This window comes from Drosophila mauritiana, chromosome 3R (assembly GCF_004382145.1).
Source record: "Drosophila mauritiana strain mau12 chromosome 3R, ASM438214v1, whole genome shotgun sequence".
In the NCBI taxonomy this organism is placed as follows: Eukaryota; Metazoa; Arthropoda; class Insecta; order Diptera; family Drosophilidae; genus Drosophila; species Drosophila mauritiana.
This window is the reverse complement of record NC_046670.1, coordinates 3,551,507-3,801,244: the sequence shown is the minus strand read 5'-3', so window position 1 is coordinate 3,801,244 and position 249,738 is coordinate 3,551,507. Positions and strand designations below refer to the sequence as shown.

The window sequence follows — 249,738 nt, the reverse complement described above, 5'->3', positions numbered from 1 at the left end:
GCCAAATATGCGATTTTCATCAGTTAACGCAGTTGTCATCTGAGTGTTGGAAAAAGTAATATTGAAATGTTACAATATTTGTGTCGAAATGTGAATGGAACCAGTTTTGGGTGTATTCAACACGGATTAAAGCGGGCGCAGAAGTATCAAATTAAGCGGTCCGAGCCAACGGGGTGGACAATGCAGCCAACAGTCGGGTCAAGGTCGTCTCGTTGTCTAATTCCAGGCTAGGCAACAAGGACAAACGTGGCTGAAAGGATTGAGGGTTTGATACGGTCATTTTCCATTAGGACAGCCGACGTCCTGCAATTGTTGTCGATCGCATTGTGTCTGGCTAATAAATTAAAGCGGGGAACATCAAGAGATTTACAATAATAGTAGCCCAGAACATTATTAAAACGGATAAAGTTCTTAATCGATTGGCATGTGTGTATATTAGGAAAAGTAATGGAACCAAAATATATTTGTAGTTTGTTCTTCTGTAACTGTAGCCTTCATTTTCATTTATTGATTATTTTCCAGTCAAATAAAAATTTGTGTGAGTTACTTGAGTTTCTTGAACGTTACTTGAGAGGTTATGATATCCTTGAACGTATTGTAATTACATATGCGGGACTCGAACTTGTCATAAAACCCAATGTAATAATGTGGCATTTCTTCGCGGCGTACTCGTACTTGGAGTGGTTAAGTTATACGAGTATAATATAATTTGGTCAAGTCGCCATTTAAAATGTCAAAAGAAGAACTCAATACTTTGTAGACCGCCGATTCTTGTGCGAGGTGGAGAGTAGTATTTGTGTAGAGTTTACAGAAAAAAGAACAAGAGAAGGCGGATATGATTAAAAATAACTTTGTAAAACCCAAGCATCGCATCAAATTTGTATTAAAGAAACTATTTGCTTTAAGATTATTTCACTCATTTACCACATCTCGGCTTATATTAGTTTACCATTTTGGGGGAGTCCTTCGCGTTAAATCTGATAATTTGAATAAGCTTCTCAAAACTGGCTTTGACCTGCGGCCCAAAAAGAATTCTCATAACGAATGCCTGGCAAGGATTTGTCTCAACTTTTGAACGCAGCTTTCGAATGCAAATTTAATGCAGCAGCCAACGCTGCGAAGCCGCATAATTCTCGAAAGGGGGACTAATGAGGGCTTATTCAACGGGGGCGTGGCAGGCGAAGGAAGTGCCTGCGGGCTGACCAGGCTCAGATTTGGTTTCATCTGGAGCTTTTGCTTTTGCTTGGCTCGTAACAGGGTCAAACTGTAAGTAGGAAATGCAAAGGGCATTCACATTTTGATTTCATTATTGCCATTTTCTGGGCTGCATATTCAGACTGACTTCCGAGTGCAACGTCACCGCCTCAAGGATGGGTTTCACCTGCTTTTCCTCTAATAAGTGAGCGCCTGAATGCGACGGAGTGGGTTGGTGTGTGCGTGTGTGGGTGTAGCCATTGTAGGTGCTCTTCTCACAAGGTGAGCCATTGAAAGGAGCCAGGATCAAGGAGCAAAGGTTGGTGGCTAATGCCAAAGAGCCTCTGCTTCGAGCAGCCATACACACACACACACTCGTGCACAACAAAGACTCCTTTCAATTTGAGGGCGCAAAAGTTTTCGGGGCTTTCGGAATCAAAGCCAAGCCGAGCGGTTTGAATGGGATTTGTGCTTGCAAAGGACCACGTCTAAACGCGATTTTATTACCGAAAAGGATGCATTCGCATCTGGATGTATTCCTGCGGCACCGCAGCGCTGTTGGTCATTTGCCAAAGTTTTGCAAGGTACTTTTGGTGCCCTTCAGGTGTTCTTGGTCATAAGATAGATTTTAATCAACGGATATTTAATAGGAATATAATTTTAGGCGTTTATCATATCATATATTTTCAAATTGAATCAATTACAATAGGAAAAACTCATTAGAATTGCAGTATACTCCATATTTTAATAGAAACACGTTTATTTAGAGGAATATTATTTACATTTCATTTCTAACAGGCAATTGGTGAAGCTGTTTGCACGATAAATATGAGCTTCAGAATATTAATAAATGTATATAAGTATTAGGAGTAAAGATAATTTGCTTTTGTATTGGCTTTGATTTATATCACACAAATAAAAGCAATAAAACTAGCCAGTTTGTGTTAAAACGCTTTAAAAACGCCTTTACCGTTTTAAGATGAATTCCCACCATAAATCATTGGCCCAAACTTTACCCGAAACATTACCAACTGCTGCAAACATATTTCCCGAAATTATGCAGAAAGAAAAGGTCGTTTCCGGTGGCCCAAAAGGCAGAGGAAAGTGGAAAAGTGGAAAAACGGAAGCATGCAGGACATGAGTAAACAAGGGCCGGCCAAGGCCGCTGGCCCAAAATTTATAAATTTCCGTTGAAAATGAAGTTTCAGAAGTTCTGCATCAATGGATTAATTTTACAGCAAAAGGACCCCAGAACCAGACCAAGTCGAGCCCAAAACGGAAGCCGAAAATGGTGACACCGGACATGAAATAATTTCAATTTTTGGTCATTTCCCCAGCCGAAAAAGAAAGGAGCAGTTCCACCGAGAAATGAGTGAATTTAAATGTTTAATAAACTTTCGCCAACTACGCACACAAATGGGTGGGAATCTTCGCCACAGTTTTCCACCATCACCACCCCCCTTACGCTTTTCTCTCCCCGTTTCCCACCAAGCCGCAAACTGCGAAAATGGCCAAAAGGGAGTGTGGGAAGGGGGGCATCCCAGGCGTCGCCGTCATTGCTTTACACTTTTCTTCTAGCACTTTTCATTCATTTAATTTTCCCGGTCACCTTTTTTTTGTATGTAGCCGCTTTTCCCCTTAGCAGATGGCACTTGGGTATTTAACGTTCGCTAATGCCTCCAGCCGCTGCCGCTGATGCCACTGCCGCCGCCTCCGTTGCGGTGCAAATGGGGCGTGGCATCGTCCTGGCCAGGCCAAAACCAAGGCGACAGTTGGCGGCCGTTTCCTAATTACAAATCACTGGCGGTTCCCACAGCGACGCCGAGGGAAAATGCTGGGGAAAATAAGAAAAAGAAATTACATTCTTTGCAGCAGCAGCAGCAGTTCCCCTGTTTTGTTGCTGCTTTCTTTTCGGACTTTCTGGGTCAACAATTATGCAAAATACTGTTATTTTAGGAGCAGACCGTCGCATTTATCTGTCCCTTTTCTGGTTGGGACTTGCGGCCTTAAACAAAGCGCTACCAAAAAAAAGAGGGGGTTTCGGGGTGGAAAATGTGGCGCATCCGTTTTATAATTAGTTAGGGACCCCCCGCAGAAAACGGGGGAAATGGCTAGAGGGAATCCGGGGGTGAAACAGCTTTTAAGCGCGAATTAAAGATTTAATTGCTTGAAATTTGGCTAAGTGCGTTGCGCGATTATTGGTGTTTCTTCTCGGCCCTTTTACCCATTGCCCATTTCAGTTTGAGTGATGTAATTGTTTTCGTATTTAAACTCCTACAATTAGCCAAATGTTCATCTAAGATTACAAGTGCACCCGAAGGGTCAAAAAGTTACCAAGAATATGTGCACATATATACAAGAAATTAAGGGAACTCAAATGTTTTTGTTTTACAAGCCACCAACGATTTTGTCAATTTTTTTTACTATCGTTCATCGTTGCAAGCTGCACAAGTCAGTCGTTTTTTCATCTTTTCTATAATAGTAAAGTACATCTGAAAGAAAAAGCCTGTATATTGATTTATACACCTATGATATATATATTATTGATTTTATGTTTAAGTTATATGTCAAAAAAGGAACAAGCTAAGTAAGGAGAAACACTAGTTAACTGTACTCCTTTCGCTTTATATTATTTGACTTAGTTATAAAATGTAGAACTCATTACTTAAAATTTTAAGATAAATTAGTCGTAGTATGTTTTCCACGATTATCTCCCTGTATCCAATCGTGGCGCCCTTATCCTTGTGGCTCCTTGTGGCTTATGTGGCTGAGTCTCTGTGCCCAGCGATAGTTTAATAGTTTCGTATTTTTCACACGTTCCACTTCGGTCTGCCTCAGCTCGCATCGAAGGCGGTTGGGCTGATGTCTTCGGCCTCTGGGCAATGGGCAAAAGTGGAAGTGACATCATTAACTTTTCCATCCGATGCCGACCACCGACACAGACCATGGGCATGTCTCTCCACGCCTCCTGCTTTACGTCTAAAAAGTTAGCAACTGACCCAAACAGCAGTGGGCCTCATCTAGGCATCCCACAGATTGTCGGCCCGCCTCTCGGCGCTCAAGTTGTTTTGTTTTTGTTCGAATTTTTCAGGCTGTGTGCAGTCTGCAGGTCCTGGACTCAAGGAGGTGGTCCTGGCTCTGCCTGCTGGGTCCTTATTGATTTGTATATTGAAACTTCATTACAAGTTGAGTGCAGTTCGCTCGTAGTTTATTTCCAACTTTTTTCGTTGGCCAGCTAAAGTTGTTTGGTTTATTTACTCTAGTTTTGTTCTGATTTTTTAATGGGGTCATGGGATTAGTTTACTTATAGCCATTTGTTGCATGGCCTGAGCTGCAACTTGGACCAAAAATGAACGAAAATTCGCTTAGAATCCAGTTCGATTAAAGCTCCGTGGCTGGGAAAATGTGCTCGGTCCTGTTGTGGCCCGGATAACCAGCCAAGAATAGTTGATTTTGAACTTGTACGCCGCGAAACAACCGCCGACTGTCATGTGGACCTGACACACTTGTCGAGGGCGAAGTAATGGATGGGCGTAGGGCGTTGGGCGGTTGTGGCACTACTTAAGCACAGGGCCACAATAATGATGAATGCGCACAAAAAGGCCAGCGAGCGGGTCGAGTCGACCTCATCTCAAAGCCAGCCTCGAACCTCCTCCTACCCATCACCAGGCTCAACCTAGCTTGCAGTAACAAGAGACAGTGGGTTGAAAGGTAATACATATATATAAAGTATTGCATTAGACATTCATTCTATATTTAAGTATCTGATAGTTGCAGAAACTTTATCATTATAACAGATAGCAATTAGTTCTTCTAGATAGAAGACAAAATTTAATAATAACTAAAATTACATTATAATTGCTTATATTATAATAAAATGGAATTAGAATGTCTTACATCTTCCGCTTGTGAAATAGTGTATAAGATCTCTTGTTTAAAACGCTAACCATCCTAAACAAAAATTCTAAGACATGCTGTCATCTTGTTTAAAGTTATTCTTTCGAGACCCATTTCTGCGTTGCCAAGGATATTTTCATATTCTTCTTAAAGTTCCCCTTTAACACCACTTTATTTGAGACATTTTTATGCCATCTGATCCCACATAAGCCCACATTAGCAGCAGCCCATTCGCAGTCGAGTCGCAGCCCCGGCAATTCCAATTGTTGTAATGCACTCAAGGGATCGTCGTTGTCGCTGCATGATTACACGAGCCGCTCCTGGCAGCCACGCCCCTCCTCGGCCACCGCCTTCGACCCTGGGTCACCACCCACCAGCTGGAACACCCTAATGCCACACATGACCATGCTCGACTCCAGTGCGTTGGCATGACAGTGAGCCGCTGCTGCTGCTGCTCAGTTCGCCTGGCATTCTGCTACTTATTTTTGTTTTGTCCCAAGGCGCTGCATTCCATGGGGGCGTGGGATGGGGGATGGGGGCGTGGCTTAGACGACGCCTAATCTTACATCGCTGCATATCGAGGTTAAAACTTAACAATAGTTCAACTCGACTCGGCTGCCGCTCACCCGTGTCTTTGTTGTCCTTAGACGTTTTTAGCCTGGCCCTGTTCAGGGGTTACGTATACGCAGCGTTAACTTGTCAGCTGCTGTGCAGTGTGCTCTCCTTACTAGGGTGATTCGGGTGGACCACCAGGATGCTTTTGAAGCCATTGAAACCTTGCCACAAAGCTTGACAGTCAAAAATGTAGGTTCATATATGAGGATAGATTCAGAATAGAATAGGGATTTAGCCAATGTTTTCGTAAATTTATATCTACAGTTCAGTTCTAAGCGTTTCTTCTAATTTATTCTGTGGAAGTGATTGTGAATATCTGAAGAGATGTTCAATTCTCTCAAAAAATAATCGTATTCGTTTTGTCAAGTGCTGAAGTTGGTAACAGCTGCACGGATTTTTGGTATGTCCTTAAAATAGAATCACCCTCCTGCACACCCCTCGGTTATCCTAATCCGTATCCCTGTTGCTTGCTCAGCTCGTGACCCAAATTATTTGCACAAGCACATAGCAACGGAGATGGAGACTCCCTCGATTTTCGGGGTGTCTTTGCAATTGCAAGTGTCTTCAAGTTGCACACAGATTTTCGAGGTTAATGCGTGCGAAACTTTGAAATTAGTAAATTTCCGTTCTGGCATTCGTTTGCCAAGTTTTTCGCAGCAGAACCCAGAACCGATGCCAAGCCAGACCAGGCCAGGCCAGGCCAAGACAACCCAAGCAATCTCTATGTCTTTGCCAATCCCATCCGCCTTGAGTGCAACTAATTTATTTGTACTTTGTGTTACACTGCGTATACGTGATATTGTTGGCTCCTCTGCCCGAAACAACAAAGAAACTACAAGTATCAACACACAGCAGACCGAAGACGACAACAACACTTGTTTAAATTAAACTTTTTGACCCAAATTTATGTTTCGAGTTGATATGCATTTTCTTGTCCCCTGGCTTCTGCTGTGGTAATATTCTAAAAAGCAAAACATACGTGACAGTATTTCGTAATTTTGCAACACAAACCAAATGAGTTACTTTTGAGTTTTGAGAAACTTGAAAACAAAAAGGGTGGAAGTCGTTACCAATGCTTGTTTCAATTTAATGAGATTTTTGTTAAGCTAAAAGATGCTCCTCCACGGCAACCAAACTAAAACTATATTCTTAAACCGAGATCAATATATATTTAGTTCGGCTCCTAATTTACGACCAATTAATTGATGAAGGCCAATGGTTATCAAAGTCGAAATTGCCTCATTTGAGCGTCTTCATTGGGTTGACTTTTCCGCCCTGATTTCATTATGATTTCCATTAAGCAGACTCCACTCCAGCACACTTAAGAGATTTTCTATCTGTTCGCTTAATTAGCGGACAGGGGCGGTGGGAAAATGCGAAAGTGGAGGGGCTCCGTCGCAAATTGTTGAAAATAAGTTAGTCAAAGGGCCCAAGGCCATAGAAAACAAGAACAAAGAACATGTAAAAACGAAAGCATAAAAAATTGGATAAAAAGGGAGAGGCAAAAAATCCAAATGAAAATGACGCGAAAACAGGACACGACGCGAACAGTATATACATATATACAGGACTTAGTATGTATGTATGTACGACTATGTACATATGTACGGTTAGTGGACACTATGCATTGGACGGCGTGCCACGCCCCTCCACTCCAGCCGCCTCCTCTTCGCGCTCTGGCGCGTGCCTGCGCCGCGTGCTAATTATGATGAAAGATTTCTGCATCTTTTAGCGTTAATCCATTTGGAAAATTAGAAATGAAAATTTAATGAAATTTTCACCAACTTCCACTGCGTTTCCATACGATTTTTTTTCGCTCCTATAATTGAGAAGAGGTCAAACACGATGTGAAGGTTGAAGAGTAGAACCAGTGGTAGGAATAAAATGGGGATAACAAGGTGAACGATTCTATATAGATGATATAAGGATAATAGAGATTGCTCTCATGAATTGGGATAAGTGTCACAAGTCTTAGTTCACATGATACAGTAAAACGTCACATCAAAGAGTTAAATTATATAAGTTTGTTTCCAATTAGGTTCGTGTTCACTTCTTCACTTCTAAGGAAAACTTCATAATTATTAACTGAAATCATAAAATGGATGGTAGTATTATTTAAACTCTAAGAGCATAAGTTCATAATTATTAACTGAAATCATAAAATGGATGGTAGTATTATTTGAACTCTAAGAGCATAAGTTTATAGTATAGCAAAAAATCGATTTGTCGTTATCAAGAAATACTTCGAAAATGGCCAGGTCTTACATTTATAGTTTCATTTGATTGTTTATTGACGCCAGCAATAATTCATCAGCTCATCAGTCATTCGGTTTATGCAGTAAATTCTCGAAAAATGAACATTTATTTCTGCCAACAATGGCAATTAACGCTTCCCCTCTCTATTTACGCAACCAGCCAAGTTTTTCCAACTTCGAGCGTTCCTTCCCACTTCATAACACGTTTTTAATTACCCATTCTCGGGGAAAGGACATTCTCTGGGTGGTGGGTGGTAATAGAACGGCGATGGTGCTGTGGGATGACAACTATACTCGCCGTGCTGTGCAACGCGACTTGAAAACAATTAAAAACATCGTAATTGTCGCATTAATGTTTTTCTGATCACATTTTCGCTCTGGCTGTGGACACTTGGAAACCGGCCAAGGGCAGGACAATACAATACAGGACAATACAGGACACAGCAAGGACTCGGCACGCACAGCAATTCGAGCGCAATAAAATTACACAAAATTCGAATTAAAGTCAACCAGCTGAAGTGCCTCCACCGAAATGTATTTAACTGTCAAAAATCATGCACATTGTCCCGTCAGCCCGAATCGGCCTCATTTAAAAATGGAAAAAAGTTTTCGGTCCAGAGAGGCGGCTGGTATTCAATTTGAACGTGTTCCCGTGGCCATAAAACATGGCCGGGGTCTGTAGTTAATGGCCTATCCGATGGTCTAGCTGGACTAGCTTTGAATCATTAAACGCACTTGCGGCATCGACGAGGAGGCGTTTGGCGAGCTATTCCTCCAATATTCAGTGACCAACAGTCGCTGGTCTAATGGATTCGAGGATTCTGCATTGGAGCACGAAAAAATTGAAGTTTTTTTAGTTTACACGGATTAATGGTACATTTTTAAAACTAATGGGCTTTATTTATATATATTTTTTAGGGCAACTGATGGTTATAAAGCAGATGTCTAAAATGTATATTTCTAAAGAGTTTGCTCTTTTATAAATATTTAAATCCATTTTAACATTATTCAGCTTTTCAATAATGTTTCGTCTACTTTTGTTTTAAAACATATTTTCTATAGATAATAGATCAAATTATGAATAAATATTCTACTCACTCCATTCATTTTACTGCAATAATTTGAAATAAAGAGCCACTGAAAATATTAAAGCGAATACTGTGGTACAGTACTTAAAGTAAGTCCTTGTTCACTTTCCGTACACCTAGAGAAAATTATAGCCCAAAAAGCATCAACATATTTGCTCCAATACAGTCCAGGCAGTCTTTGAGGTAAAGTAACCAAATTTTTGGGCAATAAAGAAGAAATTCCTCATATCTTATGAACCATATATTTTTCTTGGTGTTGGAAAAGGTATTTTTTCTGGTTGTGGGTCTTCCCTCACACAGTTAATATATTTCATTCTTAATGAGAATTGTTTCACTTTTCCCATTCCCTCTGTGGGTGCCTATGTGTGCTGCATTAAATGTAATTACCGCAACATTTTTCATAGCTCGTTCGGGAAGGAAAGGACAGTAACCAGGCAATGAGGAATACTTGTTGGAAGAAGGACCCATGCCGATGGCGAAATCTCTTTAAGGGACTCAACATCGTTCGATTGGCAAGACGGACCATTATGGCACAACCGAAAGGTCCCCTGTGACCTTTCCCTCACACATGTCAAAGGGAATTCCCCTTCTTGTGTATTTCTCATTAAAATTAAGCAACCATTATGGAAGAAACGTGCCCATCCGTTTGCCTGACCTGGCAAATAATTTATATCATGTAAACTCCGTTCGGTTCCCCATTTTATTGTATTTCTTTCTGCCGGCCGCGCTTTATTTATTTAGTATTTTAACAGCTTCATTAACTACAATTACATTGTCTTGGCCAGCTCTTGGTTGTATTTTTTACTTTCTCCCTTCTTATTCGGTCTCATTAACTGGGTTTTTGCTGGCTTACCCCTTGTTCTGGGATGTAAAAATATTTTAACGGCGCTAAATGAAATTGCCGTCTGATAATGCAAATTAAAATTATGAGCCATTATTGCAGTCAGTTGCGATGCTTTTGTGAGTAAATGCGAAAATGTTTTGACTTCTGATAATCCCCGGAGATTACTTATGAGATTGAGTTGAACAAGATCGTAAAACATTTGTCAGATACGGCCGTCAGCCGATTTAAATTCCACAAATATTTTCACATTGCGCGGCTGGGAAAAACAAACCATTTCGCTTTTGTTTGATTTGGATATCCAAGGGCAGAGCTTCAATTGGGCGCCTACATCAAAAGTGACGTGTCTGCACTGAATGCCATTTCGGTCGAATTTTTATAAATCATTTGGCGTTTCCATGGCCTCTTTTTATGGGCAGAGCTCGTCGGCAAGCACAACCACAAAATACATTCATCAAATCCGCAGAGTCATTCATCATGGGCAATATATTTGACATTGTCAGTGATGGATAAATACTACGCACAGCAACTGCCAAAACGCCAAGGGATGGTTATGTGGATGAGATGGCATGGGATGGGATGGGATAGTACTGGCAACAGGATAAACAAAGGCAGGAGGTCCTGAGAACAGACAGGATAAGAAACACCGGAAGCACATGCTCGTCTGCATGCTGAGCTCCGAAATTTGCACGTTTCGATGCATGAAAATTGCCTTTAAATGAATTCGTTTTGGCCAGCTAAACAGCAGGTGTTTCGACTGCAATCCAATCCCGCTTGTAGGACTGCTGCTCTCTGGACTGCCATCACAAATATTTTATTTCATACATGGCAAGGTGATTTATTAGTTCTACACCCTGTGGTATAGATAAAGGCAATGCACAGAATTACAGAGCATGAAGTAAAAGATGGAATTTGTGATGTATACAATTTATTCGATGTCTCTGAATTATTGTCCTTTATTAAGAGCTTACACTCGGCATACTCTACTAAGCTTGCTCTAAATGTGATAAAGGTGATTACATTTTTCATATTGGTAATGTGCAAACTATTGTTTTACTTGTATGCTACCGAGCATTCAGATCAGATTTTATATGAATACAAGCTTTCTTAAAGTCCGAGGTTGTGAAAACGCTAAGCTCTCGAAATATCTGTAAGCCGGAAAAACCGAGAGTTGGAGGATAATCAAAGTTAGTTGAATTGCATATTTTTTCCTTAGATGTCATCCGGCCGCAAAAAGTTTCCCATCTTGTGTGTACTGCGAGTATTTGCGCAGCGAGGATGTAGGATGAGGAAATGTATTCGAATCGCAGGCCTGGAACTCATCGTCCTCTAAAAATGTCCCCGATTTCGTCCCAACTCCCCTTCCCAGCTGCTCTCGCCCAAAAACCCTGAGAAATCATCGCTGCTCGCCGCTCAACTTTTCTTTCACTGGTTTTTTGTCCGCTTTGCGTCTTCCGACGCGTTGCCACATTAATTTTACTTCTTATAAATCTCGCTAGATGGTCCAAAGGCCCTTCTAGATGGTGTGACATTAAAGTTGTCGGGGCCTTAAAGTCGCGAACTGCTGGGCAATAATTTATTTCCTTATCGCTTGAACTTGGCGCAACAGAATTGTGTTTGCCCGACTTTCAATTAGTGTCAATACTCTAATCGCTTTCGATTAATTTCAGTTTGATGTATGCCTTTTTTCCGCACATTTTCAAAAATATGTACATATATTTTGCCATTAGCTGACAAATATTTACTGAACTGTAATTCATGCCCAACGCTTCGTTGTATCTGTATCTCCTACGTCCGCCAATGGCCCAAAGATTGTAGGGTATCTATGTATTTGGTGTTTGCATCTGGCCACGTTTTATACCGGGCTAACCGTTAACTGAAAAGAGAAAATATTTTTGGTTGCATGTTTACACTGGCATGTGTACATAAATTCATATTGTCTAGTTAGCAAAAAACGTAGCATGCTTTTAAGGGTCGTTTAATTCTTGTTTGCTTCTGGGTGAAGTATTTTGTGTGGTTATTTCGCATGAAATCTTTTTAGTCGATCTAACGTGTGCTAACAAAATCGAAAATTTCACAGTTTTTGGTGCCTACTTCAGAATTTGAATAACCGAAAAAATATCCAGATTCAATTTGTTGTAATATTTCTAAATAAAATAATATAAGCTCTGCACTTAGCAGTGTAACCACAAGCCGGCTTTAAACCAAAATACAAACATTTTAAATTGTCCCCTTAAAATAAACAATGAAATCTAATTTAAACGCATTTACATGCAGTTGTTTCTGAGTTTTTCGCTCATTGATCGAACCAATTTAACAATATCAAAAAACCTGGTCAGAGCTGAAAATAAAAAATGTTTCAAGGTTTGACATATAAATGTATATCTTGTGTACACAACTGACAATTGTCACGTGGCGGAGTGGAGCTATTAAAAGTGGCCAATAAAAACTACATAATGCCGTTAGACAGTGGAAAAATATTGAGCAATAAAAATCGCAGAGCGCCTAATGAAAACAAACAAAACTATAAATAAATTCGCGAACATAAAACTCCCGATTGGCAAAGCATTTAATAGAACAAATAAACATTTAAGTTTTATTTATACGGGCAAATACCACTTCCTTCCATCGTAATCATGTAAAAGCCAGACTCTGTAAGCTTTGGCCATGAAGTTGAAGTATGTATCTGGGGACTCTGGGGACGGAGCCATGTGACATATATTTGAGACCAAGACTACTGACAAGTTAAAGTCACTCAGCTCAGCCGGAAAAACTCACAAAGCATTTTCGAACACAGCTTTTCATTCCACTACAGTATTGCATTTCTTTCTTGTTATTCTTTTCGATTGACTTGTGGTTGGTGAATTGTATGGTTACAGATACAAATAGTGCTCGATATATATATAGCTGCATATACTCGTACAAATATACATATATGGGTCAGTCGGCCAAGGAATGGCGATTGTTTGCCATGTGGAGCTGACAAAATGATTTTGCAGTGTGTGTGTGTGCTCACTTGATTTTATGTGGTGAAACGAAAAAACATGAAATTTATTCTGGTGTCAATTTAATACCTGCAATCATAAAACTAAAACACACACGAGCGCATAGAAAATGGTTTTCCTTTGGTCTAGTAATTATTGGATGCCCGTAACTCAATTTGGTGAGTTTTGTTTAAATACTTTTAATAAAATCTAACTTGGTAAATTTGACTTTTACAGGTGCAACGTGACAATACTGGAATATACTGGAAAATGAGACTCACTTCATAAAAATGTCTAAAATTAAAGTTTATTCAATACTTTTATAAATCGATTTTCATTTGCATTGAGTAATTAATTATGTTTCTTTAAGTAAGCAAACGAAGAAAAAGAGCATTAGGTATTGCTATCCGATTCGTCAAGAGGATTCCCAATGCGAGCAGACCCAAATCAAATGACTACTACTTTCCCTGCCCTAAACATATCAAGTCAGGATACCTCAACTATTAGGCTTAAACGGTTGTTTGTGGTCTCGGCGACCGTAATTATAAGTTAAGCCGCTATTAATTATGGCGCCCAATCGGGAGAGCAGGGGCATCCCTTTCATACACACGCATAAGCCAAGGATACAAGATTACTGGAATACACACACACAGGCATGAACACCAGGCTGCTGGCATCGGCTAATCGCTTCGACAGGCAAAAGTCGCATTCGGGGCGCAACCCAAACGAACCCGCAATTAATTTGCGAGTTCGGCATCAAATTTGCATGGTTGTGTGGGCTTTAGAACGTGTGTGTGACCCAGTGCATGCTGGTGTGAGTGTGGAGAGCTTTCGCGGTAATTAGCAATAAATTTGGTTTTTGAAAAGGAATTGATTGAGCCGCCAAACTCCATTCTCGGCGTATTGCGATAAATGCTGATGCATCACTGACTATCACTGTCACTCAATCTGGAAAATGCGTTAAGGTCCATCAGTTATTTTCTTTACTTTCCATTCTAACGATATTCTTAGGGTTATATTTAGTGACCTGATAATAAAATGTTAAGGATATGAATCTGATACAATAAGTGATTTATAATCATATTAACTGTTAATCAAAACTATGAGAATATATTATCTATTAACAACTCCCAAAATAGAGCCGACCATATAAAGAAAGATTTATAATGTTGGTTTCTTGTGCCATCTATTTAGTAAATTTTGGCATAAAAGGAACACTGACTGTTCTAAAATAAATTAATATATTACAGGTCTGTGTTCTTTAATGACTTTTTAAAATATAGAAAAAGTAAAGCCGGGAAAAGGAAAAAATTACCTTGTGACCTTGGTATTTCCTAAAATTATTCCTCTGCTGTGGTACATTTTATTGATTAGCTGTTTCTTGTAGTTTACTAATATATCTACTTCTTGGAAACATTATTGACTATTTGGTGCTGCTGGGCACCTGTCCCTACCAGATTCCTCCCCGGATTCCGCCATCTCCCACCGTCCTGATCACCTCCTCCGCCAGCTGCTGGGCGAACCAATTCCGGACGTAATCAAGCATACGGAGCCAAAACTCTTCGCACTGGGGAACCGGATGGGAGAGGGGAAAGTCGCGCATAAATCAATTTGAAATGAAACGTACACTTCGTGTACTTTGTCGCTACTTGTAGGCAGTCCCTTCCCTCGAAAAACCCACCCCCACCAGATAGCCCGGATTCCGCGGATCGGCAACAATGTATCCGCGTAGCTCTACATAAATTTGCCGTGGAAATCTGCATAAAATCAGCGCTAACAAGCAGCCGCCTCCGCGGCAAAAGCAGCCGACATCTTTTCCAGCTACACAGGGCTTTCCGTCTGACTGAGCCGGATGGGAATCGGCTTGGTGGGGGCGGGGGGGATGTGCCGTACAACGTCTCAATATTGCAATCTTGTCAAGGCCGTGAAATTGACTGAATGAAACTTACAAAACTGTCGACCGAGCCCAGCATTTGACAGAGTACCAAGTTTGCCAGAGGAATTAACCATGTGTAGAGCATTGCTGAGTGCACTGAGCGAAATGTTCATGTAAAGCATTCATGCTTACATGTATTTGCATATTAAATTATATTATCTAAATATTTAAAAATTGCATTAGGAATATTGAACTAAAGGTTCCACCAGTATTTTTTATTACAAGGACTATCCTTTTGGGTAAGGAATAATTGCAATGACCAAAGTTGGTGCAATTTTCAAGCGTAAAACCATTGCAACCGTAAGCAAATGGAAAGCGATATAAATTACGGTTTCATGGGCGGATCCTATCTGAACTGGGCCTTGGAATTGGGTGAAAACGGTGTTGTTTGCACTGAGTCTGATGCCTCTGACAGCAATCACTAATTGCCAATGCGGTGAGCGGAGGCGGAGGAGGAGGAGGAGGAGGCCCGGGGAAATGTGTTCCGGGGGCAAAATGGGTGACAACTTGTTTACAGACCATTGGATTCGGGGAGGATACTGCCATTCGAAACTGGCCATCCGAGGCTCTTAACACTGCGGCTTGTTGACATGGAAACTGACTTAAGGTTAGCTGCTGCTGCCGTAATCCGAATGTAACACAAACTCCGCTGGCAAGTTTACGACAATTTGCAAAGTCATAAACTTGGCCCAGAGAACAGAACAGAGCGGAGCAGAACACTCGACCAGAAGTCCATGGATACGGACTAGAACCGGGGCTGGCCCGGTGTCCATGCGGCTGCAGGGCAAACAAGCATATGGCGACTGGCAGCTGGTCCTCCTGGAGGATGTGGACTTTATGCTTATGCAAATTACCGCTTCTTCCGGGAAGTGCGAAATATGATCCCCACATAAACCTTAAAACGCAGCACTTCCAAGTAATTCCGATGGAAATAAATAGTTGAGCGGGCTAATAAAACAAAGGCGGCAATACATCAGAATTCCATTTGCCCAGCGAGACATGCAAAGCGAGTAGTGCCGAGGAACTGGCAAAATATGCATAATCCCAGCGTGCATGCCAAGATTTCCGTCCTCCGGATCGAGAATCTCGAAGTGCGAGTGCTCGAAAACAAGTTTGTCATTACCAGGACGGCCCGAGACAGAGATGAAGTTCTCCGTGTTTGCCCTGCCAGTTCTTTACTTTATTCAGCTTGCTTTTTATTTCGTTAAGCCAAGGCTACATTTGCATTCGACAATTGCGCCCGTGTTGTAAAATTTGCTATGTAAAAGCGTACAATGGGCCAAAAAGTTAAAGATTGCACCTACTATAAGGTTTTCAATGCCCTCAAATCGTACAAGGAATACACGGCAATAATGGAGGTACCAATTTTAACTAACATCGATTAAACAATTAAAATGGTTGCTAATCCGTAAGCTAAATTTTAAATCAATTTAAATCATTTCTAGTGATTCTAGCAGGCGCATCCACGGTACAATGGCGAGTCCTGACACACTTACACAGAAAGAGAGAGGAAGTGGGCGGATTGGATTGTGGGCGTGGACAGGGATGAATAGGGGACTAAGCGGAAACTGGAATCGAGACACCGACTGGCAGATGCTAATCCAGTTGCGCTTTTGTGTCATTCGCATTGTCACATTTGCTGGGCCCTCGTTGATAATGGCCCCGGGCTTTATTGTTCCTCCGCAGCCAGACGAAGGCCGCTCCGCCGGGAAACCCCCCAGTGTCCTCAGAACCTTCAGTACCATCAGTACCATCAGTACCGCCCCGGCGCACCCCACGCCCCTGTCACATTACACACGCCACTTGGCAGAACTCATCTCATTAAGCTCTGCATGTGCACATGCTGAAGTTGTTCTTCAATTTGCGTTTGCTTTTAATCTACAAGCCAACTGACAAGTCCTCTCACAAAGCATTTTTAAAATTCCGATTCTACAGCCTTCAGCTGTGTTTTTAGTTTTGGAATTTTATGTTTTTACAAGCCGAATTCTCTTGTTCACATCCGCTAATGCGGATTACAGAGCGTTAGAGTTAGCAGACCTTCGGAAAAAATTTTGATTCGCGGAAAGTTCTTTATTAAAAAGCTGGCGACTTTAAGTAAATCGTGCTTGAACACTTAAAATTGCAGTTAATTTATTTTGTGCGAACTGTGTTTGAATTGGGTATATAAGGATTCGAGTCCTTAGCTTTTTTGGCTAATGATTTAGGACTTAAGTTTAGGAACATAATAAGCATCAAATAACTTAATAAACGAATTAAGGTAATGTATGTACATTGTCATTTTTTTCGAATCACGTTTTCTCCCTGTGTTCAAGCCCAATTTTTGCCTTGAAATTGATGGAACCAAGAGGTAATTTATTTATTTTGCTTCATATCAATCGCAACGAATGCGAAAATCTCCAGTGTGCAATTTCCATTATAACAGAAGGAGAGCAGCAAATGAAACAATCTTCGGGACATAAAAAACTATCTGACCATATATCTGGGGTTATATGCGAACACACATGGCATCAGCAATTACACGGCATCCAGGCCTTTTTACGATATCTTACTTATTTGCTGAAGCGGGTCAACGCTGCGGCTACTCAATCAATATTGGCTTTTCCCCCGCACACAGCATCGTATTACGTATACGTATGCGAGCGTCTATACATTATGGTCCTTCTGTTTGCTGGCCAAACATCAGACCCATCGGAGCCCACCCAGGCAAGAACAACATCGAATAGAAGTGGAAGTGAAATGAACAAATATTCCGACTCGGACAAATAAATTAAATTAAAATGTATACAAACATAAATTATTTAGAGATAATGTACTGAGGTCAGTCGACCGGCTAACAATAACCAGCAGTCAGCAAGGAGCAGACGCAGACGTAGCCACCGCAATAAATGCAATAAAACCAAATTCAATTGGCGGACATAACGAAATAGAAGAAGACAAAGTGGGAGCAAAAGTGGAAGCAGTGGGTGGTGGCTGAAGTGGGCGGTGGTTAGAGGACAAGGCCAGCAAACAAAGACCAATAAGCGAGCGGCGGACTGAGTCCCAAAAGTGAATTCCAAATAAATCACCGGGAATGAGAGCCAAAGTTGCCTAGTAGCCTGTTGGAAGTTGGAAGTTGGCCTGTTTCGCCATTTGTTTTTCAGCTGTTGTACATTTCACTTTGTGTGTTTTCTGGTTTAGTGACTTTGACCTGGTAGCAGAAATCATTTATTGAATTGTCTCTTCGAGAAAAATGGTTATTAACTGGAAGTACTTGCATGCAACTTGCTGACTCTGGACTTCCTAACTTCTAGTTTAAGCCTTCGAGATTAGCTGGAATAAAGATCATGTTCTTACGTCATTTATTTGAATTTATTTATCGTTTTACTCTTGTACATTTGACTGTCTGTACTTGGCGATTATGTGAAATATTTAAGTGCATTTTTCACCCATTCGAGCTTTCCTTTCCAGCTCTTCAATATAAAGCTTTTATGCGAATAAATTCATTTTTGTTAAATATTTCTGCGATGCATCTGCTTGAAAATTTTACATTTATTTTCCCCATTTTCCAGCAAAAGTGAGGTAAGTAGCTGGCATAAGCTCCTTTTTTGCGATTGTTGCAGCAGAAACTTATTTAAATGCAAAACACCGAGAAACAGAGCACTGGCATCGAGTGGGAGTCCTTTTCGTATCCTTCTTTTGCAACTAAATCTCGAAATTTTTGCATTACATTTGCCTGTATTCAATTTGAATGTCAAAGTGTGCGCTCAGACACATTTTGCTGGGAATTGTTCCTGTAAGTCCAGGCTTATAATGCGAACGTAAAAGTTTCATCCTTAAAAACAAAATACGGAGCACGCATTGATTGCATCCGGTATTCTTCTATTATTTTAAGTAATGGAAGGTACACCTGAATAACTCTATCTATATTTTCATATCCTGAGTTCATTCAAACTTAGTCAAACTTAGACCAAAAGGCATTAAAACTGCATGTAGGGAACTTTACAAACCAACTCGCGGTTAACTTTTCATGGAGTTGCTGATTTTTATTTCTTAGCTATGTATTTCGATCAGCCAACCTAATAGTATTATTAATCGATCCATTTTTGCATCAGTGAAGACTTATTTATTTATTGCTCCCAACAACTGGCTCTAGCAGGTTTTTCTTGATGTAACTCCGACTTCCTTGACGTCCCAGCAGTCGTCCTTGAAGGACTCGCAGTGGGCAGTTGAAGTAAAGACGAAGTGCTCACCGAGTTCATAAAATATTCAGCTGCACTTTAGCCAACAAACTGCCGCTAAGAAGTTGCCTGCAATAATGTTATTTTCCCGGCCGGAGTCCGGAGTCTGGGGTCGGGTTCCGGGTTCCGGGTTCCGGGGTCCAGATGCTTGCTCCGGACGGAAGTGGAGGTGGGTGGTTCGCGGAAGTGGTGCCAAATGGCAGATTAAAACGGTGTTAAGTTGCGGCTGACGGAGATTTCACTTGCGGCAGTCAGGTACTTAAGATTACGCAAAGCGAATAAATAAGCGGAGCCCGCAGGGGATAAACGACTGCCTACCGCTCGGTCCTTATCCAGCACCCGCAGGACCTGGTACGCATTCCAACTCCTTTTGCTCGAGCTGAGTTATGTGTCCTTGTGCAATGAGGTAAATGCCTGGCAAGGTCCCTGGCATTTGGCCCTCACCACTTGGCACTAATTGCGCTGAAAATGCGAAACGATTCTGGACGACTCAGTTCTGGGCTCTGCAGTTGCGCCTTTGTTCGAACATTTAAATGAAAACTCCAAACATGTGACACCCCATTCATGTATGCTGCTCTGAATCCCGAACGGGAAGGGAACATCATGACTGCGCCTACGCTAGATCCATGGCACTGAAAGAAACCAGCACATCATTGCATAATGGTAAGGAATTTCAAACCATGTAGATAAATAAATAAATTAAGAAGAAAAGTAACATTACCTTGCATTACAATTTAATATTGGCTTAATTTTATTCATTCTACTTATTGTCTGAGTGTTACTAATTACTTTAGAAGAGAAATTAAAAATGTATGTTTTCCTTAATGCCTTTTTCCCCCTGCAAGTGGGACAATTTTGTCTACTTACTTAGGTACCTATTTCTAGTGTAAACATTGACATTTATATTTCTGTGTAGAAAGAACAAGGGCGAAGGTGTCGCCTGAGCCACGTCACTTGCAGGATAATGTTTGATGCTGAAGGACACGAGGGCCTGAATGGTAAAACGTCGTTGGCATTCGGTTGTGTAAACATTTTAATTTCTGTTACTGCTAACAAATGTGCAGCCAGGTCCTGAGTACTGCAACCAAAGAACCGCAGGACGAAAGGCAAAGCAGCAGCAACGTCACCTTGCATTCCCCACCCTGTGGTCCGCACTCCAAGTTCCGTATCCGCCATGTGGACCATGGTCGACCGAAATGCCTTTGTCCCCCTACTCCCCGTACTCCCCTTACTCGCCGCTCTGCAGGACATGGCCAAGACAAGTGCTGATGTTGGCCATACAATGCTGTGAATTTGCAGCTTCAATTTCAATGGGAAAACGGATGTCGGAGATGTGATAAATTGCGGATCGGGATGGCAACCAAAAACCAGAACTCGCCGGGGGAATAATCAGGTGCGATCTGATTTGATTTGGTTATTTCTGTTTCGGTCCTCACACTCACGACTCACGTTGCCATCGCCAGGATGCCGGGAAAGGACTGCGGGGGTCCTTGGGCAGTGTATGAAATCTGAGGCTTTTGTACATTTTTGCTGCAGTCTCAAAATGCCGTTTATGCTGCATGCCTGGACCCACTCGCTCACACTCGCTTGCAGGCGGGCGAATATGTTTTTGTTCATTTTATGGCCTTTCTGCTGCCATAAACACCACCAACCAACACCTCATCCCAGTCCCCTGTCCCTGCCCACCGCCTCGCCACCCTTTTCGAGCACGGCTAAAGTGCAAAAAAGAGAAGACATTTGAAAACCGCATTTGGATTCAACAAACGCACAAACACAGCCACGGAATCTAATGTTTAGATGTGTTTGCATATAATATTTATAAAACAGAGAGGAGGGCGATGGCTCTAAGCTTTTTGCAAAAATATCAGATATGCATTTCAAGGATACAATTACAAAAGCGAGCCCCACAAAGCCCCACAGCTACCAGAACCGAAAACAGAAGCACAACCAGAACCAGTACGAGTACCAGTCCCAGAATCAGCAAACTTTTGCAGTTGCTCATCCTCATTGTACAATTAATGTTGAAATTTGAAATTTAGCTACCGAAGGAGGAACAGAAGAGGCGCCAGTGGTTGCCATTCGCCTTCATTTGGCTGACAGTTTATTATTTTTAATGAGGCGTATTATAATCAAAATGCCACAGCCGCGCACTCATACATTTCACAGCTGAAAGAGAAACCGTTTGTTAGTTGCCGCTGATTTTGACAGCGAAATTAAAAGCAATGACAACGGCCATTAAAATATTTATGTTAAACTGAATTGCGCGAAATATAAAAACAAAAATCTGCTTCTCGAAAAAAAGCCTGAAGGTCGCTTCAGCGCAAATTGCGCCATCTTTGCAAAGGGTGAAAAATGCTCTAGATGGGTAACAGCTAAAATTTATGTGAAAGAAATACTTTACTCCACCAACAAAAATATTTACCCAGAAAGTTTCGCACCATAAATTAATTCTCAATGTGGCCTTAGGTAAGTGCAATGACATTTATTATAATTTACCAGGCAACAAAGAACAAACAAAATTGGGATAAGCGAACAATTCAAATCGAAGTCTGAGTACTCTTCTTAAAAAATTTCTAGAAATGTTGAAAATTACGCATCCTAAAAGGAAAGTAAGTGTTGAAATGTGTTGAAAATATATTTCATGGAACAGTGATGGTTTATGAAATAAAACCACCTATAACCAAATACTTTCGAAACCCATAGTGTTGTTTTAACCTTTTACATGAACTTGGTGAAATTTTATTAAACCTCTGCGAGCTTAAAAAGAAATCTTATTAAAAAAAATTCATTTTGCCCATATATTTATGGAAGCAAACTGTACGAGGACAAACACTGCCAAATATATTCATGAATCATGGTAAATTTGAAAGTGTTTTTGTATGGAGCCTTGAACTTTTTTGCTCCGCAGCTCGGGCGCAGACCCCCATGTTGGGGAACTGGAGAATCCAGTAAGCATGGGCCCGCATACAAGCCATTTGATCTTGAGCAAACAATTCGAGCGGGTCAACACGGAGTACACGACGATTCCAGGCGGCCTGTGACCCCAAGGCAATCCAGCCGAGAACAGTGTGCGACTATTATCCTTTGACCAGTGGCCCTAACCATAAATTGGCCACATACCCAAGTTCTGGCCAAGGGTCGACAGCGGCCTTACTACGCCTGACCGCCGATATGAATGTTGGCCAGAAGGACTCCTCCAGCCAGTGTGTGTGTAGTCCCATCAATTTATCACTCGAACAGCGTCAAGGAAGCAGCTTCGACAAGCACAAACGCCAAAAAGGAAAAATAATAATTTGCCCTCCATTAGAACATTTATAAACAAAGGATATTGGGATGGACATTGTGGGGTGGCAGGAGGCGGAGAAGAGGGCGACAAGGTATTAGAGCACACGTTATGGGGCTCATTGAATGTGTCGCCAAAGATTTAATGGAGCACGAGAATGATGGCAGCCAAGGTGAAATTGCTCGGACCACGTCCACTGGCCAAACACAATAAATCATAAAAAGGAGTCTGCCATTGGGTTTATTGATATTGCATGCCCTTGCTATTGTATTATGATTATACAGTCGCGGCGGCAACAATAGAATATGAATTAAGTTAAATAAAATAGCAAGCAATTAAATAACACATCATTGAGCAGAATAAATTTAAAGCATGTTTTTATAAATACTGGAATGAAGTTTTAATTTAGTTTAGCAATCGGAAGAAAATGAAAATGTATTGAGGGGTTTTAATTATTTTCTAAGGTATATTTTTAAAAAAACCTGTGATTATTATTTCGACTATAGCTATATTTATTCACGTCTGCAGCGATGGCATTAATATTAATCAAGTTTACGCTCTATCCCAACTGTCCAATCACATGTGTGTGTATGGCGAAGGAGTGTATAGACGAGAAATGATGATCATCGATTGGATGGGAAAAGTTTTCCGCCCGCCTTATTGACTTTCAGCTGTGGCCTTATCAATACATTTTCTTCTGCGCAAAAGTTTTACAACTTATTTGCTCTGGGCAGATCGGACAGCCTGTCCTGCTGCCAACTAAATTATGTTAATTTTATTATTTCATATAGACCGACTGCATTGGCCATAACTCACAACTCATAACTAGCGTGCGAGGCGAAGGCTATTCCAGCTTAGCCAGATTAAGTATACGCAGCGTGGACACTGGACAGGAAACGTGCGCAATCCACATAGCGAGTCGCATCATTTGCAGCATTTAGTCAAATGAAAAACGAGTGCAACAAATCACCAGAAGGAAACAGGCGCACTTTCTGGCGACCAGTTAGCAGCTGACAAATTGCCCCTCGGCCCGAAGGGGGAGGGGTTAAAAGCATTGTTTATTTGGTTTTCATGTCGCGCATGTTAAATGCAAATTATTCAGAGGCACATTTAGCCTGCTTCGCCACCTCCAAAGCCGCACGATTTCACTTCAAATTATTTCTCGCATTAATGTAGGTATAATAATAATACATAATACAGTATAGTTATTAATAAGCAAATGCATAAATGAGATGAATTTGTTTTAAGCCCATATCAATGTCAGTAATTTTAGTACGACATCTAACAAAGATAGATTTTTGTTAACAAATATATTTAATAATTTTTACAGTGTCTGCCTAGGGCTTAGCACACGAATTCTGCGCATTGACCCACGACTTCCACGAAGTCCCCACCTTACATGTAATTCCTGACATTTTCTGCATGGTATGTACGTTGCTTGGTTTTTATTTTACAAATACGCTCCACGCGATTATGCAAATTCAGTGAACAACAAAGGATCAAGCGGAACGAGGAGCCCGGCTTGTTAGGCATTCGAAAGGTCACTTAACTTAACTTAACGCTTGACGTGAACCGCGACTCGTATGAATAAATTTGCAATTTGAATTGAGCACTGAATTTCGAGTTTCGGCTGGCAAAGAGGTGACTGCGCGCCGCTCAATCATCGCTTATGGGGCTTAATTTAATAGAATCCCGCATAACAATGAAAATAATAATAAAGTGTCATTTGGCTGGCGCCCAAGTCCCTGGCGGGTTATATATGGCAGCTGGGAATGTGTGCATTATGTGCATTTGATATATTTCTTAATAAAAATATCACGCAAGTCCGACGCTGTCACCCGTGCACCCGCACACATCCAGGACGACTCCTGGAATCCGGCTGCAGACATCCTGCTGGATGGCCTGGGTTGCGAGAGCTCATGTGTCGCTTTGGAAAATGAAAAATGATCAAAGTGAGTGTTTGGCTCAAAGCGGAAAAAGTGCTGCACCAGCAGATGCTGCCCGCTGTTCATATGGGAAAGGGAGTCCCATCGCATCGCCTGGGACATCATCAGTTGCTAGTTGCAGTTTTTAGCAGCTCCCCAGTGCCAGGACATCTGTGGATGTCCACTGGGTGGGATGTCCACTCAGTTAATGCGGGCAAACAAAGCAGCGCCAGCTGGATCGGGCGACATCAGTTGGGGGCGTGTCGCATCTGCTAAACCAAAGTAATCAGCAGATGCACTTTAACAAAATGAGTCGTAAAAGCAAACTTTAAATTTCCGGAAAGTTTAACAGGAAGGAAAAAAAACTAAGTAGACGATTAATTTTTGTTTTAGTAGTAAAGTGTTAACTCTTTAAAAACATTTGCAATTTTATAACCCGCCTAATTGGGTTCTTTTTAATTTTCTTCAGTGCGCAGTTAATGCAGCCGAGCAAGAAAGACATGCTTACCCAGCAAGTAATTAGTTACCATGCATTGATTTTTATCCTGCAGCTGCTAAATTTCGCCCGACAAATTGTTAATACGTCAAAGCTCGGCGGCTAAAACAATGAAACGTTATCGTAAAAAGCGGATGGGCGGGCTTGGTGGCTCTGGTTAAAAGAAAAGGCGACAGAATTTATGGTAATAAAAGCAGTAGACATTCCCTACACAAAAACAGCAACAAACAAGCGTCATAAAAACTCTTATTTGTACATGTCTGCATACGGAACAGAACTGTATTGTCTGAAAACTCGGAATGATTGAGAAATATGTGCAGACATGGCTCACTGAAGGCGCCAAGACACCACATCAAAGCAGAAACTAAACAAGAGCCGTAAAATAAGTATACTTTCGAAAGTTGGGCGTATAAATCATGTGCAATGTTGAAATACCTGGCAGTATCAGTCGGTTGGTACCTGGAAACTACGATTCCCTTACAACCTACTGATACAGAATTTCCCTTCCTACCCCCAAAGCTATTACCATTTTAATAAACTAAGCAATGCTTGCTTTGTACCTTAATTCAAAGTTTTTTCTTCTATGTATCTATTCCTCTTTTTGTTCTTCAATAGCCTTTTTGGCTATTATCAACCCCGAAGAAAAATTAATAACCGATTTTATCTACCATATCTTTGAGCTTTAACCAAGCTAAACGAACCGCAAATTAATGCCTGGATAACTAGCCGATCAAGGTAGCCATGTCTATCTGTGGTTTCATCCGCATACCCGAGTATTTTTCCTTATCTATTCAAAGCGATCTAATTATACATAATATAAGAAAGTACCATATTAGTGATTATTTCCAGCATGAACCAACAAGAGCATTCCATTTGTCAACAAAATCGATCTGCGTTTGTGAATACATGCTTGAATCATATTATATCAAATGTGCATAATTTAATTTAACTAGAAAAACGATTTCCTTTACAAAGCTATAATTTTGTCATAAGTAAATTAAAAATTAAATTGAAATGTGGGCGCGATAGGTCGAGACAGTTTGAGGAAGTGGCAATCTTCTGAAACAAACTTGCACAGCGTCTACGTTTGCAATTATCATGCTAACGGACAAACATGGACAAATTGACTCGACTATTAATATTTTAAACAAATAAACGCTGCTGCCTAATGCTTATAAAAAGCATCAGTTCACGCAAATCTTATTTTTCGAATATAGATATATAAATATGTCTATCCTATGTCACCACATCATACTCCCTTGTCGCCGGAGTCTCCAAGGCCTCGGTGGCGCAGTTGGCAGCGCGTAAGTCTCATAATCTTAAGGTCGTGAGTTCGAGCCTCACCCGGGGCATGTACATTTTTTATTTTTTTTATTAATTATTTATTTTAAGCTAATGTTTTTTTATGCGGGCTTGGTTCGATCCATAACCGTGTATAGAACACATGGACTATCGGGCATATGGTTTTCCACTGACAAATAAATAAACTTATAATGATTTCAAATTGATTTCTCATGTATTTCGGAGATGACGAAAGGGATTGGGCTGCATCTGGCAGCAGTTAATGGCCAAGACAAACACAATGCAATAAAATAAAACGCGCGGCAATCTGGCAGAACTTGGCACTCAATCAATTAGGCGAAGAAGCCATAAGCTCTGTTATTTCTAAAATGAATTCAAGTGCCGCACAATTGATTGGCAGCTGGCCAGTGATGAAGTCCAGTGTCCTTCGGACATGGGACGTATGAGGAATGCAATATACTGTCTCTCGCCCCCGGCTGGGTTATATTTTCTGGCGCACTGCGGTGCCCTCTGACCTGGCTCTTTTATTTCAATTCATTTTTATTTTTTTGCCACACTCCCATCACCTTCACGCCTTGCACTGCAACCGCAATTTGCAGCGGTACACGGAGAAAATTTAATTTGTTTCCTGCATATATCCTAGAGGCGTTTTGTGTGTCATGCATTTTTACACCTTAATTTGCGGCTAATTTGCATATTGTATATTTCGCTTGTTGCGCAATTTCAGTTGCAGTTGCAGCCAACGTTTCCTGCACGCCGCCACCTGTATCCTTGTACTCTCATCCTCGCTCCTCTCCGGCGTTAAAGTCACCGGATCCGTGCGGCGAGTGCAACTTTAGAGCGGCTAACAAGCGTGAAATGAAATTTTGCCGGAAAAGTTGTGACGCGGGAATTCAAATGCAGGAGCAGAGCCGATAAAAAGTCAGTTATACTACCATAATTTAAGCTTGAGAGAGCATAATTAAATGATAAGTGCCACAAACATTACCTAATAATGTGCCGCAAATTTGTTTGCAACTCCTAGCTATTCGCTCAGACATATTTATTCATTTAGACCACAAGAATACCATAAATAATTTTCTATTTTGTATTTCTGATTTGCATTCTCTCCGAATTCAGCAACAATTATAACATAACTTTGTTTGTAGAATTTACATGACTTCTATTCGAGACCAACATTTAAATGCTACAACTTAATTGCTTCTAACGTAATATGTACAACAAAGATCGGGTTTGATTTTGACTTGCGTTGGTTAAATTAATAACTTTTCAAAATGGGTTTTGTACTTAGTTCCTAGAAACAAAATGCTGCTCCGCTTTTGTTTGGCAATCTAACCTTACTTAGCCATATACAAACACGTTAAGTGGATATATGAGAATTTAGAAATGTACACTCCTTTGTGGAATTCAGTATAATTCACTTAGCCGTAATTAAATCGAATAAGTCCCAAATAACAAAATACAAACTATAATATTTACGTTTAAGTTCACTGAGTTATAATTCTAAAAATTCAATACTTGTCAGCAAATAATTTTTAATAATTAAAAAAACATTTTCAAACCAATACTCAAATTCTTTGGCATTTTAATTATTTATCGAATGTGGCATTTTGTTTGTTTTGATTTTGGGTAATTATTTGTACACAAAAGTGTGTGCTAACTCTTATTTACCTACACCCATTCAATTGATTGATTCTGATAGCTAAGTGAACTATACTGAGTTTGTTCCTGGACGGTAGCTGATGATACCTCGCCCCAATCTAGAGGCATCCATTGCCCCAGCAGCCGCACCACGGGATCTTGCCGCCCGTGTGCGAACTGACCGAGATCTTCCGACGATTGGAGCGCATGCTGAAGCTAGTGGAGGACTCGCGGGAGGAGGCGAAGCTGTTGGAGTTGCGATCGGACAGCGAGGTAACCGTCTCGTGGTTGCTGTCCTGGTGGGAATGGTGGCTGTGGTGCGGGTTGCTGCTGATCACCATTCCGCTGTGCGGGTGGTGGTGGCTGTGGCTGTGATGGTGGTGGCCACCGCCTGCTCCTCCGCTGGCAGCACTGTTCCGGTGGACGGTGTGAACGGTGCCCTCGGAGTGCCGCCTGGAGCACTTGGTCCGACTAACAGTGGCCGTCATGGGAACCGGATCACTGCCCTCCTTGCGATGGTGGTGATGATGTGTGGTGCTGGGCGGTGCCGATGCAGTGGCCCCTATTTCGGGGTGTCCACCGCCCACCGGTGTTCCCGGTGGAGCTGCCATCGAGTTACTGTTGGTGCGACGACGCGAGGAATGCGGCGAGTTGGGGGTGCTGTGACTCATCTTAAAAGCCTTGATTGCCGGATGAGTGAGCACTGTGCTCAGGTCCACACAACTGGCGGTAGCCATGGGCACGGTAGTAACGGGCGCGGCCACCTCGTCCTGCTGGCCTCCCTGTCCGGATCCACAAACGATGGATACGCGTCGTGCCTTCCGCCTCGCCAACTCGTCCATCTGAAAGGGATTCGAGAGTTCAGCATTAATATTCTCTTGATACAAATAATTAAAGTTTGATGAATCTGTGAATGTGGTAAACGCATGAGGTTTCTTATAATTCTGATAATTCCGCAGGGAACCAACATTTACTGGATTATTATTTCGAAAATATTGCGTTCGTATTACTCACATTTCCAGCAGCTGACTGGTCACCTGCCACGCCCGTCTCCCCATCCGATGCAGTGGGATCCACGTCCAGGGATCTGGTTAACTGCGACGGCGATGAGCGGAAGATGGCTCTTTTGGCAGCCGCCGAGGCGAGTGTCTTGTACAGGTGACTCTTGTTGGGCGGCAGACCGATTACGCCGGAAGCGGAAGTGGTTGGAGGCGGGGGCGGTGGTTCAGTGGGCATGGTTGGCCTGCGGGCTGGTGGCAGCGGGGGCGGTGGTTTCAGCGGTACATTCGGCTTGGCTGCGATGGGAGGCCTCTGCCCATTCGGCGATTGGGGGGGCACTACGGCCCCAGCTGCCGCCTGGTTCAGCTGCTCGAATCCCAGGTAGGTGCACTTGTCGGGAAACGGTGTCATGGGGTCCGGAATGTGCGGTGCAGGGCTGTCGGTGTGCTCCCTCTCCAAGGATCGGGTGCGTCGCACTAATTTACTGCTCCCACTGTTTCCCGATTCGCTGGACGTGGTCACCGCCGGTGTAGTTGTTCCGATTTCCGTTGTTTGGGTGTCCGTGGTGGCGGGTGAAATGGTCGGATTTGTGCCGTCATACTGCAGATACAGGTTCATTTCGGAGCGATAGGGTTTCTTCACCCTTTCATCGTCCTTGTTATTATTGTGGCTTAGGTTGTCCCTTGACTTGCTCTTCTCGAGCTGAATGGCCAGTATATCCTCCGAAATCGTCTCGATGTCGTTCAGAATGGACTCCAAGTTGACCGAATCCGTCTGCGGATAATTAAGTTTCTAAATTAATTTTATGTGCTAATGTGTATTTCAATTAAAGCAAAATCATTGAAACATTTTTTTAGGAGGGAGAGGGTTATGACTTCTCAATTTCGAAACTAAACGAGTATTATTTTTATAAAATTAATATTGTCATATGCACCACATATAGGGAAACTATAAAAATCGGTTCTTATCCTAAATTTTAAAGTTCATCTTTACTGGGAGTATGATTAAACACAAATGGTAATTAAAAAATTTGAACTAATTCTAAATTCTAATTCTATTCATTTAAAAAATACCCCGTTTTTTAACGTCAATGTAAAATATTTAGTGGGTAACTATATGTTTTTGATCAAATATATAAAATCATATATACATATAACACTTAATAATAACATTCTATTAACCAAAAAATGTTATATTCATCAAAGATGGATGATGTTCGAATAAAATTTAAAAATATATAAAGATGAGCGAAAAACAAGGCATGAATATTGATAATAAAACATGAAAGGGGAATTTTTCTAACAATCGGGATTGGGCTCGAAATTCACTCGAAACTAAAAAACTAAACACAGATTCTACGCCAGAGAGTGATGAGGGGGTCCGGAGATGGCTATGACACGAGGATGATCGTCTGATGGCCAGAGGATCCCTCACCTGACTGACGTTCTCCGCGGACTTGTCCGCCCTCTTGGCCTCGCCAACGGCCTTCGCTCGACTTGCCGCCAATCTTTGGGGCGAAGGCCACCTAGTGGTGGTGGTCTTGTTGGATTGGGTGGTGATGGTCATCACCGGCTGTGTAACAGACGTAGCCGAGATGCACGTATTTTGAGCCGGCTTTTGTGCTGTAGCGTAGATGGGTTCGACGGATCTGGCCGCCGGAAGCGGTGAGCACCTGGCGGCAGCTGCTGCCGCCAGAGCAGCGGTGTATATATCGAGGACACTGGACCCCGGATGCGGACCCACCTCCCCCAAGCCCACGGCAGCGGCCACGTCCACCACCGCCCGATGCAGGGAGCAGTGGCTTGGCTTTGGGCGTTGGCGGCTGCGCTGGTGGCTGTGGGCGTGGCAATGCGAGTGAGTGGACCGTCGGTGACGAGGACTTACTTGTGGGGACACTTGGCGCTGATAGGGTGAGGCCAGGGCGTTATTCACGAAGATATCCGGTGGATCTCGCAAGGGCGGCGGCGGTGAGCCCGGCGGTAGATCGTCCTGCTCGAGATCCTGTCCCTGATTGGCCAGCTTGGTGTTGAGCTTCAAACGCGGCTTGATCGGCGCAAAGAAGTGCTTCGGACTGTTGAGCGCATGCTGCGCGGCATTTGTGGTGATGGCCACCGTTTCGATGTCGCCACCATCCGCCAGGTGTGGGTGTGGCGGGGCATTCAGCGCGATCTTGGGCATCGTCTGCAGGGTGGACGTGGGCACAAATGTGGTCATCGTGCTCACAGGTGGCGGTGGCGAGCGGGACGGCGACGACGGCTCGTTGTACTTGCGCTGAGTGAAGGGCGACTGCAGATTGTAGTCCCAGCCGTTCGTGTGCCGCATCGTCTTGCCGGTGGTGGTGCTCGAACTGGTCCCCAACTCCGGAGAGGGCGTTTGGGCTGCAAGTATTTCAGTTGGGAGGAGATGTTCAAAAACAAATTTAATTAAGCCGCCGGATTACCCACCGGCGTTTCGTGCGCCCATATGCTGCGACAGGATGTTCTCAAAGTAGGACAATGGTGGCACCATAGCCTGCAGGTCGTTCAGCTGATTGGCCACCAGTTCGATGGGCGTCAGCGGGGTGAGCGGTCCCATCATGCTGGGCAGCGTGCTCTGCGATCCGTGGGCGTCTGGTGGGGGGAATATCGTAAGATGCTCCTGCTGCTGGACGTGCATCAGCTCAGGGTTACTCAGCGTCTCCTCGGAGACCACCGACAGGTGATCGAAGTGCATGGGCTGCGGCTCCTTGGTCTGGTTGGTGCTGTTACCATCCTCGTTTTTAGATTGGGATGGGGGGCTGGGCACCTCCGGCGGTAGTGGAGGCTTTGGTGGCGCACAGGATCCTCCCTCCTGGCAGCACTCGTCGCTGCAGTGCCCGTCGTCTGCCCCGCGACACGTATCACATGAGTCAGAGTCCTTAAGGGAAAAGGAAACATTTTAGAATAAGTATATGATTGGAATTTGGAACCAATTCTTCCAGATTGAATTTGAAGAACTGATACCACTTACATCACTATTAGCATCACAACCTCCGCTCCCACGCCCACCGCCGCTGCACCGGTAGGCGTGGCATGTGCCGCCACTGCCGCCGCTGCCCCTGCATCCACCAAACTCGTGCTCGTTGAGCTTCGCCTTGAAGCGTTTGTTTAGCCTATCGCACTCGTCCCGCAAGGTCCAGATCTCCCGACGCAATTGCTCATTCTCCCGCCGCAGTCGCTTGATGTCCGATTGCCCTGGAAAGTGGGGGACGCATAAGTTTGACTCAATAGGGAACCCAGAATGGGCAGAAAAGACTCAATTGGATTTGGCCGAGTCTAAAGAACAGCACGTGGGCATCACGCAGAGCTGTCAGACCATTAGACACCTCAAATCGCATTGTTTACATTCGCTTATCTTCTGTTTTGGCAATGAAAACATTTTTAATGAATATTCCGACAGATATACACGAAGAGGTGGGCAGATATTTATGTACGAGTAGGTGCGTGTAGAGATATTTCTCTAGCTATATTATGTAGGATTATTTTGGTTTCCTAGCCACCATCTAATGTCTTTTTAATTGGCTGTTATCGGGTTGTTTTTGGGCCATTTGTTTAACGATTATTTGATTTCCTGTGTGCTGCGGTATATGTACACTTCTGACCAGCTTTTGATCAGCTATTATCGTATTTGGCGTACCTCGTTCCACTTCTGCATTAATATTAATGGTGCGCAGCCTGAGCTCCTCATTTTCGTATATCATGCCCCGCGAAGACTTTCTGTCCAATCTGAAAGGATACAAATTAATTTAGTAAATATGACTTAAATGCCTTCTATTCGTTTAACTAAAGCTAATCATTGCCTTCGAGTGCTAAGCGGTTGCCATGGCGACCGGCAGCCGATCAACATTCCAAACTCTTTCCCAACTTGGTTTAAGCGAAAAATATCTGAATCCCCAAAAATGTGGGTCGTTCTTCAACGAATGCTGTAAGTCAACTGAACCAGATAGGTCCAGCATTGGTACCAATTGTTAGACGTTCTCCTCGACTATATGGCCGCGGCCTTTCAACACTCGCCGCGTATAAATAAATAATAATAAAAAAGAGGCGTTGAACAAAAAAATAAATATAAATATATCACCGATTTGGTTGGCTTCGAGGTGCTGCTAGAGAAAAAACATCAAGGAAGAGGAAAATAAGCACAGCAGAGCTATAAATTACAACAACGAAGCATAAATAAATTATTATATCCAATCAACGGCTGTTGGCATACGTAAAATCGTTAGGGAATTTTTTACCAGAATTCTTTAGGCAAATAAATATGCACGGAGATCTTCAAAAAGAGTATTCCAAAGTTTCCGTTGACTATTTAACACACTTCCTCTTTCCTCTGCAAATCAAATTAGGCATTTAAAAGATCTATTCAAATCCCAAATGATCCATAAAAATGGGATTCTGTGCAGATTTTCCATAACTTACGTTTTTTATACCAAGCGATATGACACTGCTGTCTGCGTTGAGAATTTTTGACAAACTGCCGATCGCTTCGGAGACCTCAGCTCTTCGAGCCATCTTGCATAAAAAATATTTATGAACAAAAAGGCACACATATATTTCAACGTACATATCTTGTCTGGGAGACTGTCTCCCAAACGAATTGTGGAATGCGTAGATCTGAAAACATCGCCCCGTATTTATAAGGCGTCCGAATTTTTGTCTTCAAATATTTAGCCGCCATTCTGAACTCAGACAAGTGTCATTTATTTTGCCTAATTGAAAATGAGTTTTAATTTTAAATACTTTTTCGAGCACCGAGTAGTATTCAGCGCTCTTTCGAACATCTTTTCAAACGGTCCACCAATGTGTTGCAGGCTTTTAGGCGCAAATCATATATCCTTAATCAGCCCAAATGTATGTGCATCGCACATTGACATTTTTTTAAATCACAACATTTTAATACAATCTGTTTAGAAGTATATTTACACGTACAATCTATAGGTTGATTTTAATTGCTTTTAAGCAAAAGAAAAAAAAATGAGAAGAAACACACTGATCTTGGTAACTACAAGGCCTAAAAAGCACTAATCTCACGACCCTTGAATCGCTCACAAACTGCCTAAATCAGTAAATAGAAAATATTTTGTTTAATAACTCCAAAAATGCATAACTCCGTGAAGAGACTTGGCTCAATCTTTTCCTTGGCAATAAATAGTTATTAATGCAACATTTTGAAAAGCACCGACAAATTGTACGATACTCTCTATTAGAAGTATTTTATAAATTTCGATTTTAGGGCACACTGTCGAATATAAATACGATATTTAAAATAATATAATATAAAATAATTAATTAATGGCTGACTAACAGGTATCACATAGTCTTAAGTGCTTATAAGCGGTTTAATTGCAATTTGTTATTCACTGAATATATTTTGTAACTTTGTAACTTCTTTTGTAATTAGATATAAAATTTATTGATTGAAGCTTTAAACTTTCTGAAATTGGTATGATTTGCCTATCATTGTTTAACTACGGTATGAAACGAACTTATCAAAAATTATTATATATAATAAAGTCATACTGAATAAGAATTAATTTAGAATTCATTTTATTATTGAGTATATAAAATAAACCTTATTGTGTGGTTGTGGTTTAGCGATATTTGTTTTGCTTATTCCCCAGCCCTCGTTTCTGTGTTCTATTTTTTAGACTTTCGAAAACGCTTTTAAACGTCACGTTTGCCTCTAAATATTCCAAACTATAAGATCGATAAACTGATGATCGATAGCACAGCAAACTATGGCAGTTTTATTGAAGTCTTCCATACACGGGCACTAAGGAAAATACACAGATTGCAGATAGATTTGCATGAGTAAACATTTTTAGGGAGCTTTGTATACAACTTTGTAGTGTAAAATCATGTTGGACAATGTACACGAACCGATGATAAACAAACTGGAATTATTTTTAGCTCGGCTGGCCATAAGTGAATATTGTTTATTTTACGACCACTAAAGAGTAAGAATATTACAAAAATGTTAATGACTTTTAATAATATTAGAGGGCCAGATGTCCGTGCCCGAATTCAAAGTGCATTTGGCATTTGGCGTCGAGAAAGGGAAATCAAAATGGAAGGGAAATTCGAACTGAAAAGCGAGGGCAACGTTTTGCTTACTTGGCCGACTTTTCCGAGCGTTTGTTGCTCTTGCTCTTGCTCCTTTCATATTGGGTTCGCGTTGTCTTAGCGCCTTTCATTTATCAAATATGTAGATATTAGATCTAACCACACTCGTCACTAGGTAAGCACACTATTCTGGGGTTTTCCCAAGTTTACGCAATCGTCGACGGAAATCTCACTGGCGCACCATTTTCGGCGACTTCAAATTAGTTTCAGTAATTAATTATAGGTTCTGTTAACAACCAGCCGCTTGACAATATGAGAAATGGCCGAAAAGAAGACAATTTCACCGCAGCAAAACCGCACGAGTCGACTGTAAACCGAAAACTGACAGTTAGGAGAAATCAGTTTTGGCCAAAAAACCAGGCGACTAGAACAACAAACGCCGACGACTGGCATTGAACGCTGCCGCCAAGAGCAACAAGCTTTGTCTGCATCGGTTTTTATACAAATTAAAAGAAAAATTAAAAATGAAAACGAAAACGAAAAGCGAGCACAGCAAAAAGTTTCATAAAGCAAATTCGGCGAGTGAATCGAAGGAACAACAAATCATCGTTCTCAATGAAATGTACGCATTCTGTGTCGAGAATCGTTTATATGATTAACAAAAGCCCGTGAATAAAGAGCGCAGAAAGCTGGGGGCCAACAAATGCCAAGGACAACGAACTTTAGATGCTCTTAGGCAATAATTTATAAAGTACTGTGATCAAAATAACAACTTTTACCCCCCCTGACTTTCAGCATCTTAATCTTTTCCATGATGCGTTCGCTGCATATCATTAAATTTCATTAAAAGTTTAATTAAGTAAAGTGAACAAATTAATTAATTTAGCCTTATGGAATTATGGATTTAGTTTTAAAATAATTCTAAGAAATGTAAAACATTTTTCTCGGCACAATAAGAGGTACACTTTTTAAGATTATTTCTTAATTAATTTTATAGTTACAATAATTTAAAGCACTTCGATTGAAAGCTTATTTAAATAAAAAAAAGGTATTGTTTAATGATAATGACGTTCCTTGTTGTAGTTACTTAGTTAAAATAACTAAAAGGATTTTAGTTATTTTTCTAAAAAAGTAACCACAATTATTGACGAATTCGCCAGTGTACTTGACAGCTTTTCTTTTGTTAAGTTTTTCTTAAAAAAAATTTAATTGTAATTGATTGACAAAAATCAGCCATAAAAATAAAACAAATATTTAGTCTAGACTAAAAAATAAAAATAATACGTATTGCTTGCATAATCAATTATCCATCTAATTATGCCAATATTGTTAATATACATATTTTTTTTTTGCAAGCACATTGATTATATTTACTCGCAAATTTATTTGTTGAATGAAATTTCCGTTCGAGCCAATTTTTTTTCTGGGGACTTGCATCGGTATTAATAACATAGGATGTAAATGGAAATTAATCAAGCCCTTAATCGCATTCCATGCTGCATTTGGTTTGGGTTTTGTGGATTGGCAATGTTGTAACCGAGTGTAGAAGAAATTAATTTATTTCTTTGGTAAGCAGCAGATGATAGAGTAAATTAACAATAACCGCATTTTCAATTAAATAAACATCTATTTTATTGAGATACGTATGGGATGAATTAACGGCCAGGATGCCCTCCCCCCATTTAAATATATGTCGCGACATTGGCGGCCCAAATAAAACTATCTCTGGCACCCACACATCGGAGGATTCCATTAAATCTTGGACATATATACATATATTTGTTGCTCTACGCACAAGATTTTAAAAATAAGTCCCACTCGACCGGCTAGCCCCTCTCTGCATTTTATTCATTATGTAAAGTTCACATGCTGGCCAACACTGCCAATAAATAATATTTCAGTGTGCGATATGAAAGCGACGTGTGAATCCGCTTATTTATCAGCCAATTAGAAAATTAGCAAAGGTTAACTTAGCGCGGCAGAGGCATAAATATCATTTAAGGAGCCCGCAGCTCTGTCAAGCTCGTGCCAATTTGTTTTAAGGCTAATCGCCGCTGTCATTTACCGCCGCGGTACCTATTGTTTATTTTGACATAAATTTGACGGCGACAGTTTAATCTTGGACTTTTCAATTCGGCGAGTTGTTTGCTTAGGCAATAGTTTGCGTAAGCTAAGAAAGTACCTCAACAGCCGGGAATGCCACTAGAATTTATGACCTTTCCAAGATACCACGAACTTTAGTGGTGGCCATGCATTAGATCGAAGCGAACGTGTTAATTATGGTTGTGCTCAGTTCAGATAAGTTAATATAGGCTACCAATCATATTCATTCAGGTGTTCACCACAGAAGACGTTTACATTAAAATGCAGATAAATAACACAGCTTTCTCTTTTCGAAAAATACATTTTCGAATAATTTCCTATAAAATACCGTACTAAAAGCCATGTCCTATTAAATGAGCTTTCACTGATCACTAAAGCTCCAATGAACACTTCCCCTACGAAAAGCCTTTTCACGCAGCTTTTTCTCTTATATTTCGATCGCTTTTAAAAGCGACACGCCTCCTTTTTCGCATTTTTTTTTTTGACATAAACTTAATTCTAGAGCTTACGGCTAGTAAGGAAAAGAAAATGTAGTAAAGTTTACCTGCTGTTTAGCTTATAGTGTGCATGACGTCTTCGTTCTCGGAGCATAGTCGTGCATTAGTTTTCCCGCATGTGAAAGAAAAACCAACAAACAAAAAACAAAATACACATAAGGTAAAACAAAAACATGTACACAAAACCGAAACAACACAGAAAATAAGAGGGGGGCGTAGGTAAAAGAATGAAAAAAGTGGTAAAGACAAAATCATAATAATGAAAATGGAAAATTATTTTCTTGCTTATTTGATTTTGTTGTTGGATGGGGTGTGTGTGTGTGTGTGTGTATTCACTTTTTTGGTTTTGCGTTTTTATTTAGGATCTATTTGATTTTGCTGGGTTGGCTTTGTTTACAAATAGCTGAGAGCGTGTTTATTTAGGCAAGAGCCGTGTGTAAGCGCATTGAATTTTGACCAGTCGGGTACAAACACATTAGAAAAGTGATGCATCTGAGAAGTAATTCGTAATTGTAATTAATTCCCCTATCAATATGGCACATGCATCAATCCGACAGATACATTTCTGCATACGTAAGTGTTTTGTTAGAACTCCATTTCATTGGCAAAATCTTTTATTGGGAATAATAAGATTGTACGCCCTTAAAAACTAGGATTTAAAAAACTTGTTCGAAAGTTGTAACCAAAAAAAAAAGAAGACGACAATAGTTGGATCAATCTCCTTGTAAATAAAGTGCAAGCACTTAATTACTTGTTTTAAACAACTTTATGGCTCTACATTTTGTGGAACAAACAGAATTAGAGGGTTTCTTCCATCGTGAAAATACACTCTTGTAACTTTTTGGCATTTTGAATACGTTTTGTGGCACCTTGAAAGTCTTGGGTTCGCCGGGATGTCGCGTGGAATACTGATTCCCCTTTTAATATCTAGATGTTCAATGACATTCCGTTCTTTATGTATTTGCGGCGACGATGTCTGGACGGTTACACAATGTACCAGCGCCAGGATGTATGCTACACACGCACCGAGCCCAGCCAGGCCCAACCTCCTCGTGGAGGGAGCTGCCACAAAGGGCCAGACAAGAACCGTAGCGGAGCACACATTTTTATTGAAAAGGGGTGAAGCACTATCTGGCATAGCAATTGATTTATCGATTAAGTTGTCAAGTACACATTGTCATCCTTCATTAATATTTACATGTGTTACAATTCAGCCTCGCTCCTTGACGGCCTCCCCCGTATTCATCCCCCCATCCCCCAAGTGCCCACCCTCCTGGGAGGCGTTTTCCTTTCTCTCCATCAGCATTGAAAGGATTTTCTTTGTCCATTGCATAACTGGCACACAGGGCCCTGTATAATGGAATATATACATCTCTTCAGCTAATTTATGGCTGGGGTCGTAAATTTATCAAGGTGAAAGGTATACGAAAGATTCCCGAAAGATATTGCTGGCACGTTTTAATACCATTTTAATTCAAAAGATGCCAATTGAAAGAAAACAAACTCCCCAGGTTATGATTGAATCTGAGAATTCCGCAAATGTTATATCTTTTGCCAAAATACACAATTCGAATAAACAAAAGAAGGGAGTGAGTTGATCTCGTTTATAAACGTACTCAGTATCGTAGTAAGAACTCATAAATATTTGTGCAAGCTCTTATAAACGCTATAATTTATGATCGCCAACAATTCACCAATAACCAGCAGCACGTTAAAATATTTATCAACTCGATATGTATAAACTCATTTCGGCCACTTGAGCACATTAAACATGATAGCCAGGTGATTTTATAGGTGCACTTTTGAACACATTCGTATATTCGTACGTGAATTGCCGGAAAGATGCATATACATATATACGCGTTCGTGGGGGTGACGAAAAGATGCAGATACGCACGGCTATGGATGAAAGATACTTTCTTCCTTCGGACGGATTCAGATTCAGATACGATGTGGCCGGCGAGGCACGCGACTGGGAACTGCAACCACTTGGCTCCACCATTGAATTTTGTGTATTCTGCCTTTTCGTGTTAAATATTTTGCGTAGCCTCAGTTTATTTGTTGTTCTTTCTATGTGTGCGTGCGGTTTGGGGCACAGGGCGGCTAACGGGAACTGGGGGCGGTGCATTCGAGCGGGCCAGCATACGGCATGCCAATAAACTGCCAGAATGTGCGTGAGCTGCTTAACCGTCTGCCGACAGTGGGTCTCGTAAATATCTTCACTGGCAATAAGAATGGATTGCTTTTACCGAATTTGATATACAAATATTGGATTGATTGTGTTTACTAAAATTCCTCAACAAAATTTTTGCAGATGAATTCCATTCAAATTTAATGTCGGACGAACGGTTGGTGTTTTAAAATATGTTTATCCTAACAGAGAATTTTAAGGATATACATTTCTTACTTCTGTCCAAAACCACTTTTTAGAAAATTGAACTGAAATTTTGCAATACACTTCAATTTTATACAATCATATTTAGATAATAAAAATCAAGCCATGATATTGTCACCATTTAAACAATTATAATCACATTTTTAGCATCAACATAGCGCGTGCTTATCTACATTTAATGGAATTTATTTTAATGCGAACCATTTTATTAGTCGCAAAACGAGTTTTAACTATTGCTCGCATCGAATTAATTTCAAAACTCTCCCTGGCAGCATACTATTGATCGGCACTGTGCCGGGGCTAGACAACTCCAAAAAGAATGGAAAAATGTAAGAAAATAGGGGAACACGCCGCGATACAGAGAGAGAAAAGAAATGGTGCGTGAGCCGGGGGCGAGTAAACAAAATGCACAAGCAAACGCTCTGACAAATAAGCAAAATGAACAAGTTTCTGTCTATTTCTGCCGCCGCCTGTTGCAGTTTATGGATCTATTATGGGGCAGTGTGCCTCCCGTGGATACAAAAGTACGGATGTGTGTGGGTCACTCTCTACGGCAGACGAACGGGCGGAGGATCTGCCGACGACTGACCCACTAGGAATGATTTCATAAACACACATAATGCCTGCACTCATTGGGTTGCAAGTTGTGATGTGTGACCCACCGCAGCAGTTAAAGTTTATAATAGCCAGCGTATGAATTTTCCAGCTCACAAGTGCGAATGAAAATGGGGAGACAGAGATTTATTTTTATGGGCCATTGTGTTTTAATTTTATTGGTCTTTCCGCGCACCTCATTCAGTCCCATGGACTTACGTGAAATCAATAAATAAACATATTTTAATGATCTGTTGGAGTCTTCAAATACTAGGCGAAATAAACAACAAAAATCCTAAGAATATTATATATTTTGGGGTAGAAACTCAAGCGTTTTTTGTAACATAAAAATGTCAAATGTAGACTCCCATAAGCCAACGGGATTGAAACCTAGTCGGTATTAAACCATTTTTAAACGTTTTTTAAAATTCGATTTTACTAACTTTTTGTTTCCAAGCTTATTATCCATAAAGCTAAAAGTATTAAAATTCATAAATCGATAAAAATGAACTAACTTGATATGTCATAAAATGGAATGTGGCAGGTTTATTAAAATGTTATTCTGTTTGTTCATTATCGCATAAGAATTTGTTTCTATAAATCTGTTCGAATCGTTGCTCCAAAATGTTAAATGTTTTAGACTCTTGTGGTGACAAAGATGCTGCTTCGTGGATTTACTGGGTCATCCGCAGTCGTTCCAAAAAGGTGAGCGAGTCAGGTCTATTTTTACCAACATGCCACAAGTTGCAATGCTCGGACGTCGCAAAGAACCGCTGCGATACAAGACGAAACTAAATGAAAGCAAGAGGAATTTGTAAACAATAAATTACAAATTAAATTACCATATGTGAGCAATTTGCCGTCTTTGCTGAGATTTACAGCGCCCAACACTTTTCGATTTGTTGTTGCTGCGAATTAATTCCAAAATAAAATCAATGCGTCAAGCAATTCGAATTGGTTCCACACGATCCGGCTGGGCTAATTGAAGGCTTTCGGAAAACTGGGTAAACACTGGGCGGAAAACGCGATTCGTGGCGGATGATCGATGAACGATCAAGGTAACGGAAGCGAGACCATTTTAATTGCCGACACAAGTTTGCTTGGGAATCGTTAACATAGCATCCGAATTGATTCATTGGATATAATTTTAAAGAAAAAAAACACCCACAAACAAGTTCAATGAGCCACATACGCGTAAAGTCGAATCGGAATGATGTACAAACGATTCTGCTATTTGCCTTTCATTCATTGCTAATTGCTCGAACTAAATGATGAATATGTTTTTAATAATTGAATCTCAATTATGAGCAATCCGCGGATAAACACACGGTCGGGGGCTACAGCTGGAATAATTTGCTGGCCAATTAAAATTGAATACAATCCATTTTCCCCCCTGCCTCCTGCTTGCTTGAACCTCATTTTCGCGAAAGACGAATTTGGCTGGAATCCCGCTGATGATTGGGGGTTGAGTAAATCGGGTAATTGGGTAAAATCGTTTTCAAGTATATTTTACGGCCTAATTGGAATTCATTTTCCGATAGTGCGCTTCTCGATTGACCTATAAATACTTTCGCATTTTTCTTGCTCCTGCGGGTTTTTTAGCCCAATAAATTGTTTGGTACAGCACAAAGAAAAATCAATTGAAAAAATAAAACAATGAATAATTCGATTCCAATTATTGCTGAATTTTATATATTTTCCCAATCGAGTTATGTTCATTACATTATTCGTACAATAAAATAACGAAAATTTAAGCTTATGGATGCAAAGTCTACGAATTTGTCAGTCTTATTTAAGAGCATAATAAATTTCAAAAATTGTTCCAGGAATCTTATATTTCGTTCTTAAAAATACCTAATAATCAGTGGTCAAGCATAAAATGATTTTTAATAACCATTAAAAACTGCTACGACTGAATGATCCTGTTGGCCGATTAAGACCATTGCATTAGACATTATCATTTAAACATTAATTTTCCTGCTTTTATTTAGCTGCATAATGCCTCATAAATTTTGTTTCCCCTCTGGCTAAACAAACATATATATTAACTAATGATTGTTTTGGTTTTTTATGAGTTCCACCAGAGGGACGTTTCGAATGTTCCACATGGTGCATTCCACCATATTTTGATTTGGGGACTGCCTACCAACTAGCGATCGAAAACTTTGGGGTAACCAATTTGCAACTGGCACTCCTTGGGGATGCGGATTACATGGATAGTTTGCGCTTGCCTCTCTCGCTCTAAGCCAAATAAACACGCTCGGGTGGCTCACGGCAGCAAATTAAAGCTCGTGGGCGGTGGGGTGTACATACTGTGGTGCTGGGTTGCTGCTGTGGTGTGTGCCACTGTGGTCGGAATATAGTACATAGGTGCAACCTACTTGCTTTGGTGGGCGATGAGCTCGACTGCGTTGATTTCCGCTGATTGCCGTCGCTGTTGTCGCCGTTGCTGCCGCTGGCGCGTCCGCTAATTAAATTGTCATCCAAAGAAATGCCGTCGAGCCAATGCATGACATTATTTCCCTTTGTTGTCTACACGCACACACCCGTGTGGCACACACGGCTATCACTCGGAGAACACCTCACCCGCGGCAGGTGGATAAATCACATTTCCACAGCAGCTTGCCCAATTGATAATTTCATCCCAGCAGCGCTGACACTTCATTTTCGTTTGTCCCCGGATGCCGATTCCCCTGCGACTGGGCTTGTATCTTTCACATATTTCGTTTTACACTCTCAGGGCATTGGCAGTTGACATTTGTTGTTTGCTTCCACAATCGCACTCACACACACTCGGCTAATAATTCAACAAGTATTGAATGGTCGTTTAGGCCTTTTTCTTCGCCACCATCTTCGCCTATTCGATTTTCCGTTACCCGTTTGCGCCTTTTACTTTGGCTCTCACTTGCTATTGGCTTTCAACAGCACGCATACGCCCCGTGTGACATAATTAGCACATTGCACTTTAACACTTGTCACCTGCTCGGCTGCGAACCGAAGGCACTTTCGAAGAATTAACACATTGGCCGCAGTACTGCTGGAACACAAAGTAAAAGAAATATTTATAGTGGTTTCGATATTTTGGGATTTTGATTAACACACTTTGAATCCTAAAGGATTAGCACGGAATAGAAAGGATATTGGTTGTAACACTGATGTATGTTGATATTATTGTGTTTATTGACGAGGAATCTCTTTCATTGTTGATAAATCATAAATAATTCTGATAAAATGTGGCATTCTGTTAAAATGCGTTTCATAGCACACACTTTTAACTCGCACTATCTTACACAACAATTAAATAATATTTCGTTGAGTAAGACTTTGAACTTTAACCATTTACTGCCAAAATTTCACGATGATTGCTTTTCGATCACTTCTCAGACTTTAGTTTTCAAAGTAACTGTTTAACTACTTCCAACAACTAAAAAAATGATCCCCTTTGAAGATCTCAAAATTTGTAGCGATTATTTCGATAGCTCGATAATTCCAATCGATTGCTTTTCGCGCCTGCGACTTGTTGTTGGCCCTCCGGCTAGCCGGCTGCTTCTGACTGAGAATCGGACGCTGACCGGACTGGGCCAGAGATATAGAGATATAGACGGAGAGACAGCGAGACAGAGAGGGCCAAGTCGGCGGAGACAGCGTCAGCGAGTGTGGCGCATTTCGAATCGTTTCGCACATTATTGTTTCCATTGTGTTCGATATTTGTATTTTCTTGTACTTTTGTTGCCCGGGCACACACACTAATAAGTTTGCCTCAATTTATTGTACCTTCGCCTGTTTATTTTATACAAGTCCGGCCGTTCTAGTGTTACGATAGGAACAGAGGGAAACTCAAATAGTTGGCCGCTTCTGGCCAATTTCCTATTAGACATGTCGGCAGATACGATTCGTGTGCGTGTTTACCTCCGACCACGTATTAAATGTGAGCTCATTGGGGGCGGACTGGAGATAAATATTACCTGGCTGCCCTTCGGGGGCATTCTGCGATTTCTACATTAGCATTGGGCAAATGAAAATCGAGTGAAATTCGGAGAAAATCCAAACAGAACACCTACACGTTGCACTGGCCCTGGCCCCAAGAGCCATACTGTTTGTAAAGTCCGCAGTCGGCCAGACGGCTAGTCCTATTATGCCAAATAAATATTTCCGAATTTCGGAACGCAGCCCACTCGATAAATCATTCATTAGGCACTGAAACTGTCTCGCTTTTGAAATATAATGTCAAAATGTTTCAAACAAGAATTTAAGCATTTTGAAAACATTCTGCTGCATTTTAATGGAATGAAAATGAAAATGTTTTATCGCTCAGTTAATTTGAGAAATTCAAAACGATTTCCGATGGTCTTTAATGTCTAATTGCTTGAGTTGTTCCAATGCCGAATGTTTGTTTACCGTAGCATGTGTAATTTATTTAAAACATCTGACTAAACAATGGAACCGGTCAATACACAAAGAGTTTTGGTTTTAAAGAAGAGGTCGGCGATCAGTTTTCTGAAGGTTATCCATTGCTACAGCTTGTGATCTTTCTGCAGATTAATTATAGTTTCAAAACATTTTTTCTAAGCTAGAGGCTGGCATACATATATATTTTTCAATACATGTTCCATGCGATCTGAACCAGTGTGCAAATAATGGCAGCTTGTCAACAGTTCAATATGTCTTGCTTCCTTCCATCTATTTACTTTTGAAATACTGTGTTTTTCTGTAACCCAAAACCGAATGTTTACGAACACGGAACGTTCAGCGAAAGCCCATTAAATGTTTCGTTCGAGAGTTTAGTTTCAAATTGAAATTTCAGTGAAATTGGGAAAATCGCCTTTTCAACGAATAATAAATGCTCCAAACTGATTTATTAAAAGAGACGTCACGGGTGCACTGCATTCGCCGATGCCTGCGTCAATCAGCGGTCTGCACTTTCACATATTTTCAATGATAAACACGATATTTGTTTTGGCAGGCCCTGCTTATTTACATTTCAATCACAAAACAATTTCACTTCCGCATCGCCACTGATCGCGCCACGCGGCGTATGAGTAATATATGGCCTGGGGGATGCAAACAAAGCACAAACAACGTCCGCTGGCGTTGAAAGACCGACTTATTCTGCAGTCCGCATCGAACCCATAGCTCCGAACAGCTGTCTTCCAGGCGGCCAGACACCCCGCCTCCCACGTCCCGCCCCCATTTCACCCATTCCCACCACACCTCCTCGATGCGCTTGTGTGCGTGCGTAGGCCGTAAGTACTGCCAGACAACGCATACATCTGTATTGGTGGCCCCATCCAACGTGCCTTATGCTATGGAAAATTAAAAGAATCAAAGGCAACGGCAAAGAGGAAAATTAAGTATTTAGTTGTGGTATCGTATCCAGCCTAGACATGCATACTGGCTTGCTTTCTGAGCCCAAGGTGCCGGGAAATGCCGGGGCGGCAGGCGGACTGCCTATAAGACATGTTTAGGGTTGCACTAAAGGGGTAATATTAGCCTAGGATTCGCTATCCATTAGATTTTACAACTGGCCACAATAATTTTGAATTCGATTAATATTTTAGTTGGCAGATAAGGCTATCAATTTAGGTCTTACACCTAACAAAAAATCACTTAACTTCTATTTAAATTTACCTTTTTATTTTCGATTTATATTAAAATATCTTGCTATTTGAAGCTAGATCTTGCTTCTTTTTTATCATAACTAGCCATTTTACCAGTTAAACAGTGCAACCCGCTTTAGACAGTTGGTTCACCCCATTAGTAAGCGTCTCAGCCTCTGGTTCCATGTGCGTTTCCACGTTCAATTGTGTGTGTGTGTGTTCTTATGTCAAAGCTGAATGGAAAAGAGTAAAAATAAAATGTGTAAGGGTCGAGATAAAATGCATTGTTTCAGGAAGGCGAGAGAGGCAAGAAAAAATGGAAAAGGGAAAACACTTTTACACAAAATGTGTAAGAATTATTGGGGGTGATGGTGCATGTAAGGCAAAGGAAATTGCCTATATGGTTGCCAGACCCTTTCATTCCAAACTTAAGTAGATATAAGAGAAGCCAACACTTTTGTCATACGTAAATTTATCTATTAAAATGCATATTTTAGCAACTAACACAAAAATTTCGTTTCACATAGTAAATATGTGCTTCCTGTGAAGAGTAGGCAACCCTAGTCTATGTGATTGCCTGTTTCCTTGGCCTCCTTGGAATTGCGGCAATTAACACATCAATGTACGGCGATATCGATGGTGGCCCACCACCGCCATGTTGCCAGCCATGCCCACTTCCATTCCCACGCCCACATCTACCAACCGCCCACGTTACGGAATAGTCTCCAGAGAAGGAAATAAATTATTCTATTTGAAAGCTTTTAAAGCGTCCACACTCGGCTAAGGCTGCTGGCATTAAAATGCATTTATTTGAATTTCTTGTTGATATCGAAGAGCAAACAGAAACGACGCCCACTTGCAGTATTTATTGTGTTTCCAGTTGGGCAGAGGCACAACCTAACCTTTGACGTTGCCTTCTGGAGGGTGGAGGAGCACCTAGCCCACTGGACCAACGGCTCCTCCCACAATTCGAGCCCTTCCACGTGCGGTCTTTTTTGGTACATAACTTGATAATTTATTGTGTTATGTATACGCAGCGTGGGCGGGCAATCGAATTGAATTGAATTCGGAACAGCAGAGGCAGTGGGGTTAAAATGTTTCATAAGCGTTGCCAAAGGACTTCAAACCTCCCTAGAAAAAGTGCAATTGTTTCGCTTTGTTTCGAACTTCGATTGCTGGGTAATTTAATCCTTGTTTGGCGGGGATTTGTTGTTTGTACCAACTCAAACTGCCCGAAACTGTAATAAAAATTATTTATTGAAAGGCAACAAGTGCACTTATCGAGTGACCTGCTTGCCGAAAGCGAAGGCCGCGAATTTTGACTAAGACAGCGAGGAGGAAAAGCGCAATGGGTGCAATTAGTGTAAGCATAATGGTGTTCATAACTATGCAAATATTTCAAACTCAAAATATCCTCATAGACAATAAGACAATAATAACTTCAATAGCAATTATCGTTAATTGTTATGGCCATTTAAATTTAACGCATCATTAACAGCGCCGAAGAAAATAAACAACAGAAACAGAACCCGAAACGGACTCGCGCGCAGAGCTTTTATGTGTGCAAAGCGAGCTTTGGGACAAAAGCTCCAGCTCGGAGCACCAAAGGCGAAGAGAAAGTAAGCGAGTGAGAGCGCTACCGCGTTGGTGAAATTCGCTTTCTTTCGCTCTTCGACTTTCGTTGCCTACTTTTGGGCGTCAGTTTTTATGACCGTTGACCCACGACCAATTGCCAGCTGAGCGTGATGACAAATTTAATTACCAACACCCGAAATAATAAAAGGATCCCCTGAAAAACACCCACAGGAAAAAACGCGAAGCTGCTGCTGCTCCTGCTGACCGAATGCGATAATCCGAGTTCAATGGGACGTACCAAATTTATGGGGATTATAAAGCGTGCGACATGCGTTTCCAATTCGACAAGGTCACGGCTTAAATTTTGAAGAGACTCAATTTGCAACTTAACCCGATATCCGTCCGATATCTGCTCGGGATTACGTTTGAAGGCCCCTTCAGCGGCATATGTTGCTGATACTGTTCTGCTTGTTCGGATACTTGCCAGTTGGAGCTGACAAGTGTCCTGAATAATTTATGACTTGCCCCGTTTGGAGTGCAACATCTGCTTCTGCTACCTCGATGTCCACCGACTCTGAATTAATTTTAATTTGCTGGGGACTCGAAATTCTTCAAGACCAATTCCCCGCCGCTTAGAAGACGGAGGTGCCAAGGGCACTCTTTAACGCCCATCCCCCCGTCGGTCATTACGTTCAATTGGAAATTTGTGAGCAGCTTTTACTTAATATTCCATTATTATTGCTTGGGGTGGAATCCGATCCAGACTTCGTTTGGGGTGCGCATTTGCGCGTGCATCATCCGCACCCTTTTCACTTTAGCAATTGCTTCTGCTGCTGCGGGTGATACTTGCACCAACAAGTGGCAATTGAATCTGGCAATCAAATCCGCATGATACTGTTATTGGGTGTTAAGCAGGGGCTAAATGGTGCAAAGTCCTTCCGCATAAACTCCTCCGATGACCATTCTCAGCTGCCCCAGTATATTTATCCCATTCTCACTAACCGACTTTAGGTTAAAAGCTGGCGCCATTCGTTGTCAGTCTGCAATTATTATTCCTTCCTTCCCTATAAAATAATAATATAATAACAATAAAAGTATTTGAGTATTTGATGAATAATATTATCTATCAACAATTTGCTGATTTTATGTTTTCTCAGTTCATGCGGCTTTAATTGTTCCCGTTGAAAGATGTACGAAAACACATTTCCAATTTCATTTGATTGTCTTATATTTCGAATATTATGAATTAGTATTAAGGTCAAAAGTGAACCATTATATACTACATATACTATACAGTTAGTAATATAGACGACAAGAACATTATCCACTGTTCTGAATAGTGCGAATAAGTAAGTAAAATTTTAATATTTTATAAAACTGGCTGATGATCCCCGACAGCGGCTGTATAAACATATTTAGCCCATCCCACAGAGCGAAACAAAGCTTACAACTTAAGAGGTTTGCTTTGTGGACAGGGATCCTTGTCAACGAGTCCTCTCAAAGCGTTGCCATGAAGTGCGGACTTGGCATGAATTTCTGCCCGCTTCGTCGTTTCATTACCTTTTTTCCAACTTTGTTTTCATTTCGTTAAGGTGGCAACAAAGTCGTAGAATGCTACTAATTGCAATCAAGGTGCCTACAACTTGTTGCTGCAACAACCTCTTGAATCCAGTGCCACATGAGCTCTTCTCCCCAGACGTTTCACTTACTCCGGGGCTGATTGAGGAGTTCACTGGCAAAATTAATGGATCATTGAGTGCCGTGCCGCAATGCCACCCAAAAACCAGGACTTTAAGCCATAGATATGCGCTTGACATTTGTAATTTCTTTCACGCAGTTGTCGGCCACAAAAAACCTTTTAATTTTAATTAGAAGCAAACACATTTAAGCCCGCAGAACACAAACAGAAACGGAAAATGCCAGCGCATGTTTGCTAGCCCAAAAAATGAGGTAAACAAACAGCAACAAAAATAAAATAAAAATAAAACACATTCTCCCGTACACATATACATATATATTTGTATATATTTTATAGCTTTGAGCCGAACAAACAGAGCAACAAAATCAACAAGCAGGCGACGATGCTTCAAAAGCCAAAGGCCCCTTTTATTACCTTTGTCAAATGCACAAATAGCCGAAAATCCAAAGCAACTGCCGGGTGGTCACCCACCTCAACCCACCCCAGTCCCACCCACACTCCTCCGATGCTCCTTCGAATTGGCACAGCTAAGCAATTCCGGTGACAAAACACAACAAACGGCTCGGCTCAGGCAAATTTACACATTCTGTGGACTGCCGACCAAAAAGCAAAAAGTGAGGTGGCCATGGCCGAAAAGGGTTGAAACTCAAATGTAGCGAAGAGCCAAATATCCGAGCATCTGAAGGTACACAATAAAATATTATATCGTAATAAAACCCATCGCCCATCGCCCAGCCCTCTGATATGGAAGAGAAATGGCTGGCAGGTGTTGAGCGGGCGCAGGACTCCCATAGTGGATAGCAGATAGCACGATTGAGCGATACTTTCGCATAATATGTATGGTATGGTATTCCTTGGGCCAGAAGCAGGAGCGGAGCAACCCGACAGGCGGCGCAATATGTATTTAAGATTTATTGGAGATTTATGCCCGGCTTTTGCTTCGGTTCGCAGCTGCTGCCTCACCATCTTCTGCGGCTCCAGCTCTATTTTCATTCATGGCTAACAAGCAATTTAGCCTCGCAGCGGGAAAATCCGCTCAGATGCGGCTGTAGTCGTCGCAAATCCAAAAGCCAGCCGATAAGCCCTTTAACGACAGGCATTTCAAGAGAACATACTAACAAGCAGCATTAATTATTTAAATAAAAATTAAATGGTGACCCCTTATTGATGATATTGTATAAATGATAAAAATAAAAAAGAAGAGAAAACTTAATTACAAAGTAGTTTAATGAAGTATGTGCAAAGTGATATCACATTTCCGCATTTCCTTATTACTGCAGGCTTAAATCAACTAAATTGGAAAAATTATATTGCAAATAATATTATTAATAATATTATTTCACGTTGATGAAAGCCTTTAAAACGTCAAAAGCAGTAGTTTCGGGAAAATAAACAAATATTCCACAGTGTTTTGATGGTTTTCAATATCTAAGTTAATTAACTGTGCTAAGCTAATAAAGCCCGGTCTAATAAACTAAAATGCTTTCATTTTAATTACTTTACTGAAAAAAACGTGCATCAGAAGTTTATTACCGAAATCGATGTTTTCCTTCAATGTTTAATTTTGCAAAATTATGTTGGTTTATCTGCACAACTCATCCCACGGCGAATGAGTTGTCCTCCGAAATGTTACATGCATTTCCCGCTCCAAAATCGTTGGCCAAAAAAGTTGTCACTTCACGTCAGCACATTATTAATTCGCCGCTTCCGTTCCATTCCATTCCATTCCGATGCGAACAAAAAGTTTAGCTGCATGTTTTTAATTAAATTTCACTTATTATTAGTATTATTTTCGGTCAGCCTGTGCACTCGTCATCGTTGTTTAACGCTAGTGTTTTATTTTTCCTCTAGTATATACGAATGTGACGTGTTTTGGCCGTACATATTGCTTTTGTTCGAAAATAAAACGAACAACAAGAACGAAAACAAGCAAAAGTTTCAACTAATTCCGCTGAGTTGGCCCGAACAAACGAAAATGAGAACGAATGAATGGTAAAACATTTTGATGAGAGAAGCCAAAACTGAAAAAAGAAATTTATATCCGGATGTGTTTTTAAAATTGGTTTATTTATTTTTTTTATAAATTTAGGTATTTAGTCATTAAAATAGAGCATATAAAATAGAATAAAATCCATACAAAATATTTTCCATTTTTCGCTGGCGCACAAATCACACACAAAAAATGCCTCTAGAGAAACAGAGAGTGCCTTGCTTGGCTTAGTCGCCGAAGAGCTTCTTGCCCAGATCCATCATCCTGTGATTGCGGCAGACCCGCAGGGCATCGGCCTTCTTGAGCACGGCCTGGACATCGCCGTTCACGTCCACCAGTTGGGACAGGAAGTCCTCGTACGCGGACTTCACGTTAGCCGGCAGGGTGCCGATCTTGACCTTCTTCAGGGTCTTCACAATGCCCTCTGCCCAGCCGGACTCCAGGGCGAACTCGGAGAGCCATGGCACCAGAGGTAGCACGCCGCACATGGTCTGCATTCCCAGGAACCAGAGCTCCGACAGATCCGACCAGTAGCCCTTGTAGGCAATGGACACCACCAGGGCGGTGGGATCGTTGCTCTCATCGATGTTGTAGGCATCCCAGAGGAAGCGGATGGTGGCCTGGATGTAGCGACAGATGGAGAAGTCATTCTGCTTCACCTTCTTCGACTGCTGCTTAAGCAGTAGAAGGCCCAGCACAGCCAGGTTTCCGTGGATGACCAGGTTATCGGGCGTATCCTTCAGTTCGGGTAGATTCTCCACCACGAACTTCAGCAGATTGGCGAAAGTCGGTCCATCCTCAGCCTTCTTTGGCTCCAAGACGGTGAAGTTCATCAAAATGTTGCAGAGCGCCACTATGGCACTTCTGGCCACCTTCATCTCCGCCTGCTGCTCCGGAGTCGGAACCGGATCGGGCTCATTCATTCGCTTCAAACGCTCAGCACGCGGGATTGGCGGCCTCTTCCAGTGGGCAATGCTGAAGTAGAACTCCAAGGATTCCAGCAGCACCTCGTCCTGCTTGTGGGTGAAGAGCACTCTCCTGGCATCCTCCTCCACTGCAAAGTGGCACAGAGCCGGAAGCATGATCCGCAGAACATCGATGGGTGGTTCGCCCTCCCTAGTTCCTGCCCTCCATGTCTTTAGCTCCTGGAAACTCTCGTTGGCCACCTTGAGCATGAAGGGCAGAAGCTTGTAGATAGCCGGTCTCATGGCTGTTGTCTCCTGGGCTAACCAGGCGGACAGAACTTTCACGATGGCAAACACAAACTTCTTGTCCTTGGGATTAGTGCTTTCCCTGATCTTGTCCTGGCTAACACGGGTCAAAACCGCCAGAACCTGGTTGAAGGCGCCCTTGAGAGCCGTGTAAGTGGTCTGCTTCTCCTTGGGCTCTAGGTCCAGCTGATCCGTAGCCATATACTCAATGCAATGCTCCAGAATGGAGAAGCAGCATGTGAGCAGCTCCGCCTGCTTGAAGGTGGTTTCCAGTTTTTTCTCATCCATCTGCATGCGTACCTCGATGGCTCCCAGTTGGAGGAGCTGCAGGAAGAAAGTCTTCTGCTCGTCCATGAAGGCCCATTGAATGCCCAGCACCTGCAAGGTGGTGGCTATCAGATGCAGTGCAGGATCCCTTTGCTTGGGACCAATCTTGGCCTTCAGAATATCGCCACAGCCCTTGAACAAGCTCTCCGGCCAGATCTGGCCCTCCAGAGAATTGATCACAATCTCACGACGGCAGGTGATAAGGATATCAGCCAGGATACGGCAGAGCTCGTACTTTCTCTCCGTGTCGTCGGTTTCCATGTCCAAAGCGATCCTCTGGATCAGGGCATGGAAGGCAGTGGGATCCTCGGGCCAGGATACCACTCCAAACTGCTTAACGAGCAGCACAATCAGATGCAAGGCCTCATCGGTCTGGAAACTCTGGGCGGAGTAGATCTGGGACATCTTCGGGATGGCTCCGGTGGCCAGAAGGGCCTGCTGACCAGGCTCATGGCTGGCGATGCTCTTGAGGCAACTGTACGCCTCGCTGACCACAATTAGGTTATCCTCGTAGTCCTCGTCATCGGCCTGCTCAACGATTTCCAGGAGCGTGGGTATGGCGTCGATGATGTCCTTATGGGTGGCCAGCTCCTCCTCCTGGCAAAAGCACGTGAGGATCGAGAGAGCGACACTCTTGTAAACTAACGGCGGGCAATCGTTGGGCAGATCCTTGGACACCAGCAGCTTCTTGAGGAAGGGAAACCCTATGGCCTCGAAGAGCAGCTTCTTGCCCGCCGCATTGCAGTCCTTGCCCTTGACCAGCTTGGTGACCATAAAGAGGGCGGCGAATTTTTCAGTGTCGCTCTTCGTGCCCTTCAACAGGCTGGCGCACTTGCGCACGGGCTCCGGCACGTCCGTCATCCTGGTTTCCGTCTCTCCTCCGGGTGTGTATCTCACGGACCGCCTATGAACGGTCTGTATATTTATCCGCTGTTCGGAAATATGTGTGCGACGTGGCCTTCTATTAATATCTCCTCACACTTTCACTTGGCTACAGCTTTCCCGTTGGTTCTTCTTCTCCCGCCGGATACGTTTTCCTCTGATTTTCTTGGCTTCTGGTTCTGTGTCCTCGCTCGTCGACGCACTCTCGCACACTGATCTCGGCCAGCGGAAAACTCGCGAGTGGCTTTCCCAATTTTCCAAAAGCTATGCAGCTGTTGCTGTTGCCGTTCGTGAAAACCTACACACAATTTATTTATACACGGATTCTACACCCTACTACTCAGGCAGGGATCATGGATTATGTCTTCATGGGAATATCTACAAATCTTCTGATAAAATTAAAGATTGTTTAAATTAACTGGTTTGACTGTCTATTAAATAACGATGTTTGTATCTGGGTTAAATTGATTTCAATGTTCAAGTATATTTTGGTTGATTAAGTAAGTAAAATTATATTGAGATTTTAATCGATAGTGTTGATCAATTAAAATTAATTCATGTTGTAAAAAGGGTATTCAATTGTTCGCAAAAGCTTTTTTATGACTTCAGCCTATAGAATTTGAAAATCACTTGAAATCAAACGAATGACCAATGCATTGCTCTTTGTTCTCGGCTTTTCCCAACGCTTTTCCACTCTCGCTCATTTTCCTCCCGCATTGCGCTCTTCGGAGCACCGTTGTATATATTTAGAAAATGATTTTCCTTTTTTCCGACTTCTTCGTGTTTACATTTTAGTCAACTGTGAAATGTTCGCTGCCGGCTGCATTTCTTCCAGAATATTTTGAATACGTGTTTGCATTCTCCGCAGCACATAAGCTCGTATGTGGTGGCCACAAATATCCATTGAAATATATGTATTTATTTCATATATATGTGTGTGTATCTGAAATAAATATAGGTGTGTCGGCATCAATGTCCAGACATTTAAATAAACCACTCCGTGGAGCGTGCTACAGCAAACAAAATACACATATTTTTATACGCATAATTTATACATTAACTTAGTTATATAGGCACATTGTTTTACGCGTATGTGGATCGAACATTTGCATATTTAATTTAAGTGCAATGCTTTCTGCTTTTCACTCTGGGGTCAATGAATTTAATTGCACATTGCACTTTGTTTAAAATTAAATTTATTTGTATGACATTAATTTCAAAATATAGTTATTTTTAAATGTACACATGCTGATTTATTGTATATATTTATGCCCACCAAATGACACACATTTATGCATCGTCGTTGGTCGAATACCAATTATAGTTATAATTAGTCATATACAATCGAAAAATGTATTCATTATTATGAATTATTATATATCTATCTACATGTTTTTGTGCAAAAAAGAAAAACAGCTGTTTTATATACTTTACACTGACAACGTCGCGCGAAAAAGACATCATGCGTCTATTTATTCTCACGGCATTTAATTCCCTTAGCAAAATTTTAGATATTTATTTGCTAATGAGCCATGGCATCTGACAAAATTACGGAATTCTGCTCAATGGCGAGAGAAAACTCTTGGCATTTTCCGCTCGCCCCGTGTGCACATATAGCCATTAAATCTTTAGCGCGGAAAAGTCGGTTATTCGGGCGCCATTGGTCATAATGCAAATGAAAAACTTTATCCATTCTGGACTATTTACTATCACACAAAATGCAAATTTGTCTGGGCCAGGGAAGCCCTGCTCGATTCTAGTTGCCAGAACATATATGTACATATATATAGTCCTCATATGGATGCGGATGCACCAGCACTCGACCCGCATTGGATCCAAATCGGATCCCATATCGCTGCTGTTTGCCTTTGCTATTATTATATTGGCGGTCCTGCCAGCGACATGGACCAAGTGGTCGTTGAATGTGGTCGTTTGACCGTTTTTGGGCAAACGCGGCTTAATTGCATTGCTAGCAATTTCAATAATTGGGTTATAACGAAATTGATTAATTTTTACATTTCACTAATTATGCGCCGGCCAAATTCCCGGCCATTGTTATAATAATAATTATAAACGGAAATATGCTGGCCCATCTGTACTCTTGTGTGCGAGTTTCGATTGCCACACTCCAGTTGCCTACTTTAAGGCGGCGCTGAAAAGTCAGTTTAAATGTGGAAAACAGGGCAGTGAACTACTGGGAAAAGTGTCCCACAAACTGGCAATTTGCTCGGCCACACCACTGCTGCCTTATCTAGCTCGGTACATAACCAGGAGGAGGCAAAATCAACATCAATAATTGAAATAAATCGCTTGACAAACGATGCTGGGAACCGGACTGACTGGCAGGGAAACTGAAAAGCAGAGCTCACACAAGGTGGACCAAAATCGGAAAGGAGGCAACCAGGACAACAACGAATAAACTCTTATCACTAATCACGAAACCAAGTCAAACCCAACCAGAAAAGGAAAAAGGGAGACGCCAGTGGAAGAGGTTGCCAACTGTATACCCAGGAAAATCAGACCATATCACCTCCATTTTAATATGTTTCTGGACCTCTACTTTCTAAAAAATATTTAGAATACTTATAAAAATAATAAAAGAACTCAGTTCATTCTTAGTAATTCTTTTAAAATAATATTTGATTAAACTTTCGAATTACTAAAAGGCAAAGGTAGAGCATTATCATAACCAATTGAATCTATTAGAAAGTATAAAACCTATTTCCTAAATCCCTTCCTTATAATTAAACAGTATGGAATTTAGTACTTAGAATCTACTTTTAAACAACAGCTTCTATTATAATCCTGGCTTGATTTCCTCTGTTTACGAACACCAGTGATTGACACCAATAATTCTCCAGCTACTCAAAATCACACTCACAGTAGTCCTTCCGCTTCCAAATCCGCTTCCTTCTTCACAAATCCTCCTTCTTCTGTGCAAATCGAAGGCTCCGAGCATCGATTTTCGGACCACAATCTAGCGTTTGCAGAGCTGTTTCGAAATGTTTTGACAAATGATTTTGTTTATATTTTCCATTTCATCGAAGCCTCCGCTGGCGACACTTCGGTGGCGCCACCTCCCCATCGCCGCATTCATCACCGCACCCCAACCCAAAATCCCATAGATAACAATGCAGAAGTTTCGACTTTTAGCTGGCCTAGAGATCATCAACATTGATTTCAACTTTTCGATGGGAATGATTGTCATCATCAGTGTTGCTCCACCCAGGGAAAGTTTATTTGTGGGCGTGGCACTGGTCCAATTTGCAGCCACGAGGCCGCAAAAATAAATTGTCTGTCATTACGAGCTTTAAGTTGGTCAACGAATCATTTTCCTTTCAATGAGCTTGGGTTCAGACGGAGTCCCATTTAAGTTTACCGAAGTGTTGGCAGTCGGAAATTAATCTTTATAACGTCGTTACCATTTTATAAAAGCAAACAGCGCTCATTATACTCTTAACAATTGAACAACTTAAGGCAACGATTGGGTAAATACAAAATAATAATATTGTGCCGATTTATTGATACAAATATTTATCAAATTTATTAACGGATTTGAATTTACAATGTGGAGTTAACTATTCTGTCAAGCTAAATGAAATATTTAAGAAAGAATGCCTTTTTTGATGGTAAATTGTAACTTTAAGTTATATTAAGTGAGTGTGGTTTAGGAGGTCATTTTGTTTATATGACACATTCTATTATTAAACAAATAAGGAAACAACTGATTTTAACAAAAGTGCACACTATTCCAAACGCCAGCGGCTGTTAGGTTATATCTTAAGGATTTTCAATTATTGGTCCGATTATATATAGCAATACAAAATAGTATTCACCCTTGGAATTTTGAAGAAGGGTAAAGTTTTAAATTTACCAGTTGAATTAGCTCCCTCCTTTTCAAATGACCCTGTAAAGCCTTATGATTTTTACCACAAAGAGAAGACAGGCTAACACTTCTTCAATATAATTAAATGGATTTTTTAAGGTACTTTAAATATCGAAATGAAACAACATGTTCAAGAGGAAACCTTACAAGAAAATACGCTTGACTTTCCTCGGTGGTATACGTTGCTGGAAAATTGCCTTGGTAGCTAAGAAAACTTAACACACTTTCGCTTTTGAATTGGCTGCAACCCCATGAGCAGAAATCCACAGCTGTGCCCAAGGACACGGAAGTGAGAACCACTTCGCCAGCAAGAAGTCGGCCACCACCCAAAAGATGAGTTCAAAATAATCAGTCATACACGTGCACATCGTTGTTCCTCCTGTTTGCAGATTCGATTTCCCCACTTTCGGACCTTTTTTGGCTGAGAGCGTGTCCTGATTGTTTGCGAAGGCTGGCACGTGTCAATTTATATTTAAATTTGAATGCAAAAACCGAATCAGAATTCCAGCGTACTGAATAGAATTAAGTTTCAAACGCCGGCTGAAAACAATCATATTTTGTGAAAAGCATCTGACGGCTGCTAACGGTTTTGGTTTACACAATATTAATGGCTGATTAATGGGAGCGAAAGGCAGCTGCGGAAGGAGCGTATTTTCCTGAAGGATTCAGCACGTAAACCGATTCACTAGGAACATCTTCGAACAGGTTGACGTTCTGGCAGAAGGAATCCGAGTCCGTGCACCTGAAGAAACACACTGCTTAAAGATCAAAACATGAAATTAATAATAAAATTAGGAATTAACGTTTACTGCGTAGATTGCAGGAAATGAAAATAATATTTTTTATATCCTTCAAGCTTTGCTCTTACCAAATAAGTTGATTTAGAAGAATATTCAGCAAATAAGTTGTAATTTATAGTGCTTTTCTAGGGAATTACACTTTTGAGCAAACAAATTTTGAGTGTGATTTGGTGGGTCGTCATCCTGGTGAACTTTTGTAATTGCGGCTCCATTGTTCAATGGAGTTGTATTGTGAGCAACAAGAGAAGTGGCAAAAGCGATCGGGGCTCCATGGGAAATTGGGGGTCCTTCCTGGCTGGAGTCGGCAACAAATTATGCAAATCCCCTTTTGAATGGCTTATCCTTCATGAATTTATATCGAAACAGAGGGCCAATGACGACGCGGCTTTAAGGCCCCGGTCACTGGAACAATAAAAGCTCATTTGTTGCCATTATCATTTCACTAACAAATAACAAATCATCGAGCCAACCGGCCGTTATCCTTGGGGGCAAGGTGGCATCCTTCGGCGGGAAACCCGAAACGTGCTCACCTCAACGGCAGCAGCAGCAGTACGAGGAGTAACAACGGACGGCACGCTGAGGCTGCAGAAACGGCTGCCAATAAATTCTGTTAATAAACCAAAAGTTGTTAATTTAAATGATTTATATCTGAAGAGGAGGAAGCGAGAGGGATAAAGGAGCCGAAGCGGAAGTGATGAAGCCGGTGGGACCGAAATCCCCTCCAGACGACGGGGCAACGCGCCCGTTATTGCTGAGCCTCAAAAATTCTCGTAATTTGGCATAACCTTTTAGGCAGCGCCACAGGACCAAAGAACCCTATTCGCCACTGCTTGTTTGCTCAGATACACTGAAGAAAACTAATAGGTTTTAGAACAATAATTAGAACATTACTTTCACCATAAGATATATAATGTATGAATTAATATATCTTTGATTACATATTAAGTAAAATCCCAAACACCAGCTATCCATGTTCATCCAAGAAGCCACACATAAATTAAAGAAATGTGCATTAAATGTCTGAAAATTAAGAAGTATAATAATAGGGGAATATTAAGATATCAACTTTTTACCCTGTACCCTTCCACACCTTCCCCTTAGCATCCTCCTCCTCGGCCGTCCGTTCCTGTGCAAGTTTTGCGTGGTCGGGCAATAGGTCAAAGTCGGTGTGCCACTGGATGGCTGGTATGCTTGGGGCTTGGAGATTGGGTGGGCTGTCGGTTGCCGTCAGCTTAAACCAATTTACGTGGCCGATGTCTTCATCGGGACCGGGACCGGGTCCGCATCCGAATCCGTATCCGTGAGTCGTGCGCCGAGTGTCGTGTGTCATGAATTATTGCGCCTCCCGCAAGCGGCACAACTGTGCGTATGCGTAATTTGGCTAAGCGGACTGGACAAGGCCTACTGGGCCACCGTGCCACGCCCCATGGCCATGTGCCCCGCCCTTTTCGCTAATACATTACACATAGATACGCGAACGTATAGATATTTGGGCAGCTAGAGTTCTTGGGCCGAAAGCGAGTATAATGTATACAGCCATAAACGTAAATATGTATATATAAATTTATGCCCTTTTGTTTGCAGTCGAAATTATTTCATTTGTTTGCGTTTATTACGGCCAAATCTCATCCAATGTCGGCCATGTTTGAAGGAAACATCGTTCGTTTTCCACAGCGTTTACTTTTAATGGTTCGACGGCTTTTTTCGTGGGGATTTTCCACATCTTAACTTTGGCCGAGACCTACAAATATTTGATGCTCCAGAGCGCCAGTTGTTTCGGGCTTTATTGATTGGCGGTGGCGTGCCTGGTTTATGGAGCATCCTTCCTGCCATCCCGACCCCTTTCTTCCAGCTCCTCCCCCCCGCCTCCGTTGATTGCTGCCCTTGTTTTGGCGTGGCTGTCAAGCGTGTATGTTGCGCTACATTAAAGGGGATTTCTCGGCATTTAAATGGGTTTCTCCTTTCAAAGGCTAGTATTTTTCACGGATGCGATTAGTACTTGAAACAATTTAAATTGCATTTCGATTATTTGATCAGCGAATTGCGAAAAGTTCAATTAAAAATTTATTCATTTTATCAAAAATCCACCGCACAGAAAATGAGCATCTGCGTCCATTTAATACTATTATTTATATTATATATTTATTATTGTGATTTTGAGTCTTTCTTGAGCGGAAGGAAATACCCTTGCAGAGGGTATTTCGTTTTCAGTCACAAGTTTGCAGCTCAGTAATGTGAGGCATTTGGGCGATAAAAAGTATATACTTTCTATTCTTTTTATATTCATTATTCATACTTCTATTCTACTGTTTGCTACCATATAAAATATATGCATATTCTTGATCAACAGCAGAGGCGATATTGCATTGTACGTTTCAGAGTAAGCTTGTTGAAACTTTTCCAAAAGTAGTATAGATAGGATAGGACCACTATATATTTCTGCCATAGGATTAATCGAAAAGTAAATAAAAAGGACCTTCGTTGTTGTTAGTCTTAAAGTGTTATAATTTTAAAAACACCCTTCTTATGATAAAATATAGGAAATTACATACTTTTCAACGAATCTAGTATAGCATTTTACTCTACGATTAACGGGTTTAAAAATATATACCTCTTACTGATCACTCGATCGACGCAATATGGACATATGAAAACTATTTGCCTTAAATTACCCTGCAGTTTCCTCCATCAAATTTTTACCGATGAATCACCGCTCAACAAAGACTTCGCTTAATCACCGCTCAATTTTTATAAAAACAAGTGATGATTTTGACATTGGCATGATCTAGGCAATCATCAATATGAAAAAAAAACACATAAACACTGCTAAAAGATCGCAAATTTATCGATTTTATTCTGCGCTTTTTAAGTGAATTTTAACGGGTAAATCATCTTCTTATTCTTCGCTTTTTCACCGTTTTTAATCAGCTAATCCCAACTCATTATTGAAGAGATAAATTTTCATAGATTTTTCGTTGCCTACACATCAAAGTATCATCTATGTAACGTTAAGGAATCATTAAGGTATCATGAAGCCGTGGCCGATGATTTTGTGATGTTTTTTCGTAGCGATGAATTGTGGAACTGCGGGGTAATTACAGCTAATCTGCATATCGAACATATTTCATTGTTTAATTCGCCAATGGAATAAAACAATGTCGCTTTCTCACTCACATCCTCGTTCTTTGGCGGATGCTTCGACTATGAGCAACTAATTTCCTCGGATGAGGCAACCGCAAATGGAAGAGCATCCTGTTGCACATGCATTAACCATGGCATCACGACATTATGCTAACTTACACACACACTCAGTGCTGCACCGCATACGAGAATGTACATTCATTCATACATACATACATAGCATGCACATATCCAGGCACAAGGAGCTCATCAAGTCTTCCGGTTTGTCGAGGATGTTCACATTGTTTATGCTCCGGAATAAATGAATATAAAGCATTTAGTTTACAGCTGCCATTTGACAAGCACTGCCCCAGTTTTGAACGAGTGGGCTGAGTGGGGCCTGGAGATGGGTGTGTTCTTGGTTTGCATCTTCTTTAAATAAAGTACATGAATTATGCAGAATATTCGATGGGAGCGAGCGAAAGTGACTCTGGAAAATGGACGAGTGGCTCCGAGGCGGACTCCCAACTTTCGCCTTAGCCAGTTGGCAATGACACAAAAACTGGAAAATCAAATATACAATTCGAAAACATACTGTCATTTCGTACTTCTTAAGAATTGCTCTGTCTTATCTCTTTGAATTATTTTGAATCAAGCATAACTCTTTGCCAAAGCTTTTGAATTGTTTACAATAGTTTGTCAACCGTTCAGGCACTTTCTTAAATATTTTGTTAATACTTTTGCTAAAACAAAGTTCTTCGACTTTTCACCTGCTTCGTAAGCAAGAAGTCGTGGGATTTTCCAACGCGGAATTTGCAATTCAGCTCGTAAACTTGCTGATTTGTTAGCCACAGAAAAAGGTGGCGGGACTTGCGTGATGAGTCAAGTCCCGACTTTCCCACTCGATTTCCACAAATGCAAAGTCAGGGCCAGGTCAAGGACGGAGGTGAGCGCCTGAAAAGGGTTTTTTTGGCTGGGGTGGGGGAAATAAATTTGCAATTGATAGCCTGGACTGGCTCGTAATCAGTTTAAAAGGGCCGAATCTCAATTTGGCAATTGAGTTTTGGCTGACTGCGGCTGTGGCTCGACGTTCACACCCATAATCCAATCGTTTGAAGCGCTTTTATGGATTCGACATGTCAAATCGCGTGCAAATTTGTTAGAATTGGTTTTCCCAAGCTTCCACACTCCCCATTCTCGCCACTAGGAAAAATATCATAGCAGCTTCAACAGGAAACTAAAATATGTTCTTAAACGTATCGCAATCCCAAAAAATAAGTTTTAAACTTCATTCCTAAACCAAATTTTGGAATAAAAACATGACTTGCGCCTTGGTTACTAAATTTAATCAATTGTACCCAGCTTTGCTCGCAGTGTATCACCACCCGTAATCAAATACAAAGCCCCAGGGGCCGAAAGGCTTTACCATGTCCATAAGAACTTTTTTTGTTTCCACTAAAATGGTATAATACACGGGGGAGTTAAAAAAAAGGAGACAGCGGCCAATAAAAAAATAAAACGCATTCAAGTCATGTAATTTTGAAACTTCCTTTGATATTGGACATTTGTTGGTGCTTTCCATGTGCTAGGTGCAAATTGGGTTTTTTCCAATTTCATTTTATTTACTCACGCCGTCATGAAGCCACCCATATTTATTGCATAATTTTCAGCATAGCTTTCCACGCACACACGTTGCGAACATTGAAAAAATTTTACCAACTAGTGTACAACTAGATTGGCAGTTTTCTTTCAAAAATATGGTGCGGTTGCGTTACATCACTAGAATTTAAGATTTTTCTATATCAACATGTTTTAAAAATGTATTGCAATTATCAAATAAATTAAATTTTTGAACTAAATTCCACATTCTGCAAAAACACACAAGTTTGATATTCTACTTTTAACAAAAATAACCTTTATTTACGTATGAAGTTTATTCTTACAACTATGAATACGCTATTCCTTAGCGTTTAAACTAGTACTACTGATTATATGGGATTATATCTTATTAGTAGACTCTACTGCATTTGATTGCGTCAGTGAGCTTGAATTCGGATCTCGTTCCCGCCGCCCTGCTCGGCCACCATTTCCAACTTCATGCTCTCGGCCAGCATTACGGCGTTCTGGTGCAGTTTGGTCTCCTCGTGCTGGCGCATGTGATGCATCAGACGGAAGTCCTTGTTGCAATATTCGCAGCGGTACAGTTTGATGTCCGAGTGGATGAGCTCGTGTTTGGTCAGGGAGTGAGCGTAGGCGAACGCTTTGTCGCACACCTTGCACACGTAGGGCTTGATGCCACGGTGAACACTGATCGGAGGAATAAAATTAGTTATGTCTGGCCCATTTTGAGGCTTCTCCATTTCTACTCACTTTTCATGAGACTTGAGAACACTTTCGTAGAAGAATTGACGACTGCAGAAGCTGCACTTATATGGTTTGCTGCCCGTGTGGGAGTACATGTGCTTCCTCAGCTGCTCGCGCACCTGGAACTTGGCATCGCACAGTCTGTGAAGGCGGGAGTCGGGTTAGCGATTTAACTTCAAATTTACCGACTGCACTTACTCGCAAGTATATTGGCAGATGCCGTCGTGGCGTCTGCGATGCTCCATCATCCGGCCGCGCTTTTCGTAAAAGTTTCCGCAGACGTCGCAGATATAGCCGCCCTTCTCAGTGCCGTCCGATGTTGTTAGGGAGTTTAATCCACGACGGACCCGGCCGCGCCCGGCCTTCAGGCTTGCCTTGGCCGCCTCCTGCAGCGCCAACTGCTGCGACGGTGTCTCTTCGAACTGCTTCTCAGTCTCCAGCACGATCTCGGTCTGATCGGAGCTCATCTCGATGGTGTAGTTGTCCTCCAAGTACTCGATGGTGTCGCCAATGCACTCCTGCTGATCGCTGGTGTCCACCTCCAAGTACTCCTCCTGCCCCTTTTCTTCCTGGTGCTCCTCTTCCCCGGTGGTGGTCTCCTCCACGATGTACATATCCTCGTCGCAGTGCTGCTGCGAGCCGTCCTCCTCCTTGATCATCATCACATCTGATTCGTCCAGCAAGCCCACTTCCCGGCAGTACTCCTCGATCTCCATCTGCTTGCGCAGCGCCTTCTCACGAAACTGGTAGGCCATGTTGAGTTCCACCTTGCAGGACCTACAGATGCCATCGGGTATGTGTTCTCTTTCGTTCAGCTGCAGGATGGATGGATGGATGAATGGTCAGTTCGCATTGCGATTAGCGATTCACTTACATTGCTGTAGGAATCTCCCAAAAGTTGAATCAACATCTCGTTCGGCGACTCCTCGCCTTCCTCGCGGATCTCGTCTAGGCGCTGCAGTCGCTCACTGGGCTCCAGGCAGACCCGGCACGTCTGTGGGGTAAGCTCGACGCGCATTCTGGAATCCTGCTCGAAATTTAAATTAAAAAACCGCTCGCGTAGTATTTTAGTGTTAAAATTTGTGTTGCTAAAGTGTTGTGTAAAGCGACTGAAAAAAGAAACGCAAAGACATCGCCATTTTCCTTACCAGGGCTGCATAGCATCGGCGGACACGATGTGGTTCATTTCGCTGGTTCCGGGAAGCGAATTAAATAAGTTAGATTTTTGGTTAAAAAAATAAAATACATGTTTGTTGCTTATGACATTTTATTTTGCATATTAAATATTTTGGAAAAAATTGTTCTTTTAACCGTTGCTAACCGATTTATTTAATTTAGAATTTATTTCAAATGAGTTTGAAAATCCAACGTATATAAATAATACAACGTATACAAATAAAGGAAAATTGTCTATTCCGCAGTGTGCCTAAAAACACAAACAACTTGTAAAAACAGAAATAAAATATTAATAATGAAAAAATACTTTGTGAAAACATATATCTTTGATATATACATATATCTATATAGAGTAGAGAATTCGATCATACAAATACCAACGACTTACAATAAATATTATTTATAGAAACGACAAATGCGTTTAAATTTGCCTTATCTTAAATAAAAAATATTATGTATAGCAATTAAATTTAGCTAGGAACCAGTTCTATGGTTCATTTTTTTTGACTTGTAACGATAACGATTACAGCAAGATCACTAAAAGGCGAACGTTGCATGCTTATCATAAATAAGCAAACATTGCGTATGGTGAACCAGCAAAATGAATAAAAATTATTAGTAATTCACTCATTTATTTAAGCGAAATCGCAAATACAACACCGTGTTTACATCCGAAAGCTCTGGCAAAAAAAGCACATTTCTCAATGCAGCAGTCTGGCAACGCCACATATTTTTCGAGACGCAGAACGCAAGATATTTTCTTATCTCTCGTTAAAAAATGGATTATTTCGGTTCAATCGGTGCGTATCTGGGAAAATCGCATGCTCGTTGGCAGTAAAGAACGCCACGCACTTTCACGTCCCACGCCCCGCGCACTCCCGCCTGACGGGAAAATGGGAAAGCAACTTTATTTGGCATCCGTATCTTCGTCCGTCGCTGCCGTCAAAATGTTCGTCGCGCCAGTTATCGACTCGGCAATCTCCATCTCCTAAGGCACACACACACTCAATAGAACGCAGTCCAGCACTCACACAGGCAGCCACCTACGTAACCTGCCAGCGGAAGCGCCCTTAATCTTGGCCAGAAACCACAGCAGGCAGACAACAGCGAAGGAGCAGCAGCAGGCGGAGGGAAACGGAGGCGCCGCTAGCACTAGCACCTAACATGTCCGAGAAGCACGGCCAGCTGGGTGCGCAGTGGACGAAATCAGCGGCGCCAGCAGCAACAACAGCACCAGTCTCCAATTCCATTCCCATACCTCAACCGATCCCCGTGGCACTACCACTCCAGAAACCCAACGCCAATCCCTATGGGAACTGCAGTCTACAGCCCGCGGACATAGTCTACAGCGCAACCAGATTTCAAGGACCTGCTATCCATGCCAAGGGCTCTCCTTTGACCATTACGCCCGTGGGCCCTGTCGGCGGAGCACCTGCCTCCGCCCAGATCTCGCCCACGAGTCACACCCATGTACCTGTACCTGTAGCCACGCCCAGCGGCTTTGTGCCGCCTCCGTTTTCCAATGCCGCTAGCGCCAGTGGAGGTATCTCCACTTCCGTGCTTACTCCGAATCCCTTTGCCACGGCAACTGCAAATGCTGCTGGCCTGGCCTTTGCCAATGCCTTCAACTTTAGCACAGCCCAGCAACTGGGTCTGGGCAAGATCATGCACGCCATGGGCGGAGCAACAGCAGGAGTGCCATCGGCGTCAGTACCAGTCACCACAACTCCAGTGACAGCTGCTCCTTCGGCTCCGACAATAGCTGGGCCACGGCATCCGAACGAGGGCGTGCCAGCGGCCAGTGGAGTGATAAACTCCACCATTGCTGAAAACGTAATGAATGCTTTGAGCAATTCCAACTCAGCGGGATCAGTGCCCAGTGAGGAGAAGATGAGAAGGGTGCTGCAAGTGATTGAGACCAGCTTGGAGTAAGTATTGCCTGAAGAATCTTATGTTTATCCGGGCTAATTTATGTGCGTCTTCCCGTTCAGCGACAATGCGAAGCTGCAGATTTCACAGATCCTAGAGCGCGTCTCGGGACTAAAGCCCATTGAGAAGCTATTCCTCTATCTTCGCTTGCCTGGCGAGTGCGCAGACACCGATCCGTTGAGGCAGCCACAAAATCCACTGGGAACGCGATCCGAGATTAACCATACCATTAATTGGGTGCGTTCCCATCTGGAGCATGATGCACAGGTGTCCATACCAAAACAGGATGTGTACAATGATTATATGTGAGTTCTTTTCATTCTTATTTGGAGCATTAGTGAAACGAAGACGGTAACAGTGAAAATGTATTTCATTCATTTTCTTTCTCTTGGTTGGAAAGTCTAAATATAAACAAAAATACTATTACTAGCAGTATTTTAAGAATATCCCTACAAAAAAGTAATACTTGGTTTCACCATTCATTTATAGAGCTTATTGCGAACGGCTCAGCATCAAACCTCTGTCCACAGCAGACTTCGGCAAGGTGATGAAGCAGGTATTTCCGGGCGTTCGTCCTCGAAGATTAGGAACGCGTGGAAACTCTCGCTATTGTTATGCGGCGATGCGGAAAACGACCAAGTTGACGCCCCCGCAACTGCCGCAGCTGTGCAAGACGGAACAGATCTTAGCAGGTGATTCCAATTCGGACCACAGCCAGCTAACTAGTGCCTCCAGTTTGGGTGGCTTACCATCGACAGGAGGTGACTCTGAATGCTGGGATGTGGTGCGCAGCTGGGCAGAAAAATTGCTAAACACTAAGCTGGAGAGTGTGGCAGATCTAAGCGCCCGTATCAAGAGCAACAATGCAACAGTTTCTACAAAAAAATACACTCCTCGGGAGCCCAAGGAGAAGCGAGTTTTAGCAGTAAGTTTCAAAATATTCCCTAATTAGAGATTCCTAATACAGTATTCCTTAACAGGACATTGGCCCTTTGAAAAAGCGGCGCAAAAAGAAACGCAAGGGATCCACATCCTCAGAATCCAGCTGCAATCAATTGGTAACTGGCCAAGACGCGGGTAGCAGCCAGGAGGCTAGCGACGAACAGATAATGAAGATCAAGCAGGAGATCATCGACTCACCCATTCATCCCCAGCAGCCTCCAATAGGTTATCTACAGCAGGTAACGCCCATGAACCTAGCCACAGACCAGCGAAGCAGTAGCGCTGTCCGCAACCTCACGCCCAAAATCCTGGAGATGGGCTCGCCGGCCGTAGTACTCACCCAGCAGGAGGTATCCCCCACGGGCATCGTCATAAAAGACGAGGTGGAGGACTACACCTCTAATATCTTCTGCAAGAAGGTTTTGAAGGCGCAGCAGACAAAAGGATTCTGGGCGAATTCTCCAAGCAGTGGGACAACGAGCGGTGTTGGCTTATTGGTTCCACCAACGATCACTACGACCTCGGCCACACCGCCACCGCCAAACTCTGGGACATCCCCAGTTCCGGGACCCGGACTTTCAATGGGCCCACCCTCACAGATGATGAGCACCAGTTCGGTGAGTCCGTCGAGCAGTGTGGACACCACACCTAAGGTGGCCTCCCGAAACCAAATGATGATTCTGAGAGCCAAGCGTTTGATGGCAGCGGAAAATGCCGCTTTGGCAGCCGCCGAAGACTCAGGACTGCCAGAGAATCTGGGGCTGCCCAGGGAGCGAGTGATAAGCATCTGTAACATGGACAAGCACGAGCTGGATGACTACTTTCTACCTGGCGAGGACGAGGAGAACTCCGAGGAGCCCGACAACGAGCTGCTCCAATATTTTCAGATGGGAGACGCTGAGGAAAAACAACTGAATTCCTTGGATGCTGCCGAACAGAACAAGAATCCACAAGAGCCACCGACGATGGGCTCTGCGCCGGAGGCGATGCCCGCCCCCGGACGCGGAGCAGCAGTCGTCGCCGCTGCAGCAGCGATGCTGGCGCCGGTGCCGGCACCTTCGATGTTGCCCGCACAGGCAGGAGTGGGTTCTGCCTCAGCGTCTCTGGCCCTAATGTCAAAAAAGCATCAACAGCAGCACCAGCATCAGAACCTGCAGTTGCAGCGTTCCAAGCAGCTGCCGCTTATCAGCAACAACAAGAGAAAGATCAGCCTCAGCAACGCCTCCAGCAATGGTAGCAACAAGAACTGCATTTTCCTACCCATTTCACCAAACACCAATGGATCAGTGACTACGCCAACAGCCACAGGGTCGGCGAATCCCAGTCAAAATTGCTTCGCTAGTCCCGGCTTGACTAGGATGAAGCAAAGACCCAACTTGTTGAGCAAACAGCAATCACTTGACTGCGACAACCGCGATCCCATGATAGGGGCTCATCGCAAGGGTCGAGGCTATGTGTACAGCTACCCTACAAGCACGTCTGCCTCCGCGCCACCGAGTCCATCGATTCTTCCCCAATGGATGTGTAGAAACTGGTCGCTAGGAGGCGGCAATACATCCAGCTTTGCAGACAGCAGCCACAGTGCTGATCCGCTGGTCAATCAGAACTCAATGGATCTGGAGACGAGTCTGGCGCTCACGGGAGAAAATGAATTAGATACGTCGGAGATGCAGCGCTCACAATCGGTGCCGTTGTCCCAATTGCAACGAAGAGGCAGCCAACAATCGCCAAGCTTGAACTTCTACTCGGAGAACAGCAACAGTCAGCAGTCTGCGCCTCTGAAAGAAACAGGATTACTGTACGAGGAAGTGGAAATAGACTCGCTTCTCTCCGCGAATTTCACCAGAAAGTTTAACAGCATAACGCAGCACACAGCAACAACCTGCAGCTCCTCGGCGGGCTCATCTTCCGGCTACAGTAGTGGCGGGTCTGCGGGAATTGTTTCGCGATCAGTGCCCTCAACTCCACTGCCACATCAACAGCAAAACAGCCTCACATCGTTGAATGGTGGCGGCGGTGCAGCGTCCAGCGGAGGAGGTGTCATGGGAATTGGAAATGGAGGCAACTGTGGCGTCGGAAATGGCTTCTTCACCATCTCTGACTCGTTTAATTGGGAAGGATCTACGGCCAATAACAGTCAGCTGGGATACGCACACTCCTACAGTGCCCGCAATTCACTGGACATATCCAAGTCTATGCCAACGACGCCCATTGCAACTCAACGTTTCCGATACAGTCCGGCGGAGGTGCACCGCGATTTCCTCATAAATGGCAACACCATCGATAGCTTACCTTCTTCGGCCTTTGCAGGAGGAGGTGTTCCGACGGATCCTACGCTGACACTGAGCACGGACACCCTCATCGACGACAGTGCCCCGAGCAGTGCCGATGTGGTTGAGGCCATGATTGGTGTCACAGGCATACTCGACGATTTTTAGAATTTGCATGAAGAGAAAGCCCAGGGGGAGATCGAAATATCAGAACAGCAGGAGCCGGATGCGGTGGAGGAGAACGAGGTTCAGTCAGCTGCAAAAGAGGATGCCAATGTGGTGGCCTGTCTGCTCCAGCATGTCGACCAATTGTAAATCCCACTATCATCCGCCTACTGCCGTATTGATGTCTCGTTTGATTAGTTTGTGTGTTATCTATTAAGTAGTCCCTTACTATTGTTCCTGTTCCGAGTATATGGAATTTCTGTTTTGCCCACTATGAACCGAAAATCGATATAATTCAGAGACTGGTTCGTAAGCCTCTTGTCGTCCTCCGAACATGAGCTTTCTCTTCGTGCCACGCGCTAGCTAAGAAACCCCCAACAAAATCCTATCTTCCCCCTGTTTAAACTAATCAACAGCTTAACTGTGCCTCTTATTGGTTTCAGAAGTGTCCAACATCATTAGAGGTGTTAGCTTGAGCCGACTTCTTTAATCTAACGTTACCCTCAGACCTTGTTGTATGTATGCAATTGGCATATTGTTATAATTACTAAACAATAACATTAACACACTGATGACGATGGAGGGGCAGCCAGTCCGTTGCTGCCCCTGCTGTATGTAGTGCATAGTTTTATTGTTGAACAACATTACAAATGAAACGAACTTAAAGTCTGAATGAAGGAAACGTGTGCAGCGGTTTTAAAAACGAAACAAATTTACAAAATGTATCTGTAAACGAATGTACATCTAGAACTATAGAACCAAACCTCGGCGCTCGACGAGTTTGTCTTCCTGCGATCCTCGGTTGTACATATATAAGCATATATATCTATATATTTCTAGAGGGATTTCCACACGGATTTTAAAGTGGATCGCAGGGAGCCAGTCTCAGTTCAAAATTGTCAAATTTAAATGTGTGTTTGTATGCTGTTGTAAGGTATCGAGAATAACGAGCTTCGTCAATTGTTCATCGACTGGTTGGGCTCCTAGGTGTAGTCCTTTGATTTTTCTTATCCAACTCCGATCGACATATTCTATTTGTTACACTGTATCTTTATCTGTCTATCTTGAAATCGTTTAATTCTTCTATTAGTTGTAAGTGTTTGTTTGTTATAACTGTTTACTGTATTTGTTTAATTCGCGTTGGTCGGTTCGATCTGCGCTTAGTACTTTAGTTGTCCTGCAAATGAATTTCGCACATGTGTAATTCGAGTCTTCTAATGCCTGAATTTCTTGTTGAAATGTCGTTTCTTGTGCCCAGTTTACTAAAGTCTTTATTTTCGTTTTAGCGCTTTGAACAAAGTTTAGCCTTAAATCTTCTTATTCGTAATTCACATTGCAAATGAATGTTAATTTGTTTGTAAAACAAAGAAAAACATTACCGCTAACCTATTTTTGTTTTTAAACATGATTCCGCTTCTGTGACCAGATGTTTTTAAAAATGTAAAAAAAATAAATCATAAATGTGCCTCAGGCTTTATTGTAAAACAATTATATACCACAACAAAAATATAGATACAACCATACAAAAATGCATTAAAAACAAAAAGATAGCTACGTATACACACTTAAATAGATTATTAGAACGTTATACGAGTAAAATTAAATATACACTCATTTACAAAAGGCAAGGATAGGGAATCAAATGAATTCGTTAGAACCTCAGATTAAACCATAAATGCATATTTATAGTCAACCAATACACAATAACCAGAACAGCACCCAGCCTAAAATAAACATTGTCAGCTGAATTCTAAAACTAAAAGCAAAACTTTAACGATTATTTATTTTTAAGCAGCGCCACCTACCCCGCATACCGCTTTGAACAACAACCAACAATATACGAGTAACAATAGCAATAGTCCTAAGCTAAATAAATAAAACATATTGTCACCGGGAACACTTTAGAGGAGATATATGCAATTATACAGAAACAATGCATTCAAGTTAAACGAACCAAAACTGTACTTTTTTATAAGATATTTGAATGACATAAAATACAGATAACAAAAACGAAAATGAAGAGTATTTATTGGTTTGGTAAGATGGCTTTTGTTTTTTAGCTGTAAGGATATGGATAAGCATACTATAAGCAAAGACTTTCTTTGTTGAAACTCACAAGCTTGAAATTATTTCGAATTTAAAAGATACCAAGACTACATGCAAAAGAATTAATAAGAAATATTTGTAATTTAAAGGTAAAGTTACACGAATTATAATACTAAAATAGTATAAGGTGCGGCTTATATCAGTTACTTGAATTATCTTTTAACGGATTTTAAAAAATGAATTCTCATCTGATGCTATTTCTTAAAATTTTTTTACCCGATGCTTTTACAGTAAAAGGGTATGCCAAATTCGTATAAATTCGTATTTATTAGCTGGAAGTAAGAGTTTTCAAATCTTCTTGGTCAAAACCACAGGGCGAGTGGATCAGTTCATATCCGTCCGCTTGTCCGTCCGTTTGTCTGTCCGTATGAACGTCGATATATCGTCGAGTCCGACCCACATAGCATACACCAGGATATTCGTTAATTATATGTTAATATTTTTTATTAAACGTTTAGGTTTAAAATAATAATATGCAATTAATATTTGTTAAATATACATAATAATACCTTTAATTGTAATATGCGTGTGTGCTCACTTAATGTTTTTCTCTGTTTCTTCTTCATTCGATAGTTTTACTGTTTCTTTCTTTGCCGTTTTATACATTTTACATGTAAATTTAACTATTTAAGATTATATTATTTTATATGCATTTTACATGTTATTTATTTATTTGCTCAATAGCGCCAAAATAATATTTCATTTCCTACAAATTTTGTTGGGATCAGTATAATAATTTACGTATAAAAATCATTTTGCGCCTTGATGTACAAACTTCGTTCTTGACTGCATGTAGGTATTATTTAATTTACTCATTTATTATTCATATATTACACTACGCTAATAGCACATTTGAAATTCCCTTTATTCGCTATAAGTACTGTTAATCATATAAGTTTTATAGTTCTTTATGGTTTGCTAAATATTTGTGGTTTATGCTGGTTTATTAAATGCTTGTAAATCATTTATTTCTCTGTTTACGGCTTAATTGGTTTCCTGATATTTTAGCTCCCACACTGCTTGCTCGTATATAATATATATGTATGTATATATCTTGTATATGCCTGCTATAATATAATATAATTTATAAAATTGTTGTTTATCTCGCTGAGGTGGAAAATTCTTTAATTTATAAGGTTACTTGTTGTTCTGCTTTTGCTGCTGTTGCGGTTGCGAATGCATGTTACATGTTGCATGTTGGTTGTATACGTTACTAATTCCACTACTTCAGTTTAGTTTTATTGTTTTGCGATTATTATTTAAAGTATTTGTATATCCTCTGCTTGCTACTCGTACACCCCACTGACGACTATCTTTCTACACGCGAGCGGAAATATAAAAAATTAAAAGTAATAAAAACGCCTAAAAACTTTCTAAAGATAACTTTAAATTGCTTGTGCCAAACTTGGATATACTTTCTGTATCGTAAACGTGCTGCTCAAAAATGTAAATACATTGCGCAAAGTAAATATTTGCTGCACTGACTTTTTTATTATCCTTATGTACATTTGATTAATGGAAGCAACTTCCCTTCAATCCACCTCGTCGTCTCAAAAACTGGAAAGGGTTTGGAATTTTAGGGTTGGTCCCAATTCAATCTCGCGAAACTCGAACAGCATTTTTGTTTTACTTTTCTAGAACAAAAGCAAGCGATAGAGAAATAATGAACACAAAACTAAATCGGTGTAATTAGTTTACAATTTTATTTTGAAATAATAAAGACAAAACATTTAACTTATGGACAAACGTAATTAAACAATAGTTCAAATTAAATACATAATCATAATAATTGGTAATCGGTACAAAGAAATCAGTAACATTGTTCATCAGCAGTTGCGTTTTTTCCGGTTCAACGTTATAAAGTATTACGAAAAACGCGCCTAGCCTAATTAGAATTATTAATAAAATAAAAACACACTGGTGAAAGGGGTGGATAGCAATTATCAAATAAAACAAGGCAATTGGAGAGCTGGGCCTTATAATAAGTTAGCTAGTCATACACAATTCATTTAGTTAAAATTACAAAAAATCTTCATCAAATACATTATAATTCCGAGGATCCGGGATCCGATCCGTCTTGACCCATTTACAAATAATCTGGCTAAAAGCATGAAAGCATTGCATACTTTTCTGGATTTCTCTCCGACACGCTCCATTCAGCAAATTGAACTAAATTAGTTTACTAAATTAATTACTCGTTGTGGTGGTTGAGTTGTTGTTAATGTTCATGTTGTTACTGGCGGCCAGCAGCTCGCCCGTTTGGCTCCTACTGTCCATTGACCAGTCCCAGTCCTTGCCCTTTGGCCGAAATTTGGAGGACTTGTGATGGTGCTGCTGCTGATGGTGCGGTGAAGACTTTTCCTTGGGCGACTTTCCCGATTTTCCCAAGAGCGGTGCAGCTGCTCCGCCCACAGCATTGGTAGCATCCAAGTTAAGTGGCCCATTGCCCGCTGCATCTGCTGCCGTCGGCGGTGCACTGGAGTTGGAGTAGGCCAGCAGTTCATCACAGTCGTACTCCCAGTTTCTTTCGCAGAACTTCTTTTTGTAGTGCTTTTCCGAACTGGTCTTGGACTTGCGCTGGTACTTCAGAGGTATACCACCCAAGTCCCCGGACACGGGCGGCCCACTGGCCAGAGGTGGAGTGGCCACACTGGCTGCACTGGGACTGGGAGTTCTGGGCAATCCAACGTCAGAGAGTGGCGGCGACTCGATGGCACTGGGATCCACCGGCGACACGGTTTTCAGGGAGCTACCAGCATGCAGAGATGAGGATGCAGACGATTTCATGCTACTGTCGCTCATGTGATCGGAGAGGTGGTGCTGCTGCTGTTGGTGCTGAGCCTGCAACTGTTGCTGTTGCTGATGCGGATGGCTGCCTCCGCTGCCGCCAATGCCAATGTTGTTGTGCTGGGCATGATGGTTGTAGAGGCTGTTGCTGCTGCTACCACCGCTTCCTATGGGCAGCTCCAGCTGCGAGGAGCTGGACGAGGTGGACAAAAATGTGCGCACCGCATCCGAGTTGCTGCTGCTGTGCGTAATGCCCGAGTCCGGAGACGTGTTGCAACTGATCGAGGCCGGCACGGTATCGCCATCAATGCTTCGCCTGGTCTTATCCAATTCAGTGCTGGCGAAGGCCACCAGGCGGTCGAAACCAGAGCTGACCCGATGCTGCCAGTGGGTCTCATCATCAGCGGCAATAACATCATCTGTGGAGAATGATCATAAAATATTATTAGTTTTATCTCGCTAACGCGACCAGTACTTGTGCGAATTTTAGATTTGGTTTGGGTGATATGGTGAGTTTCGGTGGTATTTGGAAAAGTCAATCGGGAAGGGTGATAACGATACACTGGCGATAACGCGTCTTGTCCTAAGCTTGTTTCATATTTAATTATCTTTTTTGGTACAGTTGCATTGCGCTTTGCGTGCAGGAGGGTATGTTCTTGTGTTATTTTGTTATTATGGGTGTTTTTGTGTTTTATGTGTTTAGTGTGGTGGTTGAATGTTGAAACAAAGGATTTACGTAATGAAAGTAAAATATATAAATCATAATTAAAAGAAAGAAACCAATTAGGCGCAACAGAACTTACCTCATGCTCGTTAAATTTCATAAATTTTGTTCGGGATTTTTAAGTATAATTTTGTTTTTTTGGCATATAAATTCTGTACTTTTTTTAGTAGGTAAATTATTAAACGCAAAAATTAAAAGTTGTCTTTTGTAGGTTGTTTCTGATTTGAAATCTTTGTTTTTCATCAGGTTTTTTGTACTCTGCTTATTATTTATGGTTATTACAAGATCGTATCTTCGCCCAACAACAAACATGTTTTCGGTTTTGCTTTTTGTTTAGTTTGTTTGAGGAATTTTGAGGTATGCAAGTCAATCAATCAATTCAATTCAATTCAATTCAGTTCAATGCAAGTCAATTCAATGCAATCGATCATTGGTTATTGGGGTACTGTGGGGCAACTACTACTACTATCGGCCATAACATATCCGTTCAGATTCTGATTACTATGGGCAGCTGATAGTTTCGTTGGGCCAGACAAAGTCGTGCGAAGGCGACGTCTGGGATCGTAATTAGTTATAGTACGTTGCGTTGCCAAATCGTTAACTGTATGGAGTAGAGCATAATAAAGGGGATAATAAAGAAGGCTGGATAAGATGGGGCATAATTTGTTTGATTTGTTTGTTTTGGTTTTTAGCATTACCAATTTGCATTTGCAGATTTCTTCGAATTTTAGTATAATTGAAAATTAATTATGCATTAATAACATTCCAGGAGTTGCTTATTTGGGTTAATTTTGAAATAAATGTTTGCTTATGGGGGTGTGTGTGTGTGTTGTATACTTATGTATGTTTTTTACAAGGAGCCATTCAGCTTTACACGTTTTTTTATGGTGTTTGCTGATGTCTCTGAGTGACTATTATATGCAGTGGGTGTAGATGATTGATTTGGCATGACGCTTAGAATAAAAGTGGAGCTAGATTTATCTCAGCATGTTGAATGTTGTTGGCTTTGATTTTATGGTCGCTTACATTTTATATTGTACTATAATGTTTGTTGAGGCCTGTGGAAAGTGTACGTAAAGCCCAACTAAGAGCTTGGGAAAATGTAACCAAATTTCACTCGCGATACACTAAAAGATTTGTTCATTTACATTTGGTAAAATTCATTGATGGTCGCCGTCAGATTTCACCCTTTAAAGCTTACAAATTTCAATGTGGATGGCATAAAGTATACAAGAAGCGTTAATATAAATCATAACAAAATAAAACAAAAGCAAGTCTACTAAAACAAAAACAAGCAACAATTACATTAAGGACTACAAGAAATACGGACAAAAACCAAACTATATAGAACGAACAATTAAAATGAACGAGATGTGAGAAAAGATCATTTTTTGTGCATGTTGTATTTACAAAAGTCTAAGCGTAGGTGGTATAAATGTATAATTATGTTCAGATGTGCATGTGTATGTGTAAAGCGTTTTGAAAGCAATTCATGGCACGTCAGAGCTGGAATCAGATCCCGAGTGAGAGCTGGAACTGGACGATGAGGATCCGCTATGGGAACTTCCATCTTCGCCCAACACTTCAACCCCTTCCGGCTCGAATTCTGAATCCGATTCCTGCTCTTTTCGCTTCATGGTCAGATCTTCTGCCACCGTTTGGGTGGCTAGTCGTTGGTATTTGTGCTGGTGAAGAATGTGTGGCTCTAGCGGGAATGCTAAGTGTGCTGGTGGTGGTGGTGCTTGTTGTGGTGCATATTTGGGTGCAGATACCCTGGTCGAGTTTTTTGCTTGGTCTACGTATAGCTTACCATCGTCGGCGGCATTGCCATTGCCATTGCGTTGTACGCCCAAAGTGGGCATGGTGCTGTGACCATGTCCAAGATGGGCTACACGCAGTTGCTGTTGGGTCAGCTGCAGATGCTGCTGTTGCTGCGATTGATGGTGATGCAGCATTTGCTGCTGCTGCTGTTGGTGATGCGACAGCTGCAAAGGCCTTTCGTCGCCCAACAGTGAATTGATCTCGGGACTCATCAGCAACGGTGGATCCACGAGCAACTTTCCATTGTTGCTGTTGCTTCGACGTCCGCAGGACGATGAAGATGACGAGGGCGTCGGGGAGGGCGTGGTCGCATCATGAGCTGGCGGCGGAGGTAGCACTTGTCCGTTGGCGTACAGGTGGGCATGGGCATGCTGCTGCTGCGTCGTTGGCGGCTCGTAGTGGGCCAATTTCGAGGGACGTGGCGGTTGCTGATGCGGCGCCAGCGGTGAGCTGCGTTTTATCCCCACTGAAACACAATTAAGGTATTTAGAAACTGTCGAATTCTAAAATGTTAGGAAAAGTATCATCGAACAAAAAAACTTTTTGTTTTGGCAAAATAAAGCCTAATTAGCCCTGTAAATTTGTCGAGTTACTAATTTTTTGAAAACTTTGACAAGAGCTAAAAGCCTTGGTATATTTACAAGTAATCTTTCTGCAATCAACTGAATGCTTACGTTCTACTTTGTGCGGTGTTCCATTGATGCTTGCACCATGGTGGTGGTAGCTGTGGGCTGGTGGCGCCTGATGAGCATAGTGTGTTGGCAGTTCCATGCCAGGAGGCGGTCCCGCTGAAGACGAAGCAGCGGCTGCTGCTCTTCGTTGACGCTCCTCGGTCTCCTCCTTGTACTTTCTGGCACGCACATGATCCTGCAGCGATGCTGCTAGACCTACAGATATACAAGATATGTTTGGTAAACCAGTTCGATGACGAAACATTGTATATAATAAAAATTAAGGTACAATCGTTAAAAGCCAATGAGAGCGCTTTTATTTTAAACATATTTAAAATTTACTGGAGCATAAATTTCTAGAAATTTCAAAAAGGCTAATATATTTAACGTATAAAATTTTATTCGCTTAGAAGGTCCAAGCTCGCCGTACTAAAACGACCGGCAATTTACCTTCCAATGGCGGATTGGCACCATTAAGACGCGGTCCCCGCAAAGAGGACGCTCCTGCTGATCCTGCGCCCTTCGACTGCTTCTGCTGCTGCTCCTCGTGGAAATAGGCCTCAATGCTGCCCTTAAGCTCCGCACGGGGCAAAGCCACCGGCTGATAGTCCCGTCCAGAACGAGCAGAGGAGGAGTGGGTTGCGGGTGGTGCAGTTCCTGCGTTGGCTCGAGCGCCACCCTGTGCCTTTTGGGCGTAGGCTACATGCGCCAAAGTGGCCAGATTGCTGTTACCTCCAGCTGCACCAACTCCAGGTCCTCTCTCCTGAACATAACTGGTGGGTTGTGGATCCTGCGATTCTTCGGAGAGCGGACGAACATGAACTCTCTCGGGTCGTTGGGCATTCAAGTTGATCAGCAAGCGATCGTTGGAGCGCTCATTAAGGAAGGCCCGCTCCATGAAGCTAGCGCCACTAGTGCTCATGTTCACAGCCGCATTAATAATGCTCTGATGCGAAATCTCAAGCGTTCGCTCAATTTCCCCGTTCACCAAATCGCCAATGGTCTTGCCTGATGTGGGTGCTCCTCCGTGTCCGGGCAGCGGCGGTGTTGCCTGGGGCGTGACATGTTGGCTCAGCTTCTCCTGCGACAGATGCCGCCGCAGAGCCATCTTTGCGGGTGAAACTTGCGTGTAATCTGGTTGCGAGGAGTTGGAGCTTGGCCTGCTTGGCGGACGGATGCGATATCCGCTGTAATCCGAATTGGCGGAACTTGCTCGAGGCAACAGCTCCAGCGGTTGCGTCTGCGGCGGCTCCACTATTAATTGCTCACGGCTGCTCGATCGCTGGAGATGACTGTCAGCCGGCGGTGCCTTGAACTCATTGGGATGATGCTGATGCTGATGCTGCACATGCTGCGGCAGACGATGTTGCGGATGGTGGTGGTGCTGCTGTTGCTGATGATGTTGCTGCTGCTGTTGTTCCTCTACGCGCATCTGCTGACGCTGGGCCGCATGAGCAGCGGCTGCTAGCATGAGTTGCTGTTGCTGGAGTTGCTGCTGCTGCTGGACCATATAGTGTTCATAGCTAGTGGCACTAACAGAGCTGCGACGCCGCTGGTAACCTAGGTCCGCCGGAGTAGTCTGCTGTCCAGCTGGATACAAAGAAGCCATGTGGGAGGGCGGAGGAGGCGGTAATGGTGCCTGTCTAACTGGCGAATACTTCGGTTCTTTAGCTGCCTGGTACTTGCCCGATACCGTTGTTTTGGCCACTGCTCCGCCGTAAGCCCCATAAGGAAGATTCGCTGGCGGAGGCGGCGCAGTGGATGCTGTGGCTCCTGCACCTGGACCCGGCAGTGGTGGTGTTATTGGGGATATTGTTGTATTGGCATTAAGATGCATCAAACCCTGCGTGGAGACGGTGATGATGTTGTGCAGATTGTTGGGCAGCGACTGTGCAGGGTTTATCGCTCCAGCCGGATGCTGCTTTGATCGCTTGGGTGCTGGACTGTGAAGAGGAGAGGGAGACGGTGACGACTCCACTGCCTTGCTGCGCTGCTCCTGATCTTCGTTTAAGGCCGTGGTGATGATACTCTTTAACCGATCCTCAAAGTTGGCAACCTTGGGAGATTCCTGCTTGCGACTAGCCGATAGTCCGGGCAGCTCACACTTCGGAAGCTGGGAAAGCGTCATCTGTTGTTGCTGTTGTTGTTTGGGTGCTGGCATCAGTGTTGTGTCCTTATAGTGGTGTCCAGGCGAGGATTTAATGCTCACTGGAGCAGTGGGCGGAGGTGGTGGGACCTCTATAATTGCTTTATTCTTGCCGTTCACTTGCGATGAGGGCGCAGCTGCTCCTTGGAACTTGCCAGCTTCGATTTGGCGGCAGGTCTCCACGATTTTCTGTGCCAGCACTTCGGGATTGCTTTCCTGGATTTTACCCACTTCGGGAACCTCTGGCCACTCCTGGGAACGCGCTCGGTGCTCGCGACTGCGACGAGAGTTCTTCACGGAGTTCAACTTGTTGCTCTGCGCCGTTACTGCACTTGCACAAACAGTGGTAGAGGAGGAGGAAGATGATCCGGTCGACACAATCATATTTGTTCCTTGCGCTAAGAGCGTCGCTGCCGTGGACCTTTCCTCTGCTGTTTTCTGCAAAACCGAGGTCTCCTGTTCAATGGTGGACACCTGGGCGTAAAGTTTCTTTCGTTGACTCAGCGTGTTGGCGATCTCCTTTAGCACCAGCTCCTGGGCCGTTGTCTCTGAAAGTTCCGGGGGCACCTCCAGCTTGACCTTTCCATTAACAGTACCACAGAGTTTTTGATACTCGGGTAGGTTTTTTAGTTGTTTGTTAAGGAGCAGCTTCTGTTCGCCCTCATAGAAGGTTACTTCGTTCCTCATTCGACTTGCAGTGTGCTGTAGATCCTTATGTCTACCCACAATCTCCTTTGCCTGGGCGATCAAATCGTTGGGTGAGTTTACATGGATGCCCAGCTCGTTCATTCGCACTTTAAGTAAAGCCACACTGTCATCGATCAGCACTTTTATCTGCTTATCCAACTGGTTGGCCCTGTTTTTCAGCCTGGCCATCCGCTCCTGCTCTTGGGCAATCTGCTTCTGAACCTGAGGGACATAGGCACTTGACTTCATGTGCTCGATCATCGACGTGTACTGCGAACGGAACACGTCTAGAAGGATCTGCAAGGCATAAGGCGTATCTTGTGGCGCCGTTGGAATATCCAACTCTGCATGCGACATGTTTTCCGTGAGCAAAGCAGTAAGCTGTTGATCCACGGTTCCAGGAGCTGCTGGCAGCTTCTTGGTCATGCTGTCCAAGGAGGTACTCAACACTGTTTGCTTGTGCAGAGCTTCTAGTCCAACAATCTTTAAAGACTTCCTGCCACGCGCACCCTTCTTCATGCGTCCCTTGCGACCAGGTCCGGCGCTAGCAGCCCTTGGTGGATCCTCTTTGGAACTGGACTCCTTGCTTGGTACGGATACCGCCGCCGCCGCTGCCGCCTCCGCTTCCCTTTGGGCAGCGGCAGCAGATTTGCTGGCTATCGCAGCTTTCCTAGTCAGCTTTTTGCGCTTCTTCTGGGTAGTAGCTCGAGCCTGCCGGCCAACTGATCCTCCTCCAATGCTACCACCATTACTGCCGCCATTGCTGTTCGAGTTGTTGTTCTCCTCGTCGTCAGACTGCGAACTCTTGCCTTTGGAACTGCACCAGTCGGACCAAACTTTCCTAGTCATCGGGCCATTGGAGGCGGAAGTGGTATTGGTGGCAGTGGTGGTATTGCCACCATTGCCATTCGTTGCCTCGCCATCGCTCTCCGTGCTGCTTTCCATGTCCAGGCTGCGTTGCTGCTGGTTATGCTGATGCTGCAGTTGCTGGCGTGTTTTGGAAGCTGCTTGTTGCCCGCTAGCTGCAACTGCTATTCCCGCACCGCTCACATTAGCTGGCGACTGGGACTGATGGCGTTGCTGATGAGCGGCAGTGGCGGTAGCTCCGTTCGACTGCTCCCGCTCCCTCTGATGGTTGTTGCTGTTGGCGTGGTTGTTGCTATGATGATTGTTGTGATGGTGTTGGCCAACGTTCGCCTCTCGCTTGGCGCGATCACGTGTCGTGCGAACAGTTCCTGAAAAAAAGAAGCAGCAGTTAATATCTATTTCAAATAAGAATGCTCTTGTGTGCACCTATCCTATAGCCCCTAATTAATTTTATGATTTTTACTCGTTAGAACGGATTAAGTGTCATTTTTTTAGGTCGATTTTGAGGAATTCATTGAATAATTTGATTTGTTAAAATAGACGGAGCAAAATTAAAAGAGGCCCTTCCTATACGCACAAGTGCGTCGATCCTCTTTCAGATTTAACATTTTAAGTCGTTAGCAATCCACAAACTCTAATACTAAATATACACATATTCAGTTATATTCCTTTTCGGCTTATCATTACTTAAACGTATTTATAATCACAGACTTCAATTGATGATTTAATTGATATGATAAATACAAAAGAAATAGATAAATTTTTTGTCCCAAAGGAAAAATCATGACAGCGATTGATTGATTGGGAATATTTCGTGATGGCGAACATGACTGTTTTTGTGTGTGTTTGTGTTTGATTTCCGGTTAGTGCATCCTTCAACTCCGTCGCCCACTGTTTGCAGAACTTACCCACGCTCTCGTGATCGTTGCCGCCCTTAGTTTTCAGGCGCTGAAAGTATCGCTCCAATATGGTGCGATCGATCACATGCAGATAATACGAAACGGGCTTGCAGGTCCAGGAAACAGAGCCCTTGAGGGGCGGAATTTCGCTGACATGCATAATGGTGCCAATGTCACTGAGGTTTCTGCAAGAAATGAATTTGAGTGAGTATAAATGTATAAAAACAGTTGGTCATCTTAGTAACAACAAACCTGTCTGTGATCCGAAAGTTCAGCGGGCAAAACGACTTGGAGGACACGACCCGTGCTCCATCGCGAAGATCTGCGAACCGTTCCTTGAGCTGATGGTCCACAGTTGGCCCAAAGGCGAAGTTATTTACAAAAACCAGCGTCGATGAGGTGATCTTTTCACGATGCTCATCGACCAGGAAGTCACCCTTTATCAGCTTGTATTCGCAAAAACGTTTTCCAAACCATCCCATATACTGGCGAAAGATGATATCCATGCGTTCCGCATATCGCGCCGGCGTGTCGGCCTTCTCGATGCCGATGCAGGTTTTCAGGGGAAAGGATCCGGCCATCTGCAGGACCACCTGGCCCACTCCCGAGCCGAGATCGATAAACGTGTCCTCCTTGCTGACAGTGACGTGCTTAAGCATCTGCTGCACCAGCTCATAGCTCGTCTCGCCGTAAACCTCTGGCGAGAAGGGCTCGTACTGGTTGAGTTTATCCGGATCGAGTACGGCGGCATTGTAAACTAATTGCAATATGTGTCTTAGAAGGCTAGGGTGAGCGAACTTGTTCAGGCGCTCGGCGGGCAGTGAAGTTCCTTTTTCCTAAGAACAAAGAAAACACATTAGGAACAGTTGATATCGTAATATTAGCTGGTATTTGTTGCAAAGAAAAATAACAAGAACTACAATAAATTATATCTTCAGACCGCATATTACATTATAATATTAATTTAAATCACAAAATATTTAAAATCCAGTGGCCTTTGCTTTGATTTCCAATTCATGACTATTTTCTTTTGCATTCCATACCATAATAACAATGTAAATCCACTCACCAATGCAACGATGCTGTCGACGGCCTTGTTGAAGCGATCGACCAGACCGGTCATAGTCTTATAGCAGGCAGTGTCAATTTGGTGGAGATTGGTTTCCTCGAAGGCCGATGACATCGATGGCAGTTCATCGCAGACGAACTTAATGGTGTCGATGATGTCGATGCCATTATCGTGCTTGTCCTGTCCGTGTCCGATCTGCAGGGGCCAGGCGAAGGAAATGACATCGGAGGAGCCAGCGGGCGAGCGCAACACCAAGTCCTTGACTTGGGGTGTGGCCATATTTTTCCGCTTTCCTTAGCCTTAGCCAGCCTTTCTTTTTTATTATTTTTGTCTATTTTGTTGTGTTTTTGGTGTGCGTGACAAAGGGGCGAGATCGGCGTTGTTTTTGTGAGGGTTTTGGGTATTTGTCTAAAACAACGTCAGCTTTTTGTTGTTCTAGTTGCGATAGTGTCGTTTGAGATTTTGACGTTTGATGAGGCGTTTATGGGAGTCTATGATAGGTGCTAAACGATTTGATGATCAAAAATTGGCATAGGATTCGTGTTTCAGTAGCGTATATTGTGTAGAGGCGTTGGCGTTTCGTTTTACGGTTACGACTATGGTCTACGCTTATTTCAAGTGGTTTCTTCTTCTGTTGTCGTCAAATTTTGTGTCTTAGGAACAGTGGCAGCGTTGGGTTAACGTATTGGGCTAATAGAATAATATTATGCTTCAACTACTCTTGACGTTGCGTTTCGTGGCGTTACGTTGCGTTTGCTCTTAACGTTACTTTAACTGTTACTGCTGCTGCTGCTCTGCTTCCTTTGCTGCTTCCTTTGCGAAGGCTTCTCTTTCCGGTTCCGGTCCCTCTTCCACTTCTCACTTCCGCTCTTCCTCCAGCAGCAGCGACAAAATACAAAAGTAACTGATGATAGTTGCGAAGTTTGATATTTTGCTGGATGTTAAGAAAACGATGCATTTTCTTCAGTTTTCGGGAACAACATTTCCCAAATGCTTTCCTTTCCCCCTACAGTTTCTGTTTCTGTATCGAATTCTTCCTGTTGCTGTTGCATTATAGATTCCCACCGTTCCGTTTCGATTCAGTGCGTTTCGTGGCGCACGCTCGTTGCCGAAAGCCGTTGCGCATATTGCACGCAACTCTGTCCAGTATTGGCAAGTGTTTCAGTGGAATCTGCTATCTCTACGCCTTTACAACACACGCTCCGTAAGTTATGTACAGTTTGTAAGTGTTTGTTAGTTTGAGTCTGTAACAAGAGAGAAAAGAAGAAAAGAGAATGGTAAAAACATAAATAAGCAACATAATCAAAACAAATTGCGGAAACAAAAATGCAGGGTATAGAATTCGATGATTTGTATGGTTGGCGAGTATTGAAAATGCAGTTCAATGCCAAAGATTTTGATGGGTTCAAAATAGTTATACTGAGTTAAATTTACTAGACTACCTTATGACATATGGTTACCCAATTTAGTTGTAATTATAGATAATTATCCTTAGGCGACTTAATTGCTTTAATACTAATAGTGTGTTCACTGGTGTAGCTCTAAGGAGGCTAATCCCTTTTCGACTTTCGCAGTCCTTTAATTTCAGAAATGAATACATAAAGGTTAAACTTAAGGCTTGCAATATTATTGGGTTTCAATATCGGCTATGGTTTAGGAATTACTTTTCACAAGATTCTGAAATGTTTTAAAACATTGTTGGGCTTTAAAAGTAACTGAACACAATTCCCACACTGGAATTTGTTTGGCCTGTCACTGAGACATATCATCATTGATATGCAGCACCCATTTCCCTGTGAGTTTCGCTATATTTTTTGTGTTCAGGGTGGCTTTCGTTATATTTGTTTATTATGCTAATTAGTCATGCGAGGCACGTTTTAGGGATTTTTTTCATAAACTTTTTCACTTTGTATTTAATGCGATGCCATTCATTTTTGCTCCTTCTATTTTGGGTGGGCGTAGACACAAGTCAGCGGCAATGTGACTTCATTAGCATAAACAGCGTTGACGACAGCTTTCCGCGGAGTGTGGAGGGGGGTTGGGAAAAGCCAGCCGCGGAAAATCGATACCAACCCCCAAGGTCTGAGGCTCAAATTAAAGAATGACTGAAAATTACCGTCATTCGGATATTTTCTAATTAAAGCTGTGAAAATCACCGTTGCGGCGGCTTAGTTGCAGCTTTAAGCTTCAGTAAACCCATATAGAGGGGCAGATATCCAGTCTAGCGTTAACATTTTTGGCTAGACAAGCGCCACATTAAATTGAATGGGTTTTTGGCCTGCACTCACACTCGGACGATAGCTTTGGTTATATATATGTATATATTCTAGCTACGTCTGGCGGCAACTGCAAACAAAATTGCAGTACATTATGTAAACCAGTGTAGCTATGTACCATCGCTCGGTTGTTGTTTATGCATGCACGTGTGCGCAGGCAGCCAACCTACTCCCTACTCCCTACTCCCCACTCTCCACTTCGGAGTATGTATCCATACATCCCGCGTGCGTGTGTATCCGTATCTATATAAACATACGTGAATGTACATACTAACGTATCTGCAACCATGACAGCCCCAACAGACAGCCAGACAAAAGCTCCATGTGGCATCTGTCTCCTCGCCGATTTTCCACCCCTTTGGTCACTGCCCCACCCCAAAAGCCCACATCCATGGATACATCGCCCCACAGGTCGCCCATTTCGCCCATTTCGCCGGTCAAGCCGACAAACCACAACGTGAGCTATAACAACGATTGCGACAGAGACAACGACGTCAACAATTTATTGTTAATCAATAACCGGGCAATGAATTTTATTTTCAGTATTTAAGCGCCATCCGGTCATTTGCAGTTTAAGAGAGATGTGCGCGTGGCAATGAAAAGTCGCAGAGGAGAGAGGAGAAAGTGATAAGAACATGAAGAATCTGTTAGATAAGGTAATAAAGGTAATAAATATCAATAGATAAACGACAATCTATTTTAAACGGGTTAAGGGTGTTCCCTCGAGTTCCTTCAGGCACTAAAATAAATCAAAAAGCGTTTCTAAAATAAATGTATATAAAGGTTTACATTACTAGCAGTTTCTAAGTAATATTTTTACTGCTTAAAATAATAACCTGCTCTTGCCAATGACATCATGGTTAGTTAGAGAACTCCGTCATCTCTACTGGTATAAAGTCCAGATCGAGGGTTGGCGATAATACAAAACATACCAATTTAACAGACATTGAACTTACGGTCTGCCGCCAAAAATATTTGTTGTCGATTGTTGGCAGCAACCGTAAATTACGAAAATCACAAAAGCATATTCATTTCTATTAGGGGAAATTTCGGCCAGACGGCGAAGAATCCCATTCTATGTCCTATGTAGCCTTTGGTCCTTTGGCTACTGTCTAGCCGCAATATATTTGCTAAATTTCTCATATTGCCAATGAAAACACATTGGAAACTTCATCACAAATGCGGCAAACAAGTTCATTAGTTATAGAAGTTGTAATATTAAAATATTCAAACAATATTCTGTTTCAATATCCACCTACATACATTCGATTGCATCCCAAATTGAAAGCTATAAACTGGGTTCATTTCAAAGTTGCACAGCTTATTAGACAACACTGCGCTATTTATAACATGCTTTTCCATATTTTTCGTACGCCCGTGGAGGCGTGACACACATTTCGCTACTCTAGTATACACAAACAAATACTGAGCAAAGTTGACACAATTTTATGGGACATCCAAGGGGATATGGCCATCAACATCGCGCTTTTAATCAACTTAAAACGCACACAATTCCAATCTGCCGTCTTTTTATATTCTACTTACATAAAAAGAAAAAATTGAATTCAACATTTAATACACATATTGTGTATAGTTTGTTTACTTGGTCACATTTAAGTATACCACATTAACTAGTTTAATTATACGTTTTATTTTCAATTTTTTCTTTCTATGTAAAAGCAGACAACGCCCACGCGTTTCGTTACTATTATTGTTCTCTTCCCTCTCTCTTTTTTTGCAATATTATTTTTATTTGCGTGTGTTTGCCTCGTTCGCCTTTCCTTTTTGTTTATTTTATGGCTCTGCCTGCCACGCTGTCTGCCTCGTTTTAGCTCGCCCCCACACAACTGCTGTGTTTGCTGATATCCCAAACTAAAATAATAAAACAAATTACCTATAAAATGCGAGCAGCAATCGTTCTCAAAATGAATATTTCGAGCGGCTGAGGGAGATTGCATTGGGGGGATTGTGATTCTGATTGCGATTGTGTGTCAAGGTCAGCAATTGTGGCAAGCAATTAACAAACAAGTTAAACATTCCGGCACAGTTAGATTTCTGTTATGTTTTCTACATTTATTTATTATACGTTTAAACGTATTTATACGTTTTTCTATATCTATTTTCGCTTGCACTTGTAATTGTTGTTGCTGTAGCGAAGGTCAAATTGGTTTACGCTCGGTAATTATTGTTAAAGCAATGCACAAAAAGTCAGTGAATATTTGTTACATATTCATTACTTTTGCATTTTATTTCCTGGTTGAAAGTGGAGCATTTTTACAACCACTAAAATCACCATCACATGAGGAATCTTTCATTGCCTGGCAAAACTTTGATTCATTTTTATTACTCTCAGCTGATAAGAGCGAATTAATTGTATGGAAGCGCAACCTGTGGCACGTGAGGCCATCAAATGCTGCTTCTATGCCCGCAAGCGAACAACAAAAACTGCTGATAAGATACGAAATTATTTGACCTACTTATAAATGCTTTTTATTAACAAATGCGAGTAAATACAGCTCGAAGCCATAACCATGTGACATAAACCGCAGCGAAGGAAGTGGCATATTTGTCCCTTTTTTTTCCTGCAACTCAAAAACCAGACTGCAAGTCAAACACCTGCCACGAGGGATCGCCAGGGTACTTCAGTTTGGTACGTGCCACGGGGAATTCCCCTCTTTTGTTTTTTCTCGAGCTCCCCTTTTTGAGATCTGCTTGGAAGGTCATCAATCGCTATGTACATATATAATTTCTGGTCCTGCGGTTTCCTCTCCAGCAGCAGCTGCATCTGAAGCCACATGGCGAACGGGGAAGTTCAGAGCTTTTGACACGAGAACGCAGCGCAAACATGTGCAAGATATTTACGTAGCCACTTGCCAGAGATGCCAGCAAGCACTATAATTAAATTTACATAGAGTGAGGTGGATATCTATATTAAGCTGTCGATAAACGGGAAATAGTGTTGAAAAGGGCCGAACCTATGTATCACATATGCTATGTACCTGTCATAGCTAATGTCTGGTTATAAAGTTAAAAGTATAGTTACATTTTTGCAGCAATTTGTGAAACTTTCAAGTAATGCTATTTGACCGTATAAAAATCAGCTGCTTGCTGCAAACTGAAAGAGCCAGTCAAGAACCTTTAAATTCCCTCTTCGCACCGTTGCCAAACTTCACCCAAATACACACCATTAACGCATTTTGGAGCTGCCACACCCAGAACTTGAAATGCACAAAAAATCCCCAAGAAACCAAAGATAAAAAAAAGTGGGAGCAACTGCGACCCCACCCACAAAAGTTGTTTGCTCTGCCTGCCAGCAAAGGTGAACAAAAGTTCAAAGGAAGAGCACAAATTAGACAAGAGCTCTGGCAGTAATCGATTTTGAATTACCATAAAGCACTTGTCGGAGAAAACTTGCCCAAAAAACGAAACCAAAGCCTTCACATACTTTCGACCTTAAATGATTTTAAAGCGCAGCTATAGAAATGAGAAGCAGAAAGTTGAACGAGGAGGTACTAGAATTGGGCCCAGACCCAACCATAAGTCATTTCGACCCGACTTTTCCATTCTTTGCGGGTGGTTGGGTCGGAAAAACCATCACCAGTGCCCAAATATCATCCCCAAGCGCTCGGAAAATGTGGAAAATGCCAAAAGCCATGACTAAAGGGAATGAAAAGGCAAAGGCAATGATGAAAAATAACTAAACTAAACTAAGGCATGGGCTGTAGAAATCCGAACCTATAAAATATGCTGTGATGTGGGCGAACTTGTGTGCCGAACTTTGAGTTCAAAAAATACGTAAAGAGCCGTTGAAAAGTTAACCCATTAAAGACACATTAACACAAAACGAACAAATATGTTATTGATGACTTTTGGGTTAGAAATTCGAGGAATGTGTGTGTTAGGACTTAACAAAATCCATAATACTATAGCCATTTTGAGAGAACTAGCTTATATTTGCTTGAATAAAGTATTCAACATATATTTATATAGTAATATAAGTAAGGATTGTATAAAATATAGACCTAATAACTTGTATCTCCTTTCTTCAATCCTTATTAGCTTTGATATGGTTTCACTTTTCATCTAGTTCGGAGATTGCCGACATGATCCCCTCGGATTTGGCCCTTAAATAATGCTCTTAGTTTAATCAACAATGTTCGCAAGACAGAGATTAGCCTCGAGCTAAATTGCTCTTAGAAATTTCATATTCAAGCATGTACTTTTATTTGAGAGGATGAGGCATCCTCTCCTTGAGGCTTAATATCAGCTAATAACAATGGGTAATTTCAAGATGATTTGACTAGAAGGCATAGCAAAGAGTATCAGTTCATACTTTTTGGAAATGGTTTACCCTGCAATTTTAATACTATTAAAATTCATATATATAATATATAAATAAATAATAATAACTAAGCCAGCAAATTATGTTCCTATGTTCAAAAACGGTTTGAGTTATATAAAAGATATATCCTAGTAATAAAAATATTATGGCTAAGACAAGAATTCTTTCCTTTTTATGATTAATTAAATTAATAATTACTTTCTTTGACCATACACAAATGTCGCTTACTGTCACCAGAATAAAATATTTTAATCGATTTTAGATTGTTAGCTATATTTTTTGATTTATTCTCTAAATAGGTGTAGCTAATAGAGATTAATGACTTCCTCTGATTAATAAAATTAACTCATAAGCCTCAATTAACTAAATTAAATTACATTTTAAGTGGCAGTTGCCTTCCGAAGGGCATGCAAGTAGAGGCAGTCGGGAATGCGGGTGGTTTGAGTTCGCATTGGGCAGAAGAGTAAGTGGAACTGATGACGGGATGGTGCCGCTCTTGGTGGTCATGGGGCGGTTTATTAACACAGACGACTAGTCGACGTCTTTTATGCTCTGGCTTCTGCTTCTGTTTATGGCTATGGTTCTCTCCTCGACCTCCCGACCTCTCGACGTCCATCCTTCGCCATCGAGAACGTCATCATCGTGTTTATTTTTGCGCACAGGGTTGCTCTGCTGGTGATTCTCTGATTCTCGTTCCCATTCCGATTGCGCGGTAGGTGGAAATTGGTAGAGCCTGCCACTCGTTTGGCATTAATTGCTTTATCGATTTTTTTGCGAGCGTTTCCCCCAAAGCAAACACCGCACCCACCAACTCAACCAGTCAACCACCAACCGCCCACCCACCCCTTCTTGTTGTTGTTTTTGGCACAAGGACGTGGAAAATAAAACAAAGCTGGCGAGCTCTCTCTTTCGCACTCTAGCTGTCTGCCTTGGTTACTGTGAATGAATGCTAGGAAGAGCACTGGAAAAAGATGGATGGAAAGGGGCGACGGCGGAGAACGCAGAAAGAAAAGGCAGTGGAAAACATGGAAAGAAAATGCACTCGCTGAATGCCGCTTTGGCGAAATAAAAGCGGAAAAAATGCACCTGCCGCAATTTTCAAAAGGTTCGCAAACAACATGGAGAGGGAGAGAAGCGGAATAAAAGCCTCGGAGAGGGCAAATGTAGGCCAACCCATTTCCCGCCCACTCGGAAAAACCAAAACAGCGACAGAGTTGCCATCCCAGAGCAGCAAAAAAAAAACACACACACACACAGAAATGCATGGAAAATGCAAAATGAGTTCAACGCCGGTAGAGCAATAACAGCTACAGCTGCAGACCGCCAGGCGGCGCCTCAACAAAAACTTCTCGGTTAATTCACAAAAAAAAAAAAAAATAAGCCAGCGAAGCAGGAAAGCATAAAAAATAAAATTGCAGTAAAAGTGTGTGCAAGCCAAAGCCCCCAGAAAACGAGGTCAACTATTTCTGCAAGTGCAAGGGGGCGAGGGGCACGCGAAATTGTGGGCGGGAGTGGGCGGCAGTCGTTTGCATTTGTTTCAATTGCGTGCTTAGTTAGTAGGTTATGTTAATGTAAATTTGCATAATTACGAACTCCATTCCAAACCCAACACGCGCACAAAGTAAATATCAATATTTCCCTCCTTAAATTAAGCAGTCGACTTAGTTTTAAGTTAAAGCCAACAAAAATAAATGTAGGTCATGAAACAATTAAGTTTAATTGTAAACTGAAATTATAGTCAAAAACATAAAAATATCAAACCTGTATTTTTAAAGAAAAATTGTTTAATCAACACTGTTTTGTAGTAGTTTAAACTAACGTTATTTGACAAAAACTTTACTCAACTTCAACTTTAGTTATTTTCAACTTTTTATTAGGGGGGCAAGTAAGAGAAGAATTTATTTTTTGATAATCATATCAAATTTTGACTAAAGATTCCATTTTTTTCAATTCACTTGGAAAATAGTCAATAACACCTATACCAATAAATAATTCCCCTTTGTTTACGAAATATATTTATAATGTAATTTAACTATTTTTGCTGCATTTAAACATTCAAAGCATCAAAGTGAAATGTGGCAACAGCGCTGTGTAGGAGGAAACAACTGGAAATGGGTCAGTAATTAAAACTCATCGCCTGCAGGCTTCAATTGTTAAAAGCTATAAAAACGCAAAAAGAAATGTCCACCTAATATGTCGGGGGAGAACGAGATAGGGATGTGAATAACTGGAACAGAAAAAAATATATATGAAATCAAAGCAAAGGAGAAAAACTAACTAATTGAAAACTGCCCGAATGCTGGAGGGCTTTAAAGTTAAAGAGCAATTCTCGTGCTTTGTTTACTAAAAAACAGTGTTTCACATGTGTGCTTGAACATTCAAAAGTGAAATAGATTTGTTTGATGCACTAGTTATGTTTTATATAGCTCAACAAATTCAATCGAAATTCGTGTGGTTCCATAAAAAAGTGTAAACGAAAGCATTGTTTTTTTTTAACATATGAAAGGAAAGGTCCAAGGCTCGTAACACAAATAACAATATATATAGTCTCCATCAAAGCGAAACGCAAACCCAAAAGCAACCGTTGGGCCCAATAACATTACTAAAACATGTTGAAAATACAATAGGGAACTCAAAGGAAATTGCAGCACGCCTTAAATAAATAAGAGAAAAGCCTGTCTAAATTACAGACTTAAAAGAAAATAATGTAGAGCGAAATAACGACGTGAGGCAGAAACGACAAAAAAAAAAAAACAAGAACAAAAAGTATAAGAAAAGAAAACCAACAACCCAACCCAAATCAAAAGAACAGCGACAACATACACACCCCCAGATGGAGGACAACAAAATCAAAAGGGCCAACGGGCAGAGTTGAATGAAAACCCAAGAATAGAAAGCGATGTTGCCAATTTTCTCTATTCCAAGCGCAGACAGGGTTGCCCTGCCACTTTCAGAAGCTCAAACGACCGATAAAAACGGAGCAAACGACGGAGCAAAAGTATATAAAACAAAATAGAAATTGAAACATCCTTCCTGGGTAGCGTTTGTCAGGTCGGTGGTTGCCCAAACTACTGATGAAATTTAGATGGGAAAAGCCGAACAATGCTGACCCACGGGGTGGCTGAGCGGCGTGCGGGGCGGGGTTTTCCCAGGAGCGGCAGGAGTGCAACAATTTTCCATGGTGTGTGTAGCAGAAGAACCTGCCACAAGGGTTGCCAGCCAGGAATGACAGCGACTCCGCTGTTGTCCCCAAGGGGATGGTTGAGGTGAGCTCAAAGAAGCTGGGTTCGGAAAAATCGAATTTTTGAAATTTAAAAGCTGGAATCGTTTGCCCATTTTTTGCCCATGTTTGCCCACCAATTAGTTTTTTTTGCCCACGTCCAGTTTTTGAGATATGAATTTTCGATCAAGTTCGAAAATTTTCGAAGATCAAAAATTTCACTTTTTTCAAAATTTTTTTTTTTTAATCGCAATAACTTCGTTTGCCCACGTTTGCCCACCCTTTAGAATTTTGAAATTTTCGAAAATTTTCAAAGATCAAAAATTTCACTTTTTTCAATTTTTTTTTTTTAAATCGCAATAACATCGTTTGCCCACGTTTGCCCACCCTTTACAATTTTGAAAAAATTTATACTTTAGAAAATATAAGACATTCAAGTTTACCTAGGTGTCTTTGCCCATCCTTTGAAATTAATTTTTTTCGTTTGCCCACCCTTTAATATTACATTTTAACGTTTGCCCACCCTTCAAAATTATTTTTTTTCGTTTGCCCACTCTTAAAAATAAAAAATTTCGAATGCCCACCTCTTAAAACTAAATAATTTCGTTTGCCCATCCTTTAAAATTAATTTTTTTCGTTTGCCCACCCTTCGAAATTAGTTTTTTCGTTAGCCCACCTCTTTAAAATAAATATTTTCAGTTAAAAAGTTTTCCCACGCCTTAAAAATGTTTTTTTTTTTTTCGATTTTCTACTGATAAAACCAAATTTGTACATATGTATGTAATAACTGTAAGTTGTGCCGCCAATTCACATATGTATCTTAGGATCGGCGGACAGAATCACTAATATTATATGATTATGATGAACACATATATATACATATATAGTATATATACAAATAACTATATATATAGATATGTATGTTCATCAACACTTGCATGAAATTTATCAATGATTAAGAAAAATTTATAAATTGTAAGCGAATGATTAACATTATATAAATATTAAAGAAAAAACTGTGTAACGGGTTGCGATCTCCTTATGTACGTTCATCATAATCATATAATATTAGTGATTCTGTCCGCCGATCCTAAGATACATATGTGAATTGGCGGCACAACTTACAGTTATTACATACATATGTACAAATTTGGTTTTATCAGTAGAAAATCGAAAAAAAAAAAAACATTTTTAAGGCGTGGGAAAACTTTTTAACTGAAAATATTTATTTTAAAGAGGTGGGCTAACGAAAAAACTAATTTCGAAGGGTGGGCAAACGAAAAAAATTAATTTTAAAGGATGGGCAAACGAAATTATTTAGTTTTAAGAGGTGGGCAATCGAAATTTTTTTTTTTAAGAGTGGGCAAACGAAAAAAACTAATTTCGAAGGGTGGGCAAACGAAAAAAACTAATTTCGAAGGGTGGGCAAACGAAAAAAATTAATTTTAAAGGATGGGCAAACGAAATTATTTAGTTTTAAGAGGTGGGCAATCGAAATTTTTTATTTTTAAGAGTGGGCAAACGAAAAAAACTAATTTCGAAAGGTGGGCAAACGAAAAAAACTAATTTTAAAGGGTGGGCAAACGAAATAAACTAATTTTAAAGGATGGGCAAACGAAATTATTTAGTTTTAAGAGGTGGGCATTCGAAATTTTTTATTTTTAAGAGTGGGCAAACGAAAAAAAATAATTTTGAAGGGTGGGCAAACGTTAAAATGTAATATTAAAGGGTGGGCAAACGAAAAAAATTAATTTCAAAGGATGGGCAAAGACACCTAGGTAAACTTGAATGTCTTATATTTTCTAAAGTATAAATTTTTTCAAAATTGTAAAGGGTGGGCAAACGTGGGCAAACGATGTTATTGCGATTTAAAAAAAAAAAATTGAAAAAAGTGAAATTTTTGATCTTTGAAAATTTTCGAAAATTTCAAAATTCTAAAGGGTGGGCAAACGTGGGCAAACGAAGTTATTGCGATTAAAAAAAAAAAATTTTGAAAAAAGTGAAATTTTTGATCTTCGAAAATTTTCGAACTTGTTCGAAAATTCATATCTCAAAAACTGGACGTGGGCAAAAAAAACTAATTGGTGGGCAAACATGGGCAAAAAATGGGCAAACGATTCCAGCTTTTAAATTTCAAAAATTCGATTTTTCCGAACCCAGCTTCTTTGAGCTGTTGAGGTGCAATGCTCTAATGCCAGTGCAGAGAGAAAAGTGTAAATATTCATTATCCTGGGAATATTTGTATCTTTCAATAACAAGAAATTAAATAAGTAAGGGATCACCAAAAAAGGAACTACTCTTATGTTAAGTTCAACAGAATTCTTAAATCTTTAAAATAATATCGATGATTTTACGCTGCTGCTTTGTTCTCTGTGCACGGATGTGGAAAGAGTGCGACGAGTATTTCCGGATAAGTAGCAAAAGCGCCGTAATAAAATCTGTCTAACATTGTTGGGTGGTTCGGGTTGAGTTAGAGCATGAATTCTGTACTCAGGGTTTGTGCTATGGAACCTCCTGATGGTCTGGAGTTCCACTTGGTGGGTCGCGAAGTGGGTGGATGGGTGGCGTGGCAGCGCTCTTGAAACATTTTCTGTTGTTGCTGCCTGGTGACAGAGCAAAATAAATGTGTGTAAAGAAAAGGGGCTGGTGTTTCCGGGAGGAACGTCAGATGAAATATGGTAAAAAATGAAAATTGAAAAAAATTTGTTGTTTGAGGTTGAGGCTGAAAATTTATGGTTAAACGCCAGAGAAAGAGCCATAAACTAAAGTAAAAGAAATGTTCGCTGAGAAAATAAAAAAAATAGAGGAAGGCTAGGTACAAAGTAAGTTGAGAAAAGCGATTAAATTTCATGAATTATGGCTAGCACACACAACTATTGGATGGGAAGCTGCAAGCCGAGATGAGTTACGATAGGTAAAACGAAAGCATAGTGTAGAAAATATTAAGGCGAGTGAAGCTGTAACTAAATTTCCTACTGAAATTTGGCAACTCTTAGAGTCAGTAAGGATTAAGTATTTCCATTTTATCCTTGCAGAGGATATATTGATATCAATCAGAAGTTTCAACCCAGGTAAGATGAAATATTGCATACGATTAAACAGTAAAAAAGAGGCTTCTTCATAATGCAAGCCTCATATAAGTCCAATTTTTTGTTTTAGTTGAATTTAATTATTTAATATATTTTTTATGCATTCTTATACCATATTCACACCAACAGAAAAAAAAAAAGAAAAATAATTTGTTTGCAAAACATTTGTGTTTGCATTTCGCCCAAAAGGAAACATTAAAATAAACATACAGCAGAGCAGACGTTGACAGTTTCAGTTCATTGAACCGAACTTAATTAAAAATCAAGTTGAAGGTCGACCTCTCGACTCACAGTGTGTGTATACAGCTGCGGTTAAAATAATAGCACTACTGCAGGTGGAAAGGTGATTTCCTAAAAAAAGGTATTGAATGTTTATTTTTTTAAAAGTCTGATTGCATGAATAATAAGTACCATATGTTGTCTCTCTAAGCAAGAAATTTTGACTCTCTCAATGTAACGGTTCTTTTTGTTTTTGGGCACTTTCTGCAAAAGGGCGCTAAATGAGGCGGTAACAAAAATAGCACTGACCACGTTTTTGCTGAATAAAATTAATAGGAGTGATTGCTTTGGGTTTTTTTTCGACATATTTTGAAAAAAGGAGTTGCATTAAAGGTTTTAATTGAATTTTTTTCAAAAGAAGACCAAAAATTCTCTAGTTATGGGTCGGGGAAAGCATTCTACCGTCGAAAAAAGGAATTTGATTAAAAACATGATCTCTGAAGGTAAAACCTACGCTAAAATGGGACGGTTTGTTGGTTTTTCAAACAAAATGATCCGCAACGCACTTCTGTTTGTCGAAAATAACGAAAAACGTGGAAGAAAGCCCTCTATGTCCAACGTGGAGATCAAGCGCTTGGTTCGGCAAAGCAAGAAGGAGCCTTTTAAGCCGGCGACGGAACTGAAGAAGGAGCTCCAGATAGCTGCAAGCGTGGAAACAGTTCGCAAACACTTAAGACAAAACAACCTTAATGTGTGCAGTCCCAGAAAAGTCCCGCTTCTGACTGTTAAGCATGTGGCAAAGCGAATCTTATATGCCAAGATACGCAAGGACTGGCCTGTGGAGAAGGGGCGCCACATTTTGTGGTCAGATGAGAGCAAAATTGTGTTTTTTGGTTGGAAAGGCTCTCGGTCTTATGTTCCGCGTCCACCACGAACTGAAAAAAATCCTCGCTTCACCTTTAAGACGGTAAATCACGGGGGATCCAACATCATGGTATGGGCGTGCTTTTCATACTATGGAGTAGATCCGATTCATATGATTCAAGGCATCATGGATCAGCACATTTACACAGATATCCCGGAAAATGTGATGGCGACATATGCCGAGGATGAAATGCCGTTTTTTTGGACATTTCAACAGGATAACGACCCAAAACACACGAGGAAGAAGGCTCGAAAGTGGTTTGAGCAGAAATCGATCCGAGGAATGAAATGGCCTGCTCAGTCACCCGACTTGAATCCAATCGAAAAACTTTGTGCGGACGTGAAAAAAAGGTTTCTGAAGCCAAACCCAACCATAACGAGGAACTTTGGATTCATGGGGGATCGAGGATCAAGGATTCATGGAGCAAAATTCCTCAAAAACGGTACCAGGACTTGGTGGACTCCATGCCAAGAGGATGCGCAGCTGTCATTGCCTACAATGGTCACGCAACCAAATATTAAGATTCTTTAAACATAGTTCTTAAGATATAATCCATTTGTTGAACTCTTATTTTATTTTTTTAGTTAGTTTTAGCAAAATACGAGAAACAGTGCTATTTTTGTTACCGCCTAAATTTGGAGGTTTTTTTTTGTTTTACCAATTATTTTTAAAATATCCATTAGATCTGTTACCAATTTTATTATTTCGATTGAAAATCATTGTAGTATTTAAGATTAGTGGAAAAAATGATGAAAAAATGTCAGAAAATAGAGAAACGCTGGGGCAAACACGAAATGTGCTTTTGGTGCTATTATTGTTACCGCAACTGTATATGAGCACAAAGAAAATATGCCGACTTGTTTATGTATTTAATTTGAATACAAAACGTTTTCGGACCAAAAATCAGCCATACGCGATCGACAGAAGTACGTTTTACGCAAAAAAGAAACTGGTAATTCGGCAAAGGTCAGTGAACATATTTAACAATAATAATAATGAAAACAAAAAAACAGACACAACAAGTGAAGCCCCATGTAAGACGGAGAGAAAAGCAGACAGGAAGGGGGAGGGGGACTATCATTCCGATCATGATTATTTCTGAGCAATGTCTCACGGAAAACCTGTTTTAATTGAAGCCAAGATTCGGTGGCTGGCTGCTGCCTGAAGTTTGGCAACAGCGCTCACGCAACTAACGAAAAATGTAAAGCAAACAAACAAAACAGTTGGCAGCTCTGCACCGCCAGCGGCAGAACTCCAATCAGAATTTCAAACATTTTAATATGAAAAACGTGACGCAGCAACAATAGGAAAACAAAAGGAGGAAGAACGTCAGACAGGAACGATTGGGAAGTGAAACGACAACAGCAGCACAAAAATATCTGCAGCTGCTTGAGACTACAATTGTGGTCAGAACAATAACACAGATAGCCAGGTGTAACATGAATCGAAGGTATCTCTCTTTATGTAATAAATATGGCAAAGTGCAATCAAGGTGTATTTTATCTTGATACTTATTTGTATGGGGTATTTATAAGCAGTCATTGTTCGCATTTGTATTTGCTACAATAGTTTTATCCTGAATAAAACATAGTACGGTTTCAAATAAAATCAAAGTATGTTAGTAATAACTGATTAGATCGAAGTTGCAACTTAAAAGTCTTATACAATCTTTAAGATACAAATAAATAATTTCTGTACTATATTTTTTTGAGACAGAGAAAAGGATCTATTATGGTAACCAGTGCTGTGAGGAGATGTGCGTTGATAGCCCGCAGCATTAGATCGCCGCTTACACGGTGTGTTTCCGATAGTGTGAACGAGTTGAGTGTGTGCTCGTGACAGGTGTTCGTTCGTGCGTGCCTGCAGTTGCATCTGTAAATGTATCTGTATCTTTATTTGTATCTGCGACTGTGCTGGTGCTTGCACTGGCGTTGGTGTCCGTGGGTGCACAGACTACGTAATAGCAGCATAACTGCATCGAGTGATAGTCACGTACGCCACACACCTCACAGTGGGGCCCGAAAAAAAGCGACTCACAAAACCAAAACAAACCACACCGAACAAAGCCCAACGCAGGTGTTCATTTCATTTCATGCGCAGAGCGAGGGAGAAGATGGAGAGCTTCTCAATTTCAATGCAATTCACTGCAAGCGCTGCTAACAAGTGTCACGTTAAATAAGGAAATGACAACAAGTTCTACTTGTCGCCTACTTTTGTTGACGCTGCCTCGATTATGCAATGCATTCGCCTTGGTGCTTCTCTATCGCTACGACAACCTATTATTTATAACCACTTTACGGTTTCAACTCTGGCAGCGGGAACTTAAAGGTCATTGCTTAAAGTATTTGGCATTAGCGTCGCCGAAGTGTGCGTGCTTGCCTTAAGGCTACGTTAATTTCAGCTTTGAACTTGCAACTTCAGCGGAATTTGGTTATTAAATTGGGCTTGTTCAGCTCCCCGCTGGTTAGAAGACTTTGTATGAGCTAATCGCAGTGGTTTAGTGCCCCTGGCAACTAGTTATTACTCATATTCCAAGGTCTCGCCCGGTTCTTTTGCCCAATTGCTTTAAAAATTTGTATTTTCTAAAGTTCTTGGGAGTAGTCAAAACAAAACATTTAATTGTTACTTTTATGTTTTAACTTTTAAAAAATGGGTACTAGAAATGTATCTAGTATTTTGCAATTTAGCTTGAACTTGGACTTCCATTGGCACGTTCCTCGCAACGTTCACAGGTCGCCCTGGATAATGGGCTCATATCTCGCGGATTTTTAAAGCCCTACGACTTCGCAGTCCCATTCGGATTTGGCCTTAAAGGCTGCCCCACACACCCACACAAAGTGGAATCCGCCATCTCTTTCCGCCCTACTCTTTTCGTCTCCTTCGCCGTCTGCGTTTTGTGGGTTTGTTGGCTTTGCCTATTCATTGCGTTGGTGTTGTTGAAGTTGCTGTCGGTGCAGGAAACGTGTTTTTTTTTCAGACGACCAAAAGGCGACGCGGCCTATACATAGCCCACCAGAACAGCAAAACAACAGCGAACGCAGCAACAACATCTAGCGACTGACAAACCTGCAATACATTTCATGCCCTTAGGCTAAATACGTCGCCCTGTGTTAGTTGCTCATCGCCAGTGTTCTCTGTACGCTATCTCTCTTCATACTTCGCTGTCCCGTTCTCTGACAACATTGTTGTTGTCGCCGCTGCTTGGCCAACGACCTTTATCACGCTCACACACACACACCACAACCGCTCCTATTGGGCTGCTCTTCTTCTGCTGCTGCTGCTCACTCGCTCACTCATTTTAAGAGCCCAACGAACTACAGTGCGACTTCGTTGATTGGAGCTTCTTGGGGAATGAATAAACATGAACCATTTCTTAGTTAAAAAACAACTTATATTGTTCTATTCATTCGCTTACATTTTACATGGTTTGTATGGAATTAAGTTTAAACTAGCGCAGTCAGATGGAGCGATTGATTAGATGCAATGTACTTTTGTATTAAATACTTTAATACAAGTCCTAGTTAAATCGAGTTTGGCTCAAACGTCTCATTTTGAAATGACTAGAAGTGAAATGTATTCTATAGACATCCTTTTTTTGCAAATTGTTATAAATAACAAGGAACTGCATGGATTATAACTTGGGTGGAAGACTTATCCAGGTTCGACTGTAACTCCAGCTCAGTCAGACGATTTTGGCCTTTTCTCGGCTCTGTTTTCTCTCGCCTCGTCCGCTTTTTGCTCAGGGTTGCTGCCTCGCCTTCTTCGCTCGTTTGGTGCGTGACTTGCCTGCCGCCCCTGTGCGTCCACGCCCCTCGCGCCACCGTTGACCCCCTACGCCACCGCCCGACTATGTGGAGCGTCGTCTGCAATTTAATAATTTCGAGTTGGAGTCTCATTTGAGCCTTTTTCCCGCACTCACAAACACACGCTTAGCAACAACCTGTCTGGCACACTCGTGTTCGGTTTAGCTATTTTTTGTGCGCGTCGCTGGCTTCAATTTTTTCTGGTTTTATTTATGTATATTTTTCCTCTCGCCTTGGCATGTTTTCCAATTAAAGTGCACGCGGCGGTGGCAAATTTTCAGTTTCCTCAAACGCCATCTCTTTCGCACGCGCAAGTCACCTGTCCACGCGAGCATGTGTGTGTTTGTATGTGTGTGTTTGTATGTGTGTGTTTGTGTGTGTGTGTTGTAATAGCCGCATACAATTTACCGTTATATGCCGGCGTAATAACTTACAATAGCAGCAACAACGAATGACAGACATCAGTTGTTGTTTCTGTTACAATTTTTAGTATGCCCATTTCGCGTCTTTTTTTCATCAGAATTCTTCGTGAGCGATTTTTATCGCATTTTGCACGCACACACGAAAGCCAACGTGGCGCCATCTACTGGGGCGAAAAATAAAAATGCAATTTTTATACGCATTAGCATCGGTTTTATTTTTGTGTACTCGTTCGTTGCTCTTTTATTCCACCTGAACTTGGTACCGCTTTCGTGAATCACGCGCCGCTTTAAAAAGCAGGTCAACCGCTCCTTCCATCTCGCTTCCCCTAAATGTATGTATGAGACAAAAAGAGTCAGCTAAAAAAAATAATAATAAAATTGCCATGCGAAGAGAACGAACGCGCCATAAACATGCCAAGTTTATTTGACACAGATTTTATTTATGTGTTAAATGAGTATAAATATTCACTGACGTCGTTTCTGGGGGAGTCTACAATGTTTTCCATGATCAAATTAATTATTACTTAATATACAAAATAAGCATATCAAATATTACATTTATACATTCAACTTCTAGTTTTGCGAAACATAAGTTGGATTTAACTCGTCATTTCAGGCATGGACAATTTTTAAAAAATTAAAAATTATTAGAAATTTCTAATACTCATCGGAAAACCCATAATACTCATACTTGTTCATCGTATAAATTACAATGAAAGCAAAAACCAACCGTGAACCACAAAAAAGTTGCACAGTGGTTGCAAATATGTGCAAATGGATAGTAAGTAATTAACTCGCTGGGCCCTCTAATTGTATAGCCAAGTTCTATTGAACTGAATCCCCTTCTCATCGCTTGAGTAATTCACGGTACTTGTTATTGAAAAGGGGGCAATCCATCCAGCTGCTCTTTGCAACTACCCAATAATCGATGGTGCAGGTATTATTATTATATCTGCTGTCATTAAAATACTCGAAGGGAAACGCCTGTCACAATTTAAACTGATTCCATATGCAAATCGAGGGAAATATCAAACCAGCGACTTCTGCGGGGAAGAACTTTATAGTTTATTCATTCGATATGGATTACTTGATTGATGGTTTGGTATGATGATATCTAGAAGCGGAACACGAAAGATATTTGATCACATTTTTTGTTATTCCTAACTTAAAACGAGAATAAAAACCGTGAATTAATAATTAATAATAATTCATAGATGAATTATTTTTTTTGTTGAAGTACGTGCAAATGCAAATGCATTGGGTTCCGGGATTATATCGATTTTTACCTCATTTGTAATTTGATTTTCCCCTTTAGACCTGACCTACACCTACCTCTCTACATCTCTTTTATATCTGACCCCTCGCTGTCTCTTTCCCCCTTGATAACAGAGTGGCTCGGCGGATATTACGCAACACATGCAAAATGGAAACGAAGCACAGTCACAGCTAATAAATAATGCAAATTCAGTGCAGTGGCGGAGAGGAACGGGTTTTCCAGGGCGGCAGTGAGGGATTGGGTTGGTTAGCCAGCCAGGCAATTGAACTTTTGCTGCAGTAACTTTCTTAGGTTGAACAGCTGTTGCTGCTCAAGAAAGAGACGGCCACACCAGCTGCGCGTGAGCGGGACGGGTGGAGTGCAATAACTTTTCGCTTTTGTCCCGCCACATTTATTATCGCTTTATTTTTATCGCATAAATAAAAGTGCAAAAGCGTAAAAAAGGGCTTGTCAACGGCAAGTCGCGACGTCGAGTGGAATGAAATGCAATGAATGAGTTTCAGCTGAGTTGAGTTGGGTTGCGTTGAGCCAAGAGCGAGACAGCAGACCAGCAGCAGAAAGAGACGGCTAGCGCAAAAGTGTGTGCAAAAAGTTTAAGGACATGTTTGTCATGTTTACATTTGACTTCAAGTGCTGTGCACTTTAAGAACTTTACCTTGGAATTTTATGGGCAGCGAATGGGAGGTCAGGGGCGGGTTTTACGAAGGGTTAACTTGCGTCTTCCTTCCTGTGAGTTTTATATTTATGACGACCAAGCACGCGACTCGCATTTTATTACACTCGGCGTGCTGCGTTTTGTTTTAAAGGAAGGCGGGTGAAAAACCTGAACCACACCCAACTTATAGAACTGTTTCTGTCTGACCGAAGACCCTGGACCCTCGTTTTCCCGTCTTTACCGGCTTTACCGTTTAATGGTGTTAATAGCCCTTTGTCAAAAATGGGCGTGCTCGGTAGACAGTTTGTGTTATTTAGCCATTGTTTTATGCCGATCTTAACAGGGGGCAACACACTCATTCAAAAAGGGTGAAAAGTTGAGATCCGATAAGCTAAAGAGCCCAGAAACCAAAGACAGCCAAGAAGTTATGGGTATTGATGGAAGAAGCTAGATAAACAATCAAATCGCAGCATTTAAATGTCATTTACATATAAGTTCTGGTTGTTTTCGTAGTTTCAAGAAACGTAGTTTTTTGATTAAACTAACTTATATTATCTGCTTGCAAATGTATTGAAATCTTTTCTTGACCCTGACCAAAATTTGATTTGATATACTTTCCCAAAACGCTCTATAATAAATTATTCAAGATAATATTTGCGTCCCCTAACTATAAGATATAAGGTTCAAGGTCCTAAAATTTCAATAATAATGATTATTTTATGTATTATTTTGGAAAAAGCTTTATACATATTTTGTAACTACTTTTTAAATAATGAAATTGGAAAAATTCAATTCAAAGGCTTCTGTGCCTTGTATAAAACGTTTTTTGTAATAATATAACTACATTTTATTACATTTAGGTCTTACTAAAAACCGCTTAAGTTATTTTGACCTACATACCGGACTATGGACTGTGTTGGATACAACCGACAATAAATGAAAATGAAAATTCAAGTCCGGATAATGTACTTTTAAATGGCTCATTAGGTACACTCTTGAGTAGATTCAATAATTTTGCTATATTTGCGCTTTAACTATTCCATTTTCCAATTGATTGGCTCACTTTAACACACAATAGCTATAAATTAAACTGACTGCCCAGAAAAACACACACAAAATGCACCTGCACCATAGCGTACATATATGCATATACTTTAAAACCAAATAAAACTAGCAAAGCATTTGAAAATTAATTGCAAAAGCCATTTAGACCGGACCTCGGACAACATTTTGCATTCAGAAAGTGAGAGAGCGAGGCAGACACAGGGTGGGAGCGAGACAGAGGAGGAAACGAGGGCGTTGGTCACTTAAACGGAAAAATTGGAAAACTTAAATGCACCAAAAATGGTCGATAGCGCCATGGATTTAAAACGCTGCCAAGCATTTTTGCCGGCAAAAGATTAAAGCTCACGCACACACACACACACACACACACATAGTCACTAGCCGCATGTAAATGTGTCTGTGTATCGGGTTGAATAAAGCAATTTCAGTGAGTGGATGGGTGGTGGGGAGGCGGGTGGCACGTCCCCCGTCGCCCGTGTGGGGTTAAATGCCATAAATAACGAAACAGGCGGCAGTCAGCACATAAAATACAAGCCAGGCACATAATATACAAAACAGAGAGGAAGAGAAAGGAAGAGCGAGACTGTCAGAAGCGGAGAAAGGCAGAGAGAAAGAGCCGGCCGGGGAATACACAAACACACAAATACACGTGCAAAAAGCTTAGCCTCTGTGCGCCACTTTTATGTGTGTGTGTGTGGGAAAGGGATGCCCGCGCATGAGGGACAGAGAAGAACGGACCGAGCGAATGAATGAATGTGTGGCAAATTTAGCTATCTTCCGGACAAATCTGGCTAAATTCAAGGATCATATGTATTTTTGGCTATTTTTGGATTTATGTTCGGACTAACTGAAGTGCTGCTCAATTATTATCTAAATTAATTATCTATCTAGTACTTAGAAAGTTTTATTGCTAATGCATAGACATAATGAACAAACTGACACAATTACTACTTGCAAAACAGTTTACATTATTTACAATTCTCTCCCCTTCCAAATCATGAATTAGCTACAATTTACGAATAAAATATTGGAATTATCTTGCTTTGCTAAAATCATTCTAATATTGAATTTCCACTTCTGGCTACGTTCAAGAAAATCCAGTTGTTTACACATTTGTTTACCTTACAAACGTGCGAGGAATTGAAACTTTGAAAAACATCAAATCGCTCGAAAGAATAAAGCATTTGTGCTTACCATCTGGCTATTTAATGGAATCTTATCCCCCGGACTTACGTGGTAATCCACAGTGGGCAGCACTAGTTGTCGAGTGGCGCTGACGTCGCTGCCAGCAGCCGAAAAAGGCCAAAGGGCGAGGGGTGGGGCGGTGTAAAATCGATAAAATCAAGGGCAGACAATGCTGATGCCGCTGCCGACGTCGCTGCTCCCGAAGGCAGCGCACGTGAGGCGACCGCTCCTTCTTCTGCCTCCTTTGGTGGGTGGGTGGTTGGGTGGTGTTCGTTCTGCTGGCAGCGACAGCAACCCCCAGGCAGCATTATTGTGAAAGTTTCCGACTGCGCGAGAGTGTGTTTGACTTTGTGTGTGTGTGTGTGCGAACGGAGGCAGTAAAACGAAATGAGAAAGCATCAAAAATAATCATTTTGCGGAGTTACTCCCTCAACGCCCACCCCCTCATCACCCCCTCATCCACACCTCCCCTAAATCCCGAAGAAACTTTTTTTGGGCGGTGCCTGGCAAAATATTTCAAATTGCAAAGCAGCAGCTGAAAAAGTAGAGCCCTTAGAGGTTGGTGGGCCCTTTGTTGCACAGCCGAGGTCAAGTTACTAGACTCGGTCACTTTACTAACACTACTAGTTGAGTATTGCAAAGTGAATAAATGCCACGTGCCACATGTTGAAAGTATGTAATAAGTTGCACTTTACCATATCAATGGAGCATGTCAGGGCTTACAAGTTCTATTAACTTGGCCCAAACTGTTCAACGGGGAGATGCTCCCTGCTCACTCTCCATTTCGCTTTCTTCGTGTCTGCCTTAGTGATTTTGGGCGCTGTCAGCGGCAGAAGGACGAAGATGGCCAAAAGGACGAAGTGGCTGAAACGGAGCAGCTGGAGGAGCAAGGAGCAGCGGCTTCTGTTTCGCCTGCTTTTATTTTGGGCTCGCAAAAACTTTTTTTGGGAGCGGATACGAGGGTGTCGTGGGTGCGGCTGTCCTGGCAGGATATTCTGCTGTGGAATAAGAAGGCGCGCCATCAAATTTAATGTGTGGACTAATAGAAAATGGCGTCTGCATTTAAATTTCCCTGAAGCTTTTGGCAAGGACGTCAGGGCGGATTCCCGTTATTTGATTTTCTTTTCTTTCTTTAAGTTGACTTTGCATTCAATTAATGTGAAAATGTCAAAGTTATGGATGAAGGGGATGGTGGGTGGTGGCTTGGGAATTGGGCTCGAGATGCCCCTTGTTGTTATTTGTAATGTGATCCAGCGAATGGAAAGAGATGGGCGTGGCAAATTTTCTTCATTCATCGTCCTTGTGTCTTTTACAAGTGTGCTTCAAGTTAAATGTTAAGGCAAGAACTTTAATATGTTGAAAGAACATGAGAAAGTTGAAATTAAGTGCGAAGCATTGTTATTTAATTTGATTCTCTTTAAAGGCATCACAATTAATTGCTTTTGAATAATGCGTCTGCAGATAGGACAATACACCATTTCAATCAAATCAAATTGTTCCTAAATTAAACTTTAGCTAAGTCCAAGTTTCATTTTCACGGATAAGCTATCACAATTTGAGCCATCTAATTGGCCATTAGGATGTTTTGTCTACAATCTTGCTCGTATTTCATCCTGTTTTCCTTTTCGCTTTGTTATCACCACAATTTATCACAAAACACTTCAAGTTGGGCGAGAAGTTTTAAACATTTGACTTTGGCCTTTAATATCTAAACTGGCAAGAAGCTAAGCCAACAAAAACTTAATTAGCCATATTAGCAACATAATATTCAACTTAAAGGTAATACAAACTTGAAGTAATTTAAATTTCAAGAAATTGCTGGCCTGGAGAAAACGCAGTCTTCGCAATCTGTCTTCATATTCAATGAATTAAATTATCAGCATCAAAGTGATCCAGAGCAAGATGGCTTATACGAAAAGCCTTTAGAGCCTCGAGCTTCTAGCTTGTGCACACAGAAATAATTCCTATGCCAATATTAGGTCGATGAGATGGCATGCTAATTTTCAAGCTAAATATACACAGATTCAAAAATTACAAATTTACTTTTAAGACAATTCTAATTCCGAATAAAAAAAAAATAATATTTTCATAATCAGAGCTGTTTTGGGAAATATTCATTACCACATACATTTCCAGGAATATTTACTTCCTCTACTACTAGTAAATCAGAAATAATATTCTTATCAAAAACAATTTATATATTTTAATGCCAGATTTCGTTCTGTGTGTGAAGAGCGGCAACAGCGCAGCGCCAAGAATGCCAAAGTAAAAATGGGCGCAAAAACTAGTTACACAAACACAAACGCAGAGCTACAGCTGCAGACAAGATGCCAGCCCACCCAACCGCCACCCACTGACCTGGCACGTCTCCCCCGTCCTCCAGGGCCACCTCCCTTCCACCCTCCCTCCCTCCCTCCATCCACCTTGCCTCCTCAGCAGACAGTGCCATCCAACCCCACCCACCCCACTCTACCCAAAATTGAGCTTGGGGCGTTGTTGCCGCATTATTTTTATCAAAAATGTTATCAAAATGTGCGTTGCCAGCTGCGAGCGAGAGGGGCAAGAGGGGTGGGTAATGGGGGAAAGGGATTTTCCGAGCGGCGGGGGGATTGAGAAAAGTGTGCTGAGCTTTTCACTGTGTGAATGAGGTCGAACGGTGGGTGGGGAGTGGGTGCTTTTCTGCTGGCTTAGATGGCACAAGAAAAAGTTGAAAATGAAAATAATGACAGCGTTGACTGAGAGAGGTAGGGAAATGGGGAGGGGGAAAGCGGCAAAAGGAGGAGCCCAAAGCGGAGAAGGAAAAGTAGGGGGTGTTAAAAGTGTGGGCGGCGTTTGAGTGGGCCTTTTGGGGTGGCAAAGTAGGTGGTGTGTTGGATTTCCAGCTTTTGTTCGTTGCTTTTTGTTTTGTTTTGTCTACGAGAAAAAGTTGCACTTAGTTATGTGCGTGTGTATGTGTGTGTGTGTTGGCTGTGGAATTTTGCGCATGTACGGCGAGCACATAATACATAAGTTATATGCCCGGGTATATATACACAACGCAACGTAAATTGTTATCGATTTTCCCTGTTGCCATGTAAGAGGAATGTGGCCCAAGGGGCCGGGGGGAGGCTGAGGGGATCCGGGAATATAGATGAGGCACCGAGTACATGTGTGTGCCTTGTTTATGTTTATGGCATTTTAGCATAACGGCAGCGGCTAAGTAAGTCCATCTATCTATCCACAGCAACGGATGCCGCAGCATCTCAAAGATACACAGTGGCGAGCAAAATAATAGCGAATCGATATCGAGATGGAAAAAGATAGAAACTTTTTTTAAGATTAGCTATTGTATAAGTAATTTTTTCAATAAATCACACTATTTCACTGCACTATTAAATATTATTTTATATCTATCAGATTCATTTCCTTAGTTTATTTTATTATTAAACTATTGAACCTTAGAGCTACAGATTAGGGCCACTGGGTATTTCCAGCAATTTTAACCTTAATGGATTAGTACTTGCAATTTCAAGGCCATTTCATTTTGTGCAAAAGTGGAATGCTATTATCTTGGCTGCAAGCAAACGCATGTGGTTCTTTACTTTCCACGCCCCGATAGATACAAAAACTTAGTTAAAGGCTGGGAAGCAATACCAGTGTATCTGCCAGAAACTTTTACCTATCTCTACTCCTCATCGCGCCACATAGCCGTGAATGAAAGAAATAATGTAATTTTATGCCACGGCTAGAAAAGGGCAAAGTTTTCCTAAGGATTCCTTATCTATTCCATTTTATTCCCAATCCTCCCTACCACTAATTATGGTTGTTTTCTCTGGGTATTCAGTCGCTGACATCTTGTTTATCTATGGGATTGGCCTTTGAATCGGCTAAACCCGAAGAAAATGTAATTTGTCAACATTTGATGGCATTATCCAACTTAAAGAAACTGAGTTGCGTTTTAAGGTATCAACGATTTATTTTGGTGTTTATACAACGTGAACGGCTAGCTTAAATTGTAATTGGTTATAGTTCGAATTTTCCATCAAAAGATATCATTTCTTTTGGTCTTATTCCAATCCTCATCACTTATACATACTGCAAAAGCGAAAAGAAATGGGCAACAGCCTGTTCTGACACGGAGGCACATGCCAAAATTCTTGATAAATCAGTCAATCACGCCATTTGATCAAAGATTACGGCTCCAAATGGAAGCCCAAGAAGCTCCCGATTCCATCGCCTCGTACGTGTTAGCAAGGAAAAGGAAAAGCTAAGGAAAATTCACATGTTTTGCACCGTTTTTTAGCTATATCAGAAAAGAAGTAAAAAAAACATCAAAATACAAGCCAAAAATATTCTTTATTCTCGTTTATGCAGGAATTTATATACCCTGACTAAACTAATTTTAAATATTAACATTGCTAAGCATCATTTCTAGTTCCAATTATAAGTATTATAAGTAAATTTGCACTCTATAAGTAAATATATAAAGGTACATATTTACCAAATATTAATTATTTAAGCAGTACTTGAAGTAAAGACAACCTTTCCTTTTCATTAAAAAATGTGAAATTTGCTATATAAATTTCTTTATAAATTTCAAGTTTAGCAATTGAATAAGAATGAAGTGCCCAATCCGAAGTAGCCCTACGATAGGGAAATTGGTAAATCTTTTTTTGGCAGACAACTGGAAAAGCCATTTTATCAGTTTTCCTAGCTGCCGCCTTGCTTGCATTTTCGTCTTAACCCTAGAAGGGTCCATCGGACCGGGACCCCCTTAAATTTATGTTTTTTATTTTTTTCTTTTTTTAACTTATTCACTCCGACAGGCGGTGCCAGTTTGTCTTGGCTTCGCTTTCAAACACATGTTTTGCTGTTTTGCCTTTTCGTTGGCAGCTGCTGCCACAGTGGAAAATCAGGCAGCAGGGAAATCTGGAGCGAAACAACAAAGGCGGAAAACAAAAAGCAATACGCTGTTCGCATCCTGCAAAAGCACAAGGTGTGGCCGATGGAGCCGTAAAGGAAAAAGGAAAAGAATTAAGCAAACATTTATCGATTTATGTGCCAAGCGAGAACTTAAAGCTTAAACTGGAACAGCACGAAAAACGCGCGCGTCATGCGTGCTGGAAAAACAGCGACCAAAAATTGCCAACGACCCAAAAGGGGGTTTTAATGTACATATGTATGTACATGCATATATAGAATATATATAGATATATAAACTTGTGTGTCCCAGGCTGATTCGATTTTAAGCGAAGCCCATTAAACGACGAATCAGCACGAAAAATTGGAAAAGGGAATGAAGAGGCCAAAGAACGACCTCAATTTATATAACTGATTGGAGCCCACATTCGATGAATGAATTGTGTTTCGTACGAGCATGTGACGTTCACGTGAGATCAAAAAGACCACAATAATCCCATTGCCACCATGAAGAATCAAGGAGGATCTCTCCACGTCCTCTGCCCACACTCTGCATACTCAAAAAACTTAAAAAATCCACCCACATCCACTCGAAAACCCACTTCAAAGGAGAGTGAAAATACATTAGGCTTTGGGCACATACAGAAACTGAAAACTGGCAACAGCGCACGAAGATGCCTTGAAGCGAAACCATAATCATCTATCTCTGAAATTTCAAAGAAGAAATCATTTTCACTTTTATTCCGTGGACAGACGATAAATATTAATATTATATTAAATTCTTTTAATTAGCATTGTAAGTAGTTAACATCTTGTTACATCTTTACAGTTAAATAATACAGTAATATTAAATTAAATTCCTTTAAATAATCAAAAGTATTTCATATTCTTGAGCTTAAATTCTTTTAAACAGTCAAGTTGCAATTCCAAAGCGCAGAGTTTCCATTTTGTGCTATTTCAGTGACCAGAAACCAATTCCCTGTATCTAATGTCCCACACAAAGTTGCATATCCAGCGTATCTGAACAATAAAAATAAAATAAAAGCTGCACAGCACAAAAAAACGAAAAAAGAGAGGCAAGCAAAACAAATAAAGCCAGCAAACATTGCCGGCCAACAACTCCACGTAAACTTCATTTACTCTGTCTGGCTGTGGACCCCAATTCCTCTCTCCCTCCCCCCTTCCACACCAACTTCTCAGAGGGGGCTCCTCTTTCCCCCTCTCTTCAACCCATTCTGCCGCCCATGCCGCCATTTATTGAAAGGCCTGCACGCAGTTTGTTTTTGTTTTTCTCTTTTTTGCTAGCTCAAACACAAAATTACTTTTTGTGGCTTGACTGGTGAGGTCTCTCTATCTCGCTTTTCCGTCTTTACCTCGCTCTCATTCCCTCTCTATCTGCCCTGCTTCCTCTCACTATCTATCTACAACTGGGGTCAACAAAATAGTGCGTAGTCAAAAATGTAATTGCTTTAAAAAAAACTTGGCATTTACAAATGGTACAAACATTGTGTCGTAAAAAAGACAGCGAACGTAAATTTCCGTAATTATTAACCTTGAATTCAAATGAACACCTGTATAAATAAAATACACGTATTAAATTCCATTTCACAGCTAGCTAAAACATTTTAAATTACAATGAAATGTCTAAAACAAATGGGCTAATAATTTTCTTGTCTCCACTTGATTTTCCCCAACTATATTCAAGTACAACTACAACATTGTCCTCAACTGTAGCTTTTTTTCGTTTATCTTGCATGCTCTTTCTGTTTGTTATTGTGTGTGATAGCTTTTATTTAGTTTTTTGTTTTTCTTTTTTTTTTAATAAATGCTTGGGTTCATTCAACTGTCAAAAAGCACTATACACACACGTGGAAAGGGGCAGAGATAGACAAATAAAAAGAGAGAGGAATAAACAAGATCGAAGCTCACGACGTGCATACAAAAGATGTAAAGTTAATCGTTGGCGCTTCTTCTTCGCCTGAAACATTTTAAATATTTATGTATCCTTCATTGCCGATTTCTCCCGTGTATATGTGTATGTAACTTTCCCGATTTTCCGCCAGCTGCTCTCGAACTTTTTGTTCTAAATTTAAGTTTAAATTCTAAACAGTGAACAAAATTTTTCAGCAGTCCACTCCCTCCCACAGAATCCCCTCATCTTTATTCACGAATTCCCTCTGCACTCGCATTCTGTAAAAGTTTTTCCTTGTTCCTTTACGAATTTGTTTATCTATTTTAGTTTCGGCAGCCGTGTGTGTGTGCGTGTTTGTTGTATTTATGGCATTGTTTCGCTTTCGAGTTTCCGCCATGAAAGTGCAGACCTCCAAAATGCAACTATTTCTGTCCCACATAGATACACAGCCAATTCGCAATAGTGTGAGTGTACGCCGTGACACAGGCAGCCGAAATTGTTCATAGGATATATTTATATATTTATAATCGAACAATGTGAAAAGTAAGTTTTCTGAACCCGTGCTGCTTCTAGTTTTTAGTTTTTACCGATCGAAATTGATTTGTAATAGAGTTTTTTTCGATGACTATAGAAACAGCGCCAAAAAGCAAAATCGTAATCTATGGAAGAAGAAGAATCAACCAGGAAGAGAAGCGGAAGATAAGAGGGAAGCAGCAAGACAAGAAAAGCACCCAAACAGAAAAAGCGTTACCAATACACAGAAGCATGAGCTGGCAACGGTATCTCTTCTTTACATACCCACATATGTACATATGCAGGCATCAAAAGCTGCCACGAGGGAGAAGAAGAAGAGGAGGAGCAAGAAGCGGGCTAGAAAACGAGGAAGAAACAGTAGGCGGAGTGGAGAGCGAAGTGCAATGGCAACAACAAAGTAAAGCAACAACAACAAATTCAGGAGATAAAGTGGGAAGCAAAGCTGTCTGTTTTTCTTACTTGCGACTATGTGTGCGTGTGTATCCAATGCAGCAGCGGCAACCAAAACAACAACAATCGAAGTACAGTGAACCGAAAGACTCGAAAATGATGTAAAAACACAAGTATGTAAGTATTAAACAATTCTTAAAGTTTACTGGTGTGCTGAGGGACATATATAACTTCTTAACACAGTAACAGTGATTTTTTTAATTGCTATTATTTCGTAACATTTTTAGACAACATTGCAATTTTACAAGTCAAATCAGAGAAGCTTATTGGGAATTCGACTAGTGCATATTTCGTTTGTTATCCTTTTTAGTCGCTTTTTGAGCAAGCAAAAAAAGTTACATAGATGAATGACAAAAAACAGTCGAAGCTGTTGCAACAACTTTTAATTGACAGAAAACTTGCGGTCAGGATAAATGCCCAAAGTCGAAGTGGCCAAATAGCACGCATGTTTTCCAAATCCCTCTCGGCCTAAATCTACATACATACATGCAGACAAATACAAATGTATAGCCGGTTCAACTAGTTGGTCATAATTGGTTTTTGGTTTTCGATCCTTTTGACTGTAATCAACAAGAAAAAACCCCTCCAACTTGGCTTTGGACACTTTTGCTCTTTTCGGGTCTTGTTTGTTCCTTTAATTGGATTGTGTTTGCTGCCACTGACAGCATTCAAAACTTTGAATGGACGTAACCAAAATCACAGAAATCACTGGTACATTATTTAGCAGTGTTGGAACTCGCATGAATATTTTAATGGCAATGTTTATTCATAAGCAACCCATTTCGAATCATAATTCAGTGCATGAGCAGTTAAGTTCAAAACCTTGTTACTGTTACTAATCATATTAGTTGGCAAAATGAGCAATAATTTTTAAAAAACAACAATGTTCAGAAAGAACATTTTGACAAAACTAAAATCTCATATTCATTAAGTTGACAATAAGTTACGCTGTGACCGTGTTAAAAAAAAGGGTTACTTTGTTAAAAAAAAGTGGAAAATCTGTTCTGTATACTGCGTTTAATAAAGGTGAGTTTAAAGCAAATAAACATAAATGTCAAACGACTGCTTATAAATTGTCCACTTTAAATTTAAAGCCCTCATATGACACTTTTGTTTGGGCGAACGCCCATTGTCTTCCCACACGTTATAATTAACTGGCCCAGATTGCGGAGTATCCGGCACATGGGAAACCGATAAATAAATACGTTTGACTTTTCCCAAGGTCCGAGCCTGATATTACACTTCCGCTCTTATCGGAGAGGCAAACAGTAGGACCAGTGAACACACCAAAGTTAATATTACACGTTTTCAGAAGAGTTCTTCGCCGATTTTTCCCGGTCTTAACTCTTAAGTTCTTATTTCGCTTTCGGTTTAAAATATATTACTCACATTTCGCGCACTCAGCGCTCCGCTTCTTCTCCCGCTCTCTCCGCGCGCTTTGTCAATTGATAAGCCGTTAGCCGACGCCTCTCTCTCTCACTGCTCTCTTTTAAAGTTCTTGGTTTTTGTTTTACTCCATTCGATCTTGTTGCTGTTGTTGTGGGTTTTGGTTGTTTGGTGTTGGTTGCATTCCAGTTAAGAAGATGGGGAAGACGAAGACGTTTGAAACCGCAGTTCTCTGATTAATCAATATGATTAACCTTTGTTGTATTTTGCATTTACTATGTAATATAAATTTCGTTGTCAAGTGCTGCAAGAAACACGGAGATATACAAGATTACGTTTGACACTTTAGATTAGCTTTTATTCTTTTTCATACACAATTGTATGCACACTAACACACGCGCGAAAAAAACTCGCGGCGGCTGCTGCTGCTCTTCTTCTTGCTTCTCCACCTCTTCTTATTCTTCAAGCAGCAGCCTCTTTTTCTTCGTCGCTTTCGCTCTGCTCTTCGCTTCGTATATTTCATACAATTTTCTTTGTTGCAATTTAGGCATTTGTTTTAGCACACATGCACACTAAACACAGGCACGTACACACAGAGGCATTCACAGCAAATTATATTTTGCTGCTCTTTCTCTTTCACGCCGTACTGATTTGCTGCCTCGCTCTGGCTCACACACTCACACACTGGCTACTCACGTAATTCAGCTAACTTTTCGTATTCTTCCTTTGCGGCCAAATCTCACAATTAGCTCACTTCGATTCGCTGCGAGAACAAGCACGAGTATTGTATTGTATAATTAAGAATTTTTCTCCAATTTGCTACGACCCCAAAATGTTTCAGTACACACAGACACCACACACACACGCGCGCGACGAGGAGGACGACGCAGCGACACGTCCGTTATGTTCCAGCGAAAGAGCGAAACAAAAACACAAAAGGGAAACGGAGAATCCCTAACGGGTGGCGGAAAAATGCCTAACGCGAAAACGGAATCGAATAATCGATTGTTCACCATAAAGGTTGGGATTTTTGGTTGCTCAAAATTGCGTTACTTGTGGAATAATTCGAAACGTTTATATTGATTGTGATAAACATAATATAGTGAATATCATTAAGTAACTATGGGAAATCCGTGCAAAATAGATCGCTGAATGTCTTTCTTCTTTTGTACTTTTTACTTACTACTTTTAACGGGAGACATGTAATCTAATAACAGCTTTTTTTAATTGTTTCATGATACTTATGAATATTTTTGAACTATTTAATTCAGAAATTAGCGACGTAAGGACGTACAAATGCAATTCACATATTGATCATTCTGTATATTAGTATTATTAATTGCCTGATATCAGTATATGCGGTTGATTCAAATTGGGTTTGGTCCACTGTCCCCTAAACAATAATCAGTGTGCCCGTTCCGCGATTTCGCCAACAACTCCTAATCGAAAGTGGGACCCATAAGCAAAAATGAGCGCCAATCAAAGACTTAAATTTAAATATTTATATTCAGAACTTTCTTTTAGCAATCAGCGGGCTACATATATACCACCTTACAAGTTTCTTTCCCTTCTATTATAAAGTTCTAAAGATTACATAATCACGAAATTTCAAATTTATTCGCATGGTATCAATAGAAATAAAAAATCGTTTATAATATAAACATAATGCATCGAAAATATCATGCCCAAGATAAAAAAGAACTGATAAAGCTTATTTGTAATACGGTCCCGCATATTTTGTGCTATGAATAAAATGTTTATATTGACTTTTAATATGAAAATATGAAAACGGTCTGGCAGCACGGTTTTAAGTCAGCGGGACCGTTCGGTGGTGTGACCAGGTGCTGACCAGGTGCTCTTTCTGACTTCTATTTGCTTCCTTTGGTTTTCTTCGTCAAGAAGGCGACGACCACACTTACTCTGTGTTGATTTTTAGCGGCGGTTGGTCGTGTGTCGGATAAATCGGAGCGAAGACGAAGGCGAAGAGCAGGCGAAGGCGTCAAGTCAAACAAAAGTAAAGTGCAGCAACTGGCAGCAGACAAGTCGAAAGGGCAGCCAATTAAATGTAAGAAGCGACGTCCGCTGTTTAACAACAAGTATCGCTGATTGTCCAGCCGAGTAACAGTAATTTTCGCGAGGTGCGCAGAGCGAAAGGAAAATCTAATACACAAAAAGTGAAGAGCCAAATTGTTGTTAACAGAGTGTGTGCGTGTGTGTGCTGAGTGCGGCAGTTGTTGTTTTGTTGGTGAGAGAGAAAATCGGAAAAAGGGCGTCGCAGTTTGAAAATTGATGTGTGCATAAAAATCAAGCGCTGCAGCAGCCAAAAAGCGAGAAGAGAGAGCGAGGCAGAGAGCGTGTAAAGCGGACAGCGAGAGAGCGGGTGGCTGCACCTCCATAACTGTTGTTGCAAAGGTGAGTGCGTGCCGAATATTGTTTTTGGTTCAGAATTGTTTATTTAAGTGTACTCTCAACCAGGCCAACACACTCACAACCACACGCCCGCACGTACCTGCGACCCACGAACGTGTGTGTGCGTGTGTGTTGGCCTGCCTGCTTATTTTTTATGCGGAAAAAACACTGATCCAAACTTTTTCGGGCCTCAAGAACCTAATTTTTGGCTCGCCTCGCAAGCCATTAATCTCTGATGTGAACCGACATGGGTTTTATAAAAGCTGGTCAGCAGATAAAAGTGGAACTAATATATACGTACGTATGTACATACGGGAGCCTTTGTTCATTTCAGTTTGTTTCGAATAATAAAGTTATTAAGAAATACTCTACTTTGGTAATTACTTAAGCAGAACCAGTTTGGCCTCTTTGCTGTCAGAGATCATATCACCTCGCCCGATGAATGCGCTCCTCGAAATCGCTGACTTTCCCTGGCATTGCACTTTGATTACTATTTGTTGAAGCCACCGCCTCCCCCCGCCCCGCCCCCTGACATATGCATAACACAATTAACGTTAATAGCGACTTCAATTCAGTACATAATAGCAGGGAATGCGTCTTGTGGCTTGGCAGCAATCACACTTCCCGTTGATCAATTCACTTAGCTGCACATTTGTGTGAGATCGTCTTGAGCAAGTTGGCTTTCTATGGACTCATCTTCCTGTTTGTTGTCATCATAGTTTGTTGCATTTGTTGTTGTTGTTCGGAGACAGGCACGGTTGAATCCACAACAACACGTTTTTGTCAGCAATTGAATTAAATTCAGCGGGCATGATAAATGTAAGCGGACGGAAAATGAAAAGAATCGGCATTTATAGCGAGGCTATCTCTACACAGAGCGAAAAGTATAGAGCTTGTGGAATTTCACAAATTAGTATACTATAAAGAAGTTTTAAATCAATAAAGCTAGAATATCTTAAATTACTAAAAGTTATTGTGCGAAAAAGTGTGGAATGTGTAGATTCTAATTTTGTTCAGTGTAGCTTTCTTGGTCGCTGGTCTCGTTTGCTTGTCAGCTATTTCTGGCGCAGTGTTTATATTATTTATTTAATTTCGTGTGCAGATCAGCCCCCTCCCCCCGCTCCCGCGACTAATCTCTTTTGGCCTGTGACAACTGATGCTTTTATTTATGATTCTGTGGGATCGCATCGCATCGCTCGCATATGCATATGAAATATTTCATATAAATATCATTCGTTAGTTCAAATGCTTAAACTGCTCTGATTTCTGTTTGTTTATTTGATTTGATTTTCAAAAACGGCCACGAGCATGGAAAGCATTTGCTTTTGCTCACTTTGTTGCCAACGGCGCCAAAACACTTGAACACCCCACCGCCAATCTGAATAAATTTTGAGTTTCCGAAAGCCCACAAGAGTGCGAAGACCTAGACTTCGGTCTGCGATGACGTCAAAGAGCAGGTGGGCGGTGGGTGGAGTGGAAAAATGCTGGATTATGAGAGAGCAGATTAGGGCATTGTACTTGCTATCTAGCCACAGGGGTTTAAAATAGCCGATTAGCAGGGGCCAAAATACCGAAAATCACAGCCATTCACTTTACGTGAAATAAAGGAAATCTTTTATTTAATTCATGGTGATATAGGGAAATAAAAGTATTCGGTCCAGAGTATTCATTTTATTGTTTTCTTTTCTTTTAATTGAAGTGTTAATCTGAAGTTATGCTGTTTCGGAAAGTGAAATTTTCCTCAACAAGAATACAATATACCCCTACTGTAAAGTGATTAATTTCCACCATGATCTTTCGCATTTCGTAATTACCACTTTTTCTTATGCTCAAGCGGGTTGACTGCCAATCACTCAATGACTGATCAATTCGGCTTTAGCCATTTGTTATCCGCATTAATTGGCTTTCTCTTTTCCCGCTTCCCCTTCGAACAGCTGAGATCGAAAAGAGTTTTCAATAAACCTCGCGATAAATTACTTTCGGAATCGACCGAGTCCCAGTTTTTGAGACTTCCCAAATCCATTAATCTCCGAATTTTGTGCATTATGCAATACAATCGAAGCATAAAAAAAAAGAGCACGAAAGCACGCAAATTATTTGCATATTTAATTAAGTTTGTTTGATGGGCGAAGGCAACCGCAAAATAAACAGAGTGAAATGTGCTGGCTTTTATTTTGTTCTTGAACTTCCCGCTAAACTAAACCGATTCGAACCGAACCGATTCGATTCGATTCGAGTTGTTTTTGTTTTCCTCGACTTTTCTTCTGTTCTGTTTATTCCCTGCTGTTTTGTTGTTTTGGGCGTGTGCCCAAAAGAGAGAGAGAGAGAGGGCCAACCGGCTATTCAAATGGCTTCTGTCCTGGCAACAAGCGACGCTCCCAAGCGAAATGTTTCACCAGAACCCTAGTTCAGTAATTAAAAATTCACCCCAGAGATAACCCAAAACAATCGCATTTCCGCCTGTGAAGACAAATATAATCGGCAAATATATGTGTTTTTTTTAAATACATGCTACTTTAACTTTAACTACCTCAGGTCTGAGCAGCCATCAAATCTTGATTAGATTCGTCTGCGAACTTTTTCCCACTCCCGTACTAATCGGACTGATTAGGTTTATTAATCATAATTGACTTATAAAGGAATGTTCAATTTGTTCCCTAATGTTTCCTTACTTAGCACAGACCATTGAAACGCTGGGTTTTCAGCCAAATACGCAGAAATGGGCGAGGGAGTGCCACAAAATGGAAATTCTTTCGCAGATTAGAGTTCAGTTACCAAGGTGAGCTTCGGCTTATGGCTTTGCCAGGCCAGCTGATGATGTCAGGCATGCTAATTTAGATTAAACGCTTATATCCATACCTTTGGCTAGACCTCAGTTTCAGTGTTGGTTATTCATCAAATTCCAGTGATTTGGTGCACTATACCTAACGGTTAGGTAGCAAATCTTCTCGGAAACGATTAGTACACTTAAAAAAAGATTTCTCTGTAAAACAATAAAAATCCAGAGATGTCTCTAGACATTTCTGGTTTCTGGGGAAAGTGTTTTAGCGGAGGATCGTATGTATCTGTTTGTTTGGCAGTGACTCATCCACTACAAATATGCTCGACCAGATGACCAAATATGACAATGACCTTATAAGTTCAACTAAACTATAGCTTTTGTTCGTTATTTTTGCCGTTGCCGCTCTGGGGTGGCCCCACACATAAGTTTCAACCACTTCCGTTGTGAAAATTTACACATAAATTGTTAAATTGTTTTGCACAAACAAAAAGAGAGTAACGACAATAGAAACGGCAGTTTTCACTTTCACCTTTTCAGTTTGCCGCGGATGGCGGTGCAAAAGCGGGAAAATGATGGAAAATGCAAAGGGTTGAGGACTTGTCAATCAATAATTTAATGTTTGTTTGACGAGGCGACAACAATTTGCAGGAAACTGAGCGTCGCACCCAAGCGATGGATGGAAAACGCTATAAATGTCGTTTTGATGACTAAGGTGGGTCGAGTATCAGTGCTCCTCAATTGAATTGTTAAAGTAAAATAAAAATAAATATGTATGTAATAAAAACATGGCCATGCACAGACTCTAAAAACATACCAAACTTGATGATGATAACTCAATTTTTGTAGTGAATTTATTTAATGAATAAATCACAAGTAAAAGGTAATTATTCAATTAGAGGTAAGAAAACACGGCGTAGTTAAAGCGATTATGAAATTTGAAAGGCTCCATTGTTCTGAAATTTACACATATATGTACATATGTATATGTACATATGTATATGTACATATGTATGTACATGCTGCCCCTTTTTGGTTGTAGTGTACGCATTCGGTTGAGAACAATTTAAATTCATCAACCGAATGCGATTTGGCATCAGCGGCAGGCACCCATGAATCATTCCGCTTGGGGGCTTGAGTAGTGGGTGGGGATTGGAGCCCCCGCCCACCTCATGCTGTTCATGCTCCAATCTGGCTCCTTCGAAAACGTGTTCCGATCTGTTTTCTTTGTGAGTTTCGGTTCTGGATTTTGGTTTTGGCTTATGTACACCACCACTCGACAAAAACAATGACCAAAAATTGGCAGCGTGCTTTGTGTTTTCCTTTCCTTTCCGGTTTTCTCGGTTTTCATGGGTTTGTATTTCAAGCACGCCACTAGCTCAATGAAGCTGGGTTCGGAAAAATCGAATTTTTGAAATTTAAAAGCTGGAATCGTTTGCCCATTTTTTGCCCATGTTTGCCCACCAATTAGTTTTTTTTGCCCACGTCCAGTTTTTGAGATATGAATTTTCGAACAAGTTCGAAAATTTTCGAAGATCAAAAATTTCACTTTTTTCAAAATTTTTTTTTTTTAATCGCAATAACTTCGTTTGCCCACGTTTGCCCACCCTTTAGAATTTTGAAATTTTCGAAAATTTTCAAAGATCAAAAATTTCACTTTTTTCAATTTTTTTTTTTTAAATCGCAATAACATCGTTTGCCCACGTTTGCCCACCCTTTAGAATTTTGAAAAAATTTATACTTTAGAAAATATAAGACATTCAAGTTTACCTAGGTGTCTTTGCCCATCCTTTGAAATTAATTTTTTTCGTTTGCCCACCCTTTAATATTACATTTTAACGTTTGCCCACCCTTCAAAAGTATTTTTTTTCGTTTGCCCACTCTTAAAAATAAAAAATTTCGAATGCCCACATCTTAAAACTAAAAAATTTCGTTTGCCCATCCTTTAAAATTAGTTTTTTTCGTTTGCCCACCTTTCGAAATTAGTTTTTTTCGTTTGCCCACTCTTAAAAATAAAAAATTTCGATTGCCCACCTCTTAAAACAAAATAATTTCGTTTGCCCATCCTTTAAAATTAGTTTATTTCGTTTGCCCACCCTTTAAAATTAGTTTTTTTCGTTTGCCCACCTTTCGAAATTAGTTTTTTTCGTTTGCCCACTCTTAAAAATAAAAAATTTCGATTGCCCACCTCTTAAAACAAAATAATTTCGTTTGCCCATCCTTTAAAATTAGTTTTTAACGTTTGACCACCCCTTAAAATTTGTTTATAATGTTTGCCCATCGTTTAAACTTAGTTTTTTCGTTAGCCCACCTCAATAAAATAAAAATTTTCAGTTAAAAACATTTGCCCACCCCTTAAAAATGATTTTTTTTCGATTTTCCACCTATATTTAGTTTTAATAAAAACTAATAAAAAAAAAAAAATATATGAACACATATATGTATGTATATAAATATATACATAAATATATATATATATATATATACAAAAAAAAACTATATATATGTATATGTATGTTCATCAACACTTGCATGAAATTTATCAATGATTAACAAGAATTGATAAATTGTAAGCGAATGAATAACATTATATTATAATTATTAAAGAAAAAACCATGTAACGGGTCGCGATCTCCGTATGTATGTTCATTATAATCATATAAGTGCTTCTGTCCGCCGATTTTAAAATATGTGAATTGGCACCACAACTTACAGCTATTACGTACAAATTTAGTTTTAATAGGTGGAAAATCGAAAAAAAATCATTTTTAAGGGGTGGGCAAATGTTTTTAACTGAAAATTTTTATTTTATTGAGGTGGGCTAACGAAAAAACTAAGTTTAAACGATGGGCAAACATTATAAACAAATTTTAAGGGGTGGTCAAACGTTAAAAACTAATTTTAAAGGATGGGCAAACGAAATTATTTTGTTTTAAGAGGTGGGCAATCGAAATTTTTTATTTTTAAGAGTGGGCAAACGAAAAAAACTAATTTCGAAAGGTGGGCAAACGAAAAAAACTAATTTTAAAGGGTGGGCAAACGAAATAAACTAATTTTAAAGGATGGGCAAACGAAATTATTTTGTTTTAAGAGGTGGGCAATCGAAATTTTTTATTTTTAAGAGTGGGCAAACGAAAAAAACTAATTTCGAAAGGTGGGCAAACGAAAAAAACTAATTTTAAAGGGTGGGCAAACGAAATAAACTAATTTTAAAGGATGGGCAAACGAAATTATTTTGTTTTAAGAGGTGGGCAATCGAAATTTTTTATTTTTAAGAGTGGGCAAACGAAAAAAACTAATTTCGAAAGGTGGGCAAACGAAAAAAACTAATTTTAAAGGGTGGGCAAACGAAATAAACTAATTTTAAAGGATGGGCAAACGAAATTATTTTGTTTTAAGAGGTGGGCAATCGAAATTTTTTATTTTTAAGAGTGGGCAAACGAAAAAAACTAATTTCGAAAGGTGGGCAAACGAAAAAAACTAATTTTAAAGGGTGGGCAAACGAAATAAACTAATTTTAAAGGATGGGCAAACGAAATTATTTTGTTTTAAGAGGTGGGCAATCGAAATTTTTTATTTTTAAGAGTGGGCAAACGAAAAAAACTAATTTCGAAAGGTGGGCAAACGAAAAAAACTAATTTTAAAGGATGGGCAAACGAAATTTTTTAGTTTTAAGATGTGGGCATTCGAAATTTTTTATTTTTAAGAGTGGGCAAACGAAAAAAACTAATTTCGAAAGGTGGGCAAACGAAATAAACTAATTTTAAAGGATGGGCAAACGAAATTATTTTGTTTTAAGAGGTGGGCAATCGAAATTTTTTATTTTTAAGAGTGGGCAAACGAAAAAAACTAATTTCGAAAGGTGGGCAAACGAAAAAAACTAATTTTAAAGGGTGGGCAAACGAAATAAACTAATTTTAAAGGATGGGCAAACGAAATTATTTTGTTTTAAGAGGTGGGCAATCGAAATTTTTTATTTTTAAGAGTGGGCAAACGAAAAAAACTAATTTCGAAAGGTGGGCAAACGAAAAAAACTAATTTTAAAGGGTGGGCAAACGAAATAAACTAATTTTAAAGGATGGGCAAACGAAATTATTTTGTTTTAAGAGGTGGGCAATCGAAATTTTTTATTTTTAAGAGTGGGCAAACGAAAAAAACTAATTTCGAAAGGTGGGCAAACGAAAAAAACTAATTTTAAAGGGTGGGCAAACGAAATAAACTAATTTTAAAGGATGGGCAAACGAAATTATTTTGTTTTAAGAGGTGGGCAATCGAAATTTTTTATTTTTAAGAGTGGGCAAACGAAAAAAACTAATTTCGAAAGGTGGGCAAACGAAAAAAACTAATTTTAAAGGATGGGCAAACGAAATTTTTTAGTTTTAAGATGTGGGCATTCGAAATTTTTTATTTTTAAGAGTGGGCAAACGAAAAAAAATACTTTTGAAGGGTGGGCAAACGTTAAAATGTAATATTAAAGGGTGGGCAAACGAAAAAAATTAATTTCAAAGGATGGGCAAAGACACCTAGGTAAACTTGAATGTCTTATATTTTCTAAAGTATAAATTTTTTCAAAATTCTAAAGGGTGGGCAAACGTGGGCAAACGATGTTATTGCGATTTAAAAAAAAAAAATTGAAAAAAGTGAAATTTTTGATCTTTGAAAATTTTCGAAAATTTCAAAATTCTAAAGGGTGGGCAAACGTGGGCAAACGAAGTTATTGCGATTAAAAAAAAAAAATTTTGAAAAAAGTGAAATTTTTGATCTTCGAAAATTTTCGAACTTGTTCGAAAATTCATATCTCAAAAACTGGACGTGGGCAAAAAAAACTAATTGGTGGGCAAACATGGGCAAAAAATGGGCAAACGATTCCAGCTTTTAAATTTCAAAAATTCGATTTTTCCGAACCCAGCTTCTTTGAGCTCACGCCACTCGCAGCGTCTCATTTGTTTATAGCATTTATTTATTTGCTTTATTTGTTCATATTTGCATTTCAGTCATGCGAGCTTTTGCTGACGACGCTCGCTCGTCGGTCAAATTCATTGAACATTCGGTGTAAAAATGTTAAGCAGGTTGCTCTTTGTCCGAATATTCGATGAGTAATATCAACAACAGCTGAACACGACAATCTGAGCTGTGACAAAATTCTACACAATGCGATGAGTCTGCAGACACGTGGAAAATTGGCTGCGGAAAAAGTTTAATCATTTCGGGTTTATTTATAAAGGACCAACACGATTCTAGAGAAAGCAGACGAGTATTCTACTATTCAAATATCTCAGAAATTGGTCGCAAGTATTTTTCCCGGAATAATCAGTGCTAATCAGTTTAATATCTGCCTCACGACTCATTGGTCAATATAATAACGGCAGAAGCAGCTCACTAAAAGTGGCAATCGAAAAGGGGCAATAAGTTATCAATTGAATATTAAGTATTTGCCAAAATATTAATCAAGATGCCTTGCAATTCGACTGTCTTTCTTCAATACGGGACACACCTACTATAATACACCTAATATAATATAAAAGTAAGGAATTTTCATATAATTTCCCAAGAAGCAGCAGTGAGTCACCAAGATTGCCTGAACCTCGCTAACTGTTTCGGGTTTCTCGAGTTTCGAGCGGAGCTCCAAGGTCCGCCCGGCTTAAAGTTCAGCTCGGAGTGGCTCATTTGACAAATGCCATGACACCATAAAATTGATGTCCGAACCCAACTCAACCTCGTTGGGTCTCCTCCTCCTCTTTCCGCGTCTCTGTTTGCCAACGAAAATGTTATTGACCCGCAGCGAGAGTCAATTAGGCGCTTTGCCCAAAATTGAACGATGAAACAATTGGCTTTGGGGCGTGGTCAATATGTGATATAAATAATCATATGCACAATTTCATAAAAATTAATCGAGCTTGAGCAATTAGTTTATGGGCAAGCGGTATATTTATTTTAGTTATGCAATTATTGTGTAATGAGGCAAACAAATTAGTTCGATTGCTCCGTTGATTGATTTTGAATAGGTGACATTAATGGAAACTAATCAGTTGTACTGATTACATTTTAAAATACGATAAATAGCTTCATATATCTATAAAAAAAATAAAATCAAATAAAATGCAAGATCGCTGTTATAGCTGCCTTATTCTAATACAAATTATAGTTCATTGGATTGATGATTTTGGCTGCAACATTTCAAGAACATTTCGATTATCCAACGTAGCGCAACCTTCACCTGTGGGCGGGGTCAAGGTTTTGATCTTTCGATAGACTATCTTTTGCAAACACAAAGCGTGGGGAATAATTATAAAAAAAAATAATAAAAAAGCGAACACCCACAGCCGCTTGCTTTGGTGTGGAAGCAAGCCATAAAATAGTGTCCAATGTGCCATGAGTTATGGGCGAAACATCTTCTGGTCCACTAGAAGTATCTGCCAAGTTTCAGCAGCATCATGTTGGCCCCACATGCTGGACTCGTGCTGCGAGTATCTCAAAGAAAGTGGCACAAACCAATTGCGTTAATGGGAAGCCGCAGCGGAAGAGCTGGTCCCGCAGAGAGAAAATGGAGAATTGGCACCGCAGACTGGTAGCATAAGGCATTGGATAACTGTCATAAAGGTAATTGCCTGGCTGACTACTCAGTTGTTAACTGCGAAACTTTTCCGAACCACAAAAACCACACGAAAAACCCAGCTAGCGGAGAAAATGTCCAAAGAACCGATCCGAAAGTACTTACCACATTTTCAATGGATATTGGCTGCCCTCCTGGTAAAATTTTAAAACCCTACTTTCTAGTGACAGAGCAGAAAAATTTATGGCCAGCGATTGCAGAGCAATAAAGATTATGTACTGAACTGATAATTAGGTAGTATTTACAATTCTATGCCCATAAAATGTATCAAAGAAGTGGCTGGCAAACAAGACAAAATGTGTAAAGGATTCCATTTAAAAATTCAATACTACGCGATCGCAACAAGAAAAGATAACTACTACCAAGTTTGTGACACATTTTTATAATTTGCAGAGGCATTTGTTTTGTACAGGAAACGGTTTTTCCATATATAGTAAAGGTGTTCCGAGTCATATAGTCAACACATATAGTGTTGGTCAACAATATGACGTGTTCCTGGGAGTCGTTCCAGCTCCGATTCCGCCTTCTGCATATAGAGGTAATGATATCACGTTTCCTTCATTTGTTTTCAATAGGGCGGTGAATCAAATGTTATATTTACACACTCGATGTGACACCAATTGGATGTGGGTTTAGCCGACACCTGAGGGCTGATTAGTGTCAGGTGTGTGGGCTTCTTGGGGACATTAGATAAGGCCGAAGCACGACCGACCAGTTGATAGGCAATCTTTCCGCGAAAAGTTCCAAAACATGAAAACTTGGTTAGCAGAGGAAAATCAAAGTGGCAACAAATTGACTTGTCCTGAGTATAATTTGTAGGGTTTATTTCTAAACTAAAGCATTCCCATATCTCAGGAAAAATGACTTAATTTGGTGCATTCGAATTTATCGAATTACTTTTGCTTCTACTTTGCCGGAAATTGCCAAGTCATTCTGTAACTATTTTCATTTCAAAAGGCAGTAAGTAGTACAAAACGGCGGTTAGGCCATAAATCAAGTTTTATCTTTATGTTTTACGACAATGATTCACAGAAAGATTTATGTTTGCAGATACACCTGGAACGCTGTCTAAATATTTTTTGTGTTATACTTCTACAATTCGCTAATGGGTGAAGAAAGTCGGTGGATTGTTCTTTATCGTTATCTAAGACCCATTGATTCGATTTGCACCCGTGCTACCCACTAATTATGGATTGATAGTGAAATAAGTTTTCCCTCTCACTTTTCCCACTTACACAACACAACCCTTGGGCTGATTGATTGATAAATACGGTTTGTAATTAAAATACCATTGCAATGGCTGATATCTTTCGGTGGCAGTTTGAAAATAGATACACTGGGTATACATTGCAGCGATAATAAGCTTATTGAAAATAGCACAGTCGTTCCTTTCTTTTCCCGGTTATTTTTTGTGGTTGCGGTTGTCGATTATGAGGGTTCCCAGTGTGCTTATCTAAAACAAAAAACAAAAAAACAAAGCCAACTTGTGGCGCAACTCTTTTGTTTTAGGTACCCTCTCTAAGGTTGCTTGGATTTTCAGATTCAATATGTAAAGATACGATACAGATATGCTCAACTGTCATTAGAAAGCAGAAAATATCGATATATCTGCTTTTAAAGATATAATTGTTAATGATCATCGCTTTTAACTGTTTCCTTTTATTTTTAAGCATCAACAAAAGCTTACATGTAAAATAAAACATAAATCAAGTGGATTCTAGTATTGCAGATTTAAGCTGTTCTATCAAAGTTATAGTTAGTCCGCTTCTATCGTTAAGAATTTGGAAATTTCTCCCTCGCACTGCCACTGAGTAGCGGGTATCTGATAGTCGAGCAACTCGACCACAGCGTTCTCCCCAGTTTTTATGTACACTTAGCATGAATCACGACTCGCACTTGACACCTGCCACCCACCTTACCCCCTTCCACCACCACCACCACATTTTGTATCTGGCAACGAATGAGAACAAAGTCGTCAGCCCCCCGTAAATAAAGAAAAGGCAAAAAAAACACACAATCAGGCTACAACACCTGCAATAATAAAACACAACGCAAAATGCTGAAACAACGACGGCGGCAAAGTAACATCTATAAAATACATTGACAACCAAGCGACTTGTTAAATTGTTGAGGTAATGGGCCAGCAGTCGAAAGTTGAGTCACAATTGTTTATGTTTCTTTGGCCTCTTTCCTTGACTTTTACGGGTTTTGTTGGGCAAACTTTGCAATTCTTCACGAAAAGTTCAATTGCTGCTGTACATACATACGTACATACACGTACATATGCTTTAATACCCTGACCTGCACAACATTTATGATACTGTCGGCTTCAGTTTTCGCAGCTCTTACATAATCGGAAAGAGAGTTTTGACATTCCGGCAAAGCTGTTGTGAGTCGCGATAAGAAACCAAAGCGCACACTCGAACAAGTTAATAAATATTTACCCCTACAGTTTCTACAAATGTATATAAAACATAGATCAGTTTTTCCTATAAAGATCAAGAATGCAAGGGCCTGTTGTAAACCTTGAGTAGTGCAATAACTTAATATTCTATCGTCTCCACACGTAAGGAGCCAATTAGTGCCGTGCAATTGGAATAAACTGTGTACCGTGAGGTCATTTGAATTCGAATTTATTCCAGACAGCATTATTTATGTGGCAGAAATGCGGACCAAAGTCCACAAAATTCCATCTAATGATAGAATTACTCACAGTTCACAGGGCGATGTGGATGCAATGGATGGAGGCACGTTTCCATGTTTGGGCGGCAGACCGACTGGGTGAAAATGCAAACGAGACCGAGAGTCAGTTCTGTAATTACTTGCTCGCTGTCTGTGCATACGACTTATAATTTAATGCGGTTCTTTATATTTATAATCCAAGCGCGGCGACCTTCACAAAAGATAACCTGCTGCGCTGCCGAGTCGGAATCCCGAGATTTTTGCATGCGGAACGTGGCATGTGGATGTGGTTGGTCATTAGCAAATGTCTTGGCATAATTGAATCTGCATTCTAAGTATGCAAAAGTATGCAGGGTCAAATTGGCAATTGTACAATTTGTACACTTTGTTATGGAAAGGCTTGTAAGGTTATCCAAGCATCATATTGCAATAAAACTTAATGCATACAAAGGATTGTGCAATAATGGTACTTATATATAAGGAACCTGATTAAAGATGAATTCCCATCGAAGATGAAATGCTTTTAAAATGTTGGGTATAAAAATTCTATTTAATTGTGTTGAACCTTTGACAGAATAGCACTTTCTAATAGATTTTTTAAATCTTACTAAAATTATATGCTATATGTATAACAATATAACCCAATAAAGTTTAACGCACTTCAAGTTCTCAGTGCTATTATATGACTGCCTGCGGGTTTATGCTAATGCACTGGCTTGTGTCATAGGTCTGGGCCTTTATCAATTATCTCTGGACTTTGAACCAGAACCACCCTCCCTACTTAGTGATAAAAATGCGGAACCGATTTGATTCGTTTTTTTCCCTGCTGAATCTCCCGGGTTCATATGCACCGAAAACAGACTATTGATAACTCACATTCGCTGCAGATGGGTTGTACTCTGGCCTGTTTGCTTCCTTATCACCACAAATTGCGACTTGTTCCATACAATCATCTCAGAAATTGAAGAACAGAAAGAGGTTAACACGAGAGGAAATATGAAGTGCGACATCGTGTGAGTTTCAAAGTCGTGAGTGCAGTGACCCTGAATCTTTTTCAATTTGCATTGCATAGCATTTTGTGCTTCGCTCAGTACAAATTGATAAGCTTACTTTGAATGAGTTGGGTTTACAATGTAAGCAGATAATTGTATTTAATTTAATTTTTATTTTATTACCATTTAAGTTAAGCTAAAAGAACTTTGAACTGCCTTCCTTTCAAATGTGTAATTTAATCATCTGCATAATACTATGGATCAATTTAAATCTCTGAAGATAGTATCCAACAGAACTTATTGTTATTAGTCTGAGTATAGGGCATTCGCAATTCGTTGCGGACTTTCTTCGCTTCGCTTGATATATAATATCAATGCGCTTATTGTTATTTTGTCGTTGTTTTGTTTTCTGTTTAAGCAACTGTGCAAGAAAGCGAATGGGAAGCGAGTCGCGGAATAACAAACAAAGCACGAAAAACAGAAGAAGGTTACAAAATACGTTGATTAAAATTCACAAACAAACTGAAAGAAAGGGGCACAAAGAAAATGATTATGCTCGATTCACACAGCAAAACGTCGTAGCTGAAGGCACCGAACCCATTCCATGCCATTCCATACCATCCGTCCAGACCTCCACTTCCTCCAGACCACCACTTCCTCCACAAACCCATCAGCTGTGGCGCAGTCAAGTGCAGATGAGCATTTGGGTTGAAAGCGCAACGGACTGAGTGGGTCCATCTTTATCTATCACTGTCCTCTCATATCTTTTCTGGTTCTGGCTTCTCGGTACAGAAAAAAGTGATGGCTAGCATGGATATAAAATGTATCTATAAGGAATGAATCTCTAAGGAAAGTACCTATACCATCATGCAATGACTTTAAGAATCATTGACACCTTTCCAAATAGTTTACTTGACAAAGGCTTACAGCATAAAAAAAATATCATATCATACATCATATAATATACATAATAAATATGTTCATATACATCATAGATACATACGTATCTGAGATACGTTTAAATATAAACTCAAACCTTCAATAACAAAGAATTCTTTTTAACTATCGATGCTATTTCTGTAGTTGAATTCCTTGATTATTCTGTACATAGAATAATGTTTATATTCAGTTCAATCCTCTAGGTGCACAATATTATTGGTTTTAAGATTCACTGTAAATGTTTTTCATATTTACTGTTATTTTAGTAATGTTTATATGTAGCTATAAACCAGGTCGAGCGTTTGCCATGCAAAGTGTTAGACTGTTAAAATGTCTGGCACTGTTATATGTGTGGGGATAAGCTTAAAGGGGTTTTACCGAACGGAAAATTACCCGAAAAATGCAAAGCGCATAAAGAAAAAGCGGAACGTGAGTGGAAAGTGCTGCTTGTGGACTCTCAATTGGTTCAAGTGAAGTAACAATGGGGTAGGTCTTCAGTGGGCGTGAAAGTTATATCCATTAAAGCCGATTACGATCTGGAACGGCATCCGTGCAGACGAACCAGCTAAGTCTAACCGATTCACTTGACGAGCAGCATAAATGTAATGGAATTCGAAATATTCCCTTGGGCTGATTAAATACAGTGAATTATATGCGTGTTAATGGAAGGAGAACCCAAATGGGTGTGCTGACAAAAAGGCTGCTTATGATCAAGTAAACAATTCATATCGCGGTGCACACAATGATAATGATGAGGCGTCTGTTGTCTTTATTGAAGACCCTCCTCCCACAAACGAACATCATTGACATGCCGCCCATGCCACTTGAGTTCTACACTTTTCAGGCGGAGAACTCACATAATCAGTCTCTATATGGTTCTCTGATACAGTGGGTTGGTAGTAAAGGGGGGGAGTATCCACAACAAATTGCTACCGTATCTAGTTAAGAATAGATTGTATACATATCTGGAGGCGAGCACTTGAAATGTGTCAGCGATGACACTATTTTTGGGATATTTGAATTTTCAAGATGCTTTCCATCAGCCAAGAAATGCCAGGAATGTATAGAATTTATTATTCCATGTGCTCCACTTTTCTTCGCACTTGTATACAAACATATATGAAATAATCCGATTATGCACGGATTATCAGCTGGCGGACTTGGTTGATTCACCTTTAGACTTTGCCACTTAGCCTAGAAAACGTACTGAAAATATTGTTATTTATTCGATTCTCTTGTTTCCTTGCAGTCAGCGAAATCGTGGTCATTGAATGGCAGCCAGCAATAATGGACACAGCGCCTAATGCGGCCCATAATCCGAACCAGAATCGGGACTTCCTAACGCTGAAGCCCCTGCGTCCATCCCGCGGTTCCAGCTCGAATCTGCGCGCCAGTCGCTCACCCTCTGCCAGCCGCAGCACCGAGCAAAGTAATTATCAATTATGATTACCAATCCTCCGGACTCCTCCTCCCAAACCACCGAGACCATCATCCCCTCCTCGGGCTCCTTCTGGTCCATTAGTCAGTCGCTTAATTGGAATGATTGGGTCGTGTTAAAGCCGGAGCTTCCTGCATCTTATCAGCGGGGCTTATGTTCATCTGGGAGTCTGGATGTGGGGCTAAGCTCATTTTCGATAGGGAGTGCTAGCTATCAGTGTTGGTTAATACTATTATAATACCGCTATCAACTAGTTTTTACAGCTGTAGATCTACAGCATAATTAGTATAAAGTAGGGAAAGTAAGGAGAATGGTCGTTTTATCATACACCTAAATAATATGATAGTGCTTTGTTAGTTTACTTTGGCGTATTATTTTTAGTTTGACAATACATACTCTCTAAGTCAACTTTTTAACTAAAAATGTTACTCTCTTAGTTAGTTCTGCAGATTTTCCTCGGGGTTCACAGTATGTCATTCCATTATGAATTTCCACCCCGGCTGTGGTTGAGCGATGACTCATCTTCCAGAATCCAAAGACCGTCCATACACCCCCCTATACGCCCATTATTCGCAATGTATTCACGAGTTCGGCATCAACAAGCTTACGGACAGCCATTTATAAATCAAAAAAAAAAGTATAGCACACTTTTGAGTGCCTTGGTCATTGTATTATTCATTTGACTGTGCCTAACATCTGTTATTTGTTTGATTGCACACTTTACATATTTTTGTTTATATCTTTTTATATTTTCCTTGTTTAGCTTTGTAACCGTTGAATGTTAGCCTGCCTAACTAGCTACACTTGCAAATCAAGCAAACCCAATCAGAATCATTGACAAATGTAGGTATACCAGTACTATAAAACTCAATTTGTTTTGCAAGTAACCTGCACACTCCATGCACTTTCGTCACCACACTCACGCACTCATTCACATAATCGTTTTACTACTTATTTTGGTTCTATTCACAGCGAAAACACGCGATTTAAACGCTATTAAACTGCCTGCCACTGCTTCTTCTTCTCCCTGATTCTTTTGTCTCTGTTCTTCTTTGTTGTCTGTCTCTTTCCGCGACTCAAACACAGGCTGTCGAGCTGTCAATAAAAAACTGAAATAACTCTTTTCAACACTTATTCATTATACATTCATCAAATAAACTAAATTGTAAATCAGCGCTTGTGTGTGAGCCAATTACACATTTTCAAACTCAAAAGATCAAGTGAATAATTAAAGATTAAAGAAACTAAAAACTAATTTTTAAAAAACCGTGCTTTATAAAACATTACGTTCATGGAAATTCGACAAGTCATCTTACAAGCAATTTTCCAACTTGTGATAAAATTAAAATTGAATAAACAGCGGGAATCGCATCACTAAAATAATTTATCAAATTCTTTTAAAACATTTTAACTTAAAATAATTAAAATTGTTACAAACTTTGAATAGAGAAGCAAAAATAAATCTAATTTCAAATGAAAATTAAAAAGTAATCAGTAAGACATGGATATGAAATGAATACAGATAAAACAAAAGAGCTAAACTTAAAAATAACTCATTACATCACCATCCATCCCACCACACAATGATCGTTAAGAACTGAACTTTTTTGTGCTGCTTCAAACGCGCCTCATGATCAACAAAATTTGAACGAAGACAAAAAATACGCAGATAAGTCTTACAAAATAACCCAAGTCGTACCTTTCTATGCGCCACAATTCGCCAGTGTCCCGGGAGCGAGCCAGCGAGGCAGCGGCAGCCACTCAGACAGCAGCAGCCACAGCGGGAGGAGCAACTGCCCACTCCGCCGCAGGAACTGGTGGAGGATCTGCAGCAGCAACGACTTCGGCTGGAGGGGCCACGTCCGGATCCGGAACGGCCTCGGCGAACACGAACAGCAATTCCTCGGCCTCATCCAGCACAGTGGCAGCTGCACAGGCGGCTGTCTTCAGCGGCGGCAACACGGTGACCGGAAGTTTGGGCAGCGCCGGGGTGGTGGCTCGTGGCTTCCGCAGCCACAGCCCCACCCATAGGCGGAGGAGTCGCGAGCGCCAGCGACGCACGCATGGCTCTGACCAGGGCGGTCTGCTGGCCTACAGCGGTCTCGTTGGCGTCAACGACATGACGGATTTCTTGGGTCCACAGCAGAGCGGAGGAGGCGGCGGCGGCGGTGGAAGCGCCGGCACGGGCAGCGGTCTGGAGGATTCGCGCCTCTCCGGCAACGAGGACTACTACTCGTCCTTCGTCTCAGACGAGTTCGACAGCAGCAAGAAGGTCCATCGCCGCTGCCATGAACGCAGCTCCAGCGTTCAGGCCATCGACCGATTAAACACGAAGATCCAATGCACCAAGGAGTCCATCCGACAGGAGCAAACTGCCAGAGACGGTGAGTAGATAATCAATCGACTCTAAAATGTATAAAGTTTATACAAGTGAATTACATTTTGACTAATTGTTTAATTTAGATAATGTCAACGAGTATCTGAAGTTGGCAGCCAGTGCAGACAAGCAGCAGCTGCAGCGCATCAAGGTATGCACAATCACTTATCTCTTTACAATAATTAAATAATTAATATCGATGTGATACTCCTTGACAGGCTGTCTTTGAGAAAAAGAACCAGAAGAGCGCACACAATATCTCGCAGCTGCAAAAAAAGCTGGACAACTACACGAAGCGGGCCAAGGACTTGCAGAATCACCAGTTCCAGACGAAGAGCCAGCACCGTCAGCCGCGCGAGGTGCTGCGGGATGTCGGCCAGGGTCTCCGCAACGTGGGAGGCAACATCCGCGATGGCATCACTGGCTTCTCCGGTTCGGTGATGTCCAAGCCACGAGAGTTTGCGCACCTGATCAAGAACAAGTTTGGCAGCGCCGACAACATCAACCAGATGAGCGAGGCCGAGCTACAGGGCATGCAGTCTGCCAATGCCGATGTTTTGGGCAGCGAGCGCTTGCAGCAAGTGCCTGGAGCCGGAACCTCTACGGGCTCAGGCGGCGGCGGGCAGAACAACAACACCGGCGGAGCGGGAAGCGGCACGGGAAAGTTCAACAGTGACAATGGCAGCGAATGCAGCAGCGTAACGAGCGAAAGCATACCGGGAGGGTAGGAATTTGACCAAAGACAAAGATGGATACGATCCTAACGAACTATGCTTGTTATATTTGCTTATAGGTCTGGTAAAAGCCAGTCGGGAGCCAGCCAATACCACATAGTGCTCAAGACATTGCTAACAGAGCTGGCCGAGCGAAAGGCCGAGAACGAGAAGCTCAAGGAGCGCATCGAACGACTCGAGGTACGCGTGTTCTATTGAAAAGCCAGCGGAACCCCCGTGTTATTACCACTAATATTCGAACCTCCTTTTCTATTTTCGATAGACGGGCCAAAAGGAATTCAACAATCTGACCGCCACACTCGAAAGTGAACGCTATCGTGCCGAGGGACTCGAGGAGCAAATCAATGACTTGACGGAATTACATCAGGTTCGTAGTTCACTTGGCTGACGCTTTGGCAGTTTGCCCGACATTCGTGCTCATGCTTTGCCGCCTTTGTTCGACAGAATGAAATTGAGAATCTGAAGCAAACGATTGCCGACATGGAGGAGAAAGTACAATACCAAAGCGATGAAAGACTACGTGACGTCAACGAGGTGCTCGAGAACTGTCAAACGAGGGTAAGTTCGAACGCTTGGGGATTCCAGCCCCAATATACGCCAAATGCAAACCGATTCTAAGCGAGCTCCTCCACAGATATCAAAAATGGAGCACATGTCGCAGCAACAATATGTCACCGTCGAGGGCATTGATAATTCGAATGCGCGGGCCTTGGTTGTGAAACTCATCAATGTGGTATTAACGATACTGCAAGTGGTGCTCCTGCTTGTGGCCACCGCTGCAGGCATCATAATGCCTTTTCTCAAAACGAGGTAGCTACTTGTGAATTCGATTGCACGTTGAACACAACTAATATATTTGTTTGCTCGTATCCAGGGTTCGCGTTCTCACAACGTTTTTGTCTATTTGTTTCGTCATCTTTGTGATACGACAGTGGCCGGATGTCCAGGACATTGGATCCGGCCTGGTGCGGCATCTCAAGCAATCGCTGGTGGTGAAGTAAACTACGTGGGCTTGGTGGCCGCCGTCTCATCTACCGGGTAGTTGACACGTTCTTTAGTTATGTATCCTAAGTTCTAAAGTGCATATGTTGTATATAGCTTATCGATAACGATTATAACAATAATTTTTAACTGAAATTGTATCAATTATCAACACGAACACACCCGAGAAACTGTACAAAACATTCATACACCCTAGCACACACACACCTAATCATCACACCAGACTCTCGCATCAAATCTAGCAAAATTGATTTAAACTATGTAATAACATGAAAATGCTGACATGTCTCCGTGCATTACTCACTATATTTAAACATACATAATTTATGTATTACCTATATAAAATATTTACATTACTATAAAATAATTGAAAATATATTAAAATGAAAGTTTGTATAAATCGGGAATTTATTTATTTCGGGGAATTTTTTAAAGTCTTCCCCTATGCATTTAACACTTGAGTAAAATAATTTACTTCTATTTTCAATCCAATAACTATTACTTTAGCCTATATGTATGTACCAATTCATGGCTACTGGGCTATATTTATTCGAACAGCTGCTTACGTTCCCAGTTGGTATTAAAAATATATTATTTTTCGACTGTAATCAAAGTTCAAAGAAATAATTATTATGCATATATTTACTTAACTACAGTAAGAAATAAACAACACTGGTAAGTGGACATCTCCATTGATTTGTTAGTCAGTCAATGTTCGAAATATGTTTGCAGTTTCCAGTTAATTTTACGATTTTAACCTTTTACCAAGAAATTAAAAAATCAGTTTTTCTCCCATTTTGTCGCATATCCGAAAAGGGTGCTTTAAAAGTGATACCTTTTTATACCAAATACTCCTGGAGCAATACGGTATACTAAACTCGTAAAGGCTACAACTTGAGATTTTGTTGAAATCATTCCTATCGATAGGAATACTGTCACACCCTTTCGTTCTGTCTTTAATTTTTCTATATTTTGAATCTATACTATTTTATGGGTATGTCTTGGACATTCCAATTGGGAGACGATCACCGTTTCGAAAAAGTATTTTCGTATCGATTTAAATATGTTTTGCAAATTTCCAGCGATATTCCAAAAGAATTTTTAAATGATCCCTCGCACCCCCACTAGAAAAGTAGGAGGTATCTGATAGTCGATGCTAACTTTCCCTGTTTTTCCTTTGGTACTACGGGTCCTGGTGTTCCAGAGAATGCTAGGAAAAATTCGTAGTTTTAAAGCCTATTTAATTCCTATTGACAATAGACCCAAAAATAAAATATACCACAGCCGAGAACTTTAAATTTATGAAGAATAAACGATTGATTAGTTTATGTCCATTACGTTTATTTTGTTGAATGTAAATTAAATTTAGGTTACACTGCCACAGCATTTTTAAATATATATATTTGCATCTATGCCCTAATTGATTTCGTTTTCATGTGAACAGCATTCTTTGTTGCATATTTAATTATTTTTGGGGAAAAATAATCACAAACAAGCGCTTAGGTATCCTACTTTTAGTGGAGTGTGGCAACGATTTTGACTTGAAATATAATTTGATCATATTTGAAAAGAAAACATGGGTTGACAATCTATTGCATCATTGGATTCCAGTTTCATATGCTACACAGTAAACTTAAAATTAGTTAAAACGAGAATAATGTACAATATACAGGCCAGTGCCTCTCAATCATTTGATTTAATTATTTCCATTGTAATGGTATTGAAAAGCAGTTCTCATAAACATCGAAATAAAAAGACCATCTTAGCTAAAACGTAACTATGTTCGTGAATCAGTTTAATAGGTGTGCAGAGTGTTGCTTGGATATTTTGGTTTTATTCTGTTGAACAACTGAATCAAAGATTAATGCGAATCAGGTAAACAATTTAATCTTAGATGTTTAGATGTGGTAACTTGGTATTTTTTCTCTTCCGTCTATCGTTTACATTTTTGGTTGGGAGTTGCAGGCGAGGCGGTATTTCGTATGCCAATTGGGTTAATTGTAAAATGTATATAAAATAAATCACAATCTGTATACGCATTTAAATGACGCGTGTGTGTGTTTCGTGTCTGTGTGGGTTTTTGTGGGTGGGTGCCCTGGAAGTGGGACAGCGCACAGTCCAACACAAGGTTCGGCTACATATTTATTAATATTAATAATAAACATTTGTTAATTGTTTAAAACAAAGAAGCTGGCAGCCACAGCGCTGATCGCGAACCCAAACGAAAAACTCGTACCCGGGCTGGGCTCATGGCTCGAGGATCGGCGACCACCTACAACCTACAGGCTAAGGACTCGCGGCGAACTAGCTCGCCTCATATGAGAAACTGGCGATCGGATGCGCTGTGCGGCAGGGCGGCCACGCCTATGCCGCCTTGCGTGGGCGTTTGCAGGAACGCCGAATCGTCGACTGCTGCTGTGTCAGCTGCAGGCGTGCTGATTGCTATCGGTTCGTAGATCGAGCGATGCGGTGGCATATCGTCTTCGTCCTTGAAGGAGCCGCTTAAATTCGGATTGAGGATGTTGTTCGATGCGGGCGAGGCTACAGCTATTGTCCCCGTCACCGGCAGACCCATGGCACTGGTACCGGACTCAACGCGCTCCAGGTAGGGTGGCGCCGCCACACTAATAACAGCTGGCTGCCGGCGGAAGAACGAGCTAAAGGCAGTAAAAAGGGAAGTTATGCATCTTCTACCACTGAGCTTCATCACAAATATATCCTTACGCAAAATTTATTCTCGACCAGACCGAGCGACGACTCTCAGTTAACTGTTCGGCTAGGTGGGCCGGTAGATTCGGAGCACGATCAAAGGGATTGATGCGTTCATGTGCTCCAGAAGACGTGGCCAGGCGCACAGTAGAGGCCAGCAGAGCTGTACAAGTAATTGGGTGTGTTATTTAAACAAAATAAAAGAAATCATTTCGGCAGCAGACGTACCGTTCTCATCGTCAGAGCTCTGGGACTCCTCGAACGGATTTCTACCAGCGTGCCCACGGCGGAAGGTTCCGTGTCGCGTGGTTCCAGCGACAGCCGCCGCCGCAACGCTTGAGCTGCTCCCAGCAGCTGCTCCAGCGGCCGAAGAAGCCGAGCTCACTTGACCCATCTGCCTGCCATTGGACTGCTGTTGCTGCAGCAGCGGCGTTGTGTCGTCGTCCGTATCCGTAACATTATCCAAAGAAGGCTGTCGACTCCGACTTGCACGCGCTTCGCCCTTCGTAAAAACCTTGCGCTTACAAATGGGACACACCCGACGGTTTTCGGTAAGCCATGGATCAATGCAATGCGTGTGATAGGCTGCAAATAGTAACGAATTAATATAATGTCTATGCATTATACAATTTATCTGATGATGTCATATGATAACATTATTGCGGGTGTTTCAGATATATCTTTAAGCATTTGATCTATTCTGAAACTACTAAAGCTGAGCAAATAACCAAGACTATATCCCTTACGATGTGAGCAGGGCAGCACGCGCAGCTTGTCGTCCTCGATGAAGTCCTCCAGACAGATCACACAGGTGTCGTACTTGTTGTTTGCATTGTTCTTGGTATATCGCAGCACTGGCAACTTCTTCAGCATGCTCTTTGGCAGTCGATGGCGACGCAAGCGGCGCTGCTCGCGTATGCACTTGTAGATCATATAGATAACCTGTTCGGCAAACAAAGCAATTCAGTTGGTATAGAAAACAGCGTTAAAAACAGTTCTCTTACCATTATGATGAAGCACATACCGATCAGAATGGAGAACGGCAATATTAGCTGGGTATTGATATTGAAGGGCAGCTCATCGTTGATGATTAGCACCACGTCGGGCGTAAAGTAAGTGGCCAGCGCTTTACCCGTCGTGTGGCCCACGAAAACCGAGGGTATTCTTATGCCTGTTTGGTTGTCGGCGGACATTTGCTCTGTAGTTGAATATGGGTTTTAACAAATCATTTTTGCACTGTACTACCTGTGTGTAGTCACTTACCCAAGTCATCGCCCTCATTATTGTAAACAATCACAGCAGAATAACTCGCATTCTGGGCCACTCGTATCTTACGCTCAAAAACGCATTCGCCACTACAAAAGATTTGAGTTAGGTCGAATTGAAGTGTTTATATCTACCACATTTAGCTTACCGCGCCACAAGTGCTACAAATTTGGCTGAGGGTGGGTAATTTAGGTGCGGTGGTCTGTCCAGGCTATCACAACCGTAATAAGGGCGCCTGGCGGGAACCACATACACTTTGAGACCATTTGAAGGCAGATGGGGACCGAATTGAGCTGGCAGATCATTGAACTCCTCGATCAACTGTGAGTAAACAACATAAATTGTGGTATTAAATAATAATAATAATAATATATTAAACTAGTCACTAATTGAACTTACCTGGCTGGATGCTTTCCGGTAAACCAGCACGTGGCCCCTGACCAAGGTCGCCTCATGACAGACCAGGCACAAGCCCAGCAGGGTGAGTATGTGGCAACTCCTCTTGGACATTCTGTCGCGCAGGACACACGTTCTGGAGACGATCGGGCCTTGGTCTGTACTGTTATTGCTCTAGTCCGCTATGTCCAGTGCTGTAGCGATTTGTCTTCACCATCCGCAGCATTCGCATGTCTCATCTGTGTCCCACCGCCAGCGATTCTGTGCGCTTGGGCTTCGGGCTTAAAACAAAAGATAATGTTCTTTTAACATATAATGAATGCTTATTTGGAAGCTATAACAGTTTATATACTAAAATGTATACTAATTTTTGCAACTCGATTATTATCCTGCATGAAGTCAACCTAGGGGTAAACCTGCTCCGCCTACGAGGCCATGGCAACAAAGAGTTCAGCTGATAAGCTAAACGGCTTGTGATGATTATTTTTTATTTCACGACCAACTGGGGGTATTGTTGATTTGCTTACTCTGAAAAAATTTGCGTTTCTTCAGTCATGCTGCACTTACAGCTGGTTTGTTTGTTGACACAGTCAGGCAGACGGTTCGTTCGGGTTTTCGCGAATGCATTAATGGTTACTTCAAACAGAACAGAAAAATCAACGCGTTTCGCTCCTTGGCTGCTATTGTACTCAATTTGCCATCAATTGATTTTATCGCGATCAAATAGTGGCCGAGATCTTGGGCGGCAGCTGCAGTAATCGGAACAAATAGGTTCCGATGATGAGTCACGCGAACACCGCTCCATGCTAAAACCAGAACCCAGACCGCATGCCCATTTAACTAAACATCGACGCACCGTCGGTCCACAGTTGGGGCAGAAAAAGTGGAAAGTTTTTATTCGTAAATTACAAATTCAGCTAATACGTTCTGCCAATACACAGCCGAGAGGAGGTGTGCAAATATGTCACAAAATGTTTATTGAAGTTACGATTTGACAAAGAAAACGTCACTGGCATTAGCACATCGGTAGACAAACGGAGCAAAGGCTCCAATGAGAACGTGACTTTGTTTTTATTGGATGGGTAAACAATAAATGGGAGGCCGACATTCGTTGTTCCAATGCGAAATTCAATCTGGGGAGGCGCCTGCGTTTAATAGAATTACGCCCTACGGATTGCCCAAGAGTCTTTGCATTCAGGTGTGAGTGGGTGATCCTACAATGTAACACATTCTATTTCCATTTAATGGCATGTAATAAAGAAAAGAATTCAAAATTATATCTAAAAAAGTGGTTTGTTTTTAATAAGATTTGAACTAGAATTCCTTTGGTACTCCTTTGACAAACAAGTAGTTCAACAAATTTTTAAAATATTGGTTACTATCGCATATTTTTTTTCACAATTTTTTAGCAACTTGTCGATTCTTTGTCAATTAGTAGTAAGTTCATTTCGCAATCTTCAAAACTTGTATATAATTTCCCATTAGCGCTTGCAAGAAAGCTAGATATGTACTGATATGTATTGACTGGATTGTTTTAAAATATCCCGACATACAGATTGAATGTTTAGCGACGAGGAATGCAATTCGCGTTAATTCGCTTTGTTTCGAGGGCCGATATCAATTTACACATTACACAGCGTACGCAGCACCCACCCACCAACACACACGCGCGCACACACGCACACCTTGAACTTTACAAGGCACGAGTGTGTGGTTTCAAGGTTTTCCTTTTTGGGGGAGGGCATACGCACATACATACATACATGGGCAGTAGGCAGGTATTTCCTGAATGGTTTACAACGGTGGGTTACAGGTGAAAAGCGCCAAAGGACAAGCGATAATGCGCTCGATTGGGGGCAGCAGCCACAAGTTAATGCACTTCAATTTCGTATATTCGCTTTTGTTGTGCTTTTTTTTCAGGCGCCCCTGTGTGCGTGCCTGCTACTGTGCTTGTGTGCGTTCAATTAGCACAACAACAAAGCAGCTGAGCGATTTCCTTTTGCTTTCCCGACGCCCATTCGCGTACACCCACTGGTCACTCACTTGATTAGTGCTTCTCGAGCTCTAAGTCGACCGTTTGGAGCGACTTCTGGCCAGTTCCTGTATCCAATCCTATTTTTTCAGCACTCGCTCGCCTCCTCACTCGTCGCCATCGCACTGGTATTGCGTTGTACTTTGTTTTGCTCCCTTTTGGGGCTTGGACTCCTCGGGTTCCTTTAATTGGTGGTCGAGGTTCAGCGGGGACAGCACAGCGGCTGCGGAAAGAGCATGACAGTCGCGATAAGAACGCTTAGGGTTTGCTTCACTTTTCTAATTATCGGATATTAGAATTTACATCCCATCCGAAAACACACACATATACAGGGCTAGAGCTGGAACTAAATCGATGTATCGCTGCTGCTTGCTTCCTGATGGCGATGTTTTCTTACATCGATTACTCCCATATTTCGATAACTATCGAGGAGGTAACTTCCATCCCCACATAAGCGTAAACAAAATTGAAAAAAATATTCAAATCCAGTTTTCTTAGCAACTGTTTCAGACCGTTCTACAGAATTTAGAATTCTGAACTTCAGAACCTGAAACCATATCGAAATGTAATACTAAGATATACAACTAACAACTAGCGTTACTCATCTTTACAACTACAATGAATTAGTTAAAATCAGTTTCTGATTTAATAACCGATTTTCAGTGGTGCGTTTATATTTTGTATTGAACAATAATGCATTTGAGTTATGAAACATTAAAATCACATGACTGCGGGCTACTTGATCCAGAGATACATTTTCCCCTGTATGGTGTGCTTGACGGGATTGATCTTCTTCAGGATTTTCGTCATGGTCTCGACCAAACGGTCGCTGGAGACGGGCGTCTTCTTGTTCTTGAACTTGGTGAGCAACTCGGTGGCGGTCAGGGGCTTGCGCTTGAGATACCGACGCACCGCCTCCTCGGTGATGCCGTAGTCCCTAGAAACAAATCAATTTATAATCAGGAATTCCAGTATATCGCGGCATTACTCACTCTACTTTGCCGCCAGAGAAGGAAGTGGGCAGCGATGTGCTAATCTCGTTCTTGGGCCTCTTTGCCGGCGTGCTGGTGGGACTGTTGCTTGTGTCCGAGGCGGTGAGATCGCTGGGCAAGCTGTTCATCTTGCGCTTGCTGGCATCCGTCGAGAGCGTTGGCGTGGCCGAGCGAGACTTATTGGCATTGCTGCTGCTGGTGGTGGCCTTGCTGCTCGCAGCGCTCTCTTTTTCCTTTTCCTTGTCCTTGTCCTTGGCGACGACCTTCTTCTTGGGCGGTCCGTTGCTGAGGTCGTCCTCGGAGTCTGTGCTGTCAGAGCTGAAGTCTGTGGACGAGTCTCCGCTGCCGTTCGACTTGCCCTTCTTGTCGTCCTTCGAAGGTTTCTTCTTCTTTTTGTCTTTGGAGGCCTCGTCCTTGCCCTTCTCCTTCTTTTTCTTCTCGCCGTCGGCATCCTCCTTGTCGGACTCATCAGACTTCTTCTCGTCGTCCTCCTCTTCATCGGAGGTAAGTAGCTTGCGGAGCGCATCTTCCTCGGCCACGCCTTTCATGTCCTTGTCCACCTTTGCCTCTGGATCTGGTTCGCTGGAATAGGGAACAAGGAATTAGAAGATGTGGACCACATTGTATTGCTATTATCAGAATCGCTTGGGGCACATACTCTTCACTGGAGCTGGTGTCGTAGTCCATTTCCCTGCCCTCCTCGTCGCCATCGTCCGACTCCTCGAAGGCCTCGTCATCAACATCCCTCTTTTTCTTTTTCTTGTCTGCTCCCTTCTTGCCCTTTCCCTTGGCCTTGCCATCGTCGCTGTCTTCCTGCTCCTTCTTCTTTTTATCCTCCTCGTCCTCCGAATCCGACTCATCCTCGGAATCAATCCATTCATCCATGTCAGTGATCTTGAGCTCCTTGGATTTTTTGGTGGCTGCCTTAATTAGCTTGGCCTCCTCCGGATCCTGCTCCTCTTCCTCATCGCCGCGCAGACGCTTTCGCAACATGAGGGAGAAGTAGTTCATCACCTTTTTGCGCCGACCAAATTCCTGTTCGGCCTCCTCCGCCGACAGGGATTTGTAGCGCTGAATAGGCTGGAAATTGTACCACTCGGTCAAGGGATATGCCTCAATGGCGCCGTCTGGTGCATGGGTGAACACATAGAAAGCGGCATTCTCGCCGACGCCGCCCTCGCGGATGCCTTTGAACTTCTTTCCAGTCTTGCCACCCACTTTAAGGATCCAAGGCTGCGCCTCCGGACGGTACTTTCTCGCTATAATGCCAAACTTCTTGCGGCGAGCCTCTTCGCGCTGATCCCTATTGTACTCCGATCCAGCACCGAACTTGGGCTGATCCTCCTCCATGCCCCGGAACTCCTTCATGTTGTTCTCCCGCTCCAGTTTCACATTTCTCCACTGTGCGAAATCCACATTGAGCGTGGCATTAAACCGCATCACATGGTGCTTTTTGGGCATCTTGGGTACGCGGATCTTGAACTCCTGCACGTTGGCGGAGGACGAGGCGGATCCTGAGGCGACGGAGGCTGCGGCGGCAGCAGATGCGGACGTGGAGCTCCCGCTGGCAGCGATCGGCTGCATGAAATCAAGCGAAGACCGCAAATTAGTGTTGGCGCCGGAAGCGGCAGGGAAAAGACTTACCGTCGACTTTGAGGCGCTCGACATGGCTTAATGTTTACCCAAGACTAATCATATGTTACTTCTATCTGGATATTTTACACTTTTCCGAACTCTTACAATTTGCGGCGCGGGCAGAAAAGTTGGATTTTCTAGTGATGCCCGATAACAGAAGTGCAGTTATTCTTTGAAAGCAAGTGTATCGTATCTTTCGGGCAGGAAAACAATATATATTCCAAGAGATTTTGATAAATAAATTGAAAAAGTAGTTATTATAAGATTACATATTCAAACTTTACAAGGTATTTAAAAACTTTAATGTTTTGCCATGTTCCATCAAAATACAGTGATAGCCGATATCCGTTCACAGTCACGGTTATCGATTATCTCTTCTTCGATAAGCGATTGTCGCCATAGCATATAACGATAAATTCACAAAGCGAAGTGTAGTTTGTTTGGATTTCATTTGCAGTTGGTTGTTAAAATATAAGGGAAAATGTCGCGGAACGTGACGCTCTCGGATGAACAAAGCCGGCTTAATGCGCGTCTGGAGGCGCACATGGTTTACATATGTCCGGAATGCGGCAAGGCCTTCCGCACTCAGGCCGAGTGGCGACAGCACCTGAACACGGCAAGTTGCGGGTTTTGTGTAAATCAAGTTCTGCTTTAATAATGGTTTGAATTATGCCCACAGAAACACGACTATCTAAAGAAGACGTACTCCGACTTCAACTTCATCCAGATCGACGAGCGCTTCCATGAGTGCCAGCTGTGCTTCAAATGGGTGGAGAACGCGCACAAGACAATCGCCCTGCTGCAGTACCACTACTTCATGCATCTGGAGCACAGTGAAACCTACCGCTGCGTGCACTGCCGCATGGCGTACACGAGGCGCCGGGCTCTGAACGTTCACCTACTGGACACGCACATGCGGGAGATCGAGAAGTACGAGAACAAGTTGCGCCAGATGAAGCGGCAGCAGGCGAAACCCACTACTGCGGCAGCACCAGCTGGAAATGCAGAGAAGCCGATGGCTGTGAGGCCACGAGGGCGTCCCAAAGGTTCCACGAAAAGAAATCAAAATGATCTGCTGCAAAAGGCTCTGATGGACATTGATCTAAACACAGAAATGGAAAAGTCCCCAACACGGCCAGTGACAGCACTAGCCGCTCCTGTAAACGCACCTAAGCCCATTTCAAATGTCAGCGAGCTGAATCTAGATCGATGTTTGAATGCCTACGAGGACATTGTGCGCAAGGAGAAGGAAGAGGTGGTGCCGAAGTATGACGACGAGTTGGATGCGCTTTGCAAGGAGTTTTTTGATGATGGCACTTCCGCCGGCAAAGGAGAGGCTGATGAGGAGCCGCAGCAAGAAGATGCACACCTGCAGGAAGGAAATCAGGAGGTGGTCATCATCGAGATCGATGCACTTGGCAAGGAGGAAGTGGCCCAGCTAAAGAAGGAAATGAAATCGGACGCAATAAGTCAGCCGACTAAACGTCGACGCATGTCTACGACGCCCAGCCGCGACTCCGACACGGAAATGTCCACCAACGGCCTAACGAAGCTCATATCGTACTTGTGTCCGAAGTGTGGCAAGGAGATCGCCTCGATGGACGGGTGGCGGGCACACGTATTCAAGAAGCACGACTTCGAGCACATAATCGAGAACAGTTTTAAGATCCTGGAGTCCGGGCGCAAGGCCATGTGCCTGCAGTGCCGCGAGGTGCAACCAACGACCGTGCGCTCACAACTGCAGAAGCACTGCTTCAAGCATCTGCCCTACCGGTCCTATCTCAAGTGCACACTCTGCGATCGCACCAAGACCAGCACCTCGAAGATCCTCAACCACATTCGCTACAACCACCAGGAGGAGCTGCAGCGTAAAAACAAGACGCAACTGCTTATTAAGCCGGAGCCCATGTGGGCCAGTCCCAAAAAGTCCGGTCAAGCGGCCAGGGCGGATGACGCCGGATCCGAGGACGATCAGGGCGAGCAAGCTGTGTGCGAGCACTGTGACAGAGTCTTTAGGAGCAAATGGCGCTACGAACGACACATTGCCTCTTGCAGGAGATCCGGAGCAGGCAAGCCAGTCGAAGGGACCGTTGAAGCCTTGTTCAACCATCTGCGAGAAGGGCACATGCGAATGAACGCCATCTGGAAGACGATGCAACGGGAAAAGCCTTAGGTATAGTCTAGTCGGTCCATAAAATATTCGTAAGTTTGCAAATCCATGTGCAAATATTGTGCTAGGGAAAAGTCACAATTAAGAAATACGACTTACATGCCTATGGAACATGTATCAATCTGCATTTAAGTTGTTATATGTTAACTATTTAGCGTATACAACTAAATAATAGATAGATATTTTAAACCCACTTCTCATAAATATGTTTTTTTAAGAACATTTCTATTTTTTATTTGCTGTGAATTATAGGCTTTGGAACATTTGGATAAAGGCATTTAAATTTATGGGCACGACCTTTGACAGTGTCTCAAGGAGCAGTAGCGATTTTGGTTGCCGCCACATCCGAGGTACTTCATCTTGAGGCACTTCCCGGTTCTCTGGTTATAGTACCACATTTCGTCCATGGCTCTTCTCCGGCAATCCCTTCCCCCAAATCCTTCGTGCTTGCCGCCGTCGCAATTCTGACGACCTGTGTGAAAGTGTAGAGATCAGTTATTAAAGTATACTTACTAAATGCTATTATTAAACATACCCCTAGGACGTCCATCGCAACGATTCTGGCCACATGCGAGAGATACGTAGAGCACAACGCAAGCTAGAACCAAAAGTAACTTCATTTTCAACGGATTGGAGGGTCGACTTGATTTGACTGATCCGTAAAACGATGGACTTATATAGCGGCGGCTGCCAACAGTTTTCCCAGTTCCCTAGAACGAGTTAAAAACATCTTTACAATGGACTCTTTTGTTAAATATTTTGAGGCTAAAAGGCGCTTAAATTAAACTTTTTGAAGGCATAAGATGTGGGATGAACCATTTAAAAACGTTGATTTAATGAAAATGCATTTTTTCCAAAACTTTCCACTTTCAACTCAAAACAAAGCTGCGAGATCGATCTTTAGATCAACCCTATTGATTTCGTGTCAGATCAAAAACACTTGTGCTGAATGTAAATATGATTTAAGCTGAATTATGTTTACCCGATTAATTAACATTCTTTTCGTTAGTCACTTTGTATTACTAATATGAGGAATACTTTCCTCACTCATTCATTTTTTACATCAGATTAAGGATTCAATTTAACGTGATGATTTTTTATTATGTATAAATTTAATTTAAAACATTTCATTTTAAATAGTTATTCAGTAAGGTAGTGTTCAAGGCATAGCTATCCATTGCGGAGCCCAAAAGGCACTTGGCTTACGACCGCGCATGTGGCTACCTATCGAGCGTCTCATTATTGCTCTGCGTCTGGAGAATGCCCTTTCCATGGTTCTAATAGTTGAGTCGGCTTCTGCGCCTTCCTGCTGCACGCGGTCATCATCCACCTCATGGTTGCTGGATATGACCACGATCTTCCGGCGACCATGGAACATCTCAGCCCGCTTTATCAGCGCCAGGAAGCGGGCGAACTTCTTCTCCAGCGCAGCCCTGTCCAGAGGCTTTGGCATGGGTTCCAGTAGCCCTTCCGCGTGAGCTTCTTCCCCTCCTGGCGATCCGGAAGCGGGTGTCACTCCAGTGGCTGGTGCAGCAGTGGAGCCTTCTCCCTCCACCGAGGTGACTCCTGGAGTGGCACCTGGCGCTGCTCCGTCGACTGCTGTAGTGGCTGCGGCTTCGGCAGGTGGAGCTGCTCCTCCATCGGCTGCTGGTGCTGGTGCCCCATCTTCAGCTGGCGCCGTTCCATCAGCGTTGAGCATGACAAAGTCCCGTTTGCCAAGAGTTCTAGTTTTAATTTCTGGACTGGACGCGTTCACTCCTTTCGGCGCAACCTTCTCGTAGACCTCGGACTCGGCGCAGAGATGTGCATATTTCGGGTTCGTTCCGGCCTTGCAGGACTCCGCCGCCTTTTGCCCGGACTCGTAGACGGGTGAGCCCACAACCGGGGCGTGGCCATAGTTGCACGCGACGAACGTCTGAATCCAGCCGTGCCGGGACTGCTGAACGATGGCACAGCCCACGAATTCAGCGTTCTCCTGCACGATCTGTAAGAAGTTGTACTTCGGCGAACTGTTAGAGGGGAACACAGAAGTTGGAGATTATCAAATCAGTTTTTTCAGATACTAATATAATCATGAAACCCACATCAATTTTATGTTCTTACATTTATCCTGGAAATTTGCAAACGAATCTTTACATAAAATATATCATTTTCGGACCAACAAATAATTTCAACTTTCTAAAGCTAAGTTCTTGGGTTAAGTTCTTCTATTAAAGCTTATAAAAACCTAAGATAAATATCAAAGATTCCCTTATTAATTAATTGCAATCAATATCATCTGCAAGAGTCATCCGGCAGAATGCAATCCCTCGCCAAAGAAGAGAGGCCAATGGAATCCACATGCAATCATTTCATTCTTAAAAAGATCGCGAAGCGGACGGCTACATGTAACATAAGAAGAATTTCATAACGGAGGTATAGTTAAAAGTAGCTGTGGAAATCATATCAAAAGACAAGATCAATAAAAAAATGTGAGTGAAACCAACATTAGGACTAAATTAATATAATCTGCGAGCGGGTGGCCATAATAATCAAATGGATTCCTCTCTTCTTAAAGTTCATGTAAAACTGTAAAAAGGCATTTGTCGCACACTCGCGTCCATTATTTTGCAACCCCTTGTATTATTTTAGGAACTAAAATAATGTTTATATTGTCAACATATATGTTGTCAAAATATAATCAATTGGTGTTTATAATAATTTTTAATAAATGATTTTTTTTACATTTCTTTAAATTTGTAAAGAGCTGCAAAGCTTAGATTAGATTTAGAAAGGTTTATAAAATATTAAAAACACATTATAATCATTTCACGTTCAAAATGTGAACCAAATCCCATAGGGACGTCCGAGTAAACATACATATATATTTTTGAAGTAGTACTTACTGAGATTCCTGCTCGGCATACTTCATGATGGTCACCATCGAAGTTCCGGCTTTTTCCCGCATCCAAACCCCTATGATATCCCTAAGGATATCCTCCAACTCTGGCAATTTTCCTTTAATGCCTCGATACCCAACCGTCTGGCCGGCGTTTTGGGTGAACTTCGTGTTCCGGCACTCGTCGTGCCTAAGGACACAATCCCTCACATTGAATTCAGCTAGGTAGGCCAGTTCCGAGTTCCACTTCAAGGTGCCCATCCGACTGGCAGGACTCAGTCCGTTGAACCCTCCTTTGGCCACTCTATCCCTCAACTCATTGAATCGACCCAATAGGAATCTTTCCACCTTTGGACTTATCACTATGACCTCAGCGTCCAGTGAGCACTTGTCGTGCAGTTCCTGAAGATGGTAAAAAGTTAGGATAATAAGTTATTTGCTTATTATCACGTGGCATTTAGTTTAGTAACTTACGATTGATGCGTTGCAAGCCACATGTTTGAGATTTTTGTGGCACAAGGATGGATCGCAGTAGTCCGGTAGTTCCGTAGAGGAGCTGTTTCCTAGCTCGGCTTGATCTGGCGATCCTCCAGGAGCTGGGGTACCAGCTTCGGTGACCGCTGGACTTGGTGTCGTAGTGGCTGCCATTTGAATGACCAAACAACTGGCAATCAGAAGAACTACAAGACCCAACATTTTCCATCCAGAGACCGTGGCGTATTAACGTTAGTTTTTCAAAACGTAGATAAAACGGTTCAAGCTGTGAAATCACAATTTGCAATGATCAAATGATATAGCAAAACGAATAATATACATACATTTCTTATTACAAAAATATAGAAAAAATTTCGAGGTTATGTTTTTAAAGATTTAATTTGGATTTCCCAAAAAATATAAAAATTAAATTTTAAAACAATTTAGTCCTAAAAGTTCACGCTATTCTACTTAATAATAACGTTTCGGCATTATCTTCATGTCGTGCGGAATATTTACCAAAAGGATCTTTTTTTTCCAAAGAACTCCCCTACTTTTTTATGGATACTAGAGCTGGGAAATCATCGATAGTCTTCTCAAAACGTACTCAAGCTTATCATAAACATATATAGCAAACTAATAGTATTGCTTATTTTTTAATATTAGCTTTAAAGAAGATTTGGAATTGCTTGTGATATTAATCGATTGTTTTCCATTGATAGCACAGTTAAACCAAAGACAGTGTTTATTTACTTGTTGCTATATGAAAACAGCTGTTTCTTGTTTTGATTTGAACATACATATTTACATATATATGTACATATATAGAATATATATATGTTAATTGACCGGAGCAAAACAAGAGTGAGGTGAACTTAAATTCCTTATTTCATCGTATGGGCAAGGACAGTCGAACTAGTTAAGGATTACATAAAAAGTGGTTATATATATATATATAGATGGTAAACAACATGTATTTTGCTGAAACACAAGGTGTGGATATCAAGAGACGCACTCTTGGGAGAGCGAAAGTAAATAAACCGGTCGCTGATAGCATTTAAGTTGGGCTCCACTCCACTCCACCCTTCTGCCTACGTGGACTGCTCTTTCGATGGCCAGTTGACTGGCAACTGCCGTTTTGCTTGCACTTGCCTCCTCCGCGGGCTGCTAATCGTGAGCCATTGGTTTATCGCTCCTTATAGCTAGAAGTAGATTATGTACAAATATCAAAGGTTAATTCAGTGCCACAGGCACACAAACCGGTGGTTGGACTTCAAAGTAACACTCGAACACAATTTCTCCGTTTTGCAGCCCAACGTCTGAGCGAATCCTCGAGAAACCCGACGCCGAGATGAAGTTTCGTGGCAATGGAAAGCTTTTGTGGAATTTGGTAGTGCTCCACATGGAATGCTTGTGAATCTCCGATCGTTAATCCATATCCCATTCGATTTGCAGACCAAGAACTCCTTCGCCCAACAGTCTCCAAATGGGATCGCCAAGAAAGTGCTGCCCGCCAGCAGCTACAGCACCGTCCAAAAGACCATTCCCTTGGAGCAGCCGAATCTGCTGAAGTACCACGTCCTGCCGCTGGAGGAAACGCTAAACCGCTTCATGACCACGGTGGAACCTCTGCTGACGCCGGAGGAGTTTCAACAGCAAAAGGGAATTACCTCCGAGTTTTTGAAGAAGCAGGGACGCGAACTGCAGCTGCTCCTGGAAGAAACCGGCAGCAAGGAGAAGAATTGGCTGGCCCACCGCTGGCTGAAGGCTGCCTATTTGACCTATCGAGACCCAGTCACCGTGTTCGTGAGTCCCGGCATGACCTTCCCCAAGCAAAACTTCAGGGACTCACGCGCTTTCGTGGACTATACCGCCAGGGTTATCTATGGCCTGGGCGAATTCAACGACATGGTGCACGCCAACCAAATTCCGATCGTTAAAATGGGCAAGAACGAGCTGGACAACAGCCAGTTTGGCAAGGTTTTCGGCACATGTCGTATTCCCAGACGGGGCACCGACGAGATCGTATACAATCCCGACTCCGATTATGTGGTGGTGATCTACAAGAATCACTTCTACCAACTGAAGATATACAGTAAGGAGGGAAAGCTCATTGCTGCTCCATGTCTAGCTGCTCAACTCGAGAATATCTTGTTGAAGGAAACGCAAGTGGGAGTACCTTATGGTATTCTGACCACCGACTCCAGGGACAATTGGGCCGAAGCCTACGAGTATCTGGCTGAGACTCCTGGCAACCGGGACGCCCTCAAGACCATACAGAGTGCTCTGTTCACCGTCTCACTCGATGAGGGTACTAGCCTAAAGGACGGCGAAGAGACTGACGAACTTATTCTATCGCTGATCCATGGCAGTGGCAGCAAGAGGAACAGCGGCAACCGCTGGATGGACAAGACTATTCAGCTGGTGGTAAACCCCAATGGAAACGTCGGATTCACCTATGAGCACTCGCCGGCTGAGGGCCAGCCCATTGCGATGATGATGGACTACGTGGTGCAAAAGATGTAAGTTGAATGGGGCACATGCGGTTCGAAGCAACTCCAATTCTATTCATTTTAGGAAGGAAGACCCTAGCTTCGGGCAAACTGGCTCACAGGACTTTGCTCCCGCACAGAAAATTCAGTTCTCTTCGGGCAATAAAAGTCTAGAGAAATCTTTGAACGTCGCCCAGGCAAACGTGGACAAACTTGCCGATGCTCTCCAAATGAAGGTTCTGAAATTCACCGGCTTCGGAAAGGATTTCATAAAGAAACAGCGTCTGGGTCCGGACAGCTTTGTTCAGATGGCTCTTCAGCTCGCCTTCTACAAGTAACTAGATCCTCCTACAGATTTTTAATGCAGCCGAATACATTTACGTTTTACAGAATGCACTCGGAACCGCCGGCGCAATATGAGTCGGCTCATCTGCGCATATTCGACGGCGGACGAACCGAAACCATACGCTCTTGCTCCAACGAATCCCTGGCATTTTCCCGCGCTATGCAGGACCCAAATGCTACCGATCAGGAACGCGCCGCTAAGCTTCGTGAGGCAGTAGTGTCTCATCAGACATATGCTAAGCTGGCTCTTCAGGGAAAGGGTGTTGATCGACACCTGCTTGGACTGAAGCTGATGGCTCAGGAGCATAGCAAGCCTATTCCCGAGTTCTTTAAGTCTCCAGGCTTTGTCAAGTCGAGTCACTTCCGCATGTCCACCTCACAGGTAGCCACTAAATACGATGCTTTCATGGGTTACGGCCCGGCGACTGACGATGGTTATGCCTGCTGCTACAATCCTCGGGATAATGATATCATATTGGCCATATCCGCTTGGCGCCATTGCCCAATAACGGATCACTTGAAGTTCGCCAAGACCCTCGAGCAATCCTTTTTCGAAATGAAGAATGTTCTCGAGAAGAACCCGCCTGAGATAAAGTCGAAGTTGTAAAAATGTACCAGAGTAATAAAATTTATCAGAGATTAAACTTTGAATGACTTGATTCAACAGATGGAAAACTAAAACTAACTTGAAAACTAAATTTGCTTTACATTCTAGCTCTTAGAATCAATCAATCTATTAAAGTTTTTTTAGGTGGGTGGGAGCCGATTTTAATATTAATAAATACAAAAGGCATGACAATTAGGAAGTTACAAATTTAACAGATTTTTTCTGTTTCTATTATCGTCGACAAATATTTTGGCAGGCTTAAGAACTGAAAAGTATTGTTCACTCTTAGTTTCTCTGAAACTAAACAATGGCTTTAATTAGTGGTCAGGTTAATTTATTTTTTACAGTTCTTATTAAGATAATAAACAAAGCGTGCAAAGTTAGTCTTCACTGTTTGAACTGTGGCTCGTCGCTCCTTCAGCTCCCGTCGCTGCTGCCGCATCTTAGACTTGAACAACTCCTCTAGCGCCTGGACACGATCACACATCTCCAACTCCGCGATGATCTGCGGCCAGTCGTCCACGGCAAAAATGTCCATTAGCGCATCGAGTCCTTCAGACAGAGCCCACAGGTCATCTTCCTGGGCACAGTAAGTCAATAGGAAAAGCACTATTGTCTTAACCAGGGGCTCTGAGAGCAGAGAACCCAGCGTGCCCAGCATGCGGTTCCAGTTAACGCGGATATTTATATCTGTGCACTTGCTAGCGCCCTCGATAATCATGTTCAGATCATTCTCCGTCATCTGACCGAAAAGATCCTTGCGAGACTTGAGCAAACTCAGCGAGGAGCGCATTAGTGACGTAATGGCCTCCATGACGGATACATCTTCGCTTCCCCTGAAGGCTTGTTGACCCAAGATCATCCACATGTTATAGAGGTTGCTGCAGCCGCCCAAATCTTCAGCGGGCAGCACATTGCATAGGTTCTGGAGGCAAATCAAGTACGATACTCTTAATTTTGCCACTTTCTCCTTGATATTCTCTTGCTGAGACACCAGATTTTCCACAGCAGGTTGCAGTGGTTGAGCCTTTTGCCACAGTTTCTCGATTACTTTGTTTTGTTTGATGGTCTCCAGGAAGTTGGGGGGCAGTCCCCCCGATCCACTGTCAGCTGTCTCGTCCTCCATTTCGTAATCGGCCACGCTCTCAGACTCTGAATGCTCGCTATCCGTGTCCCAGTTGCTCTGTTCATCGCTGGAGCCCAGGTTGGTTATAATCTCCGCCACCAGGCGCTGGGCATCTAGCAAGTGCTCCAGGTTCTTGAGTGCTACCTCGGCATCGCATTGGTTCGGTTTCGACTGATTGGCACTCTGTGTTTCCGTCATCTCCTCTGTCTCCATAGAGATTTCCAGCACGGGGGCCTCGTTCTTCGACTTTGCATTTAGAATTTCGTTTTTGCAGCTTTGCAGCTGGGCCTGTGGATCTATGGAGAGTAGTTTGTCTAGACTGTTCAGGATTTCCCGAGTGTGGGCGGCAGCGCAGGCGGGTACATTGCACAGGATACCGGCAGCTAAGGCGCTCAGGTATAACTGCGCGTGACTTTCTGTGGGAGCCGCAAGAAGCTCAGGTAGTATTGTACTGCTGGCCAGGACGTTCCACGAGCTGGAGTTGTTCTCAGACACCACCAGTACGAGTTGGGCCACTGAAATGGCAACTTCGAGTCCGAACTTTCTGTAGTCGAAGCCCAGCAGCAGGCTGGAAAGGAAGTTGGCCTGATTTAGTGCTTCTGTGGCGGTGGGCGAGCTCTCGCACAGATTTCGTAGCAGATGGATTGCTTGCTGGAAGGTGTCCGCATGCAACTCGTTCTCGAATCCACTTTTATTCAGATCATAGCTACGGACCAGGGTCAGCAGGGCGGTAAGTACGTCGTTCTCAACGAGGAAGTCGCACACCTCCGTGCCAAACACCGACAAATTCCGAAAGGCGCCGGCCGTCGCATTCCGGATGGCGCTCTCCTTATCGCACAGCAGGGGGGCCGCAATGCGGACCAACTCGCTGTCGCGTATTTCGGGAACCTTCTCCTTTCGCAGCGCCAGCACAGCGAATGAGTGCAGTCCGTTCAGCTTCTCCTCCACGTTGGCCTGCTGCAGGTGCACGCAAATCGCCTCGATGGGTCCGCAGCCCTCCGCTTCGCCCGCTGATTGCACATCGATTTCCGCCGAGGTGTCCACGCCGGATGGCGTCCGCGTTTTTACTTTCCGAACTTTTCCCATTTCAACAAAACACAACTGCACGTGTTTACTATGGGGCTGGAACATAAGGCGGCGGCTATTTGTGCTATCGATGTTTCCAGATAGTTTGCAGCATCGATAATTTGCTTGCCATTATCGATTTCATTTCATGCATTTCGCACACGTATTCTATAATAATAATTACAACAGCTACAAGTATGTACTTTTTTTATTCCCAACCCATACTTAAAAAATATGCAACACAAAACTTAAACTTATTTATTTACATTTATTCCTATAAATATATGCATCGTTTCATTTTTAAAAAAAAAGGTATGAAAAAAAAAAAACATTATTTTTTTGAAGACCGATTAATTATTTGGTAGTTGAATCGCTGAGTTACGCGGTTCAGTGATTCCTGGCTGGTAACGAAAAAGCGTGAGTATTTTGCCAGGTCTAAAAAGAGAAGCGTAATCGGCGAGTGAGGCTTAGATTCGCAAGGGCGAGAGAAGTTATAAGCAACGAGTGTTCTCGTTAACGGATTACAGATAGTACCGAAACACTTCGATTTGAACTCTTGACGCGATCGGGTCATGCTGAGCTAATAATAAAACAGACTCTAAAAATATTATCTATCAGATGTAACAAAATGAAACTCTTTGTCAACGTGATAAAAAAACGCCCTTTAATATACAGTTCAGAGTCACAGCGGACTGGCAACGACCTTCGTGTGCTGCCACCTAGCTTTTTTTAGTCGATAACTCGATAAATCGAGTAAACTGGGTTGTATTCACATCTCTAGCGGCAGAAAAGTGTAGAAAATTTTCAGGGATTTTGTAAACGAAAAGTGAGAGATTGCGTACAGTTAAATCTGTGTGCCATGGATGCGAGCTTAGAGGAGAGCATGGATAGCGATGGCGCCAGTTCGCCAATTAGCAAGACGGAGGCGAGGGAATCTCCGCCAGAAGTGGGTCTCAATGGAAACGGCAGTGGTAGTGGTAGCACCAGCCAGGAGACCCCAAATAATGGCGTTGCTATACTCAAGGAAAAACCCAACGAGGCCCATAGGTGCGTTGTCATGGAAAATCTGGTGTTTTAATGCTATAAAGTTGTTTTACCTTGACCCAATTACAGGAGCAAGCCCTTCAATGCGTTTAGTGGTCGTCCCATCGGGGAGCACACAGCCCAGCAGCAGGCGCTACAGCAACAACAACAGCAGCAACAACAACAGCCACAGCAGTCGCAGCAGCCGCAGCAACAAGCTCCTTCCGCAAATGGAGTCACAGGACCTCCGGAAATCTGGGTGGAAACCAAAGCGGAGGATGGTCGCTCCTATTATTACCATGCGGTAACTAGGGAAACCACTTGGTCTCGACCCGATGGGCCCTCTGTCAAGATAATGACGCAGGCGGAGGTGGAGGAGATGGCCAAGCGACCTGTCCAGGCCGCGAAGACGGAAGCCAAGGCAGCCGAAACGTCGGGCGACATTCCGCCAGTGTCGTCACATCTTACCTCGCAACCGCCGCCGCACCTGATGAGCCAGCCACCACCCAATGCGGCAGCACCACTGCTTTCCCAGCCACCACCCAATGTGCGGCAGCAGCCACCACCAATGTTCCAGCCACCTGGAATGCAGGCGCCTCCTGGGTTTGGACAGCCGCCGTTTTGTATGCCGCCTCCAACTTACGGATTTCCTGGAGGACCGGCACCAGCTGGGGCACCTTGGGGCGTGGGCATTCCGCCTTGGCAGCAACAGCAGCACATGCAAGACAAGCCAGCCAAGTCGCTTATCATTAAGCCGGGTGTAATCGATCCGGCGGTTATAGCACGAGCAGCAGAGTGGTCAGAGCATCGTGCTCCCGATGGAAGACCGTACTATTTCCACGCCGGTCGAGGGGAGAGTGTCTGGGAGAAACCGCAGGCGCTGAGGGACATGGAGGCCGCTCGCATGGCTGCCCACTCGGGCGTGACGCCCGCCGTGGCAACAGCTCCGTCTGGCCTACCACCACACTTGCTACCCAACCCTATGATGCATATGCCACCAGGATCAGGGCCGCCGGGATTTGATCCGCATGCTGCTTTCGCGGCTGCTGCTGCAGCAATGAAAGCCAATTCGGAAAACACAAAGGCTGCGCAGGCAGCTGCTTTGGAGAAAGAGGCTAAGAAGGCGGCGGAGGAAAAGCGAAAAAAGGAGGAGGAGCAGAAGAAGGCTGCGGCATCAGCCAAGCAAACGGACAAGAGTCGACCCGTGACAAGTACGCCCATCGCTGGAACGCCATGGTGTGTCGTATGGACTGGAGATTCCCGCGTCTTCTTTTACAATCCGTCAACTAGGACTTCGGTTTGGGATCGCCCCGAGGATTTGTTGAATCGTGAGGACGTTGACAAAGCGGTAAACGAACGCCCGGAGCAACTGAAGACTCCGCAAGAGAAGTCGGCTGAAGCCGAACAGAAGTCCGGCGAGGAGGCAACTCAAGAGCAGGCTAAATCGCAAGTTCAAGCCCAGCAACTGGATCAGGTGCAGAGGGTGGATGCGGATGATGATGACGACGACGAGGTTATCAAGATACGCACAGAGTCTGAATCTAGTGTGGAAGAGGTGCCAACCAAACGAGTTCGAATGAGTAAGTTACAGGCTGTTATAATCACAGAAAGGATACCTGTCACTTACACCTTTCGTAACATTAGTTTCCAAGTCAAAGCGGGCAGAGGATGCCGCCCTAGAGGCTGAGCAGCGGGCGGCCAAGGAGCGGGCCCTGGTACCCCTAGAAATGCGCGTCACCCAATTCAAGGAAATGCTTCGAGAGAAGGACGTATCGGCTTTCAGCACTTGGGAGAAGGAGCTTCACAAGATCGTGTTCGACCCGCGGTATCTTCTGCTGACTTCGAAGGAACGCAAACAGGTATTTGAAAAGTATGTGAAGGATCGGGCCGAGGAGGAGCGTAAGGAGAAGCGGAACAAGATGCGCCAGAAGCGGGAGGACTTCCGCAGCCTAATGGAAGAAGCCAGGCTGCATGGAAAGTGAGTATTGCTAGCTATCATCTATATCGTTATTACGTATTACGTAAGAGTGCCGAAAGGGTATACTAAATACGTTGAATAGTATGTAACAGGTAGAAGTAACCGTTTCCGACCCTATAAGGTATATTTATTCTTGAACAGGATCACTAGCCGAGCTGCTCTTGACCTCGGCCGCCGCCGCCGCACTGGGGCTGCATAGCGCAGTTGGAATGTGAAGACCCTTTCTTTGGCTTCCTTTTCCCTGGCTTAGTACGTCTGGTGTTTCGCATAGGGGTACCCTAACCGAGCTTGTAGGAGCTAAAGGAGTGAGCCTGTAATTTCGGTACGGTTACGGGTTAAGTATGTATGCTTTCCAAGGTGCTACCCATTGAGGTTGTCGTCCAACCGGAGTTTCATGGTGGCTGTGGTTTGGTACCCACATCGCGGGTAGAGTCGATCTTTGATTTACGGCGGAACGGGTGCGTAAAATTAGGGTGCTATGACCCATAGATCAGCATGAAAGCATTCAAATTGCTACCGGGTTGTTTACTCAGTGCACGCCAATAGCTTCATGTCCGAAAATCCCTTCAAGGTGGAACACGTCACGTAAAACCAATTCGGAGGGATCCGAGTCCCACTTTAGAGACGTAGACGCATCGCAAGATTGTTTTAGAAGATTCAGAAGATCCCAACGCCCGGAAACCGCAATTGTTAAGAATGCCTCAATTGTCTTATTTCTTAAAATAATGAAATATAATTGCACTCCACTAGATGAGTAACGAGAAGCTGATAGACGAAGAACTGTACTATTGCGTTCTCCCTTGTTTTATTACTGGGTAGGATTGTTATCCTATATTTATTTGTAAGCGTTCAGAAGAGGTTACTTAAGTCTTTCGTTTCATCCGTAAATCGTTCATGAAATGTTCTTTTGTAATACTTTGAATTCCAAACTCTTTCAGATCCTCATTCTCGGAGTTCAGCCAGAGGAACGCCAAGGAAGAACGGTATCGGGCCATCGAGAAGGTTCGCGAACGAGAGAGTCTCTTCAACGAGTACATCGTGGAGGTGCGGCGCCGCGAAAAGGAGGACAAGCTGTTGAAGAAAGAGCAGGTAGGCCTAGGGTATGCTGGCGCCCCTGACCCCATCACCTTACGTATCTCGATGTTTAAACATAAATGCATATCTTTATATATATATTTAATAACTTACCCGTATGCCAAACGTATTTACATAATGTGATTGATTTTCTGTTAACTCTTAAACCATAAACAACGTGTGAATCGAAACCGAAACAATCCAAACTGAAAATGATACCGAATCCGTACCCTGATCGAATGCATTATCCCTGAACGTGTTGGGTTCCCGGTGGTTTGCCACCCGATACCTTAGCCACTAGCTAGCAGGTTACAGCACAAATGCACCACCCAAAACACCAAAATACACAAGAGCAACAGCATCGAGAACCACCTGTACAACACCCTCGACAGTCTATTCCGCCCGCCGTCTGCCATCGCCGTCCACTGATCTACTTGACCACGCACATGTTTGCAATCTGTGTGGTGAGTTACTTGAAACATAACAAGCAAAAACATTTAAATTTGTTTTTCTGCAATAAGAGACAAATTTGGAAAAAATACAATTATAAAACCAATATAAACAAAACTATCGAAAGGTTGCCAAACTGAAAATTACCTGATAATCGTTGGTGTGATTTCCACTTCCCGAACTCCGCCCCACGTCGCCCCTCTCGGATGTTTTATGCGATGTGATGTGATGAAGAGGATGTTGCGATGATGTGATTGGCATTGGGATCATGATTGATGATGTTTGAAGTTCGCGATGGGCTCTCGGAGGGATGCCGCCGAGCAGGAAGCAGGCAGAAAGGGATTGTTCCAGAGATCCGGAGCGACTGCAGTTCGTGTGCAGGTTTCTGCGGCGCTAAGCAAACAGTATGAATAATACTTAATTTAATTAACCCACTATTTTCGTTTTGTTTACAAATAATGTACACACTCAGCAGTTTGTCACCTCACCGAGGCAAGCCCAAGGAACCGAACTCAGCCCCATCCCCACCTGCACAGAGCAAAGACGAACGATATTCCAAAGCCACAATATCCAGCTCTTTGCTCTGACAGGTCTAGGCAGCGGCCCAAGTCGCTGGAAGGCTCTCTGCCCCATATTTTTACCATGTACCATATTTTTACTGTAGATCTATCGACTATTGTACCCTTCGGCCGTGCTGAAGTCTGAACATCAAGGCCTGCTAATGAAAAGAGAAATTAAGGGCTTAGGTGGTCCGCTCGCTTTAAAAAAAAATATAAAAAAATGTATATAGCAATAGATAACGTTTTCGATATAAAGTAAAAATATCCGATCTGCCCGTGTCCGTTCGACTGTCCGTATAAACGACGAGATCTCAGACACTAAAAAAGCTAGAAATTTAATATTTGTTTTTGAGATTTTTGTCGATGGGCAAAACATGAAATTTGTGAAGGAAATTCCTTTAAGATGTCATAACTTGTTTTCCGTGTTTCGCTTGAGACAGTCCCATATTCTCTACGCCAGCAGGACTTGAATTAACCCAACGTTCTCTTTCAGTTACGTCTGAAATCGCTAATCAAACCCCTCTCTTTCAGGCACAAATCGTGTAACTATGTTCAATAGCTTAAGAAAAATAAGTCTAAGTCTTAAGTTAGCCAATTAAGCATAGAGTGTTAAGTGAAGCCGCATCAATTCAAGACCCCTCTAATTCGATCTCTTTGTTGCATTTCTCTTCTCTTCCGCATGGCTGGCATGTCAATATTACTTTCACAAACACTTTAAAACTCTAGATCCGCAAGGACTTTCTGGATATGCTGCGGGAGCGTCACGATATCGAGCGCCACACCAGGTGGTACGACATCAAAAAGAAGTTTGAGTCGGACCCACGCTACCGCATAGTGGACTCCATGTACCGGGAGGAGTACTTCGAGGATTACCTGCACATTATGAAGGAGGAGAAGCGGAAGGAGCGGGAGATGCGTGAGCAACGGGAACGGGAGCGACATCGCGAACGTAAATCAGATCGGAGGGAAAAGGACAAGGAAAAGGACAAGGGTCGGAAGGATCGAGGACGTAGCCGTTCGAAGGACAAGGACCGCGAGAACAAATCATCCAAAGAAGAAAAGGATAAAGTCAAGGAGGAAAAAAGCAAGTCGGAGAAAAGCAAGAAACGAGATACCACCCCGGTGAGTCGATAATCGCCTTAAGCGTTTTAGACCAATATTCTAATCAGCATATTTTAATTATGCTGCCTTTCATAGGAGGAGGGTGAACATCGTGAAGAGTCAGAAAGGGAAGAACGAGCCGGCAGCGACGACAGCGAGGTGGCTCGCCAACGGGAGAACGAGGCTGAGCAAAAGCAGAAGGAACGCGAGAAGAAGCTAAGGGTAGAGCAGAGTATTCGGGAGCGAGAGAAGGAGGTGCAGCGAACCTTGGCCGGTCATTTGAGGGATCGGGACAAGGAGCGCGAGCATCATATGCGCGAGGAGTGCATTGGTCACTTCACCGCTTTGCTGACAGATCTGGTGCGGACGCCGGACTTCACGTGGAAGGAGGTCAAGCGACAGTTGCGGAAGGATCATCGCTGGGAACTAATCGAAAGCCTTGACCGCGAGGATCGCGAGCGGTAAGACATTAACATTGTTGAAATTTATATTTAGTTATATTCAATAAATTTAATATCGTTGCAGAAAATTCAACGAGCACATTGACAATCTGATGAAGAAGAAGAGGGAGCGGTTCCGCGAAATGCTTGACGAGATTAGCACTCTGAAGCTTACCAGCACTTGGAAAGAGATTAAGAAGCTGATCAAAGAGGATCCGCGATACCTAAAATACAATTCGGACAAGGGCGAGCGCGAGTTCCGGGACTACATCAAAGATAAAACGATGACAGCGAAGACTTCTCTTCGGGAACTCCTGCAAGAGTGCAAATTTATTACTCACAAGAGCAGTGATCTCATCAAGGAAAATCCAAACCATCTCAAGGAGATTCAGGACATTTTGAAGAACGACAAGCGGTAAGAATAAACTCAATATTTTTAAAAATTGCGAGAATATTAGAGCTTTGTGAATCTTCCTAGCTATTTGGTGCTCGATCACATGGAGGAGGAGAGGAACACTATTGTGCTCGGCTTTTTGGAGGAGCTCAACAAACGCGGCCCGCCACCACCGCCCACAGCATCTGAGTCAACGCGCCGCAACAAGTAGAGTGGTATTTTAAACAAACTAATCATATTAATCATAACAATTAAATTATTATACTAAGACGAAGTTCCGCATCTTCGAATCTTTTAATTGAATAAAATACACACATTAAAGCGATTTGAAAGTGACAAATAACCGCTTTTTCATTCATAAATATTTATTGATCATTTATACGTTATGATAGAGTTGTGATTTCATCTATGTATTTATCTTAATTTACCATTTGTTTTTGCAATTCTATATAATTCTATATGTTCTTGTTTACCCATTCATCGGTTCGCCTAAACGTGACCGTTATTGTTTAATACACATTCTTGCTGCACTGTAGCCGAGTTTTCTAATGCCTAAAAATAAATACAAATACAATAATCCGTAATGTTATTCGTTTCAAAGCCAGACTTCCTTCCATCCATATGGAAATTGTTGTAGTATTAGGAACTAATATTGAAAATAATGTCTCCCCATCATGGTTGCAAACAAATCTTATTCCTCTCGATTGTATAAAGTTCTTTCTGGTTTTGGTGTTTTAACATATTAGGACGAGCTTAACTAACCTAATAGCACGTCGATGAGGGTTACGATCGTTAAATATCCAGACAGTTCGCGCTTATTATTATTATAATCATGCAGGTTTTGAATGTTACAAAATGTTTCCATTAAACACCTTTAACCAAACAAATTTAGATTGTTAGTGTTGTTAATACAATAAAGTTTAAATAATTCAGGATTGCATTACAATTTTGTGCACTTGTATTCTTCGAAATGCCCAATTCATATGAAAAATATTTTAAATTAAACGCGACCGAACATTTATTAAAAAAAACTTTTGTACAAAGGATGTTGTTATTAATAATTGAAAGAATAGAAGGTATACAATCTTATTTCTTCCCATCCATTCAGCACCCGTCCAATCAATATACACGCACCCACTCAAGCATCTAACTATTTTAGCTGGTGTTTTAGTTGACTGGTCTATACGATCTAGAATTTCGATTCTCTATGTTACACTACAACTGCTAGTTACTATCTGTTTAATATTTACGTGTTGTTGCTCTTATTGATTTCATTTTTCTGTTTCGGTTAGGCACAAAGTAACTGGTTTTCATTTCATCATGGCTCACGATCGAACGTTGCACTATTACAATTTTCATTTATTTTCTAGTTATATTTAGTGGCTACTACGAATTTATTGAACAGTTAGTGTGGTTTTCCTATAATTCCCTCTCATTACATTTAAATTTTAATATATTGCTAGTTTGTTCTTGTCTTTTGTCGTGCAAACCACATGGCATTGCTGTCACGTGGAAAATACAGGTGTCCTTGTGTCTTCTATATGTGTCTAATCTATTCTATTACAATTAAATGTTTCTTTTTGACATAAAAAATTGCGAGAAGGGGCGGGTGGAGGTAAAGGATGTATGTTTGAGTTTACAGCGAAGAATTAGTTTCATTCCACTCGAATCTTAGTCTACGCGAGGGAACCGAAAATATCGAGCAAAATAAACCAAATTTTAAAATCATATAAAAATATATTTTTATTAAATAAAGCAGTTTATGAACTAAATGAAACTTTTACTAAAATCAGCGATAATACTCCAAGTCATAGGGTTAGTAACAGCGTTCCAAAGTTCATACTCTCATATAATTATTTTGTAAGCTTTCTTATAGAAATGTAATGTAATGACGAAGTAAATCAAATGAAGTGCTTTATACATTGTAAAAATTTGTATGTATATTTTCATTTCGTTTAAATGCAAGAGTTACCAATTCTAATGTTTTAATGTTGACAACTATAGTGTATGTGTGTTTTTTTGTATACTCATTTTACATGATCTTTAGGCTTATAATTTGAAACGCATTCAAAATGCACAAAACAAATTTTGGATCTATACAAATTTAAGTTTATGTTTTGGTATAACAAATGTTGGAAACATGTTTCGATGATGTGGTGGCCAAAGCAACGTGTGATTTTTTTGCTGTATTTAATCAACAGAAAACCCATTTGTGAAAATTGAACTACGCGTGTCTCTTGTTTGCCATATGCAGTTATTCTTAGTTTTGCTGTTTGTCTCGTTATAATAGATATAATATAATAATATGTGTATATAATACGTTTATATAAATAATTAATAATAGTACTCATAATCATTAATAATTCATCATCTGTTCGTATGCATAACAGTTATTGTTGCTATTGTGGTTGGTGTTGTTGTTGTTGTTCTTGTTGTTTTCTGCAGTAGTAATTCATCAGTAGTGGTTAAATAAGCGGTTTCTTCTTGGTTGTCAATCAGTTGCCCTTGGTAGCCTCCTTTGCGGCCATGATCAAGGGAGTCAGACTGGCCAATGGACGGGCCAGTTTCAGGAAGGGATGCTGCAATGGAGTAATTTAAGGGATAACCCATAAGCTAGAAATCCGCTTGGCACTTGGACTAAAAGACTCACCTTTAGCAAGTCCAATGCGCTTGCTCGCCGATCCACCTCCACCTCCAGACACTGGTCGAGGAAGTCCTGAAATGCTGAGGACAGCTTGTCTTTTTCTTTAATCTCTGGCTTGCCATTGGTGGCAATGAGGTACAAGGCTTTTAGCGGATTCTCGTTTAGGTACGGCGGTTCGCCCTCAACCATTTCTATGGCCATAATGCCCAGAGACCAAAGATCCACCTGCACAAGAAAAGCATCGTTAGAATGTTTAAATATTTAAGTCCAAATGTTTCGCGACAGTGCTAACCTTGGGTCCGTACTGTTTCCGGGTGACGACCTCGGGAGCCATCCAGTAGGGTGTGCCTACCATCGTTGTGCGTTTGGATTGCTCCGGCGATATTTGTGCACAGAAACCAAAGTCAGTCAGCTTGACTGAGCCGTCGAGGCCCAGCAGGATGTTATCACTCTTGATGTCGCGATGGATAACCTGGTTGGCGTGAAGGAACTCCAGGGCTTGCAGCACTTCTCGGCAAACAGCTGCGATCTGGCCCTCGTCCATGCAGGTCTCGGTGACGACGTCGGTAAGAGAGCCGCCGGGCAGGTACTCCATGACCACCCACAGTTCCTCAGACACGAGGTAGCTGTCCAGATAGTTGACTACATTCGGGTGTTTGTTCTCCCGCATCACAAGGATCTCGTTGATGATGAGCTCCTTTTTAGGCTGCTGTGAAAGGTTCATCTGCTTGATGGCCACCTCCATGCCGGTCGAGGACTCAATTGCAGTGTACACTGTGCCAGAGGCACCCTGGCCAATCTTCTCCATCTTGGTGTACTTTCGATTTGGATCGCCCACGGAGACAATGGTGCGCAGCTTCTCCAAGATCTCCTCGTCGGACATCTTTTTCTTCTTGGCGTTGGCTGCCCGCGTGTTGGGCGTTGCAGCCGCAGCCACAGCTGCCTGGGGCACGGCGATTTGGTTTCCAGCCACTTGAGGACTTGGGCCACCGGCTGACACTTGGGCTACCGTGGGTTCCGGTGTGTACAGATCTGGTGATCCAACGGAGGCGGGTGTGGGCGATGCGGGCGTAACGATGGGCGGTAGGGGAACCGCAACAGGAAGCGAAACCGTCGAGTTGCGAGAGGAAGACGTCGGCGTGGGACAATGGATCGTTGGCAAGGCGTGGTGTGTACCATCGTCGTCGTGGAACGAAGGAAATGATGAAAAGGAGGAAGCAGAGGAATGGTGATTAGTCGTTGTTGCTGTGGCTACTGTCGCTGCTGCAGTGGTAGCGTGTGCTGTTGCTGTCTCGACGAGACTACCACGAGGTGCAGCTGGAGCAGGATCAGTAGTAGGAGTGGTAGAACAACTAGGATTAGTAGCTGACAAAAGAGTTGATGTTGCATCGGTGCCTTCTGTTTCTGCTGTTGTTTTTGTGGTTGTTGGGGACGTTGGAGCTGGCGTCGTCGCAGTTGTTTAATTATTTTTTTTAGCAGCAATTAGAAGCGGAACAAAACAGAACAGAACACAGAGAGGCGATACAAATACCAAAATACACATTCATTAAATCGTCAATAGCACCTCAAAAGGATTATAGTGTTAAAAAGGCAACATAGAAAAACTATCGCGACACATCGCAACCATTGAGCCATGGCAGCAAATTAGATTTTAGCAATATAGAAAAATTATTATCTTAAACTCACAGTGCAATCAAAAAATAAACTAAATATTCAATCAGTTTCGAATTGAATTTTTAATATTAACTGAACCCTAAAATGTACTTGTCGTTCTAGAGTTTTGCTGATAATAATTTTCGCATGACTTGCTGCCGTGGCTCTTTATAAGGTAGATGCAACTAAGCTATGATCCATATATCCTGGAGCGGCACTCACTTGCATTGTTTTTATTCTTGTCCAGCGTCGTCGTGGCATTGTTGTGCATCATTGGCGATGCCGCTGGTCCGCCTGGCGTCCTATGATTTTGCAGCGGCGTTGTAGGCGTGGTTGCTGGCGCCACTGGCATGGGGATGATGGCTGGCTGCAGATCCTCGATTGGCCGCGTGTAGATGGATTTCGTGCGCTCAGGCCTAGAGGCCACCGGTGGAGGTGGTGGCTGTTGCTGCGGATGCTGTGGTCCCAGCATATCGTCCTCGTTAGCGGATGAATGTTGCGATGTGGATGAGGAGGCCGTGTGTCCGACAAAGTTGTACGAGTGCGATTGACTTATGCCCATGTGATGCTGGTTGTGGTTCTGGTGCAAAAGTGGCTGCTGCTGCTGAAGGAGGTGCTGCTGCTGCTGTTGGTAGTGGTTGCCCAGAATTTGGCCAGCGACGGCCACGTTGTTGGCGTTGGGACCCAGAGTCATACTGCCCAACTGGACGCCAATCAGGTTGCCTCCGCTGTTGGAGCCGTGCAGCTCCGAGTCCGTTGGCGTGCTGCTCGGACTACTGCTGCTGACGCGGCTGAGCGATGATCCTGGCAAAGGAGAGCATTTCAATATTACAAATAAGTTGTATTCATAAATTATTTAAATAAGGCGAAACTTCAAGCAATCACGAGATGTTATCCTAGATCTTAAATCCAACTGAGTGACCAACCTGAATGCGTCGTAATGGCATTTGTCATGTACTTGGAACTTGGCCTCTGTTTGGTAGTGTTGTCGAACCACTTGAGCACATCGAGCACGGCCTGGGGATTCTTCTTCTGCTCCTGCTTGCTGATGTTGGAGTTCATCAGGAGTCGTGCCCATGCCTCCGGCATGCCCTGAAAAAGGCAACAAGTTAGATTGTTAGAGGAAATTAAAAAGAACAATTTACTGCGATGGGAGAACATCTAGAAGGCGTGGGGTAAAAAAATATTTCGGATTTTAGGTACATCAATGCACGGCCAATTATTGTGATCGGGGAATGATGAAAGGTCAGCGACTAAAGGCCTTTCAGCTACGAATTCTAGGCAGCCTGTGTCGGTGTAATGTCGTATGGTCTAGTGTAGGAGTTTTGTGAGAGTACAGAGATAAGAATGAACCAATAGTAACAAACAAAGGGTAACAAAACTATGAGTAATATCGATCGAACTTGAAACAAACACCGACTCGACAAAATGTACAGACAAAGGAGCACAATGAGACCTTATTAAGAAACTAATGAAGTTCCGAGAAGTTAGTCGAGAAGTTTACTTACTTTCATTGGCAGCTTGAATAATAATAGAAATTGATATAGAGCAAGAATCGCGAGAGATAGATATAGACAACAGAATGTATGTAGAAGTACAGTGTTTTATATGTATGTTATATATTGGGAGCGTCAAAACAAATTAAAAACATATTAACAAATTTTTGGGCGAGCTGGTGAGCAATATTTATTTAATTTAAATTAATATTTTAGAAACCCGAAATGCAGTTCGGTGTTCTGGGTCTGATCGAGGTCGCGGATTTTATTACAATCTCGGATCGATTATAAAATTGGCAATATTAATAATTGTTCAATTTATGCTCCAAGATTGTGGCGTTTGTAATATATCGAAGATAACTAATACATTAAATTGTAATGCAATTACTATCATCACCCAAAAATGTAATATGTAGTCTGCAAACGAAACTTTAAGTCGTTGGTGACTGTGTTTTGCATATAAATTTGTTGTACAGAAGCTTATCAAATGGAGGACATAAGCAGTGAAAACCGAAGATTTCCGACTTGCTATTCTTAGACAGCAAGCCGTAAACATAATGGCGAGGCAAACGCGACTGAAGGTGTCCATAGACGAGCATAATAGAGAACTCACGGTAAACTCGCCGGTGACAGCATCGAATCCCACATGGACCGTGTGCTCGAAGTTCGTGGGATAGGAGATGTTCGGCTTGGAGTCCGTGTGCGAGGGCTTCGATCCTTTGATCTTGCTCTTCAGCGTTTTCTTCTTCCGGTCGGAGTCGTCGGGTTCTTTTTGGGAGAAGAGAAAGAAGCACATTGTTAAGCGGACCAGCGGTCTTCACATGCCGTGCTCAACTAATCGAAATGTACTCACCCTTGGGCAGCGGACGCATGTCGGGCGGTACATCTCCCATTCCGCCACCTCCCAGTCCTCCGCCGCCGACGCCCACTCCTCCTCCCGATCGTTCATTGCCGCCCCGATTGCTGGTGAGACGCACGGGCGGCGCCGGCGGTTTGTCTTCCTCGCTGGACATGGCTTCGTCTTTGGGTGCTTCTGGCTGTTCTGGTTTCCTCCTGCTTCCTCCTCCTCCGCTTCGTCTAGCGCCCCGTTATGCACAGCTGTTCTACGCCCAGAAAACAGCTGTCGAGAGTGGGAGAAAGGGATCATTATGTTGGCCATAATTAAGTATTTTGCCTTAACTAAAATTTACTAAATGTGAAACAACTATCTTAACGATTCTGAAATCATTGATATATTTTCAATATTACTAGAGGCCTATACATTTTTTCAAATAAGTGCTTTTCCCAAGAAAAACATATAAATTTATATGTATTAGATATTTTCTAAATCGAATTATTTGGAAACTGGTGATTTCATCAACACAGTTCGAAATTGGGAACAGTGCAGAAATGATTTAATGCTTGGAGTATTCCAGGGGTGCCAACCTTCTGTTATCTATCGCGAAAAGTGTTCCGCAGCTTATCTTAGTATATATTTCGTTCTGTATTCTTTCCCCACCATATTGCAATCGCGTCATATGCCTCCACAAAATCCCAAATTTGTCATACAACTACGAGAGATAGATTATTTACATATATTTTTCGCGAACGCTTTGGCGTTATGTGTTTCACACCATTCTGCACAAAGTTATACATTTTTGGCTTTTGATTATTCTTTTTTTACCGATCTTCATGAAGATCACGTCAAAACTGTGTGCTCTCGATTTTTTGGCACGCGAAAAGCACTTTGTTTTGCTTTTTGAATATGTTCAAAAACACAACACCTACACAAACACACACACACACACAGTGGTCGGCTGCAGCAGGAGAGGAGAGATGTAGCCGCAGTTATAAATTTATCAATATGGGCCGTCCGGCGAACTAATTCGGACTGTGGGCCCGCTGCTCAGTTGTTCCGTCAGCGTGTCTCTCACCCTCGAGTGTCACTGCCACTAGAGCAGCCGGCAAAAGGCAACAAACAGCACACATCGCTCCAAGAGATTGGGTCGGAGCACCCAGCTCGCGAGAGTGCCGCCCCCTACATTGCTTAAAAGCTGATTGATATTGGTATTCGAAGTTTGTATACTCTCCGAAGGAAATTTTATAAATTAGTTAATGCTATTTCAATAATAATATTCCGCAATTATTCCACAATTCCACTAATGTAAGTATCAAAAAAAGAATTATATTTAATTTAAGTGTGCATTGATCATAATTGTATACCAACATCTATTCACTTTTAGATACTTAATTCTAAATATTCATTGGGGCATTGGGAGTTAAAAAATATGACCCAAAATTGAATAATCATTAAAGGACTACATTTTAATTTAAGTTTTCATTAGATGCAAACCACTGTTCCCACACAACACACTTTAACGGTATCCTCTCTCCCTCAGATGCTCCGCTCTCGCCCACGCAAGCGATCGAGGGCCATAAAAAATTCGTTGCGATAACAAGAGTGGCTTCGATTAGCACTCGAAACAAAAACAAAGCAGCACACGCATTGGGAATTACAGCAACACAAATGAGGAAATTGAGCCGCGCGGACAACAACAACATAAACACACTCGAGTGGGCGGCATCGCAGCCAAACATATGAGCGGAGAGGGCGAAAAGGAGTGGGAGCGCAGAGTGGCGAAGAGAGCAAGGCGGCTTTGGCGCCTGTCTGCTTTGCCGGCGACGTCGACTGCGCTGCTTTTATGATTCATTTATCAACGTCAGGCGTCAAGAGTCAATGCAACTAACGGGAGGCGGAGAGTCTGGGACGAGGGGGTGGCGAAGTGTGAAAACGTTGGACAAACATCAACATACAGTTCCAACAGCTGTGGTCAACTTAATAGCGGGGATCAAATGGGAATATCAATTCCAACATTTGAATCATCAGAAAAAGGGTTCTAAGTGACCAATATATGTACATAAGTACATATATAAGAGATTAACCCTTGAATCATAGGGTAAGTTACGGAAATCAAAATGCGTCATGCGGTTCAATTTGCCATTACCTTTCTAATGACATACTCCATTTTATCAAGTGTAATGATTTGTTGCTAATTGTTTTTAAATTCACCTATGTAAGTAGATTGTTCACTCAATAGATACGGTCGTTGAAGATAAAAAGTAAAGGTGTATCGATAAATGGTAATTAGTAAACGTGCTGTGTGATATAATCTTGACCTCAACTGTATATTTGTACTATAGGCTTTATGGGCATACGTTGGTTTACTGGCTGCTTGCCCAGAGATCTATACAAGTATATACATACATATGTACATACAATATGCATGCAAACATACACACATAGGTGAGAATTCGTTTTTAGATCAAGCAACAACAAACTTTTCGGGAGCGTGTAGGCGCCCAGAATTGGGTTAACGATGTACCGCATTGTGTTTGATTTCATTGACGGTCGAACTTTAGGTAAAATCGATAAAAATGTTTTTCCTTCTGCAGAGGCCCATGCAAAATTATTCCCTAATGAGAAAAACACACATTGTAGGCACAGGAAACTCGACAACACTTGCGGCATTTAAATTAGTGACAGGGGTTGTCAGACGCGAGGGAGCGGAAGGGAGGGTAGGTAGGACTTTCAAAGTGGCGCAGGCCTAGGTGCATGTTGCAACAACAGCGACGCAAACGTGGCGCTTGCTCCAAGAGCTGAAAGAAGCCACAAACATATGCATACTTCTTCGTCACGTTTATGCGGAGCTAAAGCTTGTGATCAAGCTTCTTGACATTATAAATTTAAGTCGATTACATTGACTGCTTTATGTTATCTTTCTATCTAAACTAAACTTAAGAATTTATTCTTGGAATTAGTTTTACGCAATTTGGCAGAGGATTGCCGATTTAATATGTCGAAGAACAACTTCTGTTGTCCGAAGATTTTGATTCAGTTATCTTAGTATCAATATACCAAGTGTAAACATTACAAATGATACGATGATTATGATCGGTGCATATTTAGCGACTGGCCACGCATAACTGCTGGCGACGGCGACTCTCTGCCGCTGCGACGTTGTCTATTTTGGTTGCGGACGCCAGCCGAAAGCAGCAGGCGGAAATGTTATGCCTTTTATATTTCTCTTTTCAGTTCCCTTCTGCGTCCGCTTCCGCGCGTCCCTGTCCCTTCCGCTTTTACCTGTGACCGTGCTAAGCAAATATGGTTTTCCTCGAACGAAGGAAGGGGGTGGTAGCGCTAGGGGCACTGGACATGTGCCGTTAGAGCGGCAACTGTTAAATGCCAAATCGACTGCGAAATGTTGTTAGTTATTAGAGCTTTATGTAAATGTCTTGTCTCGTGTCACGTGTGCTGGTAGCGGGGGGAAGGGAATTGGGGCATTCCAGCTTGTTGACATTTGGTTGCTTTATTTTTGGGCTGGAAATTCGGGAGCAGCAATGTGTTAATCCAAAATAATGTGGCGTGGAAACCACTTGAAACGTTCTCCTTTAATCCACATACACGCACACACACACACACACACGTGAGTTGGAAAAATCAATGTGTGCAACCTCTCCTTAGGCGGTGTGTGTGTGCTTGTCTGTGCATTGGAAGCCAGACCAATTGGACTAACGGTGCACTCTCTTTTTATGAATGAAACTCCCTCGCCCCGCTCTCTACCAGACCCCTCTTCCCTATCCACTGGCCCACCGCTCTCCACTTGAACTCACTGCAGGTACAATATGCCTTGGTTGCCTTTCTTTTGCACGGTGCACCCTGTACGCCGCTTGCAGTCGAAGAAGAAACGCTTGCGATTCACGGATTCGAGTGGACCCCACTTCTCCACTGGCTTCTTGGAGTTTTCCGAGCCCACAACACTTGGCCGCACTCGCACACACTCCACTCCGTACACACACTGTATTGTTTTCCCGTTTTCTCTGGTGTGTGTCATTAATGGCCGACGGACGAGAGGCACCAGCAGCAGGAAAAGCCAAGCAATCTTATAGCGAGCCGCAAACTTTCTCGCTTTCTAGATTCTTTAGCAACGCGCGCGCATTTTCGGTCCTTGCATCACCCACTAATTGGTTTACATTATTCACGGGTTTGTTAAATACGAAAAATAATTACAGAAAGACGACAAGACGGCCGCAGCAGACAATGTAGCGATGGCAAAAATATATCAATATATCGATAGCGAGCAGGAACGAATATATTCGCTCCGTGACTTTTCACAACATATCGATGAGCTTCTTGTGTTGTGATATGGCCACCTTTAAAAAAAGTGTTTTTCAAAAAATACCACATCTAAAAACGGAAGGATTTTTGAATTCATAATAGATCTAGTTGTACCAAATATTTTTATTACCAACAAATTGCACAATGCCATTAAAGTTTAAATGCTTCCATGTACGATTATTGACAGAATTTTAAATTAGGATTGCATTTTTTGATATGGGTGTAAACTTCTGACAGCGAGGTTAGTTTAGATGTATCAATTGGCGAACAGAAAAACAGCCATTGTTCAGTAACCTCTAGGTAGGTTTTTCTTTAATATTGAAGATATATGAAGATAGACTTGAGCCTAAAGTGTTTTCAAGATGTCCCTGACCACGCTGCGAAACATACAAGAAAGCGCGCAGTCGAAGCGCCTTAGGCACAGCTGCCTCAGCCCAAGGAGGAGTTGTCCGAACCGCAGGTAGTTGGATTGCTGCAGGGTGTAGCGGGCTAAGGAGATCAGGGCGGCATTGGAATGGCTTCCCAGGATAACGGCATACTCCGCACTGATGGCCAATTCTGTAAAAAACATACAATCGATATAAATATTCAAATAGGAAATACTAATGGTGGCTTGACTTTGAATAAAGCTCCAACAACATCTCGCTTAACGAAGTATGTTAAGAGGCCAATTGTTTCAAAAGACACCTCCTGATTCTATGTATTTTTTCAAACAATTATAATTGGAAAAGTTTATACGAACTTGTTTAAATCGGAAGTGAAACGCTTATCTTGCTTGGGTTCATTAATTTTTCATTAAAAGTTTAATTACACTATAATTGTGAGTTATCGAGTAGGATTTAATTTTATATTTTCGTCTAGGAAATCACTACAATATGTGTAACAATCTTGAAAATGGGTTATATCCTGAGACCGTTTTGATTTTTAAATCCTAACAAGCCGTTTTACCGCCCAGACGGAGCTAATGGCTACTTTACCTTTTCTGCACAGGATTAGGGACTCCAAAAAGTTGAGTTCCAGGACGTCGGCCCTCAGCTGGTGTGCCTCGCAGATGAGCCGTTTGAGCTGCTCATCGCCGCAGCCGTCGATCATGGCGCTGATGTCCAGCGACCAGTGGGACGCTCGGAGCACGAAGATCTCGCTCCACACCACCTGCAGGATGGCATCCTGCTGGCAGCGATCCAGCAGAGCGAACTGCTCGTTGGCCTTCGCCTGGCGCAGGCACGTGACGAGGATCTGGGCAAGGATCTGGAAGTGCAGCGCCTGGGAGTGGGGCGTCGGGGATGGTGGCGCCTGAGATGGCGGAGCATGTCTCCGGCCACTGCGGTAGAGAGCCACCTGCTGGTTGCGTGGACCGCGCTCCTCCTGGACAGCGGCGGCGTTCATTCCGACGGCCAGGCATCGCTGGAAGCGGCAGGAGGGGCACCAGTTCCGCCGCGCCTTGTCCACCACACAGTTCCCGGCCAGAGCGATGCAGGCGTAGCTGCTGCCTCGCCGCACGCTCCGCTTGAAAAAGCAGGAGCACCCATCGCAGCAGGACACGCCGTAGTGTTTCCCGGAGCTCTGATCGCCGCACACTGCGCAGGCACTGAAATTCGACATGGTCACCGGTTGGCACTGCTTGCCAATGAACCAAAGAGTCGCCGCGGACTGAATCAGTTCCTCCCGGATATTGGCGGTTTTATATGCCACCTGGATGTGCTACACCCGCAAATGATATGCAAACCAGTCACACAGAGCAAAAATATGTTTCCTAGCTAGGGAGGAAAATTGTATCTCAATGTTCATCATATACTTTAATAGTCTTTAATACTTTAAAAATCCTATAATCCAAAGAACAAATTTCTGAAAGCGAAATATCACTAAAATATAGTTTATTTAAACTTAGGAATTTCAAATCTAGAATGCAAACACCAGACATTTTTTAAAAAATTCAAGATACTTGTATAAGATATAGATACAATTATAGTTAGTTATAGTTATATAATATATCTAAAATACTTTGACATAGATTTCTCCCAGTGTAATAGTGCCTTGTGCCAAAGCGTGATTTGAGGATTTTTATTTGCCCGAGACGCCCCTGGCAGGGGGCGTGGCGCGTCAAAAGTGACAATCATCTACTACCATTGCGGACCGTGTTAACAATTTGTAAACAATTATTGTTTTGCTCTGTGATTGGACGTGCGCTCGCCACTCGAGGTGTCCGCGTTGAGGTCCTTTTGTCCTGACATTTCGGGCAAACACCGAAGACGTTCCTGGGGGTTGGGCTTAGAGGAGTTCTTATTCCGGAAATTCTGGAAAACTGTTTAATTAGACGTTGCTGCAAGTCGCAGCTTTTACTTAATTCTAGGTTAATAGTCGAGTCACATATAAAACAGAGGGATATATTGAGCAAGGAGTTGATGCAACGAACTATTTACACAGACCAAGATGTTTATCATAGTAACTTCTAGGGCTAACATCGGGAAGCAATGAGGAACAATTGGGAACGGGTGGTAGATTGAATGATCTTAAACTTGTCTTAGCCAACCATTTCAGTGACTGTTAAAGAACATCAAAGTCTTTAAGGATATGGGACTATTTAACGATAGCTTAGTTAAATTCAAATAGTCAGATTCTCCAAAATATTGTTCGTGTTGGTAAATGTAAATGTAATAAATAGTAAAAGACAAGTCCAAAATAAACTAAAAAAAATAATAGATTATTTTAAAACAATGGACTGCAGTCCTAAGATGTTATTTTTCTGTTCAGCTGCTCCATATGCGAAACATTGTTTTGGTTTTATTAATTTCGAAAGGGATTTTCGAAAACGATTCTTTTTACCATTTCAAGCTGTATACCCCAAAAAATTCCCTAATCAGTCAACGAAAACAGCACATTTCTCCAATTCAGAACTCTGTTTTTGTAACAATCAATAAATGTATGGCCCATTTAAATTATGCAACATAGATCGAGACGAAAAACTTTAATTCTACAACTTTTAAAGAAAAATATTTAAAATGTACCTATTCGAAATAACAAAATATCTGCCTTGCAAATAATTTTATAAAGCGTGCCTAATAAATAAAGTTTAAATAATGAATTATTCTAGATAAATAATATTATATTTATAATAATATAATATAATATTTTTCGTCACTAAAGACTTCTTCGGAACATTTTTATGGAGAAGGTGCGATCGCTACCAGTTTTTACCTCTTTAAGAGGTAAATAATGAAAAATTTAAATACAGGAGCAGGATATGCCATTGAATCAAGGAAGAGGAAACACATTTTAACTAAAGTCAACATCATTTATTTTGGCACTCCAGCTTAGAGCTGGATGGTCTGGCCAGCAGAACCACATTCTCCAAAGTCACATCCCTGGGAACATAGAACTTAAGCTCTGCTTGATATCCGTGGGATCGTAGGTGCTCCAGTCGTCCATAATCCAGAACCCGCTTGCACTGTTGGCCAATCTGTTCGCGCTCCTGGCGAGTTAGACGCTGCGTGTTCGTCTCGGTGGGCTGAAAGTCAGCCGATTCCATGGCCTTGCGCCGCTCGCGGCTTAAGCCCGTGCCACAAACTGCCCAACTGACCATTTTGGTTAGGATAGCGAACTCCCTTGCTCCAATTCCAGCTTCCTGAAGAAACTTGCGTCCCACGTAGGAGCCCCAGGAGCAGCGATGATGGCAACACAGGGCGATGAGAACGTAGTCCGAACTGGCATTCCCATCACCGAGTATACATCTCAGGGTCAAGTCTGTAGCTGCTCCACAGAGGTGCTTCGAAAGAGCCACCGTTCGTTGGGTTTTCTTTAGCTCCGGCAGAGCAGAAAGCTTAAGATCAGCGATATCAGCACGGATGCGTTGCACCACCTCCCTGTTGGCCAACTTGTTGTCCTTCTTGTGCCGCAGGGACATTCGGTCGATGAGGACCACCTGTGAGTGACTCAACTTCTGTTCCTGCAATACGGTGGCCAAAAAGTAGGCTAATTGTCCCTTTCCGGCTCCGAATTCTACATAGCTCGTGTGATCTGTCAGCTGGTGATCGTGTTCCAGGATGCCCAGCAAGCTAGAGGCCTGGGTGAGCTGGCGTAGCGTTTCCTGGCCGTAGTCCTTGCGACTAAGTTCCTCCTTAAGGGATTCGTGCTCCAGCTGCAGTTCCAGTATGCTGGAATTGATGTGTTTGTCATACAGCTCCTTAACTTTGTTGATCAGACTGTAGAACTCTTCGTCCGCCAGCTCGTGCAGCTTTATTTGATTGAATTTTTCTAACTCCTCTTCTGTTTCCTTAAGATCTTCTCCAGAATTCACTCCTTTCACAATGTAGGGCAGTGAACTTTCCTGATCCCTGGCATTGCAAATGGTCAAGTGTTTGGCCAGTTTTCTTTTAAACACTGTATGTTTGTGATCAAGCGGGCAGGGAATTCGTTCCTGGAAGGAATCTTCTGCAGATTTGTCATCAGAAGTTGCAGTGGTGGCTGTCGTTGGGGCATGGGCTCCACAAAACTCACTGCCCTTATTTGCAGTCATCTTGCAGCGGCGCTTTTTGCGTGGCACCCAGTAGGAGCAAGTGGTGGTTACCGGCTCCTCTGCCTTGTCAGTGGTCACCGTCGCTTTCACAGGTTCCATTCGTTACTTTTCTTTTCAAAACAAATTCCTCCCAATTCGCAACTCGTGCCAGGCAGTGTGACCAAGGCTGGCACACTAGAAAATACTATTGTCAATGGTTGATTAGCTTTCCACAAAAATGTTTTACCTATGGTCTTAAAAATGTAAACATTACATTGAATCGTACATTGAATATTTTATGCAATGTGCTGTAATGGAAAACGCAAATTAAACTAGATTTTTTAAAATAATAGCTTACCTAATTACGCTTACTTAATTACGATAGCCAAACGCCGATAGTTAGCTTTGAATTTCAGGGCTGGTCGAGTGCGTTCCGTGTGCAGCCGTTCTAAGAGCTGGTAACACTGCAAAAAAAACGAAGCCGCGCTGAATAATTTTGCCGTCAATAAACGCAGAAACCCAACTGAGAAGCGAAACAAGAAGATTTTCAACAGCATTTAATAAGCCATAAGTATAATCCGCCATGTAAGTATACCGGAGCAGATGGGACCAACCATCGGGAATGGCGTAACTGGCAGCGGCATGTGCGCCGGCATTTTGCATTGTTAGCACCACGCTCGAGTTGTGAGTGAAATATTAATAAACTTTGTTCTCTGCAGGGCTCTTGTGAAACCAAAATCGGAGCTGACCCCGGAGGAGCTGGCCCGCCAGGAGGAGGAGGAGTTCAACACCGGGCCGCTGTCCGTGCTCACGCAGTCCGTGAAGAACAACACCCAGGTGCTCATCAACTGCCGCAACAACAAGAAGCTGCTGGGCAGGGTGAAGGCCTTCGATCGGCACTGCAACATGGTACTGGAAAACGTGAAGGAAATGTGGACGGAGCTGCCGCGGACCGGCAAGGGCAAGAAGAAGGTGAAGCCCGTGAACAAGGATCGGTTTATATCGAAGATGTTCCTGCGAGGCGATTCCGTCATCCTGGTCCTTAGGAATCCCCTGGCCACGGCGGCCGGCAAGTAGTCTACCATAGCGATAGCGTACAGCAACCAATATCCACCAACTTCACGTAATAAATCCGTAAATCAAATTCCCTTATCAACAAAATGAGTTCTGTGGGCCAATATGTGCCATGAATTAAAAGTGTGAGCTATAATTTACGACGAAAATGTTAGTAACATATTCCATTTATAATCGATTTCTTATATTTTGATTAACATCTTTAACATGTTTTTTCATATAGTATCTGCTTAAGATAAAAACGGAATCAATTCTCCGAAAGTTGCTTGTGCAGTTTTGGAACATAGTCGTCGTACTGGGCTTGGTAGAAAGTTCCAGCTATGGGATTGCCCAGCTCGTGCTTCTTGGCAAACTTGGCGGCGCTGAATTTGGGACGATCCTTGCGGGATCTCTTGCTCACGCGCTCCTCGTCGAACTCGAGTTTGCCGGACTGCTTGTACAGCAGGAAGACGTAGCGATGCAGTCCCGTGCCCTGGGGTGGGCCCGAGCCAATGTACTCGGCGATGGGCTCACCACTTGTCAAGTCGTTGCCGGCGATGTTGGCGAGGATCCAGTGCTTGAACTCACGGAACTTGGGCTGCGCTCGGCTGGGTGCATCGGGATCCGTCATGATGAGGGTGTAGAACTCTCCGGGCTGAGCGTCCCACTCCACGACTGGCTGATCCTTAACCTGCGTGGGCGTTAGCTCCACTCCATCCTTGGCCACCAGGTTGTTGCTGTACGTGACCTTGAATAGGAACGATTTGAGAGTTATTTGCTTGATTTACATTGTTGCGATCTATCAGCCTTAAATAGTTTGTATGTGACCTTTGATCAGAAAGTTGTGACGAGATATTTATTTAGATTTCTATTAAGCTCGGGTGTTAAATGTTAGAAATATTTTAGCTTGGTCTGCAAGCACGTACTATTCAGATCTAAGTTATTAAGAAATAGTAATCCTTCTTATATACTTGGATCTTTTTAATGTGTTTTTGTTAGTGGCCCCACCTTCAACAACTGGTTCGGCGGCTCGGGAATAACGTCGGGGACCACCTGGTGCGATCTGAAAACCTCCTCCACGGAGCCAGCTTGAACGGCCAGTAGGCAGCACACCAATGGCAATAGCACTCGCAGCATCTTTGTGGAGAGATTATTTGGTAGATGATAATATCTTGAGCAAACCAATATAAAGGAGCTCCGCTTTCGAACAAGGTGGGTCAGCAACTGGAACCAGTTTGCCATGATGCCATACTTTAAAAGCAAAGCTCGAAGCTTTTTGTTTAGTAAACAGCTGGGAAAAAATATGCTCAGTAATTAAAGTTATCTTTGTTTAAAGTTTCGCTTTGGAGATTACGTTTGGTAATTGGATAATTATAGGAACTGGATTGGAAAAAAATATATACTTTTTAAATATATATTATAGATATTTATACATTTATCTGTTTCTACATGATTCTTGTTCTTTACAGCATGCTTTGTAGGGATTTGGGAGCCTAATTATGAGAAGAAAGATACTACTTCTTGCCAGATAGTTGCTTGTATAACTTGGGCACATAGTCGTCCCACTGTGCCTGAAAAAAGTTCCCGGCAATGGGATCCCCCAGCTTGTACTTGCTCATGAACTTGGAGGTGCTGAAATTGGCCCGCTTGTCGCCGCTCGTTTTTGGGATTTTGGGCTCGTTGCAAGTGAGCTTTTGGGGCTGTTTGTAGACCAGGAAGACGTAACGATGAAGTCCCGTGCCTTGCGGCGGACCTGCACCCACATATTCGGTCAAAACCACGCCATTCTCGACTTGGTTCCCTGGAATATTGACCACCAGCCAGTGGTGCCACTCGCGGAACTTGGGCTCCTTGCGACTGGGCGCATCCGGATCGGTCAGGAGGAGCGCGTAAAAGGCATTCGGGTCTGCATCCCACTCCACCTTTGGCTGGCTCTGCACCTGCGTGGGTGTCAATTCACCGCCTACATCCACCACCTGTCCACCACCATAAGTCACCTGGAACAGCGAAATGACATGGACGAGTGTAGGCACTATTTGTATTCGCTTACCGTAAGCAAAGTGGCAGGACACGTCTTCAGGATATCCGGCACGATCTTGTGCTTAGAGAAGCACACGGTGGAATCGGACATTTTTAGCTGAGTGGGCTATAACTAAAATGAAATTTGAGGTGCCAAAAATTTCGTATTTAAAAGCTACGCCGACTTGAACACAAATATTTCTGAGTAATAATTAATAGAGTAGACCAATAGTCGTTTGGAAATCAGATTCCCACGGTAAATGACTAATCTAAATAACTAATAACTAAAAATAACTAATCTGGTGAGAAATTTTTATCTAAATTTAACATGTATTTCTACATATAAAAATGGTTGTCCTAGATCCTGACCTAAATATCCATATATCCATACGGACATAGTTTCAGTAGCTTCTTCTGAGATAAATTTGGCATTATTTTTATTCTAAATTCAAAAGTGTGCTACTTGACGGGCATTGTGTGAGATGGCTTTGATAAGTGATGGAACATGGGGGCTCCATTGGGATGTGAAGAAGTTCCCAGCTACCGGATGCCCAAATTTGTATTTCTTAGCAAACCGCTTGGTTTCAAATCCACTGCGACCCTTAACCGAGTGCTTCGGCAGTTTCGGGAAGTCAAACTTGGTGTAGTCCCTCTGTTTGTAGAGCAGGAAGACGAACCGATGGGTTCCAGTCCCCTTCAGCGGAGTGGCGCCCATGTATCCCACGCGCACGTCCCCGAGGGACAACAGATTGCCGGGTATGTTGAGGACCATCCAGTGTAGGAACTCCCGGTGCGTGGGTGTTATGGCATTGGGTACGTCCGGATCCACCATCAGCAGGGCGTAGTAGTTTTCCGGTGCCGAGGGCCACTTTACGGAGGGTTCATCACGCACTTGCATGGGTTCCAGTACCTTTCCACAATGTGCTGCTAAAAGCCCGTGGTAAGTCACCTATTGTGGAAGCAATTCAATTTCAGATTATGATTAAAAATATATTATTTAAAATTTTAAATAGTTTCCTAGAAATTCAATTGGAGAATTTGGGGGTGAAGCATAAATTTTCTTGTTTAACCTAAATTGTAGTTGAAATACTTAGATACTCGATCATTATCTCTTAAATGATTCTTTATAAGATGATTATTTATGCTTAAATGATTCTTTATGATTCTTTATGCTTTACTCACATTAAGGAACTCCTGCGGTCCGATGTGTATTACATCTGGTATCACATCCATGGACCTCATAATCTTGCTCACTTCCGTATCCGACTGATGAACGCCTCTGATGGATTTGAGGCTCAGGCTTGGCGCGAATCGCATGAAAAGTAGAATCCATATGCTGGCCAACATTGTGAGGAAAGTCTTTCACTGACTGCAAATTGGCTGATTGCTGGCTTTAAATACCCATTGCATCTAACAGATGTTTTCTGCCTGGCCAATTAAGCAGCAAACCCAGATGTCAGTTCCATTAAGTTGAGGTACTTTGCAGTTCGCTTCTTCCTTACAACTTCATAAAACAAATTGTCGTGCCTCAGGCCAATTAATGGTTCACTACTACCACCCACAGCACTTGCGTGTTGGTTAGCTCGGAAAACATGCACTATAAAATCAGTTAGTACCTAGTTTAGTTGACAGACTATTAGGCTACGTGCCCCCTCATTTACTTGCCATTTCCGAGAGCACTTCATAAGTAAGGCACATCAATGAATTTACTTCAAATTCTATTATATACACTCAGAGAAAAACCCGCTCTCAACAATCGCGATTTGAGAATTTCGATCTCAAAATCTAGCCAAGATCGTATGCTCAACATAATCAGATCGAGATCGAATCATTCTTAGATTGCAAATGACTTTGCTCTCTCTCACTTTCTCAGCCTATTCAGATTAATTTATAAATTAATGGGCACAAAAGTGATCCACAAAATATAATAACTATTAAGTTATTTTATCTTATTTGTGAACTCTTTAGTTTACATTAAGAATGATCCTTAGAATTTGCTAAGCTGGTGAAGAGCATTTCGCATTCGAAAAGGAAACAGTGATTTCCATTTAATTAACCCATTTCCGTACTAAAAAACTTTGATGCATGTTTTAAATTTTTGCATTTTTAATAAATTAAATAAATATTAATTCAATTCAGTTTGATTTTTGGTCGATTTGTGACAGAGTAACGAGGGCAAAAAGACGAAGAGTCAATGAGAAAGATGTTGGTATGAAGAGGGTAGAATCAGGCTAAGTGGGGATGTGGTTAGAGCTGAAGAATGGCTAAAACTCTCGCGTTCCTAACCCTAACGACTACAATTATGGCCTGGGGCAGGTTCCGGTTCCATTTGGTCTGTGTGACTCGCAGCGATCCCTCCTGGGAGGGAACGCAAATTCCTTGGTATGTACAATTGGACGAATGACTTTCCCCGTTTAAGAGGACGAGCTGTAGCTGGACGAAGAGCCCGAGGATCCCGAGGAGGATCCCGAGGAGTAGGACGACGAGCTGCTAGGATGGTACGAGCTGTAGGCCAGGTTCTGCGAGTCCCAACGGGCGTAGGGACCGCCGCTCATGGGCTCCCAGCTGCTGGGATCGTAGGAGGAGGCGGTGGTGCTGGGCACTCCGTATTCGCTGGCCGGAACTGGAGCGGGCATGGGCACCATGTTCATCTTCATGCCTCCCAACTTCTGGATGAGGTTGTAGATCAGGAAGCCCAGCACCAGCTTGATGGCGATCTTGGACAGAATCAGAGCCTTGGTGGCCTTCAGACCGATCAGAGCCAGCAGGATGGGCATGATCACCTTCAGCTTGAACTTCATCAGCAGCAGCAGGGGCAGGAACAGCTTGTCCTTGTTCTTCTTCTCAGCACGACCTAAAGGAATTGCTTAGAATTAGAATCTCATTCCATATCAAGGGTGACTCTAGCATGACTACTGACCCTCATCCTTGGGCAACTCCAGATCAAAACCGCGATCCGAGCGATAGGTCACCACGGAACCAGCGAAGAAGGTCTGTGGCAGCTGCAACCTCATCTCGTTGGTGTTCAGAATGCGGCCCAGGCGGTCCACAATGAGCTTGTCGATGACATCGTCACCCAGGGCGCGTCCGCTGACCTCCTCCTCCACATTGGCCACCGTGTCCAGGTAGGTGAGCACCTTCTCCTTCAGGCAATGCATGGCATTGGCATGGAAGCACTTATCCACAATTGTCGAGATCAGCTCGTCGGAGCTGTGGATCCGCGGGGTCACCGCGTTCTCGATGGCAGCACCGGACACGGATGTGGAGGCCACCAGCAGCAGCGCACAACCGAACGCGAGCAAGGACGTGGAGCGGAAAGCCATTGTGTTTCCAATCGAACAAGATACAACTAGATATTACTGACACTACCAGAGCGCGTAGTGTTCACTGTGGAGTCGATGCGGCGACAATGTTGGATGATTCGCCGTTTGGTTCGCGTTTTATACTGCCGCTCCCCCAGAGCGCCAAAGAGACCCGTGCTGGTTTTTGGAGTGCCCAACTCGGTTTTTGGACAGTCCAACGCGGCGCACTCGTCACTGCGAGCAACGAAAGTGGAGCCACGGGCCAAGTCCACGGAAAGCAAGTGGCCAAAGTTTTTCACCAAAAAAAGTGAAAAGAAAACAAGAACGCTGTGGGCGAGTGTCACGAATGCTAAGTACCCCCAGTTGCCACACCAAGCCATAACTATTTATGAAGGACTTGTGGTATACATCTTGAGCTGTAAAGCTATGATTGGTCCTCGTCGCTGGCTTAAGTCTCGATTTTGGTCTCGATTTGTTTGAATATTAGATGTGTGTTTCGTATTTGGAATCAGCTAAGCAGAGGACTGCTCTCTGAAAATTGATTCCATTTAATTTCAAAACTATTCTGACATTTTAATGAATATTGTAGATGAAGTGTAGGAGAAGGAGAAGAAATCATTACAGGTTTGGATGACCTCCACATGATATGGCGGTTATTAATCTGGATGGCTTCCTGACAATATATCCTTAGAGATCCAAATAATGATTAATGTCATTCTTCTAACATATTTACTATATACCCTTAGCACCCTTTCATACCCAGTCCAAAGACAGTAGCCTCTCCTCCGTTAACTGGGTTGCCCCTCGAGCTTTCTCGCTTTCCATATCGGCCTCAGACACCTAGCCCACCTGGCCCTCCCACCAGTTGAAGTTGCATTATTGACGCCTCGATGGAAACAACTTTGGTTGGCCATTAGTATGCAGGCCCATTGCTCTTACGCGGCCAACCACAAGAAAGCCAAATCGAAGACACGTACATACTTCGGCGTATTGTGTCAAATTTCGATACAAGAAATCAGTACGGAACTCAACTACGATTTGGTTGCAATATCCACTCCCACTGGATTTTATTTGTTTCGAACGCGGAACTACGACTTTGATTTTGCAGGGCTTTCCATTATTATTTTGTTTGCTTTTCTTCAGATTACGAAATTTCGATTTTCGATATTTTCGTGCCACTTATATTTAGGTGGCACACTTTTGAGTTATTCACATAAATGGGTGTTCCTGTTCCCTATTTTGCATGTAAATGAGTTAAATGATATTTCAGATCTTTATTTAAATCTGCTAGGTAAAAAGTATACTTACCAATTTGACAAACAGATTAAAAGGGAATTTGAAAATAGAGCTTAAAAATAAAACTTTTCAAGAAGTTTCAATTTTACAAAAAGATTAAATGCGAATTTTAAAATAGATCTTAAAAATAATCATTTGAAAGACACATTGGCATTTTAGATGCAGATAAGATGTATGATATACCTGGGAATTATTGATATTAACACTACTTACGAACCAATTTTTCAAAACACCAGATTATTACACAACACTCCATGTGTTTTTCGGCTGCCAAAATCTTTGAAATCATCACAGATTACCTAATGGTCAGTTTAAATAATTCAAAAGGTGTCTCTGCGGCATTTCTATCAGCTACATGTTACTTTTATGTGTAACACTCGTATCCTACGATAAAAGAAATTTGTGGACAGCCTAATCTTTATTTCACTAGCGCCACACTTTTGCTCGGATCGTGCCAAAAAAAAAAGGTCCGAATGATTTAAACGGTACGATGAATTGCCATGAGCTCGTGTCTTGGCTTCAACTCAATGCTGTTGATGATGATATGGCGATGATGATGGTGTGCTGACCAAAACAGCGTCGAGCGATTATGAAAGCGGCGCCACCTGTCCAGGTGCCGCCTGCCCACACCACCACAATCCTTGTTCGGAATCCTGCGACATCGGTTCGCTCGCCTGTTAAATTGGCTTAAATTCTGTGAAAATTTCCAACAGCGAGGGGCCAGTGGCCAAAAATGCCTATATTATTCCGATTTTCACACTTTGTTGCACGCCCAACACACATGCAGTGAAAATGGGTGCTTGACCCTCGAAAAGCATTCAATTTGAGCCCAAGGATATGTATGCATAATATAAAGAATGATTCGAATTTACTTAGAAACTGTTTAAATCAAAAAAGTTGAAGGTTTGAGTTGCTCGACTTTATCGAAATATAAAATATTTACAAAATGCTAATTAGTTACGAGAAATCACGAAATCTCGTTTAAATGCAAATAATGCGAATTAAATACAATATATATACATTCTATAATATAAGAACGATTTTACATATAATACAATTAGGAGTTACTTTAAAATTTTAAATCAAAAATATGACTTTGCTCTTCAAAGTAGAAATTCGAATTCATGGAATTCAAATCGAATGTCCAAATAGAATGCCACATGTGAATTCCGGCGAGGAGCTTCCCGGTGCATTTGAGCGTGGACAAATCTGAGGCTTGCTTTCATGACAGGGATTTATTGCGAATTTTTATTTTCCATTTGGGCCACCCATCGATTCATGTCCGCTGCAAGACGTATAGTACGCATCGGTGAGCCGCTTTTCTATCGGAAAATGTCCCTGATCCATTGGCACTTGGTCCCTTTTTGCTGGAGCCATGGGTTGGGAAGACTTTCACTTTTCGTCGCCCGGCGACTTTCGCGCAAGTGAAAAGAGGAAATTTAAATTTTTAAATTATGTGCAGTTAATCAATTTAATCGACTCTTCCAGCCGGGCCTCAAACGCGGCTTGAGTGGAATATTTAATTGGATTCGCCGCCGAGGGTCGACGTTTGCTGCGGATTAAATTTGGCTAATTAGGACACAATTGCTGTTCCGGCGATGGCTCATACATATTGTATGCCGAGTGAAATTGGCCGAGACGCTCAGAATGCCGTCGAGTTAGGGTGGAAACGTTAATTAGGCCTGTTGGCTAAGGAATTCAAGCGGTGCGGTTTTAGCCACAGGCTGCTTTTGGCCGGATGTCATGGGTTAACTCTGTGATCTGGACCTTTGGCTTCAATGAACAATATCGATTTCAGCATATTCAAGGCATTTATTTGTCTACTTTATTTTGGTGTTTGCTTCTCTGCTTGCTTAAGCTCTTGTTTTCAATAAATAGTTAATAAATATTATAAGTAAAGTCTAATTAAGTGGGCAGCAGCACTGGGAGTGTGAAACAGTGGCCCAAAGTCACCGAATATTCCTAACAGTTAACAAATGATTCTGTGCTTTTGAGCCCACTTGCTGGCTTCCAACTGCTCCTCCGGGCTCTCAGGGATCGCAGGGGTTCATCCTTGTGGTCTAAACGTAGGCCTGGTAAGCCAGGGTTTGGGCCAACTTCTGCGGCTGCTCGACAACGGGGGCGGGAACGGAGCCAAAGGTGCGGCCGTCCCAAGGACCATGGGCGGTGATGTGGGCGGTGTGATGGTGATCATGAGCAATCTGGGGGACAAAACAGGCGTGGTATTAGAAACCTAGAAACCGATCGGAGCTGAACGTATATATTCAATATGCTAGTGATGGTTGGGTAGTCAGTTTTGTGGTTTGGTTGGGAAGCGGGAGAGTGTGGGCGAGGATTCTGGCTCGACTTACCCTGCTGCTGCCGCCCTCTCGACTTCTTATACATACATACATGCACTACAAACGACTCTAAATTGATATTCGAACTTTGAACTCCACGCCCAACATCATCCCCACACACAAAACGCTGACTAATTACCACATCCAGCGAATGCCTGGAAGACAATTGGAGATGCGTTTTAGTATGGCCGCCGGCTTACCTTTTTGCACAATTGGAAAATGGCCAAACCAACCGAGACAATGAAGGAGAAGAAGCCCAGGGCCAGGGCGTTGAAGGCCTTGATCTTCAGGATGCCAATGGCCATGGGGATCACTGTGATGGCCTTCAGCAGGATGAGCACCAGGATGGGCATGGCCAGCTTGCGGAGACGGTGCTTCTTGCCTGCAAAATTCACACAATTCCCAGTTGTAGTAGGTGCTAGCCAGTTGGAGTGGCATTAAGGCATGCGGAAAGTGAACCCACCCTTCTTGAAGATGTTGCCCTTCTTACCCCTGGCTTCGACATCGGTGCCCTCATCGCCTTCGTCGCCGTTCAGCTGGAGGTTCAGGCTCAGCTGATTGTTAACCAGGTTGCGGGCCGAGACGGTGACCTTGGCATCGGCCAAGGGCAAGTCCATGCTCACGTCGTGTCCACGGATATAGTTCTCAATGGCGTCCAGGAATCCGTCGGCACTGCTGGCACGAGCTTCGTTGATCGGCGTGGTCTTCACTCCATTGGTGCGGACTTCCAGGTTGGAAACCTATTTAAGCGATGTACATAGAATGGATTTATGTTATAATGACTATCTAAATATCTGCTAACTAATATGCTCAAAATCTATGAGTATTTTGTATTTCACAAACTTAAGGTAAATATTTTACTTAGTGAAGTGTGAAATGAAATAAAATTTAAATAATAATTTTAATTAATAATAGGTGCAACAAAGATCAAAGTTCTTTAAAGAGTATCTACTTCTTCATTTATCCCCATTAATTTATTTTGTTTCCCCAATTCCCAGTAGTTATAAGCTCACCTGGAAGCTGTCTTTGCTCATCACGTTGTCCACGAACCGCATGGCCCGCTCTTTGATGCAGGCCATCGAGTCTTGGCCACTGGCGCACTTGCTCTGCTCCTCGGCGATGAGCCGCTGCATCTGCTCGGTGGAGCCACCGGCTGCCTGTCCCGCCGCCACTAGGGCCGCCACACCAACGATCACAAGGAGCAACTTGGCCATTTTGCTGTTCGGGTTCTTTTATTCGAGGTTCGCTGGTCAACGGACAACTGGCCTCTGCGCTGGCACAAATGCGTTTAATAATCGTTTTTCTATTGTTCACGATTTTTATACTCACTGGATCTTTAACTCGTTCGCTGCCGAATGGACGGGCAAAAGAAATGGCCGGAGAAGACATGAATGAAGCGAACGCGACAGAGCCGCTCCAAGTTTGTTATTTTTGCCTGTGTGCGTGCCTCGGCGCACCACGTGTCGTATACTTAATGTGGCTTTATTTCGAACGCGTGCCACTCGCATCCGAGAGTTTTCTATGTGGGTGGATGGCTGCACTTGAAATTATTTATATCTAAAGTACCTGCGATGCTTTTTAAGCTGCTCTTCATTTTCGAAAATGGTTTAAATTGAATGTTCTCCTTAATATAAAATGTTTGCCCTTTGTTTTTGTATTATTATGTAACTCATGTGGAAAATCATCAATAAATATATATCTAAAATATATATAAATAATATACGCTAGTAAGCTATAAATTAATCGAATCTTATTAAGTACTAAACGTGGACAATACACATATTTTCTTATTATAGGACCAATTCCTTATTTTGGTTTAGAAAAATCGTTCAAAATTGTAGAATTTACACAGCCTGGAAAATATTGTATAAATATTTATTATTTATTTGTGTATGACATAATATTTTGAATTTGCCATATATTACGTAAACGAATCAAATAGTTTTCAAGTGGCGCATTAGGGTATGGAGTCAAAATCAAAATAATCACACAATCTGTGAAATTTCTCCAAGTGTAGGAACGTCATTCAACAGTCTGCGCTTATACTATGAAGTGCCATTGGGAAAACCGAAGATGGGGAGTGAACTCTGCCATTAACTGATTGAATTTGGTCACAATTAACTTGCTGCCAGACATTTGGTAATTAGCTAGGATCCTACAGATTCAATATTTTTTGCTCAAGTAAACTAATTTTAGAAACTCTAGTGCAAGCAGACTGAGGGGAAAGGGAATAGAGCCAATTAAGTTGCGGAAAAAGTATAAGTTTATAATAACAATTGTTCTCCTTCGTAGTTTTCTCATTAAAAAGGCGTTTTCTGCGGACTCTCTTGAAAACTGACAATCGATTAGAGGGTCTTTTAAAAGTATTCATGGTATTTATTGTATTCATTGTGTTAAGAAATCCTTTCTCATTAGATTAAAGCCATTTGCTCGTAACAGGATGTAATCATAGGAACTTCGTGTGGTCATAATCCGTTTATTGACCACCGGAAACTAGCGATTAATGTAACGCAACACATAATTTTATACGGCCGACTCACGCCAAATTGCGCAAACTAATTACGGCACTCAATTCATAATAATAATTATTAATTTGGGAAGAAACATGAAGGCGGACAGGCCCAATGGACTTTGGTTGGTCGGCTGCCAAAAAAGTGACCACCTACATGTCAACGAAGTAGAAAGTGCTTTTCCTCAACGAAAGCGAAAGTGATATACTCCTCCAGCTGCGATTAATCCAAGTCATGCGCTGAATTTCGAAATACGGTTGAAATATGAATCTCGTGCAATGATTACGCGTTTGTCGCCATGAAAATTGATTTGATAGCAACTCGGCCATTTTTTCGGTCTTCGATGTGCCAATGGCTCGGTCAAAAGTTTCACCATTTCATTGGCGGACAATTTGCCATTCCGGTCGCATTTCTTTTCGAGCCAATGAAATTGGAAAACTTTTCATATTCCAAATTGTTGCGTAGAAACGATAGCCCAGCGATGGCGGCCAAGTGCATGCCGTTAAATATAAATGAAGTGTCGTCGCTCAATGGTGATATTGCTTTTCAATTTCTCGTTTTTTACGCCGTTGAATTATCTTTTTTTTCCTTGGCGCCACTGCCATTTTGCATTGTTTCACGCCATCGCCGCCGACATTTTGGCCAGGAGATGTATGTTTGCGGCAGCTTTCCAACCCACCTGCGCCAGGTGAGGAGCTTCGGTCGGCCGGGGGACTTTGGCAATTGATATGACCGCAGCGCTGGCCATCGATTTTCACTCCGGAACAGACAGAATGGCAGCAAGTAGGAAAAGAATGCAATAAACAAATTGTTCCACTTGGCTTTCAGGTTGATTTTGTACCCCGTGGCGACAGGCATGGCAATCCCCTGAAAGTATGTTAAGAAAATTAAATATTTACAAGCCCACAAATGAGATGGAGTTCCATTTTTACTAGTACAGATCATAAAAGTTAATGAAAAGATTAAGCTAAATGTATATACCAATCGTTAGAAACCCACTCCTTAACTTGACCATATAACAAGTTTTAAAGCTACATAATGAGCAAAGAAACACTTTCTTTTTGCAGTGTATTTCTAGGGCAAAGCATCTTCTTCCACGTGGCATATAAAAATGTGTGCATTTCATTACGGATTCCTCAGTGGCTTCCCCCTGCTCGCTGTTTTCAACTCCTTGAAAGTCTGCTGAGTTTTCTAAAAGTGCTCATTGGCATTTTTATCAGGCACTTTGGCCAGAAGTTGCACTCATTATTCTGTGGCATTTCATTTGCCGGAATCTCCTGGGTAAATTCAACAGACCCCCAAAGTGAAACTCCGCGCATTAGAAAAGTTTTGGGGATAATTAGCCACTTCGCTGAGGGGTTGGTACTTCACTTCCAAAAAAGTTTTCAATTAGGCACATCGTTTTTGCATGTTTTTATTGCAGTAATATTTACACAAAGGGACACCAGAGCTAATTCCCACTTAGTACCTTTTAAAACGTCCTGGGGGTTTGGTTCTTTTTGTGGTTTTTTGCTTTGTACACTTCTCAATAAATAAATAAATAAATAAACAATACGCCGAGAGCGGTGTGTTTCAGCTACTTAACTTAAAACGAAATAAATAAGGTTGCAGTTTGGCCGAATTTCGTAAGGGGGTTTTGGTCTCTAGACTCGGGTTCATTTCTGACCCGCGTAGGCCAAGTCCTGGGCATCCTGCGGCTCTTGCGAGGATCGGGCCCAGGCATGTGGATCCCAGGCGGGCGAAGGGTGCTCCAGGTGCTCGATGTGCTCCACGGGCAGGTCCACGTGGTGATCGATGTGGTGCTCCAGATGATGATCGATGTGATGCGGCACTATGTGCTCGATGTGGTGGGGCACCACGTGCTCGATGTGATGGGGCACCACGTGCTCAATGTGATGCGGCACCACGTGATCAACGTGATGGGGATAGTGCACCACCTCGTAGTTGACGATCTTGGGCTTGGCAATCTTGAAAATAACCAAGGCTCCAGACAGCACCAATGAGAGCAGGCCCAAGGTCATGGCCTTCCAGGTCTTCAGGGCAATGAGTCCCAAGGCCAGTGGCACCAGCACAGTGGTCTTCAGTTTCAGTCCCAGAAGGAAGGGCAGAACTGCCTTGCGGATCATGCCACGTCCTGGAAAAGTAGAAAAAATAGGGCTTAGAGTTGGGTTGGGATGTAAAGCAAAGTTCACAAATCATATAGTTCAAATCATCCTAACTGATTTACTTAACTTCAGAAATACAGAGGTTTTTGAACATGACATTTGCCATATCTAAATCAATTTAACTTTGTTCAATTTTTTATAATGGTAAAACACAAACATAATAACTATCAAGACTTTCTTCTGAATTGATAGTTATTTTGAAAAATCGTAAGTTTAATTGGAATTATAACATGGAAAAGGTAGCACTTTTACAAACTGATTTAGAACTTTAAAAATCTTTTGAATTCATACCTTGGTTAGCAGCTGCCAGTGGAACTAATCCTCCCTGAGTGAGTGGATTCGACATGAGGAAGTCAGGCACCAGGGAGCGGGCTTCCGAGGTGCGGAAGTACTCCGGAGCCTGGATCCTCAGCGAGTGGCTGCCCAGGTAGCTATCGATGTCGTCGAAAAGGCGCTCCTCCGGGTTCATGGATCGGGACTCGACCTTCTCCGCGGTACGGACGATCGACAGGCGCTCGGTGATGCGCACCTCCGGCTGCCGGAGGGCGGAGTTGAACCACTGCAGAGCCTTGGGACGCACGCAGGAAACACTGAGGTCCTTCAGGCAGCCGTGGTACATGTCCAGGGCCAGTTGGGTGGCGGACTGGGGCGCCACCTGACCTTCGGTGGGCGCCGAGTGGGCGGCGGACAGCGCCGCAAGGGCGACTATCAGACAAGCGGCGGTGCTCTTCATCCTTTCGACGGTGGTTAGTCCTCAACTCTCTCTCTGGTTCGGTGGTGCGGTGGTCAGGTGGTTAGGTGGTGCGCACGCGTTGGCCACTCAGCGGGTTATGCAAATGTCGCATGGGCACCGCTTGGTTTTTATACGACGGTACTTTGCTAATTGAATTGCGTATGCCAGGTACGCACGGCGCTCTTTTTCTGCCCACCGCTTTGGGCTCCAGCTTTAGCGACCATTTCGCTTTGTTGTCAAAGTCATGGAAAGCGCAAGTTGACCACCTGAGTTTCACCTTTGTGCAGGTATGGTCTAGCTGCGCTTCTGGCCTCTGATTCTATTCCGATACTCGAAGTCTATTGGGTCAGGCGGACGTTTTATGGGCACGCTGTTCTCTTTGTGGGAGGAGTAGGAATTCCTCATTGCGACGATTTCCCGCATAATACCCGCCATAATGGGCCGCACATAATTGAAAGTTATTTGATGGCTTCTTCTGCATCGACGGCCGGGGATCCGCTCGTAAAATCAAGTGCCCAGCAATCCGAGGTGCGTGCCTGGAAACCCAATTAGAATACCACTCACCCAGCGCCCCTTTCTTCTCCAGTTGCCTGCTGCCGAGATTGGTTACTCGTTCGTACCCACGGGGGGCAGTCAAATGCACCTGCTGACCACTGAAGCTTAAGAAATACCATTTCATTTCATTCTCCATTGTGAATCGAGTCGCTTTGATTTGTTCTTTAATAGATATTAATATTTACATTCCAATTGTTAGAACATCTAAGAACATTTGCATGGAATTAAATGAATTCTTAGCTGAGGTATGTTTGAAGTTAATTGTTTAATTTATCTCCTGTGATGTAGGGCATCAAAAATTAAATCAAAACCGTTCTATGACTTCTGCGTTATTACAAAATAAAATGTATAAAAGATTTAAATAGAGTGAAAATAGATCGGTAACCATAATCACAATGTGGAATAGCCGTTAACCACCGATTTTCTGTAATTGATTTGCGAATAACTGAACCTTGAAGTTAATTGCTTCTTTATGGAAAAACATTATGGTCAGCGGGGAGTTGATGAGCCTCAGTAAATGGGACTGCGGTTAGCAATTAATAAAATATGACTAACCTTTTTATGCATAGTTTCTAGACTTAAGTAATTAGTGCTTAATGTTAGTGCTCTCAAAGTGCAGTTCTGATGTATTTCGAATTATTATTTAAATTATAGGAGAAAGAAAGATCCCATTCACACAAGATAATATTGTTCTTGAACTTTCAGATCTAGGTGAATATATTCTAGGTGAATATATTTAGCAAAAAGCTACCTTTCTTAAGTTATTTGATATTTTAAGTACCACCCCATATTCTAATTATAATAAAAAAAAAAAAAACCTAGTGCAACGGTATAAAAGAAATTAGGCCCTTAAATGAACTTCTTTCCCGTCCCAATTATATTTTTTCCTTCAACTTAAAGCAGGTAAACTTTTTTAAAACAATACTCATGTTACTGGAATTAATTAACCGTGTTTGGAGTGTGCAACTTGATTTCATTAAAAATTGTTCGAATAGCGGAAATGTATTGTGGGCCAAATTTAGACAAGCCCAAGAAAATTATAAGGGCCGAGCAGGGGGGAGTACTTGGGCTGCTTTGGCATTTAATGAGCTGCCAATTTGGCAATCGGTGTTTTGATGTCAGTGCAGTTGGCTGGGCCCAGGAATCTTAATGTCTTACTTAAGCTTCCGCTCTTTGTTGTATTTTTTGTGCCTTTTTTTGTTGGTTTTCATTTTGCTTTGTTTTTTGTTTGGGCAATACCGAATACTTATGCTGAAAAATAAGTGAAAGCTTTGCCATTTGCGTGTTAATTGCGCCTGGAATTTACATAAATATTAATTTCAGATGAGTTCGTGCTCGTCATGGAGACATCAAAGTCGCCCCAACACGCCAATACATTGCCTAATAAATTTATTTATGCAAATAGGTTCCCTTCCATTTCGAATGTTTGCCAGCGACGACAATTAGACGCCATTCCTGCTGAGCCCACAGCGCCTTGATTTATGCAAAGAAAACATGTTATTATCGAGCCTGCTGGTCTGAGAGAGTGATTCCCAGCATGTGGGTTTCGAAAATAACCTTCTAAAATATTGATGAACATAGCCTGGATTAGCAGCATTGATTCCAAAGCCAGGCGGTCGAAGTCAAAGAAGTATAAATATTTATGCCAAATTACACCAGGTCCCAAATCAATTCAATTTTGCTTTTATGATTGATTATGTTGTGCGTGGTTCAAACGAAATTAATTCAAGAAATTATAGTACAAATTGTAATTAAATTATAGCTTAAAAGACTATCAGATACCTATTACCCAGCGAGCGAGATGGCGATATGCAAGCAGGAAATAGACTGCTCTCCAGATTACTTACTGGCTCCACCTAGCGGTTGTTAAATTGCTCATAACTTTTTAATGAATCAAAAAAGTCTTAGTTAGTATTTCATAAAATAATTTTAGCATTTTAAATGTTTAAAGAGAACACTTAATTGAATTTCAGCTTTATTGAACCTTTTAATTGATACTTGTGAGTATTGAATTTATTGTATAATATATTAAAGTTTATACCTTGTTGCACATTTAAATACACCATATGTTTAACTTGAATTTTCAATCAACAGAGTGGTTTAGCCTTCAGAATTATTTTTATGTTATGTATTAAAAATCAATTTTTCTACTTTTATTTGTGGCAGCATTTTCATGAACAAATATTCGAGTATTGACTAAATCTCTCTTAATTCCTTTATTTGCTTCAACCTGACCGCCCAAAGTTAGAAAGATATAAATTTAACACAATTTCAATTTATTTTCCATTTTATGTGCTGGCGACAAAAACTCCTCTAATAACAATTTTTGCGTATTGACTAATTGAATTTGCAGCCGCATCCGTCTGGCCGGCAATTAATAAACATTCTGATTTCATTATATGGTATTTTTAGTAAATTGTCTGTGAATTATTCGTGTGCCATTCACGAGTGTGTGGGAAATTTAAAAAGTGTACTGACCGCAGCCGATTGAAGTGAATAATTTGCATGTAAAATTGAACAAAATCAGAATGAATATTAAAGCAGCGGCTAGGTGACAAAAAAAGCGCAAATTGACATTTAGTTTTTTACCATTCGACTACAATAAATAAATAAATAAGAGTCTAACAAATAAATTAAGCTTAGCCTAAGTGTTTTAGCCTATTTACAGTTCGGTTTTTAACAAGGAAAATTTGACTTCAAAGTTGCTCGTTCACGTTTAACGTCTCTCTCTCTCTCGAAGATTGGCGACCTCCGGCTCACTTGGCCGGCATATTGCACTGTGGGTACAGGCTCGGGCAGTCCTTTTGATCCTGACCATCCCGGGCAGCCTGAATTAGCCGGTAGAAGCGACGCACTGCCTCATTCGCATGCGTTACGGGCTCCAGTTCGCTGGTATCGCTGCAACAGACACAAAATGATAAACTTTTGCCCAACAACTTTCGCGTGTTTAATTAAATGGTATTTTCTGCAGATGCTTCTCATCTTGCTTTTATATACACTCGAAAATTAGATGACTGCATTTAATGCATGGACTTGGATTTTGGGATTCCTAGTAAAGGCTATACTTTAAGCTATAAAATATTCCTTTATAACCTATTATAAAACTTCTACTACATATATAGTGCTTCAGAGGTTATAATTAAGAAAAGCTGAACTTTTATTCCCATTTAATTTAACAATTACAACGATAATAATACATATCTTATGTAATATAATGTTGATTAATTCCATACTTTTTGCTATAAGTTCTAATTACTATAATTTAATTTTAATACCCAGCGCAATGAAATACTTTGGTTTTTGAAACAGATTCTAGGTGACAATTTCTTTGAGTGTTTTTAGTTTGTTACCTCCAGCTGCAGGCCTTAGAGTCAAAGCCAAAGCCCATGAATGTCTTTTTGTTGGGTGCCAGGAAGTCGGCTAATTAACTTTGCCACTTCGGCCCATCGCAGTAAAGTTTTCATGGGAGCAGGTCGACTCGCTTTTGCGTACTTTTGGGCTTACAAACACGCGCCTTTTGTGTGCCAGACATCGTGTTTCAGCCAAAAGCCACCGACACCAATTCCTCATCCTGCCGCTCGTGCAATTCTTAAACTGGAGGCGTCTGCGGCAATTGATTGAGTGGGCGGGGTGTTGCTAATGGATTTCATGTGACTAGTCAGCCATGCCAGAAGGTGGTGGCCGGAAAAACACACATCACATCAGCCAAGGAAAAACTGATTCCCTATGCTCTTTGCCCGTCGAGGAAGAATGGGAGGACGTGACCTGGTGCCAGGATGTGTTGTCTGACTTTTAATGTGCTCCAGTATATCGTCCTGTATCTTCCGCCTCTGCTACGCAAGTAAGTAGCTACAGCCGAATGAAACTGGCCCAAGGTCCTGGTAAAGGTCCAGTTTTTCAATTGAATTTGATTGGTTAACCATCCATGAGGACTTTTAATTTGTTTGAATTTCTTGCTTGGTATTCCTAAAATCGTCTTCTTTGATCAGATTTATTTCCATTGTTTCGGTAGAGTTATGCTTAACTAAATTACTTTCTATTGTTCACAGCTATTCTTTTAAAGTGCATCTTCGAGTTTGTATGTACATACCGGTGTCGTATTATTTTTAATTAGGCCTTTGTTATTATGCCTTACCTTGTTGATGGAACAATAACTAAGTCTAATTAAAATATAAGGACCATTGCCTTCGGCTGACACTAAAATTGTTTTCATAAGTTCGATGCTCTTCCGATTGAATTGGAATTCGGGGAAGCAATACGCTTTCAACTAATTATGATTGTTGTCATTATAGATGCGCATGCCTGCAAACAGGAGACGCTCTAAACAAATGCTGGCTTTCATTAGGCCAATTTATTTTAATTAATATTCAACTACGATGACCGAAAACCTGAGCTCCTAGCCTTTGTCAGTCGGCGTCCCGATAAGGCAATTAAGCACACTTTGGGCCACTCAATTAATGACTTGTCATTGGGCGCGCCGACTCATAAATCATACGAACATAAGGGACTAGGCCTGGGACTAGGTCTCCTCCTGGGACACCGGGCTGTCATTCGCATTTTTGTCAAGGCTGTTATCTCGGGCCTAACAATTTTGCACCCATTGTTGTCGGCGCGGAAAAAAGTCCATGGGCATGGCCCGAAAGATAATGAGCCATGAGAAATATGATGAATACGAAATGGGAGTTTATCTGGTCTGCGACATGCTCGAGTGCCCGCTGAGTGACCGACGTGGGTGGAAGCCACCTAAACTCCACGCCACTCCACTCCGCTGCACTCCACCCCATGATGATGATGGTGACGCTGGCACGCGGCTGTGGCAGGCAGTTCCACGTGGCTGACCATGTGCAGTGTGCAGTTCAATTAGGAGATGCGATGCGACAGCCACGAACTTGCGACGACAAGCTGCACTCCGACAGCCCCGAGTTCCACTTTCTTTTCACGCTCTTGCCTATTAATTGAAAGGCAATGATGGGGCACCGAATTCGTGGTGGGCCATTAAGCCTTTACCCGCAGCGAAAACGCATGGCAATTCAACTTTGCCGGCAAAGCGGCAAAATGAATCTCAGTTTTGACTGCCTGACATCACAATTTGCAATGCCTGCGGAGCAATTAGAGCACAGAATGACACGTTTTGTGGCAAATGACAAGTCGGAGTTCACGGCCCACATAAAGCCATAAAGACAGCCCGACTCGGGCGATACCACTACTATACACTATTTACCATTTACCACTACTATACACTATGCTCTCAGTTCGTGTTAACTACGAGATTTAGTATCTGATGTTAAGTAAAGTTTACAAAGCCTTAAATACCATTCTTGCGCTAATCCTTTACACAGACCTATTACTACGTTATATATTTAATGATAGTTCCATTATTATCCGGTATTTGGTATAATAACTATTAAGGACTTACCGACTCAGCTCCGCGGAAATGAAATTGCTGTGCGGACTGTAGGTGGCCGGATCCTTGTACATGCTGCACACAATGCGCTCCTTGCATAGGTCGTTTTTCACTCCGAGCTGCTCGATGATTTTGTCGATTTTCAGCAGAATGGGACTGTAGAACGGATCGTAGTTAAGCGGATACAGCGGCTGGAAAGTCACAAAAAGTGCACAAGTTATTCATCATGGTGGGAGCTGAGAGCGGCGGATGTGGGCAATTGCAAACCTGTCCATCCTGCACGAATGGCTGGTGCTCCAGTATCTTCTGCTGCTGCTGGATGAGCCGCTGCTCGGCCTGAATGCGGATAGCCTCCTTCAGCTGGGCTGCTAATTCGGGCTGGAAAAAAATAGAGGACAAGAGGAGAGACATCTTTTAGCTATGCACTGGAAAAATCGAACTACTTGACATTTATTTATTATGGTAATGATTATAAAAACGGCTGCAGGATATAACATTATAGAAAGTTAATCATCGACCGAATAAAGTTGTTTCCCTTTGTCAAAAACAATATTACAAAGAAGGACAAGAATGTTACAAAGAAATAATGGTGAAATAGATATCATTTAAATTTAAGATTGTAGACTATAGTGTTGGGTAATGTTCCTTCTTTCAGGTTGAAGTTTAAAGAGTGTTTAAATGAAGTTTAAACTGATTGGAAATCAGACCAGCGGACCTTAGAGATAAGCCTTCAAGTGGGATTAGTTTCTTCGGGAAATCTAATTATATCTAAAGTTGCAAACTATATCCATAAGCTTTAATAACATGCTGTGCGACTAAGTCGAAAACGTGGCACACACATTATGTGGGAAGTTGCAGCAAATGCCAGTTTGTGTGAAAAGGGTTGAGTTTGCGTGAGCTGCTAACCTTCTGTGGCGGACAGCTCATCGGACCAAACTAAGCCCGCTGGCACACTTTCACGACAACTCCGTAGTTCCCATCATATTCGGAACTTGGTTATGGCGAGGTGTGCTCATTTAATTGAGTTGAACAGCAGGGTGTTTTGCAAGTCAACGGATTGTGCACTCTGCCGGGCAGTGCAATGGCAAAGTGCATTTTAATTATGGCTTAGTTGACAAGCCGAAAGCCGGGCCCACATGGCCGGCATTTTGCTCACTTGAAAGTGAAAACCATCACCATGTCTCAGTCAGTCAGTTAGTCAGTCAGTAAGCCGGCTGTTAGGCTTGTTGGTCTGGCCAAGCTGTTTGCCAAGCCATTCAGCTTGCAAGCCCTGCAGTTTGCAGTCCGCGAAATGGTGTCGCTGGGCAAAAAGAGAAAAGGAGTCACCATACACACACACGCCCGCCATGCGGACAAGGCAATTTGCATCATAGGAAAACAATTTGCACTTTTGAGGAAAGTGTCAATAAACACAGCCATGTGCCAGACGATTGTTTGCCAGTGAAACTGCAGCAGCCTGCTTGAGTGCATCGTTGTCCAGCTGTGCAAATGTACAACCGGCGAATGGAAGCCCCTAATGATGGGACCAGACCAGAAGTAGTTGGTGGCGGTGACCGGCTGCTCGGAAAAGCGCTGGCTGGGAAAGTTACAGTACTCGGGCGACCAGTCAGCAATAAATATATTATAATTCTTCCCAGGTGATTTGCTCAGTAAAGTTTCCCACATTGTTTCCCTTACTATATGTATATTTATCCCAAAAAAATACGCAGGTGTATCAGTAAACTAAAAGTGGATTTGCATAGCAATTTAAGTACATAAAGTTCAACTTGTGTTTAACAAAATGAAATGGATTTCTGAAATATTTTTGAAAAATTCTGAACAAAGTGCTTATGCTGAAAATACCTTTTTGTTTCTGGTAACGTTTCCAGTTTTTAACTGCGAATTATTCACCCATTTGGTTACTGCAAGTGTATGGAGTATACCTGCACCCATTTTATTAGACCTTGTTTTGTGTGTTTTAAATGGAAATGACGCAACTCCTGCTACCACCAATAACCATATGTGTGGGATATCTGATTTCACAGAGTCCTTTTTTATCTATGTACAATAAATGCACATGTGCGAATTCCGTATAAATGGTGCGAATGTGGTAGTAAACATACTTAATGGTCTGTAATGTGATACGCACCGAAAGTTGTGGCTCCTGAACAGCGTGATTTGCCTGCTGCGGCGGTTGCTGCGGATGCTGATTGTTGCGCGCTGGATCGTACTGCGCGGCAATTTGTGCGGCTGCCGTCAGTCCGGGAACATTTTGCGGCGGATGGTGTCCCTGTCCCGGGACGTACACCGGATGGTGCTGCGTGTGTGCCGGCCTTGAGCTGGAAAAGCGAGGGAAATTAGGTGCCGCTGGCAGGTGTGGCTTGGTGGGTGAGTGAGTGGCTAAGTGGGTGGGTGGGTCAGCCTGGGCTGGGGCAATAGTGCCATTGGAGCGTTGAATCAAATTTCCTTTTCGCTGCTCTTTTTAATTGGCAACAATTGCCAACCAGCGGCGGGCGTTGTTTGGCTTTCATTAAATAATTTTAATTACATTTGGATAAGCGGAAACGGGAAGGACATATGGAGTGGTAAGAAAACAAACAGATACCGGAAATGGGTCTTTAAACATAAGTAACAGGCTACCGGAAAATCGATAGTAGTTGATATAGGGTCAGGCAAATTAAGTAATAATACATATTAAAGATAATTAGCAGATAATAAAGCATTTAGAACTCAATGGTTATCATACAAAAGAGGAAATATTAAACAAAATAAGCATGGATTTCTGGTTTGCAGTGCAGACTGTTGTAAAGCAAGACATCACAAAATACAAGGACTTCCCTCAGGGTTAGTAGACTATATTAAGGCCTAATTTATGGGTTTGTGGTGTGTTGAGTGTTTTTCTGTGGCGGTGCTAGTGAGTTTCCATGTGCGTGGGTGTACTTGTTTGTTGGTTTTCGGTTGCCCCTGAGTGGCATGTACCTTTGTTTGTCCTGACTTTGAAATGGGTTTAAACTGTGACTAGAGGCTTGTACTTTCTGAGCACTTAATTGCTGTTGCAGCTGAAGCTTGAGCTGCTGCTGCTGCTGATGCTGCTGCGTCTGCTGCTGCGCCTGCTGCTGTTTGAGTTGGGTGGGTGGCCTCGCCTGCTGGGTGACAGGCCATCTTTGATGTGGCTGGTGCGTCTGATGTTGTGCCTGTTGTGTGGTGCCAAGGCCCCAAGCATGCAGGACCCCGGCGTCATTCGCCGGGTGTGGCTTAAAGAAATGGGCATTCTCCTCTATTTGTGCAACGCGATTTATATCGCCTATGTATCTATGGTTCGGTGATGCAAGTCGCATGCGGGTGTGGTATGTTCGAGAGTGGTTTAGAAACAAGACAGAGACACAGACAGTTACAGTAACAGTTACGGATGCGGATGCGGAAAGCGTGAGTGCTGTCTAGAGAAGCGGAACTTACTCGGATCCCAGGCCAGGACCGCTGTTCTCCCAGGCGCCCTCGAAGTGCTCGAATCCGGGTCCGTAGCTCTCGTGCACCGGAGCGCCATGGAGATAGGCGGACGGATGGCCCTTCGGCGGGTGGGTATAAATGATTTCCGGAACCGAGTGGTGCTCACCACTGTGCCATGGCGGAACAACCTGTGAATCAGAGAAAAATAAAAAATATTAATCAAACAAATCGTAGACTTTACTATCTGTTACTGGAAAATATACCCTCGGTAATTTATATTAATTTTATTTTTAACTTTTTTCTGCACAATCCATTTTGTACTTTTCCCTATTATATCTATGACTTTTTGTTTACAAAGTTTGATCATAAATTAATCAGGAATAACAGTCGAAAGCTTTTAGCTGTGTTGTTCTATGGAGCATAAAAAGGATATAATATAGACACGAGACTTGGACTATAATTCTGTAGGTCTAGCATTTTGACTTATTTTAAAGGCGTTGATTGCAACACATTTGTATTGCAGTGCTGCCATGGGAGACTCAACGTTCAGAATGTGTAATAAAGCAGTCGGTGCTACTATACAAGGCTTCGACATGACATTTAATAAACTCGGCAGCGAAACTTTTCTCATTGCTCTGGATGGCTTCCCTTTCGAGTGCTCCCCTCAATCTCGAAATCTCGTTGGCTATTTATAGTCATGTTTGAACCGACCAAATAATACGCATTATTCTGGCGACTTTGTCTTGGGAATGAGATGGCTTTAACTCAGAAAGTAGGTTCAATGACTGCCTGAATGTCGTGAATAACGAACAAAATGCGGAGATATGTATGCGACTGTGTCATTGCCTGGCAATTGGACTCGAGGTTGAAGTTCTGGCTATTATTTCAGATTTTTATTGTGCGCCAAGTTCGAATCGTATTTCATGCTGTGCGGCCTGAAAACTTCTCCCAGCAAAGAGGTGACAAACGCTCACAAACAGAAGACATGTTAAGTGGGTGTTTCTCTGTCCTCATGGCTGGATGGAAAGTCTTTCACTTTGTGATTTAATTTAATTTACACCGAGTGCGAAAGCAGACAGGGCAACCAGCGAGCATGTTTAAAGACTGCATGTTGTCTGGCAAATATGCGCATTTCATTGGCCACCCGGGTGTAAACTCACACTTGGAATTCATATGAGCTACTCCCCTATCGATATTCCATTTTTTTATGGCCGCCAATGCTTTCCTCTTTCAGCACCTGAAATGTTAAGAAATTCATATATTCCATAGGGGAACAAGATGAGCTGCAAGTGTTCCCCGTGGAATCGCACTTTCTCCAGCTGTCGTAGTTGGTCTAAACGCCAATAAACGACGTGTGTAAAGGATTATAATTGTCTAAGCGGTCGTTTTATGCAGTAAACTAAAGGGGAAATCCGACTCGAGGGAGGATTGCCGTATGCAAACATGGAGACCCGGATTATCCCGACAGCTCAGGTTCCTGGTCCCAGTTAAATTTCAACTCCTAGCGGCATTTTCGATTGCGTATGCGAGCATAAGCATCTCATAAATACGAGTATCTACGCGTGTGCACTCTTTCGTGAGAAAACCGGGTGGCAACTGACTTAGCCATGTCTGTTCCCCACTAACGGCCCAATTGAAAGACGGATTTGATTTGACGACATGTCAAGCTGCGAGCTGTCTGCGTCATCGTGAGCTCATTTCGAGATTTCCAGGGCACGTGCTATGCCAACTTGGAGTCGGGAACCTTCAATGGAAATACTTTTCAACTGGCGGCGGAGGACGCGCTTTTAGACTTTTCTAATTGAATTTCCGGGGACGCGAACAAAAGCGACTTCCGACCGGCAGGCCTATAGACAACACTGAATCCCATCGAGATTATTAATGAAATTTCTCCAAAAATACGGCCGAAATATAAGCGGCCCAGCCCAAACCAGTTGGCAATACTGAATGGAATCGAAGAAATTTTTTTTTAACCGAATGTAATATCTCAGTGTCATCAAAATGTATTCGTTTTACATGCGTTGTAAAATTTACACACAACAGCAGATACAGCAAATAAAAGAAATGTTGAGTAAAATGACTACCAATAACTATTAAAATTCATTTTAAAAATGTTTGCCAATTATAATGAAATGGTATTTTTATGGGCTTTTAAGCTGCAATCAAACTAACTAAAAGAATTTTTTAAGAAATACTTTAGTACCATTGCAATTTTCACGAATCTTATGCCTTTATCCATGACTAACCTACATTTTTGGCAAACAACTGTTATTATTTTAAGTCAAGTTAAGTAATTAGCATATGGTTTTCTCTCGTCTCTAATTTTGCCAGTCAACTTTCCAGTTGCAATTTGTGCAATATCATCTGGTGCTTACCGTGTGATGATGATCGATGAGGTGATGGTGGTGGTGGTACTTGGCGGGTGCGTGATAGGATTGCTGGTAGTGCGAGCAGAGCTTGAAGAGATGCGACAGCGCTGGGAACAGGAAGAGCAGGAACTTCAGCAGCAGCTTCTTGGCCGCACCAACTCCGATGACGATTGGCAGGAGCCAGAACAACTTGATCTTGATGATTTTAATGATCAGCAGCAATGCGAGGAATGACAGCACCAGTTTGCTGCGTAGAAATTTTTCTGGACAAACGAAAGTAGCAATCGAATCAGACTTTTGGATGCCGTTTGGCCAGAGAGTGAAAGCGGCCTCTACTGCAGAACCGCATCTGCATCTGCTTCAGCATCTGCAACTGCGTGATGGGGAAACAAATTGCGAGTATTACTTACGTATCTTCTTCTGGATTATCGCCCCGGCCAGTCGGGCCTTGACCACCTGTTTGGGAATCAGCTCCAGCTTGGCGATGATTCCGTTGCCTTCGATGGCCCGCGGCGAGATGCGGAAGGTGGCGCCATTGAACATAACCTCGGGCAGGTCAACCTCCAGATCGTGGGTCATGGCAAACTTGATGCTCTTGCCATATAGAGCGCTGGTCACTTCCTCGATCGGGGTTTCCGCACTGGCTGCTTGGGAATCGGGGTATTAGAGAATTTATAAGAGTGAAACATTTATGAGTGACGCTTTTGGGTTAATGAAAGTTTTCCTGAAAGCGATTTCCACCACTCGGCGGCATGCTGGATGAGGATGTTCTAGCGCAACTTGAAGTAAATATGCACATCCTAAAGTTTGCGTTGTACTTAAAAATAATTTTCCATTTATATGCGAAAGTGGAAGTTGCGCGCTTCCGCTTGGAAACATTTTCGTAGGGGCTAACATTTATAAAGACAAATTTAAGCAGCTAAAATTAGACTGAAATGTGAATTGCCGAAACATCTTCATAAGCTAATTTGGTAGATTTCTCCAGTTTCGTTGTAAATTGCTTATATTGTATAAATGGTAAAATAGATAAAATAGACTAAAGAATGTAAATGTTTGACTATCAATTAAAGAAAGAATAAATAAAGTAAAAGCTTACTAGTTACTAATGGCTTCTTAAACAATATTTAATTAAATTAACTTGGAATACTGATATTTATTACTAATACTTTCATAAAAAATTCTACTGCACCATACCAATATTTATTTATTTACTTAAGATAAATATTTTGAAATCTATTCATATGCTACCTCTTTAATTCTTTAATACTTGAAATACTCCCAGCTAATTTAGCATGTTCCTAATGGTTTCTAGACGCTTACATAAGTCTTGACCGACCCGATGGCTCTTAATGGCCGCTTTTTACAATGCTGGCCATGCTATAAGCCAAAGAAAACATCTGATGTGATGTGATGCCTGGTAAATGTAAATAGCCGCATAATTGAGAGCAGTCAAAGCGCCGTGACTCACATAAACGGGAGATCGTTGCTGCGGCAGATACTTTGCTGCTCTCTGGCGCAGCTAAAATCGTAAAAAATCAAATCAAAACGCGGCAAGTGAAAGTTACTGGAAGTGGCAGAGGCATTTTTTTCGGACGTGCTCGGGTATACATAGCTATACAAAACGAGAAAAAGAATCGATGTGAAAACCGATCGCACACATAAACGCGAGCATAGACAAGGGCTCTTACATAAGTTGCTTTTAGCTAAAGTTAATTTGAGGAAAAGATACCTAATTTGAAAGCGAGGATTTCGTTGTCAGCTAACTGGTCTGAATTAAAAGCAGCCAAAACCTTTAAAGCGAACATTTAAATTCGTATTATCACTGTAGAAACTTCTGTATTTATTCAAACATGAATAAATCTGTGGTATTTATATTATGATTAGTTATTATTTATCTGGTGACCCTAGCTACAAATCGAACCCTTAAAAGCACATAGATTTCCTTGCCACTTACCGGCACGTGCCTCCGAGTGTTCCTCCTTCTCCTTGTCCACTTGGTAGTCCACTTGGTTCTTGAAGAACTTTAGCCTTTGAGTCACATTCACGTCCTGCACATCCAGAGCGGTATCCAGGTAGCTGAAGACGTTCTTTTGGAAGCAGGATACATCTGGCTTTAGATAGCAATCGCGGACAAGGCCGTCCCACAGCTCGTTTCCACTGGCGAATCGCCGGGCCAGTCTGAGGAGCAGCGTATCAGTGGGAGCTACTTTGTCCATTGGCTTCCTCGTGGGAAACTCTGTGGCATTCACCAAGAAGACTGGCTCTTCCGGCGGCAGTTCCGTCGTCGTCGCAAGCTCCACATCCTCTGGGGATTCCGTTGGTGACTCGGTAACCATCTCCTGCTCCTCGGTTGGCTGTGATTCCATGGCCAGATGGCTCAAAGGAGTGGTGGAGAGATGACGGCCAAGACGACCATTCCGAGCCGTTCCATCCGCTTTGGCGGCCGAGTTTATTAGGCAGATCAAGAGGAGGAAAATCAAGTGGCCACTCGTTGATCTGGCCATGCTCACTGGGTGGCAGGTGCGATTTCTACTGGAGGATGTCCACTGTCGCTGGCTCTCACCTGAGCTCCAATTACGGGGCAAAGCACTGTATGTATTGGGCATTTCAGTTTCGTTTTATTTTGGTTTCACTCAGCCAGTTAGCAGCACTGCTGACGGCTCCTTCACACCTTCAACCTGCAGTTGCAAATGCAATTGCAAGTGCAATTGCTATGTCTTTTCCTATTGGAATTGCACCTTGGCCCTGCAATTTCAGTGCAACCCAACAGTTTATTTAGCTGATTTCACCGGGGTACGTGTTTGGGAACCTTTCGTTTTAGCGGACACAATAGGCGGCTTTATTGGCGAAACCATTAGCCAATCGACAAATCAATTTATGAGGCACTCGGCTTAGCACGCTAACTCAATTCCATTGATTGACGGACGATTTTTTTAACAGCTCAATTCTTTTTTTTATTGATTTTAATGTACTTTCTTCGTTGTGTTTGTTTTCGACTGGTTTGTTTGGAATTTCGCTGTCGCATTTAGCGCGTTTTCTATTTGCTCTAGTCGGCTATCTAGCTACCTGCAATTACTTCACAGCGACACACCTACGGCCTAACGGTTTCGTATCTGGAAGTTACTTGTATCTCGTGGATATGCAAATCACCTGTTCGCGCGTCTCGTGTGCGCATGCGTGCGCGTCTGGTTAACAACTGAGCGCGTTGTGGCCCAAACAGTTGGCCAAGATCATGGCCAGGCTTAAGGCAGACCGGTCGCTCTCTGGGTTTTCGCTCTTCTCAGCGGTTCGGTCGGTTGTCGATGACTTTTTGCAGTGCGCTATCGGTTGTATCTTGTAGCTGGTTAATGGTATCTTCTCCTGCATTCACACGTCGCTCTTCCTAGATTCTTCCGCCTCGCAAAACCTTAACTGTATTTCTTGCCGCGGCTGAAAGTTGTTTCGTCTACACTCGCTCCTCTATGTTTGTTTATCCATTTTCCAGTTAGCTTCGGATTGCTTCGAGTGCAGTTTGTCTGCTGGCTTGACGTTAATTTTCCTTGTAGTTTTTGCGCCGCTCTCTTCCCTAGTCGGCGCTTTTCACGGCCATTTGGTGTCCAATGAACGGGTTTCCCTACAACGACAAAGTTTTTTATGTTTTTATGGCGCCAATATGGTTAACAAGTACTTATTCCGGCAACTTAAAATCCAGCTATACGAGAAAATGGGTCAATAGACAGCGGACAGACTTGTAAATCGATGACCGGCCACAGTTTCTTTTTTATTGTGTCAAATTACAATATTCTTTGAATTTCGTAAAGTTCCTATAACGGGTCAAGATCGACTGATAAAAATATACGAAATGAAGTTATTAAATATCTAACCAAAATGGATTGTACAATACAGCTAAAGAATTGTAGAATATTCCTTTATAGATTTTCTATCATTCGTATCTAGCGTGATTGAGTCAAAGTTGACCTACTAATATTAGCCAATAAATGAAAATGTTCTAAAAAATAATCGTCGACAAAGTTTAACTTTTGTTCACAGCGATTGAATCCAGAACAGAATTGAAAAGCCGTTCTGGGCGACAAAAGAAAGCAATCAATTTGTCAAATAAAATCGCCATTACTTGTACCACTTCCGATGAGAGGAGCAACAAAAGATTTGTGGTGGCATACATGTGATATCTGTATGTATGACTTTTGTTGTGCCCGAGTCATTGAAAGTGCTTCAGCCAATATGTCATTTACGATCAAGATATCAATATGAGTGCTTGGCACTCTGACCGCATTATTACTGCCTTATTTTGGCTCTGAACCCGTCTGAGACCTTCCCGGCATTCTAATTAGCCCGAAAATAGTCGCTGATTTTGGGCCTAGACATGAAAGTCGAGCGGCTTAGCTGCTTATAATCATGTTCCGATGCAATCAATTAGACCGCATTACGCGCACAGCTGCATACCACTTATTATTATTATTATTTTTAACGAGCTGCTACTTAGTTGCTCTCTGCAGACGGTACAAATGCGTAATGTGCATAAACGACATGTGTTTCATGTAACGCTTCGCGATGTTATGGCTTTTCATATTAAAGGCATTCTATTAAAGTGCCATGGCGGCTTATGTCATGCCAACAGAGATAGCCATAAGCCAGCGAGTACACAATTGCTATAAAAATAATGGCCAGCTAAATCAAGTTTAGGGAGTCGGCGACAGCAGAACACGCTCCCCAGAAGAAAAAAAAAAATAAAAACCAAGCCATGTGATGTAAGTTCTTCGCGGGTTCAAGCCAAGTCGAAGACCCAGCTGCAACCGTTAGTTGCCTTTAAAGGTTAGCGGCTTAGAAGCGTAACTTAAGACTTCAAACATTTTAGTATACAAACTGTAGCTGAGTTTGGGCAGATTGTTTATTTTAATTTAGCATTTAGAGTAAACAGCAGAATGAAAATGGTTAGGTAATGAAGAAAGTAATATCTGTTGGGTTTATAATTTAGCTAATGTGGCTTCTTTTTATATCTTCGTTCCGATGAAATTGTTTGTGTTTAAATTAAATATTAACGGATTGTCGGTGTTGGCATAATTTTTTTGGGATTTATGCAACCCTCGAGAAACATTTGTTTACGACTGCCGTTCTGTTGTTGGCTTTCACTCGAGTGCTTTGTGCTCTTTTTAATAATGATTCAATTACATCTATCTTAATGGCACTTGAAATTGGCCAGCAGCTCTCGGCTGGCTGGCAGATTACGTTTTCGTAAGGTAACAAGCTTTCCCTGCGAGTTGTTTTTTTTGCCACTGTCAGTCGCAGCATTTCCGCGAGATTTTATTGCATTTTTATGTGACAATTTCTCGGGCTGACACGCATCCGAACATCGCGAATGCTCCGCTCGACGAGCGGTTATGTAAAGCTTCAAGTATATTTGCATTTCATTAAATTGTTCCGATGCCCGGACCGACTTTCGGTTTCAGTCGAACGCCTAGTGAATGTGGATTGCATCTAATAGATTGCTAATTTCACTTTGTGCGTGCCTGTAACTTAGTTCGCCAAGTGTGTGGTGTGATTTGTGCTAGCGTGCAAATATTTTGAAGAGTTTTTTAACTCCGTCTGCATTTCTTCGGTTGCGTTCCAGAGAAATCTATAGCAAACTCACTTTCGTTGCGGTTAACCAACTTGACTCACTAATGGCTTATTAAGTCCAAACAGATCGGATTCAATGTACTTTTTACCATTTTATCCATCTGCCAGGGAGCGCAACAAATTGTTTAAAATTACTGGCAATTATTGGCCCATGGACAATAAAAAGTGTAGTAAAATCAAAATCGAGCTCGGAATAAAAAGCATTATGCACATATGGCTAGGTTTATCGCCTGCAAATTATTCTGAAAGGTTTCGTTTTCAACTAAGTGTGATTATGTGGAGCGAACCACAACAATTGGCGCTTGGCCTTTTGCCCCGGCCATTTGTTTACATTCTTCTGGCATGCTCCTAATTTGTTTATCACTGCAAATAACTCTATTATTTTCGGTTTGCTTCGTTCTGGAAGAACTTACGACCGTCGAGCACGCAAGCCCAACAGCGAAGCACTAATTGGGATTCTAATGGGTATTAGAGCGCGTTGAGATTCCCATCTGGCATGCGCTAATAACTCAAGGTGGGCGGGGGGGAGGTCTTTAAGAAGCTTAAGAACCCAGCGAAGGCAGCTGGCGGAGCCAAGCGACCGCAGTGAATTTCACTTTTACCCACTGGGCCAAATGCACACGGACGACATGCATCGCATTTCGCCAGCAAAACGGGTTTCCATTTTTTCGGTTGATAAGTGCAACCGGCTGCCAGCTGTTGGCCACTCTTTTGTTGGTCACTCATGCAACTGAAATTGGGTCAGATATTTGCATGGCCATTCGATTGTGTAGGCAAGGTGCGACTTTCTGACTTTACCTCACTTTACTCACTTGCAACGACGGTGCTTCCCCGAAAATTAACACGCACAGTAACTGCGGCGACAAACACTGATCATCACCATTGGCTCATAATTCTTTGGTTGCTCGTCATGGCGTGGTGTCTAATTAGCGAGTTGTTTTGTTATTTGTCCGGCAGACACTTTCGCTTTTCACAAGAAGAAATTTGTTAAGTTTGATTTCCAGAATCCGTTGTGTCTTTCACTTTTTACGCTTGCTTCTGCCAATAAAAACAAGCAGAGTGGCGCGATAAACGTGGCTGACCGGCGAGCGTGGATAACCAACTGAATGGAGGCAGCTCCATCGCACCAAAGATGCGGCCAACTTTGGGTGTTGGTAGGTGAGTTTAATCGTACCAACACACATGCATTTAAATCGAGTCGCACACAGATACGAACTACCTTTCTCAAACTGGGAGAGAGATGGAGAGAAAGTAGGTACACCTGACCGCCTGAAAGTATGCCACAATTCTGCTGACTTTTTAAATGAATTGACGAGGAGTCGCAGTAAAGTCTGGCTAATCCGGATAACAAATTAATTTCCAGTTCCTTTTAAGCCCCTTTTTGTCTGCATAAATAGCTTTAAAGATTTTTAAAGTTTAATTTGACAAGAAATTTTTAGTAATTATATTATTAAATATTTTTTGATTTTATTTTTAGATCTGCAATTTATGACTACAATGCGTGCATGGGTATAAAAATAAGAATCTTTAATTCATGTAAATATAATTATTGTATTAATAATAAATCCACTTTTAAAAATATTTTGATTTCACGGATTTTATTTAAATACAGTTGAAATACGAAATACGGAGTAAACTCTTAAAATGGCTTAACCACTCATATACAAATTAAGCTTCCAGGTATTCCTTTTTTGCTTCATGTTATTCGTTTCTTTTATTTTGTTAAATTAGCTTGCAGCAGCAGTTGTCTCATTGTTTTCATTGGTTTCGATCGATTTTAGCACAGTATCACTTTGGTTACTGCTCTCCGACAGCAATCTTGTTGGCTCAGTTGACATTGTAACAGGAGCTTCAGTTGTGGAAGTGGTAGTTGTAGTGGTCGTTGTCTTTCGCCATTTTCCCCTCCACTTTTTCGGGCCATCTTGGCTGACCGGCTTCACTCGACTCCCGATTATCTTGTGCCAATCAGACCCGTTGTCCGGCTGGACAGAGCTTCTAAGTAGATTTTCGGCCATCATCCCATGGAAGCCCATTGCGATTTGGTCATCCACTTTATCCTTGGACGGTCTGCTCATCAGATGTATCTGTGGGTTCAGCATAAAGGGCATCGGATACGGAATATAAACTGGAACAGGATAGAAAACTGGTTGGGCGTTTTGGGTAGTCATTGGTCCCTGGTCGACAAAGCTCTCCCAAATGCCGGGCATCAGCAATAGGTCCTGCATTGAAAATCTCTGTTTTGGTTCATAATTTGGGCCAGCTTTCTGCTTCTGAGGAGGTCGTGTTTTTTTATTTCGCTTTTCTGTAGAAGCCGTTGTAAAACTGGCTGGTGAAATAGTGGTCGCAGAATCTGGAATTACTGTGGTCTCCATATCCTGTTCCGATTTGATTGACTCCCCAAATGCTGGCCTTATTGTGGGATTGGAAAGCACAATCAGTGGAGTTTTGGGATCATCTCCACTAGCTTTCAGCACAGCCAGTAACTGCTCACTGTGCAATTGGCCAATGCATTGCCTAGTAAGGCATACGACAAGGGCTAACACTAAAAATACGTATTTAAATATAAAAAAGTTAAATGTTTAATTATTTTTTACTTACCACTTAAAATTATCTTCATGGCGACATTAAACAAACTGAACCTATTTTTGAATTTTTTCGTTCTTTATACGTCTGCCTTGAGTTGGAAAGTAGGTTACTGGTTAATCAATTCTTTCTAATTTTGCTAATTGACATACTAAATTCTTTAGAACATATACATATGCGATGTTCTCTGTCTAAAAATGGCACAAAAAGTTAACCGTGCATGATGATTAAATTTGTAAAAATATTGATTCATTTCCCTTTAAATTATTATTGATTCATTTCTCTATTTCTTAAAATATAAAAAGGAATGGAAGCTATTTTCGGAAAGCAGAATGTTAAGCGATGTTTCTTCAACAAATATTCTTCATTGCTTCATTGTTTATATCTGATTTGGAAAGAACCCCTTTTAAAAGGCAAATTAAAGCCAAAATATATGAAGTTCGGAATAAAAAAATTGTAGATTGGAAATTAAAGCAAATCGTCGATTTACCATAATTAACGTTATTCATAGTGACTTTTCTAGTTTTCTTGTATTTTGCAAAACCTTCTTTAATTCCACGTTATGATTGGGAAGAAGCGATACACACTACATTTAATGATTGTGTTAATTAATAAGAGGGAAAGTTTATATATGAATTTTGGGATTTTGAAGTTTGTCTGTTGGCCTAGATTCCAAACGCTGAAATTGATACGACACGTTAAAGTTATTTTCTTATTTTTTTTTTTTTTTGTAGACATCTGTTACTATTTACATATAATAACTTATATAACTGTGAATCATAATTTTCTATCGAGTATTTATATATGTACATACTTAAAGCCTTTAATTTGAATTAACAGTTCAGTGTTCAAAATGTTAAAATAAGTAAAAAGTGTTCAATAAATACTAATAACGAAATGAAATTTTATATTAAGTAAGAAACCCCAAATAAATTATTCTTAAAATAGTTTATGAACTTATACCTTAAGGCCATTTAATAATAATCATAGTTTCATACATAAAATTCAATAACTAACAGATATTTAATAGAAATTATATTATTGTTTCATTTTATTAGTTTTTTTGCTTTTGTATTAGAAAATACTCTACTGTATCCATTGAGGCTGATGTCGGACCCTAAGTTGTGGGTGTTGTAGAGGTCGGAATTGCTGTTGATGTTGTTTGGGACTCTGTTGTGGTTGTTGTAGATGTTGGAATTGCTGTTGATGTTGTTGGAGACTGGGTTGTGGTTGTTGTCGACGATGGAATTGCTGTGGATGTTGTCGATGACTCTGTTGTGGTTGTCGTCGATGTTGGAATTGCTGTGGATGTTGTCGATGACTCTGTTGTGGTTGTTGTAGATGTTGGGATTGCTGTGGAAGTTGTCGATGACTCTGTTGTGGTTGTTGTAGATGTTGGGATTGCTGTTGATGTTGCTGGGGACTGGGTTGTAGTTGTTGTCGACGATGTAATTGCTGTGGATGTTGTCGATGACTCTTTTGTGGTTGTTGTAGATGTTGGGATTGCTGTGGATGTTGTCGATGACTCTGTTGTGGTAGTTGTAGATGTTGGGATTGCTGTGGATGTTGTCGATGACTCTGTTGTGGTTGTCGTAGAAGTTGGAATTGCCGTGGATGTTGTCGATGACTCAGTTGTGGTTGTTGTAGATGTTGGGATTGCTGTGGATGTTATCGATGACTCTGTTGTGGTAGTTGTAGATGTTGGAATCGCCGTAGATGTTGTCGATGACTCTGTTGTGGTAGTTGTAGATGTTGGGATTGCTGTGGATGTTGTCGATGACTCTGTTGTGGTTGTCGTAGAAGTTGGAATTGCCGTGGATGTTGTCGATGAACTTCTTGTGGTTGTTGTAGATGTTGGGATTGCTGTGGATGTTGTCGATGACTCTGTTGTGGTTGTCGTAGAGGTCGGAATTGCTGTGGATGTTGTCGATGACTCTGTTGTGGTAGTTGTAGATGTTGGGATTGCTGTGGATGTTGTCGATGACTCTGTTGTGGTTGTCGTAGAAGTTGGAATTGCCGTGGATGTTGTCGATGAACTTCTTGTGGTTGTTGTAGATGTTGGGATTGCTGTGGATGTTGTCGATGACTCAGTTGTGGTTGTTGTAGATGTTGGGATTGCTGTGGATGTTGTGGATGACTCTGTTGTGGTAGTTGTAGATGTTGGAATCGCCGTAGATGTTGTCGATGACTCTGTTGTGGTTGTCGTAGAAGTTGGAATTGCCGTGGATGTTGTCGATGACTCTGTTGTGGTTGTCGTAGAGGTCGGAATTGCCGTGGACGTTGTCGATGACTCTGTTGTGGTTGTTGGAATCGCTGTTGAAGTTATTGGGGACTGTGTTGTGGTTGTCGTCGATGTTGGAATTGCTGTGGATGTTGTCGATGACTCTGTTGTGGTTGTCGTAGATGTTGGAATCGCCATTGAAGTTGTTGGGGACTGTGTTGGGGTTGAAGTTGGAATTGCTGTTGATGTTGTTGGAGTCTGTGTCATGGTTGTTGTAGATGTCGGGATAGCGGGAGATGTTGTTGGGGATCCTGTTGATGTCGGTATAGCAGTGGATGTTGTTGGGGATGCTGTTGATGTCGGTATGGCGGGGAATGTTGTTGGGGATCCTGTTGTTGTCGGTATGGCGGGGGATGTTGTTAGGGACCCTGTTGATGTCGGTATAGCAGTGGATGTTGTTGGGGATGCTGTTGATGTCGGTATGGCAGTGGATGTTGTTGGGGGTCCTGTTGATGTCGGTATGGCAGTGGATGTTGTTGGGGATCCTGTTGATGTAGGTATGGCGGGGGATGTTGTTGGGGATTCTGTTGATGTTGGTATGGCAGTGGATGTTGTTGGGGATCCTGTTGATGTCGGTATGGCAGTGGATGTTGTTGGGGATCCTGTTGATGTCGGTATGGCAGTGGATGTTGTTGGGGATCCTGTTGATGTCGGTATGGCAGTAGATGTTGTTGGGGATCCTGTTGATGCTGGATCTGAGGTTACAGTTGTTGGGAGCCTTGTAGACGTTCTCCTTCTCCTCCACTTTCCCCAAAACCTTTTCAGAGCGAAGTCGGTAGGAGGCTCATCATAATCTTGGTAAATTGCCTCCTTGAATACGTTTCCTTCAGTCGACAATTTATTATCGTTTGTGGCTCTTTGCTTTTCCAATGCTACAATCGGGACCCTATCATTTTTAATAGGAAATTGTTGATTCCCATAGTTTAGTTTGATGGGAATGGGCAATTCCGAACGGAATATTTCTTTCTCTGATAATTGGTCACTGGAACCAACTATCAGTGGTTTTGTTGCGTGATCGATGTCCGCCGTAGAAAAATGTATTCCTAAGAGGCAGACTACCACGGCACTTGCTGAAAAAATAAGATTTTATAGTTTTCACTCACAAGAATATATTTTTATTTACGTACCATAACAAATCGACGCCATGGTGATTCCAAGTCAACTGTAGTTCTCTTCCTAAATTTCTCGTTTTATATGGGCAAACTTGCTGAAATTGGAAAGTTGGTCATTCGAGTCTGTTTCTTATAATTCTGCTAATTGATAGATGTATGGAATATTAGCAAACTTTTTTTTTTAGGAATGCAGACTTTGGCTATATAAGTGTGCATAAACTCTCGACTTCTAGCGTTTTCCAATATCAGTTGATATTGGTAGTGCAAAGGCACTAATCCGAGTTAAAACTATTTGTTCAATTGCATTTGCTTGCAAAGTATTTTGTGTAAATAACGTTGATCAGCAAAAACGATTAGGCATGACCGTCTCGACGTATAAGATATTGGGAGCTATAAAAGTATTAAAAGATAAAACGCTACATAGTTGCAATTTGTGGACGTTGGAGTGCAAGTGCCCAAACTATTTTTGGCAATATAATTAGGAAAAATCACAAAAATCGTAATATCTTTTAAAATTGTGGTTGTGGAAACTTTTTCGTCTGCTTAGGAGTTACCAATATATTACAAAAGAAAAAATTAAATCATATTTTAGGTTTGTGGGATTAATAGTCTTTTATGAAAACCTTGGGCATATTAATCGTACCTAATATCTGACTACTGATTATACACACATATATGCTTGTTATTTAGAAGATCGGAAACGTCTTTGTAACTGTTACATTTGATGTGTTAAAATGCATACAATAAAACTAAAACAATGCTGATTTTGCTGTTGTATTGTGTTTCTTAAAGTACAATAAATTAATAAATTATTAGTTAATGATACTGTCGGTTCCTTTCTAAAATTATTAGATTTGGTTCGCTGATTGATCCACTTTCAGGGACCTAGCATATCCCCCGTAGCCAAAGCCACTGGCAGTACCACCACCACCGCCTCCTGCGGCAAAGTGGGGACTGTGGGAGTGACCTCCATCTTCGTGAGTGACCGAGTGCGAGTGGCTGGAGGTGTAAATTGGCTTAGCCACTATTTCGTATGTGGTGGACTTTCCCCCGCCGCCGGCCAAGCTCTTAAGACCGAGGACTCCAGACAGGGTCAAGGCCATTAAAGCTGTCATCAGAGCCTTTCCGGCCATCAGAGCGATGGCCCCGAGGCCCATGGCCATAAGCATTCCCTTCATCATTACTCCAGCCGCCACCAGGGCCTCCAAGCCTCCTTTCTTGCCGAACTTGTGCTTGCGACCTTCTACGAGGGACTTGTCATCCAGCAGGCGAAATCGTAGGAACCGCGTTTTCAGAAGGTTTTCCAGTTTGGCCACTATATAGCCATTCAAGCGAGTGCTCGGGTCACTGGGATAGCTGCGAGCCACTTCTATATAAAATAGAATAGAATTAACATTTTTTGTCTTTAAACATATGTTTGAGCTTTCCAGAACGTACCTGCCATGAGCTCCGATGTCTTGAGTTCGGTGGCGTTCTCATCCTTGACCACACTGATTCCAGGCAAAACGTTAAGTTCCTCCTGTTCGGCGAGCTTTTCCATGATCTTGACGAACTCGATCTTGAGGCACATCCAACTGAAGGAAGATGCTTCACAGCCACTGAGAAGGCTCTCTGCCCTTTGGGGTTTTCTAATGGTTTCCGGAGCAACTGCAGGCACTTCGGTGGGCTGGACACTGGCAGCCGTGGCATATTTGCACATGAAGGCGAATAGGGCGAAGTAAAAAAGATATTCCAGGGTCTTGGTCAGCAACATCTTCGCTATCTACTGCAATGGGGACTGTTTGTGAGACTGCATCATCTCGATTTTAAGGCCTTCGCTTTTATACCCGCTTCCACTGTTTCCATTCCCATTTCCCTTTCACCAAACCGTGCTCCGTCCGCACTGGGGCCCTTGTGCTTTTCTAATTACCCAAACGATTTGTGGTCGAAATTCTTCCCAGCGCCAGTCAGCTGCGTCCAACTGGGCGGCACTTTCGCTTTCCTCTGCGCCAGCGGTGGAGGTCGGTCTTGCGAAACGGCCGGCTAATTCTGTCACCAAAAGTTCCAGCCAATGAATTCCCCAAGAGTCCGAGAAGAAAACTCTCCCAGACTCGGGAATTCAGGTAATTACAAGTGCCTGATAAACGTCGCGTGCCTCGGACCTTCATAAATTAAGACCCAACATTTTGCCTGCCTAACTGGGACTAACTAACAATTCATTGTTAATTATTACTTCATTTTCATTTGTGTCTGACCCAGCGTCGTTTCGCTACTTTCTTTGCTCGTATTGGCCATGAAGAAATTTATCTTTCCACGCCGAGAATGACCTGTTTAATATTCAGATTACATGCAGTGCTAATGACCAATTGGTTGGTTGACTTTTGATTTTTGCTTTTTGACTAGCAGGTGTCTTATTTTACCAACTGAAATTATAGGGGGTGCTTGGAACGATTATGTAATCTAATCCACTACACTGCTCATTTAAAAACATTGTATTTAATATTGTTTTATATTTATATATATTTATATTGTTTAATATATTCTTATATCTCTGCCCACATTTAGTACATGCCCCGTTTTATGCTTTTATAATATATTTTCATTTTTATTGAAAAGGTAAGACATGTTAGTTCTGGCATAATAAAATTAATTTAAATAAATATTTGTGTGAATTATGTGACAATCTTTTGGATATTGATTGTTGGTGCTTATGGTCCTTTTAATTTTTCTTATATAGCTTATCCTGCTGTACTCTTGGTCGTTGTGGTTGTAGTTGTGGTCCACTTGTTCCTGAATTTTTCACCAAATCTTTCGAACAATTTGGTTCCATTGTTATTGAAAGGCGGGAATCGGAGCTGTCCAACATTTTCCACTTCCTCCACCACAGGGGCAGCTTCAATTGGCTGCTCGGTGTTCACAGCATCAATTTCTGTGCTGAGGGGCTTCCCATCATCCTCGACAGGAAGTGTCCAGGCCAAGGATACCAAAAGGCCAACAATCAAGGCGAATTTAATCTGACAGCCAATGAGTTTGTTGCTTAAGCCGTTCATATTGATTCTGTTGACTTTTGGTCAGCACGAGTGGTGTTTTTATACCAACGCCAAGTGGGACATTTGATTAAAAATCAATTAGGAAGTTGACGCAAAGAAAGCCGCGGGCCCAAACTCAATTTTGCTAATATAATTAAGCGGAAATGTGTCTTCAATGGATTTGTTTTTGCAAGAGGTTCAAGGAAAGTGTTTAAGTTAAGAGGCCACTAATTTCACTTTCCAGATTAGTGCTTAAACTTTTTCTAGTGACTTTTCAGAAAATACCTTTGACACTCAATAAGGAAGCTTTGAGCCAGAAATAATGTAAGTCATTGCCTTTTTAAAAGTATATTACCTGTACATTCCCAAAGTTTGCGACTCGGGCAAAAAGTTTCAAGAGTCTATGGTTTTGCATTTGATGAATCATTTTTATTCAATTGCTTTAAGTTGTATGAATAAATACTTAGTAAGTAAGCTCTTTAGCAGGCATAATCTTCGTTGCTTTCGATGAACCTGAGTGACATGTACGACCGCTAAGAGACATGTGGATGTGGAAATGTGCAATAAATATGGCGCAATCATTGATTGGCCGTAGTATCCTTAAGCATTGTCCTTTGGGCTAGCCAAGAGTCGAGGGACCGTTTCAATAGTTCTCTTTTTTTGTGATTTTTTTTGGTATGTCGCAGCTAACTAACTAAATGTAACTAAATAATTATTGACTACGAATTAGGCCATTCTTCAGGAAAGTCTTAGAGGGATAGGTTGTGGAAATGGGGATGAAGTGGGAGGAAGTTGAAGAAGGGAGTCGCTTTGGTAGGGTAAGATATAGCAGGTGAAAGATTGAGGCTAGAACAGAGTGGGATGGATGGATCGGTGGGCGTTTTCCGGCTTAGAAGGGCTGGGCCAGACCATAGTGGTTGTAGGCCAGATCGGCGGCTCCTGCCTGACCATTGCGGCTCCAGTCGGAGTGCACGATGTCGGCGTTCAGTGGGCTGCCGGTGATGTAGGCAGTGGTGATGTGTTCCTTCTTCTTGGCCAGCAGATCCTTGAAGAAGGTGGCACCTGTGCGGGAAATGTGGGTAAAAAGTGCTTTTCCTGAGATCACTAAAAGTAAACTCACCAGCCAGGATGAGGGCCAGGAAGGAGATGGCCAGAGCCTTCAGCGAGATGAACTTGATGATGGTGAACATAATCTTGACAACGACGGCCTTCTTCAGCTTCAGGGCCAAAAGAAGGGGCAGCAGCATCTTCTTCATGCGCTTGCTGCGGGACTCTGTTTATTCCGGGAGGGAGAAAGTAAAGAGAAAGCGGGGTTTTAGCCATGCTCCTAAAAGTATACAACGCCTGGCAGTCGAGTGAAAGCTTTCACTTCGCTTCTCGTCAGCGCAACTGAGTGTGCTAGTAGTTTTGCTTTTGGCAGTTGGCTTTGTGCACAGTGGAGTGGACCTTAGTACTTTTAGCCTTGGTAAGTAGACTTTGAAGTGTTCGTTGACCGTAAAGAACATGAACGACTTGAGAGCCGGGACGGTTTACCAAAGCTATTCAAAGCTATTATGTGCGCACGATTGCCTCTGTTTTTGTAGTAATTAATAAAAATGTAACCTTTAACTTGTTTAAAATTATTTCAAAGTTCTTTGGCTATCAACTCACGGACTTACTAACATTCTACCAATTTATGTCTCTTTATATTAAATATCTAAGATATTCAACGCAATATGAAAACTTTAAAAGCATGCATTTTTCTTTTTCTTGTTCAATCTATATTCTATGTTTTTCGAATAAAGGAACCAAGATCACTCACCATCCATGGCGCGTCCGGTGTACTCGTTCTCGGCGTTCTCGTCCTGCTCATCGCCGGAGAAGGAGAGGTTCAGCTCGTGGGTCTCCAGGTAGCGCTCGGCGCGGTCCTCGAAGGACTCGACGGCCTTGGATGCACCGAAGCTACGGCCCGACTCCGATCGGTCGATCCTCAGACCGCCGAACAGCGCGACGGACTCCTCGCCGTCCAGTCGGTTCAGCATGTTGACCAAGTCCCGCTCGGTGTTGTCCTGGGAGGGAAGGGCCATGGAGCCGCACACAAGGCTGGCCAGCAGCACTACACATACGAATTTCGCGCACATTTTGATTAGCACTTGGGGGTGTCTTGACTTTGAGTGGGTTATAATCCTTGGGACGGCTGCCTGGAGCTGGTGAGTGCTGCCGATGTGAACGGGAATCGCTTTGTGATTAATTGAATGCACTGCCCCCGCGTTTTATACCATTTCGATTCGACGTCGATTGACCAATTTTGTGGCTAGAAATCGCGTGGCAGGCCAAAAATCCAAAACGCACCGCTCGCCGCTGCAATAACAATAACAATACCGAACGGCAATACCAAAAATCCAAAAACAATTTATGCAAAGCATATGCGTATGCTACCTGGCCGGCAGTTTCTTGACCATATTTCCACGCACGTCGCGATGTCAACGAAAGGGAAGTGGCCAGTGGCCAGTGGTCGGCCGGCTGAATATTATTTTTTGTATATACCATACATATATTTTATATAAGCAAGTGGCCCGATTTCGGGTGCTCGGCCGTTATCCGTATCCTAATTGGCATTCAATGGAGTCGCCGGGGCTACGTGTTCGGATTGCCTGTGCCAGATTCTTGGCCGGTTGTTCCTCTCCATTAGCTCCATTAGGGCTCGCGGTGGAGAGGAGATTTTAGTGGTGGATCTGCGAGACCCACCCGTATTTGGTATGCCCTGCCGGTGGTGACTTAATGCACACTTTGGCCCAGTTAGTTACTCTGGCGCTTTCAACGCTTTCGATTTCATTCTCCCTTTGTCAAGTGGCGTTCGTGGCTTGTTTTCTATTTCAATTGCTTCTAAATCTGTCTGTGAAAGAAAGCTGAATTGTAGCACATCGCCGCATATATCTCTTTTCAATCGCAAAGTGACACTTTTATGAGCATAAGTAGAAAGTTTCTGGCAAACAATTAACATGCCGAACGGCCGTCACATGGCCACTAGAAACTCCAATTATGAGCAGGCCACAAACTTGCCAAAAAACTAAATCCCCAGCTTATCAGCTCTTTTTCTCAACGTTTTTCTGTGTTCTTTTGGGGTTTTTTTTTTTGGTTTTTTTGGTGTTCAGCAACAGAACCTGCCACAAGTTTTAATTGCCAGCCGCAAACTTGTTGCCGCCCAGCGAACAAAGTTCCACATATTTGTTTTGGGGTCTGTCAGCATTTCAATTAAGCCCTGGGAAACTGGGAAAGTCTGTGGCCACAGGTGAGCACTGCCCACGTGCGTGGATTTGCGGATTATATTTTTTTTCGGGTGCAATACTCTTGGTTTTATTCAAACATTCGACTTGACTTGCGGGTGCTGTGTGCGTGGTGTGTCAATAAATTAGTTAATTACATTTCGAATAAATTACTACAGGCTAATGGTTTCAAAACGAAGGCACATCTGTTGGAGCTGTCTCCCAGCGCTTCTACTGCTGCTGCTGGCCGGCGTAGGCCAACTGCTGGGCATCGGACCCATCCTCGCTGATGCTGCGGGCATAGGGATAGGACGAGGAGGCTCCCGAGCTCCAGCCGGCGCTGGCGGGTGCGGACCAGGCGTTCGAGTTGTAGGCTCCGGCGAAGGAGTTGCCTCCGAACTTGTTGCCGAATCCGCCCAGGAGACGGGAGCCGCCGACCAGGATGGCCAGGAAGAAAGCCAGCTTGGCCACGATCACGGCCTTGAAGGTCAGCAGAGCCAGGAAACCGAGCACCAGAGGAATGACGGCGAACAGCTTGGCGCCAATGGCCAGAGCAACGGGTCCCAGCATCTTCTTGATCTTGCCACGGCCTGCGATTGGATGTTAGGTAACTATGTTTTATATCGCATCCCAAGTCAAAACCCACCTTCATCGAGGGCACGAGCCACCTGCTGGGTGGTCTCAGCGGGCAGCTTGAACTCCAGGTTGTGGGTGCTCAGGAAATCGGCGGCGCTAGAGACGGCCAGATCCACTAGACGACCAGTACGCTCATCGGCATTCTGGGGCAGCTCGGCATAGACATCCTGCTCGCTCATCGATTTTCCAGTGCGGGAAACGGGACTGGCGGGATCCCTAAAATGATATTGTAATTTATAAATACTTTTTCACACTTACTTAACTTTTATGACAACTTATATCCCGAATGCCGTAAATGGCTTATTATACCACTTATTATTTTACTGTCATAATTTTTGGAATGATGTAAGAAATGGTGCCCTAAGATTGCATTTTTTAGCATTAATTATGAAGTGTTTTTTGCCTTAGTCTTGGCTCACCATTTAAATCTATAAATTAGTAAGAAAATGGGTATCAGAATCTTAGAATGTCATAACTGTTGTTTTGTCTAACTATCTATTAACTAATTTCTCAAAATTTATTTTTAATTGCCTTTTCTATCTAAATAGCTTTCCTACATATCTTGATATCATAATGTCATTTTAAGTAGCTTTCCCAGCCAACTTTTGTGATGCAACCACTGCTTTAACTAGCACGGATTGAAGATTTTATCGGGCACGTTCTGCTTTTGGTTTCAGTTTCGCTTTCGATTTGAGTTTTGTTTCAAGAACCAGTCACTTTCACTGTTAACAAACACACACCTCTGGAAGGTGACTCCACTGGCCAGCTCGATGTTGTTGCTCCTGGCGGCGCGGTTGAGGGCGGTGATGCCCTTGACGGCCAGGCAGGTGGCCATGTCGTCGCTCTCCAGACAGGCGCCAAGATACCGGGCGGCCCGGCCCAGGGTATTGTCGCCCTCGACCTGGTTGTCTTGAACACTGGGCGCGGCGAAGGCGCAGCTGGCCGCCAAGAGGGTCACACAAGCGATGGCAAACACTTTCATTTTCGATCGATTGGTATATAGACGCGGTTAATCCTTGCTAATATAGCTGATCCGGGGTTTCGATTCTGGAGATCGGGCTGCTGCTTCTCTGAGGGAGCGCTGAGATGAGTTTGATGTATGCGTCTCCGGACATCTAGCCTTATATATTGGGCCTCAGCCGCTCGGTCGGCGTCGCAGTCGGTGCGCATTACAAAACAATTCAAAAGTAAATTAAATAAAGCCCGGCGAGAGACGGCGGAAGTTATGGCCAAGACGCGAAAAGAGCGAACTCCGAATTGGAGACAGGGCCCAAAAAAAAAGAGTCGCAGACGCAGCCGCAGCCGCATAAATCTAGAGAACGGCGGGGAAACAAAGTCAACTTGTTTGTTAAGTGAACATGTTCATTTCGAGCTGCCTTTTTTTCGGCAGCGCCGCTCCGGCGACGTCGTCATCCGTCAACGTTGGCGTCGCGGAGAGAGAAACTCGCACTTGGACTTGGTCTTGGTCTTGGTCTTGGCCATTGGCCAAAAAGGGGCGCCCTGGAGTAAACAGTCGGCCTATTGGCTAAGGTCTGCACGGCGACAAAAATCAGCTGGCTTACATAACCGAGGTGGTCCACGGAATCACTTGTAACCGCATTCCTTGCGTTGTCTTGAACCCCGAAAAGTCTCAGATTATTGAAACCAAAAAGTGGTGCTCATTTAGAAGCTATTTGAAATCTAGTTGGGCACAATTTATAAAATGTATTATGAGATCATGTGTTTAAGATTGAATGGATAACGTGTTCCCTAATACAATGACATTATTGACAAAAAACAGTAAACATGTTCTTATATTTAGTTGATTACACAAATTACCTCGATATTAAAAGGCAAAGAATGAATCATGTTAAAGGTATTATCAATACCTGCCCTTTTAAAGATCACCTGTATTTAAGCAAAGAGAAATGGGAAAACATTAACAAAAATATCATTTTAAATATTAAAAAAACAAATATCTCATATTTAAGACAAGAAAGAGTAATTTCTCATCATCATAAAGCACAATTAAGCTTTAAAGGTCTTGAGATCAAAAACCACACAGAAAATGTTTTTTTTTTACAAAAAGGCAATGACTCCGCATTTTTCCGCGGTGTAGGTGGTCGAAGCGTGAGCATGGGCTTTGGGCCCCCACGGACACGCCCTCAATGAAGCTGGGGCCCTGGTGTTTACCGGTGGTCTGAGCCCTCGGCTTCGCGTTTGCGCCCAGCTTTCATCCGACTCTCGCAATGGCCAAGTCACATATTTGCTAATTTACTGACGCTTCTTAACCGATCCGGTTGCCGTATATTTCACGCAGCCCATTGTGGAACGCAAAAATATGTTTTTCTCTTTCTCCGGCTTAAAATGGGTCAGTCTTATTTGCCGTACTTGTTTTTATTATTGTTGGGATATGGTGAAATAGTGTTTAGCACTTCGATGATTGAACTGGACTGTGTGGCGAATGTGTCTATGTGGTAATAATTGAAAGTTAAGTGGTTGGCTGTGTGGATGGAGCAGGAGGTCATTGAGAATTTATATAACAAGCTGAAAGGAATTTGCACTAACAGAGAGAATGATAAATAGCCTTGGGGCAGGTGTTTAAAACAGCATTTCCTTTATCTTTTATATTATCGATTCGCCAAGGAGCTAATTTTTAAAGCACACATACTACTGAGGATGAACAAGTTAGGAATGAGCTATTTACTGAAAATAAAATAATAAATAAGGTAAGGAATAAATTTAAGTTCTTAGAATTTAATTCCACTTATATTTTATATCCCACTTGTTGGGTTTTTTCAGCTGACAAGGATAATTTCATTTGCATGCCTTAGGACATATCAGTATTAATTCACTATCTATATCTCAAAGGCAATTTTTGCAATGAAAACCCAAAAGAAGTGTGAGAATGGACAGGCAGAATTTGAACTGTTGCCTTCTTTGGAATTCTGCAAGCAACTCGCAAATGTATTATATCTAAGACTAAATCTGCACTCAATTCCCAAACGATATAGTTTCTCCAGCGACCTGAGACATTTCTACCAAGCAAAGCTCATCAAATGGCAGTGTGAATTTTATGATTCATCCATTCAGACATCCAGCAATGCCAGCCATCGATGATTTTCCCAGTCACGTTCTGCTATCGCGGCCTCCTGCATTGTGGCCATTTATGTTGCTAGCCGAGTTTCTCTGCCGGCATTGCATCGTAAAATCTTGCGTTTCCGACAAAAGATCTTCACTATAAAATCGAAACAACTTCAATTTTTGGCAGCAACAAAATTTGTATTTTTATTGTCCCGCAGCAGCTTATTAAAGGCAGTCCATTCAGCGGAGGGGAAGAAACGGCCTCACTCACTTTCATTTATATTACAACGAAATGCGACACTAAATGTTGCCTGCCCTCAATGTTGTTGCCCGCCTTTTTGCTGCGCTGTTGTTGTTTTTCTGTTGCTTGTTGTCTTGCTTATTGTTATTGTTATTGCCGGCTGATTGTTGCTGGGCAAACCAGCCGCGGGCGGCGGCTTGTCACACGCTGCGTATGAGTGACGCGCCTTTATTTTCGGTTATTGTTTTAGCCGCGTAAAACGGCCAAAAGCGGCCCAAAAAAAAAAGAAAGTGTGCTAGGCATGCCTTATTGGGCATATTTCGCCCCATGATTCACTTGCTGCGCCAATTTGCATAGTTCCCCGGAGTCCAGATTGCACTGCGGCGGCATTTCATTCATGGTGATGAAGATGATCATAAGCCACATGCCAATGGCTTGGCTCATACGCGATCCACTTTTTCGCCTTCATTCATACGATTCAGGCGATTCGCGTCATCGTTTTCGTGAGTGAAAGTTATGTAATTTCGGCGTAAAACCGAACCAAACAAAATTTTGCAATCTGCAGTGCTCACTGCTAAACCGGATGGATCGACGGATAAATGCCCGGGGACCTCCAACGCGCAGCCAATAATGTGTCGGGTTTTATTACCCGCCTAACTGTCAAATCAAACAAAATTTCTAAATGCCAATCAATAAACAATTTCTCTTTTCTTCGTTGCGGCTTTTTGGTTTCTGCCCCCAAGAACTGTCACTGTTGCACATAAAAAAAAGTATCGTTATTTCGATACGTACATTTTAAGAGAAGTGTTTTTAAAGGACCTCATCTTGTTAGTCATACAAATTTAATACAATTTTACCATATTCATACAAACTTATATTGCTAAGATAAGGTAAAATATTTGACACTTTGTGGTAAGTAAAGAATTTCTGCGGAATTCTTAATTATTAGATACACAAATTTTGAACTACATGATGTTCTTGATAAAAATTACAAATGTTAAAATAAAAAATAAAAATATTTTGTGTTTTGTTACATGTGAAAGTGGGGTAGTTTTAACTAAAATTACTAATTAAATGCATAACTTAAACAATGCATTCTTTTATATAATATATTTATTAGGCTGACTAATATTTCTCTGTGATAAAATTTCCCAAGATTTTTTTCTGCGAGACCTTACCCCCCTGTTAAAGCCTTTCTGACAGCAGCCTGTTGGGCATTTATTATTTACACAAAGTCAATTAGCTCCGTTTCATTTGTGCGCTTTTCGGTTTGCGATTTGTTGCTGGCCGTCGCTCAATTAGCCGGCAACAAGTTGCCATAAATCGATAGCCGCTTTCCTCCCACTTGGCCATGTGGGTGTGGCAGGTTGGCCATACAGCTATCCGTCGAGCTCTCTTTCGGACCATGTGTGTTTGATTTTCAAATTAGCCGGCTCGGATCGCTTCGAATTTCGAGGCTTTGCAGGCTCGTTTTTTTATATTTTTGGGCAGCGTACGTTCTACTGACCCATTTGCGTGTGTTTTCATCGAATATCAGCCAACGGAATGCCAGCGGCATTATTGGAATTCCAACGCAATGGGGGAGAAATAAATCTGCGGAGCAGGGAAAATTACACGCAGCTTGTATTGGGTAAGAGATAGAAATTTATTTCGTTCGAGTCGAATGCCAAAATGGCAAAATAGTTGGAATTGGCAGCCGTTGTGTACTGTGTGAACTCTAAGCCTTGAACATGTGCCTTCAAGATATCAAAAACTTTCTTCCAATGATTTGATGGAATTTAAAATTGAAATAAACGTTAATATGCCAAGCAGGAAAACTCCAGTATATGAAAGGCTATCTACACGAAATTTGCACGAGAAGGAGTTGTGTTTGTTTTAATAACTTTTTACTCAGCTCTTTGCTCTTTGTTTAAGGACTTTAACAATTCTGCTGCTTAAATATTATAAAGTATTTTCAGGGGAAATTGTTTATATAACGTGGCTTGGCAAGTCCTTTATTGATTTCTACTCCTAGTGATTTAAAATGCTGGTACAGCTTACCCTTGGTACCCAAGTTCAAGGAATTCTTAAATTGGGGATGCTTTTGTATCTTTGCCAAGCACAGATACAGCCACACGAATTTCGTCATCCGCCGCAAGCACATAATTTATTCCCATCTGCAAACACAAAAGTATCCGAACCACAGCCAAATTATGTCTTTTTAAGCTTTTTGGGTTAAGCGCTGAAATGCCATCAGGTGAAATTGATTTTCTTTTCATTTGCGCAAATATGAAATGTCAATATTGTGCGTAGTCGTTGCTGTCATTGTCGCTCGGCTGAGAAAGTGCAGCGCCAACATAAAGCGTTTTCCATGCATTGAGCGGATATATCCATAAACATATACTCGCATATATATAAACGTAAACGTTTTTTTTTTTTTTTGTATCTCAAAGGTTTCTTTGGTTCGGCGCTAGTTATGCTATTTTCATTTAAAAAATTCATAGCCATTACCTGCGGGCACACTGCGGTTCAAAGCCAAAACAAATTCAATTCACTTTGCCACGAGAGCTAGGGCACTTGCCATTTTTGGGACGGCGACATTTATATATATTATTTATACTCTAGCAAGGGGTACTCTAGACCATCGCATGATTGGACACCTCAAAGGAATTTTTTAAATTGTTCACTTTATCTGCCGAATTCTTGTATGAAACTTATCGGGCATACAAAGTCGATTTTATTATATGAATTTAATATTACATTAAATGAGTAAGTGAGTTAAAAATACACTTTTCTGCATTAATTTAAGCTTGTAACCAGATGAACTTAACTTGCAAAGTAAGAAGTAGCTCTCACATAACTTTGATGAATTAAATAAATAATTTAAGACCACAAGGGTATTTTAAATCTCGTCTTCCCAAACCTGCCATTATTTTCCGTTTTTTTTTACCCATTTTTGCCTGCTGAAAAAATATGACAAAGTGCGCCTGTGGGATCACTTTTAGTCCGAGCTCTGGCCTAAGTATAAACGCTTTGTTTAACCCATCTGGCTGGGCCAAAAGAAAGTGAAATTGATGACACAAATACGCAGACAACAAATACGAGGCAGTGTCTATGCTAAATGGCCTGGTTAAGTAATCTCGTGAGAGCCGCAAACATTGCGCAGTCAGCGAAGCTGAGAATGTTGTTAATAGCCAAGGTAGAGATGCGATGACAAAGACCGCCCGACGGCTTCCCTTCGCCTTCCCCTTCCCCTTCCCCTCCGCCATCGCCTTTTCCCAGTTTAATTGCCCAGCTCTCCGGTCTCAACTTCACTTTCAACGTCTCACTTAGAAAGAAAGATACGCCCTGTTGTTGATCGATCTGTTAGATACGCGACAGGCATGCGCATACCGGGGTCGCGTATCTGCTGTCTTGTATCTCGTGTCTACCAACCGCTGATGTATCTTTGGACCGCCCCTGCCACACTTGCAATTGTCTATTTGCTTTGGGCGCCCTACAACTTTCACTTGGGGCGTGGAAACGGAGGCGCGATTTGCGTAGGCTGCTAACATCAATTCAGGCAACCACGACGCCTTAGCACGTAATGGGGTCCTCGTTTTGGATCAGCATTTATGGCCAATTTTTGTTTTAAGCAAATGATTAAAAATTCAATCTTATCTTAGGCTTTTATTATTAAGTTTTAAGGGTCAAATAAACTGACTCAAAAGTTGTTATTTGCTAATAACTTAACAATTAAATATAAATAACATTGTATTTGATTTATTTTTGTCTTCATAAGCATAACTGGAAAATGAGTAATGATTTCTTAAGTGCAAACTTTTAATGTTGATATAAGGATTAAGATATAAATATTATTACTCAGAATCACTAGCGAGGCAAATTAAACACTTGCGTTATATTCGTCTGTCCGTATGAACGACGAGTTTTTGGGAACTATAATATCTAGAGTAACGGGTATATATTAAGTTATGAATTCGATAATAGTGTTCTTTTACTTTTTTCAATGTAGTTTAATTTTATGATATTATATGAAATTTTATTGATTTTTTCCTATTTATATCTTATTTTTGTTTAATATAGTAGTGATATTTTTATTTTTTGTTATTTGTAATTTTGTAGTTGTCCATATTTCATCTTCCACTCCTGGAGTTAAAGACTTTGCGCCACCCATGTCGTGAATCGTTGCTCTTGGTTGCACCGGCTGCAGCCCGATGATTGATTTGTGTCAACCTGTTTGTTGACTTTAGTTTTCGGTCGTGCTCTTTACATAAGTCGATTGTCGGCGGTTATTGCAACAGGCACTTGCGGAAGTAACGCTGCCAAAGCTACGACATTGCCGGCTTGGCTCTGGTCACTGGTCGATGGTTTGGGTTTTGATGGGATTTGAGGGCTGACCGACGGTGCGCATGCGCAATAAACCGTTTTGTGCATAACGGAACCGCAGTGCTGTTAATTTTCGCGCTGCGTGTACGCTGCTGAATTCGTCAACGGGTCGGCTACGTAACGTCGTCAAAGTCGGGCAAGTCATGTGCTAATTAATCGTTGATGAAGCTGGGAGTTACGTTGCCCTATTTGTCAATTGGCCAACACTATACCGGAAAACTGATGTTTGTAGTAATGGTCAATATGATGAGATATGATTTCAAATTAACGCTACATTAACATTTGCTATTTACATTAATTCTTCTGCACCAAGTGTTGCGGTATATTTTAGAGTTGCCCTTCACTTGCGAAACTAAATGTAACAGGCCTGAATGCCTGAAATGTAACAGGCATTGAGTTTTAGTACTTTAAATAAAATTATTTTTGTTTTCCTCACGCTCACTTTCGTTTCTAACTAACCTATAAAAATGGCTTGTACAAGTTAGGGTCTTTGGAGACCAGTGGTATAAAGGACTGTCGAATGGGCATCCAACTGCTTCCGCTGGAGGATAAATCACTGGCGTGTAATCCTTTAACGAGTGGTGCATGAGAGTGAATTATCTCCAGGCGATCGTGTGCATGTCCTCCAGACAAAATCCATTTCAGAGCCAAAATACCCGATGTAACTAATGCGATTTTGCCCATGACAAACGACGAGGTCGAAAGCGCCGTCAGCCATTTCAAGATCAAGGGTAGCAAAACTACTTTGGCAACGGCTACGGCAGCCAGAAGCGGATACACCATTTTCATGAGCTTCTTTTGCTTTTTGTGTTTACCACGACCTGCGGAAAAAGAAAATAAATATATTGTTATAATGGAAGTTTAATCATAGGCCAGTTAGGATAGACCCATCTGTCCCTTCTTTAACTCTCTCCTTTACAGGAAGGTCTTTGGGTTTCAGTTTTATGAAGATCAAAGATAAATGTAACTTTCTATATATGAGGAAGATGCCTTTAACCCACCTTCGGTAGACCAGGTCTCCAGCATATTGTTCACTTCCTCTGGGCTCAAATCGTCTGTGATCAGGCTGTGCAACTGCGTTTCGGCCATCGATAGCCAATGGCGCTCGACTCGCTGCCGCTCCTCGGCGGCAGCTTCCTGCTCAGTGTCCTGCTCAACGGCGGCCACGATTGCACCACCCATCTGCACCACCGGTGGTAGGGTGTAAGCTCCACCGAAGGACACCAGCAGGAGCAGGTGAAGAACGGCGATTGAAATCGAAGACTTGAACATGTTTACACCGTTGCACCGTTCTCAGACGACTGATCAAAAGTGGGTGCCCACTGCAGACTACTGCTAATGGGGCACTCTCTTCGTTGCACTCCGCTGCATTTCAATTCAATTGGGTATCTGTATATTCTTGGCCAATTGATGGCCACTCTGTACCGCTATCGCTTCTCCATTGCACTGAAAGAAAGTCATTAGTTGACGAAAATTTCTTTAATGAGTCATTTTATTCAGCATTGTAAATCCTATTACATACGATATGCCGATTATTAGCATATTTCATAAAGAGTACTGCTCCTCAAAAAAGCTTAAATTCATTCGATTTTTATCTTTTATCTTACCTTTTAAGGTAAATACTCGAACATCCAGAGCTGAATAATTCATTCGTGATTTATGATTCTGATTTTTCTGAAGTGTTCTAACTTGGTTTCGCTGATTCTGTTTTGCACCGCCGATTCAGTTTTACTTGAGCGTGAACGGACACATTAAATTTTCCCTGCCTTAATGAACGGCTCACCGCCGACGTTTCACTGTAACTGTGTTTACTGTGCTTGTTACTGGGTTGTGTGCACCGCTCTTGTCGGGGGTCAATTGCTCCGACCATCACCATCAACAAGTAAAAACTCTTCATTATCGTCGGAAGGCATTTTCTCTGTGCGCTTCGGTTCACTTGCTCTTTTTGTTTGGCAGCCAGGTTTTTCCATTTCTATGCTGTTGGTGCACGGAAAAGCATTATGGTGGAAATGCTCTGCAATTGCTTTTCTTTGTCAAAAACAAGTTGGAAATACAGAAGTTCATTTTAATTTAGTGGCATACCTACTTATACCTACCATCAAGTTATACTCTTGCATTAAATTCGATTAGGATAAGATGTGAAATTAAAAGTTATTTTTGGAAGTCTTTATTTATCTAAACTTAAAAACACCCGCAATTAAGCCCACATCGTTTGCCTTATTAATTAAAGTTAATATTTCGATTTAAAATGAACCTACCGCTGCACAGTGGTTCCCCCATAGGCCAAAAATAAAAAAATCAAAGTCCAAATTTTGACTTTAAATGTATCATTACTTAATTTCAAACTGATCGTTCATATTTTTCATATACAAAAATAAGAAAATGTGCTAAGTTTCAAGTGTCTACCTCAACTAAATTATTTTTGGCCGCTTTCCCGATACCATGGGAACCACTGTGCGCTCAATGAAATTTGTGTGTCCAGAGCAGACTCAATGAAAATGATATTAAAAATTCATTAATAACATGGTCACTAACATGGAAGTCCTTGAGAATATTTTGGATTCCATTTAAAGGCTTTCCGTGAGCCCCGTGTTTATGTAAATTTCCGACAACGCCCCCTGGCTGATGGCCTGCAATGTATATAATGTAATGTAATAGGATTAATTAAATTTCACCAATATTAGGGTGGCAGCGAAGACAGCTTCTGCAATTACACAAGTTGCCTAGATGGAAGCACAGGTTGGACGGGAAATTGAATAACGTCCAAACTGAATTAGGCGTGGCCCAGACGAGACAAATGGACTTATCATCTGGCTGGCCCACACATGTGTAACTCTGGTGCCTGTGTGCCAGCTCCACTACGAGTATAGACTCTATATATTCAGTGGGCGTCCAAAGACATTCAAATGCAAGCGCGTGTCTCGGAACTAATCGCAGTCAGCAGTCGACATTCGTTAACGCGTTGCTGTCGTCACTTTTCATGCCCAAAACCCTGACTTACCAACTGCAAAGTGTCTGCGGAATGTATCGCAGCTCGGGTGTCAGCGGTATTTGTATTTGGTATCCGGTTGCTGCTTAAAGTTACACTACGCTGCATGGATATTATTGGGAATTTGGAAACCCCGTTTAATGCGTCTTCCTTTAAGGGTTCTAAGTGTTTAATTACTTGGGTACACATACAATTAATTTAAGATTTATTTTTAGGTTTTGTACTGAATTTACATGACAATAATTTAACGGTAAGCACGTCCTGAATATTATGAAAAATAACTTAGAAATAGAGAATATTATAACAATTTTTGCATATTAATTTATAAATAGGTGAGTGGATCGAATTAGTAAAGATTTAGGAAGAATATGGTACCTAATGCTTAGTAAAATATAATTAAAGACGACAAGATCGATCATCTTAAAGTTTACAGAGACTTGTTCTTCAAATCTTAAAATTTTAAGACAAATAAATACTTACAATTAACAGCCCATCTATGCAAAAATTTAATAATTTGACTTTATGAAGAGAAAAACCTTAAACCAAACCGTGTTATGTTTAACATAAGAAAAATGTATCCAAAAATTAGAAGGCTAAAAAAGAAATTGTAGTTTTCGTAAAGCTCTAATATCTTATGGAGCTGCAAATAATTGTCATTTATATTAAAGACTGTGTCTAAGGTACCAGTATTTAACCAGAGTATTTAAAATTCACTAATGGGTGATTTTGTTGTTATTTACATACTTCTTTTCACTTGCGGGCGCGTCGTTGTTATCGCTGAAAATCGGCGACGTCACTTGTTTATAGCCACCGACCGACCGGACAAATCAATGCTGGCCGAGCAGTGGGCCAACTCTACCCAAATAGGTAATCTGAATGGGTTTTAAGGCGGCACTCATCAGAGCTTCTTCAAGACGAGTGACTTGCTGGCATGGCCGCCACCTCCGGAGCTCTTCAGGCTCATTACAGCCGTAAAGAGAGCGAAGAAGAAGCCGGCCAGGCCCGTGGTGCCTACGAGCAGCGTGAGTCCGCCGATTAGGACCGGGATGAGGGTGAGGAACTTGAGCTTGTAGGCAATCAGCAGGGGGAAAAACAGCTTCTGGATCTTCTTCTTCAGCTTCTTGAGCTTGCGGCCCTCGGATAACGCAGATGCCAGGCGTTGAAAGCGACCTTGAACAAGGAGCTCCTTTGAAGTTGAACCTGGTGGCTGTACGGCGACTGCTCCTTCTCCTGCGGTGGCATCCAATTTATTTGAACCCGTCTCATCTGCGATTGGAGGAGCGGAAACACTAGTTAGCCACGTAATTAAATGGTCAGTCACAGTCGCCCCGAGGTTATTGTTGCTTGTCACTTGCATGACCGCATGGGTTGGATTGGAAAATAATCAAGAATCATTGAATTTAAAACTCCTATGCTAAGTCAACCAGGAAAAGGGAGAAAATTAATGAGTATAGTAAGAGTACTTAACCCATTAGATGTCTAATAATAATGTACTTAAAACCCTTTAAGTTAGATGTTATTGAAACATTTTAGTGCTGGCACGACATAACTTTCTAAAATATTGTATATGGTCAATTGAAGCTAAACGTAGTTGGTTGTATATTTTTTTTCTAACTATTATTTTGGAATATTTTAAATTATACTTTATCGAAATGCTTTTGGAAATCCTTGAGATTGGGCTTTATTATACCCCCCCTTTCTACAAATTATAAAAAGTTTGAAATAGTTTTTAAAAATGGAAACTCATCTGAAAAGCCAGGAATAATTTGGAAGTGCAAGATTCCTTTAAGGTTTCGGCAGCAGTTTATTTACTCTTTGAATTCGCAAGGAAACCCATTCCAGTTTTGTTTAGTTAAAATTCATGTTGTTGTGCACTCCAATTTCAAAATAAAAATTCGCTTTAATCCATGTACTGTTCCTGGATTTAGACCACATTTAATAAAGTTTTCATTAAATTTACCCACCTGCCTCTTCGCTAATCACGCTTCTTAGGGCGTCGCAGAAGTCGCGCACTTTCACCAGGGCGCGTTCAAAGGGCGCCAAGTAGGATTCCACACCCCGGAGCGACGCCTGTTCGCCATCTCCTGGTCCCCCGGGAAGGATTCTGTTTTCATCATCTTGATTATTATCGTCATCACCATTAACCGGGTGGGTTAAAGTCGCAGCTACCTTGTGAACTTCCGGCTCGACATCCTCCGCTTTTGGCAGCTGGCGGAGGAGTTGGCCCCGCCGCATCTGCTGGCTGATGGCCAGAACATAGCTGGATGGATCGTTGGGAGGATTCGGTTTGTAATTTCCGCCCGGCGTTGGGGAGCTCTCGTTATAGCGATGGTTGTAGGCGTAGAAATTGACAGGAAGTCGTTCCGGTTCCTTTCGCCTTTCCCGGATCTCTGCTCGCTCCGGCTGCATGGAACTGGGTGCTGTCGCCTGGAGGATGAGCCAATTGTTGTGCTGGGTGAAAGGCTGCCAAGCATTCATCTCCAGCTTTAGCTGCGGGTTCTGGTTGCCGGCGGAAGTGGCGCCATTAAAGCGACTGGCGCTGCACCTCGCCACCTCCATTGTTATGAGCCCGCAAATGCCGAGCACCAACACCTGTCGCTGCCACATTGTTGATTCAATTTTCCTGCGGATCCTTCGGCTGGGCTTGCCACTTCACACACGCACTCCGCACGCCGTCAAGAATTGAACTGTGAGGAGGTGAGTGTTCCGAGATCTTTGTAGACCAAATTCTACGGGCCATTCGACAATTTATGGTGCTCTCTGGTCGAGCGATTTTACGGCCTTTCGCCGAAAAATGCTTTGGCTTTTGCTTGCGGTCAAGCGCCCAGTTGATCCCCCAGATAGATTTTCACAATCAAGACTTTTACCTGGCCCACACGAAGAGAAATAGGGCAGTTAAAATGGGTTTAAAATTTAAATTCATTTAAAATAACTCAAAAACCTATATAAAACCGGGTTTTTGAGTAACATAATCAGGTTCAGAAAACTCTTTGATTCTATTTAACCTATTTGATTTATACTTAACCTATATTGTTACTATTACTTAAAGTAAGATTTGACTACCTTAGTTATTACCATAAATTGTCTTATTAGTATCTGAAACTTTGTTGATGAACGCTTTTTGGAGTGTACACATGCAGAATGTTAGCCCGTCAGGCGTAACCGGATTGGGTGGAGGTAACCGACCACCGTCCACTTCCCAATTTCCACTTATGTAAATTTTCACTGATGAAAAGCGGGCGTCTCATTGGCAGATCGAAGATTAACGCTCGAGGGAGCACAACACGTGCTTCTAAGCCCATTCAGGCATGTCAGTTTTAATTAGAAAACAATGCTTTAAAGGCGAGTTTCGGCTGTTTTCACTTTTCACCACCTTGCCACCTTGATGCCCTGTTGCACGTTCGCATGCACAAGTCCAACTGGTGGCCTTGCACTTGTTGCACTATTCTATATAGGTTTCTGGCCCTGGGAAAGTGTACCCAATGGGTAAATTCGAGTAATTGCAGGTCTGTGCGTGCTAATTCCCTCTCCGAACTTGCCACCAGATGCCAGCGGGTTATGCACCTCGCCGCCGTGTGTTTAATCTTCCCCAAGTGGATGATGGGCACTAAGAGGTGAATCGGTGGGCGAAAGAGGTTGACTTTTTGCAGCAATCTCTGTAACGTTGCACTTAACTTATTGCTTTTCCTTCTACTGTTACATACTGTTGGGCGACACCTTATAACTTTTTTACAAGTTGGCTACGAATATGGCCGACTTTTCAACGGTTTGCGCAGCTTAAGCCTTTCTGTAAAGCTAACTTTTGGGCTTACCTTTGAAAAGACAGTCGCAAGAAAATAAGTATCTTAAGTAGCATACCTTGTCTTATCAGATTCGGACCGTTTTTATTGTTTACTACCTTTTAAGAAATTTGCATGCGTAAACAGAGGCCGACAAATAAAAGGACATGGCTATATTGACTAGGCTGTGAATACTGGTCAAGGAAATAAATACAAACATTTTACCCTTTAGTGCGTTGCAAGTTTCGACGCCTAATATGGTTATATTTGCAGATATAAGTAAATAAAAAATCATATTCGCGTCAGTGTTTATTAAACACAGTTTTTTGAGACTGCACAGGCGATGTCATTTCCGAACCAGGGCCAGAGTTTGGGATAAATCTCAATGCAATCCTCAGCCGAATGCAGCCTACAACTCGGTTTGAGTTCCATTCGGGATTTATTTTTCCATTATCCGCATTCAGAATGATGTATGGGATGGAATTATGGTACTGAATAAGTGAAAGAGCCTATGTGATGATGGGGGCTTGTGGGCCATTTGCAGGCGCAAATTGTGGCTTAGACTGAATGGCAATTGAAATGTCTTTCAGAGCTTGGCCATTAACAGCTAGCCATGATTGATAGTGTCCAAAGGACCACATTCGGATGGCTTACGAATATAATGGAGTGACTGTAGCTTATTTCTTTCATTGTCTGCACGCGTCCGAAACCCGTATTTCATTTGACATTGTTTGGTTTTCTCATGTATGTTATGAGAATGCTGCCAACAGATGATCAGGCGTGGATCAAACTAAAGACATTTAAAGCATTTATTTTTTATTTTACCTAATTTGCATGTGACTGCTTTTTCGACTGGTGACTATGATTAGCTAACAACTGGGACAACAGTCTTGCATTTTTTGGACGATTTGTACACTGAGATCATATTCTATGTTTCTTTAACTCAATATGTGCTCAATATTTCTTTATTTCAATTGACTTCATGTTTTTGTACATTATTTATAAAAATCTTCAATAGCACATTTAATTAGCACATTTAATTAGATTTAAGTGTATGTAAAACAATTACAATTACAGTTCGTAATATATAAAATCGCATTATATTATGATCTGCATTTTTTGTTTTCAACGATTTAACATTTTAATTAGGTTTTGTCTTCTTTTTTATTTAAATTTTGATTTTGTATCACAGCTTGCATTCTATTGGCAATTCTTGTTGGCAACCAGGTCAACTCAGCCGTAAAACTAGTTCAACGCAAAACTCTTCCTACGCACAGCTTTAATGGAAATCATAAATTTGATTTCGGGAATCTTCCCGGCCACACCGGCTTTTATCAGAGCGCTGCACAAGTTTTGCTTAATTGCGGAGTCACTATAATGAGTCAAAAGACCTTGTTTTTGGAGGGAAGTGAAGCGTGTGCGACACATAGCCACTCACTAAGCCACCTTTGATGGGGTTTGGTCAGTCAGGCAGCTTTAAATCGAAAGCGAATTTGGCTTTTGGCATTAGTTCTACTTGTGCTTCTCGAGCGTTCGCAGTCCGCAATGAAAGTAAGTATTGCCTGAGAAAATGATTCTTGAAAGGATTAAACACAAACTGATATCCTACAGGTATTTGTATGTCTTCTGGCTCTGGCAGCCATCCTGGCAACCGCCAACGCCGGTCTCCTCAGTCTGCTCAAGGGCGGTGGTGGTGGTGGCGGTGGCTATGGCGGCGGATACGGTGGTGGCTACGGCGGCGGCTACGGAGGTGGTGGCTATGGAGGCGAGAGCACCGTGAAGGTCATTAAAGTGATCACCGATTCCGGAGCTGGCGGTGGCTACGGCGGAGGATACGGAGGTGGCTACGGAGGTGGCTACGGAGGTGGACACGGTGGTGGCTACGGAGGTGGCTATGGAGGTGGCTACGGAGGTGGACACGGTGGTGGCTACGGAGGTGGCTACGGAGGTGGATACGGCGGTGGCAGCACTGTAAAAATTATTAAAGTGATCACCGATTCCGGATCCGGCTACGGAGGTGGATACGGTGGAGGTGGCTGGAGCTCCGGCAGCTACGGAGGCAGTTACGCTGGTGGCTACGGTGGTCAGTCCGGATGGTGGAAGACGAAGTGAGCAGATGAACCACTCTCCATGTAGATGTAGTCCGGATATAAACTCGTTTATGTACCTGAAAAAAAACATTCCGTAGCCAAGTAACCCGAATCTTTTAATGCCAGTTATTTCCAAGTTAGCGAAACTAGTTTGAGATGATCCGCAGACTGCTTGGCGAACTCACAAATGAAGCAAAAAAAAAACTTATTTAAATAAATAAAGAGCGTTTTTTTTTACCTTGTAACCCTACCAATAATTATTTCCATTCTTGATGGTTCTATATTAGTATGGGACACATTCTCCAATTACCATAATGTCTGTAAGACAGAATGCCTTAGTTATCGATATTTTCCAATATCAACTTTTAAATTAACTTTAATTCGGACTTTTAAAACATGATGTGTTTATTTTAAATGGAAGGCTAATTTTACCTTCAGAAGAAGCCATTATACTGCATACGCTGAGATTTAATCGCAGCTATTAAATGGGTTTTATGGCCATCCGGTTTTTTAACTTTTTTATTTATATTTCATAATATGCATTAACCACAGCTTACTTATTATAATATTTTGTGAACTTCATAGCAAACGGTATCATTGAGCGTTAAGCAGATCGTATTATAAAAATTATATAAATTGCTATAAAAAGAATTTTCCACAAAAGATACATGTTTCTGCCCATTGTCAAATTAAAATTTCATGACAAATGTTTCTTAGTGGAGGGTTTTAAATTTTCGGATCTCATAGTTTAAAAACGCTACAAAAATATATTCCATTTAAGATTTGGCTCACTTAATTTAATTTAATTCTGGAATTTAATTTCTGGCTATTAAGAACGTGTTCCAATTCTGGTGAGAAAGTATCTCGGATTTCTTGGGTGCTCCGCGACCCAAATTAGGAAATCACTATTCTGGGAGCAAACTTAACTGTTCAGTGGGGAATTTTTTAAAAATTTAAATGGAATTGTTGAAAAAATTGATGCAAAAAAGCTTTTTTCCAGGGTCGAATCAACAGGTGCGTTTCACAGTTGCAAATGTTGTTTAGCATGAGTAAAAAATGGAAAAATGTAAAGACTTCCTAATTCAGAGAAAATACCGATTTTTCTTTCCTTTAAAATATTCGTTATAAACCAAAGGTTATAAGGTCTATGTATAAAAAAATTTAATATTGTGCTCATAAGATAAACTCAATAACTATTTATAACTTCCCACAATGTTTGTGTAATATTACCTTGAAACCCAAGATGGTTATAATTAGTTAATTTTGTAAGAGGCTTGACAATTTATTCATTGAACAAACTGATAAGGTTTCAATATCGATCTCTTTCATTTAAATTAAATTCTGGTTTGCCTCTCTCTTTGTATTGACAGGTAAAAAAAATACATTTTAAATGCGTCGTTATAGGAGAAGGGACAGTTTAACTTTATTCTTTAATCGTGTGTTTTTTCTACATATATAAGTTTGTTATGTAAAATGCGGAATTGATTGGCAATACTGTCAGCCGTTGGGCAATTTGAATGAAGGACGCCTTAACAAGCTTCCGGGTTACAAGTGCTGAAACACAATGACAAGCTGAATCCTTAATTAAAGTTGATTTGGCCAACAGCTTTAACTTACGTAACTCAGTCCCACAGATTTTCACATGCAAGCAACATACATTACTCGACTGGATGATGATTCATTTTGCGTAATTCATTATATGGTGCCCTCTAGAAATTCCTGGTGCGTTCAGTTATGATTAAAGTCAAGGGGAAATTCTCGTTCTTTTACTGGCACAGGCAAACTTTCCTCCTTGTGTTCATGGCCTGGAAAATGTTTACACAGCTGAACTGTGGACCAACTTGCTTCTTCGCTTAAATTTCCGTTGTCTTGTCTTGTGTGTTTGGGCCAGGGCATTAAACGTGGGCCATAAGGTTGCCGAATATGGGACAAACACCCTGGGACACTACAAGTGGAATTAATGGAAGCTGGAGCTGGCCAAGTTTTATTGGGATTTGGCCAAGGCAAGCGGAAGTAGTCTCCGGCAAATGGTTACAGGAAGCTTATGATATTGGTCGAGTATCTTTAGTCTGGCCCACACCCACATCCACCCCATTCAACACAAGAGAAACCTGCCCTTCGCTTGGTATCAGTGATTTTATTTGTATACATTTTTTTTGCTTTTCTGTTTTTTGAAAACTTTGCTGCTTACATGCGATTTACACTTACGGCTGGTAAATAAATAATAAAGTTAAATAAATTATTACACCTAGTGGCTACGTACAGTTAGACAGAGTTAATCAAAGTGCGCCAGTGGAGTGAGTTGGACTTGGAAGCGGGCTGCAGAAGCGGAAGTACGAGAGGTAATTGAAAACAGCAAGTGCAGTTAGCCATAGGAATTGAAGCACAGTGAGTTGCAGATACACAGATACAGGTTGAAAAAAAGATACAGAGGCCGGGTTCAGCAACAGTAAACCCGGCTGGAAGAACAGAGCAGGGCAGAGCGATACATAAAACAAAACATAATCGATTAAAGCAAATACTAATCATTATAAAAAAATCCGCAGTGCCCAGTGGGAACGCACGTTCTGGATACATTTCATCCGATGTACCCATAGGTGCCACAGTGCGTCGAGTGAACCGTTGGAAGTGCATCAAGTCATCTTTTCTGCCCAGCAGTGCAAGTGCAAAAAGAGAGTTGTGTGTATATCTAATTACAATCCGTCCGCCGTCCGTGATTTATCCACAAGATAAATGCAGCTATGTAACACTTGGGGTCACTCCTCCACTCCTCTTGCTCTTTCCTATCTATCTGGATTTCCGTCCTACGACTTGGTCACTTGCGGCGCAGCTGCTTTCGGATGCAGATGCTGCAGATGCTGCAGCTGCGGGTGGCTCTGTGCGTGGGCCGCCTGCTCCTGGTGGTGGGCTCGGTAGGCCAGCTCCTGGGCCTCGGTCAGGGATCGTCGGTCCCAGCCACCGCCACCTCCGCCGCCGCCTCCGGATGACCAGCCACCGCCTCCTCCGCCGCCTCCGGAGGACCAGCCAGAACTGCCGCCTGACGACTTGCCGGACATCAGCTTCTTCAGCCCGATTATGCCCGCTAGGAGCAGGGCGATCTTAGAGATGATCAGTGCCTTGCCCGCCAGGATGTAGAGCGCACCCATGGCAATCGGAATCATGCCCATCATCTTCATGGCCATGCCCATCATCATCATGCCCATCATCTTCTTCATTTTACCGCGACCTGCAAAAGATATGGATAATTTGTTAATTTGTGGTTTCATTCATATAGTATTTTAAATAATAATATTATCTGAAAGATGATTTAAAGATGAGTAAAAACAAACAAACCGCTAGGAAATGCATGCAAAAACAATAGTTCGAGTATCTGAATCTCAGAAGATCTTCCAAGTTGATATGGTATTTGGATGGCACCCCTGCAAATTTGGAGAAACGGTGAAAGTGCCAGCTCAATTAACCAAAGGCTGCATGGGAATATTTTCCCAGGGAAAACTCAGACGCCTTTTGAAAGAGGCTCTGGCATTCCGAATTGCCAGCACCGTGTGTGGCTTTCATTTTGCTGCCTTCATTAGGGACACTGCGGGCGATTTCACTTGCCTGGCTGCCTGGCTGGCTGTTTGGTAAAATTGCATTTCGACATGGGCACGTCCATGGACATGGAAATGGAAATGGACATGAAAATGGAAATGAAAATGGCGACTAATGCTGCCCAAAAGATCGATGATCGGAAAGTCATAACCAGATTTAAACAGGCATCTCAGTCGATCGAGCCAGTATTAGCCAAAAATGGCTGTGCCATTGAGAAAGTGTTGGCCAACTTGACTCTAGCTCCTCGCATCGATTAAAAATCTTGATCAATGATTTGAAAGTAAAAGAAAAACTTCATGAGGCGTGAAAGTAAGTTCACTTTTCTTTGCATCGCCTGCATTGCGATCTTGATGTGGATGCTGACTAAGTGCTTGTGTCAAATTTGTAATTTGTAATTGACGACAGCCCGCATTCAAAATGGAAATGCCAATGCCACTGGCCTCCTAGTCGAGGAGTTGTTTCTCGTGGCCTCGCCGGAGAAACGTGGTCGCCACTTTCATTGCATTTGACATGGTCATGTCATCTAGACATGGCTTAGTTTTTGCTTTTAGAGCGTGCTACTCTGCCCTTTTAGGGTTTAGTTACTTGGTCTTAAGGTTGGGGAAAACGTATACTGGAGATATGGATAAGTAACTTCAAATATAGTTTATGTAATATAAGGCATTTATATATTGGGTTTTGAATCTGGATTATTTAGGTAGCCGAGTAACACAGGCTTTTTAATTGATATTTACCTTTATTTCGAATATTATACATTATTTTTAAATAATATCCTCATACCGAATATTTATTTAATTTCTCGATTTTGTAACAATTTTTGAATGCATTTTGACTTGACAATTAAATCTAGAGTGGCTTAGATTCGTGGTGGCAAAGCTACAGCGCATGCCATGTTTTTCGGCTGTTTTTGGACAACACGAAATTCTGGCATGACATTTTATATTCGACGTTGTCGCCACCGTCTGTCTGGCTGATGTCGTTGTTAAGGTTTCTGGGTCAGTCCTGAGTTGCTCAACGGGTTTTCTCGTGTGCGCGTTATAAAATAACGAAAACTAAAAACAATTGCGCATTTTCCCAGAGCCAGTACAATGTGACCCCTCCCTCCTCCTCGCCTTTCTACCCATTTCTTTCGCCCCCCCGGCCAGCCCACTCACCCTGTTTACATACAATGCAGAAATGATAAGCCAGGAAGTGGGCCAGCCAGCGGTTGCTGACGATGCAGTTGCGAATGTCACTGCCAGCCCGAGATAAACACACACTTTGGACCACTATCACGGCTCTCTCGGCTCTAATAAGCACCTGGAAATTGCCGGCGATATGGCCAGAGTCATAGCCGGAGTCAAATTATGTCACTGTTACGCGCAATGAATACTGGGGTATTAGCGGTAACCGCAATTAGACCGCCCCCAGAAAGTGATGATTGGCGCTGTGCGGTGGATCGATTTGTTTACCCAAGAAATCTTGGGTTAATTGCAGGCAATTCGGGGACAGAGGCCAGGAGATCTGATGTAATCACTGGCTATTTAGCCAGTAGGGTAAAATAACATACTTGCGATACTAATTGGAGAAAATAAACAAACAACGTAGATGGAGCTTTTGCTGTTACTAAAAAAATGCATTTCCCTCATTGATGGCAGTGGTAAAACAATAAAAGTTGAGCTACTTTAAATTAGTATTCAGTAACTGCTTTCTAAACGAAAATCTGCTGACAGGCTATGTGTTATATGAAATTCGATTCATTGGTTAAAAACCGAAGTGTTTTTCGGTTTTTACCATCACTGTAACCCCTAATCCCACCCTGCCCACTCACCTTCCTCTAGTCCGCGTCCAATCTCATCGGATGTGAGCTTGGGGAAGCTGACCTGCAGGGAGTGCCCGTTGAAGAAGTAGCTGAGCCGCTCGATCAGCATGTTGGTGAGCTTGGCATCCCGGTCGCTGCCGGATCGGGGCAGCGAGGACTCCAGCTCGTTCTCGCTGGCGGCTGGCGGACGGGAAGCTGTTTCCAGGCGCACCAGCTTGATGCCCTCGGCCACGTTGATGGCGTCGATGGGGGCCAGGCGGTCGATGAAGGATATGGCCTTCTTTTTCAGACATGGCACGAATCCGGCCTCGGCGCGGGTGCACTCGTCGTAGACCCTGAGGAGGGTTCGTGCCCCGGCGCTCTGGGATGGGCTGGGACTGGGCGGGCTGCCCAGCTGCTCGGTGGCCGCCCCACAACTGCTGGCGAGGAACAACACGGAGAGCAGGCTGATGAGGGCCTGCCAGGGCCACTGCTTGAATATCATTCTAAGGCACTTTTCACACTTTTCCCGGCTAACGACGACGACAACAACACTCGCGGCACACCGCGCGACAGGTGCTACACACAGGTGGGTGGGTGGTTAGTCCTTCGGCCACAAATCCTTGTCTGGGAGTCACTGGGAGCCACTTGCTCTGGCTGCTGCTCGAATCAAACTGATGCCGAGCCTTGGCGCGCTTTGTTCTTTTATAGACCTTTCTTTCTGTCTTTCTGTCTTTCTGCGCTCGCTCAACGGCCTGTTGATCGCAATTTGATTTTCCTCGGCTTCGTCGGCGGCGACTTCGGGCCCCCAGCTCGTGCTGGCTCTTTTTCCCACTCGGTTTTCCACGGCGGTGGGAAAAAGCGTGCGTCAGTGCTGGTACTTGAGTTTTCCACAGCCCGAAGTGAATTTAGCTTCATAGTGTCGATTATCTGATGTCTATTATTTTGAGACCATAAACGTTAAAGGTAATGTGTTATATGAGTTTTCATTATATTTCAAAATTTATTTATATATTTATTTTACAGTAATTAGCTAACATAAAAATTTTATCAATTGTACTATGCTATAATGTAATATAATTATTTTCTTAAACAATATATTCTATATAATAAAGTTAAAGCTGTATAGTGTCAAAAATTGGTTTTGTGAGCTAGCATTATATGAATAAAGAAATATAAACGTATCATAAACCAATTTGGCTCGAAAATAGCCAGGCTGTCATCTCCACTGCCGTCAAGATCATTGGCAGCAGCACTCCTCAATGAACCAAGGCGCCCAGCAGCGAGGCGGAGGCGAGGCCAAGGCATTTCCAACGGGTTGCGACTTGTTTTTCCAGCCGTAGCTTTCGTTGTTTATGGCCAAACATATTAGTTGCATTAGTGGTTTTTGGTAGGAGTTCGCTTTTTTTGGCATTTGACCATTTTTGCAACTGGCTGCCGTTGCCGTTGACACGTTAATTTCAATTTGGCCTTTAGCAGTTTTCGCCATTCAAGAACGAGTTTGGGCCGCAAAGAAAGTCATTGCCAGCCTTTAAACGGTGGCCAATGGCCATTTTTTATGTAATGCAAATGGCAGCGAGGGTGTCCATGGGATATTCAAAGGCATTCATTCAGGTGGGTAGTATCGCACGATGGCAAATTGGTAAGGAAAATAGAATATATATACACCAAAAATGTATCTACAGATATGTACATCTGTATCTGATAGAACGAGATTCCACACATGCGATTGGCGTAGGGAAAGGAAAGCTAAAGCTGTGCCGCATAATTGTGGCTTTTTTTGCGGCTTGACTGCTGCTATGAAAACAAAACCTTTTAGCCAAAAACAAAAAGAAGCATGGGAGAAAATGCATTTTCTGGATTCTTGTT

At 42.1% G+C, this 249,738-nt stretch overlaps 34 protein-coding genes and 1 non-coding gene across 61 annotated transcripts; 8 read left to right on the top strand and 27 right to left on the bottom strand.

The window, feature by feature from the left end:
• The first annotated feature begins 26,010 nt into the window (after positions 1-26,010).
• Positions 26,011-26,083, top strand: Trnam-cau. Its single transcript has one exon. It is a non-coding gene; the product is annotated as a tRNA-Met (tRNA).
• Positions 26,084-27,111: 1,028 nt separating this feature from the next.
• On the bottom strand, positions 27,112-43,894 carry LOC117144566 (verprolin). Of its 9 annotated transcripts, none has more exons than XM_033309811.1 (9): positions 43,442-43,894; positions 42,721-43,376; positions 37,398-37,434; positions 32,328-32,416; positions 31,662-31,885; positions 31,118-31,568; positions 30,108-31,051; positions 28,689-29,447; positions 27,112-28,516 (listed from the first exon to the last, which is right to left on the bottom strand). In XM_033309811.1, the coding sequence occupies exons 2-9, from the start codon at positions 42,848-42,850 to the stop codon at positions 27,794-27,796; spliced, it is 3,357 nt and encodes a 1,118-aa protein (XP_033165702.1). In that variant the 5' UTR covers positions 42,851-43,376; positions 43,442-43,894; the 3' UTR covers positions 27,112-27,793. The 9 variants fall into 9 exon arrangements, with proteins under 9 accessions (XP_033165702.1, XP_033165701.1, XP_033165703.1 ...); XM_033309810.1 differs by having other exon boundaries at positions 42,721-43,373; XM_033309812.1 differs by having other exon boundaries at positions 42,721-43,373; positions 43,676-43,894.
• Positions 43,895-51,256: 7,362 nt separating this feature from the next.
• On the bottom strand, positions 51,257-53,847 carry LOC117144884 (neurochondrin homolog). The gene has a single exon (XM_033310295.1). The coding sequence runs from the start codon at positions 53,597-53,599 to the stop codon at positions 51,428-51,430; it is 2,172 nt and encodes a 723-aa protein (XP_033166186.1). The 5' UTR covers positions 53,600-53,847; the 3' UTR covers positions 51,257-51,427.
• A 9,473-nt stretch (positions 53,848-63,320) lies between these two features.
• On the bottom strand, positions 63,321-64,808 carry LOC117145001 (zinc finger and SCAN domain-containing protein 12). The gene is made up of 4 exons (XM_033310489.1): positions 64,665-64,808; positions 63,989-64,605; positions 63,797-63,931; positions 63,321-63,733 (listed from the first exon to the last, which is right to left on the bottom strand). Exons 1-4 carry the CDS (start codon positions 64,806-64,808, stop codon positions 63,463-63,465), a joined length of 1,167 nt encoding a protein of 388 aa, XP_033166380.1. The 3' UTR covers positions 63,321-63,462.
• Positions 64,809-65,668: 860 nt separating this feature from the next.
• Positions 65,669-72,288, top strand: LOC117143135. Its single transcript, XM_033307627.1, has 4 exons — positions 65,669-66,894; positions 66,958-67,200; positions 67,385-67,820; positions 67,876-72,288. Exons 1-4 carry the CDS (start codon positions 66,131-66,133, stop codon positions 70,273-70,275), a joined length of 3,843 nt encoding a protein of 1,280 aa, XP_033163518.1. The 5' UTR covers positions 65,669-66,130; the 3' UTR covers positions 70,276-72,288.
• Positions 72,289-74,058: 1,770 nt separating this feature from the next.
• On the bottom strand, positions 74,059-116,632 carry LOC117145240 (histone-lysine N-methyltransferase, H3 lysine-79 specific). Of its 3 annotated transcripts, XR_004459712.1 has the most exons (10): positions 116,404-116,632; positions 115,711-116,011; positions 84,050-85,293; positions 83,233-83,816; positions 82,990-83,165; positions 78,832-82,449; positions 78,385-78,597; positions 77,700-78,176; positions 75,969-76,490; positions 75,494-75,584 (listed from the first exon to the last, which is right to left on the bottom strand). XR_004459712.1 is itself a non-coding variant. In XM_033310816.1 (9 exons), the coding sequence occupies exons 3-9, from the start codon at positions 84,326-84,328 to the stop codon at positions 74,566-74,568; spliced, it is 6,366 nt and encodes a 2,121-aa protein (XP_033166707.1). In that variant the 5' UTR covers positions 84,329-85,293; positions 115,711-116,011; positions 116,404-116,632; the 3' UTR covers positions 74,059-74,565. The 3 variants fall into 3 exon arrangements, 2 of the variants coding, with proteins under 2 accessions (XP_033166707.1, XP_033166708.1); XM_033310816.1 differs by lacking the exon at positions 75,969-76,490 and having other exon boundaries at positions 74,059-75,584; XM_033310817.1 differs by lacking the exon at positions 75,969-76,490 and having other exon boundaries at positions 74,059-75,584; positions 116,418-116,632.
• Positions 116,633-117,619: 987 nt separating this feature from the next.
• LOC117144242 (transmembrane and coiled-coil domains protein 2) lies at positions 117,620-137,860 on the top strand. Of its 4 annotated transcripts, none has more exons than XM_033309317.1 (10): positions 117,620-117,772; positions 133,371-133,550; positions 135,284-135,943; positions 136,023-136,087; positions 136,155-136,660; positions 136,730-136,850; positions 136,933-137,037; positions 137,115-137,228; positions 137,305-137,480; positions 137,545-137,860. In XM_033309317.1, exons 2-10 carry the CDS (start codon positions 133,409-133,411, stop codon positions 137,669-137,671), a joined length of 2,016 nt encoding a protein of 671 aa, XP_033165208.1. In that variant the 5' UTR covers positions 117,620-117,772; positions 133,371-133,408; the 3' UTR covers positions 137,672-137,860. The 4 variants fall into 4 exon arrangements, with proteins under 4 accessions (XP_033165208.1, XP_033165207.1, XP_033165210.1 ...); XM_033309316.1 differs by having other exon boundaries at positions 117,620-118,119; XM_033309318.1 differs by lacking the exon at positions 117,620-117,772 and adding an exon at positions 134,323-134,402 and having other exon boundaries at positions 133,461-133,550; positions 134,532-135,943.
• Positions 137,861-138,996: 1,136 nt separating this feature from the next.
• Positions 138,997-144,425, bottom strand: LOC117144248 (E3 ubiquitin-protein ligase RNF13). Of its 2 annotated transcripts, XM_033309326.1 has the most exons (9): positions 144,087-144,425; positions 142,047-142,324; positions 141,796-141,968; positions 141,645-141,736; positions 141,386-141,579; positions 141,128-141,323; positions 140,610-140,966; positions 140,397-140,544; positions 139,268-140,329 (listed from the first exon to the last, which is right to left on the bottom strand). In XM_033309326.1, the coding sequence occupies exons 2-9, from the start codon at positions 142,155-142,157 to the stop codon at positions 139,987-139,989; spliced, it is 1,614 nt and encodes a 537-aa protein (XP_033165217.1). In that variant the 5' UTR covers positions 142,158-142,324; positions 144,087-144,425; the 3' UTR covers positions 139,268-139,986. The 2 variants fall into 2 exon arrangements, with proteins under 2 accessions (XP_033165218.1, XP_033165217.1); XM_033309327.1 differs by lacking the exon at positions 144,087-144,425 and having other exon boundaries at positions 138,997-140,329; positions 142,047-142,213.
• Positions 144,426-144,716: 291 nt separating this feature from the next.
• On the bottom strand, positions 144,717-146,856 carry LOC117144245 (general transcription factor IIF subunit 1). Its single transcript, XM_033309324.1, has 4 exons — positions 146,712-146,856; positions 145,726-146,645; positions 145,068-145,649; positions 144,717-145,012 (listed from the first exon to the last, which is right to left on the bottom strand). Exons 1-4 carry the CDS (start codon positions 146,733-146,735, stop codon positions 144,811-144,813), a joined length of 1,728 nt encoding a protein of 575 aa, XP_033165215.1. The 5' UTR covers positions 146,736-146,856; the 3' UTR covers positions 144,717-144,810.
• Positions 146,857-147,104: 248 nt separating this feature from the next.
• On the top strand, positions 147,105-149,406 carry LOC117144246 (zinc finger protein ZFAT). Its single transcript, XM_033309325.1, has 3 exons — positions 147,105-147,318; positions 147,382-148,875; positions 149,125-149,406. The coding sequence occupies exons 1-2, from the start codon at positions 147,184-147,186 to the stop codon at positions 148,873-148,875; spliced, it is 1,629 nt and encodes a 542-aa protein (XP_033165216.1). The 5' UTR covers positions 147,105-147,183; the 3' UTR covers positions 149,125-149,406.
• LOC117144250 (PI-actitoxin-Axm2b) lies at positions 149,136-149,492 on the bottom strand. The gene is made up of 2 exons (XM_033309329.1): positions 149,408-149,492; positions 149,136-149,344 (listed from the first exon to the last, which is right to left on the bottom strand). Exons 1-2 carry the CDS (start codon positions 149,490-149,492, stop codon positions 149,157-149,159), a joined length of 273 nt encoding a protein of 90 aa, XP_033165220.1. The 3' UTR covers positions 149,136-149,156.
• A 460-nt stretch (positions 149,493-149,952) lies between these two features.
• On the bottom strand, positions 149,953-152,505 carry LOC117144249. The gene is made up of 3 exons (XM_033309328.1): positions 152,225-152,505; positions 151,758-152,152; positions 149,953-150,881 (listed from the first exon to the last, which is right to left on the bottom strand). Exons 1-3 carry the CDS (start codon positions 152,444-152,446, stop codon positions 150,032-150,034), a joined length of 1,467 nt encoding a protein of 488 aa, XP_033165219.1. The 5' UTR covers positions 152,447-152,505; the 3' UTR covers positions 149,953-150,031.
• A 523-nt stretch (positions 152,506-153,028) lies between these two features.
• On the top strand, positions 153,029-155,705 carry LOC117144243 (carnitine O-acetyltransferase). Of its 2 annotated transcripts, none has more exons than XM_033309320.1 (5): positions 153,029-153,093; positions 153,536-153,614; positions 153,680-154,746; positions 154,802-155,050; positions 155,107-155,705. In XM_033309320.1, the coding sequence occupies exons 1-5, from the start codon at positions 153,062-153,064 to the stop codon at positions 155,666-155,668; spliced, it is 1,989 nt and encodes a 662-aa protein (XP_033165211.1). In that variant the 5' UTR covers positions 153,029-153,061; the 3' UTR covers positions 155,669-155,705. The 2 variants fall into 2 exon arrangements, with proteins under 2 accessions (XP_033165211.1, XP_033165213.1); XM_033309322.1 differs by lacking the exon at positions 153,029-153,093 and adding an exon at positions 153,337-153,456.
• A 280-nt stretch (positions 155,706-155,985) lies between these two features.
• Positions 155,986-157,936, bottom strand: LOC117144244. Its single transcript, XM_033309323.1, has one exon. The coding sequence runs from the start codon at positions 157,923-157,925 to the stop codon at positions 156,003-156,005; it is 1,923 nt and encodes a 640-aa protein (XP_033165214.1). The 5' UTR covers positions 157,926-157,936; the 3' UTR covers positions 155,986-156,002.
• Positions 157,937-158,610: 674 nt separating this feature from the next.
• LOC117144240 (transcription elongation regulator 1) lies at positions 158,611-165,219 on the top strand. Of its 3 annotated transcripts, XM_033309310.1 has the most exons (8): positions 158,616-158,906; positions 158,973-160,462; positions 160,527-160,860; positions 161,799-161,949; positions 163,671-164,066; positions 164,142-164,506; positions 164,571-164,900; positions 164,964-165,219. In XM_033309310.1, the coding sequence occupies exons 1-8, from the start codon at positions 158,719-158,721 to the stop codon at positions 165,088-165,090; spliced, it is 3,381 nt and encodes a 1,126-aa protein (XP_033165201.1). In that variant the 5' UTR covers positions 158,616-158,718; the 3' UTR covers positions 165,091-165,219. The 3 variants fall into 3 exon arrangements, with proteins under 3 accessions (XP_033165204.1, XP_033165202.1, XP_033165201.1); XM_033309313.1 differs by lacking the exons at positions 163,671-164,066; positions 164,142-164,506; positions 164,571-164,900; positions 164,964-165,219 and adding exons at positions 162,229-162,398; positions 162,512-162,660 and having other exon boundaries at positions 158,611-158,906; XM_033309311.1 differs by lacking the exons at positions 163,671-164,066; positions 164,142-164,506; positions 164,571-164,900; positions 164,964-165,219 and adding an exon at positions 162,229-162,660 and having other exon boundaries at positions 158,611-158,906.
• Positions 165,220-166,596: 1,377 nt separating this feature from the next.
• On the bottom strand, positions 166,597-175,800 carry LOC117144241 (serine/threonine-protein kinase PAK 1). 2 transcript variants are annotated; one of them, XM_033309315.1, is made up of 8 exons: positions 175,720-175,800; positions 171,526-171,792; positions 171,286-171,440; positions 170,103-170,268; positions 169,399-169,980; positions 167,816-168,555; positions 167,530-167,748; positions 166,597-167,458 (listed from the first exon to the last, which is right to left on the bottom strand). In XM_033309315.1, the coding sequence occupies exons 2-8, from the start codon at positions 171,683-171,685 to the stop codon at positions 167,375-167,377; spliced, it is 2,106 nt and encodes a 701-aa protein (XP_033165206.1). In that variant the 5' UTR covers positions 171,686-171,792; positions 175,720-175,800; the 3' UTR covers positions 166,597-167,374. The 2 variants fall into 2 exon arrangements, with proteins under 2 accessions (XP_033165206.1, XP_033165205.1); XM_033309314.1 differs by lacking the exon at positions 175,720-175,800 and adding an exon at positions 175,323-175,701.
• A 281-nt stretch (positions 175,801-176,081) lies between these two features.
• LOC117144790 (nuclear receptor subfamily 2 group E member 1) lies at positions 176,082-177,469 on the bottom strand. Of its 2 annotated transcripts, none has more exons than XM_033310159.1 (2): positions 176,805-177,469; positions 176,082-176,385 (listed from the first exon to the last, which is right to left on the bottom strand). In XM_033310159.1, exons 1-2 carry the CDS (start codon positions 177,427-177,429, stop codon positions 176,174-176,176), a joined length of 837 nt encoding a protein of 278 aa, XP_033166050.1. In that variant the 5' UTR covers positions 177,430-177,469; the 3' UTR covers positions 176,082-176,173. The 2 variants fall into 2 exon arrangements, 1 of the variants encoding a protein (XP_033166050.1); XR_004459657.1 differs by lacking the exon at positions 176,805-177,469 and adding an exon at positions 176,446-176,509 and having other exon boundaries at positions 176,303-176,385.
• Positions 177,470-179,105: 1,636 nt separating this feature from the next.
• Positions 179,106-180,514, bottom strand: LOC117143657 (tRNA:m(4)X modification enzyme TRM13 homolog). The gene has a single exon (XM_033308438.1). It carries the CDS (start codon positions 180,437-180,439, stop codon positions 179,117-179,119), a length of 1,323 nt encoding a protein of 440 aa, XP_033164329.1. The 5' UTR covers positions 180,440-180,514; the 3' UTR covers positions 179,106-179,116.
• A 240-nt stretch (positions 180,515-180,754) lies between these two features.
• LOC117143660 (probable small nuclear ribonucleoprotein Sm D2) lies at positions 180,755-181,471 on the top strand. The gene is made up of 2 exons (XM_033308441.1): positions 180,755-180,904; positions 181,039-181,471. Coding segments are annotated over exons 1-2 (360 nt in total). The 5' UTR covers positions 180,755-180,902; the 3' UTR covers positions 181,397-181,471.
• An 84-nt stretch (positions 181,472-181,555) lies between these two features.
• On the bottom strand, positions 181,556-182,593 carry LOC117143658 (protein D2). Its single transcript, XM_033308439.1, has 2 exons — positions 182,381-182,593; positions 181,556-182,120 (listed from the first exon to the last, which is right to left on the bottom strand). The coding sequence occupies exons 1-2, from the start codon at positions 182,507-182,509 to the stop codon at positions 181,641-181,643; spliced, it is 609 nt and encodes a 202-aa protein (XP_033164330.1). The 5' UTR covers positions 182,510-182,593; the 3' UTR covers positions 181,556-181,640.
• A 209-nt stretch (positions 182,594-182,802) lies between these two features.
• On the bottom strand, positions 182,803-183,581 carry LOC117143659 (protein D2). The gene is made up of 2 exons (XM_033308440.1): positions 183,423-183,581; positions 182,803-183,369 (listed from the first exon to the last, which is right to left on the bottom strand). Exons 1-2 carry the CDS (start codon positions 183,501-183,503, stop codon positions 182,887-182,889), a joined length of 564 nt encoding a protein of 187 aa, XP_033164331.1. The 5' UTR covers positions 183,504-183,581; the 3' UTR covers positions 182,803-182,886.
• Positions 183,582-183,657: 76 nt separating this feature from the next.
• On the bottom strand, positions 183,658-184,726 carry LOC117143662 (protein D2). Its single transcript, XM_033308442.1, has 2 exons — positions 184,574-184,726; positions 183,658-184,340 (listed from the first exon to the last, which is right to left on the bottom strand). The coding sequence occupies exons 1-2, from the start codon at positions 184,706-184,708 to the stop codon at positions 183,840-183,842; spliced, it is 636 nt and encodes a 211-aa protein (XP_033164333.1). The 5' UTR covers positions 184,709-184,726; the 3' UTR covers positions 183,658-183,839.
• A 773-nt stretch (positions 184,727-185,499) lies between these two features.
• LOC117144136 lies at positions 185,500-186,747 on the bottom strand. Its single transcript, XM_033309162.1, has 2 exons — positions 186,312-186,747; positions 185,500-186,245 (listed from the first exon to the last, which is right to left on the bottom strand). The coding sequence occupies exons 1-2, from the start codon at positions 186,712-186,714 to the stop codon at positions 185,806-185,808; spliced, it is 843 nt and encodes a 280-aa protein (XP_033165053.1). The 5' UTR covers positions 186,715-186,747; the 3' UTR covers positions 185,500-185,805.
• A 3,136-nt stretch (positions 186,748-189,883) lies between these two features.
• On the bottom strand, positions 189,884-191,579 carry LOC117144617. Of its 2 annotated transcripts, none has more exons than XM_033309911.1 (4): positions 191,342-191,579; positions 190,792-191,068; positions 190,529-190,710; positions 189,884-190,190 (listed from the first exon to the last, which is right to left on the bottom strand). In XM_033309911.1, the coding sequence occupies exons 1-4, from the start codon at positions 191,540-191,542 to the stop codon at positions 190,050-190,052; spliced, it is 801 nt and encodes a 266-aa protein (XP_033165802.1). In that variant the 5' UTR covers positions 191,543-191,579; the 3' UTR covers positions 189,884-190,049. The 2 variants fall into 2 exon arrangements, with proteins under 2 accessions (XP_033165802.1, XP_033165803.1); XM_033309912.1 differs by having other exon boundaries at positions 190,819-191,068.
• Positions 191,580-194,301: 2,722 nt separating this feature from the next.
• Positions 194,302-195,751, bottom strand: LOC117145109. The gene is made up of 2 exons (XM_033310629.1): positions 195,295-195,751; positions 194,302-194,972 (listed from the first exon to the last, which is right to left on the bottom strand). Exons 1-2 carry the CDS (start codon positions 195,734-195,736, stop codon positions 194,494-194,496), a joined length of 921 nt encoding a protein of 306 aa, XP_033166520.1. The 5' UTR covers positions 195,737-195,751; the 3' UTR covers positions 194,302-194,493.
• A 2,799-nt stretch (positions 195,752-198,550) lies between these two features.
• On the bottom strand, positions 198,551-214,213 carry LOC117144699. 5 transcript variants are annotated; one of them, XM_033310024.1, is made up of 10 exons: positions 213,905-214,213; positions 209,445-211,103; positions 207,901-208,137; positions 207,497-207,753; positions 205,131-205,309; positions 204,654-204,986; positions 203,824-204,013; positions 201,963-202,073; positions 201,708-201,886; positions 198,551-199,189 (listed from the first exon to the last, which is right to left on the bottom strand). In XM_033310024.1, exons 2-10 carry the CDS (start codon positions 210,094-210,096, stop codon positions 199,048-199,050), a joined length of 2,280 nt encoding a protein of 759 aa, XP_033165915.1. In that variant the 5' UTR covers positions 210,097-211,103; positions 213,905-214,213; the 3' UTR covers positions 198,551-199,047. The 5 variants fall into 5 exon arrangements, with proteins under 5 accessions (XP_033165915.1, XP_033165914.1, XP_033165916.1 ...); XM_033310023.1 differs by having other exon boundaries at positions 213,919-214,213; XM_033310025.1 differs by having other exon boundaries at positions 207,901-208,134; positions 213,919-214,212.
• A 620-nt stretch (positions 214,214-214,833) lies between these two features.
• Positions 214,834-215,723, bottom strand: LOC117146003. The gene is made up of 2 exons (XM_033311922.1): positions 215,705-215,723; positions 214,834-215,648 (listed from the first exon to the last, which is right to left on the bottom strand). The coding sequence occupies exons 1-2, from the start codon at positions 215,721-215,723 to the stop codon at positions 214,834-214,836; spliced, it is 834 nt and encodes a 277-aa protein (XP_033167813.1).
• A 1,083-nt stretch (positions 215,724-216,806) lies between these two features.
• On the bottom strand, positions 216,807-219,116 carry LOC117145737 (mucin-5AC). The gene is made up of 3 exons (XM_033311498.1): positions 219,098-219,116; positions 218,443-219,040; positions 216,807-218,247 (listed from the first exon to the last, which is right to left on the bottom strand). Exons 1-3 carry the CDS (start codon positions 219,114-219,116, stop codon positions 216,807-216,809), a joined length of 2,058 nt encoding a protein of 685 aa, XP_033167389.1.
• Positions 219,117-219,930: 814 nt separating this feature from the next.
• On the bottom strand, positions 219,931-220,835 carry LOC117145897. Its single transcript, XM_033311748.1, has 2 exons — positions 220,520-220,835; positions 219,931-220,451 (listed from the first exon to the last, which is right to left on the bottom strand). Exons 1-2 carry the CDS (start codon positions 220,833-220,835, stop codon positions 219,931-219,933), a joined length of 837 nt encoding a protein of 278 aa, XP_033167639.1.
• A 1,773-nt stretch (positions 220,836-222,608) lies between these two features.
• LOC117144702 lies at positions 222,609-224,239 on the bottom strand. The gene is made up of 3 exons (XM_033310030.1): positions 223,892-224,239; positions 223,211-223,363; positions 222,609-223,152 (listed from the first exon to the last, which is right to left on the bottom strand). Exons 1-3 carry the CDS (start codon positions 224,208-224,210, stop codon positions 222,980-222,982), a joined length of 645 nt encoding a protein of 214 aa, XP_033165921.1. The 5' UTR covers positions 224,211-224,239; the 3' UTR covers positions 222,609-222,979.
• Positions 224,240-225,398: 1,159 nt separating this feature from the next.
• On the bottom strand, positions 225,399-227,056 carry LOC117143650. The gene is made up of 3 exons (XM_033308430.1): positions 226,712-227,056; positions 225,982-226,187; positions 225,399-225,925 (listed from the first exon to the last, which is right to left on the bottom strand). The coding sequence occupies exons 1-3, from the start codon at positions 226,951-226,953 to the stop codon at positions 225,567-225,569; spliced, it is 807 nt and encodes a 268-aa protein (XP_033164321.1). The 5' UTR covers positions 226,954-227,056; the 3' UTR covers positions 225,399-225,566.
• A 5,955-nt stretch (positions 227,057-233,011) lies between these two features.
• On the bottom strand, positions 233,012-234,932 carry LOC117143916. Its single transcript, XM_033308831.1, has 2 exons — positions 234,642-234,932; positions 233,012-234,461 (listed from the first exon to the last, which is right to left on the bottom strand). The coding sequence occupies exons 1-2, from the start codon at positions 234,910-234,912 to the stop codon at positions 234,100-234,102; spliced, it is 633 nt and encodes a 210-aa protein (XP_033164722.1). The 5' UTR covers positions 234,913-234,932; the 3' UTR covers positions 233,012-234,099.
• Positions 234,933-237,075: 2,143 nt separating this feature from the next.
• LOC117144077 lies at positions 237,076-240,028 on the bottom strand. Of its 3 annotated transcripts, none has more exons than XM_033309089.1 (3): positions 238,799-238,857; positions 238,594-238,733; positions 237,076-237,895 (listed from the first exon to the last, which is right to left on the bottom strand). In XM_033309089.1, exons 1-3 carry the CDS (start codon positions 238,819-238,821, stop codon positions 237,528-237,530), a joined length of 531 nt encoding a protein of 176 aa, XP_033164980.1. In that variant the 5' UTR covers positions 238,822-238,857; the 3' UTR covers positions 237,076-237,527. The 3 variants fall into 3 exon arrangements, with proteins under 3 accessions (XP_033164980.1, XP_033164978.1, XP_033164979.1); XM_033309087.1 differs by adding an exon at positions 239,693-240,028 and having other exon boundaries at positions 237,083-237,895; positions 238,594-239,496; XM_033309088.1 differs by adding an exon at positions 239,705-240,028 and having other exon boundaries at positions 237,083-237,895; positions 238,594-239,496.
• A 1,853-nt stretch (positions 240,029-241,881) lies between these two features.
• LOC117144155 (acanthoscurrin-1) lies at positions 241,882-242,738 on the top strand. Its single transcript, XM_033309188.1, has 2 exons — positions 241,882-241,959; positions 242,020-242,738. Exons 1-2 carry the CDS (start codon positions 241,954-241,956, stop codon positions 242,518-242,520), a joined length of 507 nt encoding a protein of 168 aa, XP_033165079.1. The 5' UTR covers positions 241,882-241,953; the 3' UTR covers positions 242,521-242,738.
• Positions 242,739-244,615: 1,877 nt separating this feature from the next.
• Positions 244,616-248,557, bottom strand: LOC117145102. Its single transcript, XM_033310622.1, has 2 exons — positions 247,900-248,557; positions 244,616-245,724 (listed from the first exon to the last, which is right to left on the bottom strand). Exons 1-2 carry the CDS (start codon positions 248,372-248,374, stop codon positions 245,303-245,305), a joined length of 897 nt encoding a protein of 298 aa, XP_033166513.1. The 5' UTR covers positions 248,375-248,557; the 3' UTR covers positions 244,616-245,302.
• Between the last annotated feature and the right edge of the window lie 1,181 nt (positions 248,558-249,738).

Bases quoted from the DNA above. Each gene is read 5' to 3' on its own strand.
- LOC117143916 (XM_033308831.1), bottom strand. From the start codon at position 234,912: ATGTTCAAGTCTTCGATTTCAATCGCCGTTCTTCACCTGCTCCTGCTG. The intron at 234,462-234,641 runs GTGGGTTAAAGG...CTTTTTCCGCAG, and splicing joins GGAGACCTGGTCTACCGAAG to GTCGTGGTAAACACAAAAAG.
- LOC117145737 (XM_033311498.1), bottom strand. The intron at 218,248-218,442 runs ATCCACTGCCAT...ATCCCCAACAAC, and splicing joins TCAACAGGATCCCCAACAAC to ATCCACTGCTATACCGACAT.
- LOC117145897 (XM_033311748.1), bottom strand. From the start codon at position 220,835: ATGTTGCTGACCAAGACCCTGGAATATCTTTTTTACTTCGCCCTATTC. The intron at 220,452-220,519 runs GTACGTTCTGGA...TATTTTATATAG, and splicing joins GACATCGGAGCTCATGGCAG to AAGTGGCTCGCAGCTATCCC.
- LOC117144699 (XM_033310024.1), bottom strand. From the start codon at position 210,096: ATGCCCAATACATACAGTGCTTTGCCCCGTAATTGGAGCTCAGGTGAG. The intron at 207,754-207,900 runs GTAAGTAATACT...TCGTTTGTCCAG, and splicing joins GATAATCCAGAAGAAGATAC to AAAAATTTCTACGCAGCAAA. The intron at 204,014-204,653 runs GTACATGCCACT...TCGCTTTTCCAG, and splicing joins CAAAGTCAGGACAAACAAAG to CTCAAGGCCGGCACACACGC.
- LOC117144702 (XM_033310030.1), bottom strand. From the start codon at position 224,210: ATGTGCGCGAAATTCGTATGTGTAGTGCTGCTGGCCAGCCTTGTGTGC. The intron at 223,364-223,891 runs GTGAGTGATCTT...CGGAATAAACAG, and splicing joins CACCGGACGCGCCATGGATG to AGTCCCGCAGCAAGCGCATG. The intron at 223,153-223,210 runs GTGAGTTTACTT...TTTCCCGCACAG, and splicing joins CCTGGCCCTCATCCTGGCTG to GTGCCACCTTCTTCAAGGAT.
- LOC117144245 (XM_033309324.1), bottom strand. From the start codon at position 146,735: ATGTCGAGCGCCTCAAAGTCGACG. The intron at 146,646-146,711 runs GTAAGTCTTTTC...GATTTCATGCAG, and splicing joins CGAGCGCCTCAAAGTCGACG to CCGATCGCTGCCAGCGGGAG. The intron at 145,013-145,067 runs GTGAGTAATGCC...ATTTGTTTCTAG, and splicing joins TTCTCTGGCGGCAAAGTAGA to GGACTACGGCATCACCGAGG.
- LOC117145240 (XM_033310816.1), bottom strand. From the start codon at position 84,328: ATGGCCACACCCCAAGTCAAGGACTTGGTGTTGCGCTCGCCCGCTGGC. The intron at 82,450-82,989 runs GTAAGTTCTGCA...TCTTTTTTTCAG, and splicing joins CAACGATCACGAGAGCGTGG to GAACTGTTCGCACGACACGT. The intron at 75,585-77,699 runs GTAAGCTATACG...CATTCTCCACAG, and splicing joins TGGCAATGCCGCCGACGATG to ATGATGTTATTGCCGCTGAT.
- LOC117144243 (XM_033309320.1), top strand. From the start codon at position 153,062: ATGTTAATTGACCGGAGCAAAACAAGAGTGAG. The intron at 153,094-153,535 runs GTGAACTTAAAT...TCCGTTTTGCAG, and splicing joins CGGAGCAAAACAAGAGTGAG to CCCAACGTCTGAGCGAATCC. The intron at 154,747-154,801 runs GTAAGTTGAATG...TATTCATTTTAG, and splicing joins GACTACGTGGTGCAAAAGAT to GAAGGAAGACCCTAGCTTCG.
- LOC117143135 (XM_033307627.1), top strand. From the start codon at position 66,131: ATGTCCGAGAAGCACGGCCAGCTGGGTGCGCAGTGGACGAAATCAGCG. The intron at 66,895-66,957 runs GTAAGTATTGCC...CTTCCCGTTCAG, and splicing joins GTGATTGAGACCAGCTTGGA to CGACAATGCGAAGCTGCAGA. The intron at 67,201-67,384 runs GTGAGTTCTTTT...ATTCATTTATAG, and splicing joins GATGTGTACAATGATTATAT to AGCTTATTGCGAACGGCTCA.
- LOC117144241 (XM_033309315.1), bottom strand. From the start codon at position 171,685: ATGTCCAGCGAGGAAGACAAACCGCCGGCGCCGCCCGTGCGTCTCACC. The intron at 171,441-171,525 runs GTGAGTACATTT...TCTCCCAAAAAG, and splicing joins CATGCGTCCGCTGCCCAAGG to AACCCGACGACTCCGACCGG. The intron at 168,556-169,398 runs GTGAGTGCCGCT...TTGGATCACCAG, and splicing joins CAAGAATAAAAACAATGCAA to ATCTGTACACACCGGAACCC.
- LOC117145001 (XM_033310489.1), bottom strand. From the start codon at position 64,808: ATGCGCGTCGAGCTTACCCCACAGACGTGCCGGGTCTGCCTGGAGCCC. The intron at 64,606-64,664 runs GTAAGTGAATCG...TCCATCCTGCAG, and splicing joins TGGGAGATTCCTACAGCAAT to CTGAACGAAAGAGAACACAT. The intron at 63,932-63,988 runs GTAAGTGCAGTC...CCGCCTTCACAG, and splicing joins ATCTGCCAATATACTTGCGA to ACTGTGCGATGCCAAGTTCC.
- LOC117145102 (XM_033310622.1), bottom strand. From the start codon at position 248,374: ATGATATTCAAGCAGTGGCCCTGGCAGGCCCTCATCAGCCTGCTCTCC. The intron at 245,725-247,899 runs GTGAGTGGGCAG...TATCTTTTGCAG, and splicing joins TGGACGCGGACTAGAGGAAG to GTCGCGGTAAAATGAAGAAG.
- LOC117144242 (XM_033309317.1), top strand. From the start codon at position 133,409: ATGGACACAGCGCCTAATGCGGCCCATAATCCGAACCAGAATCGGGAC. The intron at 133,551-135,283 runs GTAATTATCAAT...ACAATTCGCCAG, and splicing joins CAGCCGCAGCACCGAGCAAA to TGTCCCGGGAGCGAGCCAGC. The intron at 136,851-136,932 runs GTACGCGTGTTC...TATTTTCGATAG, and splicing joins AGCGCATCGAACGACTCGAG to ACGGGCCAAAAGGAATTCAA.
- LOC117143662 (XM_033308442.1), bottom strand. From the start codon at position 184,708: ATGCGATTCGCGCCAAGCCTGAGCCTCAAATCCATCAGAGGCGTTCAT. The intron at 184,341-184,573 runs GTGAGTAAAGCA...CTTCCACAATAG, and splicing joins GACCGCAGGAGTTCCTTAAT to GTGACTTACCACGGGCTTTT.
- LOC117144244 (XM_033309323.1), bottom strand. From the start codon at position 157,925: ATGTTCCAGCCCCATAGTAAACACGTGCAGTTGTGTTTTGTTGAAATG.
- LOC117144246 (XM_033309325.1), top strand. From the start codon at position 147,184: ATGTCGCGGAACGTGACGCTCTCGGATGAACAAAGCCGGCTTAATGCG. The intron at 147,319-147,381 runs GCAAGTTGCGGG...TTATGCCCACAG, and splicing joins GGCGACAGCACCTGAACACG to AAACACGACTATCTAAAGAA.
- LOC117144617 (XM_033309911.1), bottom strand. From the start codon at position 191,542: ATGGCCAAGTTGCTCCTTGTGATCGTTGGTGTGGCGGCCCTAGTGGCG. The intron at 190,711-190,791 runs GTGGGTTCACTT...TGAATTTTGCAG, and splicing joins GGGCAACATCTTCAAGAAGG to GCAAGAAGCACCGTCTCCGC. The intron at 190,191-190,528 runs GTAAGCCGGCGG...TTTGTCCCCCAG, and splicing joins TTTTCCAATTGTGCAAAAAG to ATTGCTCATGATCACCATCA.
- LOC117143658 (XM_033308439.1), bottom strand. From the start codon at position 182,509: ATGCTGCGAGTGCTATTGCCATTGGTGTGCTGCCTACTGGCCGTTCAA. The intron at 182,121-182,380 runs GTGGGGCCACTA...TTCCTATTCAAG, and splicing joins CGCCGAACCAGTTGTTGAAG to GTCACGTACAGCAACAACCT.
- LOC117144884 (XM_033310295.1), bottom strand. From the start codon at position 53,599: ATGACGGACGTGCCGGAGCCCGTGCGCAAGTGCGCCAGCCTGTTGAAG.
- LOC117143657 (XM_033308438.1), bottom strand. From the start codon at position 180,439: ATGGAACCTGTGAAAGCGACGGTGACCACTGACAAGGCAGAGGAGCCG.
- LOC117144240 (XM_033309310.1), top strand. From the start codon at position 158,719: ATGGATGCGAGCTTAGAGGAGAGCATGGATAGCGATGGCGCCAGTTCG. The intron at 160,861-161,798 runs GTGAGTATTGCT...AAACTCTTTCAG, and splicing joins GAAGCCAGGCTGCATGGAAA to ATCCTCATTCTCGGAGTTCA. The intron at 164,901-164,963 runs GTAAGAATAAAC...GAATCTTCCTAG, and splicing joins ATTTTGAAGAACGACAAGCG to CTATTTGGTGCTCGATCACA.
- LOC117143659 (XM_033308440.1), bottom strand. From the start codon at position 183,503: ATGTCCGATTCCACCGTGTGCTTCTCTAAGCACAAGATCGTGCCGGAT. The intron at 183,370-183,422 runs GTAAGCGAATAC...TCGCTGTTCCAG, and splicing joins GTCCTGCCACTTTGCTTACG to GTGACTTATGGTGGTGGACA.
- LOC117144566 (XM_033309811.1), bottom strand. From the start codon at position 42,850: ATGCATTGGCTCGACGGCATTTCTTTGGATGACAATTTAATTAGCGGA. The intron at 37,435-42,720 runs GTAGGTTGCACC...CTATGCTCCGAG, and splicing joins CTCATCGCCCACCAAAGCAA to AACGAAGACGTCATGCACAC. The intron at 31,569-31,661 runs GTAAGTGGTATC...TTTTCCCTTAAG, and splicing joins GTTGTGATGCTAATAGTGAT to GACTCTGACTCATGTGATAC.
- LOC117143650 (XM_033308430.1), bottom strand. From the start codon at position 226,953: ATGAAAGTGTTTGCCATCGCTTGTGTGACCCTCTTGGCGGCCAGCTGC. The intron at 226,188-226,711 runs GTGTGTGTTTGT...ATATCATTTTAG, and splicing joins AGTGGAGTCACCTTCCAGAG to GGATCCCGCCAGTCCCGTTT. The intron at 225,926-225,981 runs GTGGGTTTTGAC...ATCCAATCGCAG, and splicing joins GGCTCGTGCCCTCGATGAAG to GCCGTGGCAAGATCAAGAAG.
- LOC117144136 (XM_033309162.1), bottom strand. From the start codon at position 186,714: ATGGCTTTCCGCTCCACGTCCTTGCTCGCGTTCGGTTGTGCGCTGCTG. The intron at 186,246-186,311 runs GTCAGTAGTCAT...CAATTCCTTTAG, and splicing joins GGAGTTGCCCAAGGATGAGG to GTCGTGCTGAGAAGAAGAAC.
- LOC117144077 (XM_033309087.1), bottom strand. From the start codon at position 239,236: ATGTGGCAGCGACAGGTGTTGGTGCTCGGCATTTGCGGGCTCATAACA. The intron at 237,896-238,593 runs GTGGGTAAATTT...CTCCAATCGCAG, and splicing joins CGTGATTAGCGAAGAGGCAG to ATGAGACGGGTTCAAATAAA.
- LOC117144250 (XM_033309329.1), bottom strand. From the start codon at position 149,492: ATGAAGTTACTTTTGGTTCTAGCTTGCGTTGTGCTCTACGTATCTCTC. The intron at 149,345-149,407 runs GTATGTTTAATA...ACTTTCACACAG, and splicing joins TTGCGATGGACGTCCTAGGG to GTCGTCAGAATTGCGACGGC.
- LOC117144790 (XM_033310159.1), bottom strand. From the start codon at position 177,429: ATGTCGAATTTCAGTGCCTGCGCAGTGTGCGGCGATCAGAGCTCCGGG. The intron at 176,386-176,804 runs GTAAAGTAGCCA...TGTTTTTTACAG, and splicing joins CCTAATCCTGTGCAGAAAAG to AATTGGCCATCAGTGCGGAG.
- LOC117145109 (XM_033310629.1), bottom strand. From the start codon at position 195,736: ATGAAGAGCACCGCCGCTTGTCTGATAGTCGCCCTTGCGGCGCTGTCC. The intron at 194,973-195,294 runs GTATGAATTCAA...CTACTTTTCCAG, and splicing joins ACTGGCAGCTGCTAACCAAG to GACGTGGCATGATCCGCAAG.
- LOC117144249 (XM_033309328.1), bottom strand. From the start codon at position 152,446: ATGTTGGGTCTTGTAGTTCTTCTGATTGCCAGTTGTTTGGTCATTCAA. The intron at 152,153-152,224 runs GTAAGTTACTAA...TACCATCTTCAG, and splicing joins TGGCTTGCAACGCATCAATC to GAACTGCACGACAAGTGCTC. The intron at 150,882-151,757 runs GTAAGTACTACT...CCCCTCTAACAG, and splicing joins TATGCCGAGCAGGAATCTCA to TTCGCCGAAGTACAACTTCT.
- LOC117144248 (XM_033309326.1), bottom strand. From the start codon at position 142,157: ATGTCCAAGAGGAGTTGCCACATACTCACCCTGCTGGGCTTGTGCCTG. The intron at 141,580-141,644 runs GTAAGTGACTAC...ATTCAACTACAG, and splicing joins TAATGAGGGCGATGACTTGG to AGCAAATGTCCGCCGACAAC. The intron at 140,545-140,609 runs GTACGTCTGCTG...TTACTTGTACAG, and splicing joins GAGCTCTGACGATGAGAACG to CTCTGCTGGCCTCTACTGTG.